This window comes from Pseudophryne corroboree, chromosome 2 (genome assembly GCF_028390025.1).
Source record: "Pseudophryne corroboree isolate aPseCor3 chromosome 2, aPseCor3.hap2, whole genome shotgun sequence".
Taxonomy (NCBI): Eukaryota; Metazoa; Chordata; class Amphibia; order Anura; family Myobatrachidae; genus Pseudophryne; species Pseudophryne corroboree.
The window spans coordinates 1,039,077,688-1,039,321,690 of NC_086445.1; the positions used below are offsets into that span (position 1 = coordinate 1,039,077,688).

General features: G+C 46.9%; 2 protein-coding genes and 1 non-coding gene across 4 annotated transcripts; 2 read left to right on the forward strand and 1 right to left on the reverse strand.

Moving 5' to 3' along the window:
* Nucleotides 1–41,221: 41,221 nt before the first annotated feature.
* Nucleotides 41,222–51,036, reverse strand: LOC135050357 (cytochrome c oxidase copper chaperone-like). Its single transcript, XM_063956814.1, has 4 exons — nt 50,948–51,036; nt 49,344–49,505; nt 41,577–41,686; nt 41,222–41,384 (listed from the first exon to the last, which is right to left on the reverse strand). Exons 2-3 carry the CDS (start codon nt 49,460–49,462, stop codon nt 41,602–41,604), a joined length of 204 nt encoding a protein of 67 aa, XP_063812884.1. The 5' UTR covers nt 49,463–49,505; nt 50,948–51,036; the 3' UTR covers nt 41,222–41,384; nt 41,577–41,601.
* Nucleotides 51,037–51,066: 30 nt separating this feature from the next.
* On the forward strand, nt 51,067–201,938 carry CFAP44 (cilia and flagella associated protein 44). 2 transcript variants are annotated; one of them, XM_063956812.1, is made up of 34 exons: nt 51,067–51,678; nt 94,901–95,023; nt 95,135–96,011; nt 98,047–98,209; nt 98,493–98,595; nt 98,689–98,905; nt 99,112–99,226; nt 99,326–99,490; nt 99,577–99,732; nt 99,892–99,939; nt 100,746–100,845; nt 101,201–101,295; nt 101,544–101,753; nt 102,679–102,789; nt 103,323–103,475; nt 103,751–103,978; nt 104,537–104,685; nt 112,203–112,482; nt 112,618–112,673; nt 113,009–113,171; nt 130,536–130,666; nt 131,139–131,332; nt 131,647–131,818; nt 132,862–133,039; nt 133,159–133,650; nt 144,497–144,700; nt 145,106–145,301; nt 146,213–146,323; nt 146,608–146,738; nt 148,527–148,643; nt 191,292–191,493; nt 191,656–191,816; nt 192,341–192,475; nt 201,446–201,938. In XM_063956812.1, the coding sequence occupies exons 1-34, from the start codon at nt 51,648–51,650 to the stop codon at nt 201,632–201,634; spliced, it is 6,156 nt and encodes a 2,051-aa protein (XP_063812882.1). In that variant the 5' UTR covers nt 51,067–51,647; the 3' UTR covers nt 201,635–201,938. The 2 variants fall into 2 exon arrangements, with proteins under 2 accessions (XP_063812882.1, XP_063812883.1); XM_063956813.1 differs by having other exon boundaries at nt 131,650–131,818.
* Nucleotides 194,914–195,104, forward strand: LOC135052846 (U2 spliceosomal RNA). The gene has a single exon (XR_010242304.1). It is a non-coding gene; the product is annotated as a U2 spliceosomal RNA (small nuclear RNA).
* Nucleotides 201,939–244,003: the final 42,065 nt, after the last annotated feature.

Genomic DNA, 244,003 nt, shown 5'->3' on the forward strand with positions numbered 1-244,003 from the left:
AGCATCCACTACGGACTCCGAGAAATAGAATTATCGGTAAGTAAATTCTTATTTTCTACTAAGTTATCCCATACTGAGAAAGAGACGCAATACTTAAGACAGTCTATGGATAACCTGATGAATAGCGTTTCAGGTCCCTGCCATTTGCCCACAAAAGTGTACTCTGACCCAGATCTTGCAGGATGACACTGATGACGATACATCCAACCCAGAGGAGGGTGACGTGGATGCGAGCGGTTGGGGGGGGGGGGGGGGGGGGGCGGTGTTGTCCTGTCACAAGGAATACAGGCCCTGATAGAAGCTATTAGAGATGTCCTGCACATTCCTGACAAGGTGGCGGAGGTAGAGGAGGAATCTTATTTTCTCTTACGTCCTAGAGGATGCTGGGATCCACATTAGTAGTATGGGGTACAGACAGGTCCACCAGGAGCCATTGGCACTTTAAGAGTGTGGGCTGGCTCCTCCCTCTATGCCCCTCCTACCAGACTCGGTTTAGAAAATGTACCCGGAGGAGCCGGTCACAGCCAGGGGAGCTCTACAGAGCTTTTCTAGTAAAATGTTATTTTAGAGTTTATTATGTTACAGGGAGACTGCTGGCAACAGCCTCCCTGCAGCGTGGGACTAAGGGGGAGAGTAGTGTCCGCCCTGCGGGGTCTGAGGCACTTACTCTGCTGACAAGACACTGAGCTCCTGAGGGGGTGGATCGTTCCCCGCTGCAGGGGATCGCTCACCCCAGCAGCATGCCGCCACCCCCTTATAGAGCTGAAGATTGTGGCGAGTAAGACACCGACCTTCCCTAGCAAGCGGGGGGCCGGTGTGAAGATGGCGGCATCAGGATAGAAGCGCAGTATTAACTCTGGAGGCTCAGCGGTACATAGTGCAGCGCGGTGAGGGGCGCCCTGGGCCAGCGCTTACACCCTACACTGGTCACACAGTCTGTTGGGGTCCCAGGATCTCGGCCAGCATCAATCCTCAGGCCAGTATAATCAGATGAAGAGCGGGAAGACAGCACCATTTGGGGGGCGGAGCTTCTCTTCAGAGCGGACCCAGCAGCGCTCAGCGCCATTTTCCTGCCTGCACAGCGCTGATCAGGAGAAAGAAGGTCCCTCCACAGCAACTCCAGCTACCTCTCACGGTACCAGAGGGTTGTAGAGGTAGGGGGGGGGGGAAGGCTGCAATACGACTGTGTATCCTATTATGGTGCACAGTTAGCGCTGACAAGGGGTCTCCCTTTGGTTAAAAGCCCTGTGTGTGGGTTGGCTCCAATCTCTGTGTCTCTCTTGCCATTATTGGGAGTGAAACTCAGTCTGCCCTCACCTGTGTGTGTGTGTGTGTGTGGTGTTTTGTGGTCTCCTTTAGCCATGTCCAGGGACACTGTTTCATAGGCTGCGGAGGATATGTCCTGCCAGGATGATCCCATTCCATGTAATCAGGCTTAGCACTGGTTTAGCACAGATACCAGCAAGGGAACCTGAGATATTTTCCTCTATCAAATCTTGGATTTCTCAGATTTCAGATCGGGTTGCAAGTAATGAATCCACAACCCAGGTATTACAAAACTCTATGGCAGTATGGCTGATTCTGGTACCTCAGGACGCTCCGCTATATACCCCCACAAACGTGTGCTTGTTCATGTCATGCAAGATGACACGGATACCGATTCTGATACCACAGACGATAATGGGGATGTGTTGCGGGGGTCTGCATCTCTTGCAAAGGGGGTGCAATTGATGATAAAGGCTATCAGGGATGTGTTGAATATTAAGGATACCACACCTGAGCAGGTTGAGGAGGCTTTTTTCACTGAAAATAAGAAAGCCCCGCTAACCTTCCCTGCGTCAAAGGAATTGAATGCTATATTTGAGAAAGCATGGGAAAACCCTGAGAAATTCCAGATCCCTAAAAGGGTCCAGCTGGCGTTTCCTTTCCCTGAGGATAGGAAAAAATGGGAAAGCCCACCAATTGTTGACGCATCTGTGTCCAGACTCTCAAAAAAGGTGGTTTTGCCTGTTCCGAAATCTACCGCCTTAAAGGAGCCGGCTGATCGAAAGATTGATTATACACTTAAATCAATGTACACAACAGCTTCGGGGGCCATATTACGTCCCACTAATGCTAGTGCATGGATTGCAAAGGCATTAGTAAAGTGGTCGGCTGCCTTACTAGAGGATTTGGATGCAATGGATAAGGGTGATGTTGAATTGTTTTTGGGTAACATTCACGATTCAGCAGGTTTTATGGTAGAATCCATGAAAGACCTGGGTTCCATGGCTGCGGGGATCTCTTCCATGTCTGTTTCAGCTCGTCTGGGACTGTGGCTGCGCCAGTGGTCGGCCGACGTGGAATCCAGGAAAAGTGTGGAGATCCCTACCCTACACAGGTCAGGCTCTCTATGGGGAAGCTTTGGATGCGTGGATATCCACTGCTACGGCGGGTAAGTCTCCGTTCTTTCCCTCAGCTGCACCTGCTCCGAAGAAATCCTTCTCTTCATCAGCATCGCAGTCCTTTCGGCCTAACAAGCCTAGAAAAGCCAAGCCGTACAATACCTTCTTTAGGGGAGGTCGAGCTAAATCCAAGAAACCTGCTGCGGCAGGTTCCCAGGAAACTAAGCCTGCTTCCAGTAAGTCGAAGTCCACCGCATGACGGTGGACCACGCGGCCTGGAGGTGAGGCCAGTGGGAGCGAGGCTCAGACAGTTCAGTCACTTCTGGATATCGCCCGGCCTAGATCCCTGGGTGATAGTGTCCCAGGGGTACAGGTTGGAATTTCAAAATCTCCCTCACCGATTTTTCAAATCAGGCTTGCTAGCTCTGCTGGCGGACAGGACTGTCCTACAAGCAGCGGTTCAGAAGTTGGTGGAGGCACAGGTCATTGTGCCAGTGCCTCCTCATTGGCAAGCCACGGGTTACTATTCAAACCTTTTCGTGGTACCGAAACCAGATGGTTTGGTCAGGCCCATTCTGAACCTAAAATCACTGAACCCAAAATCACTGAACCCTTTTCTGAAGGAGTTCAAGTTCAAAACGGAGTCTCTCAGGGTGGTGATATCAGGTCTGGAAGAGGGGGAATTCCTAGTATCCCTGGATATCAAGGATGCGTACCTCCACATACCGATTTGTCTACCGCATCAGGCTTATCTCCGTTTTGCATTACTGGACTGTCATTTCCAGTTCCAGGCCCTGCCATTCGGCCTCTCTACAACACCAAGGGTGTTCACCAAGGTGATGGCAGAGATGATGGTTCTACTCGGAAAGCAGGGGGTGAACATCATTCCGTATGTAGACGATCTACTGCTAAAAGCATCGTCCAAGGAGGAGCTGTTGCAGTCCATTGTACTCACGACCCGCCTACTCAGAGTCCACGGTTGGGTTCTGAACCTTCCAAAATCTCATTTGGAACCAACCCGGAGGTTGTCTTTTCTGGGGATGATCCTCGACACAGAAGTGCAGAGGGTGTTTCTTGCTCAGGAAAAGGCGTTGGTGATACAAATAATGGCCCAGGATGTCCTGAAGCCAGCCCGGGTGTCAGTTCATCAATGCATTCGCCTTTTGGGGAAGATGGTGCCCTCTTACGAAGCTCTCCAGTACGGGAGGTTCCATGCTCGGGCCTTCCAACTGGATCTCCTGGACAAGTGGTCAGGATCTCATATACACATGCACCAGAGAATTAGTCTGTCGCCAAAGGCCAGGATTTCACTCCTCTGGTGGCTCCAATTGCCTTACCTTCTGGAGGGCCGCAGGTTTGGGATTCAGGACTGGGTCCTTCTAACCACGGATGCGAGCCTCCGGAGCTGGGGCACAGTCAGTCAAGAGGAACCCTTCCAAGGAAGGTGGTCAAGTCTGGAAGCCGCCCTGCTGATCAACATCCTGGAACTAAGAGCCGTCTACAACGGACTTCTTCAGGCGGCCCATCTTCTAATAAATCGGGCCATTCAAGTACAGTCGGACAATGTAACGACAGTGGCTTACATAAACTGACAGGGTGGAACGAAAAGCAGAGCTGCGATGTCAGAAGTGACAAGAATCATCCTCTGGGCCCAAAAACACGCGTTGGCGCTCTCTGCAATCTTCATTCCGGGATTGGACAACTGGGAAGCAGACTTCCTCAACAGACACTATCTCCATTAGGGGGAGTGGGGTCTGCATCCGGAGGTGTTCAAGGAAATAACAGACCTTTGGGGGTTACCACAAATAGACATGATGGCCTGTCGTCTCAACGGGTGGTATTCATGTGACCGGCGGTCGGGAGACCGACGGTCACATGACCTCCTCCGGCATCCCGACATCTCACTATCCCGATGGTCGGCATGCCGAACAACAGGGACTATTTCCACTCGTGGGTGTCCACGACACCCATAGAGTGGGAACAGAACCCGTGGCGACCGCAGGTCGCCACCGAGCCAGCAGCGTGGCGAGCGCAGCGAGCCCGCAAGGGGCTTGCTGCACTCGCCCCTCCCCGCCGGGATCCCGGCGTCGGTATGTTGCCGGGACCCCAGCGTCGGTATGCTGACCGCCGGTCAGCCATACTACACCCGTCTCAACAAGAAGCTTTGACGCTATTGTTCCAGGTCGAGGGACCTACAAGCAGTGGGACGCCCTGCTGTCTCCGTGGGTGTTCCAGTCGGTGTACATGTTTCCACCACTCCCACTCATTCCAAGAGTTCTAAAGCTCGTAAGGAGAACAAGAGTTCAAGCGATTCTCATTGCTCCAGACTGGCCAAGGCGGGCTTAGTATGCGGACCTTCTGTATCTCTTGCAGGAAGAGCCGAGGCCTCTTCCTCTTCGGGAGGACCTGCTGCAGCAAGGGCCGTTGGCCTATCAAGACTTACTGCGGCTACGTTTGACGGCGTGGAGGTTGAACGCCCGATACTAGCTCGGAAGGGCATTCCGAAGAAGGTCATTCCTACCCTGATAAAGGCTAGGAAAGGGGTAACGTCTAAACATTACCATCGTATTTGGAAGAAATTATGTCTCTTGGTGCGAGTCCAAGAAGTTTCCTGCGGTGGAGTTTCAACTGGGATGTTTTCTCCTCTTCCTGCAAGCAGGTGTGGATATGGGCCTGAGGTTGGCATCTGTGAAGGTCCAGATTTCGGCCCTGTCCAATTTCTTCCAGAAACAATTGGCTGCCCTCCCTGAGGTTCAGACCTTTTTGAAGGGAGTTCTGCACATCCAACCTCCCTTTGTACCGCCTACGGCGCCTTGGGACCTTAACGTGGTGTTGCAGTTTCTCCAGTTGGACTGGTTTGAGGCTCTACAGGAGGTTGAGGTCAAATTTCTTGCATGGAAGGCTGTCACGTTGTTGGCCTTAGCTTCTGCTAGATGTGTGTCAGAATTGGGGGCTTTGTCCTGTAAAAGCCCTTACTTGATCTTCCATGAAGATAGAGCTGAGCTCCGGACACTTCAGCAGTTTCTGCCAAAGGTTGTGTCGACATTTCATATCAACCAGCCTATTGTGGTGCCAGTGGCTACTGACTCCTCAATTTCATCAAAGTCCTTGGCTGTTGTGAGGGCTTTGAGATTCTATGTGAAGAGGACTGCTCGTCACAGGAAATTGGTCTCTTTGTTTGTCCTGTATGATCCCAAGAAAATTGGGTGTCCTGCTTCAAAGCAGACTATCTTGCTGGATTAGGTTCACTATCCAGCATGTGTATTCAGGATTGCTGTGTCCAAAATCTGTTAAGGCCCACTCTACTCGTAAGGTGGGTTCTTCCTGGGCGGCTGCCCGGGGTGTCTTGGCGTTACAAATTTGCCGAGTGGCAACTTGGTCTGGGTCGAACACGTTTGCTAAGTTCTACAAGTTCGATACTTTGGCCTCTGATGATCTGAAGTTCAGTCAATCAATTCTTCAGGAGCTTACGGGCTCTCCTTCCCGTTCTGGGAGCTTTGGTACATCCCCATGGTACTAATGTGGACCCCAGCATCCTCTAGGACATAGCAGAAAATAGCATATTCGTTACCTACCGGTAAATCCTTTTCTCGTAGTCCATAGAGGATGCCTGGGTGCCCGCCCAGCGCTTCGTTTTCCTGCAACCGTTATCTGGTTCAGAACAACTTTGTTTAGTTATGTACTGCATTGTTACTTGGTAAGTAATGTTTCAGCAGTTGCTGAGTTTTTCAAGCTAGTTAGCTTGATGTGGCTTGTATGTGTTGATAAAGTCAAATATTTGACCTATGAACATAAGCTATGTACTAATACCATGGAGCCGTAATGGCCGCTAAACCACGTGCACTTGCTGCGCACTTTGTACGCGGTTTGCGTACGGAGAACCGTACGTGGTACGCACGTTGCGCTGAGTGTACGGGATACACGCAGCGAGCGTACGCACAGTTGATAACCTTTAAACCTTTTAAATGAACACAGTAGGGGTATGATTATACTATAAACCGGCAATGTAATACCACAATGATGTAATGCTTAAACCTTTAACTATGTAAATATGTTATGAGCGGTTAATACGCTAAGAGAGACCCTTTATAATAACTGGTGAAACACACAAGACCTGGTAAGGTTCCAACACCTTCTTAGAAGATTTTTAGTATGAAAAAGGGGAAAAACAGTTACAGCTTATACACTACAGACCTAACATAAATATCTAAACAGAATAGCAAGAAATAAATGTAAACAATAGCAAACGATCGCAAACACAAGCACACAGAGTGAGAATGAATGGCATACACAAAAGGGTAACAAAATGGCTACAGAGAAACATACCATGCGTGAGAATACTCGCATGCGCAACCTGGATCCAGACCTCCGATATCAAGTAGATAATCGTTGATGAAAGAGAGTACTGGCCGGTCAGGGAACAGTGGCCTTTATATACACAACATACAGTACAATACAATGGTCCCTACAATCTCATTGTCCATTGGACACAGGAATGTGTCTCTGCATTATAACAAAAGGTCATAGGTGGATTCGAACAGGTGGGCTGTGTATTTCCAACTGCTCAGGTGGGAGGTATCCTCAGGATTCCCGCCGCATGGATAATGAACCACAAATACAGTAAATGACTGTAAACTACTTTTATACATAACTATACGAAGGAGCGAACAATCTCTTCCTAACCAACACCGGAATGTTACGAATAAAATACTCTACAGCTGGATGCTAAACACCACCGTTCAACCTTTGCCTGACCCTTCATATCATGCAAAGAGGAATCCCCATGTCCATGAACCATTTACACTAAACATACTTGCAGACATTATTAAGGGGAATATTATCTACAAAACACACTATATGAGTTAAATATTGTATAAACGAGTCGCCCGCTACAAGCTCACAAACTCTACCGTAAATACGCATATCACGCGCGTAATCGCCGTAGCGAGTTTACGCAATTTGCGGACATGTGCACGCACGGCAGACTGAATGCACGAGCAGCGGGCATGTGCATTGGGGTTAGTACAAGGCATTGTGAATCACGATATTTTTCCGATTTTGACAGTCCACTCTTTGGCAGTCACCAATAACTGCCACTTTCTAAATAATCAAACAGAAAAATATACATGTTATCATGAAAATACCTCATTATGATTGGGTAGAGGGAGGAGAGGAGAAGGTGGGAAAGGTATGACCTAGTGAGATAGTAAAAGTATGTGTGTATGAAATCCATGTCTGAGGGGTCATGTATCATTGTGCCGTACGTGTTCTAAATCAAGCTTCGAGGTATTGCGAAGTATATATTGAATCCTTCTCATCCCGTATTAAGGGTCTGTAAATGGGCTAACAAACTCTACCGAACTCTTTTCGGCTTTTAGTTCCAACAAATGGGGTGCACATTAGTTGATGATACATGAAAGGGGAGATTATGTGAGTGCTAATATATGTGTCTATATTTCCTGTTGACTATGTGTGTCACTACCTGAAGATAGTAGAGATGAAGATAAGAAACATGCGCTATAAGTGCATTCGTGTGGAGTCTTGTTGATGTCTTGTCCGGATTGTCGTATCTTTGCTGTATCTTTGCTGTAAGTGGCAAGCAAAGCTCTTCAAGTGTCCATAAAATTAAAGTCTCTAAAAGCTCATTAGGTGTCTGTGACACAGTTCATCAGTGGTCTGTATAAAGGGTCATCAAATTCTTCTTCCAAGTGGAGGTCTTTGTACCTTGGAGAAAACCAAAGGAGAAATGGGTGAAAGAAACGGACCGTGGAATCACATTTTGTCACAACATTGTCTCGATTGACGGGTCATAAATTAAACCAGTTGTTACAATGCCCTCGCTCCTCAGACTCATCACTTTGGTACTGCGCTTGCAATTCATTAAAATTCGAACACATCTGAATACCAGACCAATCATTATGATAACTCCCAGGATACACAAGAGGAATTTCCCTACATCCATGATAACGCCTTGAGCCCATTCTCCTAAACCTGAAAACCAATTTCGTGGGTTCAACCATGACACCCAGCCGGTCAATTCATTACCCACAGCAGCGAGTGTAAGATTGTGCCTCCTTCGAAACTCCCACTTTAATTGCAATATATCGTCCATCTTTCGATCTATGACCTCGGTTGGGTCCTCAGTGCTGTTAGTAATATATGTACAGCACTTCACACCATACTGAGTTGCTAGGGTGACACAATACCCGCCTGTTACCGCTGTGAGGTAATTGAGAACCATTCTATGCTGGACCAGCTCCGTTTTGTAGGCTTGCAGCTCTCTCCCAGTATACCTGAAGGTGTCATCATACATTTCGGTGATATTGTCTATCAGGTTCGCTAGCGCATTAATATACCTAAAATTTATAACTCCTCTGGCGGTACGGGTGATATCTATCGCGAGAAGGAATTGAATCCCGGTGGATTCGTGAATCAAATCAGAGGCCGCATGCTCTGTCCTATCTACAAGGTGTCTTTTAACGATGTGTTCGTAGTGAGTGTGAGTGTAAGGAGCTTGAGCATTGCGGTGAATGTCTTTCATTTTGTTATGGGTAATGGTCATTACTTCAGGCAATACTTTTCCAACGTAACACAATCCCTCTGAGTTTGGGGCAAGCCACTTATACGCCTTTCTCCCGCATATGAAATATGCGTAATCGGGAAGAACATATGGGACAGAATATGACATAACCATATTACAAACCTTCCATGAAAACAGTCCTATCCCTAACTCTCTCATTTGTCTAGTACACGTATCAGGCTGTATGATATGTGCACAGTATCCTGGTGACACTTCTCCAACTCGCATGGTCCTACTTCCTAGAGTGTACCTATACCGGAAGTATTTTCCACTGTCGGCTATTTGGCGTATAAGTTCTGAGTCTATGGGCATTCTGTTGGCTCTGTGTGAAAATGTCATGGTTTGATTATTCCATGACACTTCCCAATTTCCCGGCTTTCGGGGATTGGAAATGTTAAAACATATTAAGGACCTATCCACATGGTATTGGTGGAGCTTCAAACTAGGACGACTAGAAATATTAAATCTCTTGTCCACCGGTCTCCCACCCCTTAATTCAAGTACCTCACCTATCGTTAAAGGGAATGGTACTAGTCCTGACTTACTATGACCTTGTGGTACTTGTGAGCACACCCAGCAGTCTGTCTGATTTAACACTTTACCCACTAATGAGTGATAGTCACTCAATGGATGCCAGTCCATGTTGATATTAAAACTGGACTGACATTTCTTGATGCAACCGTCCTCAACTATATTTTTACAATTCCTACAGATGCAGTTCTCTTCGGCTAACAATCCTTCACAATGTCTATTAATGTCATGGCTACCAGATCGTTTCCTGATACTCGCCTTTGCTCGGTGATTGTGTTGTTCTTGGAATTCTACGAATCCATCCTTGTCATCAGAACCCATCCCAGATCCTTCCTTGGCCTCTCTGGTACTCTCACCGAAACAGACTGCTCTGGTCAACAGGGAAATCCGGAACACAGTCTCTTGGGGTAAGTCCATCTTACAGGAGGGAAAGGAGAAGAATGAGAAGGGGGAAGGAGAAAAGGAGGGAGATGGGAAGTGGAGAAAACAAGAAAAGGGAAAAAGAATTCTGGCTCGACAACCGCCTCCGATCTTATTGTTTTCCGTGCTCAGGTGCCGTCTCAACCTTCCTGGAACAGACACTCTAGTGATACAATTTCCTCTACCATCTGTTCTTTGTCACGGGACCTCTCTGGGTCAGCGACCTTCTTACAGTGAGACGAATGGACCCAAGTCTCTCTCTCGGCAACCTTTAACGCTGTCGTGCTGGTCAGTAAGACTTGATATGGTCTTTCCCATCTGTCAATAAGGCAACCTGAGCGTAGAAAGTTTTGAATCATTACATAATCCCCAGGTTCAATGTCATGACAATTACTGTCTGGCAGATCAGGAATCACTAGCTTTAGATTGCTGTTTTGATTCCTCAACTGCTTATTCATCTTAACCAGATATTTTACAGTTACTTCATTGTTACATTTCAAATCATCCTGGGGGTCAATCATTACATGGGGTTGTCGACCAAACAGAATCTCAAAGGGTGACAGGTTAAGAGGGGACCTGGGAGTGGTTCTGATGCTGTACAATACAAGGAACAAAGCTTCCGGCCACAACAATCCTGTTTCAGCCATCACTTTGCTCAACTTGTTCTTAATAGTGCTGTTTACTCTTTCCACTTTCGCACTCGCCTGGGGGCGGTACGGAGTATGCAGCTTACTATTAATTCCCATTAATTTACACATTACCTGAAAGACTTCACCTGTAAAATGGGTACCCCTATCGCTTTCAATTATCCTAGGGATACCGTACCTGCACACAAATTCCTGCACAATTTTCTTTGCAGTGAACACAGCGGTATTTGTGGCAGCGGGGAATGCTTCTACCCAATTTGAAGATACATCAATACAAACCAATACATACTTAACATTTCTACAGGGTGGCAATTGTATGAAATCAATCTGTATTTACCTGGAAAGGACCATCTGTAGGAGGGATATGGGATGGCTCTGTTGGTATTGCCTTTCCGATATTCTTCCTCAAGCAGGTGAGACATGTCATCGCTCTTTTACCCGCATGGGAAGAAAATCCTGGCGCGCACCAGCAGGCTCTTACCAACTTACACATTCCTTCTTTGCCTAGATGAGTCAACCCATGTGCCGCTTCCGCTAGACTTGGAAGGTATGCTCTGGGTGCCACTGGCTTACCCTGTCCATCTGTCCAGAGTCCTGAGGACTCCTGGCCATATCCTTTTGACCTCCAAACTGCCTTCTCCTGTGGTGAACACAAATTTTGCATTTCACGCAATTTTTGTGTGTTTACAGTATTAAATACCATCAGTTGTGTGGTGTCTGTCTGCATGGAGGTGCTGGCTGCTGATTTAGCAGCTTCGTCTGCCCGGCTGTTACCAAGTGACACTGGGTCTTGACTGTACGTGTGGGCTTTACACTTGATAACAGCCACTCTGTCAGGTTCCTGTATCGCTGCTAGAAGTCTTTTGATGTGGGTTGCATGTGCCACGGGTGTGCCAGCTGCCGTCATGAAATTTCTAAGGCGCCATAGGGCCCCGAAATCATGCACTACTCCAAAGGTGTACCTAGAATCCGTGTAGATATTGGCTGACTTACCTTTAGCCAATTCACACGCTCTGGTTAGGGCGACCAGCTCAGCAACTTGTGCTGAATGAGGTGGGCCCAGGGGTTCCGCTTCTATGGTACCTTTGTCATCTACGACTGCGTATCCAGTACACAAGTCTCCCGAGTCCGTCTGTCTGTGGCAACTACCGTCAGTGTAAAAAGTAAAATCTACACCTTCCAGTGAGTTGTCACTGATGTCAGGTCTTGCCGTGAAATTTTGGGTCAGATATTCCATACAATCATGTGTGTCATTGTCTGTACTAAATCCTCCTTCACCATCACTCTCATCCTCCACCCTTTGTGCCTGTCCAGGCACACCTGGGAGATATGTAGCAGGATTTAGTGCGCTGCATCTCCTTATGGTGATGTTTACAGGGGCCATTAGTGCTAATTCCCACCTTGTAAATCGTGCAGATGAGACGTGTCTGGTTTGGGCAGAATTTAGTAAGGCTGACACTGCATGAGGTGTATGGATTGTCAGGTTGTGTCCTAACACTACATCTTCGCTTCTACTCACTAGCAATGCTATAGCGGCAACACTTCGCAAGCATGTAGGGAGAGATCGCGCTACGGTGTCTAGCTGAGCGCTATAGTAGGCTACCGGCCTGCTGGCATCACCATGTCTTTGGGTTAAAACGCTTGCCGCACATCCAGCATTTTCCGTACCGTACAGTTCAAAGGGTTTCCCATAATCTGGCATACCTAATGCTGCTGCCTGCGTTAGGCACTGCTTGAGTCTCTCAAATGCCAGTTCGGACTCATCTGTGTGCGAAATCCGATCTGGTTTGTTTGATGAGACCATCTCCTGCAAAGGTAAGGCTAGTATGGAAAATCCTGGGATCCAGTTACGGCAATACCCACACATTCCTAGGAAAGTGCGGATTTGTTGTTGGGTTTGTGGCAGAGTCATGTTGCGAATCGCCTGAATTCTATCAGCGGTGAGGTGTCTCAGTCCTTGTGTCAAACAATGTCCCAAATATTTTACCTTGGTTTGGGATAATTGTAACTTATCCTTTGAAACCTTGTGTCCCGTATCAGAAAGATGAAACAGAAGTTGTTTTGTGTCTTTCAAGGACGATTCGAGTGAATCCGAACACAGCAGTAAGTCGTCTACATACTGTATTAATACTGATCCGCTCTCGGGTTGAAAGGATTGTAAACAATCATGCAAAGCCTGCGAGAAAATACTTGGGCTGTCAATGAAACCTTGTGGTAAACGAGTCCAGGTGTACTGTACTCCTCTGTATGTGAATGCGAACAAGTATTGGCTGTCAGGGTGCAGAGGGACTGAAAAGAAGGCGGAGCAGAGGTCAATTACAGTGAAAAATGTTGCAGTGGGAGGGATTTGCATCAGTATGATAGCTGGATTTAGCACTACGGGGAATTGGCTCTCAACTATTTTGTTGATCCCCCTTAGATCCTGCACTAACCTGTAACCCCTCCCCCCACTCTTTTTCACAGGGAAGATGGGACTATTGGCAGTGCTGGACGTCCTAACCAGAATGCCCTGTTGTAGCAAGCGCTCTATTACTGGGTAAACTCCTAACTCCACCTCTGGCTTCAGAGGATACTGTGGGATTTTTAGAGCTATCCTACCATCTTTTACTTGAACTACTACAGGAGCTACATTTGCCATCAATCCAGTGTCTTGTCCATCCTTGGTCCAAAGTGATTCCGGTATCTGGGAATTAATTTCCTCTACCTTGGACGGACATCTATCTGTAACAGCAGTATGCGTCATTAACCTTTGTGGGGAGTCTAGCATATCCTGCACTTTCTGAGCGTGATTCTCGGGTATATCTAAGAACACACCTCCAGGAGTACAATATATGACACATCCCATCTTGCACAGTAAATCTCTCCCAAGTAAATTAGTCGGAGCCGATGCAGCCAGCAGAAAGGAGTGCTTGGTCTGCAAAGGCCCTATCGTAATCTCTGCTGGTTTGCTTAACGGGTAGTATTGTACTACTCCTGTTACTCCCATGGCTGGAATTGTCTTACCAGTGGTCTTCATACCCACTGTTGAATTTAACACTGACTTGGCCGCCCCCGTATCTACAAGGAAAGGTAGAGATCTACCAGCTACATCAATTGTGACCTCGGGTTCACTTCCAAGGCTCGCAATTAATTTCACTGGCTGCAGACTACAGGTGTGGCCCCACCCCTATTGTAGATTGAGACCTTCCCGCAGCGCATTGGCTGCTACAATATGTGAGGGAGGTAACTGGGAATTTTCAGAGATCTTCCAGTCTCTTTTAGGTGGGTACCTCCTAGTTTCCCCTGCATGTGGCTCATCACTCCTCCTCTGCGGTCCCTGATCCCATCTACGTGTGTCATACTGTGTGTCATGCTCTGGTCTAGGGGGTCGATATACATTGTGTGAGTTTCTATAGGTGCAATTTCATGCAAAATGTCCTTCCCTGCTACACTTGTAACATTTTACCATATATGGCTTACCAACAGGGGTCTGAGGTTTAAACTGAGGCGGCCTTGTTGTAAGGGCTTGGATACTTATGGCCATCAGCTTATCACCCTGTGACTCCCTGCGTCTTGTGATGTTACGGTCATGCCCGACAGCAGTCTCTCTTAAGGCGGCCACCGACATACCTCTCCAGTTAGGTTGAGTGGTTTGTACCCTAGTCCTTAACACTTCCTTTAAACCGTCCATCAATACGGACACCGCTACCTCCCTATGATGTACATTTTCCTCAATGTCCAAGATCCCAGTATATCTAGCCATTTCCTCCAGTGCCCGGTGGAAATAATCAGAAGCAGCTTCCCCTTCCATTTGTCTAATGGAGAAAATTCTGTTCCATTTGACAATGGTTGGGAAATATACTCCTAATTGCAGATTGATCTATTTAACATTTTCCTGATTGTACTCGTCAGTGAGAGCTACCTCTGCATCTAACTTACAATCAGTAATGAATTTCACAGGGTCAATACTAGAGGGTAAACATGCCCGCAGTAGTGTCCGCCAATCTTTGTTGTTGGGTTCAGTGGAGTTACCTAGGTCTTTAATGAACCTTTGACATGCGGCTAGATCCTTTCTGGGATCGGGAAATTCAGACATAATGGTTCTTAATTCTGCTCGGGACCAGGGACAATGCATTGCAATGTTCCTGATGGGAGTGACTCCATTTGTGTCGGTCTTCCCATTGGGGACCGCTATCACCCTGACAGGATCAAGATCAATTACATCACTCTGGGTTGATTCTACAATGTGTGGTGTAACAGTTTCAGCATATTGTACAGTACCGTACTTACCTGTGGACACAACCTCACCTGTCCCTGCACTATGGGCCTTCGCTACCGCTGTCACTGGTTGGGTCGTGCCCACTGGAGTATCGTGTATGGTGGCCGCTAGAGAGAGAGCTGATATCGTAGTTGGCTCATCTTCCTGGTCGCATTCCTGAGGGAAGTTTAAGATGGGATACAACTTGCACGGGTTAGCATTAGCATCAATATTAACATCCATTTTACTCTTATCACTAATACATTTGTTAAGTGCACTCTTTTCGTATACCCGTATGCCATTCTCTGCAGCCACTTTCTCCCCCACTATATATGGTGGTGGTGCCGTTGCTATCAGATTTCTGCAAGGGTTTGAATTTGCTCTTTGAGCTAATTCCTGTTGTATCTCACTCTCCTGTTGCCATAACTGTAAATAATCATAATGTCTAATCCTCTGTTTTGCAGCTTTTATTAGACATATCCTTTTTCTTAGATGTTGCAATACCTCAGGATTCAAACTGCCCACCCTGGGGAACTGTTCACCATCATCCTCTGTCATTCGTTCCCATTCTTTGCATAATACCTGTGTGTGTGATCCGTATTTCTCACACATTATATACCGTGCTGACCCTTTGGGCCAACAAATACCAACGTGAAACCTTGTTGATCGTCCCTTACTTGAGCAACTGGCCCCCATTATTTGCAGATATTGCTGTATCAGCGAATTCTTACAAAAAAAAACAAGTTCCCAGAGGTAAGGCGACGGTGAAAGTCCAACGAGTGCCTTCACCCACTCACGCCCCTATTGGCCAATACGAATTCCAGCAGTGTGCCCACCACTGGTCGTACCCAATCTCGGGATCTTTTGTAACCTCTATTTACTGGGGCGTGTGGGAGTGTGCTACCCTTCCCAGTAAATATTAGTTGTTGGAGATTTCCTGAGTGAACAGCGAAACTCCCTTAAAATAACAAAAACCTACACAAATCACGTTAAAGTGTACAAATAGCGTTTATGATCCCGCAAAGCGTACGCAAATTGCGTACTGGGTATCAAGGTAACCAACTAATGCACACAGTTATGTGCGGTACAGTCGCACTGCGTATAAGTAACTATTACTTATCCGCCGCACGACCAGCGGAATCGGTTGTTTAGGCTGCGAAACCTTCAGCAGGAGCGTTATACTTAACGGGCCTATATGGGTACTACGCCAACCCCCGGGGCTGCGCTTTCTAACCTTCGCAGTCCTCTTGTCTGCTGATACTAATTGCTCCTTTACCTTATACAATGTTAACGTGAGCAAGCCAATCCCACGCCACCAAGTGTCCACTCACCTGGTGTGGTCTCCTACGGGATCCCGATTTCTGGGTTCACAAAAAGAATACCTTTATTTGCACACTCACTCCTGTTCACTCATATGCACTCTGATTTTTCTGTACAGAAATTACTTTCATTCAGGCAAACAGTTCAATCCCCGAGTTTTGCAATAGAAAAAGGTTCTCTTTAAACTAAAACTTTTTGGAAACTGAACAAACTTGTGCTATTATCACGTGGCTACTATACCGCCCACACTAAAACAATGCTATCGTGTGATTTGAATTTAGTGGGCGTATCCGTACGCACGCTGCGTAATATACACCACGTGTGTAGGCCTTTACGTTCGCGTACGTAATCTCGCACGTTGCCCGAGACACGTATACAAAAGGCCAGATACTCTCACAGTAACGCAAATAACACGCTTCTATAAATGTAAACGATGTTCAACTATAATCGCTTACCGAACACCACACAGTCTCCGCTGTTCAACCTTTTATGATTGGACCAGGCTGCGTGCGTGTTTTTACAATTACTCCCTTAAGTATTACTTTATAATATCAACTAAATAGCACCAAATTTCCTCAGCACGTCTCTACCAATCAATTCTGATGGCAACAAGAGAGTGGCTATGCGAGAATACACAAATGAAAATGCAGGTGTGTGTGCGTGTGTTGCGTGCGCAATTGGCGCCAAACAGAAAATTTAAACAGATTTAAAAGACAATAGCTTAACGTTCTTACCTTTTGGGTTCCGAATCCCACCAGCATCCCTACAAACCAAGCGGAGCAGACGCTTATCTGATCAGCACTACCGTATCCCCAACCACAAACACGGATACAAGGGATACTACCTTCCCGCCCTTTGCTGATGGATAAAGTCTGCCTGGTTTCGCTTGACTGCGGATATGAGGAGGACCGGACGAGCTCCCAATTGATAAAGTCAAATATTTTACCTATGAACATAAGCTATGTACTAATACCGTGGAGCCGTAATGGCCGCTAAACCACGTGCACTTGCTGCGCACTTTGTACGCTGTTTGCGTACGGAGAACTGTACGTGGTACGCACGTTGCGTACACACGCTGCGCTGAGTGTACGGGATACACGCAGCGAGCGTACGCACAGTTGATAACCTTTAAACCTTTTAAATGAACACAGTAGGGGTATGCTTATACTATAAACCGGCAATGTAATACCACAATGATGTAATGCTTAAACCTTTAACTATGTAAATACGTTATGAGCGGTTAATACGCTAAGAGAGACCCTTTATAATAACTGGTGAAACACACAAGACCTGTTAAGGTTCCAACACCTTCTTAGAAGATTTTTAGTATGAAAAAGGGGAAAAACAGTTACAGCTTATACACTACAGACCTAACATAAATATCTAAACAGAATAACAAGAAATAAATGTAAACAATAGCGAACGATCGCAAACACAAGCACACAGAGTGAGAATGAATGGCATACACAAAAGGGTAACAAAATGGCTACAGAGAAACATACCATACGTGAGAATACTCGCATGCGCAACCCGGATCCAGACCTCCGATATCAAGTAGATAATCGTTGATGAGAGAGAGTACTGGCCGGTCAGGGAACAGTGGCCTTTATATACACAACATACAGTACAATACAATGGTCCCTACAATCTCATTGTCCATTGGACACAGGAATGTGTCTCTGCATTATAACAAAAGGTCATAGGTGGATTCGAACAGGTGGGCTGTGTCTATTTCCAACTGCTCATGTGGGAGGTATCCTCAGGATTCCCGCCGCATGGATAATGAACCGCAAATACAGTAAATGACTGTAAACTACTTTTATACATAACTATACGCAGGAGCGAACAATCTCTTCCTAACCAACACCGGAATGTTACTAATAAAATACTCTACAGCTGGATACTAAACACCACCGTTCAACCTTTGCCTGACCCTTCATATCATGCAAAGAGGAATTCCCATGTCCATGAACCATTTACACTAAACATACTTGCAGACATTATTAAGGGGAATATTATCTACAAAACACACTATATGAGTTAAATATTGTATAAACTAGTCGCCCGCTACAAGCTCACAAACTCTACCGTAAATACGCATATCACGCGCGTAATCGCCGTAGCGAGTTTACGCAATTTGCGGACATGTGCACGCACGACAGACTGAATGCACGAGCAGCGGGCATGTGCATTGGGGTTAGTACAAGGCATTGTGAATCGCGATATTTTTCCGACTTTGACAGTGTGAGCTGGTATGAATCTCGTCACTACCTGTGTTAAATCCTTCTCTCGAAGATGTCCGTCTCCTCGGGCACAGTTTCTAGACTGAGTCTGGTAGGAGGGGCATAGAGGGAGGAGCCAGCCCACACTATTAAACTCTTAAAGTGCCAATGGCTCCCGGTGGACCCGTCTATACCCCATGGTACTAATGTGGACCGCAGCATCCTCTACGGACTACGAGAAAAGGATTTACCGGTAGGTAACCAAAATCCTATTTTAATGTAAAAAATAAATCCTCAGCTACTTTTCCAGCATCAAAGGAATTGAATGCTCTGTTTGAAGAAACTTGGAATAATCCTGACAAATAGTTTCAGATCCTAGAAAGGTTAATTACATCCTTTCTCTTTCCTCTGGAGGATAGGAAGAAATGGTAAAACCCGCCGCATCGGCATCCAGGTTGTCACTTAAGATAGTCTTACCTGTTCCTGGGGCAGCATCCTTAAAGGACACGGCTGACCGAAAGATTAAGACCACTCTCAAATCTTTATACACTGCTGCTGGGGTGGCCCAGAGGCAAACTATTGCTTGTGCTTGGATCACTAGGGTCATTGCTAAGTGGTCAGGTAACCTAATTGACGGATTAGATTCCTTACCCAGGGGGGAGATCATTTTACTCCTACAGCATATTCAGGACTCTGTTAACTTTATGGTGGAGGCAGCATATTCAGGACTCTGTTAACTTTATGGTGGAGGCCATAAAGGAAATTGGTTTGCTCAACACACGCACCACTGCCATGGCAGTGTCAGCAGGCAGGGGCTTGTGGCTACGCTAGTGGACTGCGGATGCGGATTCAAGGAAGGGCGTGGAAAGCCTACCATTCACAGGTGTGGCCCTTTTTGGAGATTACCTGGATATCCAAGGCTATAGCGGGTAAGTCCTACATACCTTCCTTCCGCAGCACCCCCAGCTAGGAAAACCTACTCTGCTCCAACTCTGCAGTCCTTTCGGACAGCGAAATTTAAAGGCAAATCCAAAGGTTCTTCTACAGCCTTCAAAGGCAATAGAAGTAAACCCAGAAAACCAGCAGCTGCAGGTTCTCAGGAACAGACCTCCGGGTCAGCTTCTTCAAAGTCTTCAGCATGACTGTGGACCGCACTGCCTGGAAGACAGGCAGGTGGGAGCCCGGTTGCGTTATTTCAGTCACATTTGGGCAACATTATGCCAGGATCCCTGGGTCAAAGATCTTATTGCCTAGGGCTACAGACTGGAGTTTCAAGAACTCCCACCTCACAGATTCTTCAGATCAGGCTTACCAGCTTCTCCAGAAGCAGGTATGACTTTGCAGGCAGCAATTCAGAAACTGGTACAAACTCAGGTCATTGTCCCAGTTCCACTTCAACTACAAAACAAAGGTTATTACTCCAACCTGTTTGTGGTATCGAAACCGGACGGTTCGGTAAGGCCCATTTTAAACCTCAAGCCTCTGGACCTGTACTTAAGGGTCTTCAAGTTCTACGAGAGGATCTTCTACAACAGGGGCCATTCGTCTATCAAGACTTAACACGGCTACGTTTGACGGTATGGATGTTGAACGCCAGATTCTAGCCCAGAAGGGGATTCTGGACAGGGTTATTCCAACCCTGATCCAGGCCATGAAGGGGGTAACGTCTAAACATTACCACCGTATTTGGAAAAAATCTGTCTTGTGGTGTGAAAACAGGAAATTTCCTGCACTGGAATTTCAACTGGGACGTTTTCTCCTTTTTCTACAGTCAGGTGTGGATGTGGGCCTACGTTTGGGCTCCTTAAAAGTCCAGATTTCTTCCAGAAACAATTGGCTTCCCTCCCTGAGGTTCAGACGTTCTTGAAGGGTGTTCTGCACATTCAACTGCCCTCTGGGCCCCCTACGGCACCTTGGGATCTCAACGTGGTGTAGCAGTTTCTACTATCAGAATGGTTTGAGCCTTTACAGGAGGCGGTCGGGTGTCGGAGCTGAGGGTGTTTTCTCACAAAAGTCCCTATTTGATTTCTCATACGTCCTTGAGGATGCTGGGGTCCATTTCATGACCATGGGGTATAGATGGTTCCGCAGGAGCCATGGGCACTTTAAGACTTTTCAAGGGTGTGAACTGACTCCTCCCTCTATGCCACCACTCCAGACCTTAGTTTTAGAAATGTGCCCAGGCAGACTGGATGCACTCCAGAGGAGCTCTACTGAGTTTCTCTGAAAAGACTTATGTTAGGTTTTTTATTTTCAGGGAGAACTGCTGGCAACAGTCTCCCTGCTTCGTGGGACTGAGGGGGCAGAAGTAGGAACCAACTTCCTAAAGAGTTTCATGGCTCTGCTTCTGGCTGACAGGACAACATTAGCTCCTGAAGGGAACTGAACGCTAGCCGTACCTAGATGCTCACTCCCACAGCATGCCATCACCCCCCTCACAGAGCCAGAAGTCAGAAGACAGGTGAGTGTTAGAAGACAGATCTTCAATCAAGAAAGTGACAGCTAAAGGTACTGCGCGGCTGGCGGGAGCGCAGCGCGCCATGTTGCCCACACATACACAGGCACTGCAGGGCGAGGGGGGGGGGCACCCTGGGCAGCATGAAACCTATGGAAACTGGCATAAATAAGGGGCATAAGTTGCTGAGGCACAGTCCTACCCCCGCCAGTATAAATAATTACCTCATAAAAGCTGAGGAGAAACACACCATTGAAGAGTGGAGCTTCCTCCTCAGTCAGCCAGCACACTGCTCAGCGCCATTTTCTGTCTCTCCTCAGGCTGCAGAGACAACGCTGGTCCTCTTCCACTACTGAACAAGTATCAGGGTGCAAAACTGGGGGGCCACAGTGAATTTGGTGCTATATAATTGTGTGATTAGCATTATAAAAGCGCTGCATGTCAGTGGGCATTTTGTGTTCACAGACATTGTTACTGGCGCTGGGTTGTGAACTGGCAAATCCCATCTGTGTCCCTCTGACAGATTTTACTGTGGGTCTGTCCCCTATAAGTCCCGGAGTGTCTGTGGTGTGGTTGAGCACGTGTGTGACATGTCTGTGGCAGGGAATCTCTTCCTCTGTGGTAGACATGTTAGAGACACAGAGGTGTAAGGTGACATCAAGAGCCTGACTGGGTGAAAGGTTACATGATAGTGTGAATCACTACTGAATCTCATACAGAAAACTGAATATAATCTGTTGAAGATGTGATTTTTAATAGTTCTGCCTTTCATCCACAGGGACCCCTCTGGGTCACATACAAATTTGCAAGAACAAACTGATACCGACACGGACTCTGTTTCCTGTGTCGACACTAGTGATTCTAGGGGAATAGGTCCTAAATTAGCAAAAAAGCATTCAAATCATGTTTTAGCTATAAAGGAGGTGTTAGAAGTTACGAAGCCACCTCTTTTACCACAAGGAGAGGGTTTACTTTAGTAAACAAGTAAATGTCATTTTCCCTCCACCTCAGGAACAGTCTCTTGGAGGGAGTCTGATTTAACCTGAAAAGAAATTTCAGATTCCCAAAAGGAATTCAGGCAGCTTACCTTTTTCCAAAAAAGGTGGGAGTCACCCCGCATTTTAGACAGGGCCCTGTCATAAAAGAGAAAAGGTGTTTCTCCCTGCGCCTGGAATGGCTTCACTTAAGGAACCGACAGGCGCAAGTGAGTGAGGTGATCTATTGATGTGGCCAATGGGACACTACTCAGGCCTACCATTGTCTGTGCGTGGGTGAGTAGTGCTATTGAAAAGTGGTCAAAAAACTTGTCATCAGAAATTGACACAATAGATGGAGACGAGATTCTCCTAACGTTAGGTCATATCAAAGACGCTACAGCGTACGTACTAGAAACCATGAAATATATTGGTCTCTTGGGATCAAGAACCGCTACCATGGCAGCATCGGCTCGGAGGGCGTTGTGGATTCGCCAGTGGAATGCTGATGCAGAGTCCTAAAGAAATATGTAGGCTCTCCCGTATAAAGGTGAGGCCTTGTTTGGTGATGGGCTGGATGCGTTAGTCTCGGCGGCTACCGCAGGTAAGTCGACATTCTTGCCTTATGCTCCTACAGATGGGTCCATGTTTATCTTGACCTTTAATAGGATTAACTGAGACTGGGCAGTCTGACTTAATCCCCTGCTGTATTGTTCTCTGTATTGCAGCTGAGAACAATAGATGAAGGGTTTATGTTAATAAACCATGTTGTGCCTAGGCGCAGCAAACTAGCCAAGATAACCGTGGACCCATCTGTACATCGGCGAAAAAGACACATCACTCTCACATGCAGTCCTTTCGGCCAACAAATACAAAAAGGCCAAAGGTTCCCCCTTTTTTGCAGGTAGGGGAATGGGAAAAGGAAAGAAATCCGCAGCGTCTACCGGATCGCAGGAGCAGAAGTCCACCTCTGCTTCTGCCAAATCTGCAGCATGACGTTGGGGCTCCCTTGCGGGAGTCTGCTCGGGTGGGAGCACGTCTGAAACTTTTCAGTCAAATCTGGATTCAATCTGGCCTGGACCCATGGGTCTTACAAATAGTGTCCCATGGGTACAAACTAGAGTTTCAAGACGTCCCCCCATGCCGATTTTTCAAATCGACCTTGCCAGCTTCTCTTCTAGAAAGAGAGGCAGTAAGAACGGCAATTCAAAAATTATGTCAGGATCAGGTCATTGTCCTGGTACCCTTGTAACAGCAAGGAGAAGGTTTTTATTGAAGCCTCTTCGTAGTTCTGAAGCCGGACGACTCGGTCAGACCGATTTTAAACCTGAAAAATCTGAATCTCTACCTGAAAAGGTTCAAGTTCAAGATGGAATTCCTGAGGGTAGTGATTTCCAGTCTGGAGGAGGGGGACTTCATGGTGTCAGTAGACATAAAGGATGCTTACTTGCATGTTTCCATTTATCCTCCTCACCAAGCTTATCTGAGATTCGCAGTACAGGATTGCCTTTACCAGTTCCAGACGTTGCCGTTCGGACTCTCCACGGCACCGAGGGTATTCTCCAAGGTGATGGAGGAGATGATGGTCCTCCTTCGTCAAAAAGGAGTCAATATAATCCTTATCTGGACGATCTCCTGATAAAAGCGAGATCCAGGGAACAGTTGGTGCAGAACATCGCACTCTCCCTGTCAATACTCCAACACGGTTGGATCATGAATTTTCCAAAGTCGCAGTTGGAACCGACGACAAGATTGTCCTTTTTAGGGATGATTTTGGACACAGAAGTACGGAGAGTATTTCTTCCAGTGGAAAAGGCTCTGGAAATACAGAAAATGGTCAAACAAATATTGAAACCAACAAGCGTGTCGATCCATCAATGCAGTCGGTTGTTGGGGAAAATGGTAGCGGCCTACGAGGCCATACAGTTTGGCCGATTTCATGCCAGAGTATTCCAGTGGGACCTGTTGGACAAGTGGTCCAGATCCCACCTACACATGCACCGAAATAATCCTGTCCCCCAAAGCCAGGATTTCGCTCCTGTGGTGGCTACACAGTTCTCACCTACTAAAGGGACTCAGGTTTGGGATTCACGACTGGGTCCTAATAACCACGGATGCAAGTCTCCGAGGCTGGGGAGCTGTCACACAGGGGGAAAGCTTCCAAGGAAAATGGTCAAGTTAGGAAGCCTGCATTCACATAAACGTTCTGGAATTGAGAGCCATTTACAACGCCCTTCTACAAGCGGTACATCTTCTTCATGATCATCCCGTGCAGATCCAGTCGGACAATGTAGCAGCAGTCGCGTACATAAACAGGCAAGGCGGAACGAAAAGCAGAGCGGCAATGGCAGAGGTGACAAGGATTCTCCTCTGGGCAGAAAGACATGTAAGAGCTCTGTCAGCAATTTTCATTCCGGGAGTGGACAACTGGGAAGCAGACTTCCTCAGCAGACACGATCTCCATACAGGAGAGTGGGGCCTCCACCAAGAAGTCTTCGCAGAGGTGACAAGTCTTTGGGGAGTTCCTCAAGTAGACATGATGGCATCTCTATTAAACAAGAAGCTTCAGAGATATTGTTCCAGGTCGAGAGACCCTCAAGCAATAGCAGTGGATGCACTGATGACCCAGTGGGTGTTTCGGTCGGTATATGTTTTCCCTCCACTTCCACTGATTCCAAAAGTTCTCAAAATAATAAGAACAACAGAGTTCGAGCAATCTTCATTGCCCCAGACTGGCCAAGGAGGGCTTGGTATCCAGATCTTCAGTAGTTGCTCATAGAAGATCCTCGGCCTCATCCTCCTCGAGAGGACCTACTACAGCAGGGGCCGTGTGTGTATCAAGACTTGCCGCGGCTACGTTTGACGGCATGGCTGTTGAGCGCCGGATCCTAGCCCGAAAGGGTATTCCCAAGGAAGTCATCCCCACTCTTATTCAGGCCAGGAAAGGAGTAACGTCTAAACATTACCACCGTATTTGGAGAAAATGTGTGTCTTGGTGTGAATCCAAGAAGGCTCCTACGGAAGAGTTTGAGTTGGGACGTTTTCTCCATTTTCTGCAGGCTCGTGTGGATGCGGGCCTTAGATTGGGGTCAATCAAGGTCCAGATTTTGGCCTTATCAGTTTTCTTTCAAAAACAATTGGCCTCCTTTCCAGAAGTTCAGATGTTCGTGAAAGGGGTTCTGCACATCCAGCCTCCATTTGTGCCTCCAGTGGCACCAAGGGACCTTAATGTGGTGTTGCAGATCCTTCAATCAGATTGGTTTGAACCTCTGCAGGAGATAGAATTGAAGTTTCTCACTTGGAAAGTGGTGATGCTTTTGGCCTTGGCATCCGCAAGGCGGGTGTCTGAGTTGGGAGCCTTGTCTCACAAGAGCCCTTACCTGATCTTCCATGAAGATGGGGCAGAGTTGAGAACTCGTCAACAATTTCTTCCAAAGGTGGTTTCGTCCTTCCACATAAACCAACCTATTGAGGTGCCAGTAGCTACTGACACTTTCACTGAGTCACAGTCTCTAGATGTGGTTAGAGCTTTGAAGATTTATGTCGCAAGAACAGCTTGGTTACGGAAACCAGAGGCTCTGTTTGTCCTGTATGCTCCCAGCAAGATTGGGTGTCCTGCTTCTAAGCAGACTATTGCACACTGGATTAGAGGAACGATTCAGCATGCTCATTCTACGGCTGGATTGCCGTTACCTATGTTGGTGAAGGCCCATTCTACTAGGAAGGTGGGCTCGTCCTGGGCGGCTGCCCGGGGGGTCTTGGCATTGCAACTTTGCCGAGCAACTACTTGGTCAGGGTCAAACACTTTTGCTAAATTTTATAAGTTTGACACTTTGGCCGATGAGGACCTCAAGTTTGGTCAATATGTGCTGCAGGGTCAGCCGCACTCTCCCGCGCGTACTGGAGCTTTGGTATAAACCCTATTGTCATGAAATGGACCCCAGCATCCTCTAGGACGTATGAGAAAACAGGATTTTAATACCTACCGGTAAATCCTTGTCTCCTAGTCCGTAGAGGATGCTGGGCGCCCGACCCAGTGCGTACTTTACCTGCAGTTTTGTTCAGTTAGTTACACAAGTGTGTTACATTTGTTTTCAGCATGTTGCTGTAAATGGTTCATGCCTGTTGGCGTGTGTGATGTTGAATGCCATGTTGTGCGGCATGGTTGAGGTGTGAGCTGGTATGAATCTCACCATTAGTATAAAAGTAAATCCTTTCCTTAAAATATCAGTCTCCCTGGACTAACGGAGGTCTGGAGGAGGGGCATAGAGGGAGGAGCCAGTTCACACCCTTGAAAAGTCTTAAAGTGCACATGGCTCCTGCGGAACCGTCTATACCCCATGGTCATGAAATGGACCCCAGCATCCTCTACAGACTAGGAGAAAAGGATTTATCGGTAGGTATTAAAATCCTGTTTTTTCTTGAAGACAGAGGTGAACTCAGAACTAGTCAGCAATCGCTTCCTAAGGTGGTGTCTGCGTTTCATATCAACCAACCTATTGTGGTTGCGGTGCTTACTGACACCTCTGCTACCTAAAAGTCATTGGATGTTGTGAGGGCTTTGAGGATTTATGTGAAGCAGACAGCTCGTCAAAGAAAATCCGACTCGCTGTTTGTTCTTTATGATCCCAAGAAAATTGGGTGTCCTGCTTCTAAGCAGTCTATTGCTCGCTGGATCAGGCTTACTATCCAGCATGCTTATTCTATGGCAGGATTGCCGGTTCCTAAAGTACAGGCCCACTCTACTAAGGCGGCGGCTGCCCGGGGTGTCTCGGCTTTACAGCTCTGCCGAGCAGCTACTTGGTCGGGGTTGAACACGTTTGCCAAGTTTTACAAGTTCGATACTTTGGCCTCTGAGGACCTTCAATTTGGTCAATCAGTTCTGCAGGAACCTTAGCACTCTCCCACCCGGTTTGGGAGCTTTGGTACATCCCCATGGTACTAATGTGGACCCCAGCATCCTCTAGGATGTAAGAGAAAATAGGATTTTAATACCTACCGGTAAATCCTTTTCTCTTAGTCCGTAGAGGATGCTGGAGACTCCAAAAGGACCATGGGGTATAGACTGGATCCGCAGGAGACATGGGCACACTATAAGACTTTGAATGGGTGTGAACTGGCTCCTCCCTCTATGCCCCTCCTCCAGACCTCAGTTATAGGAACTGTGCCCAGAGGAGACGGACATTTCGAGGAAAAGGATTTTGTTAAACTAAGGGTGAGATACATACCAGCTCACACCACACCACACCACACCGTACAACATGGCATTTAACTAAACCCAGTTAACAGTGTGAACCAAAACAGATCAGCAACAGTCTGACCCTTACCAACACAACCTTTGTGTAACACAAGCAATTACTATATACAATTACTGCAGATAGAGTCCGCACTGGGACGGGTGCCCAGCATCCTCTACGGACTAAGAAAAAGATTTACCGGTAGGTATTAAAATCCTATTTTCTCCTTCGTCCTAGAGGATGCTGGGGACTCCAAAAGGACCATGGGGTTTATACCAAAGCTCCAAACTGGGCGGGAGAGTGTGGATGACTCTGCAGCACCGATTGAGCAAACATGAGGTCCTCATCAGCCAGGGTATCATACTTGTAGAACTTGCAAAAGGGTTTGACCCCGACCAAGTAGCTGCTCGGCAAAGCTGTAAAGCCGAGACGCCTCAGGCAGCCGCCCAAGATGAGCCCACCTTCCTAGCGGAATGGACCTTCACCGATTTCGGTAACTGCAATCCAGCTGTAGAATGAGCCTGCTGAATCGTATTACAGATCCAGCGCGCAATAGTCTGCTTAGAAGCAGGAGCGCCAACCTTGTTGGCCGCATACAGGACAAACAGCGCCTCTGTTTTCCTAACCCGAGCCGTTCTGGCTACATAAATTTTCAAAGCTCTGACCACATCAAGAGACTTGGAATCAGCCAAGGCTTCAGTAGCCACAGGCACCACAATAGGTTGGTTCATGTGAAACGAAGAAGTAGAAATTGTTGACGAGTTCTCAACTCTGCTCTATCCTCATGGAAAATCAGATAGGGGCTTTTGTGAGACAAAGCCGCCAGTTCGGACACCCGCCTTGCGGACGCCAAGGCCAATAGCATGACCACTTTCCAAGTGAGAAATTTCAACTCAACCTTTTGTAAAGGTTCAAACCAGTGTGACGTAAGGAACTGTAACACCACGTTAAGGTCTCACGGTGCCACTGGGGGCACAAATGGAGGTTGGATGTGTAGTACGCCTTTCACGAAAGTCTGTACTTCTGGAAGTGAGGCTAATTCCCTTTGAAAGAAAATTGATAAGGCAGAAACCTGCACTTTAATGGAGCCTAACTTCAGGCCCGCATCCACACCTGCTTGCAAAAAGTGGAGAAAACGCCCCAGCTGAAATTCTTCCGTAGGAGCCTGCTTGGATTCACACCAAGACACATATTTTCTCCAAATACGGTGATAATGCTTCGCCTTACCTCTTTTCTAGCTTTATGTAGAGTGGGGATGACTTCCCCGGGAATACCCTTCCTAGCTAGGATTTGGCGTTCAACCGCCATGCCGTCAAACGCAACCGCGGTAAGTCCTGGAACACGCACGGCCCTTGCTGTAACATATCCACTCTTAGAGGAAGAGGCCAGGGATCTCCGGTGAGTAATTCCTGAAGATCCGGATACCAGGCCCTCTGTGGCCAATCTGGAACAACGAGTATCGCCTGAACCCTTTTTCTTCTTATGATCCTTATCACCTTTGGAATGAGTGGAAGTGGAGGGAACACATAGACCGACCGAAACACCCACGGCGTCACTAGTGCGTCCACTGCTATTGCTTGAGGGTCCCTTGACCTGGAACAATATGTCTGAAGCTTCTTGTTGCGGCGAGACGCCATCATGTCTATTTAAGGAAGTCCCCAACGACTTGTCACTTCTGCAAAGACCTTGATGAAGACCCCAGTCTCCTGGATGGAGATTGTGTCTGCTGAGGAAGTCTGCTTCCCAGTTGTCCACTCCTGGAATGAAGACCGCTGACGGAGCGTTTGCAAGTTTTTCCGCCCAGCGAAGAATCTTGGTGGCCTCCTCCATCGCCGCTCTGCTCTTTGTTCCGCCCTGGCAGTTTATTGGCGCCACGGCTGTGATGTTGTCCGACTGAATCAGGACGGGTAGGCCGCAAAGAAGCTGTTCCGCCTGCCGCAGGCCGTTGTAGATGGCCCTTAACTTTAGCATGTTTATGTGCAGACAAGCTTCCTGGCTTGACCATTTTCCCTGGAAATTTTGTCCCTGTGTGACTGCTCCCCAACCTCGGAGACTCGCGTCCGTGGACACCAGAATCCAATCTTGGATGCCGAACCTGCGACCCTCTAGAAGGTGATAACTTTGGAGCCACCACAGGAGAGAAACCCTGGCCCTGGGGGACAGACTTATCTTCCGGTGCATCTGCAGATGGGACCCTGACCACTTGTCCAGCAAGTCCCACTGAAACGTTCTTGCATGGAACCTGCCAAAGGGATTGACCTCGTAGGCCACCACCATTTTCCCCAGCACTCGAGTGCAGTGATGAATCGACACTCTTGGCGGTTTCAGAAGTTCCTTGACCATGTTCTGGATTTCCTGAGCTTTTTCCAACGGGAGAAAGATCCTCTGCAGTTCGGTGTCCAGAATCATACCCAAAAACGACAGGCGAGTAGTCGGAATCAACTGCGACTTTGGTAAATTTAGGAGCCAGCTATGCTGTTGCAGCACCTGCAGGGAGAGCGCAACGTTTTTTTTAGTAACCGCTCCTGTGATCTCGCCTTTATCAGGAGATCGTCCAAGTACGGGATAATTGTGACCCCTTGCTTGCGCAGGAGCACCATCATTTCCGCCATCACCTTGGTGAAAATCCTCAGGGCCGTGGAAAGACCAAACGGCAACGTCTGAAATTGGTAGTGACAATCCTGAACAGCGAACCTCAGATACGCCTGATGAGGAGGATATATGGGGACATGTAGGTAAGCATCCTTTATGTCGACTGACACCATAAAATCCCCCCCCCTCCAGACTGGAGATTACCGCTCGGAGAGATTCCATCTTGAATTTTAAACTTTTCAAATACACATTGAGGGATTTTAAGTTCAGAATCGGCCTGACCGAGCCATCCGGCTTCGGGACCACAAACAGGCTTGAATAAAACCCTTCTCCCCGTTGTGACGGGGGTATCTCGACAATGACTCGCTGCTGACACAGCTTTTGTATTGCCGTACACACTACCTCTCTTTCCGGAAGAGAAGCTGGCAAGGCCGATTTGAAAAATTGGTGTGGGGGCACGTTTTGAAACTCCAGCTTGTATCCTTGGGTCACAATATCCAGCCCCCAAGGATCCAGGCCCGAGAGAACCCAGACCTGACTGAAGAGCTGAAGACTCGCTCCCACCGGTGCGGACTCCCGCAGGGGAGCCCCAGCATCATGCGGTGGATTTGGCAGAAGCCGGGGAGGACTTCTGCTCCTGGGAGCCTGCCACAGCTGGCGATCTTTTTCCTCTTCCCTTACCTCTTGCCGCAAGGAAGGATGACCCACGTCCTTTCCGGAATTTCTGCGACCGAAAGGACTGCATCTGATATGGGGGCGTTTTCTTTTGCTGTGGAGGAACAAAAGGCAGAAAAGAGGACTTACCCGCGGTAGCTGTAGAAACCAGGTCCGCGAGGCCTTCACCAAACAAAACTCCACCCTTATAGGGCAGAGCCTCCATAGCCTTTTTAGAATCAGCATCACCATTCCATTGATGAGTCCACAACGCCCTTCTAGCCTAGACTGCCATGGCATTAGCCCTTGATCCCAAAAGGCCAATATCTCTCGCCGTCTCCTTCAGATAGACTGCAGCGTCCCTGATATGACCCAGAGTCAAAAGCACGCTATCCCTATCCAGGGTGTCTATTTCCGATGACAAGTTATCTGCCCACTTTTCAATCGCGTTACTCACCCACGCCGAAGCCACAGCCGGCCTGAGCAGCGTACCTGTCGTGACATAAATAGATTTCAAGGTAGCCTCCTGCCTACGATCAGCAGGATCCTTAAGGGTCGCCATTTCAGGAGACGGTAGCGCCACTTTCTTGGACAATCGCACCAGAGCTTTGTCTACCGTGGGTGTTGTCTCCCACCCAACCCTATCCTGAGAAGGAAACGGGTATGCCATAGCAATTCTCCTGGGAATGTGCCACCTCTTGTCTGGTGTTTCCCAGGCTTTTTCAAAAAGGGCATTCAGTTCATGAGAGGGAGGAAACGTTACCTCCGGTTTCTTCCCCTTATACATACAGACCCTTGTCTCAGGGACAGCGGGGTCTTCTGTGATATGTAACACGTCCTTTATCGCCACAATCATGTATTGAATACTCTTAGCCACCTTAGGATGCAACTTTGCATCATTATAGTCGACACTGGAATCAGAATCCGTGTCGGTATCGGTGTCGGCTATCTGGGTAAATGAACGTTTTTGGGGGCCTGAGTGAGTGGTACCATGTCATCCATGGATTGTCTCCATGCTTGGTTCTGAGACTCAGATTTGTCTAACCTCTTATGCAACAAAGCCACACTGTTATTCAACACAATCCACATCTCAACGCAATCAGCAGCCAACACCAATGTTATGTGCCCCCCCCCCCCCCCCTTGTTTTTAGCACCCTGTTACTTGTGCCAGCAGTGAAGGGCCAGGAGCAGCGTCTCTGCAGCAAGCTGGGGAGAGAAAATGGCGCTGGTCAGAGCTGAAGGACGAAGCCCCGCCCCCTACATGGCTCGCTTCGGTCCCGCTTTAATTTTCACTGGCGGGGGTCTCCTAACAGTGGCTATGTACTGATACACTGTGCCAGTACCTTAAAATGAGGTTTATATTGCTGCCCAGGGAGCCCCCCCCCCCTGCGCCCTGCACCCATGTAGTGCCTGTGTGTGCGGGAGCAATGGCGCGCAGCGCTACCGCTGCGCGGTACCTCATGAAGACTGAAGTCTTCTGCCGCCTTCAGACGTCGTCTTTGCTTCGGTTACTCACCTGTCTTCAATCTTCTGGCTCTGTGAGGGGGACGGCGGCGCGGCTCCGGGAACGAGCAGCTAGGCGACCCAAGTGATCAGACCCTCTGGAGCTAATGGTGTCCAGTAGCCTATGAAGCTGAGCCTATCAACTCACAGAAGTAGGTCTGCTTCTCTCCCCTCAGTCCCACGAAGCAGGGAGCCTGTTGCCAGCTGTGCTCTCAGAAAATAATAAACCTAACAAAAGTCTTTTTAGAGAAACTCAGTAGAGCTCCCCTAGAGTGTGACCAGTCTCCTCTGGGCACATAATCTAACTGAGGTCTGGAGGAGGGGCATAGAGGGAGGAGCCAGTTCACACCCATTCAAAGTCTTATAGTGTGCCCATGTCTCCTGCGGATCCCGTCTATACCCCATGGTCCTTTTGGAGTCCCCAGCATCCTCTAGGACGAAGGAGAAAATAGGATTTTAATTACCTACCGGTAAATACTTTTCTTGTAGTTCGTAGAAGATACTGTGCGCCCGCCCAGTACTTCGTGTTTCCTGCTCTGTTATTTTAAGTAATATTGGGGGTCATTCTGAGTTGTTCGCTCGCTAGCTGCTTTTAGCAGCTTTGCACACGCTAAGCCGCCGCCTACTGGGAGTGAATCTTAGCTTTGCAGAATAGCGAACGAAAGATTTGCAGAATTGCGAATAGAATAGCGATCAGAAATTTATTTGCAGTTTCGGAGTAGCTCGATACTTACTCTGCAACTGCGATCAGTTCAGTCCTTTTCGTTCCTGGTTTGACGTCACAAACACACCCAGCGTTCGCCCAGACACTCCCCCGTTTCTCCAGCCACTCCCGCGTTTTTTCCGAAAACGCCAGCGTTTTTTTCACACACTCCCATAAAATGGCCAGTTTCCGCCCAGAAACACCCACTTCCTGTCAATCACACTCCGATCAGCAGAACGAAGAAAAATCTTTGCTAAGTCGTGAATAAAATACCAAACTTCTTTGCAAATTTACTTGGCGCAGCAGCGGTGCGAACATTGCGCATGCGCAGTTTGCAGAAAATCGCTGCGATGCGAAGAAAATTAACGAGCGAACAACTCGGAATGAGGGCCCTTGTTAGTTCAGCTGTTGCTGTTCCTGTTCAAGTTTGGTTAGCATGGCTTTCCTCTTGTTTGTGTGTGCTGGTTCAGATCTCACCACTGTTCTGTTAAACCCTTTCTCAGGATATGTCCGTCTCCTCGGGCACATTTTCTAAACTGAGTCTGGTAGGAGGGGCATAGAGGGAGGAGCCAGTGCACACTATTGATTTCTTAAAGTGCCCAAGGCTCCTAGTGGACTCGTCTGTACCCCATGGTACCAATGTGGACCCCAGTATCCTCTACGGGCTACGAGAAAAGGATTTACCGGTAGGTAATTAAAATCCTATTTCTCTTACGTCCTAGAGGATGCTGGGGACTCCAAAAGGACCATGGGGTATAGACGGGATCCGCAGGAGACATGGGCACACTAAAAGACTTTGACTGGGTGTGAACTGGCTCCTCCCTCTATGCCCCTCCTCCAGACCTCGGTTACATTCTGTGCCCAGGAGTGACTGGACACACACTAGGGGAGCTCTACTGAGTTTCTCTGGAAAGACTTTTGTTAGTTTTTTTATTTTCAGGGAAACCTGCTGGCTACAGGCTCCCTGCATCGAGGGACTGAGGGGAGAGAAGTCAGACCTACTTCTTCTTAGTTAAGGGCTCTGCTTCTTAGGCTACTGGACACCATTAGCTCCAGATGGTTCGATCACTTGGTGCGCCTAGCTGTTTGTTCCCGGAGCCGCGCCGTCACCCCCCCTCACAGAAGCCAGAAGAAAGAAGCCGGGTGATTATTAGAAGAAAAGAAGACTTCAGTGACGGAGGTACAGCGCAGCGGTTGCGCTGCGCTCCATGCTCCCACAACACCAACGGCACTCACAGGGTGCAGGGCTCTGGGGGGGGGTGAGGGGGGGGGGGGGAGCGCCCTGGGCAGCAGTTACTGAGGGTCTTTCTTCACTGGCAAGAGGCATATTCCGTATACGATACCCCCGCCAGTATAAATAATTTCAAATTTGAGCGGGACTACAGCGCTCCGGGAAGGGGCGGGGCTTAGACGCACAGCTCACCAGCGCCATTCTATCTCTCCACAGACGCTGCAGAGACGCTGGCCCGGACCTCCAAGCTCCTTACAAGTAACAAGGGAGCAAAAACGGGGGCGGGGGGGGGGGGGGGCACAGGCAATTTGGTGCTTTATACACTGCTCAAAAAAATAAAGGGAACACTAAAATAACACATCCTAGATCTGAATGAATGAAATATTCTTATTAAATACTTTGTTCTTTACATAGTTGAATGTGCTGACAACAAAATCACACAAAAATTATCAATGGAAATCAAATTTATTAACCCATGGAGGTCTGGATTTGGAGTCACCCTCAAAATTAAAGTGGAAAAACACACTACAGGCTGATCCAACTTTGATGTAATGTCCTTAAAACAAGTCAAAATGAGGCTCAGTAGTGTGTGTGGCCTCCACGTGCCTGTATGACCTGTACTGGCCTGTCTCCTGATGTACTGGCCTGTCTCCTGATGTACTGGCCTGTCTCCTGATGTACTGGCCTGTCTCCTGGTAGCGCCTCCATGCTCTGGACACTACGCTGACTGGCACAGTAAACCTTCCTGCCACAGCTCGCATTGATGTGCCATCCTGGATGAGCTGCACTACCTGAGCCACTTGTGTGGGTTGTAGGGAGGTCATACAGGCACGAGGAGGCCACAGACACTACTGAGCCTCATTTTGACTTGTTTTAAGGACATTACATCAAAGTTGGATCAGCCTGTAGTGTGTTTTTCCACTTTAATTTTGAGTGTGACTCCAAATCCAGACCTCCATGGGTTAATAAATTTGATTTCCATTGATAATTTTTGTGTGATTGTGTTGTCAGCACATTCAACTATGTAAAGAACAAAGTATTTAATAAGAATATTTCATTCATTCAGATCTAGGATGTGTTATTTTAGTGTTCCCTTTATTTTTTTTGAGCAGTGTAAGTTTATATTTTACAGCGCAAACAACATATATTATTTCTTTGTAGTATATGGGTGCTGGGGTGTGAGCTGGCATACTCCCTCTGTGTTCTCTCTACAGGCTTCCCTGTGGGTCTGTCCCCTTCTTTGGCCGGTGTGAGTGTGGGTGTGTCGGTACTGCGTGTCGACATGTCTGAGGCTGAGTGTTCCTCCCCGGAGGAAGTTACTGGGGGCGTGGAGAAAGATTTGGGAATGGCTCTGTCGGCACAGCCGACTGATTGGGTGAATATGTTGAGTACATTGAATGCAAATGTGGCATTATTGTCTAAGAGGCTGGATAAATCTGATTCTCAGACACAAACATGGAGGAAATCCATAGAGGACGTTTTGTCTCAGGTACAGACCCCCTCAGGGTCACAGAAACGTTCATTTACCCAGATGGCAGATACAGAAACCGACACAGACTCTGATTCCAGTGTCGACTTCAGTGAGGCTACTTTACATCCAAAGGTAAAGAGTATTCAGTACATGATTGTGGCTATTAAAGATGTTTTGCATATTTCTGAAGAGCCTCCGGTTCCAGATAAGCGGATTTATTTGTATAAGGGAAAAAAGCCTGAGGTGACGTTTCCCCCCTCTCATGAATTGAACGCTCTTTGTGAAAAGGCTTGGGAGTCGCCTGACAAAAGGTGGCAGATTCCCAAGAGAATTTTTATGGCATATCCTTTCCCCTCTGACGACAGGGAGAAATGGGAGTCGTCTCCCAATGTGGACAAGGCTCTATCCCGATTGTCCAAAAAGGTGGCGCTTCCGTCTCCTGACACGGCTGCCCTCAAGGATCCGGCGGATCGCAAGCAGGAGACGACATTGAAGGCCATTTTCGTTACTACTGGTGCATTACTCAGACCTGCTGTGGCGTCGGCGTGGGTGAGTAGTGCTATTGCTAAGTGGGCTGATAATTTAGCTTCTGATATGGCTACCCTTAATAAGAATAACATTCTGACTCAAGGACGCTGTAGATTACCTAAAGGATGCAGCGAGGGATATTGGCCTCTTGGGATCAAGAGCCAATGCCATGGCGGTCTCTGCCAGGAGGGCGCTGTGGATTCATCAATGGAATGCTGATGCAGACTCCAAGACTCCTTTTAAAGGTAGTGTCTTGTTTGGTGATGGCCTTGCTGATCTGGTGTCTACCGCTACTGCGGGTAAGTCATCTTTTCTTCCTTATGTTCCCAAACAACAGAAAAAGGCGCCCCATTATCAGATGCAGTCCTTTCGGCCTAATAAATACAAAAAAGGAAAGGGTTCGTCTTTCCTTGCTTCAAAGGGTAGAGGAAGGGGAAAGAGGTCACCTGCTGTGTCTGGCGCCCAGGACCAAAAGTCCTCCCCTGCCTCTACCAAGTCCACCGCATGACGCTGGGGCTCCCCTGCGAGAGTCCGTGCCGGTGGGGGGCCGTCTCCGAATCTTCAGTCAGGACTGGTTTCAATCAGCCCTGGATCCTTCCCAAGGGTACAAACTGGAGTTTCACACAAGGAAGAAGTTTCCAGGGAAAATGGTCAAGCCAGGAATCTTGTCTCCACATAAATGTTCTCGAGTTAAGAGCCATTTACAACGGCGTCCTGCAAGCGAAGAGCCTTCTTCAGGGTCTCCCTGTCCTGATCCAGTCGGACAACATAACTGCGGTGGCGTACGTAAACCGCCAAGGTGGAACAAGGAGCAGGGCGGCAATGGCGGAGGCCACAAGAGTTCTCCGCTGGGCGGAACAGCACGTGAGCGCTCTGTCAGCAGTCTTCCTTCCGGGCATGGACAACTGGGAAGCAGACTTCCTCAGCAGACACTATCTCCATCCAGGAGAGTGGGCTCTTCATAAAGAGGTATTTGCAGAAGTGACAAGGAGTTAGGGAATTCCTCAAATAGACATGATGGCGTCTCGCCTCAACAAGAAGCTTCCGACGTATTGTTCCAGGTCGAGGGACCCCCAAGCCAGTGCAGTGGACGCCCTGGTAACTCCGTGGGTGCTTCAGTCGGTGTATGTGTTCCCTCCTCTTCCTCTCATTCCAAGAGTGTTGAAGATTATAAGACGAACAAGGGTTCAGGCAATACTCGTCGTTCTAGATTGGCCACGGAGGGCCTGGTATCCGGATCTTCAGGAATTACTAGTAGAAGATCCTTGGCCACTTCCTCTAAGAGAGGACCTGTTACTGCAGGGGCCCTGCGTGTTTCCGGACTTACCGCGACTGCGTTTGACGGCGTGGAGGTTTAACGCCAAATCCTAGCTCGGAAAGGTATTCCCGGGGAGGTCATCCCCACTCTCCTTAAGGCTAGGAAGGAGGTCACGGCAAAACATTATCACCGTATTTGGAGAAAATGTGTCGTGGTGTGAAACCAAAGCAGCTCCTGCGGAGGAGTTTTACTTGGGTCGTTTCCTCCACTTTTTGCAGGCAGGCGTGGATGCAGGCCTGAAATTGGGTTCCATCAAAGTGCAGATTTCGGCTTTATCTATTTTCTTTCAAAAAGAATTGGCCACCCTTCCTGAGGTTCAGACTTTCGTGAAGGGAGTGCTGCATATCCATCCTCCATTTGTGCCACCCGTGGGATCTTGAAGTGGTGTTACAGTTTCTTATGTCTCACTGGTTTGAACCTTTGCGAAAAGGTTGAGTTAAAGTTTCTCACTTGGAAAGTGGTCATGCTTTTGGCATTGGCGTCTGCCAGACGAGTGTCAGAATTGGCGGCTTTGTCTCACAAGAGCCCATATTTGATTTTTCATGTGGATAGAGCGGAATTGAGGCCTCGTCAACAATTTCTGCCGAAGGTGGTTTCTTCATTTCACATAAATCAACCTATAGTGGTACCTGTGGCTGCGGATGCTGTGGCAGTCCCAAAATCTCTTGATGTCGCAAGAGCTTTGAAAATTTATGTCGCCAGAACGGCTTTTGTTAGGAAAACGGTGTCCTGTATGCTTCCAACAAGATTGGAAATCCTGCTTCCAAGCAGACTATTGCACGCTGGATTTGTAATACGATTCAGCACGCTCATTCTACGGCTGGATTGCCGTTACCGAAGTCAGTAAAGGCCCATTCTACCAGAAAGGTGGGCTCTTCTTGGGCGGCTGCCCGAGGGGTCTCGGCACTTTAACTTTCCCGAGCAGCTACGTGGTCGGGTTCAAACACTTTTGCCAAGTTCTATAAGTTTAATACCCTGGCTGAGGAGGACCTCATGTTTGCTCAATCGGTGCTGCAGAGTCGTCCACACTCTCCCGCCCGGTCTGGAGCTTTGGTATAGACCCCATGGTCCTTTTGGAGGCCCCAGCATCCTCTAGGACGTAAGAGAAAATAGGATTTTAATACCTACCGGTAAATCCTTTTTGCCTAGTCCGTAGAGGATGCTGGGCGCCCATCCCAGTGCGGACTGTTACTTACAGTTGTATTGATACTTGTTTTTTTCGGTTACACAAAGGTTGTGTATCCGTTATATTCAGCTTGTTGCTGTTTTTCGTTCATACTGTTATCTGGTATTCCTGCTAATCCAGTTGTACGGTGTGTTTGTGGTGTGAGCTGGTATGTCTCTCGCCCTTAGTTTAACAAAAATCCTTTCCTCGAAATGTCCGTCTCCCCTGGGCACAGTTCCTATAACTGAGGTCTGGGGGAGGGGCATAGAGGGAGAAGCCAGTTCACACCCAGTCAAAGTCTTTTAGTGTGCCCATGTCTCCTGCGGATCCCGTCTATGCCCCATGGTCCTTTTGGAGTCCCCAGCATCCTCTATGGACTAGGAGAAAAGGATTTACCGGTAGGTATTAAAATCCTATTTTTTTTTCATCGATACAGTGCGCAGATTCCATATGAAAGGCTCCGAGGATCTGCCACACAGGAGAGGTTGTCTGCATTGACGCTGGGTGCCAGATGGATCACGACTACCATCCAGGAAGCATTTTTAGTTTTGGGTGGGGTTCCAGTTTCTGGTTGCTTGGTGGCTCATTCTGTTACATTAGAGCAGGCTTTTTCAACCAGTGTGCCGCGACCAGTTGCAAGGTGTGCCGCGGAGCCAGAGCAGCTTCCTGCACCTTCCGAGTGAACTGTTGGCCCGGGCTCTTCTTAGAGGATCAGTCGTGCTCCGGCCGTGACCTATGCCTTGAAAACGCGAAGGTGTGATATCATAAGTCACGGCCGCCGCGTCTCACCACCCAGCCAGCCCACCCACCTGCATACACATCTTCCAATTCCTGCCTGCATATACAGCTTTCCTTGCCCACCCACATCCACACCTGCCCACAGCCCCCTGCTCAGTATTCGCAGAACTCCACTATGAACAACCCCCGCTACTGAGGGACAGAGAGGAGGACAGCTGACCGGTAGGGGCTAATACTTGTTATTTTATTTCTCCTGTGGGGAACCATAGGATTTCAATAGAACTTATGTGGGGAGAATAAGGATTTGTGGATTTATGTGGGGAGCAATGTGATTGTTTTTTCTGTGTAGGCCAATGTATGTGTGGAATTTTTTTTTTACTGTGAGTGCCAATGTGTGTGTTTTTTTTCCTGTGGGGAACTGATGGTGTGCCTTGGGAATTTTAAAATATTGTTTGGTGTGCCGCGAGTAAAAAAAAGTTGAAAAGCACTGCATTAGGGACACCACCTTGGTGGAACCATTGTGGAAAGTGACCACCTTGTCCTGTGATCATGTTAATAAAGTTTTACAAATTCAAGGTTTTTGTAGCCAGAGATGTCAGTTTTGGACTTTTTTTTGCGCACAGCTTCCTGTGTATACCTTCCCCTGGGGCAGCATTGGAACAACGCCATCGTCTACCAGTGTCCCCCCAGATCTGATGACAGGAAAAAGATTTTTGATAGTCACAATAAACTCTTTATTTGAACCAATCAGGGTATCACGGAGTTCCTGCACTTCTGTCGCTCTGCATTTCTTTCGTTCCGCATTCCCCGCTCTGTTTAGATTTGTTCTGGTTTCAGTGGTTACATTGTAATAAACTCAGGCCACAGGAGGTAACATACTGATTGCCTGGTGGGATGTAGAGGGGCAGCAGATTAATGTAAAGATGTGCCTGCCCCTGTTACAGCGCCCCCTATGTATGAGTCTGGCCAGCAGCATGAAGGAGATGGATGACAGTAAAGAAAAGTGGCTTTTGTAAACATCTATTTATGAACCAGAAGAAAGAGACCTATAATGGCACAGAAGGGAACTCTGTCTCCACTAAAATATTTTTGCAGCTCCACCACCAAATATCTGAACTGGCTGCACATCAGAGTTTTGGGGTCACTGTGGGACCAGGGTGTACACCCCCTGGAGCAGCATTATTTGGGTTCACTCTGAAAGGGCGGCTGCATAAACCTGCAGACATCTGGCAGATAGGGAGGGTGATGGGGAAGGAACACTGAGGTTTCCTATTGTTTCCGGTATGAAAGTGGCCCTGGGTCTGATAAGGGGAATTAGTAGGTACGCCTCATTAGTGCCCCTAGTGGTAGAACTGGATTACAGGCTCTCCCATGGATCTGAGCGATTGTGATCAGCTAGGCAGAGATACACTGTAACATTACCCCTCTCTTGTGCCATGCTGTACAATGACTCCACTGAGGTTTGTGGTCGATGGTAGATGTCGCTTCTTTGTGGCTCCTCGTGAGGTCTTAATCGTGCAGCTCTGGCCCAGAACTAAGATGGACAATGGCAATTCTGGCTACTTTGTGTCGCACAGCTGAAACACAACCACCAACCTTGTGTTTTGTCTGGCGGACACGCTGTACGCCCCCTGCTGGCAGCGGACCCTTATGCATTATTTTTCTGTGTATTTCCAGAACCAGCTCCTACGCCCGGTGTTGATTATATGTTTTGGGTAGGGGGGGTCCCCATGCAATCTATTTTCCTGTTTTTTAACCATTTCATTACAGATTAACATAGAAGCACTGCACAGATCACACTGATCTGTGCCGGCTTCTGCAGAACTCACAGGCGGTCTATCGGATGTTTCTATTGGGGGTGTTGTAGTAATATGTACAATATACTACACTACATAGAGAGAGATTCTGCTAAAACCTTCTGGAACACGATAGAAGCGGAAACACATCACATATACAGGTATTCTACAATTACAGCTACTGTGGCATATATCGGGGTCTGTGCAGTAGGGTGGTACTCTCTGGGTAACGCCCTCATGCGGCATAGAATATCAGTTTCTATCCTGTGATCGTACTTCTGTTTTGGGGCTCAGGATAGTTTCCCTGCAGGTCGCTCAGATATTACGGGTGACCTTTGCGCAAAGCATGTGATGTGACGATTGCACAAGCAGTTGCAGGTTTTTCCCCACGCCATCCGGCGTTATGTGCAGAATATTACAGAACGCCCCCATAGATCACCAGTCATCGGTCAGACAAGGCGGCCTGCTTCATGTTACGCTATAAAACTACATATTGTAATGTTGGAAAGAAACGATTCTTATTTTCTTATTAATTTACTTTTCTTTAATGTAATTCAAAAATAAAACTTTGTAACAATGATCGTTAGAGGACAGAGAGCGTCTGTATTCCGCATCCGGATTCACCTTCTCCATTCTGCAAATAAGTTACAACTTCCAAACCGCACACAAGATTAATCCCTGAAAGAGATAAAGGCAAATTAATGTTGTCTGTGTACGCAGCCCGTACGTACGTTACCCATTGCCCCCTAGTGGCCGGCGTGTGGCACAGCACCAGGGATAGCAGACAGAATCAGCACTTGTGTTCAGTCCCCGGCACCGCAGCTTTGTCTGATTGCAGGGACTGTGTAATTATAATGACAGGACTCTCACCACACACTCCGGCTTCCGGCCGCCATCACACCTTGAACCCCAGAGATCTCATACATTCCTTGTGAGCCTCGATCAGGTCCTGGCAGTGCTCCTCGCCCTTCTCAATGATGCTGGACGGAGAACAGGAGACATAGATACAGATCTTATAATACACAGCTGTATAATCTCCTGTATATAACATCAGTATAAACAGCGCTGTCTGATGTAATCCCTACTAAGGAACAGCGCCGGCAGCGCGGCGAGGTACACCGGATATTACCGGTGACCTTGGATTACTGAGACTTTGCCTCCTCACAGTTGCCCTCGGTGACGGCTAATAGACAGTGCTGACAGCATTATCCCATATATATGGAGTATAGCACATACAGATCACTATGATCAGTACCGGAATCGGTCACATCCACACTGCCCATACGATTCACTTATCCGGTACCTATAGATCTCATACACCACAATCCCTGTATTATACTCCATAGAGCCACTTACAGTATATTACACAGACTGCTACCTACCTATCCAGTTCCTATAGATCTCATACATATTATACTCCATAGAGCCACTTACAGTATATTACACAGACTGCTACCTACCTATCCAGTTCCTATAGATCTTGTTAAGGAAATTTAAGCAATGTATAGAATCTATTCTGACTTTTTAATATCATGTAATACTAACAGACATTATTATGTAAGATGTTTTGCTGACAAAGAATGTAGGTACGTGACAAGAACTTGCTAAGTCACCCTAGTCTTGCTTATTTGTGTTATGTGCCCACCCAGGACCAGATGGTGTTCGATAAGGAGGAATGGGCCTCAAGGCCTGCTGTGATTGGTCCAAGCTTGGGTGGAGTAATTCTTTGTAAAATGCAATATTAGGGGCCATCTATGCAATGTTCGAGAGGCAGATGGAGCTCCCTTGTAATTACTTGTAAGTGCATGCTGACTGTCACTTTATTGTAATCTTGCTCTGCCATTATCAATATAAACTCTGATCTGACCACAACTGTCCACGTTGATTTTTCCACAACAATTTGGTGCCGAAACCCGGGATCTGAAAACGATTGGAACGGAATCAGGACAGGAACGGAGGACTGGAGACCAGATTGGCGCCATTCAAAAAAGGTGAGAACATTTGTGTCTCTGTCTGCTCTCCCCTCCTCCGCTCCTAAGACCCTCCGTCCCACTATCGTGAGTACAGATCCCAAGAACCTGAACAGTTGTTTTATGTTGTAATATCTGTTTGGATATGCATGTGTGAGTGTATGTAGATGCTGGCACATTGCCACATCAGCACGAGAGAGGCCCTTTATGGCTGAATGATTGTGCTGCCCCAAGTATGCTGGGGGCAGTGGAGTAAAAGGTAAGAGGACCCTATCGTCCTCAGACACGAATGTTTCCTATCTTCTCAGTCTGTCACGTAAACTGTCATTAACATTGTCTGCATAGTGGAAGGACAAATATAAGGATAAGTGTTGGTGAAGAGTAGTTTCTCTGCTGGTCTACCCTTGCTTGTCAATACCGGTCTGTGGGCAACCGATTGTGGCTCTCCCCACAGAACAGGAGCGATATAATCTCTGATTACCTCCTGGCCTGCTATCTGACAGCTCTGTGTACACTGGTTTGAGTCTGTTTCTCGCTACACTGAAGGGCGTGTCCTGAAGCTGCAGACTGGTGTCTCTGTGTGTCTCATGAAAAATCATACTTCTTACTTAGATAATCCCTTACTTGCATGGTTTAACCTAGAGGACATTAGAGAGCAAATATTGTTTGGCATCTTCGCCTTGCTGATTTTCATTTGGCTCTGTTGGAAAATTTAGAGGGACCAAAAAGCGGGGATTCGCTGTGTGGGACTTCCCCTAACAGCCAATAGCCATAGAATATAGTGCTGTGAAACACTGAGAGAGGGGTGCAAGAGTCCCCTCCACCATAGCAGGGCTATGGGAAACAGTCACAGCAAACGTGGATTTGGCTGATCACCAAATCAGAGTAATGGACGTCCTGAGACTCCTCGTACCCCACAGGAGGAGATGAGTAAGAAATATGGCAAATGGGTCAGCCGGCATTTACCTAAGTGGGTCAGGCTGACTAGGGGGATGGATTGTGGGATCCCAAAAGAGGGAACCTTTGAATTATCCCGCTGAGCAACCCTCTACAAAAAAATAAAACAAAATTCGCTGAGCCAAATGAATAGGCAGCTTGGAGTAGGTGGATGGTAGAATCTTATAAAAGACAGCAAAAATCCCAAAGTATTTTTACATCAGAAACAAGAACAGGAGGGGCAAATCAGCAAGGAGGGGAGGTACAGTCAGATGAGAAAGAGGGGGAGGAAGGGTTTTGTGTGGAGTGGAAGGTGAGCTTGTCGGTGAGAGAGATGAAAGGGCTGAGGAATATCGCTTGCCTCAAGCCTCAGCCTAACTTGTTAGAGAGCAGTTCATGCCTGGTACAAGTCAGTTTAGCCAGCTCAAGACAGAGAAATATACAGGAGGTACAGGAGAAAATGGTCCAGAGGGTGATGGTAGTTGACACACCAGCAACCCCCAGAGGGGTAAGTTTAGGGGGAGGAACAATTGGGAGTCCAGAAATGTGAAGTGCTACAATTGTGTGAAACAGGGCCACATTGTAAGAAATTGTCCAGCTCCAACAAGGGGGGCAGGATAGCGCCCGACAGGGAGGGCTTCCAGTGTTACCAGTCATCTTGGTGTTATGAGCCACAGCAGTGGTTCATTCCTGTTTGCATTCGGTTCATGTATTGTATGTTATATTTCTGTTTTCTTATGTACTTTAGAGTGCTATACTTTTGTTTACTAGTCTGGTAACTACAGTGACATATTTTGTGGGTCTTCCCACTAGCTGCATTCGGTTCATGTATTTTATGTTATATTTCTGTTTGCATGCCAGGATTTCTTATGTACTTGTTTAGAGTGTTATACTTTTGTTTACTAGCCTGGTAACTACAGTGTCATATTTTGTGGGTCTTCCCACTAGCCTTAGTTTTGTGTTTCTGTACTGGCGGCAGCGCCGCACATAACTTGTTTGTTTAGTTCCCATGTTATAGTCTCCTTAGCTGTAGCTAGTTTTCCCCTCACTCGCAGTCTCAGGTGGTGCCTTGTAACCTTGTAAGACTGGAGGGCATCGGAGTTTGGGCGAACCTAATTCGCCCATTCAAACGCGGCTGCCTTGGACAGAAGACTAGCACCTCAGGCACCATCCGACCAGTGGGAGGAGTAATGGAGTTTGGGTTAGAAAAGGTCTTGCTGTGGTCATTCATACTGACTGCAGCTCCACTCATGAGTACTGGAACTCCCCAGTTGTCACACATTCCACAGAGTTCCAGGGTCTCAATTTGTAACATTGTACTTGTTTCCTAACACTCGGAGAGTAGGGGGGTGATGCCGTTGTCCACTTGACCCTCTCTGAAATGCCTTTTTACTCAGTGGAGTATCTGGTGGACAGTGGAGCAGCCCGTGTTCTCAAGAGAGAAAGTATGTCAAATCAGGCAGGTCCCCAAACACTTGGTAAATGGGGGAAGGCAGGTTGCAAATAAATAAATAAATATTGTTTGGAAACATGAGGATGGTCGATTGTGTGCACATCTCCCTTCATATGTTTCCAAAGGGGGAATGATTGCTATGATTGCTATATTTTGGTTTGCACAGTGTTTGAAATACTTTATAACAGAATGGTTATGTTCTCCTTGTAGATAGAGGCGTGGCCTGTTGCCAAGGTAACGGCTGCAGTAACAGCAAAGAAATTGATATCTGAATTTGTGTGCAGGTATGGCCTACATGAAACGGTTGAGAGAGCAAATAGCGTATTAAAAATGTCTAAGATCTGTGAGCAAACAAAACTTACATGGGTACAAGCTTTACTAGTAGATCCTTTTGCAATGAGGTATACCCCAAAGGGATTACATGGACTTTCATCATTTGAGATACTGGCCCTCATTCCGAGTTGATCGGTCGCAAGGCGAATTTAGCAGAGTTACACACGCTAAGCCGCCGCCTACTGGGAGTGAATCTTAGCTTCTTAAAATTGCGACCGATGTATTCGCAATATTGCGATTACTAACTACTTAGCAGTTTCAGAGTAGCTCCAGACTTACTCTGCCTGTGCGATCATTTCAGTGCTTGTCGTTCCTGGTTGACGTCACAAACACACCCAGCGTTCGCCCAGGCACTCCCACCGTTTCCCCGGCCACTCCTGCGTTTTTTCCGGAAACGGTAGCGTTTTCAGCCACACGCCCCTGAAACGCCGTGTTTCCGCCCAGTAACACCCATTTCCTGTCAATCACATTACGATCGCCGGAGCGAAGAAAAAGCCGTGAGTAAAATTACTTTCATCATAGTAAAGTTACTTGGCGCAGTCGCAGTGCGAACATTGCGCATGCGTACTAAGCGGATTTTCACTGCGATGCGATGAAAAATACCGAGCGAACAACTCGGAATGAGGGCCACTGTTTGGCAGGCTGCCACTCAAATTGCATGGACAGTACGCTTCTCTTACTGACTACGTTGTTCAGCTTCATAAGCCACTGACTAATTTGCATGGCAAAGTGTTTTCTTCTTTACCAGATCCACAAGACACATCTGGAACCCCGATTTGATGGCCCGTACCAGGTGCTATTGACCACAGTGACCTCCGTCAAAGTGGAGAGGAAAGTACGCTTCTCACTGTAAGAAAATTAACTTTCAGGTCAATGATGCAAACTGGTCCTAAAAGCATGGGGCCCCCGGGGAGAAGAGAACTGAATGGACTGTTAAGATACGCTTGTTTTTCTGCCTGCTTGTTTGTGCTTTATATCAGTGTGTGCAGGTGAAAGGAGAACAGCAAAAGAACTCTATATGGCTTCTACATCAGCAGACCGCTAAGGAGCTGAACGCCACTGACTGTTGGATCTGTTCTTATGTTCCTGCTAACCATAAAGGAATCCCTTTGATTGGTATCCCTATCTCGATGAATGATCTTAACCTCACAGATTATAGCTATAATGTTGAAATAGACATAAATCACACTGCTCACAATGCTCTTTCAGACCTAGGAATATATTTAGAAATTGCTGGTATAATCTCTCCGCCCACTATGTGTATAGGGCCTATGTTTATTAACCACGTGGCTGAACTAAAAGGTCACCTAGTCAACTTACCTAAGGTATATGTTGGAGAAACAAATTGTAAAAATGCTGCCTTAGTGTTTAACATGGAATACAATGAAAAGTTATGTGACAAGGTGAACGGTAACTGTAACAATCAATGTTGGTGTGCAAAAATGAAAGCTCTTTGTGCCCCTAGGTGTGCCTCTCCTAACCAGACGGATGAGGATGATTGGGATTGTAAGACCCAAGTGCACAATAATATGGTATGGTTTCAGAGCTGGTTGGGAAACCATGGTAAGATAATCCCTAGGGTGCTGAAGCAAGGCCTATACTATATTTGTGGAAATAGGGCATACTCATGGCTTCCTATGGGAGCATGGGGGAGCTGCACTATAGGAAGAGTTGTGCCAGCCATAAGACAACGTGAGAACATCTCTTTTACCAATATGATAGAAACAAGCCCTAGAGAGACTAGATACAAGAGAGAATTGTTTACTGCAGCAGATAAAGCCTGGATGTGGTTCCCTGCCTGGACAGGCTGGGGAATTGAATTAGCAAATAAGTTAAATAAATATGCAAATATTATGGATGGGATAATTAATGAGACCACAAGTGCCATCCATGCTATCAATGAAGAAATGGCTCAAATTAGGAAGGTGACCCTACAAAATAGGATGGCCCTGGATTATTTGTTAGCTATGGAGGGAGGAACTTGTGCTGTTATAGGGGAGGAATGTTGTACCTGGATTGAGGACTCACATGACCCCATAGAAACGCACATGAATAAAGTAAAGGAATTACAGAAACAAGCTAGAGACATATCCAAGGAGGGATGGAATCCCTTCTCCTGGATGGGGTCAATTGGTGTATGGTTTAACAATCTATTATCGGATTTAATAAAACCCATAGTGGTAGTGATAGGATTGATTGTATTTCTTTTGATCGCTTGGAAATGCTTAATGTGCTGTATTTCTCATTTCAGGAAAAATGTGGATTCGCTCGCCTAATAGGAAGAATGATAACAGCCACAGAGATGACCGTCTGATGGCCCAGCCCAACTGCCCATCTCTTCCGAGAGACCCCTCAGTTGTTGTAAGAGTTGGGTGGAAGACATCATCTCTGAAAGAGGGTCCCGCAGGTGCACTTCGACAGTTTGGACACCACCCCAGAGGGAGTTTATCCCGAGAAGTGATTTCGACGAGTCAGTCATTCCGATTCCAGCGAATTCACCGAGTGGTCTCTGTGCCCTAGTGCACCTCTGGCTGCTGTTATTATTCTTACAGCTAGATAGATAGGTGTGTGAATGCTTCAATAAAGGTGTGTGAATGCTTAGCAGAATAGCAACCGCGAGGCAGTACTTAGTCAGTTCTTCCTCTTGCGTACATCCTGTCTCAATTGGTACTTTGTCACATAATAAAACCTGGGGGCATCAGAGTACTGGGTGGACCTAATTCGCCCGGGAAAAGCGGCTGCTAAAGGACAAGACTTTGACCTGCAGGTGCCAATTGACTGCGGGGTGTGGCAACAGAGTCAGGGTAGGCCCAGGTGCGTCTGTGGCTATATCATCCCCAGTCACAGTCACACCACCTTCTTAGCATTAGTAGTACTGCCATTGTTACCTTTTAGTTTATGTTTTTATATATGTGTGATAATAAAATTATCAAAAGGGTGAGAATTGTTAAGGAAATTTAAGCAATGTATAGAATCTATTCTGACTTTTTAATATCATGTAATACTAACAGACATTATTATGTAAGATGTTTTGCTGACAAAGAATGTAGGTACGTGACAAGAACTTGCTAAGTCACCCTAGTCTTGCTTATTTGTGTTATGTGCCCACCCAGGACCAGATGGTGTTCGATAAGGAGGAATGGGCCTCAAGGCCTGCTGTGATTGGTCCAAGCTTGGGTGGAGTAATTCTTTGTAAAATGCAATATTAGGGGCCATCTATGCAATGTTCGAGAGGCAGATGGAGCTCCCTTGTAATTACTTGTAAGTGCATGCTGACTGTCACTTTATTGTAATCTTGCTCTGCCATTATCAATATAAACTCTGATCTGACCACAACTGTCCACGTTGATTTTTCCACAACAATCTCATACGTATTATACTCCATAGAGCCACTTACAGTATATTAAACAGACTGCTACCAGAAGTCTCAATATATAACATTATAGATATAACACACATCCGCCCCCCCCCCCCCCCCTGGTCTCTGATTATACAGACGGCGTGTTCTCCGCCACGCTGCAGCAGACAGAGCGCAGCCTTCGAGCGTCATCGGATCCCAGGTAAACAATAATCAGCATTTATATGTAGCCTCACCGCACAGATAATGGATTTGGGCAGATTACACTTCTGTTATTGCAGCCATAGAAAATAATTATAGCTATATTGTGAGCATAGATGGGCAACATTAATGACCGCTGTAATGAGCTACTAGGGACCTGGGAATTAGGGTGTAAGTAGCGATCACCACAGGCCGCCGGCACGGAATAAGGGATTACAGGACGGGGCGAGACTCGCTCCGGAACATGAGGTCTCTTATGGTCAGGACAAGTTGCAGCAACCCCTGTGGCCAGCGTTACCCGTTTCTGGGCTGTCCGGGTAATGATGTCACTTCTAGGGGTACACAGGGCAGCGATCCAGAGTTTGGGGGGCACGGATGGTACTTACCAGGCGTCCCGCGCTTTCTTTGTCTCCGGGCAGGCGCAGCACGGCTTCAGCGGCTTCTTCTCCTGGCTTTCTGCGCTCGCAGGCGTGGACTCGCAACTCGCTGCCGCCAAGCTAGACATGGTGGGATGGTATCGCGTCCCCTGTGCCCGTGATAAGGATCAACTGCAAGAAGAGACACGCGGTCAGTCCGGAATTACACAACGCACGCCGGGGGCGCTGCAATTCTATATAATGCCCGGAATATAATACAGTGACTGGTAATAAATCACATTATAGTGACGCAGGACGCCGCACGTAACGCCTACAGCGGACGCTGGGCCAGCAGATAAACGCTGGTGTGTAATACTGTCCGTTTCCCTACACATACTGGTGTGGACACACCGGGCCGCAGATGAAGCAGGATCAGGTGTAACATGAGCACAGCCAACTCTGATCTAAACATAGATCCACTGACTCGGCCCGACGGCCTGTAACTGAGACCTACAACACGGCTGTGCCCACCGCCCGCTGGCAGCACGCCCTAATGCTCACATTCCCATACATGACACTGGCAGTATAATATACAGTGCTGCACACGTGGCATCACACACAGTGATATAACTACCACACGTGCCAGCAGCCGCCCCCACACACCTACTGCCTCCCTGTACCCAGCCGCACACTGGGCAGTCTACCCCCTGGGCATCTTACCTGGCCCTGGCACCACCCCACCCTGGGGCACCAAGGACCCCAGCACCAGCAACCCCAAAACCACCCTGACCTGGGGTAACAGCGACCCCAGAACCACCCCGCCCTGGGGCACCAGCGACCCCAGCACCACCCTGCCCTGGTGCACCAGGGACCCCAGCTCCACCCCGATCCAGGGCACCAGCAACCCCAAAACCACCCCGCCCTGGGGCACCAGCGACCCCAGAACCACCCCATCCTGGGGCACCAGCGACCCCAGAACCACCCCATCCTGGGGCACCAGCGACCCCAGCACCACCCCATCCTGGGGCACCAGTGACCCCAGCACCACCCCGCCCTGGGGCACCAGCGACCCCAGCACCACCCCGCCCTGGGCCACCAGGGACCCCAGCACCACCCCGATCCAGGGCACCAGCGACCCCAGAACAACCCCACCCTGGGGCACCAGCGACCCCATCACCACCACCCGCCCCAGGGAAGCAGCGACCCCAGCACCACCCGCCCCGGGTCACCAGGACATGACACCTGTGACCTCTCCATGTCATTGGGCACATGCACGTTTCCTGCCTCCCATGTGTCAGTGACAGAGAGGACACAGCTGCCCCCACACACATACATGACCCTCATCACATGTGCTACATATGTAGCATGTCACAGAACACGTATGTTATACCTCTGACCTCTGCCTCCCTCAGCCCTGCTGCCCCTGCACCGGTGTATGTCACCCCCCAGCACTGATACATGACACATGTATGACCCCGGTCCCGTGCTCTCCCAGGACACACAACATGCTACATATAACATGCTACATACAGGCGCTGCCGCAGCCCGGGCTCCCGGGAGGAGGAAGAGCAGCTGCGCCCGTGTTATAACGGGGTAAACAACTACATGTAACACACAACTGACATACTACATACATGTAACGTGCTCTCATGCGCTCTGCGATCCCGGAACTGCCGGTAACTAACAACACGTGACTGTCTCAAGGCGGCGGCTGGGAGATCGGCCCGGCAGCGCCACCTGGTGTCCTCCCGCTGCAACTGCAGCCCTACGGACACATCTAACAGCGCCACCTGGTGTCATCCCGCTGCAACTGCAGCCATACGGACACATCAAACACAGCGCCACCTGGTGTTCCTTCAGCTGTAACTGCAAACACATAGAGACATCTAACGTAGCGACACCTGGTGTCCCTTCCGCTGTAACTGCAAGTCACCTGTGCCGCAGCGACACCTGGTATCCGTTCACTCCAACTGCAGCCACTCAGATACATCTACCGCAGCGCCACCGGGTGTTTTGCCATTGTAACAGCAGCCTTAACGTCACATGTCCCGCAGCGCCACCTAGTGTCCTCCTGCTGTAGCTACAGCAACAACGTAACATGTCTAGCAGCGCAGTGTCCGCCCACGGTATCTGCAGCCCAATGCAACTGTACGTCAGAGCAGCGTCACCTAATACCCCGCCCACTAATCCGGCAATCCCGCCCCCGTAATATCCGCGAGTGTCGGCCATATGGTGACAGTGGTAAGCACCGCCCCCTGCTCACGTGACACCGTTGCCTGGTGATTCCCCGATGCCTGCCGGGTGCCCCGTATCGTAGCAACGGTGCCAACAAAGATGGCGTCCAAAGAGGAGGCAGCTGGGACAGGTAAGGGGGGACACTGGGGGTCTCCTGTATGTCACACACACCACACACTACTTCTATCTATCTATCTATCTATCTATCTATCTATCTATCTATCTATCTATCTATCTATCTATTATCTATCTCCTAAAGATTGTAAACTTGCGAGCAGGGTCTTCCTACCTCTGTGCCTGGCTGTTTTTGCCCAGTTTTGTTCTATTACTATTGTTCTAATTGTAAAGCACAACGGAAATATACTGCGCTATATAAGATATAATTATATAAATAATTAATAATAAATATATATATATATATATATATTTATATACTGTATGTGTGTGTGTGTGTGATGTATGTATGTGTGTGTCTGTGTGTGTGTGTATATATATATATATATATATATACACTGCTCAAAAAAATAAAGGGAACGCTTAAACAACACAATGTAACTCCAAGTCAATCACACTTCTGTGAAATAAAACTGTCCACTTAGGAAGCAACACTGATTGACAATCAATTTCACATGCTGTTGTGCAAATGGAATAGACAACAGGTGAGAATTATAGGCAATTAGCAATAGAGATGAGCGGATTCGGTTTTACTCGGTTCTCAAAACCGAATCTTATTGGCTATCCAAAACACGTGACATCCGTGAGCCAATAAGATGTCGTTTTGAGAACCGAGTAAAACCGAGTAAAACCGAATCCGCTCATCTCTAATTAGCAAGACATCCCCAATAAAGGAGTTGTTCTGCAGGTGGTGACCACAGACCACTTCTCAGCTCCTATGCTTTCTGGCCATACTTGCCTACCTGACCCTCTCCATGAGGGAGAAAATGCTCTGTTCCTGGACTTTCCTGGTAATGTATGATTGCCATCACCTGTGGTGAAACACCTTTCTTATCAATTAACTAGCTCACCACAGGTGATGGCAATCATACATTACCAGGAAAGTCCAGGAACAGAGCATTTTCTCCCTCATGGAGAGGGTCAGGTAGGCAAGTATGTTTCTGGCTGATGTTTTGGTCACTTTTGAAAGCTGGCGGTGCTTTCACTCTAGTGGTAGCATGAGACGGAGTCTACAACCCACACAAGTGGCTCAGGTAGTGCAGCTCATCCAGGATGGCACATCAATGCGAGCTGTGGCAAGAAGGTTTGCTGTGTCTGTCAGCGTAGTGTCCAGAGCATAGAGGCGCTACCAGGAGACAGGCCAGTACATCAGGAGACGTGGAGGAAGCCATAGGAGGGCAACAACCCAGCAGCAGGACCGCTACCTCCGCTTTTTTGCAAGGAGGAACAGGAGGAGCACTGCCAGAGCCCTGCAAAATGACCTCCAGCAAGCCACAAATGTGCATGTGTCTACTCAAACGATCAGAAACAGACTCCATGAGGGTGGTATGAGGGCCCGACGTCCACAGGTGGGGGTTGTGCTTACAGCCCAACACCGTGCAGGACGTTTGGCATTTGCCAGGGAACACCAAGATTGGCAAATTCGCCACTGGCGCCCTGTACTCTTCACAGATGAAAGCAGGTTCTCACTGAGCACATGTGACAGACGTGACAGAGTCTGGAGACACCAAGGAGAACGTTCTGCTGCCTGCAACATCCTCCAGCATGACCGGTTTGGCAGTGGGTCAGTAATGGTGTGGGGTGGCATTTCTTTGGGGGGCCGCACAGCCCTCCATGTGCTCGCCAGAGGTAGCCTGACTGCCATTAGCTACCGAGATGAGATCCTCAGACCCCTTGTGAGACCATATGCTGGTGCGGTTGGCCCTGGGTTCCTTCTAATGCAAGACAATGCTAGACCTCATGTGGCTGGAGTGTGTCAGCAGTTCCTGCAAGACGAAGGCATTGATGCTATGGACTGGCCCGCCCGTTCCCCAGACCTGAATCCAATTGGGCACATCTGGGACATCATGTCTCGCTCCATCCACCAACGCCACGTTGCACCACAGACTGTCCAGGAGTTGGCGGATGCTTTAGTCCAGGTCTGGGAGGAGATCCCTCAGGAGACCATCCGCCACCTCATCAGGAGCATGCCCAGGCATTGTAGGGAGGTCATACAGGCACGTGGAGGCCACACACACTACTGAGCCTCATTTTGACTTGTTTTAAGGACATTACATCAAAGTTGGATCAGCCTGTAGTGTGTTTTTCCACTTTAATTTTGAGTGTGACTCCAAATCCAGACCTCCATGGGTTAATATATTTGATTTCCATTGATAATTTTTGTGTGATTCTGTTGTCAGCACATTCAACTATGTAAAGAACAAAGTATTTAATAAGAATATTTCATTCATTCAGATCTAGGATGTGTTGTTTAAGTGTTCCCTTTATTTTTTTGAGCAGTATATATATATATATATATATATATATATATATATGTATACAGCAGCGGATTGGCACTCACCCTTCACGATACACGCGGCCCCGGTGCCCTCTGGAATCTGTAGTACATACAGCGACTCCTAGCATGCAGCGGCACTCAGGGAAAAACACTCATGGGTATTCCAAACAAGTGGTATTTATTCCATAGTGATAGAAAACAGATCCAACGTTTCGGGGTGCTGACACCCCTTTGTCAAGGTGAACAAAACAGAAGTGAGTGATAAAACAGTGTGCTTACCTTTATAGCTGAAGGGGGTGAGGAAATCCCGCGAACGGGAGGTGCAGCAGCGTTATCAAGGACAGTTCTGAACTTCCTGCCCTGTGCGTGAGTGCAGTGACGTGGTGTGTGAGCTCCGGTCACATGTTCCGGCATCGCGTCATTGGACGTCCTGGTTCCCATGGCAACCTTCCGTGTACATGCCGCTCGGCCCAGCGGTTGTCACGGGGGCACAGGAACTTACAGGCACGTCAAGCCGCGGTGGATATGGACTGGTTACGTGTAAATAAGTGCACATAACGAAGTATGCTACTGTGTCATCAGGACATAAGCACCTAAATATTTATATCTGGACATCGTTATATTGTACTGATACTGGCATTGTGAGTCCCACTAATCAATACTGCTGCACTGATATAGATGTGCAACTAAACACATATACATTAACTAAATTTTATATGACTGATACAGGACCAAAGTGTTCCCCAGAAGTGTCTGCATCAATCAGACTATGCATCATGGGGTTCCTTAGTCCTGGATCCCGGAGTGGGCAGTGTGTAACATAATGTTATTACAATAGAGTACTATATCATTGGTGCTTAAAAACTGACATATCAAAATACATTCCACGGCATTTTGTCATTGAGTCCATTGGGCTTGATGGTTGCCAGGTTGTAAATCCATCGCGCCTCCAGTTTCAACAGATCCCCGGCCCTGTCTCCGCCCCTCAGTCTCTTTGGACATTGATCGATGATTTGGAATTTTAAATCACTTAAAGAGTGTCCGAGGTCGGCATAGTGTCGAGCTACCGGTTGCTCCGAGGGTTTGCCTGACAGTGCAATCTTGACTGCAGATCTGTGTAGTGCAAGACGATCACGTGCATTACGGATAGTCTTGCCCCCATATTGTAGTCCACAGGGACAGGTGATTAGGTACACTATAAAAGTGCTGGTGCAGGTAAGTATGTGCCTAATATTATATGCTCTGCCTGTGCAACATGATTTAAACGTGGCCCCTGGGACCAGGGATCTGCATGTTTCGCATCCCAAGCATCTATAGCATCCTGGGGGCCTGGAGAGAAACGTGGTCGTGATGGATTGCCAAAGCCTGTAATATCCGAATGGACAACCCAGTCTTTGATACTTTTGCCCCTGGTGTGGCATACCATGGGTTTGTTTTTATGTAATGCCGGTAATGCTTTGTCGGTTGCAATGATAGGCCACAGTGCCCGTAAGGCCCTAGGCACTACTGGACTGGCAGTGTTGTACTTTGTGACAAATGGTAGGACTTGTGCATCTTTTTTGGCATAATAGATCCCTCCTGTGCATACGTCTTACTTCACATTGACTGTCGTGTAGTGCTTTATGGTCGTATCCCCTTTCTATAAACCGTTCTTTCACTGATGTCAGGGCTTCATCTAACTTTGTGGGATCACTGGTGATTCTTGCTGCCCTGATGAATTGTGATTTGGGCAAGCCTTTCTTCAATGCCCCAGGATGGTGACTATTATGTTTTAATAATGTGTTCTTATCCGTCGGTTTGTAAAATATCTCCGTTGATATTTTATTGTTATTAATAGACACCATTACATCTAAGTAGTGCAAGGAAACCAAGTCACAAGCCGCAGTCACCTTGATAGGGGAGTCCCTGCTGTTGATGTGGGTGATGAGTGCTTCAAATTTCTCCTGGCCGCCAGTCCATAAAATAAATATATCGTCTATATACCTTGAATAGTAAAAAATATGCTGTGATGTATTAAAATCATCAAAAAACATAATTTGCTCTTCCTGCAGCATGAAGGTATTGGCGAAGGACGGCGACACATTGCTACCCATCGCACAACCACTCGTTTGGCGGTAAAATTTACCGTCAAATAAAAAATAATTTCTTGTGAGGGTTAGCTCCAACAGTTTAAGAAACAGATTCACATCCACCGATTCCATGCCCACACGAATTAAAAATTCCCTCATGGATTTAAGGCCCGCCATCTGTGGGATGCTAGTATATAAACTGCAGATGTCAATGGTGCAGATCAAGGTGCCCGTGGGAATGTCCGGTAGTAACATGAGTTGATTAAGGAACATGGTGGTGTCCTTGATACATCTGGGTTGTTGGCAAATAAGCGGCTGTAGAATACTGTCTAAAAAGGTCGAAATTGGCTGATAAAGTGACTTGTGCGCGGAAATGATTGGCCTCCCCGGGGGCTTGTTCACGTCTTTATGTATTTTAGGCACTATAAACAAAACTGGTACCACTGGGAACTCTTGTTTAAGTACCGAGCATAATTTTTTGGAAATTTTTCCAGCAGTTTCCGCTAGATCTAGAATATTGTCAATCTCCTGCTTGTATTCCCTGGTGGGATCCTGGGGTAGCTCTTGGTAAACTTGATGGTCCGAGAGTTGTCTGTAGACCTCAGCTTTGTAATCTGATAAGTTCATAATAACAATTCCACCCCCTTTATCAGCGGGGCGGATTATTATGTCCCTATATGATGCCAGTTGTTTAAGTGCTCTATGTTCCGACTTTGATAAGTTGTAGTGCGTCCTCGTTGAAGCTGACGTATATCTGGAAACTGAATCGTCTACAAGTCGAATAAAAGACTTGATTGAGGCATTTGTGGAGACGGGGTCGAATTGAGACTTATGGGTAGAGTAGAGATGAGCGGGTTCGGTTTCTCTGAATCCGAACCCGCACGAACTTCATGTTTTTTTTCACGGGTCCGAGCGACTCGGATCTTCCCGCCTTGCTCGGTTAACCCGAGCGCGCCCGAACGTCATCATGACGCTGTCGGATTCTCGCGAGGCTCGGATTCTATCGCGAGACTCGGATTCTATATAAGGAGCCGCGCGTCGCCGCCATTTTCACACGTGCATTGAGATTGATAGGGAGAGGACGTGGCTGGCGTCCTCTCCATTTAGATTATAAGAGAGAGAGATTTACTGGAGCTTAGGACTAGGAGGAGTACTGTAGAAGTGTAGAGAGTGCAGAGAGTTTACTAGTGAGTGACCACCAGACAGTGCAGTTTATTTAATATATCCGTTCTCTGCCTGAAAAAAGCGATACACACAGTGACTCAGTCACATACCATATCTGTGTGCACTGCTCAGGCTCAGCCCAGTGTGCTGCATCATCTATATATATTATATATCTGTCTGACTGCTCAGCTCACACAGCTTATAATTGTGGGGGAGACTGGGGAGCACTGCAGTGCCAGTTATAGGTTATAGCAGGAGCCAGGAGTACATAATATTATATAGTGAGTGACCACCAGACAGTGCAGTTTATTTAATATATCCGTTCTCTGCCTGAAAAAAGCGATACACACAGTGACTCAGTCACATACCATATCTGTGTGCACTGCTCAGGCTCAGCCCAGTGTGCTGCATCATCTATATATATTATATATCTGTCTGACTGCTCAGCTCACACAGCTTATAATTGTGGGGGAGACTGGGGAGCACTGCAGTGCCAGTTATAGGTTATAGCAGGAGCCAGGAGTACATAATATTATATAGTGAGTGACCACCAGACAGTGCAGTTTATTTAATATATCCGTTCTCTGCCTGAAAAAAGCGATACACACAGTGACTCAGTCACATACCATATCTGTGTGCACTGCTCAGGCTCAGCCCAGTGTGCTGCATCATCTATATATATTATATATCTGTCTGACTGCTCAGCTCACACAGCTTATAATTGTGGGGGAGACTGGGGAGCACTGCAGTGCCAGTTATAGGTTATAGCAGGAGCCAGGAGTACATAATATTATATTAAAATTAAACAGTGCACACTTTTGCTGCAGGAGTGCCACTGCCAGTGTGACTGACCAGTGACCTGACCACACTGACCACCAGTATAGTTAGTAGTATACTTATATTGTGATTGCCTGAAAAAGTTAAACACTCGTCGTGTGACTTCACTTGTGTGTTGTTGTTTTTTTTATTCTATAAAAATAAAACTCATTCTGCTGACAGACAGTGTCCAGCAGGTCCGTCATTATATAATATATAATATATACCTGTCCGGCTGCAGTAGTGATATATATATATTTTTTATATCATTTATCATCCAGTCGCAGCAGACACAGTACGGTAGTTCACGGCTGTGGCTACCTCTGTGTCTGCACTCGGCAGGCAGTCCGTCCATAATTGTATACCACCTAACCGTGGTTTTTTTTTCTTCTTTATACATACATACTACTACGACATCTCTTTATCAACCAGTCTATATTAGCAGCAGACACAGTACAGTACGGTAGTTCACGGCTGTGGCTACCTCTGTGTCTGCACTCGGCAGGCAGTCCGTCCATAATTGTATACCACCTAACCGTGGTTTTTTTTTCTTTCTTCTTTATACATACATAGTTACATAGACATCTCTTTATCAACCAGTCTATATTAGCAGCAGACACAGTACAGTACGGTAGTTCACGGCTGTGGCTACCTCTGTGTCTGCACTCGGCAGGCAGTCCGTCCATAATTGTATACCACCTAACCGTGGTTTTTTTTTCTTTCTTCTTTATACATACATAGTTACATAGACATCTCTTTATCAACCAGTCTATATTAGCAGCAGACACAGTACAGTACGGTAGTTCACGGCTGTGGCTACCTCTGTGTCTGCACTCGGCAGGCAGTCCGTCCATAATTGTATACCACCTAACCGTGGTTTTTTTTTCTTTCTTCTTTATACATACATAGTTACATAGACATCTCTTTATCAACCAGTCTATATTAGCAGCAGACACAGTACAGTACGGTAGTTCACGGCTGTGGCTACCTCTGTGTCTGCACTCGGCAGGCAGTCCGTCCATAATTGTATACCACCTAACCGTGGTTTTTTTTTTCTTTCTTCTTTATACATACATAGTTACATAGACATCTCTTTATCAACCAGTCTATATTAGCAGCAGACACAGTACAGTACGGTAGTTCACGGCTGTGGCTACCTCTGTGTCTGCACTCGGCAGGCAGTCCGTCCATAATTGTATACCACCTAACCGTGGTTTTTTTTTCTTTCTTCTTTATACATACATAGTTACATAGACATCTCTTTATCAACCAGTCTATATTAGCAGCAGACACAGTACAGTACGGTAGTTCACGGCTGTGGCTACCTCTGTGTCTGCACTCGGCAGGCAGTCCGTCCATAATTGTATACCACCTAACCGTGGTTTTTTTTTCTTTCTTCTTTATACATACATAGTTACATAGACATCTCTTTATCAACCAGTCTATATTAGCAGCAGACACAGTACAGTACGGTAGTTCACGGCTGTGGCTACCTCTGTGTCTGCACTCGGCAGGCAGTCCGTCCATAATTGTATACCACCTAACCGTGGTTTTTTTTTCTTTCTTCTTTATACATACATAGTTACATAGACATCTCTTTATCAACCAGTCTATATTAGCAGCAGACACAGTACAGTATGGTAGTTCACGGCTGTGGCTACCTCTGTGTCTGCACTCGGTAGGCAGTCCATAATTGTATACTAGTATCCATCTCCATTGTTTACCTGAGGTGCCTTTTAGTTGTGCCTATTAAAATATGGAGAACAAAAATGTTGAGGTTCCAAAATTAGGGAAAGATCAAGATCCACTTCCACCTCGTGCTGAAGCTGCTGCCACTAGTCATGGCCGAGACGATGAAATGCCAGCAACGTCGTCTGCCAAGGCCGATGCCCAATGTCATAGTACAGAGCATGTCAAATCCAAAACACCAAATATCAGAAAAAAAAGGACTCCAAAACCTAAAATAAAATTGTCGGAGGAGAAGCGTAAACTTGCCAATATGCCATTTACGACACGGAGTGGCAAGGAACGGCTGAGGCCCTGGCCTATGTTCATGGCTAGTGGTTCAGCTTCACATGAGGATGGAAGCACTCAGCCTCTCGCTAGAAAAATGAAAAGAATCAAGCTGGCAAAAGCAGCACAGCAAAGAACTGTGCATTCTTCGAAATCCCAAATCCACAAGGAGAGTCCAATTGTGTCGGTTGCGATGCCTGACCTTCCCAACACTGGACGTGAAGAGCATGCGCCTTCCACCATTTGCACGCCCCCTGCAAGTGCTGGAAGGAGCACCCGCAGTCCAGTTCCTGATAGTCAGATTGAAGATGTCAGTGTTGAAGTACACCAGGATGAGGAGGATATGGGTGTTGCTGGCGCTGGGGAGGAAATTGACCAGGAGGATTCTGATGGTGAGGTGGTTTGTTTAAGTCAGGCACCCGGGGAGACACCTGTTGTCCGTGGGAGGAATATGGCCGTTGACATGCCAGGTGAAAATACCAAAAAAATCAGCTCTTCGGTGTGGAGGTATTTCACCAGAAATGCGGACAACAGGTGTCAAGCCGTGTGTTCCCTTTGTCAAGCTGTAATAAGTAGGGGTAAGGACGTTAACCACCTCGGAACATCCTCCCTTATACGTCACCTGCAGCGCATTCATAATAAGTCAGTGACAAGTTCAAAAACTTTGGGTGACAGCGGAAGCAGTCCACTGACCAGTAAATCCCTTCCTCTTGTAACCAAGCTCACGCAAACCACCCCACCAACTCCCTCAGTGTCAATTTCCTCCTTCCCCAGGAATGCCAATAGTCCTGCAGGCCATGTCACTGGCAATTCTGACGAGTCCTCTCCTGCCTGGGATTCCTCCGATGCATCCTTGCGTGTAACGCCTACTGCTGCTGGCGCTGCTGTTGTTGCCGCTGGGAGTCGATGGTCATCCCAGAGGGGAAGTCGTAAGCCCACTTGTACTACTTCCAGTAAGCAATTGACTGTTCAACAGTCCTTTGCGAGGAAGATGAAATATCACAGCAGTCATCCTACTGCAAAGCGGATAACTGAGGCCTTGGCATCCTGGGTGGTGAGAAACGTGGTTCCGGTATCCATCATTACTGCAGAGCCAACTAGAGACTTGTTGGAGGTACTGTGTCCCCGGTACCAAATACCATCTAGGTTCCATTTCTCTAGGCAGGCGATACCGAAAATGTACACAGACCTCAGAAAAAGAGTCACCAGTGTCCTAAAAAATGCAGCTGTACCCAATGTCCACTTAACCACGGACATGTGGACAAGTGGAGCAGGGCAGGGTCAGGACTATATGACTGTGACAGCCCACTGGGTAGATGTATGGACTCCCGCCGCAAGAACAGCAGCGGCGGCACCAGTAGCAGCATCTCGCAAACGCCAACTCTTTCCTAGGCAGGCTACGCTTTGTATCACCGGTTTCCAGAATACGCACACAGCTGAAAACCTCTTACGGCAACTGAGGAAGATCATCGCGGAATGGCTTACCCCAATTGGACTCTCCTGTGGATTTGTGGCATCGGACAACGCCAGCAATATTGTGTGTGCATTAAATATGGGCAAATTCCAGCACGTCCCATGTTTTGCACATACCTTGAATTTGGTGGTGCAGAATTTTTAAAAAAACGACAGGGGCGTGCAAGAGATGCTGTCGGTGGCCAGAAGAATTGCGGGACACTTTCGGCGTACAGGCACCACGTACAGAAGACTGGGGCACCACCAAAAACTACTGAACCTGCCCTGCCATCATCTGAAGCAAGAAGTGGTAACGAGGTGGAATTCAACCCTCTATATGCTTCAGAGGTTGGAGGAGCAGCAAAAGGCCATTCAAGCCTATACAATTGAGCACGATATAGTAGGTGGAATGCACCTGTCTCAAGCGCAGTGGAGAATGATTTCAACGTTGTGCAAGGTTCTGATGCCCTTTGAACTTGCCACACGTGAAGTCAGTTCAGACACTGCCAGCCTGAGTCAGGTCATTCCCCTCATCAGGCTTTTGCAGAAGAAGCTGGAGACATTGAAGGAGGAGCTAACACGGAGCGATTCCGCTAGGCATGTGGGACTTGTGGATGGAGCCCTTAATTCGCTTAACAAGGATTCACGGGTGGTCAATCTGTTGAAATCAGAGCACTACATTTTGGCCACCGTGCTCGATCCTAGATTTAAAGCCTACCTTGGATCTCTCTTTCCGGCAGACACAAGTCTGCTGGGGTTGAAAGACCTGCTGGTGACAAAATTGTCAAGTCAAGCGGAACGCGACCTGTCAACATCTCCTCCTTCACATTCTCCCGCAACTGGGGGTGCGAGGAAAAGGCTCAGAATTCCGAGCCCACCCGCTGGCGGTGATGCAGGGCAGTCTGGAGCGACTGCTGATGCTGACATCTGGTCCGGACTGAAGGACCTGACAACGATTACGGACATGTCGTCTACTGTCACTGCATATGATTCTCTCAACATTGATAGAATGGTGGAGGATTATATGAGTGACCGCATCCAAGTAGGCACGTCACACAGTCCGTACTTATACTGGCAGGAAAAAGAGGCAATTTGGAGGCCCTTGCACAAACTGGCTTTATTCTACCTAAGTTGCCCTCCCACAAGTGTGTACTCCGAAAGAGTGTTTAGTGCCGCCGCTCACCTTGTCAGCAATCGGCGTACGAGGTTACATCCAGAAAATGTGGAGAAGATGATGTTCATTAAAATGAATTATAATCAATTCCTCCGCGGAGACATTGACCAGCAGCAATTGCCTCCACAAAGTACACAGGGAGCTGAGATGGTGGATTCCAGTGGGGACGAATTGATAATCTGTGAGGAGGGGGATGTACACGGTGATATATCGGAGGGTGAAGATGAGGTGGACATCTTGCCTCTGTAGAGCCAGTTTGTGCAAGGAGAGATTAATTGCTTCTTTTTTGGGGGGGGTCCAAACCAACCCGTCATATCAGTCACAGTCGTGTGGCAGACCCTGTCACTGAAATGATGGGTTGGTTAAAGTGTGCATGTCCTGTTTTGTTTATACAACATAAGGGTGGGTGGGAGGGCCCAAGGACAATTCCATCTTGCACCTCTTTTTTCTTTTCTTTTTCTTTGCATCATGTGCTGATTGGGGAGGGTTTTTTGGAAGGGACATCCTGCGTGACACTGCAGTGCCACTCCTAAATGGGCCCGGTGTTTGTGTCGGCCACTAGGGTCGCTAATCTTACTCACACAGTCAGCTACCTCATTGCGCCTCTTTTTTTCTTTGCGTCATGTGCTGTTTGGGGAGGGTTTTTTGGAAGGGACATCCTGCGTGACACTGCAGTGCCACTCCTAGATGGGCCCGGTGTTTGTGTCGGCCACTAGGGTCGCTAATCTTACTCACACAGCTACCTCATTGCGCCTCTTTTTTTCTTTGCGTCATGTGCTGTTTGGGGAGGGTTTTTTGGAAGGGACATCCTGCGTGACACTGCAGTGCCACTCCTAGATGGGCCCGGTGTTTGTGTCGGCCACTAGGGTCGCTAATCTTACTCACACAGCTACCTCATTGCGCCTCTTTTTTTCTTTGCGTCATGTGCTGTTTGGGGAGGGTTTTTTGGAAGGGCCATCCTGCGTGACACTGCAGTGCCACTCCTAGATGGGCCCGGTGTTTGTGTCGGCCACTAGGGTCGCTAATCTTACTCACACAGCTACCTCATTGCGCCTCTTTTTTTCTTTGCGTCATGTGCTGTTTGGGGAGGGTTTTTTGGAAGGGACATCCTGCGTGACACTGCAGTGCCACTCCTAGATGGGCCCGGTGTTTGTGTCGGCCACTAGGGTCGCTTATCTTACTCACACAGCGACCTCGGTGCAAATTTTAGGACTAAAAATAATATTGTGAGGTGTGAGGTATTCAGAATAGACTGAAAATGAGTGTAAATTATGGTTTTTGAGGTTAATAATACTTTGGGATCAAAATGACCCCCAAATTCTATGATTTAAGCTGTTTTTTAGTGTTTTTTGAAAAAAACACCCGAATCCAAAACACACCCGAATCCGACAAAAAAAATTCGGTGAGGTTTTGCCAAAACGCGTTCGAACCCAAAACACGGCCGCGGAACCGAACCCAAAACCAAAACACAAAACCCGAAAAATTTCAGGCGCTCATCTCTAGGGTAGAGCTGATATAACTTTGGTGGGGGTCCGGGCTGACAGGCAGAGGGTGATGCTGAAAAAATTCTTGCAAACGAAGTTTGCGTGCAAACTTGTGAAGTTCAACTTGCCAACCTAGGCCATCAAATTTGTTAGTTGGCACAAACGACAAACCATTGCTTAGTACCCTCATTTCCAATTCACTAAGTTGGCGGGCAGATAAATTATATATTAGGCTTTCTTTTTTGATGATGCATTTTTGGAGCCTTGTGTTTTGTTTGCCCCTGCGGGTGGGCGTCCTCTTGCTCTTGTGCCTGCCGGAGTGGCTGGAGAGGTCCCTAAAGGGATACTAGGTGATGCTGATGGTCCCTCTGAGTCGCCCATGGCGAACTCACTGTCACTGTTGGAAGTCGCCGGGTCAGTGTTGCGATCTTCACGGCGCTTACGCCAGCTGTGCCTGGACCTATAGTTGTAAGGTTTATGATTGCCGGGTCCCCCTCCAGCAAGCCATCGATAGACTTTGTTGGTCTCATAGTCATCTTTAACGGTCAGTTGTTTCCCCCGTTTGAATTTTATAAGGTCGCATTTGTATTTGTTTATTTGTGTTTGTAGTCGCTGAATCAAGCTCTGACTGGAGTCCAGGCTTAGCGTGTCTTTATGCGCAGTCTCTAATAGATGTATCTTCTCACGTGTGACTTTAAGCTCACGGCCCGCCTCCTCCACAACCAGTAACATCAGATCCATACTGCATTTGTTTAAAATGCCTATCCAGCGGCTGCAAAACTCAGTGTTGAACCGGCCTATAGTAGGCACATTGCGAATACGAAAGCCTCGCGGGATCATTTTGTCCCTGTGATAGTTGGACAAAGAAATGCCATGCATTAAAAAGTCTAGTTCCCGTCTCTTTAGTTTTATTAATTGGTGAAAGATGTCCTCCATACCTAGCTGGTCATCCGCCTCAGTTAAGTCCTCAGTGAATCTCAGCCTGTCTGCATCTGCATCAGTGAAGCTGTACGTGTCCGTGAGGTTGGTCGGCAAACCTCCATAACCCGGGATTTGTTCATGTGCCATATCTTAGGTCACTTATCTTCCAAATAGGTACAGGGAGCTTTAAAGTTGCTGTGCAAAGTATTTAGTGCAATATCTAGCAATTCAGTGCATAAGAGACTCCAAAAAAGTGCTTAATGCTTTAGTGCAGACAATGTTCTGATGAAAAAGTGCAAGAAAAAAGTGCAAAGTGCTTGTGCTGTGAATGACTCCTCAGTCTTCTCCTTTCCACAAAGGGTCACACTGTAATATTGCTATATTTCAATAAAGTCAATGTTATTAGCAATATAGGTGGGGGTGCCTCATCCCAGACGGTCAATGTGGTAAAAACCTCAAAGTCCAATAAATATACAGCAGTGGATTGGCACTCACCCTTCACGATACACGTGGCCCCGGTGCCCTCTGGAATCTGTAGTACATACAGCGACTCCTAGCATGCAGCGGCGACTTCCAACAGTGACAGTGAGTTCGCCATGGGCGACTCAGAGGGACCATCAGCATCACCTAGTATCCCTTTAGGGACTTCTCCAGCCACTCCGGCAGGCACAAGAGCAAGAGGACGCCCACCCGCAGGGGCAAACAAAACACAAGGCTCCAAAAATGCATCATCAAAAAAGAAAGCCTAATATATAATTTATCTGCCCGCCAACTTAGTGAATTGGAAATGAGGGTACTAAGCAATGGTTTGTCGTTTGTGCCAACTAACAAATTTGATGGCCTAGGTTGGCAAGTTGAACTTCACAAGTTTGCACGCAAACTTCGTTTGCAAGAATTTTTTCAGCATCACCCTCTGCCTGTCAGCCCGGACCCCCACCAAAGTTATATCAGCTCTACCCATAAGTCTCAATTCGACCCCGTCTCCACAAATGCCTCAATCAAGTCTTTTATTCGACTTGTAGACGATTCAGTTTCCAGATATACGTCAGCTTCAACGAGGACGCACTACAACTTATCAAAGTCGGAACATAGAGCACTTAAACAACTGGCATCATATAGGGACATAATAATCCGCCCCGCTGATAAAGGGGGTGGAATTGTTATTATGAACTTATCAGATTACAAAGCTGAGGTCTACAGACAACTCTTGGACCATCAAGTTTACCAAGAGCTACCCCAGGATCCCACCAGGGAATACAAGCAGGAGATTGACAATATTCTAGATCTAGCGGAAACTGCTGGAAAAATTTCCAAAAAATTATGCTCGGTACTTAAACAAGAGTTCCCAGTGGTACCAGTTTTGTTTATAGTGCCTAAAATACATAAAGACGTGAACAAGCCCCCGGGGAGGCCAATCATTTCCGCGCACAAGTCACTTTATCAGCCAATTTCGACCTTTTTAGACAGTATTCTACAGCCGCTTATTTGCCAACAACCCAGATGTATCAAGGACACCACCATGTTCCTTAATCAACTCATGTTACTACCGGACATACCCACGGGCACCTTGATCTGCACCATTGACATCTGCAGTTTATATACTAGCATCCCACAGATGGCGGGCCTTAAATCCATGAGGGAATTTTTAATTCGTGTGGGCATGGAATCGGTGGATGTGAATCTGTTTCTTAAACTGTTGGAGCTAACCCTCACAAGAAATTATTTTTTATTTGACGGTAAATTTTACCGCCAAACGAGTGGTTGTGCGATGGGTAGCAATGTGTCGCCGTCCTTCGCCAATACCTTCATGCTGCAGGAAGAGCAAATTATGTTTTTTGATGATTTTAATACATCACAGCATATTTTTTACTATTCAAGGTATATAGACGATATATTTATTTTATGGACTGGCGGCCAGGAGAAATTTGAAGCACTCATCACCCACATCAACAGCAGGGACTCCCCTATCAAGGTGACTGCGGCTTGTGACTTGGTTTCCTTGCACTACTTAGATGTAATGGTGTCTATTAATAACAATAAAATATCAACGGAGATATTTTACAAACCGACGGATAAGAACACATTATTAAAACATAATAGTCACCATCCTGGGGCATTGAAGAAAGGCTTGCCCAAATCACAATTCATCAGGGCAGCAAGAATCACCAGTGATCCCACAAAGTTAGATGAAGCCCTGACATCAGTGAAAGAACGGTTTATAGAAAGGGGATACGACCATAAAGCACTACACGACAGTCAATGTGAAGTAAGACGTATGCACAGGAGGGATCTATTATGCCAAAAAAGATGCACAAGTCCTACCATTTGTCACAAAGTACAACACTGCCAGTCCAGTAGTGCCTAGGGCCTTACGGGCACTGTGGCCTATCATTGCAACCGACAAAGCATTACCGGCATTACATAAAAACAAACCCATGGTATGCCACACCAGGGGCAAAAGTATCAAAGACTGGGTTGTCCATTCGGATATTACAGGCTTTGGCAATCCATCACGACCACGTTTCTCTCCAGGCCCCCAGGATGCTATAGATGCTTGGGATGCGAAACATGCAGATCCCTGGTCCCAGGGGCCACGTTTAAATCATGTTGCACAGGCAGAGCATATAATATTAGGCACATACTTACCTGCACCAGCACTTTTATAGTGTACCTAATCACCTGTCCCTGTGGACTACAATATGGGGGCAAGACTATCCGTAATGCACGTGATCGTCTTGCACTACACAGATCTGCAGTCAAGATTGCACTGTCAGGCAAACCCTCGGAGCAACCGGTAGCTCGACACTATGCCGACCTCGGACACTCTTTAAGTGATTTAAAATTCCAAATCATCGATCAATGTCCAAAGAGACTGAGGGGCGGAGACAGGGCCGGGGATCTGTTGAAACTGGAGGCGCGATGGATTTACAACCTGGCAACCATCAAGCCCAATGGACTCAATGACAAAATGCCGTGGAATGTATTTTGATATGTCAGTTTTTAAGCACCAATGATATAGTACTCTATTGTAATAACATTATGTTACACACTGCCCACTCCGGGATCCAGGACTAAGGAACCCCATGATGCATAGTCTGATTGATGCAGACACTTCTGGGGAACACTTTGGTCCTGTATCAGTCATATAAAATTTAGTTAATGTATATGTGTTTAGTTGCACATCTATATCAGTGCAGCAGTATTGATTAGTGGGACTCACAATGCCAGTATCAGTACAATATAACGATGTCCAGATATAAATATTTAGGTGCTTATGTCCTGATGACACAGTAGCATACTTCGTTATGTGCACTTATTTACACGTAACCAGTCCATATCCACCGCGGCTTGACGTGCCTGTAAGTTCCTGTGCCCCCGTGACAACCGCTGGGCCGAGCGGCATGTACACGGAAGGTTGCCATGGGAACCAGGACGTCCAATGACGCGATGCCGGAACATGTGACCGGAGCTCACACACCACGTCACTGCACTCACGCACAGGGCAGGAAGTTCAGAACTGTCCTTGATAACGCTGCTGCACCTCCCGTTCGCGGGATTTCCTCACCCCCTTCAGCTATAAAGGTAAGCACACTGTTTTATCACTCACTTCTGTTTTGTTCACCTTGACAAAGGGGTGTCAGCACCCCGAAACGTTGGATCTGTTTTCTATCACTATGGAATAAATACCACTTGTTTGGAATACCCATGAGTGTTTTTCCCTGAGTGCCGCTGCATGCTAGGAGTCGCTGTATGTATATATATATATATATATATATATATAAGAAACAAAAACCTCCGACACTCCAGGTGTCCCAGCAGGGACCGGCTTGTTCAGGTGCCTTCCTCCAGGGGGTGACCCCAATGCATGAATTAGAACAAACAAGGCGGCACTCAGAGACTGCAAACTAATAACAAACGTGTATTGGTGCTATCTACGTTTCGAGGACCACCTCCCCTTCTTCAGGATAACTGCACAAGTGAAATAACAAGGTTTCTCTAACGTCCTAGTGGATGCTGGGGACTCCGTCAGGACCATGGGGATTAGCGGCTCCGCAGGAGACAGGGCACAAAAATAAAGCTTTAGGATCAGGTGGTGTGCACTGGCTCCTCACCCTATGACCCTCCTCCAAGCCTCAGTTAGGTTTTTGTGCCCGTCCGAGCAGGGTGCAATCTAGGTGGCTCTCCTAAAGAGCTGCTTAGAAAAAGTTTTTAGGTTTTTTATTTTCAGTGAGTCCTGCTGGCAACAGGCTCACTGCATCGAGGGACTTAGGGGAGAGAAGTGAACTCACCTGCGTGCAGGATGGATTGGCTTCTTAGGCTACTGGACACCATTAGCTCCAGAGGGAGTCGGAACACAGGTCTCACCCTGGGGTTCGTCCCGGAGCCGCGCCGCCGACCCCCCTTGCAGATGCCGAAGATGGAAGAGGTCCAGAAGCAGGCGGCAGAAGACTTTTCAGTCTTCCTGAGGTAGCGCACAGCACTGCAGCTGTGGGCCATTGTTGTCAGCACACTTCACACAGCGGTCACGGAGGGTGCAGGGCGCTGGGGGGGCGCCCTGGGCAGCAATGTATAATACCTTTTTTATGGCTAAAAATACATCACATATAGCCCCTGGAGGCTATATGGATGTATTTAACCCCTGCCAGGTCTCAGAAAAACGGGAGAAGAAGCCCGCCGAAAAGGGGGCGGGGCCTATTCTCCTCAGCACACAGCGCCATTTTCCCTCACAGAAATGCTGGTGGGAAGGCTCCCAGGCTCTCCCCTGCACTGCACTACAGAAACAGGGTTAAAACAGAGAGGGGGGGCACTGATTTGGCGATATGACTACATATATTAAAATGCTATAAGGGAAAAGCACTTATATAAAGGTTGTCCCTGTATAATTATAGCGTTTTTGGTGTGTGCTGGCAAACTCTCCCTCTGTCTCCCCAAAGGGCTAGTGGGTCCTGTCCTCTATCAGAGCATTCCCTGTGTGTGTGCTGTGTGTCGGTACGTGTGTGTCGACATGTATGAGGACGATGTTGGGAGGCGGAGCAAATTGCCTGTAATGGTGATGTCACTCTCTAGGGAGTCGACACCGGAATAGATGGCTTATTTAAGGAATTACGTGATAATGTCAACACGCTGCAAGTCGGTTGACGACATGAGACGGCCGGCAAACATATTAGTATCTGTCCAGGCGTCTAAAACACCGTCAGGGACGTTATAATGCCCATTTTACCTCAGTCGGTCGACACAGACACAGACACGGACACTGACTCCAGTGTCGACGGTGAAGAAACAAACGTATTTTCCTTTAGGGCCACACGTTACTTGTTAAGGGCAATGAAGGAGGTGTTACATATTTCTGATACTACAAGTACCACAAAAAAGGGTATTATGTGGGGTGTGAAAAAACTACCTATAGCTTTTCCTGAATCAGATAAATTAAATGAAGTGTGTGATGAGGCGCGGGGTTCCCCCGATAGAAAATTATTGGCGGTATACCCTTTCCCGCCAGAAGTTAGGGCGCGTTGGGAAGCACCCCTTAGGGTGGATAAGGCGCTCACACGCTTATCAAAACAAGTGGCGGTACCGTCTTCAGATACGGCCGCCCTCAAGGAGCCAGCTGATAGGAGGCTGGAAAATATCCTAAAAAGTATATACACACATACTGGTGTTATACTGCGACCAGCGATCGCCTCAGCCTGGATGTGCAGCGCGGGGGTGGCTTGGTCGGATTCCCTGACTGAAAATATTGATACCCTTGACAGGGACAGTATTTTATTTACTATAGAGCATTTAAAAAATGCATTTCTATATATGCGAGATGCACAGAGGGATATTTGCACTCTGGCATCAAGAGTAAGTGCGATGTCCATATCTGCCAAAAGATGTTTATGGACACGACAGTGGTCAGGTGATGCAGATTCCAAACGGCACAAAGATGTATTGCCGTATAAAGGGGAGGAGTTATTTGGGGTCGGTCCATCGGACCTGGTGGCCACGGCAACTGCTGGGAAATCCACCGTTTTTACCCTAAGTCACATCTATGTAGAAAAAGACACCGTCTTTTCAGCCTCAGTCCTTTCGTCCCCATAAGCATATCTGCCCAGGGATAGAGGAAAGGGAAGAAGACTGCAGCAGGCAGCCCATTCCCAGGAACAGAAGCCTTCCACCGCTTCTGCCAAGTTCTTAGCATGACGCTGGAGCCGTACAGGACCCCTGGATCCTACAAGTAGTATCCCAGGGGTACAGATTGGAAAGTCGAGACGTTTCCCCTCGCAGGTTCCTGAAGTCTGCTTTACCAACGTCTCCCTCCGACAGGGAGCCAGTATTGCAAACAATTCACAAGCTGTATTCCCAGCAGGTGATAATCAAAGTACCCCTCCTACAACAAGGAAAGGGGTATTATTCCACACTATATTGTGGTACTGAAACCAGAAGGCTCGGTGAGACCTATTCTAAATCTGAAATATTTGAACACTTACAAAGGTTCAAATCAAGATGGAGTCACTCAGAGCAGTGATAGCGAACCAGGAAGAAGGGGACTATATGGTGTCCCGGGACATCAGGGATGCTTACCTCCATGTCCCAATTTGCCCTTCTCACCAAGGGTATCTCAGGTTCGTGGTACAGAACTGTCACTATCAGTTTCAGACGCTGCCGTTTGGATTGTCCACGGCACTCCGGGTCTTTACCAAGGTAATGCCCGAAATGATGATTCTTCTTCGAAGAAAATGGACGACCTCCTGATAAGAGCAAGGTCCAGAGAACAGTTGGAGGTCGGAGTAGCACTATCTCAAGTAGTTCTACGACAGCACGGGTGGATTCTAAATATTCCAAAACCGCAGTTGTTTCCGACGACACGTCTGCTGTTCCTAGGGATGATTCTGGACACAGGCCAGAAAAAGGTGTTTCTCCCGGAGGAGAAAGCCAGGGAGTTATCCGAGCTAGTCAGGAACCTCCTAAAACCAGGAAAAGTGTCAGTGCATCATTGCACAAGAGTCCTGGGAAAAATGGTGGCTTATTACGAAGCGATTCCATGCGGCAGATTCCACGCAAGAACTTTTCAGTGGGATCTGCTGGACAAATGGTCCGGATCGCATCTTCAGATGCATCAGCGGATAACCCTATCTCCAAGGACAAGGGTGTCTCTCCTGTGGTGGTTACAGAGTGCTCATCTTCTAGAGGGCCGCAGATTCGGCATTCAGGATTGGATGCTGGTGACCACGGAGGCCAGCCTGAGAGGCTGGGGAGCAGTCACACAGGGAAAAAATTTCCAGGGAGTGTGATCAAGTCTGGAGACTTTTCTCCACATAAATATACTGGAGCTAAGGGCAATTTATAATGCTCTAAGCTTAGCAAGACCTCTGCTTCAAGGTCAGCCGGTATTGATCCAGTGGGACAACATCACGGCAGTCGCCCACGTAAACAGACAGGGCGGCACAAGAAGCAGGAGGGCAATGGAAAAAACTGCAAGGATTTTTCGCTGGGCGGAAAATCATGTGATAGCACTGTCAGCAGTGTTCATTCCGGGAGTGGACAACTGGGAAGCAGACTTCCTCAGCAGGCACGACCTCCACCCGGGAGAGTGGGGACTTCATCGGGAAGTTTTCCACATGATTGTGAACCGTTGGGAAAGACCAAAGGTGTACATGATGGCGTCCCGCCTGAACAAAAAACTGGACAGGTATTGCGCCAGGTCAAGAGACTTTCAGGCAATAGCTGTGGACGTTCTGGTAACACCGTGGGCGTACCAGTCGGTGTATGTGTTTCCTCCTCTGCTTCTCATACCCAAGGTATTGAGAATTATAAGACGTAGAGGAGTAAGAACTATACCCGTGGCTCCGGATTGGCCAAGAAGGACTTGGTACCCGAAACTTCAAGAGATACTCACAGAGGACTCATGACCTCTGCCGCTAAGAAGGGACTTGCTTCAGCACGTACCATGTCTGTTCCAAGACTTACCGCGGCTGCGTTTGACGGCATGGCGGTTGAACGCCGGATCCTAAGGGAAAAAGGCATTCCGGAAGAGGTCTTTCCTACCATGGTCAAAGCCAGGAAGGACGTGACCGCACAACATTATCACCACATGTGGCGAAAATATGTTGCGTGGTGTGAGGCCAGGAAGGCTCCACGAAGAAATTTCAACTCGGTCGATTCCTGCATTTCCTGCAAACAGGAGTGTCTATGGGCCTCAGATTGGGGTCCATTAAGGTTCAAATTTCGGCCCTGTCGATTTTCTTCCAGAAAGAATTGGCTTCAGTTCCTGAAGTCCAGAAGTTTGTCAAGGGAGTACTGCATATACAACCCCCTTTTGTGCCTCCAGTGGCACTGTGGGATCTCAACGTAGTGCTGGGATTCCTCAAATCACATTGGTTTAAACCGCTCAAATCTGTGGATTTTAAATATCTCACATGGAAAGTGACCATGATGTTGGCCCTGGCCTCGGCCAGGCGAGTGTCAGAATTAGTGGCTTTGTCTCACAAAAGCCCATATCTGATTGTCCATTCGGACAGGGCAGAGCTGCGGACTCGTCCCCAGTTTCTCCCTAAGGTGGTGTCAGCGTTTCACCTGAACCAGCTTATTGTGGTACCTGCGGCTACTAGGGACTTGGAGGACTCCAAGTTGCTAGATGTTGTCAGGGCCCTGAAAATATCGGTTTCCAGGACGGCTGGAGTCAGGAAAACTGACTTGCTGTTATCCTGTATGCACCCAACAAACTGGGTGCTCTTGCTTCTAAGCAGACGATTGCTAGTTGGATGTGTAGTACAATTCAGCTTGCACATTATGTGGCAGGCCTGCCACAGCCAAAATATGTAAATGCCCATTCCACAAGGAAGGTGGGCTCATCCTGGGCGGCTGCCCGAGGGGTCTCGGCATTACAACTCTGCCGAGCAGCTACGTGGTCGGGGGGAGAACACGTTTGTAAAATTCTACAAATTTGATACCCTGGCTAAAAAGGACCTGGAGTTCTCTCATTCGGTGCTGCAGAGTCATCCGCACTCTCCCGCCCGTTTGGGAGCTTTGGTATAATCCCCATGGTCCTGACGGAGTCCCCAGCATCCACTAGGACGTTAGAGAAAATAAGATTTTACTTACCGATAAATCTATTTCTCGTAGTCCGTAGTGGATGCTGGGCGCCCATCCCAAGTGCGGATTGTCTGCAATACTTGTACATAGTTATTGGTACAAAAATCGGGTTATTATTGTTGTGAGCCGTCTGTTCAGAGGCTCCTACGTTGTCATACTGTTAACTGGGTTCAGATCACAAGTTGTACGGTGTGATTGGTGTGGCTGGTATGAGTCTTACCCGGGATTCAAAATCCTTCCTTATTGTGTACGCTCGTCCGGGCACAGTATCCTAACTGAGGCTTGGAGGAGGGTCATAGGGGGAGGAGCCAGTGCACACCACCTGATCCTAAAGCTTTATTTTTGTGCCCTGTCTCCTGCGGAGCCGCTAATCCCCATGGTCCTGACGGAGTCCCCAGCATCCACTACGGACTACGAGAAATAGATTTATCGGTAAGTAAAATCTTATTTTAAATTACCCCCCTTGCAAGATTCCCCCACGCGCGTTCCCCTTTGGCCACGCCATCCAGGTGTCCTGTTCGGCGTCACCGCTCGCATCAGCGGATCCAGAAGTGAAGGGAAGGTGGTCCCCGAAACGTAGAATGCACCAATACACGTTTGATATTAGTCTGCCGTCTCTGAGTGCCGCCTTGTTTGTTCTAATTTATATATATATATATATATATATATATATATACACACATATATACATACAGGGCTTAAAGTGGTCCAGGTGAGGTGGTGGAACTCATGGAGAAGGACCATGGAGGCACCAGGACCTGAGGAAGGAGTAGGTGGTTGCAGCTCATCAGTAACACTTGTGCCGCCTGTATCATCGATTGACGCAGATGATGGGTGGGCTTTTCTGTTGGAATTACTGTGCAGGGCAATGGAGATGGTGGAACTAGTTCCCCCTACCATTACAGGTGATGGTATTCAGTTCCACCTCGTCCCCCCCCCCCCCTCCTCCCCACTTTACATACATACATACATAGATAGATACACACATACATACATACATACATATATACATATATACAGGGTCTGTCCGGAATGTAATGAGAGGCAGGTGAAACAAAATTCCAGATAAGCCGCGTCACTCGCCGGCTTATCGGGGCTAATTAGATAGCCCCCCCCCCGCCCCCCCGCCGATACATTACACCTGACAGCAAGTCGAGGTAATTGAATATACCTGTAAATCCGGGATTTTTTTTTATATTGAACTATCATAAACATAGGGTTAATAATCTTCAAAGTATGACCCTTGAGCATCGATACACCATTGCCAGCGTGTCTGCCAAGCTAGGTACGCCTCCTGGAAGGCATTAACCGGAACGTCCCTGAGTGCCCTTGTCGCAACCGCTTCCACTGTGTCTACGGTCTGAAAACGGTTTCCTTTCAGGCCCTGTTTGATCTGCGGGAACAAAAAGAAGTCAGCCAGAACCAGATCTGCACTGTAGCGTGGTTGAGGCAGCGTTGTCACGTTGTGCTTGGCCAAAAACTCCCTCACTTGCAGCGATGTGTGACTTGGTGCATTGTCGTGATGGAGGACCCAGGAAGTGGGTAACCTGTTTCTCAACCGATTGAGCACTCCCATGGAAAATGCTCCATTGACAATTTGGCCGGTGGGTAGAAATCCCTTTGTGTCGAAAAAGACAATGAGCATGGATTTGGTCTTTGATTTGCTCATTCGGCCCTTTTTGGAGCGAGGTGTGACGATGGTGTGTGCCACTCTGCGCTTTGCCTTTTGGTCTCCGGATTGTACTCAAAGATCCAAGTTTCGTCACCTGTTATCACTCTGTCAAAAAAATTAGGCTCACTTTGCACACGCCCCAAAAGTTAGCGAGAAATTGCCACACGCTTGTCTTTATGATCATGAGTCAAAACCTTGAGAACCATTCGGGCACACACCTTTAGCATCACTTATTCATTTGTCAAGATCTCTTGCACAGTAATTTTTGGAAGTCCCAACCTCTCTACTCAAACAATGGTCAATGTTTAAAACATTTCTCACTTTGTCCACTTTTGCTCATTTCGGCTTGTTGAAGGTCTTCTAGAGCGTGGTTCGTCTTTGATGTCTTCTTTGCCCTACTCGAAGAATTTAAACCAGCGGTAAACTTGCGCCTTGGACAAGGATTCCTCCTCGAAAAGCCTTTTGAAGCATGGCAAGCGTCTTGGTACCCGATTTCCTAAGTTTAACACAATACTTGATCGCATATCGTTGCTCGAGGTTGCACTCCATCTCGAACCTCGACCTAGGTAAAAAAGGAAGCTTCGTTTACAGCTCGATCCGTACACTGTAAAGGCTCACAGGCAACTGCCACCGCCGGGAATGTGTAGCTGAGACACAGGCCCGGCGCTACCCGCTCAGCGAAGGAATGTAGTGCAGGGAGGCGCTGGGACGGATAGGCGCTTCCCCTGCTCTGCATCCCTTCCCTGCTGCGCCGTCCTGTCCCCCCTCCTGCTGCTGCTGCTGCTGCCATTGCTGTGTCTGTCACTGTATGACAGGCACTAGCAGCGGGCACCTGCAGCATAAAAAGCCTCCTCCCTCCCCTCCCCTCACCTGTGTGACAGCGCCGAGTACGGGACAGAAGGGGGCGGGGCTACACGGGATGGAAGGGGCGTGGCTAAACGGGCCATAAGGGGGCGGAGCTACACGGACCAGGCTGCTGTACAGAGGGAGACTGGCTTAGGTAAGTGGAGGGTGAGAGAGAATTGTGTGTGTGTATATGGTGGGTGTGTATGTGTGTGTGTATATATGTGTGAATTGTGTGTGTGTGTGTGTGTGTGTGTGTGTGGTATGTCTGTGCGCGCGCTTTATGGAAGCTACTACTGAGGGGGCATTACGTATAACGACGCTACTACTGGGGGGGCATTACATGTAAGGATGCTACTACTACTGTGGGGGGCATTACGTATAAGGACGCTACTATTACTGGGGGGGCATTACGTGTAACAACGCTACAGTACTGGGGGGACCATTACGTGTAAGGATGCTACTACTACTGGGGGGGCATTACGTATAAGGACAATACTACTACTGGGGTGCACTACGTATAAGGACGCTACTACTACTGGGGGGGGGGCATTACGTATAAGAACAATACTACTACTGGGGTGCACTACGTATAAGGACGCTACTACTACTGGGGGGGCATTACGTATAAAGACGATACTACTACTACTGGGGGGGGGGCATTATGTATAAGGACGCTACTACTACTACTGGGGGGGCATTATGTATAAGGACGCTACTACTACTACTGGGGGTGCACTACGTATAAGGACGCTACTACTACTATGGGTGCATTATGTATAAGGACGCTACTACTACTGGGGGTGCACTACGTATAAGGACGCTACTACTACTACTGGGGGGGCATTATGTATAAGAACGCTACTACTACTGGGGTGGCATTATGTGTAAGAACGCTACTACTACTGGGGGGCATTATGTATAAGAACGCTACAACTACTGGGAGGGCATTACGTATGAAGACGCTACTACTACTGGGGGTGCACTACGTATAAGGACGCTACTACTACTGGGGGGGCATTACGTATAAGAACGCTACTACTACTGGGAGGGCATTACGTATGAAGACGCTACTACTACTGGGGGTGCACTACGTATAAGGACGCTACTACTACTACTGGGGGGGCATTATGTATAAGGACGCTACTACAACTGGGGGGGCATTATGTATAAGGACGCTACTACTACTACTGGGGGTGCACTATGTATAAGGACGCTACTACTACTACTGGGGGTGCACTACATATAAGGACGCTACTACTACTGGGGGGGCATTATGTATAAGGATGCTACTACTACTGGGGGTGCACTATGTATAAGGACGCTACTACTGGGGGTGCACTACATATAAGGACGCTACTACTACTATGGGTGCATTATGTATAAGGACGCTACTACTACTGGGGAGGCATTATGTATAAGGATGCTACTACTACTGGGGGGGCATTACGTATAAGGACGCTACTACTACTGGGGGTGCACTATGTATAAGGACGCTACTACTACTGGGGGTGCACTACGTATAAGGACGCTACTACTACTATGGGTGCATTATGTATAAGGACGCTACTACTACTGGGGGGGCATTATGTATAAGGACGCTACTACTACTATGGGTGCATTATGTATAAGGACGCTACTACTACTGGGGGTGCATTATGTATAAGGACGCTACTACTACTGGGGGTGCACTATGTATAAGGATGCTACTACTACTGGGGGGTATTACGTATAAGGACGCGTCTACTACTGGGGGTGCACTATGTATAAGGACGCTACTACTACTATGGGTGCACTATGTATAAGGACGCTACTACTACTATGGGTGCATTATGTATAAGGACGCTACTACTACTGGGGGTGCACTACGTATAAGGACGCTACTACTACTACTATGGGTGCATTATGTATAAGGACGCTACTACTACTGGGGGTGCACTACGTATAAGGACGCTGCTACTACTACTGGGGGGCATTATGTATAAGGACGCTACTACTACTGGGGGGTATTACGTATAAGGACGCGTCTACTACTGGGGGTGCACTACGTATAAGGACGCTACTACTACTATGGGTGCATTATGTATAAGGACGCTACTACTACTGGGGGGGCATTATGTATAAGGACGCTACTACTACTGGGGGGCATTATGTATAAGGATGCTACTACTACTGGGGGGGATTATGTATAAGGACACTACTACTACTGGGGGGGCATTATGTATAAGGACACTACTACTACTGGGGGGGATTTTGTATAAGGATGCTACTACTACGGGTGGGGCATTACGTATAAGGACGCTACTACTACGGGTGGGGCATTACGTATAAGATGAATAAGATTGTGCTACATTGTGGTGTAATTTTAAATGGGGGTACTACTGTGTGGCCATGCCCCTTACTTGTGAGACCACACCCCTTTTCCCGGCGCGCGCCAAAGGAATATGGGAGGGCGCAAATTTATAGTTGGCAGGGGGGCGCCGAACACCCTAGCACCGGCCCTGCTGAGACACCCCTCCACCCATCTCTCCCTACAGCACCGCCAAGCTCCTGTTCTACGTGGCGTGAAAAAAATCAGTCTCTTTACTTTCCTGACAGACCCTGTATGTGTGTGTGTGTGTGTGTGTGTGTGTGTGTATATATATATATATTTCTGCTGCGGGGTTCACTGGGCTCCACAAGTCTGGACAATGGGGTGTAGAGTAGGATCTTGATCCGAGGCACCAACAGGCTCAAAGCTTTGACTGTTCCCAGAATGCACAGCGCCGCCTCCTATATCACCCCGCCTCCCAGCACAGGAGCTCAGTTTGTGAGTTGGTGCTGCAGTAAGCAGGCGCTGAACAGAGGGGCTGCTCCAAGTAGCCCTGAGAAAAGCTTTTTATGAGGTAAAAAGTGAAGACTTCAAGGGCAGAAGCGGTGGTAAATGTCTTGTGACATTCACTGCTGCAGCTCCAGCTCTCCCCAGCGGCGCTGTACACTCCCGAGCCCTGGTTGCCGGGTACCTACAGCGGAGGCTCCGGTTTACCTCACGTTAGGCACACACGGCTGGGGCTCTCCAGGATCGCGTGGCCGCGCTTCGGGAGGTGGTAAGTGGGTCCCGCTCGCGGGACCCGGTCTTTATCGCGATCCGGCGCGGTCAGTGGGAGGCGGGCCGCGTGCGCTGGCGGTGGACATTGTGGATACAGGCGATCCCACTAGATCACCAGGGCATGGGCGCAGGTCAGGTTTTCTCTTAAAACTGATTTTAATATCGCCCACAGTACCCAGTGGTTTTGCCAGCAGAGGGGATAAGGCTTAGACCTGAAGCCCCTCCCCCAGCCCCAGGGCGCCATTTCCAGCAAGTGTTCGCCCTGGAGCTGCATCTCTGTCTTTCCTCACTCCCTGTTAGTGTCTGCGGCGCCATTTCTCTCAGCTCACTGTTCCTGGGAATGCTTGGGCAAATCCTCCTGTGTAAAGCCGCTTGGTTGTCAGCGCTGTGACTTTACATGACACTTAAGTATTCTACCTGCCTTTTTAGTCAGTGTTATTAAGAAAGAGTGCATTTAGTCAGGGGTTTATAGTACAATTACCCTGTGATATAGCTCCAGTTCTTACTGTGTACTGTTATATCTATTGTTATATACCTGTGTAAGCTAGTCCAGTGCAGTATTATTGTCAGTAATAACCTCTGCATTGTACAGACTGTGACTATTTGTGTGTGCATTAATAGCTGAGTGGTGTCCATCTTGTGTCTTTCACTCACCTTGCTATCCCTATATTCTATAACCTGAGGGGTTTGGTGCATCAGGTGTTATTTAATATAGGATTTTCACAAATATATACTGTATTACGTATTTTTCTCTGTGATTTAGTCACCATATCTCTCCTTTATCTCTGCTGGTGCTGACTACACTGCGCAGGGGTTTGGGTTTAGGGATATAGTGCTGCTAATAATTGTACTGTGTTACGTCATACATCATGTCTGCTTCTGAGGGTAACGGTTCTGGGGCGGAACACACTGCTGGTGTTGCTGAAGCCACAGGCACATATGGGGAGAATATAGCAGCTGTGGGCTCTGGTTCTGGGGGCTCCTTGCCCCCCAGTGGGACTGTGGCAACGGAGGCACATACTGACCCTCCGTATGTGGTCCCTGCAGCTAACCCGCCGAGGGCGGACGATTTATCTGCTCAATTAAAGAAGTTAAACCAGTCCCTGACTACTAAAAAGTCTGACCAACGCTCGCCTAAGTCCAAGAGGTCCTCTAAGCGAGCGCTCGTCTCCTCACAATCCACTGCTCTCACTGACACCTCGTCTGATGAAGACAGCACATACACTGACCCCACAGGTTCTGACTCAGACACGGCTGATGGGGAGGGTAGTTCACATGTGGATGTTCCTGATCTTTTGGAGGCTATTAAGTTAATATTGCAGATTACGGATGATCCCGAGCCATCCGTTCCTCCTAAGAAACCAGATAGGTTCAAGCGCCAGAAGGTGATTAAACAAGTTTTACCTCACTCTCACCACCTAGTGGATATACGTCAGGAACCCTGGCAAAGCCCGGGTACGAAGTTTGTGCCTCAAAAGAAGATGCTGGCTCGCTATCCCCTCGCGCCAGAGCTGTCTAAGAATTGGGAAACGCCTCCTCCAGTAGACTCACATGTGGCTAGGATGGTGGTTTCCTCAGCTCTGCCTGTCACTACCGTCACGTCTCTAAAAGAGCCTACGGATAAACGTGTCGAGGGTTGTCTAAAAGCGATTTACACCCTCACGGGTGCTGCACAAAGGCCCACTATTGCAGCTACATGGGCGGCAGAGGCTATTGAAGCATGGGCCTTGGAGTTAGAGGCTGAAATGTCCTCTGACCATGCTAGACAATGCTTGTCATATATTGTCACAGCTTCTCGCTATATTAAAGAGGCAGCTTCTGATGCCGGTATCCTAGCAGCCAAGGCCTCTACTACGTCAGTCCTGGCTCGCAGGATATTGTGGCTGAGATCCTGGTCTGTGGATCTGGACTCTAGAAAAACCCTGGAGGTACTCCCTTTCAAGGGGGATATTCTGTTTGGGGAGGATTTAAATAAGATTGTGGCTGACTTAGCTACTGCCAAAACTGCCTGTCTGCCTAATACAGCTCCTTCTGTGTCGAATGCCAAAGGCACGTCCTTTCGCCCCTTTCTTCCTTCAGGTAAAGCAAAAGGTCAGGCGTACCATAAGCAGGCCCGCACTTCCAAACCTGGTAAGCCGAAGCCCAAAAGAGCCTGGGCTGCCCGTCAGCCAGCAGCCAAGACCGATAAGCATGCCGCATGACGGGGCGGGCCTCCCCCTGGGGGATCCCAGGGTGGGGGGCCGGCTTCTAGCATATACCCAGGAATGGTTGAAGATCACTTCAGATGCCTGGGTACGGGAAGTTGTCACTCGAGGTTACGCCATAGCCTTCAAAAACCGACCCCCTCATCGATTTTGCCAGACAGACGTCCCGTCGGACCAGACAAAGGCAAACACTCTGCATTCGGTGGTACAGACCCTCCTGGATACAGGAGTCGTAGTACAGGTGCCTCTTGCTCAGAGGGGCCGGGGGTACTATTCTCCGCTGTTTCTAGTCCCGAAACCGAATGGGTCCTGCCGGCCCATTCTCAACCTCAAGGCACTGAACATATTTGTGAAGGTTTCCAAGTTCCGTATGGAAACCCTTCGCTCTATAGTTCTGGCCTTGGAACCTGGGGACTACATGGTCTCCCTGGACATACAGGATGCTTACCTGCATATTCCTATAGCAGTGTCACATCAACAATACCTGAGGTTCGCTATTGGCAACCTCCATTACCAGTTTCGGGCGTTACCTTTTGGTTTAACAACGGCTCTGCGAGTCTTCACCAAAGTTATGGCGGTGATGACGGTGGTACTCTGCCGTCAAGGGGTCAGGATACTGCCGTATCTGGACGACTTGTTAATCCTGGCAAATTCCCCAGATCTTCTCCTGCGTCATCTGGATATGACGGTCCGGTTTCTACAAGCCCACGGGTGGCTCATCAACTGGAAGAAATCTTCCCTGGTCCCTGCTCAGAGCATGGTGCATCTGGGAGCGCTGTTGGACACTCACAACCAGAGGTTGTTCTTGTCTCAGGAGAAAGTCCTGAAACTTCAGGACAGGATTCGTTGCTTCCTTTCTCGTCCGCAAGTGTCGATACATTCGGCAATGCAGGTGCTGGGCCTCATGGTGTCAGCATTCGACATGGTGGAGTATGCTCAATTCCATTCTCGCCCCTTCCAGAAGCTGATTCTAGCCAAGTGGGACGGCCTGCCTCACTGGATCAGGTCTCACATGATCTCTTTGACTCCGGAGGTCCGTCTGTCACTGCTCTGGTGGCTCCTGGACCGACAATTGTGCAGAGGCCGTCCCTTCTGGATATCCAACTGGGTCCTGTTGACGACAGATGCCAGTCTAAGAGATTGGGGCGCGGTGCTGGAGCAGCACTCCTTGCAGGGTCGGTGGACCAAGGAGGAATCTCTCCTCTCGATCAACATTCTGGAATTGCGGGCGGTCTTCAATGCGTTGAACCTAGCCCAGCATTTGATTCAGAACCGTCCTGTTCAAGTACAGTTGGACAACGCCACCACAGTGGCTTACATAAATCATCAAGGCGGCACTCGAAGCCGTTTGGCAATGAAGGAAGCCTCACGGATTCTACGTTGGGCAGAACGCCATCTACCGGCAATATCGGCGATATTTATTCCGGGAGTCCTGAATTGGGAAGCGGACTTTCTCAGTCGTCAGGACGTGCATGCCGGCGAGTGGGGCCTCCATCCAGAAGTGTTTCAACTCCTCGTGGAAAGGTGGGGTCTTCCAGATGTGGATCTGATGGCGTCTCGACACAATCACAAGGTTCCGGTCTTCGGAGCAAAGACAAGGGATCCTCAAGCAGCATTCGTGGATGCGCTGGCAGTGCCGTGGAGGTTTCGTCTGCCGTACGTGTTCCCTCCGGTGTCACTCCTGCCCAGGGTAATTCGGAAGTTCAAGCAAGAAATAGGAAATCTGCTTCTCATAGCTCCGGCGTGGCCCAGACGGCACTGGTTCTCAGACCTGCAAGGCCTATCGTCAGAGCGCCCAATTCTACTTCCACAACGCCCAGACCTCCTCGTTCAGGGCCCCTGTGTCTACCAGGACCATTATGACGCTTCCAAGTTTAGTACAGCCAAACTTTTGGCTTTTCTACAGCAGGGCCTGCGTTTGGCCTCCCTCAAGGTTCATATTTCTGCTTTGTCGGTGTGGTTTCAGAGAAAAATTGCAACTTTAGCTGATGTTCATACTTTCACTCAGGGTGTGTTGCGTATCCAACCTCCCTATGTCCCGCCTGTGGCTCCTTGGGACTTGTCGGTGGTTTTGGAGGCGTTGCAGAAGCCTCCATTTGAACCTCTTGGTTCAAGCTGACCTTAAGTGGCTTTCCCTTAAGGTGGTGTTCTTGCTGGCTATTGCCTCTGCTAGAAGAGTGTCGGATTTGGGTGCCTTGTCTTGTAGTTCCCCATATCTGATTTTTTACCGTGACCGGGCGGTTCTTAGGACTCGTCCCGGATATTTACCTAAGGTGGTTTCTTCGTTCCACCTTAATCAGGAGATTGTGGTTCCAGCTTTTGTCTCTCCTGATTTGTCTCCCAAAGAGCGGTCTTTGGATGTGGCACGGTCTCTCCGTATCTATGTGAAGAGAACTGATTCTATTCGAAAGTCTGATTCTCTCTTTGTTTTGTTTGGATTTCGCAAACGTGGCTGGCCTGCTCACAAGCAGACCCTGGCCAGGTGGATTAGAATGGTGATTGCGCATGCTTATGTGAAGGCTGGTCTGTCAGCTCCTGTTCACATTACGGCCCATTCTACTCGGTCTGTTGGACCTTCTTGGGCGGCCCAACGTGGTGCGACCCTTGACCAATTGTGCAAGGCGGCTATGTGGTCCTCCGGGAACAAGTTCATAAGGTTTTATGCCTTCGATACTGCCGCTTCCCAGGATGTTTCCTTTGGACGCCGGGTTCTTGTGCCCGCTACAGTGCGTCCCCTCCCATAAGGAACTGCTTTAGGACATCCCCATTGTCCAGACTTGTGGAGCCCAGTGTACCCCGCAGCAGAAAACGAGTTTTATGGTAAGAACTTACCCTTGTTAAAACTCTTTCTGCGAGGTACACTGGGCTCCACAAGGCGCCCACCCTGACGCACTTAGCTTCTTTGGGTTGATACGGCATTAGCCGCTGACACTTCTCTTGTCGTGAGAGTGTGGTGTATGTGGCTACTAACCGTTGTCGTCTCTTTTCCTGCTACTGCATTGGGCTGGTTAACTAAACTGAGCTCCTGTGCTGGGAGGCGGGGTTATAGAGGAGGCGGCGCTGTGCATTCTGGGAACAGTCAAAGCTTTGAGCCTGTTGGTGCCTCGGATCAAGATCCTACTCTACACCCCATTGTCCAGACTTGTGGAGCCCAGTGTACCTCGCAGAAAGAGTTTTAACAAGGGTAAGTTCTTACCATAAAACTTGTTTATATATATATATATATATATATATATATATATATATATATATATATATACTAGGTGATTCATCGCGCCCTACGGGCGCTCTTCACACAGTCGCAAGGGGCTACACCCCTTTAACCGTAACACGCCCTTGGGGCGTGCAATATTTTTATTATATGGAGTATTACCTCCAATCATAATTTTGTGTGTGGTTAAATATTGCAGGGACAAAGGGTGTGGGATGGTTAAGGGGCCGTAGCCCCTTGTGACGGCATGAACATTTCACGCAAGGCCTGATGAATCACCTAGTAGGTGCTGTGGTTGGGGAAGTGGCGGGTGCGTGGGAGATGCGGAGGGGCGATTGCGGGGTTGCCGCTGGTGGGGGAGGGTGTTGGTAGTCACCGAAGGTGAGGGAGGGGCGGGGGTGCTGTGGGTGGGGAAGGGGTGCTTGCAGAGGGGGCGGGTGGGTGGTGGAGGGGTGGGGACAGACGGGGTGCTGCGGATGGGGGAGATGGTCGAGACGTGTTGCGGATGGGGGAGGGGCGAAAAAGTGGGGGCCATAGATGGGGGATGGGTTCCGGAGGTGCTGCGGGTGATGGAGGGATGGGGGTGGCGCAGGTGGGGGAGAGGCAGATGCGGGGCTGTTGCAGATGGGGGAGGGGTTATGGAGGCAGTGCAGGGGGGTAGGGGTGGGTGTGGGGGTGCTGCGAGTTATGTAGGGGGTCGCGGGGAGAAGCAGGGGTGAAGCGGCCGGGGGAGTGGCAGGTGCGGGGTACGGCGGATGGGGTTAAGAGGTGCTGTGGGTAGTGGAGTGGTAGGTGCGATGGTGGTATGGTTTGTGTAGGGGGACGGGGGTGCCGTGGATGGGGGTCCGGTGGTGCTGGGGTGGGTGCTGGGGTGTGGTGGGTGGGGGAGGGGTGCTGTGGGTGGGGGAGGGGTGGGTGCAGGGGTGCCGTGTGTGTGGGAGGGTGCTGCGGGTGGGGAAGGTGCGGGTGCTGGGGGTGCTGCGAGTGTGGTAGCGGGTCAGGAGGGGTGGGGGTGCTGTGGGTGGGGGAGGGGCAGGTGCGTGGGTGCTGTGGGTGGGGAAGGGGCAGGTGCGGTGGAGGGGGGACCCAGGGTGCTGCGAGTGGGGTAGAGGGGCGGGGTTGGGGGCGGAGTGGAGTTGACGCAGGTGGGGAAGTGGCAGGTGCGGGGGTGTCGCAGTTGGGGGATGGGGTCCATTGGTGCTGTGGGTGGTGGAGTGCCAGGTGCCGCGGTTTGGGTAGGGGTCTGGAGGCGGCACGGGTGGGGGAGGGGCGGGTATGGGGATGCCGTGGATGGGGTCCGGTGGTGCTGGTGCTCCAGGGGTGGTGGAGGAGCGGGGCTGCCGGGTGCGGGGGCGGGGGTGCTGCGGGTGGGGAAGGGGCGGATGTGCTGTGAGTGAGGTAGGTGGTCGGGAGGCGGAGCGGGTGGGAGAGGAGCAGGGTTAACATGGGTGGGGGAGTGGCAGGTGCGTGGGTTCTGCGGATGGGGCGTGGTGTCCATAGGTGCAGCGGATGGTGCAGTGGCGGGTGCGAGGGTGCCACGGTTTGGGTAGGGGGTGTGGAGGTGCCACAGGTGGGGGAGGGAGATGTGCATGGGTGCCACGGATGGTGGTGGGGTCTGGTGGCGATGCAGGTGGTGGGGGGGCTGTGGGTGGAGGAGGGGCGGGTGTGGGAGAGGGGTGGGGGTGCTGTGGGTGGGGGAGGGGCAGGTGCGTGGGTGGGGAAGGGGCAGGTGCGGTGGAGGAGGGACCCAGGGTTCTGCGAGTGGGGTAGGGGGGCAGGAGGTGCAGGGGGTGGGGGCAGAGTGGAGTTGACGCAGGTGGGGGAGTGGCAGGTGCGGGGGTGTCGCGGTTGGGGGATGGGGTCCATAGGTGCTGCGGGTGGTGGAGCGGCGGGTGCGGGGTGCTGTGGTTTGGATAGGGTGTCTGGACGCGCCACAGGTGGGGGAGGGGCGGGTGCGGTGGTGCCATGGATGGGAGTCTGGTGGCGTTGCGGGTGGGGATAGTGCGGATGTGGGGGGAGGGGGGACTCAGGGGGTGGGATGTACTAATCTCTGCCACTGCGGTATCTGGCTTGTTGCGTGTCTTCTCCTCGCTAATAGGATCGCCGTCCGCTGGGTGGGAGGTATGGGCCTAGTTCGGTTGTGGGATGGGCTTGTGGGTGCGGTGGGTGTTGCACGTGGGGCGAGAGGTTTGTTTGGAGGAGTTGTGGGTGTGCGTGGGTTGTGTTTGTTGTAGTGGTGTGAGGGTTAGGGGTTCATGAGGTGTTGGGGTGGGGTGTAGGATGTGCAGGGATGGGGAAGGGTGTGTGTGTGTGGGGGGGGGGAGGGAGTGTTCGTGTGTGTGAAGGAGAAGAGGGTGGGTTGGTGTGTGGAAAGTGGAGGTGTGCCTCTGGGGTGTATGGCTGGAGCAGATGTGGGTAGTGGGGACTCCCTGCCTGTGCAGTGACCTAGTCGTTTGGCTGCTGCGTGAGGGAGCTCCCGCTCAGCAGCACAGTGGCTGGAGCAGTGTCCCGTCCTGGCTCCGGGCGGGTGCACCTGGTCTGGCCTCCACAGTGTATGCCTGGCGCCAGGGATGGGAATGGGGCTGGTGGCACGCGTGTTCCCGGAGTTGCGGGCTGGCTGTGAGGGGGGCGGCATAGTGGTTTGGCCGGGCGGTGCGAGGCGGCATGTGTAGTGCTATGTATGTGCGGCGCTGTGGATTGGTGAGTGTGGTGCTCCGTCCCGCTGTACCTGCTCGTCCCCTGCTGCCGTCCTGCGCGAACCCCCACTGGCTAGATGCGGTAGGGAAAGTGTTGGGGGGTGCATAAGGGAGGGATTCCTCAGTGTGGGGTGTGGGTGTAAGGGGGCCAGGAAGTTGCGTCCAGCGGTGCTTGGAAGTCCCCTCCGCATAGCCTGTGTTACCCTCCCTGCTGCTGGCTGGAGCTGTGTGTGGTGCTACGGATGGCCATGGCCACCCCTCTATACTGTGTCAGGGGGCATTTTTTACTTGCCTCTGGTGCTGGCACAGGCCATGGTGTCTCCCCCCGCAGATGCTGCTGACTCCGCCCAGCTCTGTAACTCCGCCCAGCGTTAGAGGCCCAGGCACAGAGTCTGGGCTATTATATAGGAGATGTGTGTGTGTGTGTGTGTGTGTGTGTGTGTGTGTATCTATATATACAGTGCATCCGGTAATTCACAGCGCTTCACTTTTTCCACATTTTGCTATGTTACAGCCTTATTCAAAAATGGAATAAATAATTTTTTTTCCTTAAAAAATTCTACACACAATACTCCATAATGACAACGTGAAAAAAGTTTTTTTGAGATTTTTGCAAATTTATTAAAAATAAAAAACAAAGAAATCACATGTACATAAGTAGTCACAGCCTTTTCTCAATACTTTGTTGATGCACCTTTGGCAGCAATTACAGCCTCAAGTCTTTTTGAATATGATGCCACAAACGTGCCACACCTATCCTTGGGCAGTTTGGCCCATTCCTTTTTACAGCACCTCTCAAGCTCCATCAGGTTGGATGGGAAGCGTCGTTGCACAGCCATTTTCAGATCTCTCCAGAGATGTTCAATCGGATTCAAGTCTGGGCTCTGGCTGGGCCACTCAAGGACATTCACAGAGGTGTCCTGAAGACACTCCTTTGATATCTTAGCTGTATGCTTAGGGTCGTTGTCCTGCAGAACGATGAGCCGTCGCCTCAGTCTGAGGTCAAGAGCGCTCTGGAGCAGGTTTTCATCCAGGATGTTTCTGTACATTGCTGCATTCATCTTTCCCTCTATCCTGACTAGTCTCCCAGTTCCTGCCGCTGAAAAACATCCCCACAGCATGATGCTGCCACCACCATGCTTCACTGTAGGGATGTTATTGGCCTGGTGATGAGCGGTGCCTGGTTTCGTCAAAGCATGACGCCTGGAATTCACGCCAAAGAGTTCAATCTTTGTCTCAACAGTCCAGAGAATTTTGAGTCCTTCAGGTACATTTTGGCAAACTCCAGGAGGGCTGCCATGTGCTTTTTTACTAAGAAGTGGCCTTCATCTGGCTACTCTACCATACAGCCTTATTGATGGATTGCTGCAGAGATGGTTGTCCTTCTGGAAGGTTCTCCTCTCCACAGAGGAATGCTGTAGTTCTGACAGAGTGACCATCGGGTTTTTGGTCACCTCCCTGACTAGAATCCTTCTCCCCCGATCGCCCAGTTTCGACAGCCGGCCATCTCTAGGAAGAGTCCTGGATTTACAGATGATGGAAACCACTGTGATCATTGGGACTTTCAAAGCAACAGATATTTTTCTGAACCCTTCCCCAGATTTGTGCCTCGAGACAATCATGTCTTGGAGGTCTACAGACCATTCCTTTGACTTCATGCTTGGTTTGTGCTCAGACATGCTCTGTCAAGTGTGGGACCTTATATAGACAGGTGTGTGTTTTTCCAAATCATGTCCAATCAACTGAATTTACCACAGGTGGACTCCAATTAAGCTGTAGGAACATCTCAAGGATGATCCGCTTCATGGCAAAGGTTGGGAATACTTATGTACATGTGATTTCTTAGTGTTTTAATTTTAATAAATTAGCAAAAATCTCAAAAAAACTTTTTTCATATTGTTAGTATGGGGTATTGTGTAGAATTTGGATTAAGGCTGTAACATAACAAAATGTGGAAAAAGTGAAGTGCTGTGAATACTTACAGGATGCACTGTATATATATAATATATATATATATATATATATATATATATGTAAATAAACAGCACAAACACCAAGTATTTTCTATTAGTCCGTGGGTGCTCGGTTAGCACAATTGAATACACAACAGTCCTCACCATGAGGCTCCAGTCGGGGCTATGGTTAGGAAGAACCAGCACTCCATACAGCAAATTGAGGTAGCTTTTAATGTCCTAATTCCTTAGACAAGTCACATATGAGCAAACATGAACTATGTACAGCTACTTATCAGCCTTGAAGTTCAGCATAACCTGGGGAATACCATCCTGACCAGGGGTGACTCCCAACAGCCGTTTCGGGCAACGCCTTCATCAGGGGAGAATCCAACATACTAATAACATGTGCATCCTTATCTACCTTTACTAATTACCCCCACACTTTGAACACCTGTTGTGTGATGCTCCGAAACTTCCCGCCACCAAACTTACCACTCGTACTGCACGGCCGTCCGCATCCCCGGAACGCATCACGATGACGTCACTGACGCGCGACGCTCATGATGGTATCCCCGCGTTGCATCTTGCGAACTGATCCGGCGCTGAGTGGAGTATGTGAGAGGACTCCATTGTTCAGTTACAAGAGGAGCAAGAACCTCAAGGAACGAATAGCATACTCCGATATTAGCCCGAGAGTGGTAACTAATGCGGGCTGGCTCAATTTACAAGTAGGATCATACAAGTGCAGCTCTTGTGCCAATTGCTGTTATATGATGACAGGGAAGAAATTTGTTCATCCGACCAGGGGTGATATATACACACTGCGGCACAGAATGACGTGCGAGACGAAATTTGTCACATATGCCATCGTATGTCCTTGCAAAAAATTGTATGTCGGCAAGACGATACGCATGCTCAAGGAGCGAACATCCATGCATCGATCCTCGATCAAGAAGGCTATAGTAAAAATTGAACCAAGCACTTCCCCGGTAGCTAAACATTTTGCTTTGAGTGGACATACTGTGAAAGACTTTAAATGTATACCTCTGGACCATGTCCCGCCCTTGAGGAGAGGTGGTGACAGAGGCAAGATCCTGCTAAGGCAAGAAAGTAGATGGATTTACCAACTAAAATCACTTGCTCCAGAAGGCCTAAATGAGGAGTTTCTGTTGACACCCTATCTATAGGTTAGCTGTATGGTGGGTACTTTGATTGATCCGGGTCCGGTATAATGAAGTGACCAGTGTATACAGTTGATTTTATATTATATAAGATTACTTTGTGTCTCTTATTTGGTTGTCATGCAGCTATGAATTTCATGATGCGCTGTGGTGTTTTTATAGATGTTATGTTCATTTAGTATAATGGATATGTCGTGAATTGGTACCAGAGTTGCACAGTGTCAATCAATATCGTTGTGTTATCTGTGATTATACTAGATATAAATATATTACAGTGCACCTATGGTCCAATTCAGACAGTGTACACACACTCCGATTTACTCTTGTCACTGATGGTTGAGGATGGGGCTAATAGATAGAATATTAAAATCAATGCCCTTGTTTTATGTGGTGTGTGGGAGTATTAGGTAGTTTGTGGATTTTACGTGGTGTTTTTTAATTGTTATATGATAGCACTGGTCCTTTCCGTAACACCGACAGGGGGGAGCGTGTCCTCGTTGCTAAGCAACAAGAGGAGGTAACCTCCAGCGTCACCTTTTACATATGTGACGCTCCACGTCGTATTGAGCGTGCCTGTTGCCTGGCATCGTGGGTGCCGGCGCCGCCGCATCACAGCGTGATGACGACGGGGCCGGACACAGCGGTGCATAGTGCAGATAGGAGGCTCACCACGGGTTGCCTAGCAACGCGGGGATACCATCATGAGCGTCGCGCGTCAGTGACGTCATCGTGATGCGCCCTGGGGATACGGACGGCCGTGCAGTACGAGTGGTAAGTTTGGTGGCGGGAAGTTTCGGAGCATCACACAACAGGTGTTCAAAGTGTGGGGGTAATTAGTAAAGGTAGATAAGGATGCACATGTTATTAGTATGTTGGATTCTCCCCTGATGAAGGCGTTGCCCGAAACGGCTGTTGGGAGTCACCCCTGGTCAGGATGGTATTCCCCAGGTTATGCTGAACTTCAAGGCTGATAAGTAGCTCTACATAGTTCATGTTTGCTCATATGTGACTTGTCTAAGGAACTAGGACATTAAAAGCTACCTCAATTTGCTGGATGGAGTGCTGGTTCTTCCTAACCGTAGCCCCGACTGGAGCCTCATGGTGAGGACTGTTGTGTATATATATATATATATATACCTTCTCATTCAATGGTTTTATTTATTTGAATTATTTTCTACATTGTAGATTAATACTGAAGACATCAAAGCTATGAAAGAACACATATGGAATTATGTTGTAAACATAAAAAGTGTTAAACAAATCAAAATATGTTTGATATTTTACATTCCTCAAAGTAGCCCCCTTTTGCTTTGATGACAGCTTTTCACACTCTTGGCTGCTCTGTGTATCCAACCTCCATAGGCTGCTCTGTGTATCCAACCTCCATGGGCTGCTCTGTGTATCCAACCTCTATGGGCTGTTCTGTGTATCCAACCTTCATAGGCTGCTCTGTGTATCCAACCTCCATAGGCTACTCTGTGTATCCAACCTCCATGGGCTGCTCTGTATATCCAACCTCCATGGGCTGCTCTGTGTATCCAACCTCCATGGGCTGCTCTGTGTATCCAACCTCCATGGGCTGCTCTGTGTATCCAACCTCCATAGGCTGCTCTGTGTATCCAACCTCCATGGGCTGCTCTGTGTATTCAACCTCCATGGGCTGCTCTGTGTATTCAACCTCTATGGGCTGCTCTGTGTATCCAACCTCTATGGGCTGTTCTGTGTATCCAACCTTCATAGGCTGCTCTGTGTATCCAACCTCCATAGGCTGCTCTGTGTATTCAACCTCTATGGGCTGTTCTGTGTATCCAACCTTCATAGGCTGCTCTGTGTATCCAACCTCCATAGGCTGCTCTGTGTATCCAACCTCCATGGGCTGCTCTGTGTATCCAACCTCCATGGGCTGCTCTGTGTATCCAACCTCCATGGGCTGATCTGTGTATTCAACCTCCACAGGTTGCTCTGCGTATCCAACCTCCATAGGTTGCTCTGTGTATCCAACCTCCATGGGATACTCTGTGTATCCAACCTCCATGGGCTGCTCTGTGTATTCAACCTCCACAGGTTGCTCTGTTTATCCAACCTCCATGGGCTGCTCTGTGTATCCAACCTCCATGGGCTGCTCTGTGTATCCAACCTCCATGGGCTGCTCTGTGTATCCAACTTCCATGGGCTGCTCTGTGTATCCAACCTCCATGGGCTGCTCTGTGTATCTAACCTCCACAGGTTGCTGTTTATCCAACCTCCATGGGCTGCTCTGTGTATCCAACCTCCATAGGCTGCTCTGTGTATCCAACCTCCATGGGCTGCTCTGTGTATCTAACCTCCACAGGTTGCTGTTTATCCAACCTCCATGGGCTGCTCTGTGTATCCAACTTCCATAGGCTGCTCTGTGTATCCAACCTCCATGGGCTGCTCTGTGTATCTAACCTCCACAGGTTGCTGTTTATCCAACCTCCATGGGCTGATCTGTGTATCCAACCTCCACAGGCTGCTCTGTGTATCCACTATCTGCTCCTCTGATGGCTGCAGACCACAGGCCCGGTCCTGTCACTCACACCTCCATCCACAGCCATTTAAGGATGGACGTGTGAGCCAAAAAATGAGCACCCAGCGTACTGTAGTCCCAGTCTGGGCTGGCTTGGGGCCTTATTGCAGTTGGAACCAGTGCTACTTCCCTTACTACACCAATGGGCTGTGGCTAGGACCACACAGAGTACTGGAAGAAGGGGGTGTGGGTCCTCCTGAATTTGTACCCACTCTCTGAACATATGCAGCTATGGGGGTGATGGTTTATGACTGTGTGTAGGCTCTTATTGAAGCTCCCATTTCCCCCTATGGGATCTAACAAGCTAATTTAGTCCTTGTACAGCAACAGACCTGGTACTAGATGGACTGGCTCTCTTCGTTGTGTTACGGAGAGTGTTACGGAGAGTGTGAGAGCATTTGGGAGTGTAGACGTTGAGTATTATAAAACACTGTACCGATGGGTGTGAGAGCTTATTATGAGGGACACCAGACGCGTATTACACGGATACTAGTCTACATGGCGACACAATGTTCAGGTAATGGTGCAGATGTTGAGCACAGTGATCCTGTACAATCTGTGTATAGAGTTACAAATTTGGGAGAAGGGTTAAAGGGGGGAGAGAATTGCCGATGACTACAGAGCTCTGCTGATTTCAGCGGATGATGATGTCATGACAGGTAGGTGTCACTGACAGGCTGGGTGTATTCTGCCCCCCTCTCCTGGCTCCGTGGTGTCCGTAGAGTCCCTGAGTATCTGTGGCACAGCGTTATGATGTCACGGCTGGTTGCTGGAGGTGTCACAGTTTACAGATTGACAGGATTTAAGAGAGACTCTGGAGGCAGCACCTACAGTATGTGACTCTGAAGAGGGTGAGTGCTGCTCCGTCTGAGAGGCGTCTGACTGTAAATCGGCCCCAAAGCAGTTACATAGTTCAGTGCAAATAAGATGTTTTACCATAGGTGTGACCATGCATGAAAAATATGCTGCACTCTACTATTTTCTAGCATCTTAAATGACCCCTCTATCCCTTCCACCAGGTTCATGCAGTTTGCCACACGTCCCCGGTAATGCAGCACACTTCATGTAGCCTTCAGAGTGCTGGTTAGAGGCAGCCATTTTCTTGTGGCACACGTCCTCCTTTCTCATCCCCCCAGTGTTTGCTCTATGTTGGGCAAAGTATGATGATTTAATTGCTGTGGTATGCATTGCATACCTGACCGGGGATCAGGGAATCAGCTAGATTCTTCAGGGAGTCGGGAGGATCACCACCATTTTAGGGAATCTCCTAACATTCAGGCAGAGGTGCCATGTAAGTTAGAGAAATAATGACTGATTCTGGTTTTTTTCTATAGCTATGGCCAGCCATAGAGATGCTGCAAGTGAAGATAAAAGTGCCGAAGACTCACTTCTCACTGACTCTGTGGATAAAGAACATAATGAAGTAGATACATCTGCCCAGGAGTCAACCATCGATGGTGAGAACTCAATAAGTAGCTTTTAAACAATTAGGTTATTCTAATATATTTTCTAATATATGATATATTTGTATCTTTATCATTCATATTATGTTGTTTTTATTAAATTAGACCAGGTTGCAGAATCATCCTCTGGGGAAGACCCTAACCTAGCAGAGGAACCTAACCCAGCAGAGGAACCTAACCCAGCAGAGGAACCTAACCTAGCAGAGGAACCTAACCTAGCAGGAGATCCTAACCTAGAAGAGAATGCTAACCTAGCAGAGGAAACTAACCTAGCAGTAGATGCTACCTTAGCAGAGAAACCAAATCTAGCAGAGGAACCTAATCTTGTAAAGGAGACTAACCCAACAAAGGAACCTAACCTAGCAGAGGAATCTAACTTAGCAGAAGATGCTAGCCTAGCAGAGGAACCTAACCTAGTAGAGGAATCTAACCTAGCAGGAGAACCTAACTTAGCAGAGGAACCTAATCTTGTAAAGGAGACTAACCCAGTAAAGGAATCTATCCTAGCAGAGGAGACTAATGTAGCAGAGGAACCTAACCTAGCAGAGGAGTCTAATCTAGCAGAGGAGACTAACCTTGCAGAGGAACCTAACTTAGCAGAAGATGCTAACCTAGCAGGAGATCGTAACCTAGAAGAGAAACCTAACCTAGCAGAGGAACCTAACCTAGGAGATCCTAACCTAGAAGATAAACCTAACCTGTCAGAAGATACTAACCTAGCAGAGGAACCTCACCTAACAGAGGAATCTAACCTAGCCGAAGATGCTAACCTAGCAGAGGAACCTAACCTGGTAGAAGAAACTAAACTGTCAGAAGACACTAACCTAGCAGAAGGTCCTAAACCTGTAGAAGATGAAGAGGAGACAGTAGAACAGACAGAGGATACAATACCAGAGGACTTTTTCTATGATTATGATAGCATCTGCTCCCAGCCTTACATCTCGCCAGACTCAGGAATCCCTGGCACAGTCCTTCAATTACTGTATCCTTCTTTGTGCAAGAAGGTGGCGATGTGTTGTACCATAGGACATAGTGTATTAGGATTATCTCCTGTATCCATCTTCCTGTATGGAAGTATTGGGAGCCTGCTGTACAGACGGCAATAGTATAGTTCTATCATCACCTTCTAGAGCCTCCTTGTCTGAGGATAGTGATTTCTTGTGCAGGAGAGCATTGTCTATTGTATCATCTCCTGCAGCTTTATTCCTGTAGGAGAGTAGTGAGACGTTGCTGGGCAGGAGACCAGTCTTGTTAGATCATCTTCTGTATTGTTCATCCCCAGGAGAGTAGTGAGACTTTGCTGGGCAGGAGAATAAGGACTAGTTGGACAGGATGATGGATGATGTCCGGTGTCCTTTCTCCCGTAAGATTATAATGAGGTTGTGCTATGTTCTCCAGCCTAGTGTAGCTCCTAGCCTGAGGACCTGGTCATACAGACTGTAGGTGGAACTCCTGCACCGTGTGATAAGATCCTGGAGGATAGTCAGCCTGCGCAGTAGTTTCTGAGCACTAGGGTCACTAGGAGAACCTATCGCTATGCCAGAAACTAGTGCACATGCGCAGGACTCCGGGAAAACTGGTTGTGCTTTTTTACCAGTGATTTTCCTTCTGTGCATGCACAAAACTCCGGGAAAATGTATGCTGCACCATTTTCCTGTAACTTGTGAAATGCTGCTGCTGCTGCCGACGCAGGATTCCGGAGAGGTAAGTATTCAAGAAGTGGGTGCAAGGTGTGCGGTGTGAGCCTCCCTGGGGGACTAGATGCACCAGGAAAATTACATGGATGTCTCACAAGAGAAATAGGTTCATCTTTCTAGCCAATCAGACCTATGTCATCATAAGCCTCAGAGCAAAAATATGGGGTCTAATTCCGACCTGGTCGCACGCAGGCAATTTTTTGCACTGCTGCAACCAGGTAATCGCCACCTACAGGGGAGGGGGTAATTGCTGTGCAGGGGAGCGATCGGCTGTGCAGAGAGCTGCACAAACAAAGGTTTGTGCAGTTTCTGCGCAGCCCAGGACTTACTCAGCTGCTGCGACGATCCAGACAGGTGGTGACGTCCGGAATCCTCCTCCAGAATGGCTGGTCGCGCCTTGCATTTTTCCGGACACTCCCAGAAAACGGTTGAGTTGCCGCCCACAAACGCCTTCTGCCTGTCAAGCTTCTTGCGATCGTCGGTGTGATCGCTTTCTTCGTTAGATTTGTCACTGCCCGGCGATGGCCATCTCCGGCGGCCAACGCGCCTGCGCATTGCAGCCCACATGCATGCGCTGCTCAGACCCAATCGCACGGCTGTGAAAAAATGCAGCGTGCTATCGGGTCTGAATGACCCCCATGATTGGATGATGGGGGTTAGTATTTGATCCTTGGCTGTGTCATTACGTCACTCACGTGGGCACATCTAGTGGCGTGATTCTGTATCATAGCTGCTGCCCTATATTCTTGTAGTATATAACATACAGCGCAGGATGCTGGGAGCAGTATAAATGAATGGGAAATTGGGAATAATCCCCGGTGAGGCAAGTTTACAATCTCTGTCCATCAGCAACAAGGTGTATCTCCAGCTGGTGCTGGGGGACTGGCTCCACCAGACGTGATGATGATGAGGATGATGATGCTCAGTGGCACTAGGTAGCCTCTTCTGATTGCCATTTGTTCTCCGCCCTGTAAAGATTTTAATTTGATTTTAAAAAGGGGAAAAAATTATATTTTAATTTAAATTGTAGTTGTGTTTGTATTTAATTACATTTTATCTGCTATCTGCAATTTGCATGTATTTATAATGGTCCAAATGCTATTTCCTCTTGTTTATGACGTCTCTTTAAATGATTATATATTGCGTACAAATAGGGTAATGTGACTGACCTGGCGCATGCGCTAGTGACATAATGCTGGACACTACCTCACTATGCACAATGAGCGGCCTTTCCTCCCATCTAGAACCAGAGTATTCACCCAACCACTAGGAGGCACCGATGAGCTAATATTGCACGGTGTTTCCTTAATGTACCTATAGACATTCTTTTGGTTATGACTGCACCAGACGGGCAAATCTCCACTTACTGGATGACCAGACCTTGCTGTATATTGCTGGCACAATGAGCGTCATCCTTACGCTGAACACTAAGGAGCAGAAATATCTGAGAAGCAGCAGTGGGAGGGGGATTGGCGGCGTGGCGGTGAGTATTGCTACAAGACCCTCTGATACCTGAGAACTGTAACATTAGCGTAATATTATGCTCATTTGTCTTAAGGAAGATTTTGTGTTGTGTTGTGAGATTTTGTGTTATGTTCAAGTAGTTGAGCGATTATTTGGAACTGTGCATTTGTGATAAATTCTGAAATCTCCTGCGTCTCAGAACATCACATTGGTATCTGATCTGTCGCAACAGTTCTTCCTTTCTATGGCAAAAACATCTCTTCAGCCATCATCCGTGTTCAAGCTCCCGTCTCTACTCACAGGTCCATCCCAGCAGGAAATACTTTGCAGTAGCAGAGAAAGGAGACAAACCAAACATTATCCTTTATGAATTCCCATCTCTGAGGCCTTTCCGGATACTCCGAGGTGAGAACACATGTCCTTTATCACCATAATAGGGTGTCACCACATCTTCAGTCCTGGCCTACGGCAATCACCGTTCTTCTCTTTCCTCCTTAGGAGGCACAGAGGAAGCCTACACCTTTGTAGATTTTAATATGTCTGGCAGCCTTCTGGCCAGTGTGGGCAGCAGCCCGGATTACATGCTAACCATCTGGGACTGGAAGAATGAAAGAATTATGTTACGGTCCAAGGCGTTTTCTCAAGATGTGTTCCAAGTCACCTTCTCACCAGAGAACGAGGAGCAGCTCACCACCTGTGGGACGGGACATATCAAGTGAGTGGTCATTGTTCACATGAATAGTCCTACCCTGATGGTCTTTCTCCATGTTGTGGTGTTATTATTTGTGTAGCTGTGGGCTCAGATTGCATGTAGCACATCTGTGTATCTCACAGTGGCAGAAGATTTCAGATGGACACCAGACTTGTCCACATATTCCACTCCTTCACATACTAACTGGTGTCTGCATTGTTACTGTCTAGATTTTGGAAAATGGCTCGCACATTTACTGGCCTAAAGCTACAGGGAGAACTGGGGAGATTCGGGAAGACCACGCTTACGGACATACAGGGATACATTGAGCTGCCCGATGGGAAGGTAGAAGAAGGTGTAAAAATATCCAGCAAGCTGATGAGTTAATGGGCACCGCCATGGGTACAACCTCAAGCCTCACTCTTGCCCGTTACTTTCCTTCAGGTGATATCTGGGTCTGAATGGGGCAACATGCTGCTCTGGGAAGGTGGTCTCATCAAGGTGGAGATTTGTAGAAGAGGATACAAGCCTTGCCATAATGGTCCTATTAACCAGTTTGTCCTGGATGAGGGCGAGCTTATCACCATTGGCGCTGACGGCCGTGTTAAGGTGGGTATAAATGTGCATTCTACTTTAAGGGGAATTAAGTGAACTGCGTATTTCTGATGCTCTGTACTCCTCTTCCCTCCCATCAGGTCTGGGATTTTGAGACAGTGGACACTGCTGATACTATCGATGACACCGGTCTTCTGGAGATGGAGCCGATGAACGAGCTTCTGGTTGGGAAGCATGTCAATCTTCATTATATGGTTAAGACATGGGAGAATGACTCTCCCATGTGGTATGCTCAGGTAAGGCAGGTTCTTCATGACTTGTGGGATAAGTCATGAAACAAATCACATTTGAGGGAATTAATCTGCATCTGTTTTATAAACTACCTCTCTTTTATCAGATAATTTGTTTTACAATTTGAATGTAGAACTCTATAACTGTTCCTTTGGAAATTGCAGGATGCCAATGGTGGAATATGGAAGCTGGACCTGTCCTTTTCCAATATAGTAAGTTTTACTCTCATTGTAATAATGACAGTTAAAGCATTTAGGACTAATTTAATAACGTTGCATTTAGGAGCAGACTTTGCACTAAGCCGTAGTAACCAGTCTGGTGCTTGCTTCCATTGTCTAACTTGCACTGGACAGGTTACTGGTGCTACTTTTTCCGCTGAATGCGATGTCTTGGCTGTCAGAAGAGCTCTCGGTTTACCAGGCCCTGAACTGTACAACAGACCAAAAAGTCCAAGATTTAGGAAGTTTTGTGGCTGAAACCACAAATTGCCCTACAAGTTCCAACTGTAAATTATTACATTATATTTGTCCGTATTCTAAGTAGATAAATGTTATGCACCTGGGCTGTGATGTGCTGCTCACACAAGACATGGATAGAGAGATGGAGAAGGACTTATAGCAATACTAGGTAACAGAGAGCTGCAGCTCCATGCCAGGCAGTGGCTGCAAAGGCAGAGAAATCCTGGGATAAGCGTACTAGATACAAACGTACGGGCGATTCTGAGTCGACCATCCGTGCATGTTTTGCAGCAGTTGCGCCTGTGACTTTCTGCCACAGCACTGTCATAGAAGAACTTAGAGGCATACACCCGAATTAATACAGAAATGAAAGAGTTCTTTACTGTAAGGGCGGTCGTACAGAAATGGAAGAGTTCTTTACTGTAAGGACGGTTATGTAACAATGGGTTGGAGCCTGTCATACAAGAAGTTGCGTTTGTAGCTAGAAGTACGGAGGATGTTAGGAATACAGTATATTATCCCTCAGGAGATCACAATAGCTGCTTTCCTTATTTTTGTAGACCCAGGACCCGGAATGTCTGTTCTCCTTTCACTCAGGCAGGATCAAAGCTCTGGATGCGTCTCCATCAACGTATCTTATGGCCACTACGTCTCTCGACCGTAAGTTCAGGGTTGTTCCTTATACGGGTTTAAATATACCAGGCGGCTGCTTACTGTTCTTACCTGAATGTCATAGAACTGGATTATATAGTACTTTGTGTTTAGAAAAATATTGTCTGTTTTGCTAATTATGGGCCTGATTCAGAAATGGATGCAATGTCGATGTTGGACATGAGTGGATCGATTTTTTGCCATTGCGCATGTGCCGCGGTGGTCATGCAGTGGCGGTCACAGAGAGGGCTTATTTGCAAAGTGATTGACAATAAGGGAGTGTTTGTGGGTGGTGACGGGAGTGGCCACTGAAACATCGGGCCATTTGAGTGCTACTTACAGTTCTGCCTTTTCCTCATCTCAGGATCGGTGAGAATCTACGACTTTGTCGGGAAGGTTCCTCTGGTGGACATGAAGTTCAAGAAAGGAGGCACGTCCCTGATATGGGCGCCGCGCATGGTGAGCTCCTGGGATCAGCTCTACACACAGTCTACTAACCGCACTCATGATGTCTACTGGGTGATTTCATGGGCGCGGTGGTTGTCTGGCCGCGGAAGCTTATGGCACCTTGCAGATAAACAATGATAATTGTACTTAACATTTACATGGGCTTCTGTCAGCGCTGCCAAGTTTGCCGTAGTTGGATGCCCATCCCCAAATGTCTTGCCGTGTGTGGAGTTCTGCCACCATTATCTTCTACTCCGCAGGTAAATCCTAAAGGCGGCCTGTTTGCAGTGGGGTTTGAGGACGGAGTTGTGCGTATCCTGGAGGTGTACAATGCGCTTGGTATGAGGCTCGTTGCCGGACGTGGCGGCACACAGGACGCCACAATAAGCCTGAAACAAGCATTCAAACCGCACAACGCACCTGTCACCGCTCTGGCGTACGAACGCAATGGAGAGATCCTCGCCACTGGGGTATAGACGCCTGTTTCACACTTTATGCTTCAGATGTTTGATTTTCACACACAATACACTGTAAATAATATGCATTGTTACAGTCAGAACATACAATTGTTTTTCCATTATCCCCATATAATGGATGAGACGACAAAGCTGTAATACACAGAGAAATACTGGAATAACCTCTTCTGTACCAGCTTTTCCATTACGCCTGGTTTATCCCTGTAGCAGCAATAGGGGTAAATACAGAGGAGCCACTGGCATCTGGTTGCTGCGGACTGTGCTGAGGACTTTGGGATTGTCTGGGGTCCTGAGGAAGGGGCTGTGTCCCCGAAAACGTTTGATCTGACCTGATCTAAATATATCTTGCATACTTTGTTAGTCTCTGAGTGCCGTTCTTATTGGAGTGATATATATATATATAAATATCCCAAATGGGACTGGCACTCTCCTGGCTGGCGTGAGGGTACCCCGGTGCCTTCTGAAGTGAAGATGTAGCAATCCAGAAGAAAACAGCGGCACTCGAGGATTTAATGAAACAAGTAAACTGTATTCAAAAAAAGGGTTACAAGAGGCCGACGTTTCGGGGCTTACATGCCCCTTTGACAAAGGGGCATGTAAGCCCCGAAACGTCGGCCTCTTGTAACCCTTTTTTTGAATACAGTTTACTTGTTTCATTAAATCCTCGAGTGCCGCTGTTTTCTTCTGGATTGCTATATATATATATATATATATATATCCCAGGAGAGGCTCAGAGATACCATAAGGCACCTGCCATCCTCCCATTGTAGATATATGTACATATGTTATATAGTACTGCAGGAAAAGGGAGCACATTCACAGGAAACACAAATGAGAGAAATGTTTTATGTCGCTCTATCTGCATTTCACATTAATCTCCGTGATCTTATTAGGATGTGACTTTTGTTTGTACGCACAGAGCTCAGACAGAACCGTCTTCTTCTTCGCTGTTGGGGACGTCTATAAGCCCATTGGATTTGTACGCTTGCCAGGACCAGTCAGGGAAATGCACTGGTCTCCACCGACACACGTGAGTCCTAACACGGTTCTGCTCTCAGTTATATTTGTCTTCATTTAGCGTTAGGCGCAAATCCAGCTATAATACACCATGTTGTGATGTATGTGGGACAAATATTACACTGATACCCCTTTTACAGGGCCGCATAGCCTGAGTTATTGCTGGGACAAAAAATAAGTGACCCGGGAATCCAACCCAGATAGCGAGCAGGTTTAGACCCGAGAAGGACCCAGGTAACGGGGCCAGGGTAAACATGGTGACCCTACAAGCCTATGGAAAACCAACTCACCAACGCTTGGAGATGATTTCAGCAGAGGGAACCCCGGCCTTACCCTGGGTCCAGTATATGGTGTAAACTGTAAGCGGGTTTCAAGCTGCTGTAACACGGCTTGAAACCCATGTTCCGTGACCCAGTTTTTTAGCGTAAAAGGGGTATGACTATATATTTATCCGACAGAACGGCTGCGTTCGCTGGGTGTATGACAGGTGCATGCTTATACGGCCTCCATAGTGTCCACTGATGACCTCCTATCCCATCTCTGCAGGAGGAGAACACACTGCTGGTTCTGTGTGAGAACGGATTCGCCGTTCAGATTCCATCTCCCGCTGCTGAGCAGCCGGATCCTATCTCCACCTATGAGATCTCTAACCTTCCTCTACGTTACTTCCGATTCAGCAGCATCAAGTCAAAGATTGAGGTAAACGCATCTTCCCGGTATATATGTAAGATTCCCACAGCTGAGGGGTAACCAGCGTGCAGACATGACGTGGTCCTCCTCCTAGAACTAAACATGAACTCATCGTGTATTCTATGCTATAAGTAGCTAATAATTGAGGGGAGGGAGAGTGGCCCAGCCTGCTCCCTGTTACATAAAGGGAATGCATCCTACTGATTAAGTGCTGTATATAGGAAATCTTTAGTTGAGGACCCCTGTAATCAGCGAGAAGCATTGCACACATGTCTCTATTGCAGAGGGAGGAGCAGCTGGCCCGCATACAGAAGAAGCGGGAGCAGAAACAGAAGGAGCGAGAAGCCTGGATACAGCAGCAGAAGGAGCGGGGAGTAGAGCTGACAGAGGAAGACCTGGAGCCGATGTCGGATGATGAGGAGGACAAGCTGCCAGAGCTATATGTTCCGAAAGAACCCAGTCCTGTTCTCTGTGGCTTCTACGCCACTGCCGGGAAGTTCTGGCTGTCCTTGGTACGCTGTCCATCCCTTGCAGTTCCCTCATGTGTGACACTGCACCTTCACAGCAGCCGGCAGCCCCAAAACATGTTAGTCTTGAGAGAGACCTAGAGGAGCCCAAGCAGGGTTAAATGCAAGTTGGCCGTTATTGCTTTTTGCACTGCATGTGTGGAGCTCAAGGCAGCATTCAGGCGTGTATGCAGATGGTACAATCCCCTATCTGTACGGGGGGGTTGTTAGTCGTCATTATCAGTGTACACTTGAGCCAGCCGTGTACCAGGTGGTAAACAGGTGTAATTCCGTGTACTCACAGCTTTGCACAACCCAGATTCAACTGATGCACCCTTACTAAACTTTGCCTACATGCAAACACCCCATCACCAACCAGTTATGCCCCTTCAAGGGCTCGTAGAGATGCAACCAAGTTACTCGCCCCATTGAGTAACCTGTACTTGCAAATGCTCAGCCCTGGAGCAGTCACAGTGCAAAAACATATATTATCAGCAAAGCCTGGCTTGTACTCAACTCTGTATCACCCCCAAATTGTCTGATGTCTTCTCTTTTTCAACATAGGATGGGTACGACGCAGGGTTCCTCTACCTCTGTGAGTTTACAGATGGAGAACATCAATCTGAAGATCCCTCTATGAGAAGGGACGAACCACTGAGGGCTCTGCCCATGGAAAGTACCGACACCAACCCAATCCACAGAATGCACTTCAGGTAGAGGAAAGTAGAGTTATGGTAGACTTACCACGGTTAAATCTCTTTCTGTGAGGTACATTGGATTCCACAGGGAAAACATCAGGGTGTAGAGTGGATCTTGATCCAGAGGCACCAACAGGCTAAAGCTTTAGGCTGTCCCAGAATGTATTGGGGCCTCCTCTATAACCCCGCCTCCAGGCACTGGAGCTCAGTTTCGTTAACCAATCAAATGCAGGAGTAGGTAAGAGAGAAGGCAGATGTTAGTCACATAGAACCACGTTCTCATGACAGGAGAAGGGACCAGCGGCTAATGCCATACAAACCCATAGAAGTTAGGTGCGTCAGGGTGGGCGCCCTGTGGAACCCAACGTACCTCGCAGAAAGAGAGTTAACCATGGTAAGTCTACCATAATTCTTCTTTTCTGTAGCAGAGTACATTGTGTTCCACAGGGAAACATCTGAGATGTCATAAAGCAGTTTCTCAAGGGAGGGACGCGCCTCCAAAGGAAGCATCCTGGGAGGTGGAAGTATCACAGACATAGAACCTAATGAACGTGTTCACTGAGGACTACATAGCCGCCTTGCACAATTGTTCTGCGGACACGCCACGGCAGTCCGCCCAAGAAGGTCCAAAAGACCGAGTAGAATGGGCCTTGATAGCAGCAGGAGCAGGGAGACCAGCCTGCGCATAAGCTTGTGCAATCACCATTCTAATCCATCTGGCTAAGGTTTGCTTGTTTGCAGGCCAGCCACGTTTGTGAAAACCAGACAGTATGAAGAGGGAATCTGCCCTCCTGGTAGAGGCAGTCCTCTCCATATATATACGGAGAGCCCATACCACATCCAAAGACCGCCCTTTGGAGGACAAATCAGAAGAGATAAAGGCCGGACCCACAATCTCTTGGTTAAGGTGAAAAGTTGACACCACTGGTCACGATGAAATATCAGAAAGGGTGGACGACAGGACAAAGCGCCTAAGTACGACACCCTTCTAGCAGAGGCAATAGCCAGTAAAAACAAGACCTTGGCCGTAAGCCATTTAAGGTCCACTGACTCAAGAGGTTCAAATGGAGACTCTTGCAGGGCATTCAGGACAACAGATATATTCCATGGATCCACAGGAGGGACATAGGGAGGCTGAATCCTTAAGACACCCTGAGTGAATGTATGAACGTCAGGTATAGACGCAGTTTTCCTCTGAAACCAAACCGACAAGGCAGATATATGAACTGAGGGAGGCCAGACAAAGGCCTAAATCCAGGCTGCATTGCAGAAAAGCCAGAATTCTGGAAGTTCTGAATCTGTATGCATCATAATTCTTATCAGCACACCAGGTAAAGTAAGAATTCCAGACTCTGTAATAGATCCGGGCAAATGCCGGTTTGCGGGCTTACAGCATAGTATGGATGATCGCCTCAGATAATCCTTTGGCCCTCAGGAGTGATGCTTCAAGAGCCACGCCGTCAAAGCCAGTCTGGCCAGGTCTGTATAAAGACAAGGGCCCTGTACGAGTAGGTCTGGACGCTGAGGCAGGAGAAGGGGATGCTCTGTCGATAGACCCTGCAGGTCTGAGAACCAATGCCATCTGGGCTACGCTGAAGCGACGAGAAGTAGTGTACCTCCTTCTTGTTTGAACGTCCGCAGGACCCTGGGCAGGAGTGACACTGGAGGGAACACGTAGGGCAGCCGAAAGTTCCATGGAATTGCTAGTGCATCCACGAACGCTGCTTGAGGATCCCTGGTCCTTGATCGGAAGACCGGAACCTTGAAGCTTCAGGACATTTTCTGGAGACAGAAACAGTCGCTGACGGTGTGTGCCAGGAGTGCCCCCAGGTGCGCCATGGTCTGAGCTGGGACCAGCGAGGATTTCTTCCAATTGATGAGCCAACTGAGGGCTTGTAGGAAGCTTACCGTTAGTTGCAGATGACTGAGGAGGGCATCCTGGGAGTTTGCCAGAATCAGCAAGTCGTCCAGATACAGCAGGATCCTGACTACCTGGTGACGGAGATGTGCCGTCATTACGACCATGACCTTGGTGAAGATCCGAGGAGCCGTAGCCAGTCCAAATGGCAAAGCCTGGAACTGATAGTGTAGGTCGCCAATAGCAAACCGCAGATACTGCATGGCAGTAGGTATATGCAGGTATGAATCCTGTATATCCAGGGATACCATATAGTCTCCGGGTTCCATAGCCAGTACAATTGAGCGCAGTGTTTCCATATGGAACTTGGACACTCTCACAAACTTGTTCAGTGATTCGAGGTTGAGTATAGGCTGGAAAGACCCATTGGGTTTCAGACATAGAAACAAGGTCGAGTAGTAACCTCTGCCTCTGTGGGACAGAGGTACGGGCACTACTACTACTGTATTCAGGGGGGAACTCACAACCTTTTGCATAGCTTGTGCCTTTAACGGATCTGAAGGGATAACCGTGGTGCAAAACTGGCAAGGGGGACGTCTCTTGAATGAGACTGCATACCTGTGAGAGAAAACTTCCCACACCCATGAGTCTGAAGTGGACTTTAAGTAGACCTGGGTGAACTGCAGAAGTTGGCCTCCCACCCTGGGGTCCTCCAGGGTGAGGCCCGCCCCATCATGCGGCAGGCTTGTCTTGTTTAGAAGCAGGCTGACTGGCTATCCAGAATTGTTTAGCCTTAGGCTTAGTGGTTTTGGGAGCACGAGACTGTCTCGGGTATGCCTGACCTTTTGCTTTCCTTTGAGGCTGAAAGGAACGAAAAGTGGTACCTTTTGCCTTCTATGCAGAAGGATTAGTATTTGGGAGAAAAGCAGTCTTAGCAGCTGCTAACTCAGACACAATTGTATTAAGGTCTTCACAAAGAAAATGTCCCCCTTAAAGGGGAGTACCTCCAAGGTCTTTTTGGAGTCCAGGTCCACCTTCCATGACCTCAACCACAGAATATGGCGAGCCAGGACAGACGTAGTCGATGCCTTGGCTGCCAACACACCCGCCTCAGAGGACGCCTCCGGCGGTAGTAATGTGAGACAGATATTGTCTGGCATTGTCACTTATATCCTCAGGCAGCTCTTCCTCTAATGCCTAAACCCATGAGTCAATATCTTTTGCAGCCCAAGAGGCTGCAATAGTGGGTCTATGTACAGCACCTGTAAGGGAGTACTGGATCAGGTGAGTATAATTTTATTCACAGGTACACGTGGATTCTACTTGGACAAGTGGACAGAGGTCGGCGTGTGAACATAGGTAAGTATGTGTGTGTCGGCATGTGTGAAATAAAGTTTTACTATCACGGTGTGCGTGTCCTGTTTTTATTTGGGTATTTTTTTTCCAGTAGAACTACAGGTACCAGCGGGCCCGTTTTTCTCCCGCATGCTGGTACTTGTGGTTCTCTAAGTATCAGCTTGCGGGGGAGGCTTGCTGGGACTTGTAGTACTACTGGAAAAAACAATATTCTTTCAATTTTCTCAAGGCTATCAGCCCCCCATCCGCAGCCCTTGGTTGGGGGGGGGGGGGGCAGCCTCGGGCTTCACCCCTGGCCCTTGGGTGGCTGGGGGGGGGGACCCCTTGATTGAAGGGGTCCCCACTCCCCCAGGGTACCCCGGCCAGGGGTGACTAGTTGGATATTTAATGCCACGGCCGCAGGGCGCTGTATAAAAGTGACCCCCTGACTGTGGCATTATCTGTCCAGCTAGTGGAGCCCGATGCTGGTGTAAAAAATACGGGGGACCCCTACTCTTTTTGTCCCCCGTATTTTTTGCACCAGCACCAGGCGCACAGCCCGGTGCTGGTTTTAAAAATACGGGGGATCCCCTGTCATTTTCCCCCCCGGATTTTTAGAACCAGGACCGGCTCGAAGAGCCCGAGGCTGGTTATGCTTAGGAGGGGGGACCCCACGCCATTTTTTTTCAGATTTTTACCATTCCATTAAAAAAATATATATGTATATATATATATATATATATTTTTAAAAAGATATAAATAATACTTGTGCCTCCAAAATAGACAAACCAAGTACCTAATCCCTTCTAATATAAATAGATATGCTATTACCAATAAAAAAAACACCAAAAAAAACATGTGTTTTTTTTTTAATTTTATTAGATTCCGCCACCAAAGTGTGGCGGATTGAAAATGACGAATTTACTGTCTAAAAGCACTGTTGTCGAATTTCCAAACTTCAATTGAATATACTTTTGGCGAATTGCCGCATTTGTACCATTGCCGAAATGTCGAATTTGACAAATGTCGAATTTCAAAAAGTCGAATTTGGAAAGTCCATTTTTTTTGACGGAAAGTACTGAATTGCATTGTCGATTTTTTTTTTTGGGCGAAAAAGTCCTGTTTTTCGACAATTTCGGAAATTCGACCGCAATTGCTTATACCCCATAGGCACACACAGTCACAGGCAATGCAGATAATTATTATGAAAATAAAACTGCACCGGAGACCAGCCACAGCTATGCTTAGAAGATGGCGCCCAGCGTCTCAGTCAGGAAGTGAGGGAGAGTGTGAGGCAGCTCCAGGGTGGGAAAATCTGCAGTAGATGGTGCCCTGGGCTGGGGGAGGGGCTACAGGTCAAGCACCGGCTCCCCTATGCTGGTCCTCACCGCCGGTACTATGGAGTCTTATTAAAAAATGGGCATTAATACACATGACCTGTACTCCTATGCCCTGGCGGTCTAGTGGAGTCCTTGCTCGGTGACAGTGTTCACACCAGCGTCGCGGTCCGTCTCCTTAGACCGCAACAGGAACGCGATTTAATGGTGGGTCCCGCCTGGGGGACCCTCTTACCTCCTCCCCGTAGCAGCCACGTGAACCAGGAGAGCGTCTGCGACCGTGTGCCTAGACCCGGAGCATCTCCGCAAGTACCCGGGAACTGAGTCGCGGAAGTATACAACGCCACTTGGGAGGTGATGGAGCCGCAGCACACAATGTCACACTGACATATCAGCGCTGCGGCCCATGAAGTCTTCTTAGAAAGCTTTTCAGGGCTGCCCATTGCAGCCCCCCTGTTAAGTGACCTGCTGCAACAGGCACCAACTCAAAACTGAGCTCCAGTGCCTGGAGACGGGGTTATAGAGGAGGCCCCAATGCATCCTGGGACAGCCTAAAGCTTTAGCCTGTTGGTGCCTCTGGATCAAGAACCACTCTACACCCCAATGTTTACCTGTGGAACACAATGTACCCTGCTGCAGAAAGGTGCAGGGTATCTGGGGACTCGCTCACTGCATGTCTTTTAGTAATGACAGTGGTCTTATGCTATTGATGTCTCCTAGTAATGACAGTGGTCTTATGTTACTGGTGTCTCCTAGTAATGACAGTGGTCTTATGCTGCTGATGTCTCCTAATAATGACAGTGGTCTTATGTTACTGATGTCTCCTAGTAATGACAGTGGTCTAATGCTGCTAATGTCTCCTAATAATGACAGTGGTCTTATGCGACTGGTGTCTCCTAGTAATGACAGTGGTCTTATGCTACTGATATCTCCTAGTAATGACAGTGGTCTTATGTTACTGATGTCTCCTAGTAATGACAGTGGTCTTATGCTGCTGATGTCTCCTAATAATGACAGTGGTCTTATGCTACTGATGTCTCCTATAATGACAGTGGTCTTATGTTACTGATGTCTCCTAGTAATGACAGTGGTCTTATGCTACTGATGTCTCCTAGTAATGACAGTGGTCTTATGTTACTGATGTCTCCTAGTAATGACAGTGGTCTTATGTTACTGATGTCTCCTAGTAATGACAGTGGCCTTATCCTACCAGTGTCTTCTAGTAATGACAGTGGTCTTATGTTACTGATGTCTCCTAGTAATGACGGCGGTCTTATGCTACTGATGTCTCCTAGTAATGACAGTGGTCTTATGCTACTGATATCTCCTAGTAATGACATTGGTCTTATGCGACTGGTGTCTCCTAGTAATGACAGTGGCCTTATCCTACTAGTGTCTTCTAGTAATGACAGTGGTCTTATGTTACTGATGTCTCCTAGTAATGACGGCGGTCTTATGCTACTGATGTCTCCTAGTAATGACGGCGGTCTTATGCTACTGATGTCTCCTAGTAATGACAGTGGTCTTATGTTACTGATGTCTCCTAGTAATGACAGTGGTCTTATTCTACTGATGTCTCCTAGTAATGACAGTGTCTTATACTACTGATGTCTCCTAGTACTGACAGTGGTCTTATGTTACTGATGTCTCCTAGTAATGACAGTGGTCTTATGTTACTGATGTCTCCTAGTAATGACAGTGGTCTTATGTTACTGATGTCTCCTAGTACTGACAGTGGTCTTATGTTACTGATGTCTCCTAGTAATGACAGTGGTCTTATGTTACTGATGTCTCCTAGTAATGACAGTGGTCTTATGTTACTGATGTCTCCTAGTAATGACAGTGGTCTTATGTTACTGATGTCTCCTAGTAATGACAGTGGTCTTATGCTACTGATATCTCCTAGTAATGACAGTGGTCTTATGTTACTGATGTCTCCTAGTAATGACAGTGGTCTTATGTTACTGATGTCTCCTAGTAATGACAGTGGTCTTATGTTACTGATGTCTCCTAGTAATGACAGTGGTCTTATGTTACTGATGTCTCCTAGTAATGACAGTGGTCTTATGTTACTGATGTCTCCTAGTAATGACAGTGGTCTTATGTTACTGATGTCTCCTAGTAATGACAGTGGTCTTATGTTACTGATGTCTCCTAGTAATGACAGTGGTCTTATGTTACTGATGTCTCCTAGTAATGACAGTGGTCTTATGTTACTGATGTCTCCTAGTAATGACAGTGGTCTTATGTTACTGATGTCTCCTAGTAATGACAGTGTCTTATACTACTGATGTCTCCTAGTAATGACAGTGGTCTTATGTTACTGATGTCTCCTAGTAATGACAGTGGTCTTTTGTTACTGATGTTTCCTAGTAATGACAGTGGTCTTATGTTACTGATGTCTCCTAGTAATGACAGTGGTCTTATGCTGCTGATGTCTCCTAGTAATGACAGTGGTCTTATGCTGCTGATGTCTCCTAGTAATAATGACAGTGGTCTTATGCTGCTGATGTCTCCTAGTAATGACAGTGGTCTTATGTTACTGATGTCTCCTAGTAATGACAGTGGTCTTATGTTACTGATGTCTCCTAGTAATGACAGTGGTCTTATGTTACTGATGTCTCCTAGTAATGACAGTGGTCTTATGTTACTGATGTCTCCTAGTACTGACAGTGGTCTTATGTTACTGATGTTTCCTAGTAATGACAGTGGTCTTATGTTACTGATGTCTCCTAGTAATGACAGTGGTCTTATGTTACTGATGTTTCCTAGTAATGACAGTGGTCTTATGTTACTGATGTCTCCTAGTAATGACAGTGGTCTTATGTTACTGATGTCTCCTAGTACTGACAGTGGTCTTATGTTACTGATGTTTCCTAGTAATGACAGTGGTCTTATGCTGCTGATGTCTCCTAGTAATGACAGTGGTCTTATGCTGCTGATGTCTCCTAGTAATGACAGTGGTCCTATGCTATTGATGGGCTTATCCTTTTCATCTGCAGCTCCAACAAGCAGCTGCTCTTCTGCGGGATGCAGGACGGGGCGGTGCGGGTCTATCCACTTCAGCCCAATGATTCTTTACTTACCTCCATGAGCAATTACTGGTCCCTCGGCATCCATGATAACCAATATGGTGCCATCCGAGCAGTCAGCTCCAGCTATGATGACCAGTATCTGGTAACCTGCGGAGCGGATGGCAATATATTCACCTTCAGGATCCTCTCCATGGAAGACATTGAGCGAAATCTGAGTCTGAAGAAAGCAAAAGTGCCATCACCTAGGGTATGTCTCCTGCTATTTGCCCCCTGCCAGTGTGTTACATTCCCTACCACTTGCCCAACTTCCCCCAAAAGCCTGTAACATTAGCCCAGCTCCTCTACTATATACATAATACGCATTATCGAAATTGTATTACAGAGTAACCTGGAGACAGAGAAACCCGCGGAGGATATTGAGGATCCCAATGCTTACAGGTAAGTCTACGACAGCCAATCAGCTCCTGACTTACAGTGCGCACATGCACATCCCTGGTTATATTCTGCTGCTGGCTGACCTCCAGAAAACTCTATAAACCATCAGCTGGCCAAGGCTTCATTATTAGTAATATAGCAATTATAGTGCAATGCAAACGGTCATCAATAAGCATCATTGCTCTGCACTATATAAGGTTGTGTTGTAATGTACCCAGAACTCTACCAGATTAGTAATAATACAGAAAAGGGGTTTCATGGGTGTAGTTTATGTGTGGGTGGTGGAAGTGTGCATGCATCTGATGTGTCGCTGTGATGTCCTGTCTGCTTCTCTTCAGCATAGAGATTGCCAAACAGAAGCGTCAATACGATCTGCTCCTGAAACAAGGCGAGGAGAAGAAGGCCAGCAAGAGACAGCAGCTTGCCATGTTGAGAAACGAGTTCCGGCTCATACTGCGGAAGAATACGGAGCTGCCTGCTCACATGCAGCTGGGCAGAGTGGTAGGTATTCTCTGGGCCAGATTAAGATTTGTGGAGGACCCATGGTAACAAATTTGTCAAAATAATATTCTGGCTTTGTTATTGAATAACATTATTTCTCTAACGTCCTAGTGGATGCTGGGGACTCCGTCAGGACCATGGGGAATAGCGGGCTCCGCAGGAGACAGGGCACATCTAAAAAGCTTTTTAGGTCACATGGTGTGTACTGGCTCCTCCCCCTATGACCCTCCTCCAAGCCTCAGTTAGGTTTTTGTGCCCGTCCGAGAAGGGTGCAAACTGGATGGCTCTCTTAAGGAGCTGTTTAGTAAAGTTTTTTTTTAGGTTTCTAATCAGTGATTCCTGCTGGCGACAGGATCACTGCAACGAGGGACTTAGGGGAGAGACTTGCAACTCACCTGCGTGCAGGAGGATTGAAGTTTTAGGCTACTGGACACTGAGCTCCAGAGGGAGTCGGAACACAGGTCAGCCTGGGGTTCGTCCCGGAGCCGCGCCGCCGATCCCCCTTACAGACGCTGAAGAAAGACGGCGGAACGGAGGTCCGGAAACAGGCGGCAGAAGACTTCACAGTCTTCAGAGAGGTAGCGCACAGCACTGCAGCTGTGCGCCATTGTTGCTACACGGCTCACTGACACGGTCACGGAGGGTGCAGGGCGCTGCTGGGGGCGCCCTGGGCAGCAATATAAATACCTATTTGGCAAATAAATACATCACATATAGCCATTAAGGCTATATGTATGTATTTAACCCAGGCCAGTTTTCCTAATAACCGGGAGAAAAGCCCGCCGTGAAAGGGGCGGAGCTTATTCTCCTCAGCACTCAGCGCCATTTTCCTGACCAGCTCCGCTGGTGAGGAAGGCTCCCACTCTCCCCTGCACTACAGAAACAGGGTTAAAGAGAAGGGGGGCATAAATTGGCGATATAATTATATATTAAGAGCCCATATATAGAAACAACACCTTCTAGGGTTGTTATATACATTATGGCGCTTTTGGTGTGTGCTGGCAAACTCTCCCTCTGTCTCCCCAAAGGGCTAGTGGGTCCTGTCCTCTATCAGAGCATTCCCTGTATGTGTGTGCTGTAGGTCGGTACGTGTGTGTCGACATGTATGAGGAAAATGTTGGTGAGGAGACGGAGAAAATTGCCTGTAATGGTGATGTCACTCTCTAGGGAGTCGACACCAGAATGGATGGCTTACTTATGGAATTACGTGATAATGTCAACACGCTGCAAGCCGGTTGACGACATGAGACAGCCGGCGGACAAATTAGTATCGGTCCAGGCGTCTCAGACACCGTCAGGGGCTTGTAAAAACGCCCATTTACCTCAGTCGGTCGACAGACACTGACACGGACACTGACCCCAGTGTCGACGGTGAAGAAACAAACGTATTTTTCCTTTAGGGCCACAAGTTACATGTTAAGGGCAATGAAGGAGGTGTTACGTATTTCTGATACCACAAGTACCACAAATAAGGGTATTTTGTAGGGTGGGAAAAAACTACTTGTAGTTTTGCCTAAATCAGATAAATTAAATGAAGTGTGTGATGATACGTGGGGTTCCTCCGACAGAAAGTTATGGGCGGTATACCCTTTTTCCCGCCAGTAGTAAGGGCGAGTTGGAAAACACACCTTAGGGTGGACAAGGCGCTCACACGCTTATAAAAAACATGGCGTTACCGTTTCCAGATACGGCCGCCCTCAAGGAGCCAGCTGATAGGAAGCTGGAAAATATCATAACAGTATATACACACATACTGGTGTTATACTACGACCAGCAATCGCCTCAGCCTGGATGTGCAGCGCTGAGGGGGCTTGGTCGGATTTCCTGACTGAAAATTTTGATACCCTTGACAGGGACAGGATTTTATTGTCTATAGAGCATTTTAAGGATGCATTTCTATATATGTGTGATGCGCAGAGGCATATTTGCATTCTGGCATCAAGAGTAAATGTGATGTACATATCTGCCAGACGAAGACACGACAGTGGTCAGGTGAGGCAGATTCCAGACGGCATATGGAAGTATTGCCGTATAAAGGGGCGGTCCATTGGACCTGGTGGCCATGGCAACAGCTGAAAAATCCACCTTTTGTTACCCCGAGTCACCTATTGGCAGAAAAGGACACAGTCTTTTCAGTCTCAGTCCTTTCGTCCCCATACGGGCAGGCGGGCGAAGGCCAGTCATATCTGCCCAGGGGGAGAGGAAAGGGAAGAAGACTGCAGCAAGCAGCTCATTCCCAGGAACAGAAGCTCCTCACGGCTTCTGCCAAGTCCGCAGCATAACGCTGGGGCCGTACAAGCGGACTCAGGTGCGGTAGGGGGTCATCTCAAGAGTTTCAGCAACACTCGCAAGGGAACTCCGGGATCCTACATGTAATATCCCAGGTGTACATTGGAAATTCGAGACGTCTCCCCCTCACACAATTCACAGGCTGTATTCCCAGCAGGTGATAATCAAAGTACCCTTCTTACAACAAGGAAGGGGGTAGTATTCCACACTATATTGTGGTACTGAAGCCAACCGGCTCGGTGAGATCTGAAATATTTGAACACTTACATACAAGCGTTCAAATCAAGATGGAGTCACTCGGAGCAGTGATAGCGAACCAGGAAGAAGGGGACGATATGATGTCACTGGATATCAGGGACGTTTACCTACACCAAATTTGCCCTTCTCACCAAGGGTACTTCAGGTTCCTGGTACAGAACTGTCACTATCAGTTCAGACGCTGCCGTTTGGATGGTCCACGGCGCCCCGGGTCTTTACCAAGGTAATGGCCGGAATGATGATTTTTCTTAAAAGAAACATGGACGCTTTCCTGATAAGGGCAAGGTCCAGAGAACAGTTGGAGGTCGGAGTAGCACTATCTTAAGTAGTTCTACGACAGCACGAGTGGATTCTAAATATTCCAAAATCGCAGCTTTTTCCGACGACACGTCTACTGTTCCTAGGGAAGATTCTGGACACAGTCCAGAAAAACGTGTTTCTCCCAGTGGAGAAAACCAGGGAGTTATCCGAGCTAATCGGGATCCTCCTAAAACCAGGAAAAGTGTCAGTGCATCATTGCACAAGAGTCCTGGTAAAAATGGTGGCTTATTACGAAGCAATTCCATTCGGCAGATTTCCCGCAAGAACTCTTCAGTGGGATCTGCTGGACAAATGGTCCGGATCGCATCCTCAGATGCATCAGCGGATAACCCTATATCCAAGGAAAAGGGTGTCTCTCCTGTGGTGATTACAGAGTGCTCATCTTCTAGAGGGCCGCAGATTCGGCATTCAGGATTGGATGCCGGTGACCACGGAGGCCAGCCTGAGAGGCTGGGGAACAGTCACACAGGGAAAAAATTTCCAGGGAAGTGTGATTAAGTCTGGAGAATTCTCTCCGCATAAATAAGCTTAGAGCAAATTTATAATGCTCTAAACTTAGCTAGACCTCTGCTTCAAGGTCAGCCGGTATTGATCCAGTGGGATAACATCACGGCAGTCGCCCACGTAAACAGAAGGGCGGCACAAGAAGCAGGAGGGCAGTGAAAACTGCAAGGATTTTTCGCTAGGCGGAAAATCATGTGATAGCACTGTCAGCAGTGTTCTTTCCGGGAGTGGACGACTGGGAAGCAGACTTCCTCAGCAGGCATGACCTCCACCCGGGAGAGTGGAAACTTCATAGGGAAGTTTTTCAACATGATTGTGGACCGTTGGCAAAGACCAAAGGTGGACATGATGGCGTCCCGCCCGAACAAAAACGGGACAGGTATTCCGCCAGGTCATGAGACCTTCAGGCGATAGCTGTGGATGTTCTGGTAACACCGTGGGTGTACCAGTCTGTGTATGTGTTCCCTCCTCTGTTTCTCATAACCAGGGTATTGAGAATTATAAGACATAGAGGAGTATGAACTATACTAGTGGCTCCGGATTGGCCAAGAGGGACTTGGTACCCGGAACTTCAAGAAATGCTCACAGAGGACTAAGGGCCTGGGGAGCTAAGAAGGGACTTGATTCAGCAAGTACCATGTCTATTCCAAGACTTACCGCGGCTGCGTTTGACGGCATGGCGGTTGAATGCCGGATCCTGAGGGGAAAAGGCATTCCATAAGAGGTCATACCTACCCTGGTCAAAGCCAGGAAGGAGGTGACCGCACAACGTCATCACCACATGTGGTGAAAATATGTTGCGTGGGTGAGGCCAGGAAGGCTCCACGACGGAAATTCAACTAGGTCGATTTCTACACTTCCTGAAAACAGGAGTGTTTTGGACCTCAAATTGGGGTTCATTAACATTTAAATTTCGGCCCTGTAGATTTTCTTCCAGAAAGAATTGACTTCTGTTCCTGAAGTCCAGATTGTAAAGGATGTATTGCATATACAGCTTTTTTGTGCCCCTAGGGGCACCGTGAGATCTCAACATAGTGTTGGGATTTCTTAAAATCATATTGGTTTGAACCGCTCAAATCTGTGGATTTGAAATATCTCACATGGAAAGTGACCATGCTGTTGACAAATATCTCACATGGGAAGTGACCATGTTGTTAGCCCTGGCCTTGGCCAGGCGATTGTCAGAATGGGCGGCTTTGTCTTACAAAAGCCCATATTAAAATTTTCCATTTGAACAGGACAGAACTGGGACTCGTCTCCAGTTTCTTCATGAAGGGGTGTCAGCGTTTTCACCTGAAACAACCTCTTGTGGTGCCTGCGGCTACTAGGGACTTGGAGGACTCCAAGTTACTAGACGTGGTCAGGGCCCTAAAAATATATATATATATATATATAGTTAGGACGGCTGGAGTCAGAAAGTCTGACTTGCTGTTTATACTGTATACACCCAACAAGCTGGGTGCTCATGCTTCTAAGCAGTCTATTGCACGCTGGATTTGTAGTACAATTCAGCTTGCACATTCTGTGGCAGGCCTGCCACAGACGAAATATGTAGATGCCCATTCCACAAGGAAGGTGGGCTCATCCTGGGCGGCTGCCCGAGGAGTCTCGGCATTACAACTTTGCCGAGCAGCTACGTGGTCAGGGGAGAACACGTTTGTAAAATTTTACAAATTTTGATACTCTGGCTAAGGAGGACCTGGAGTTCTCTCATTCGGTGCTGCAGAGTCATCCGCACTCTCCCGCCCGTTTGGGAGCTTTGGTATAATCCCCATGGTCCTGACGGAGTCCCCAGCATCCACTAGGACGTTAGAGAAAATAAGAATTTACTTACCGATAATTCTATTTCTCGTAGTCCGTAGTGGATGCTGGGCGCCCATCCCAAGTGCGGATTGTCTGCAATGCTTGTACATAGTTATTGTTACAAAAATCAGGTTATTACTATTGTTGTGAGCCATCTTTTCGGAGGCTACTTCGTTTTGTTATCATACTGTTAACTGGGTTCAGATCACAAGTTGTACGGTGTGATTGGTGTGGCTGGTATGAGTCTTACCCGGGATTCAAGATCCTTCCTTATTGTGTACGCTCGTCCGGGCACAGTACCTAACTGAGGCTTGGAGGAGGGTCATAGGGGGAGGAGCCAGTACACACCATGTGACCTAAAAAGCTTTTTAGATGTGCCCTGTCTCCTGCGGAGCCCGCTATTCCCCATGGTCCTGACGGAGTCCCCAGCATCCACTACGGACTACGAGAAATAGAATTATCGGTAAGTAAATTCTTATTTTGTGTATACTCCCAGCAGCACAAATATTTTGAACACTTTAGTGCATCCAGTTCACTATATGCCACACAGTGCCTCCAGTTCACATTATACCACAGTGCCTCCAGTTCACATTACACAGTGCCCCCAGTTCACATTATGCCACAGTGCCTCCTGTTCACATTACACAGAGCCCCCAGTTCACATAATGCCACACAGTGCCTCCAGTTCATATTACACAGTGCCCCCAGTTCACACTATGCCACACAATGCCTCCAGTTAACATTACACAGTGCCACCAGTTCACATAATGCCACACAGTGCCCCAGTACACATAATGCCACATATTACCCCCAGTACACCTAATGCCATACAGTGCCTCCAGTCACATAATGCCACATATTGCTTCCAGTACACATAATGCCACACAGTGCCTCCAGTACACATAATGCCACACAGTGCCTCCAGTTCACATAATGCGACACAGTGCCTCCAGTTTAAATTATGTCAGATACCTCAGATCACATGATTCCAGTTACTCCAGTTCACATTATGCCATACAGTGCCTCCTGTTCACATTATGCCACATAGTTCCTCCAGTTCATATAATGCAGCACACAGTGCCCCCAGTACACATAATGTGACATATTACCACCAGTACACACAATGCCACACAGTGCCTCAGTACACATAATGCCACACAGTGCTTTCAGTTCACATTATGCCACACAGTGCCCCCAGTGCACATAATGTGAAATATTACCTCCAGTACACATAATGCCACACAATGCCTCCAGTACACATAATGCCACAGTGCCTCCAGTTCAAATTACGTCAGTTACCTCAGATCACATGATGCCACAGTTACCCCAGTTCACATTATGCATGCCCACTACTACTTACATCCTTGTGGTCTCAAATCTTAGAACCTGCAGACTACAGCAGGGTCTTTGATGGAGCATTTGGTACGCCACGGCCATACCAGTGGTGCCGCACATGACCTTCTTGTTCCTCCTTCTTGCACATTCCACTTGTCTGCTCCCATTTGTGCTGACAGTGTCACCTCACACTGTGTCATTTGTTGCAGCCTGCACCACATGGTTCGTGGGTGCAGGTCATGTTGACGCTGGTTATGTACTGTAGCAATGAGTGGGGCCCCCCCTGTGTGTTAGGGGACCATTAGCGACTGCCCTGGTCCTAGAGCCAGTCTGAGTTCTGCCACAAGGGGCCATAGAGGGGACTGTGCGGGCGCCGCCGCCGGAGAGGAGATAGAGCAGTGCAGGAACTGGATCAGGAACTAGTAAAGGTGCCGGAGATGGGACAGAGCGGGAGCCGACGCAGGGGACGAGACGAGGGTCCCGGCAGCCAAAGGAGACACAGCAGAAGACAGAGATGCTGACTGAGCAGCACAGCAGACCCACAGATAGGAGGAGGTACAGGGGTGCCGCAGGAGAGGGCCCCCACAGATAAGTATCAGACTACCAACTTTATATTACTGTTTTGAATTTATTATGTATTGTATAGTACATAAGTGTTTTTCTTCTTTTCTCTCTCCCCCTACCCTTGATTCGAATTACCAATTACTGTTCTGTAATTGTTATTGTACTGTAGTGATTATTGTTTTTCTTCACAGCTAGGCTATAGTACTGTATTGTATTGTGTAGTATAGTTTGTATTGTTTTTCTTCACAGCTAGGCTATAGTACTGTATTGTGTAGTATAGTTTGTATTGTTTAGTTAAAGGTAATAGGGAGTTAGCGATGAATTAAAAAAATGGGAAGGGCCGTGATTGAGGATCTCACTCAGTGCATGTCGTGCAAGATGTATGCGCACCTGGAACAACCGTCCCAGTGTGATTACATCTGTATGAGGTGTGTGCGAACGGTTGGCCTGGAAGCCCAGCTAACTGACTTAGAGCAAACCGTTATACGTCTGAGGGAGAGTCACAGTCTCGAGCTAGGCTTAGATAGAATGGTGGAGGAGTTGCAGGAGGGGTCATCGGTAAATGAGGATGACCAGGTAGCCAGCTGGGTCACAATTAGGAGAAAGAAAACGAGGGGGAGGCACGACATCTCTGAACTACCAAACCCCAACAAGTTTGCCCGATTGGACGTAGATTCGGAAGATGGTAGTGAGGAAATGACGGTGCCGGAGGAGACTGTTCCCTTTAGCAACCAGAGGAGCGGACCCTCCGGCACAGTTGGAATAAACGATAGTGAGGTAACTTGTCAGATTGTGGTGGTAGGGGATTCCATTATCAGGAAGACAAATAGGGCAATCTGCTACCGGGGCCGTGATCGCTGTACAGTCTGTTGTCTACCGGGTGCTCGGGTGTGGCACATCGCGGACCGGGTAGATAGATTGTTGAGAGAGGTTGGGAACGACCCGGCGGTCTTGGTGCATGTTGGCAACAACGAAAAAGTTAGTGGTAGGTGGAATGTCCTTAAGATAGATTATAGGTTATTTAGGCAAGAAACTTAAGGCAAGGACATCTAAGGTAATATTCTCTGAAATATTACCAGTGCCACGCGCTAGCCCAGGGAGGCAGTGGGAGATCAGGGAGGTAAATGTGTGGCTTAGGGACTGGTGTAGGAAAGAGGGGTTTGTGTTCCTGGAACACTGGGTGGACTTCTCAGTCAGGTGCCATCTTTTTTGTCATGATTGCACCTGAACGAGGAGGGGGCAGCGGTGCTGGGGGGCAGGACGGTTAGAATGATGGAGATTTTAAACTAGGTGCCTGGGGGGAGGGTTTAGTTAGAAACTACGGGTCATGCAGTGAGAACAGTAAAGATGGTGATAGTGAACCAAATGGGGGTGGAGAAGGGGGGAGGGAAAGAGCAGACTTCACGGCCATTAATATGGGTACTAATAAGGGTATTACCAATGGTATTGCCAAATCACTGACTAGTGACGTTTATGTGTCACCGTTACTGCATACAGAAAATGATGTCTCTATCGCAAGGAGAAATACTTATCTTAATTGTATGTATGTAAACGCTAGAAGCCTAACAGGTAAAAAGGGGGAACATGACATCCTTGCCGCAAGCAATCAGTACGATATTATAGGCATTACTGAAACCTGGTGGGACGAATCTCATGACTGGTCGGTTAATATGGAGGGTTATACGCTGTTCAGGAGAGACAGATCAAACAAACGGGGTGGAGGGGTGTGTCTTTATGTAAAGCCGTTTTTAAAACCCGATGTACGGGAGGATATTCATGAGGAAACTGTAAACACTGTTGAGACGTTATGTGTTGAAATTACATACGGGGGGAAAGGTAAAGAAAAAGATAGTAGTGGGGCTATGCTATAGGCCCCCTGGCATTAATATATCTAACAAGGAAATGTTGCTGAAGCAAACTGATAAAGCGGCAGGAGCAGGCGACGTAATAGTGATGGGAGACTTTAACTATCCGGAGATAAATTGGACAAGCTATTCATGCGATACTGCTAGGGGTAATATGTTTTTAAACACACTAAATGATAACTACTTACTTCAACTAATCGAGGAACCAACTAGGTACAATGCAATCTTAGACCTGTTGTTGACGGAGAATGGGGATTTCATATCAAATATTATAGTAGGGAAGCCCATAGGAAACAGCGACTACAATATGGTCACATTCAGTATTAATTTTCATAATTTATTCCCATGGGCAGCAAACAAAGGACTAAAAACTCCAAACCAATGTGGCATAATAAAAATATTAAGGAATTAATGAGCAAAAAAAGGCGAGCATTCAGACAATACAAATCAGACAGGAAGGCAGAGACATTCGAGTACTATAAGGTTTGCATCAAGATATGCAAAAAAGAAATAAGAACGGCTAAAGTAGTAACTGAAAAGCTAGTAGCAAAGGAAAGTAAATCAAACCCCAAAAAATAAGAATTTACTTACCGATAATTCTATTTCTCGTAGTCCGTAGTGGATGCTGGGGACTCCGTCAGGACCATGGGGATTAGCGGCTCCGCAGGAGACAGGGCACAAAAGTAAAAGCTTTAGGATCAGGTGGTGTGCACTGGCTCCTCCCCCTATGACCCTCCTCCAAGCCTCAGTTAGGATACTGTGCCCGGACGAGCGTACACAATAAGGAAGGATTTTGAATCCCGGGTAAGACTCACACCAGCCACACCAATCACACTGTACAACCTGTGATCTGAACCCAGTTAACAGTATGATAACAGAGGAGCCTCTGAAAAGATGGCTCACAACAATAACAACCCGATTTTTTTGTAACAATAACTATGTACAAGTATTGCAGACAATCCGCACTTGGGATGGGCGCCCAGCATCCACTACGGACTACGAGAAATAGAATTATCGGTAAGTAAATTCTTATTTTCTCTGACGTCCTAAGTGGATGCTGGGGACTCCGTCAGGACCATGGGGATTATACCAAAGCTCCCAAACGGGCGGGAGAGTGTGGATGACTCTGCAGCACCGAATGAGAGAACTCCCGGTCCTCCTCAGTCAGGGTGTGCCCCTGACCAAGTAGCTGCTCGGCAAAGTTGTAAAGCCGAGACCCCTCGGGCAGCCGCCCAAGATGAGCCCACCTTCCTTGTGGAATGGGCATTTACATATTTTGGCTGTGGCAGGCCTGCCACAGCATGTGCAAGCTGAATTGTACTACACATCCAACTAGCAATCGTCTGCTTAGAATCAAGAGCACCCAGTTTATTGGGTGCATACAGGATAACAGCAAGTCAGTTTTCCTGACTCCAGCCGTCCTGGAAACCTATATTTACAGGGCCCTGACAACATCTAGCAACTTGGAGTCCTCCAAGTCCCTAGTAGCCGCAGGTACCACAATAAGCTGGTTCAGGTGAAACACTGACACCACCTTAGGGAGAAACTGGGGACGAGTCCGCAGCTCTGCCCTGTCCGAATGGACAATCAGATATGGGCTTTTGTGAGACAAAGCCGCCAATTCTGACACTCGCCTGGCCGAGGCCAGGGCCAACAGCATGGTCACTTTCCATGTGAAATATTTCAAATCCACAGATTTGAGCGGTTTAAACCAATGTGATTTGAGGAATCCCAGAACTACGTTGAGATCCCACAGTGCCACTGGAGGCACAAAAGGGGGTTGTATATGCAGTACTCCCTTGACAAACTTCTGGACTTCAGGAACTGAAGCCAATTCTTTCTGGAAGAAAATCGACAGGGCCGAAATTTGAACCTTAATGGACCCCAATTTGAGGCCCATAGACACTCCTGTTTGCAGGAAATGCAGGAATCGACCGAGTTGAAATTTCTTCGTGGGGCCTTCCTGGCCTCACACCACGCAACATATTTTCGCCACATGTGGTGATAATGTTGTGCGGTCACCTCCTTCCTGGCTTTGACCAGGGTAGGAATGACCTCTTCCGGAATGCCTTTTTCCCTTAGGATCCGGCGTTCAACCACCATGCCGTCAAACGCAGCCGCGGTAAGTCTTGGAACAGACATGGTACTTGCTGAAGCAAGTCCCTTCTTAGCGGCAGAGGCCATGAGTCCTCTGTGAGCATCTCTTGAAGTTCCAGGTACCAAGTCCTTCTTGGCCAATCCGGAGCCACGAGTATAGTTCTTACTCCTCTACGTCTTATAATTCTCAGTACCTTGGGTATGAGAAGCAGAGGAGGGAACACATACACTGACTGGTACACCCACGGTGTTACCAGAGCGTCCACAGCTATTGCCTGAGGGTCTCTTGACCTGGCGCAATACCTGTCCAGTTTTTTGTTCAGGCGGGACGCCATCATGTCCACCTTTGGTCTTTCCCAATGGTTCACAATCATGTGGAAGACTTCCCGATGAAATCCCCACTCTCCCGGGCGTCGGAATGAACACTGCTGACAGTGCTATCACCTGATTTTCCGCCCAGCGAAGAATCCTTGCAGTTTCTGCTATTGCCCTTCTGCTTCTTGTGCCGCCCTGTCTGTTTACGTGGGCGACTGCCGTGATGTTGTCCCACTGGATCAATACCGGCTGACCTTGAAGCAGAGGTCTTGCTAAGCTTAGAGCATTGTAACTTGCCCTTAGCTCCAGTATATTTATGTGGAGAGAATTCTCCAGACTTGATCACACTCCCTGGAAATTTTTTCCCTGTGTGACTGCTCCCCAGCCTCTCAGGCTGGCATCCCTGGTCACCAGGACCCTTCCTGAATGCCGAATCTGCGGCCCATTAGTAGATGAGTACTTTGCAGCCACCGCAGAAGAAACACCCTTGTCCTTGGAGACAGGGTTATCCGCTGATGCATCTGAAGATGCGATCCGGACCATTTTTCCAGCAGATCCCACTGAAAAGTTCTTGCGTGAAAACTGCCGAATGGAATCGCTTCGTAAGAAGCCACCATTTTTCCCAGGACCCTTGTGCAATGATGCACTGACACTTTTCCTGGTTTTAGGAGGTTCCTGACTAGCTCGGATAACTCCCTGGCTTTCTTCTCCGGGAGAAACACCCTTTTCTGGACTGTGTCCAGAATCATCCCTAGGAACAGCCGATGTGTCGTCGGAAACAACTGCGGTTTTGGAATATTTAGAATCCACCCGTGCTGTCGTAGAACTACTTGAGATAGTGCTACTCCGACCTCCAACTGTTCTCTGGACCTTGCTCTTATCAGGAGGTCGTCCATTTTCTTTGAAGAAGAATCATCATTTCGGCCATTACCTTGGTAAAGACCCGGGGTGCCGTGGACAATCCAAACGGCAGCGTCTGAAACTGATAGTGACAGTTCTGTACCACGAACCTGAGGTACCCTTGGTGAGAAGGGCAAATTGGGACATGGAGGTAAGTATCCCTGATGTCCCGGGACACCCTATAGTCCCCTTCTTCCTGGTTCGCTATCACTGCTCTGAGTGACTCCATCTTGATTTGAACCTTTGTAAGTGTTCAAATATTTCAGATTTAGAATAGGTCTCACCGAGCCTTCTGGCTTCAGTACCACAACATAGTGTGGAATAATACCCCTTTCCTTGTTGTAGGAGGGGTACTTTGATTATCACCTGCTGGGAATACAGCTTGTGAATTGTTTCCAATACTGCCTCCCTGTCGGAGGGAGACGTTGGTAAAGCAGACTTCAGGAACCTGCGAGGGGGAAACGTCTCGACTTTCCAATCTGTACCCCTGGGATCCTACTTGTAGGATCCAGGGGTCCTGTACGGCCCCAGCGTCATGCTGAGAAACTTGGCAGAAGCGGTGGAGGCTTCTGTTCCTGGGAATGGGCTGCCTGCTGCAGTCTTCTTCCCTTTCCTCTATCCCTGGGCAGATATGACTCTTATTGGGACGAAAGGACTGAGGCTGAAAAGACGGTGTCTTTTTCTGCAGAGATGTGACTTAGGGTAAAAACGGTGGATTTTCCAGCAGTTGCCGTGGCCACCAGGTCCGATGGACCGACCCCAAATAACTCCTCCCCTTTATACGGCAATACTTCTTTGTGCCGTTTGGAATCTGCATCACCTGACCACTGTCGTGTCCATAAACATCTTCTGGCAGATATGGACATCGCACTTACTCTTGATGCCAGAGTGCAAATATCCCTCTGTGCATCTCGTATATATAGAAATGCATCCTTTAAATGCTCTATAGTCAATAAAATACTGTCCCTGTCAAGGGTATCAATATTTTTAGTCAGGGAATCCGACCAAGCCACCCCAGCTCTGCACATCCAGGCTGAGGCGATCGCTGGTCGCAGTATAACACCAGTATGTGTGTATATACTTCTTAGGATATTTTCCAGCCTCCTATCAGTTGGCTCCTTGAGGACGGCCCTATCCGGAGACGGTACCGCCACTTGTTTTGATAAGCGTGTGAGCGCCTTATCCACCCTAAGGGGTGTTTCCCAACGCGCCCTAACTTCTGGCGGGAAAGGGTATACCGCCAATAATTTTCTATCGGGGGAAACCCACGCATCATCACACACTTCATTTAATTTATCTGATTCAGGAAAAACTACAGGTAGTTTTTTCACACCCCACATAATACCCTTTTTTGTGGTACTTGTAGTATCAGAAATATGTAACACCTCCTTCATTGCCCTTAACAAGTAACGTGTGGCCCTAAAGGAAAATACGTTTGTTTCTTCACCGTCGACACTGAAATCAGTGTCTGTGTCGACCGACTGAGGTAAATGGGCGTTTTAAAGCCCCTGACGGTGTTTGAGACGCCTGGACAGGTACTATTTTTTTTGCCGGCCGTCTCTGTTGACATTATCACGTAATTCCTTGAATAAGCCATCCATTCCGGTGTCGACTCCCTAGAGAGTGACATCACCATTACAGGCAATTGCTCCGCCTCCTCACCAACATCGTCCTCATACATGTCGACACACACGTACCGACACACAGCACACACACAGGGAATGCTCTGATAGAGGACAGGACCCCACTAGCCCTTTGGGGAGACAGAGGGAGAGTTTGCCAGCACACACCAAAAACGCTATAATTATACAGGGACAACCTTTATATAAGTGTTTTTCCCTTATAGCATTTTAATATATATAGTCATATCGCCAAATAAGTGCCCCCCCTCTCTGTTTTAACCCTGTTTCTGTAGTGCAGTGCAGGGGAGAGCCTGGGAGCCTTCCCACCAGCATTTCTGTGAGGGAAAATGGCGCTGTGTGCTGAGGAGAATAGGCCCCGCCTCCTTTTCGGCGGGCTTCTACTCCCGTTTTTCTGAGACCTGGCAGGGGTTAAATACATCCATATAGCCCCCAGGGGCTATATGTGATGTATTTTTAGCCAGAATAAGGTACTATCATTGCTGCCCAGGGCGCCCCCCCCAGCGCCCTGCACCCTCAGTGACCGCTGCTATGAAGTGTGCTGACAACAATGGCGCACAGCTGCAGTGCTGTGCGCTACCTTATGAAGACTGAAAAGTCTTCTGCCGCCGGTTTCTGGACCTCTTCACTTTTCGGCATCTGCAAGGGGGTCGGCGGCGCGGCTCCGGGACGAACCCCAGGGTGAGACCTGTGTTCCGACTCCCTCTGGAGCTAATGGTGTCCAGTAGCCTAAGAAGCCAATCCATCCTGCACGCAGGTGAGTTCACTTCTCTCCCCTAAGTCCCTCGATGCAGTGAGCCTGTTGCCAGCAGGACTCACTGAAAATAAAAAACCTAACAAAACTTTTACTCTAAGCAGCTCTTTAGGAGAGCCACCTAGATTGCACCCTTCTCGGCCGGGCACAAAAATCTAACTGAGGCTTGGAGGAGGGTCATAGGGGGAGGAGCCAGTGCACACCACCTGATCCTAAAGCTTTTACTTTTGTGCCCTGTCTCCTGCGGAGCCGCTAATCCCCATGGTCCTGACGGAGTCCCCAGCATCCACTTAGGACGTCAGAGAAAATTCTTTAAATATATCAACAGCAAAATATTAAAGAAGGAGAGTATAGGCCCTTTAAAGGACAAACTGGGAGATTTAATAAAAAATGATAACGACATAGCGGATACATTAAACGAGTTTTTCTCATCGGTATTTACAATAGAAGACCAGATGCATGAACTAACACCCAACCCCAATAAGGATAATGTCCCACTGCTTAGTGCATATTTAAGTGAGGAGGAAGTCTGTGACCGATTGAAAAAAATTATGATTAATAAGTCACCTGGTCCAGACGGTATTCATCCAAGGGTTCTCGTGGAGCTACACTCCGAATTAGCAAGACCTCTATTTTTAATCTTCAATGATTCACTTACATCAGGCATGGTTCCCAAAGACTGGCGTATAGCGGAAATAGTGCCAATCTTCAAAAAGGGAAGTAAAGCTGAACCAGGCAATTATAGAAAAGTTAGTCTTACATCTATAGTGGGGAAAGTCCTAGAAAGCATTCTGAGGGATAGTGTACAGAAGATCCTCAAAGCCAAAAAGATTATTATTAGGAACCAACACGGATTTGTGAAGGATAGATCATGTCAAACAAACTTACTAGGCTTTTATTTATTTATTTAGATAATAGGGAGCAGTGAGTGGTGGTAAATGGAACTTTTTCAAATTGGTCTGAAGTACTAAGTGGTGTGCCACAAGGGTCTGTTCTCGGACCGCTATTGTTAAACATTTTCATTAACGATCTAGCGGAAGGTCTAGAGACCATGGTGTCAATTTTTGCAGACGATACCAAACTATGTAAGGTTATAAATTTGGAGGGAGACGCTGAGTCTCTCCAGCACGATTTATTTAAACTGGAATCATGGGCAGGAACATGGAGAATGAGGTTTAATACAGACAAGTGTAAGGTAATGCACCTTGGTAGCAAGAACAAAAATAACACCTACACACTTAGTGGGGTGATTTTAGGGGACTCCGTACTGGAAAAAGATTTAGGTGTTCATATAGATAACAAACTTAGCAGCAGCACCCAATGTAGAATAGCAGCAAAAAAGGCAAACAAGGTATTAGCATGCATTAAGAGGGGTATTGATGCAAGGGATGACAGTGTTATACTCCCATTCTATAAAGCCTTATACCCCTTTCACACAGCCCAAAATTTCCCAGGTTATTGCACATGAACGCGCACCAACTCGGAAATTTCTCAGTGTGAAAGGGTACAGGGTCAAAATCCCGGGATTCCTGCCCCAGCATTTCAACCCTGCAATCGACCAGGGTTGGTCCCGGGATCCTCCCGGGAACCTGGTCTGTGTGAACGGGAGCCGGGTCAATGCCCCCCGGCTCCCGTTCACTCTCTATGTAGCAGGCGGCGCTTGGAGATCATGTGATCTCTTGCGCTGCCCCCGCCGCGTCACCGCTGATGTCAGCAACCCGGCAATATGCCGGGCTACTGACTGCGGTATGCAAGGGGTCTTACCCGGGAATGTCCCTGCATGATCCAGGGAACGTATTCCCGGGTAAGACCCCTGCATTTCTGGTGTGAAAGGGGTATTAGTGAGGCCACATCTTGAATACTGTGCTCAATTTTGGGCACCCTACTACAAAAAGGATATTCTGGAACTAGAAAAGGTTCAGTGGCGGGCGACAAAACTAATTAAGGGGATGGAGACGCTGGAATACCAGGAAAGACTTGCAAGGCTTGACATGTTCACACTAGAAAAGAGGAGATTAAGAGGAGACATGATCAATATTTATAAATATTTAAGGGGACAATTCACAGAGCTTTCGGGGGATCTGTTTTTGTTAAGACCAGCACAGAAAACACGTGGACACCCACTTAGGTTAGAGGAGATGCCGCACACAGAGGTGGAAAGGTTTTTTCACAGTAAGGACAATACGAGTTTGGAATTCCCTGCCTGAGACAGTAGTAATGGCAGACTCGGTCAATACTTTTAAGAATGGCCTAGATAAATTCCTAATGGATAAGGATATACAGGGTTATGGTGGATAGATCACGTACCATAGTTATAATAAAATGAGGAAATACAACACAACAGCCGACTTTATCAACAGATAAAATTACTCCTGAAAATAATACACACTAGGAGAACACAAATAGGTTGAACTCGATGGACAGATGTCTTTTTTCAACCTCACAAACTATGTAACTATGTGCTGGGAAATTAAAATGTTTACAGTCTTTACAAGAAGTGCTACAGTTACTGTACAATATACTTGCTTGCTGGATCAGTAAACATGCTTGCCATTCTGTCTGTCAGTCTTTGTGCACCCACTTATGTAAAGTGACTGATGGGACCGGATGAAACAAGTTCCACCTCAATCTTCTAATGACAGGCAGGCAGGGAGAGCCACAATTAATTGTATGCAGATGGTTATAGGGAAATACCCACAATCCTCTGTCCCTGCCTCAGGAGTTTGAGATGGATCACCGGATCCGGGAGGAGTTAGAACGGCAGACATCAGAAAGGATCCGTACCGCGCTGAAGGAACTGGCGTGGGAGCAGGAGAAACATAACATAGGCCTGAAGAAGCTGCAGGCTCGGTGAGTAGTTATATGACGGATCATGGTCAAACCTTTTGCCTATTCATGATTAAGCCCAATCTTCAGGCCTGATAAGTATTAGTGAGTGTTATTTGTGGTTCCATTTTGTAACGGTACATGCATGATAGCTGTAGTGTCCTGTGATTGGCTGATAGCAGATATATAGAACAGAGAGGTTTATGGGTCTTAGCTCCTCTGTTCTTCTCCTGCAAATAGGGAAGTCTTTCCATCATATTACCTGCTGGTGTTACTGGTTGCATATGACATTCAGCACACTTGTCTCTGGCCACTCTTACATGAACCCTTTATACAGGAGCCCAGGCCTGTTCCCGTGACATATTACCATTTCTCACTATGATGGCCCTGTGTACGGTCCGTGTAGGATAATGTAGCTGAAGCCCCTATGTACACAGTGACTGCATTGTACACCTCTGGGGATGATGACTGAATGTGTCTGCATGTTACATGCCAGGTTCCGGGATAAGGTGGAATATGATATGGTGACAGTCCGCGCCATCAGCACCGAGCACCAGGTGACCACATACAGACTTCTGTTTCTGTCGGAGAAGCACTACAGGGTAAAGGGGATGATTGGAAAGAGAAGGGCCACCCGCTATGACCTGCTTCTGAAAGGGGCAGAGCTGCCTAAAGAGACCCGCGACTCAGGTGAGGGTGATGGGAATTCCTCTCTAGGGCACTGTTCACGTCCGAGGGATTTAAAGGGTGAAGGGCTCTCACATAAGACGCAGTTGAGGGGACTGCTATGGGAATAGCGTCACTTACCACAGACATCATGGTGGTAGAGGTTACATGGGCAGATCAGAAGCTAGAGCACTAAGGGATGAGAGGAGGTGATCCTCAGTCCGCTAGGGCACTGGGGAGGATAGTTCCGTGGATGGTTCCATGCTTCCAGCCTGTTCCAGATTTTCTAACACTGTCTCTGGTTGCGGGTTTTACCTGTGTTACATCATGTCATGCAGCAGCTATAGGAGGAGAGAGCGAGCTTGGTGATGTGACGCAGGGACAGAAGCAAAAGCAGCAGTGGGTTGGAAGGCGCACCGAGGGGCGCGTGGAGAGAATCCGGAAGATCCTCGAGAAAACTGAGAAAATAAAATTCAAAATATTACAGAGAAAGAAGGAGTGGAATGAGCTGTGAGTTATACATGTGCTGGTTGTTGTGCTGCACAATCTACATCTTCTACTGCTAGAGTCACCACCTGCGCTGCTTCCTTTCTACTGCACAATAATAAGTCTTCTACTGCTGGAGTCACTGACAGCGCTGCTTCCTCTCCTGCACAATAATAAGTCTTCTACTGCTAGAGTCACTGCCAGCGCTGCTTCCTCTCTCACTGCACAATAATGAGTCTTCTACTGCTAGAGTCACCATCTGCGCTGCTTCCTCTCTACTGCACAGTAATGAGTCTTGTATTTCTAGAGTCACTGCCAGCGCTGGTTCCTCTCTACTGCACAATAATGAGTCCTATACTGCTAGAATCACCAACTGCGCTGCTTCCTCTCTACTGCACAATAATGATTCTTCTACTGCTAGAGTCACTGCCTGCACTGATTCCTCTCTCACTGCACAATAATGAGTCTTGTACTTCTAGAGTCACTACCAAGGCTGCTTCCTCTCTCACTGCACAGATAATGAGTCCTGTACTGCTAGAGTCACTGCCAGCACTGCTTCCTCTCTCACTGCACAATAACGAGTCCTATACTGCTAGAGTCACTGCCAGCACTGCTTCCTCTCTCACTGCACAATAATGAGTCCTATACTGCTAGAGACACTGCCAGCACTGCTTCCTCTCTCACTGCACAATAATGAGTCCTATACTGCTAGAGTCACTGCCAGCACTGCTTCCTCTTTCACTGCACAGATAATGAGTCCTGTACTGCTAGAGTCACTGCCAGCACTGCTTCCTCTCTCACTGCACAATAACGAGTCCTATACTGCTAGAGTCACTGCCAGCACTGCTTCCTCTCTCACTGCACAATAATGAGTCCTATACTGCTAGAGACACTGCCAGCACTGCTTCCTCTCTCACTGCACAATAATGAGTCCTATACTGCTAGAGTCACTGCCAGCACTGCTTCCTCTTTCACTGCACAGATAATGAGTCTTCCACTGCAAGAGTCACTGGAGTGGTGTTGAGAATGACTACATTTATGATGCATAATAATGTTTTTGTTCCCAGGTACAAAACTAAGCCCAGTGAGGATTATGAGGACCCACAGGATGTTTTGGCTATTAAAAATGCCAAAGAGAATATGGGAGACTTTAAATTGAAGACGGCGGAAGATTATACTGTACCTGAGCAATTGCGTATAAACGCTGAAAGGAAAAGGAACGAATTGGCAGTGCTGGAAAGCATGGTATGTACTGGCTATCTGTGAATAAAATAAGTATCATAGGCTGGTAACATCTTAGTAAAGAGATGGGCCAACTAGGAACTACAACTATATAAAACCTGAATCTTTGTTTCTTTGTACAGATACATGAGCAGAAATCGACCATCAACCGCTCCATCCTGGCACTTCGAGATCTCAAGGTGGAGACCATAGAAAAGATGAAGCATTTGGTAGGAGAAGTGAGAGATATCCAGCTGGAACTGGACCCTTCCAAACACCTCTCCATCCCGATGGTCCCTTCTATGTACCCGGATGAGACACCGGAGAAGAAGTTCCAGTACAACAGCGAGACGCTGAGGAGATTCCAGTTGGAGCAGGAACGCCGTGTTCAGGCTCCGCAGGTAGCAGAGGATGGAGGGTTTGGCGAGTTCGGTGGGTTTGGAGGAAAACAAGCTACAGTCAGCTTATCGGAGTCACCTTCCAGACCATCCACCACGACCACTACCAGGTCCTACAGTTCCGTGTCTCCCCGAAGAAGACAGAAACAAGACTCAGAGTTGTCAGACCTAGAAAGGGAGATGCTACAGATAGAAGAAATCAAGACTTTGTATAAGCAGGAAAACCTCATAAAGCAGGTAAAAGAAAGGGGAAGAGGCCATGACTTCAAAATGTGATAGTAACAGGGAAAGATACTGACATGCCATTCACTGTACTCCATACACAACAGCTGATATAAGTGAATGTATTCTCTTCACCTAAACTGAGGTCCGTCACTACTCTCGAATTGACACAGAGGAACAATAATATCAGACAATGAGGAATAATAATTAGGAGTAAGAGTTTTTCTCTGACGTCCTAGTGGATGCTGGGACTTCCGTAAGGACCATGGGGAATAGCGGCTCCGCAGGAGACTGGGCACAAAGTAAAAGCTTTAGGACTAGCTGGTGTGCACTGGCTCCTCCCCCTATGACCCTCCTCCAAGCCTCAGTTAAGATTTTGTGCCCGGCCGAGAAGGGTGCAATCTAGGTGGCTCTCCTGAGCTGCTTAGAAGTAAAAGTATACTTAGGTTTTTTATTTTCAGTGAGTCCTGCTGGCAACAGGCTCACTGCAGCGCGGGACTAAGGGGAGAAGAAGCGAACTCACCTGCGTGCAGAGTGGATTGGGCTTCTTGGCTACTGGACATTAGCTCCAGAGGGACGATCACAGGTTCAGCCTGGATGGGTCCCGGAGCCGCGCCGCCGGCCCCCTTACAGAGCCAGAAGAGCGAAGAGGTCCGGAGAAAGCGGCGGCAGAAGACGTTCCTGTCTTCAGATAAGGTAGCGCACAGCACTGCAGCTGTGCGCCATTGCTCTCAGCACACTTCACACTCCGGTCACTGAGGGTGCAGGGCGCTGGGGGGGGAGCGCCCAGAGACGCAATAAAACATGATAAAAACCTTATGTGGCTAAAGAAATGCATCACATATAGCTCCTGGGCTATATGGATGCATTTAACCCCTGCCAGTTTTCCAGAAAAAAGCGGGAGAAAAGGCAGCCGAGAAGGGGGCGGAGCCTATCTCCTCAGCACACAAGCGCCATTTTCCCTCACAGCTCCGCTGGAAGGACAGCTCCCTGACTCTCCCCTGCAGTCCTACACTATGGTAACAGGGTAAAACAAGAGAGGGGGGGCACTATTTGGCAAAATAATAATATAAGCAGCTATTTAAGGGAGTAACACTTATATAAGGTTATCCCTATACATATATAGCGCTCTGGTGTGTGCTGGCAAACTCTCCCTCTGTCTCCCCAAAGGGCTCGTGGGGTCCTGTCCTCTATCAGAGCATTCCCTGTGTGTGTGCTGGGTGTCGGTACGTTTGTGTCGACATGTATGAGGAGGAAAATGATGTGGAAGCGGAGCAATTGCCTGTGTTAGTGATGTCACCCCCTAGGGAGTCGACACCTGACTGGATGGTCGTGTTTAAAGAATTACGTGACAGTGTCAGCACTTTGCAAAAAACTGTTGACGACATGAGACAGCCGGCAAATCAATTAGTTCCAGTCCAGGCGTCTCAGACACCGTCAGGGGCGCTAAAACGCCCGCTACCTCAGGTGGTCGACACAGACCCAGAAACGGATACTGAATCCAGTGTCGACGGTGAGGAGACAAACGTAATGTCCAGTAGGGCCACACGTTACATGATCACGGCTATGAAGGAGGCGTTGAACATTTCTGACACTACAAGTACCACAAAAAAGGGTATTATGTGGGGTGTGAAAAAACTGCCTGTGGTTTTTCCTGAGTCAGATGAATTAAATGAGGTGTGTGATAAAGCGTGGGTTTCCCCCGATAAAAAACTGCTGATTTCTAATAAATTATTGGCACTATATCCTTTCCCGCCAGAAGTTAGGGCGCGTTGGGAAACACCCCCTAGGGTGGATAAGGCGCTCACACGCTTATCAAAACAAGTGGCGTTACCGTCTCTAGATACGGCCGCCCTCAAGGAACCAGCTGATAGAAGGCTGGAAAATATCCTAAAAGGTATATACACACATACTGGTGTTATACTGCGACCAGCGATTGCCTCAGCCTGGATGTGCAGTGCTGGGGTGGCTTGGTCAGATTCCCTGACTGAAAATATTGATACCCTGGATAGGGACAGTATATTATTAACTATAGAGCATTTAAAGGATGCATTACTATATATGCGAGATGCACAGAGGGATATTTGCACCCTGGCATCAAGAGTAAGTACGATGTCCATTTCTGCCAGAAGAGCCTTATGGACGCGACAGTGGTCAGGGGATGCGGATTCCAAACGACATATGGAAGTATTGCCGTATAAAGGGGAGGAGTTATTTGGGGTCGGTCCATCGGACCTGGTGGCCACGGCAACAGCTGGAAAATCCACCTTTTTACCCCAGGTCACCTCTCAGCAGAAGAAGACACCGTCTTTTCAGACTCAGTCCTTTCGTTCCCATAAGGGCAAGCGGGCAAAAGGCCACTCTTTTTTGCCCCGGGGCAGAGGAAGAGGGAAAAGACTGCACCAGGCAGCCCCTTCCCAGGAGCAGAAGCCCTCCCCCGCTTCTGCCAAAGCTTCAGCATGACGCTGGGGCTTTACAAGCGGACTCAGGCACGGTGGGGGCCCGTCTCAAAAATTTCAACGCGCAGTGGGCTCACTCGCAAGTGGACACCTGGATCCTGCAGGTAGTATCTCAGGGGTACAAATTGGAATTCGAGACATCTCCCCCTCGCCGGTTCCTGAAGTCTGCTCTACCAACGTCTCCCTCCGACAGGGAGGCTGTTTTGGAAGCTATTCACAAGCTGTATTCTCAGCAGGTGATAATCAAGGTACCCCTCCTACAACAGGGAAAGGGGTATTATTCCACACTGTTTGTGGTACCAAAGCCGGACGGCTTGGTGAGACCAATTTTAAATCTAAAATCCTTGAACACTTACATAAAAAGGTTCAAATTCAAGATGGAGTTACTCAGAGCAGTGATAGCGAACTTGGAAGAAGGGGACTATATGGTGTCTCTGGACATCAAAGATGCTTATCTCCATGTCCCAATCTTCCCTTCTCACCAAGGGTACCTCAGGTTTGTGGTACAGAACTGTCATTATCAGTTTCAGACGCTGCCGCTTGGATTGTCCACGGCACCCCGGGTCTTTACCAAGGTAATGGCCGAAATGATGATTCTCCTTCGAAGAGAAGGCGTCTTAATTATCCCTTACTTGGACGATCTCCTGATAAGGGCAAGGTCAAGGGAACAGTTAGAGGTCGGTGTAGCACTATCTCAGGTAGTGCTACGTCAGCACGGGTGGATTCTAAATATCCCAAAATCACAGCTGATTCCAACAACACGTCTACTGTTCCTAGGGATGATTCTGGACACAGTCCAGAAAAAGGTGTTTCTCCCGGAGGAGAAGGCCAGGGAGTTATCCGAGCTAGTCCGGAACCTCCTAAAACCAGGCCAAGTGTCAGTGCATCAATGTACGAGAGTCCTGGGAAAAATGGTGGCTTCGTACGAAGCGATTCCATTCGGAAGATTCCATGCAAGAACCTTTCAGTGGGATCTGCTGGACAAATGGTCCGGATCGCATCTTCAGATGCATCAGCGGATAACCCTATCTCCAAGGACAAGGGTGTCTCTCCTGTGGTGGTTACAGAGTGCTCATCTTCTAGAGGGCCGCAGATTCGGCATTCAGGATTGGATGCTGGTGACCACGGATGCTAGCCTGAGAGGCTGGGGAGCAGTCACACAAGGAAGAAATTTCCAGGGCTTGTGGTCAAGCATGGAAACGTCTCTTCACATAAATATCCTGGAACTAAGGGCCATTTACAATGCCCTGAGTCAAGCAAGGCCTCTGCTTCAGGGTCAACCGGTATTGATCCAGTCGGACAACATCACGGCTGTCGCCCACGTAAACAGACAGGGCGGCACAAGAAGCAGGAGGGCAATGGCAGAAGCTGCAAGGATTCTCCGCTGGGCGGAAAATCATGTGATAGCACTGTCAGCAGTGTTCATTCCGGGAGTGGACAACTGGGAAGCAGACTTCCTCAGCAGACACGACCTCCACCTGGGGGAGTGGGGACTTCACCCAGAAGTCTTCCAAGTGATTGTAAACCGTTGGGAAGAACCAAAGTTAGACATGATGGCGTCCCGTCTCAACAAAAAACTGGACAGATATTGCGCCAGGTCAAGGGACCCTCAGGCAATAGCGGTGGATGCTCTGGTAACACCGTGGGTGTACCAGTCGGTGTATGTGTTCCCTCCTCTGCCTCTCATACCCAAAGTACTGAGAATCATAAGAAGGAGAGGAGTAAGAACTATACTCGTGGCTCCGGATTGGCCAAGAAGAACTTGGTACCCGGAACTGCAAGAGATGCTCACGGAGGAACCGTGGCCTCTACCTCTAAGAAAGGACCTGCTTCAGCAGGGACCTTGTCTGTTCCAAGACTTACCGCGGCTGCGTTTGACGGCATGGCGGTTGAACGCCGGATCCTGAAGGAAAAAGGCATTCCAGATGAAGTCATCCCTACCCTGATCAAAGCCAGGAAGGATGTAACTGCAAAACATTATCACCGCATTTGGCGGAAGTATGTTGCGTGGTGTGAGGCCAAGAAGGCCCCTACGGAGGAATTTCAACTGGGTCGATTCCTACATTTCCTGCAAGCAGGACTGTCTATGGGCCTAAAATTGGGATCCATTAAGGTTCAGATTTCGGCCCTGTCGATCTTCTTCCAGAAAGAACTGGCTTCAGTGCCTGAAGTTCAGACGTTTGTCAAGGGGGTACTGCATATACAGCCTCCTTTTGTGCCTCCAGTGGCACCTTGGGATCTCAATGTAGTTTTGGGGTTCCTAAAATCACATTGGTTTGAGCCACTCACCACTGTGGACTTTAAATATCTCACATGGAAAGTGGTAATGCTGTTAGCCCTGGCTTCAGCCAGGCGTGTCTCAGAATTGGCGGCTTTATCCTATAAAAGCCCTTACCTAATTTTTCATTCAGACAGGGCAGAATTGAGGACTCGTCCTCAGTTTCTCCCTAAGGTGGTTTCAGCGTTTCACATGAACCAGCCTATTGTGGTACCTGCGGCTACTAGGGACTTGGAGGACTCCAAGTTACTGGACGTAGTCAGGGCCCTGAAAATATATGTTTCCAGGACGGCTGGAGTCAGAAAATCTGACTCGCTGTTTATCCTGTATGCATCCAACAAGTTGGGTGCTCCTGCTTCGAAGCAGACGATTGCTCGTTGGATTTGTAATACAATTCAGCTTGCACATTCTGTGGCAGGCCTGCCACAGCCAAAATCTGTTAAAGCCCATTCCACAAGGAAGGTGGGCTCATCTTGGGCGGCTGCCCGAGGGGTCTCGGCTTTACAACTTTGCCGAGCAGCTACTTGGTCAGGGGCAAACACGTTTGCAAAATTTTACAAATTCGATACCCTGGCTGAGGAGGACCTGGAGTTCTCTCATTCGGTGCTGCAGAGTCATCCGCACTCTCCCGCCCGTTTGGGAGCTTTGGTATAATCCCCATGGTCCTTACGGAAGTCCCAGCATCCACTAGGACGTCAGAGAAAATAAGAATTTACTTACCGATAATTCTATTTCTCGTAGTCCGTAGTGGATGCTGGGCGCCCATCCCAAGTGCGGATTGTCTGCAATACTTGTATATAGTTATTGTTACAAAAAATCGGGTTGTTTATTGTTGTGAGCCATCTTTTTAGAGGCTCCTAAGTTTATCATACTGTTAACTGGGTTCAGATCACAGGTTGTACGGTGTGATTGGTGTGGCTGGTATGAGTCTTACCCGGGATTCAAAATCCTTCCTTATTATGTACGCTCGTCCGGGCACAGTATCCTAACTGAGGCTTGGAGGAGGGTCATAGGGGGAGGAGCCAGTGCACACCAGCTAGTCCTAAAGCTTTTACTTTGTGCCCAGTCTCCTGCGGAGCCGCTATTCCCCATGGTCCTTACGGAAGTCCCAGCATCCACTACGGACTACGAGAAATAGAATTATCGGTAAGTAAATTCTTATTTTTACTTGGCTGCCTGGCTTGTCTGCAAGGTACAAGGGTCAAGGACCAGCGCGGGAAATCCCGGGGAAGAGGGAAAGTGACCAGTGCTGTCCGCTGGATAGATTACACAGTACTTCCCATGTTTCTTCTACCAAATATAAACATATAAGATTACGCTACTGAAGTCTACAATATGTGATCATTACGTACTCTGGCCCTCATTCCAAGTTGATCGCTCACTAACTACTTTTAGCAGCTGTGCAAACGCATAGTCGCCGCCCACGGGGGAGTGTGTTTTCGCTTCGCAAGTGTACGAACGCCTGTGTAGCCGAGCGGTACAAAAACATTTTGTGCAAAACAAGACTAGCCCTGTAGTTACTTATCCTGTGCGATGATTCTAGCGGAGGTCCCAGAATTGACGTCAGATACCCGCCCTGCAAACGCCTGGCCATGCCGGCGTTTTTCCAAACACTCCCCGAAACGGGCAGTTGCCACCCATAACCTCCCACTTCCTGTCAATCTCCTTGCAATCGCCGGTGTGCGAATGGATTCTTCTCTAGATCCATTGCACAGCAACGATGCTCTTTGTACCCATACGACGCGCGTGCGCATTGCGGAACATGCGCAGTTTCGCAGTTTTTTTACCTGATCGCTGCGCTGCGAAAATCCGTAGTGAGTGATCAACTCAGAATGACCCCCACTGTCTGTAATGCAAAGTCCCAACATGTTTTCATAAACTTGTCTCTGCAACTGTCCAACACTGACGGTGACAATGAGAACAGAGCACAATGGACCTTATTCAGTAAAGGATTGCAAAATTTACGATTCGCAATCCGGCTTATTATCGAACGATTGCGCAGTGCACATACGTGAGCAAAAATAGTGACAGAAATTGGGTACAGATTGTGATCGCAATTCAGCCACTGTTTGACTGATCGGAAGCTGGTATTTCTGGGCGGAAACCTGACATTTTCTGGGTGTGTCTGAGAAAACGCAGGCGTGCCCAGGCGTTTTTAAGGAGGGCCTCTGACATCGGCGATAACCACTTCCAATCTCTTGTGTCGCAATAATTGTGGATGACCTTGCCTGTCGCAGATAGGAAAAAATCTTCATTGTGCCGGTAATTGCGTATGGTTTTGCGATCAGCCCGCATAATGCAACGTATTCACAATTTCTGCAGCGGGGTACACTGGTATTCCACAGGGAATAACATCGGGGTGTAGAGTTGGATCTTGATCCGAGGCACCAACAGGCTAAGGATGCCTTGCACCACCTCCTCTATAACCCCGCCTCCGTGCACGGGAGCTCAGTTTGTAAGTTGGTGCAGGCAGCTAACAGGGAGGGCTGCGTTAGGCAGCCCTAAAAAGAGCTTTTCTGAAGAAAGAAGACTTCAAGGTCTGCAGCACAGGCAGTAGATGCTATGTCATACTGACATAGCGTGCTGCGGCTCCCTCACCTCCCCCAGCGGCGCTGTATACTCCCACGCCCTGGTTGCCGGGTACTTACAGTGGAGGCGCTCCGGCTTCATACAGGCACAAATCCGCCGCTGCTCTCCGGGGTCACGTGGCCGCACGTTCAGTGAGGAGGTAAGAGGGTCTCCCAGGCGGGATCCGCCGAAATTGTGATCCGGCGCGGTCTCCGGAGATGGATAGCGCCGCTGGCATGGACACTGTGACCGGGCAGGGACCCCACTATACCCACCAGGGCAAAGGGCACAGGTCGGATTTACTAAAATCCGTTTAGTATAAGCCCCGCAGTACTCGGTGGTGAAGTCCAGCAGAGGAGATAAGGCTCTGACCTGTAGCCCCTCCCCCAGCCCCAGGCGCCATTTACTGCAAATGTTCCCACCCTGGAGCTGCATCTCTCTCTCTCCCTCACTCCCTGTCAGCGTTTGGGCGTCATTACACACAGCTGCGCTGATCCTGGGACTGCTGGGTGATGTCTCCTCTGTAAATCCGCCTGCCTCATCAGCGCTGTGCATTTACAGGACACTTAAGTATTCTACATGTCGTTTAGACAGTGTTAGTTAAGAACAAGTGCATAACTACAGGAATATTTAGTACAAGTACCCTGTGATATACATCCAGTATTTACTGTGCATTGTTATATCTGTATACATACATAGCTTTACTTAGTATTGCTAGTCCAGTTCAGTTTTATTGTTGTTTGAAATAATTTCTGCATTGTACATGTGACTGCGTGTGCCAATAGCTGCTGTGTGGTTCTTATTCCGTGTATCTCACACATATTGCTATCCCTATATTCTGTACCCTGAGGGGGGCTAGGTGCGTCAGGGTCCTTTATATATAGTGTTTCACAGGATATACTACATTGGTATTTTTATCTGTGTATCCTAGTCACCATATACCACTTCTGTTTGTGTGCTGCATCCGCGGTCACACTCCACAGGAGTTTTTTCTCAGGTCTGGCTATATTGTACTGTTATGCCCTAGGGCTACGTTTCTATATAATGTCTGTTACACAGGACGGGAATCCGTGGCGGACCCTGCATCATGCAGTGCTGAACGCCGAGGATTTATCTGAGGAAAATTCTCCAGCTGAGGGTCCAAGTACGGGGGTTATATACCCCTCAGTCAGCCTGTAGCACCGGTGGCACACCCAAGAACCACCTTGGTCTGCTTTTTCTAATCTGCTGACTACGCTAGTAATGAGACTTATGCCCCCTGTGGGACCTCCTGTGCCATTGCAGCCACATATTGTCCCTGCAGTTAATCCGCCATGGGCAGATACTCTGTCAACTCAGTTACAGCAATTAAATCGGTCTTTGGATAAACAAAAACCTAACCCTCGCCCCCCTAAGACCCAATGGTCATCTAAGCGGGCTATTGCCTCCTCACAATCCATACATGTTATGGACACTTCATCAGATGAAGATGGCGTATACACTGACCCCACAAACACTAATGCAGATGCTTCTGATGGGGAATCTGTTTCACTGGAGGATGTTCCTGACCTTTTGGAGGCTATCAGGCTGATTCTTCAGATTCTTCAGATTGAGGATGAATCTGTACCTCCAGATAAGTCTAAGAAACCTGATAAATTCAAACGTCAGAAGGTCACTAAATTAGTTTTCCCCATTCTGACCATTTAGTTCACATACGTCAGGAATCCTATCTAAGAAGATGCTAGCTCGTTATCCCCTTGTTGCGAGTTAAGTAAAAGTTGTGAAACACCGCCACCGGAGGACATGTCCGCATCTGGAAGTCTACTTGAAGTCTATTTACACTCTTGCGTGTGCTGTGCATATACCCACCATAGCGGCTGTTTGGGCTGCCAAGGCTATTGAAGCCTGGATTCAAGAAGTTAAAGCGGAGCTACCTTCTAATTTTTCTAATAATGCCAGACAGTGTCTTTCATATATTATCACAGCCTCTCATTATAGTCAGGAGGCGGTCTCTGATGCCGGTGTCCTGGCAGCCAAGGCGACTACTACATCCATTCTGGCTCGCCGGATTCTGTGATTGCAGTCCTGATCTGTGGATCTGGACTCTTAAAAGACCTTGGAAGTTATCCCTTTTAACGGAGACAACCTTTTTGGGGAAGATTTGAACAAGATTATTGTTGACTTAGTGTCTGCTAAAACTGCATGCCTGCCGGGTAATAATTCTTCCACTCCGAAGGCTAAAAGTACCACTTTTCATTCCTTTCGACCTCCAATTAAAGCAAAGGGCCAGGCGTACTCAAAACAGGCTCGCACTTCCAAAACCTCTAAGCCCAAACCTAAACGTTCTTGGGAGGCCCGTGAGCCTGCTTCCAAACCAGAAAAGTGTGCTGCATGATGGGGCGGGCCTCCCCTTGGGGCATCCCAGGGTGGGAGGCCGACTTCTACAGTTCGCCCAGGTATGGTTAAAGACCACTTCAGACGCCTGGGTAAGGGAAGTCGTCACTCACGGATACGCCATCTCTTTCAAGAGCCATCCCCCTCGCCAGTTTTGCTTGACAAACATCCCTTCGGATCCGGTAAAAGCAAAAACTCTCCAATTGGTGGTACAATCCCTTCTGGACACAGGAGTGATAGTGCCGGTGCCTCTGGTTCCAAGAGACAGAGGGTACTATTCAACGTTGTTCCTAGTTCCGAAACCGAATGGATCCTCCCGGCCTATTCTCAACCTCAAGACTTTGAACAAATTTGTGAAGGTATCCAAGTTTCGTATGGAAACTCTTCGCTCTATTGTTCTGGCTTTGGAGCCCATGGACTATATGGTATCCCTAGACATAGAGGATGCTTACCTTCATATACCTATTGCCATGTCGCATCAGCAATACCTGCGTTTTGCTATTGGCAACCTACATTATCAATTACAGGCCTTGCCTTTTGGCCTGACCACGGTTCCGCGAATCAAGATCCAACTCTACACCCCGATGTTATTCCATGTGGAGTCCAGTGCACCTCGCAGAAAGAGATTTAACAAAGGTAAGTTCTTACCATAAATCTCCTTTTTTGCAATGGGCGTTTTTTCTAAATTTATGGGCGGCAACTTTTTGATTGCAGCAACTGATACTTAGCAGAAATTGCAATCCTTACTTAATAAGGTCCAATATGTAGTATGGGCAGAGTATAATCAGGCTGACACAGAGCTGTATGCAAGTACATTTTGCGGATGGATTTTGCGATGTTTAACACTGCGCATGCTCCGCAGCCAATCATCCACAACTATGAGCAACTACGGAAGATTCAGGCGGTACGGGACTCGACCTTATGTCCACTTGCAATTTTACAGGCTATGGGAAATGTGCGTACTAGGTATAGAGCTTGTGCAAATGTGCGCTGCTGCTAACGGTAACCGCGGGTATTTCCACAAGTGTATGGATAGGGGCAGTGCGGTCACTTAGATGTGTGAACTTGGCATACAGGCAAAAGTAAGATGCAGTGTTGATGTCGGATTCAGTGGAATGATGATTCAACTTGTCGTACTTGTTCAATGAATCGGATAAATTGTTCCCCATCCTCCCTACTTCAGATTAACAAGCTGGTGAGTGATTTTGACGCCGAACTCCGCCTCCTGCGACACAAGAAGATGCATTTGGATGTGAAGATGAAAATGGCCGACCTGAGGCACGTTACGGTCTTTGAGGAGCTGCTACTGTTGAAGGAATTTGAGAAACGTGAGGACAGCCTACAGGAGAAAGTCAGCGAGCGAGTCTCCGAGTTGGAAGAAATTAAGGTGCCTATATATAATTCCGTGGCAGGGAAAAGGAGACGGGAGACTATGGGAGTAATTCCAAGTTGATCGCAGCAGGAAATTTTTTAGCAGTTGGGCAAAACCATGTGCACTGCAGGGGGGGGGGGGCAGATATAACATTTGCAGAGAGAGTTAGATTTGGGTGGGTTATTTTGTTTCTGCGCAGGTTAAATACTGGCTGCTTTATTTTTACACTGCAATTTAGATTGCAGATTGAACTCACCACACCCAAATCTAACTCTCGCTGCACATGTTATATCTGCCCCCCCTGCACTGCACATGGTTTTGCCCAACTGCTAAAAGATTTCCTGCTGCGATCAACTTGGAATTACCCCCTATGTCTCAGCAGTTAGATGATGTTGCTTTTACTATGTCTTTTTCTTGCAGAGGAAGTCTGAGGATTACCTGCAGCAGCTGGAGACCAAGAAGAAGGACATAATGAAGTTGCAGGAGAAGGAGAAGACCTTAGAGTCAACCTTCCAGACCTCCCTGGGCGAGAACCACAAATTTACCACATTCCTTACCAAAGTCTTCAAGAAGAAGATGAAGCGTACTAAGAAGAAGGAGGTGCTCGGAGACGAACGTCTGTATCCAATTTGTGCCACCATCGAGTTATCTCTTTGTTGTTTATATGTATCGACTTACTATTACATTTCTTACTAATAACAGAATTTGGGCACCTTTAGAGAAACAGTGAAGATGTACTTTTATTTATCTTAATATAGTCTAACTTTTTCTTAGGTCATAAACAATATTGCCTACAAGTTTATAGGTGTGTAGCGAATTTGAGCAAGGTTAGTCTACGTGTTGATTCCAAACCAGAGTAGATTTTATTGAATGTAAGAGGATGATAGAAGACAAAAGGCAGTCAATATGATAAGTTATTAATCTCTTTTGGGCAAGTATTGTACAGCCGTACAGCACTTTAGTGCTTCAATAACACAGTGACAGACATGGGCATATGCAAATACTTTTATAGAGACATGTAAACAAGTCCTGCACCTGGTGTCTTGTCAGTCTGACGTCTAAGTTTGGTGAATAATATTTTTCTTAGTCGTTTTAGACAGATGATTCATGCATAATAATGTACAGTTAAAAGACGGCATGTAGCGATTAACCATTTCACTGTATTTCAACAAAAAAATAGATAAAGGTACTTTGTATTCCCAGAGACTCCCAGGTCCTCTTCAAGGCTCCTCAGAAAAATGTGGATCCCAATTTAACCTCAGATTTGATTCAAAATTCTCAAAGGGTTTTAAAACGATTCATAACAAACCAATATAGGGACAGGGGGTGTAAAACTTTTCATCTAGGGGGACTGTAAAGCTCTGCAGAGTGACTGGACGTGTCACCAACACTATACATCTCCTATGCCCACACACTATGGGCAAACGCTTACCTAGTGTAGATTGGGAATCTGTCAGGGTAGAAGACCATCTACACTGTCTGTGGTTCTCCCAACATGAGGGAAGTAATGGACAATTTCATTTCCAGAGGAAGATGAGGGCAGTGATGAAGAATCGGATGAGGAGTCCACCTATGAAAGCGATGAAGAGGAAACGGAGTCGGAAGAGGGCGTCTTTGATGACTCTGTTTGCCCAGACAGTGAGTGTTGTGCATAAGTATTATATTATACCACCATGTCAGACTATACATAGTGTAGATGTTTTAGAGGGCATGCAAAACTTAAATATAATTTTCCCTATATACAAGAATGACCGAGAACATTAACAGATTTAAAGGTGTTGGGATCTTAGCAGAATCGAGCATATAAATTGAATGTTGTTATAGAGGGGGAGATGTTTTCCCTGCGCATGCCAGGCTTAATTCATAACCGCTTTTGGAGGTTAGTCATCTTTATATTGTCAACATTCACATGCCCCCTCCAGACTGCGACCCTGAGCTGTTCAGCAACACCCTACAACTGCGGGAAAACCGCTTGGACATTGAGGAGGCTCTGACAGAAGAGAAGAAGGTTGTGGACAATCTGAAGAAGGAGTGCGACACTTTGGCCAAAAAGGTAGTTCCTCAAAAATGGACTCAACATATGATAACACTGATTGTGTAACTATGCAGAGGTCATTTCAGACGAGCGCGCGGTTCAAACCACAGACGGCTTAATTTCCTCTGTACTTACCGTATCTGGACTGCACCGTACCATGGACACGGCTCCACAAACTAGAGATGCGATAGGTGTGTGACGGGGCGGAAAATCTGTAGCGGGGAAGAAGTGTAAATGTCCAATCTCCTCTCTCTCTATAACCGGCCCTCTCATTACACAGATGTTTCAGTGTTTCTCCTAAAATACTGCTCAGTTTAGTCTCACCTGCAGCTTATATTATGCCTGAGAGCGGGGGAACATCCGGAGACACTGGCCCTCATTCCGAGTTGCTCGCAGCAGGAACTTTGTTAGCAGTTGGGCAAAACCATGGCCCTCGTTCCGAGTTGTTCGCTCGCAAGCTGCTTTTAGCAGCTTTGCACACGCTAAGCCGCCGCCTACTGGGAGTGAATCTTAGCTTATCAAAATTGCGAACGAAAGATTAGCAAAATTGCGAATAGACACTTCTTACACCCCTTTTACACTCGCAGAAAAATCCCGGGATATTGCACGTGAACGCGCATCATCCCGGGATTTTTCTCAGTGGGAATGGGTACAGGGTCCATTTCCCGGGAGGAGCATGCCGGGATTTCATCCCAGGTCTCGACCAGGGTTGAACCCGGGACCGTCCCGGGAAGCTGGCAGTGCAAATGGGTATACCGGGTCAAGGCGACCCGGCACCCGTTCTCTTCATAGGAGGAGGCGGTGCTTGGAGGAGATTATCTCCAAGAACCGCCTCTGGGAGACTCGGCAGTGACGTCACTGACCCGGCAATATGCCGGGTCAGCCCGCTAATGTGAAAAGGTCATTCCCGGGAATGTGTCCCGGCAAATATACCGGGACACATTCCCGGGAATGAACTTCACTGCGAGTGTAAAAGAGGTATAAGCAGTTTCTGAGTAGCTCCAGACTTACTCGGCAACTGCGATCAGTTCAGTCAGTTTCGTTCCTGGTTAGACGTCACAAACACACCCAGCGTTCGCACAGACACTCCTCCGTTTCTCCAGCCACTCCCACGTTTTTCCCAGAAACTGTAGCGTTTTTTCGCACACACTCCCATAAAACGGCCAGTTTCCGCCCAGAAACACCCACTTACTGTCAATCACATTACGATCACCAGAACGAAGGAAAAACCTTGTAATGCCGTGAGTAAAATACCTAACTGCATAGCAAATTTACTTGGCGCAGTCGCACTGCGGACATTGCGCATGCGCATTAGCGACTAATCGCTCCGTTGCGACAAAAAAATAACGAGCGAACAACTCGGAATGACCCCCCATGTGCACTGCAGGGGGTGCAGATATAACATGTGCAGAGAGAGTTAGATTTGGGTGGGTTATTTTGTTTCTGTGCAGGGTAAATACTGGATGCTTTATTTTTACACTGCATTTAGATTGCAGATTGAACACCCCCACCCCCAAATCTAACTCTCTCTGCACATGTTACATCTGTCCCCCCTGCAGTGCACATGGTTTTGCCCAACTGCTAACAAAGTTCCTGCTGCGATCAACTCAGAATTACCCCCACTGTCTGTATTACATATAGCACTTATGTATTTATGTGAAGCTTTGTTTTCGTCTGTACGCAGTGCCAAGTTTGAGCATATAATCGCACACATATACTGTTAGTTTATTGCGCCCCCTGATGGCTGGTTCCTCTTACTTATACCACGTGGCTGATCATTCCAGATTGTTGTTTTCTTGCTGATAGATTAAGATTGTGGAAGTGACCCTGAAGACAGCAGAGGAGGAGCTGGAGGCTTTCCAGAGGGAGAAACAGAAGAAGCTAAATGAGCTGCATGTGGTGGTTCCACTAAAGCTGCACCAGGTACAGTAACTGCATGACACTACCATATCTCCAACATATACTGTAACTGCATGACACTACTATATCTCCAACATATACTGTAACTGCATGACACTACCATATCTCCAACATATACTGTAACTGCATGACACTACCATATCTCCAACATATACTGTAACTGCATGACACTACCATATCTCCAACATATACTGTAACTGCATGACACTACCATATCTCCAACATATACAGTAACTGCATGACACTACTATATCTCCAACATATACTGTAACTGCATGACACTACCATATCTCCAACATATACTGTAACTGCATGACACTACTATATCTCCAACATATACAGTAACTGCATGACACTACTATATCTCCAACATATACTGTAACTGCATGACACTACCATATCTCCAACATATACTGTAACTGCATGACACTACCATATCTCCAACATATACTGTAACTGCATGACACTACCATATCTCCAACATATACTGTAACTGCATGACACTACCATATCTCCAACATATACAGTAACTGCATGACACTACTATATCTCCAACATATACTGTAACTGCATGACACTACTATATCTCCAACATATACTGTAACTGCATGACACTACCATATCTCCAACATATACTGTAACTGCATGACACTACTATATCTCCAACATATACTGTAACTGCATGACACTACTATATCTCCAACATATACTGTAACTGCATGACACTACCATATCTCCAACATATACTGTAACTGCATGACACTACTATATCTCCAACATATACTGTAACTGCATGACACTACCATATCTCCAACATATACTGTAACTGCATGACACTACTATATCTCCAACATATACTGTAACTGCATGACACTACTATATCTCCAACATATACTGTAACTGCATGACACTACTATATCTCCAACATATACTGTAACTGCATGACACTACTATATCTCCAACATATACAGTAACTGCATGACACTACTATATCTCCAACATATACTGTAACTGCATGACACTACTATATCTCCAACATATACTGTAACTGCATGACACTACCATATCTCCAACATATACTGTAACTGCATGACACTACTATATCTCCAACATATACTGTAACTGCATGACACTACCATATCTCCAACATATACAGTAACTGCATGACACTACCATATCTCCAACATATACTGTAACTGCATGACACTACTATATCTCCAACATATACAGTAACTGCATGACACTACTATATCTCCAACATATACTGTAACTGCATGACACTACTATATCTCCAACATATACAGTAACTGCATGACACTACCATATCTCCAACATATACTGTAACTGCATGACACTACTATATCTCCAACATATACAGTAACTGCATGACACTACTATATCTCCAACATATACTGTAACTGCATGACACTACTATATCTCCAACATATACAGTAACTGCATGACACTACTATATCTCCAACATATACTGTAACTGCATGACACTACCATATCTCCAACATATACTGTAACTGCATGACACTACCATATCTCCAACATATACTGTAACTGCATGACACTACCATATCTCCAACATATACTGTAACTGCATGACACTACTATATCTCCAACATATACAGTAACTGCATGACACTACTATATCTCCAACATATACTGTAACTGCATGACACTACTATATCTCCAACATATACAGTAACTGCATGACACTACTATATCTCCAACATATACAGTAACTGCATGACACTACCATATCTCCAACATATACAGTAACTGCATGACACTACTATATCTCCAACATATACAGTAACTGCATGACACTACCATATCTCCAACATATACTGTAACTGCATGACACTACTATATCTCCAACATATACTGTAACTGCATGACACTACCATATCTCCAACATATACTGTAACTGCATGACACTACTATATCTCCAACATATACTGTAACTGCATGACACTACTATATCTCCAACATATACTGTAACTGCATGACACTACCATATCTCCAACATATACTGTAACTGCATGACACTACCATATCTCCAACATATACTGTAACTGCATGACACTACTATATCTCCAACATATACAGTAACTGCATGACACTACTATATCTCCAACATATACTGTAACTGCATGACACTACTATATCTCCAACATATACAGTAACTGCATGACACTACTATATCTCCAACATATACTGTAACTGCATGACACTACCATATCTCCAACATATACTGTAACTGCATGACACTACTATATCTCCAACATATACTGTAACTGCATGACACTACTATATCTCCAACATATACTGTAACTGCATGACACTACTATATCTCCAACATATACTGTAACTGCATGACACTACCATATCTCCAACATATACTGTAACTGCATGACACTACCATATCTCCAACATATACAGTAACTGCATGACACTACCATATCTCCAACATATACTGTAACTGCATGACACTACCATATCTCCAACATATACAGTAACTGCATGACACTACTATATCTCCAACATATACAGTAACTGCATGACACTACTATATCTCCAACATATACTGTAACTGCATGACACTACCATATCTCCAACATATACAGTAACTGCATGACACTACCATATCTCCAACATATACTGTAACTGCATGACACTACCATATCTCCAACATATACAGTAACTGCATGACACTACCATATCTCCAACATATACTGTAACTGCATGACACTACTATATCTCCAACATATACTGTAACTGCATGACACTACTATATCTCCAACATATACTGTAACTGCATGACACTACCATATCTCCAACATATACTGTAACTGCATGACACTACCATATCTCCAACATATACAGTAACTGCATGACACTACTATATCTCCAACATATACAGTAACTGCATGACACTACTATATCTCCAACATATACTGTAACTGCATGACACTACCATATCTCCAACATATACAGTAACTGCATGACACTACCATATCTCCAACATATACTGTAACTGCATGACACTACCATATCTCCAACATATACAGTAACTGCATGACACTACCATATCTCCAACATATACTGTAACTGCATGACACTACTATATCTCCAACATATACTGTAACTGCATGACACTACTATATCTCCAACATATACTGTAACTGCATGACACTACCATATCTCCAACATATACTGTAACTGCATGACACTACCATATCTCCAACATATACAGTAACTGCATGACACTACCATATCTCCAACATATACTGTAACTGCATGACACTACTATATCTCCAACATATACTGTAACTGCATGACACTACTATATCTCCAACATATACTGTAACTGCATGACACTACCATATCTCCAACATATACTGTAACTGCATGACACTACTATATCTCCAACATATACTGTAACTGCATGACACTACTATATCTCCAACATATACTGTAACTGCATGACACTACCATATCTCCAACATATACTGTAACTGCATGACACTACCATATCTCCAACATATACTGTAACTGCATGACACTACCATATCTCCAACATATACTGTAACTGCATGACACTACTATATCTCCAACATATACTGTAACTGCATGACACTACTATATCTCCAACATATACTGTAACTGCATGACACTACTATATCTCCAACATATACTGTAACTGCATGACACTACCATATCTCCAACATATACTGTAACTGCATGACACTACTATATCTCCAACATATACTGTAACTGCATGACACTACCATATCTCCAACATATACTGTAACTGCATGACACTACCATATCTCCAACATATACTGTAACTGCATGACACTACCATATCTCCAACATATACTGTAACTGCATGACACTACCATATCTCCAACATATACAGTAACTGCATGACACTACCATATCTCCAACATATACTGTAACTGCATGACACTACTATATCTCCAACATATACTGTAACTGCATGACACTACTATATCTCCAACATATACTGTAACTGCATGACACTACTATATCTCCAACATATACTGTAACTGCATGACACTACTATATCTCCAACATATACAGTAACTGCATGACACTACCATATCTCCAACATATACTGTAACTGCATGACACTACCATATCTCCAACATATACAGTAACTGCATGACACTACCATATCTCCAACATATACTGTAACTGCATGACACTACTATATCTCCAACATATACTGTAACTGCATGACACTACTATATCTCCAACATATACTGTAACTGCATGACACTACCATATCTCCAACATATACTGTAACTGCATGACACTACCATATCTCCAACATATACTGTAACTGCATGACACTACTATATCTCCAACATATACTGTAACTGCATGACACTACCATATCTCCAACATATACTGTAACTGCATGACACTACTATATCTCCAACATATACTGTAACTGCATGACACTACTATATCTCCAACATATACTGTAACTGCATGACACTACCATATCTCCAACATATACTGTAACTGCATGACACTACTATATCTCCAACATATACTGTAACTGCATGACACTACCATATCTCCAACATATACTGTAACTGCATGACACTACTATATCTCCAACATATACTGTAACTGCATGACACTACTATATCTCCAACATATACTGTAACTGCATGACACTACCATATCTCCAACATATACTGTAACTGCATGACACTACCATATCTCCAACATATACTGTAACTGCATGACACTACCATATCTCCAACATATACTGTAACTGCATGACACTACCATATCTCCAACATATACTGTAACTGCATGACACTACTATATCTCCAACATATACTGTAACTGCATGACACTACTATATCTCCAACATATACTGTAACTGCATGACACTACTATATCTCCAACATATACTGTAACTGCATGACACTACTATATCTCCGACATATACTGTAACTGCATGACACTACTATATCTCCAACATATACAGTAACTGCATGACACTACTATATCTCCAACATATACAGTAACTGCATGACACTACTATATCTCCAACATATACTGTAACTGCATGACACTACCATATCTCCAACATATACTGTAACTGCATGACACTACTATATCTCCAACATATACTGTAACTGCATGACACTACTATATCTCCAACATATACTGTAACTGCATGACACTACTATATCTCCAACATATACTGTAACTGCATGACACTACCATATCTCCAACATATACTGTAACTGCATGACACTACCATATCTCCAACATATACTGTAACTGCATGACACTACTATATCTCCAACATATACTGTAACTGCATGACACTACCATATCTCCAACATATACTGTAACTGCATGACACTACCATATCTCCAACATATACTGTAACTGCATGACACTACTATATCTCCAACATATACTGTAACTGCATGACACTACTATATCTCCAACATATACTGTAACTGCATGACACTACTATATCTCCAACATATACAGTAACTGCATGACACTACCATATCTCCAACATATACTGTAACTGCATGACACTACCATATCTCCAACATATACTGTAACTGCATGACACTACCATATCTCCAACATATACAGTAACTGCATGACACTACCATATCTCCAACATATACTGTAACTGCATGACACTACCATATCTCCAACATATACTGTAACTGCATGACACTACTATATCTCCAACATATACTGTAACTGCATGACACTACTATATCTCCAACATATACTGTAACTGCATGACACTACTATATCTCCAACATATACTGTAACTGCATGACACTACCATATCTCCAACATATACTGTAACTGCATGACACTACTATATCTCCAACATATACAGTAACTGCATGACACTACTATATCTCCAACATATACTGTAACTGCATGACACTACTATATCTCCAACATATACTGTAACTGCATGACACTACTATATCTCCAACATATACTGTAACTGCATGACACTACCATATCTCCAACATATACTGTAACTGCATGACACTACTATATCTCCAACATATACTGTAACTGCATGACACTACCATATCTCCAACATATACAGTAACTGCATGACACTACTATATCTCCAACATATACAGTAACTGCATGACACTACTATATCTCCAACATATACAGTAACTGCATGACACTACCATATCTCCAACATATACTGTAACTGCATGACACTACTATATCTCCAACATATACTGTAACTGCATGACACTACTATATCTCCAACATATACTGTAACTGCATGACACTACTATATCTCCAACATATACTGTAACTGCATGACACTACCATATCTCCAACATATACAGTAACTGCATGACACTACCATATCTCCAACATATACTGTAACTGCATGACACTACTATATCTCCAACATATACTGTAACTGCATGACACTACTATATCTCCAACATATACTGTAACTGCATGACACTACTATATCTCCAACATATACAGTAACTGCATGACACTACTATATCTCCAACATATACAGTAACTGCATGACACTACCATATCTCCAACATATACAGTAACTGCATGACACTACTATATCTCCAACATATACTGTAACTGCATGACACTACTATATCTCCAACATATACTGTAACTGCATGACACTACTATATCTCCAACATATACTGTAACTGCATGACACTACCATATCTCCAACATATACTGTAACTGCATGACACTACCATATCTCCAACATATACTGTAACTGCATGACACTACTATATCTCCAACATATACTGTAACTGCATGACACTACCATATCTCCAACATATACTGTAACTGCATGACACTACTATATCTCCAACATATACAGTAACTGCATGACACTACCATATCTCCAACATATACTGTAACTGCATGACACTACCATATCTCCAACATATACAGTAACTGCATGACACTACTATATCTCCAACATATACAGTAACTGCATGACACTACCATATCTCCAACATATACAGTAACTGCATGACACTACTATATCTCCAACATATACAGTAACTGCATGACACTACTATATCTCCAACATATACTGTAACTGCATGACACTACTATATCTCCAACATATACTGTAACTGCATGACACTACCATATCTCCAACATATACTGTAACTGCATGACACTACTATATCTCCAACATATACTGTAACTGCATGACACTACTATATCTCCAACATATACAGTAACTGCATGACACTACTATATCTCCAACATATACAGTAACTGCATGACACTACCATATCTCCAACATATACTGTAACTGCATGACACTACTATATCTCCAACATATACAGTAACTGCATGACACTACTATATCTCCAACATATACTGTAACTGCATGACACTACCATATCTCCAACATATACTGTAACTGCATGACACTACCATATCTCCAACATATACTGTAACTGCATGACACTACCATATCTCCAACATATACAGTAACTGCATGACACTACTATATCTCCAACATATACTGTAACTGCATGACACTACTATATCTCCAACATATACAGTAACTGCATGACACTACTATATCTCCAACATATACTGTAACTGCATGACACTACTATATCTCCAACATATACTGTAACTGCATGACACTACTATATCTCCAACATATACAGTAACTGCATGACACTACCATATCTCCAACATATACAGTAACTGCATGACACTACTATATCTCCAACATATACTGTAACTGCATGACACTACTATATCTCCAACATATACTGTAACTGCATGACACTACTATATCTCCAACATATACTGTAACTGCATGACACTACCATATCTCCAACATATACAGTAACTGCATGACACTACTATATCTCCAACATATACTGTAACTGCATGACACTACTATATCTCCAACATATACTGTAACTGCATGACACTACTATATCTCCAACATATACTGTAACTGCATGACACTACTATATCTCCAACATATACAGTAACTGCATGACACTACTATATCTCCAACATATACTGTAACTGCATGACACTACTATATCTCCAACATATACAGTAACTGCATGACACTACCATATCTCCAACATATACAGTAACTGCATGACACTACTATATCTCCAACATATACTGTAACTGCATGACACTACTATATCTCCAACATATACTGTAACTGCATGACACTACTATATCTCCAACATATACTGTAACTGCATGACACTACTATATCTCCAACATATACTGTAACTGCATGACACTACTATATCTCCAACATATACTGTAACTGCATGACACTACCATATCTCCAACATATACAGTAACTGCATGACACTACCATATCTCCAACATATACAGTAACTGCATGACACTACTATATCTCCAACATATACAGTAACTGCATGACACTACCATATCTCCAACATATACAGTAACTGCATGACACTACTATATCTCCAACATATACAGTAACTGCATGACACTACTATATCTCCAACATATACTGTAACTGCATGACACTACCATATCTCCAACATATACAGTAACTGCATGACACTACCATATCTCCAACATATACTGTAACTGCATGACACTACCATATCTCCAACATATACTGTAACTGCATGACACTACCATATCTCCAACATATACTGTAACTGCATGACACTACCATATCTCCAACATATACTGTAACTGCATGACACTACCATATCTCCAACATATACTGTAACTGCATGACACTACCATATCTCCAACATATACTGTAACTGCATGACACTACCATATCTCCAACATATACTGTAACTGCATGACACTACCATATCTCCAACATATACTGTAACTGCATGACACTACTATATCTCCAACATATACAGTAACTGCATGACACTACTATATCTCCAACATATACTGTAACTGCATGACACTACCATATCTCCAACATATACTGTAACTGCATGACACTATCATATCTCCAACATATACTGTAACTGCATGACACTACTATATCTCCAACATATACTGTAACTGCATGACACTACTATATCTCCAACATATACAGTAACTGCATGACACTACTATATCTCCAACATATACAGTAACTGCATGACACTACCATATCTCCAACATATACAGTAACTGCATGACACTACCATATCTCCAACATATACAGTAACTGCATGACACTACCATATCTCCAACATATACTGTAACTGCATGACACTACCATATCTCCAACATATACTGTAACTGCATGACACTACTATATCTCCAACATATACAGTAACTGCATGACACTACTATATCTCCAACATATACAGTAACTGCATGACACTACTATATCTCCAACATATACTGTAACTGCATGACACTACCATATCTCCAACATATACAGTAACTGCATGACACTACCATATCTCCAACATATACAGTAACTGCATGACACTACCATATCTCCAACATATACTGTAACTGCATGACACTACTATATCTCCAACATATACTGTAACTGCATGACACTACTATATCTCCAACATATACTGTAACTGCATGACACTACTATATCTCCAACATATACTGTAACTGCATGACACTACTATATCTCCAACATATACTGTAACTGCATGACACTACTATATCTCCAACATATACTGTAACTGCATGACACTACCATATCTCCAACATATACTGTAACTGCATGACACTACTATATCTCCAACATATACTGTAACTGCATGACACTACCGTATACAGAGCCGATTCTAACCAATATGATGCCCTAGGCAAGATTTTGGCTGGTGCCCCCTAGCACCGCCGCTAGTTCTGCAGGAGATGCCTGGCATGAGTCAGCTGGCAGCTCTGCTACCGTCGGGCGCCTTTTGTTTATGAAAATGCATCTTATTTACATTACTATGTGGCTAGGATGCACAAGCAGCTTCTGCTGATTAAACTGATATGCAGCATGCCTATATACTGTGTGCGACTGTGGCTGTATCTGCATACGAAATGCTACATTACAGTGATTTCCAGGAATACACACAGAATATAGGCATGCCGCATATCATTTTAATCAGCAGAAGCTGCTGGTGCCCCTAAGCATACCAAATGCCCTAGGCATTTGCCTAGTTTGCCCATGCCTAAGGCCGTCTCTGACCGTATAATATGTATAACATATACTGTAACTGCAGGACACTACCATATAATATGTATAACATATACAGTAACTACAGAACACAACCATATAATATGTATAACATATACTGTAACTGCAGGACACTACCATATAATATGTATAACATATACTGTAACTGCATGACACTACCGTATAATATGTATAACATATACTGTAACTACAGGACACTACCATATAATATGTATAACATATACTGTAACTACAGAACACAACCATATAATATGTATAACATATACTGTAACTGCAGGACACTACCATATAATATGTATAACATATACTGTAACTGCAGGACACTACCGTATAATATGTATAACATATACTGTAACTGCATGACACTACCGTATAATATGTATAACATATACTGTAACTACAGGACACTACCATATAATATGTATAACATATACTGTAACTGCAGGACACTACCATATAATATGTATAACATATACTGTAACTACAGAACACAACCATATAATATGTATAACATACTGTAACTGCAGGACACTACCATATAATATGTATAACATATACTGTAACTACAGAACACTACCATATAATATGTATAACATATACTGTAACTGCAGGACACTACCATATAATATGTATAACATATACTGTAACTGCATGACACTACCGTATAATATGTATAACATATACTGTAACTACAGGACACTACCATATAATATGTATAACATATACTGTAACTACAGGACACTACCATATAATATGTATAACATATACTGTAACTGCAGGACACTACCATATAATATGTATAACATATACAGTAACTACAGAACACTACCATATAATATGTATAACATATACTGTAACTGTAGGACACTACCATATAATATGTATAACATATACTGTAACTACAGAACACTACCATATAATATGTATAACATATACTGTAACTGCAGGACACAACCATATAATATGTATAACATATACTGTAACTGCAGGACACTACCATATAATATGTATAACATATACAGTAACTGCAGGACACTACCATATAATATGTATAACATATACTGTAACTGCAGGACACAACCATATAATATGTATAACATATACAGTAACTGCAGGACACTACCATATAATATGTATAACATATACTGTAACTGCAGGACACTACCATATAATATGTATAACATATACAGTAACTGCAGGACACTACCATATAATATGTATAACATATACTGTAACTGCAGGACACTACCATATAATATGTATAACATATACAGTAACTGCAGGACACTACCATATAATATGTATAACATATACTGTAACTGCAGTACACTACCATATAATATGTGTAACATATACTGTAACTGCAGGACACTACCATATAATATGTATAACATATACTGTAACTGCAGGACACTACCATATAATATGTATAACATATACTGTAACTGCAGGACACTACCATATAATATGTATAACATATACTGTAACTGCAGGACACTACCATATAATATGTATAACATATACTGTAACTACAGAACACTACCATATAATATGTACAACATATACTGTAACTGCAGGACACTACCATATAATATGTATAACATATACTGTAACTGCAGGACACTACCATATAATATGTATAACATATACTGTAACTACAGAACACTACCATATAATATGTATAACATATACTGTAACTGCAGGACACTACCATATAATATGTATAACATATACTGTAACTGCAGGACACTACCATATAATATGTATAACATATACTGTAACTGCAGGACACAACCATATAATATGTATAACATATACAGTAACTGCAGGACACTACCATATAATATGTATAACATATACTGTAACTGCAGGACACTACCATATAATATGTATAACATATACAGTAACTGCAGGACACTACCATATAATATGTATAACATATACTGTAACTGCAGGACACTACCATATAATATGTATAACATATACAGTAACTGCAGGACACTACCATATAATATGTATAACATATACTGTAACTGCAGGACACTACCATATAATATGTGTAACATATACTGTAACTGCAGGACACTACCATATAATATGTGTAACATATACTGTAACTGCAGGACACTACCATATAATATGTATAACATATACTGTAACTGCAGGACACTACCATATAATATGTATAACATATACAGTAACTGCAGGACACTACCATATAATATGTATAACATATACTGTAACTACAGAACACTACCATATAATATGTACAACATATACTGTAACTGCAGGACACTACCATATAATATGTATAACATATACTGTAACTGCAGGACACTATCATATAATATGTATAACATATACTGTAACTGCAGGACACTACCATATAATATGTATAACATATACTGTAACTGCAGGACACAACCATATAATATGTATAACATATACTGTAACTACAGAACACTACCATATAATATGTATAACATATACTGTAACTACAGAACACAACCATATAATATGTATAACATATACTGTAACTGTAGGACACTACCATATAATATGTATAACATATACTGTAACTGTAGGACACTACCATATAATATGTATAACATATACTGTAACTACAGGACACTACCATATAATATGTATAACATATACTGTAACTACAGGACACTACCATATAATATGTATAACATATACTGTAACTACAGAACACAACCATATAATATGTATAACATATACTGTAACTACAGGACACTACCATATAATATGTATAACATATACTGTAACTGTAGGACACTACCATATAATATGTATAACATATACAGTAACTACAGAACACTGCCATATAATATGTATAATATATACTGTAACTGCATGACACTACCATATAATATGTATAACATATACTGTAACTACAGGACACTACCATATAATATGTATAACATATACTGTAACTACAGGACACTACCATATAATATGTATAACATATACTGTAACTACAGAACACAACCATATAATATGTATAACATATACTGTAACTGTAGGACACTACCATATAATATGTATAACATATACTGTAACTACAGGACACTACCATATAATATGTATAACATATACTGTAACTACAGAACACAACCATATAATATGTATAACATATACTGTAACTGTAGGACACTACCATATAATATGTATAACATATACTGTAACTACAGGACACTACCATATAATATGTATAACATATACTGTAACTACAGAACACAACCATATAATATGTATAACATATACTGTAACTGTAGGACACTACCATATAATATGTATAACATATACAGTAACTACAGAACACTACCATATAATATGTATAACATATACTGTAACTGCATGACACTACCATATAATATGTATAACATATACTGTAACTACAGGACACTACCATATAATATGTATAACATATACTGTAACTACAGAACACAACCATATAATATGTATAACATATACTGGTACTGTAGGACACTACCATATAATATGTACAACATATACTGTAACTGTAGGACACTACCATACAATATGTATAACATATACTGTAACTACAGGACACTACCATATAATATGTATAACATATACTGTAACTACAGAACACAACCATATAATATGTATAACATATACTGTAACTGTAGGACACTACCATATAATATGTATAACATATACTGTAACTGTAGGACACTACCATATAATATGTATAACATATACTGTAACTACAGGACACTACCATATAATATGTATAACATATACAGTAACTACAGAACACTGCCATATAATATGTATAACATATACTGTAACTGCATGACACTACCATATAATATGTATAACATATACTGTAACTACAGGACACTACCATATAATATGTATAACATATACTGTAACTACAGAACACAACCATATAATATGTATAACATATACTGTAACTGTAGGACACTACCATATAATATGTATAACATATACTGTAACTGTAGGACACTACCATATAATATGTATAACATATACTGTAACTACAGGACACTACCATATAATATGTATAACATATACTGTAACTACAGGACACTACCATATAATATGTATAACATATACTGTAACTACAGAACACTGCCATATAATATGTATAACATATACTGTAACTGCATGACACTACCATATAATATGTATAACATATACTGTAACTGCAGGACACTACCATATAATATGTATAACATATACTGTAACTGCAGGACACAACCATATAATATGTATAACATATACTGTAACTACAGAACACTACCATATAATATGTATAACATATACAGTAACTGCAGGACACTACCATATAATATGTATAACATATACTGTAACTACAGGACACTACCATATAATATGTATAACATATACTGTAACTGCATGACACTACCATATAATATGTACAACATATACTGTAACTGCAGGACACTACCATATAATATGTATAACATATACAGTAACTGCATGACACTACCATATAATATGTATAACATATACTGTAACTACAGAACACAACCATATAATATGTATAACATATACTGTAACTACAGGACACTACCATATAATATGTATAACATATTATACTGTAACTACAGAACACTACCATATAATATGTATAACATATACTGTAACTGCAGGACACTACCATATAATATGTATAACATATACTGTAACTGTAGGACACTACCATATAATATGTATAACATATACAGTAACTACAGAACACTACCATATAATATGTTTAACATATACAGTAACTACAGAACACTTACCATATAATATGTATAACATACACTGTAACTATAGAACATTGCCATATAATATGTACAACATATACTGTAACTACAGAACACTTCCATATAATATGTATAACATATACTGTAACTGCAGGACACTACCATATAATATGTATAACATATACAGTAACTACAGAACACTACCATATAATATGTACAACATATACTGTAACTACAGAACACTACCATATAATATGTATAACATGTACTGTAACTACCGGATACTACCATATAATATGTATAACATATACTGTAACTACAGAACACTACCATATAATATGTATAACATATACTGTAACTGTAGGACACTACCATATAATATGTATAACATATACTGTAACTACAGGACACTACCATATAATATGTATAACATATTATTCTGTAACTGCAGGACACTACCATATAATATGTATAACATATACTGTAACTGTAGGACACTACCATATAATATGTATAACATATACAGTAACTACAGAACACTACCATATAATATGTTTAACATATACAGTAACTACAGAACACTACCATATAATATGTATAACATACACTGTAACTATAGAACATTGCCATATAATATGTACAACATATACTGTAACTACAGAACACTTCCATATAATATGTATAACATATAATCTGTAACTGCAGGACACTACCATATAATATGTATAACATATACTGTAACTGTAGGACACTACCATATAATATGTATAACATATACAGTAACTACAGAACACTACCATATAATATGTTTAACATATACAGTAACTACAGAACACTACCATATAATATGTATAACATATACAGTAACTACAGGACACTACCATATAATATGTATAACATACACTGTAACTATAGAACATTGCCATATAATATGTACAACATATACTGTAACTACAGAACACTACCATATAATATGTATAACATATACTGTAACTGCAGAGCACTACCATATAATATGTATAACATATACTGTAACTGCAGGACACTACCATATAATATGTATAACATATACTGTAACTGCAGGACACTACCATATAATATGTATAACATATACTGTAACTACAGAACACTACCATATAATATGTACAACATATACTGTAACTACAGAACACTACCATATAATATGTATAACATATACAGTAACTACAGAACACTACCATATAATATGTACAACATATACTGTAACTACAGGACACTACCATATATTATGTACAACATATACTGTAACTACAGAACACTTCCATATAATATGTATAACATATACTGTAACTGCAGGACACTACCATATAATATGTATAACATATACTGTAACTGCATGACACTACCATATAATATGTATAACATATACTGTAACTGCAGGACACAACCATATAATATGTATAACATATACTGTAACTACAGAACACTACCATATAATATGTATAACATATACTGTAACTACAGAACACAACCATATAATATGTATAACATATACTGTAACTGCAGGACACTACCATATAATATGTATAACATATACAGTAACTACAGAACACTACCATATAATATGTATAACATATACTGTAACTACAGGACACTACCATATAATATGTATAACATATACTGTAACTGCAGGACACTACCATATAATATGTATAACATATACAGTAACTACAGAACACTACCATATAATATGTATAACATATACTGTAACTACAGGACACTACCATATAATATGTATAACATATACTGTAACTGCAGGACACTACCATATAATATGTATAACATATACTGTAACTGCAGGACACTACCATATAATATGTATAACATATACTGTAACTACAGAACACTACCACATAATATGTATAACATATACTGTAACTGCAGGACACTACCATATAATATGTATAACATATACTGTAACTACAGAACACTACCATATAATATGTATAACATATCCTGTAACTACAGAACAGAACAGAACACTACCATATAATATGTACAACATATACTGTAACTACAGAACACAACCATTTCTCTGACGTCCTAAGTGGATGCTGGGACTCCGTAAGGACCATGGGGGATTAGCGGCTCCGCAGGAGACAGGGCACAAAAAGTAAAAGCTTTAGGACTAGCTGGTGTGCACTGGCTCCTCCCCCTATGACCCTCCTCCAAGCCTCAGTTAGATTTTTGTGCCCGGCCGAGAAGGGTGCAATCTAGGTGGCTCTCCTGAGCTGCTTAGAGTAAAAGTTTAGACTTAGGTTTTTTTATTTTCAGTGAGTCCTGCTGGCAACAGGCTCACTGCATCGAGGGACTAAGGGGAGAAGAAGCGAACTCACCTGCGTGCAGAGTGGATTGGGCTTCTTAGGCTACTGGACATTAGCTCCAGAGGGATCGATCACAGGCCCAGCCATGGATGGGTCCCGGAGCCGCGCCGCCGGCCCCCTTACAGAGCCAGAAGACAGAAGAGGTCCAGAAATCGGCGGCAGAAGACGTCTTGTCTTCAGTAAAGGTAGCGTGCACCATTGCTCTCAGCACACTTCACACTCCGGTCACTGAGGGTGCAGGGCGCTGGGGGGGGGGGACGCCCTAAGACGCAATATAAACACTTTTTTTTGGCAAAATATACATCACATATAGCTCCTGGGCTATATGGATGTATTTAACTCCTGCCAGTTTTTCTGTAAAAAGCGGGAGAAAAGGCCGCCGAGAAGGGGGCGGAGCCTATCTCCTCAGCACACATGCGCCATTTTCCCTCACAGCTCCGCTGGAAGGACGTCTCCCTGACTCTCCCCTGCAGTCCTGCACTACAGAAACAGGGTAAAAAAGAGAGGGGGGGCACTAATTTGGCATATATATATATAAACTACATAGCAGCTATAAGGGAGAAACACTTATATAAGGTTGTCCCTATACATATTATAGCGCTCTGGTGTGTGCTGGCAAACTCTCCCTCTGTCTCCCCAAAGGGCTAGTGGGGTCCTGTCCTCTATCAGAGCATTCCCTATGTGTGTGCTGTGTGTCGGTACGTGTGTGTCGACATGTATGAGGAGGAAAATGGTGTGGAGTCGGAGCAATTGCCGGTAATAGTGATGTCACCCCTTAGGGAGTCGACACCTGACTGGATGGTCTTATTTAAGGAATTACGTGATAGCGTCAGCACTTTGCAAAAGACTGTTGACGACATGAGACAGCCGGCAAATCAATTAGTGCCTGTTCAGGCGTCTCAAACACCGTCAGGGGCTCTAAAGCGCCCTTTACCTCAGTCGGTCGACACAGACACAGACACTGACTCCAGTGTCGACGGTGAAGAAACAAACGTATTTTCCAGTAGGGCCACACGTTACATGATCACGGCAATGAAGGAGGTTTTGCATATTTCTGATACTACAAGTACTACAAAAAGGGGTATTATGTGGGGTGTGAAAAAACTACCTGTAGTTTTTCCTGAATCAGATGAATTAAATGAGGTGTGTGATGAAGCGTGGGTTTCCCCCGATAAAAAACTGCTAATTTCTAAAAAATTATTGGCATTATACCCTTTCCCGCCAGAGGTTAGGGCGCGCTGGGAAACACCCCCTAGGGTAGATAAAGCGCTCACACGCTTATCAAAACAAGTGGCGTTACCGTCTCCTGATACGGCCGCCCTCAAGGAACCAGCTGATAGGAAGCTGGAAAATATCCTTAAAAGTATATACACACATACTGGTGTTATACTGCGACCAGCAATCGCCTCAGCCTGGATGTGCAGTGCGGGGGTAGCTTGGTCGGAGTCCCTGACTGAAAATATTGATACCCTGGACAGGGACAATATATTATTGACTATAGAGCATTTAAAAGATGCATTTCTATATATGCGAGATGCACAGAGGGATATTTGCACTCTGGCATCAAGAGTAAGTGCGCTGTCCATTTCTGCCAGAAGAAGTTTATGGACACGACAGTGGTCAGGTGATGCGGATTCCAAACGGCACATGGAAGTATTGCCGTATAAAGGAGAGGAGTTATTTGGGGTCGGTCTATCGGACCTGGTGGCCACGGCAACAGCTGGGAAATCCACCTTTTTACCCCAGGTCACCTCTCTGCAGAAAAAGACACCGTCTTTTCAACCTCAGTCCTTTCGTCCCCATAAGGGCAAGCGGGCAAAAGGCCACTCATATCTGCCCCGGGGTAGAGGAAGGGGGAAAAGACTGCAGCAGGCAGCCTCTTCCCAGGAACAGAAGCCCTCCCCCGCTTCTGCCAAGTCCTCAGCATGACGCTGGGGCCTTACAAGCGGACTCAGGTACGGTGGGGGGTCGTCTCAAGAGTTTCAGCGCGCAGTGGGCTCACTCGCAAGTGGACCCCTGGATCCTGCAGGTAGTATCTCAGGGGTACAGATTGGAATTCGAGACATCTCCCCCTCGCCGGTTCCTGAAGTCTGCTTTACCAACGTCTCCCTCCGACAGGGAGGCGGTATTGGAAGCCATTCACAAGCTGTAATCCCAGCAGGTGATAATCAAAGTACCCCTCCTACAACAGGGAAAGGGGTATTATTCCACACTGTTTGTGGTACCGAAGCCGGACGGCTCGGTGAGACCTATTCTAAATCTAAAGTCCTTGAACACTTACATACAAAGGTTTAAATTCAAAATGGAGTCACTCAGAGCAGTGATAGCGAACCTGGAAGAAGGGGACTATATGGTGTCTCTGGACATCAAGGATGCTTACCTCCATGTCCCAATTTGCCCTTCTCACCAAGGGTACCTCAGGTTCGTGGTACAGAACTGTCACTATCAGTTTCAAACGCTGCCGTTTGGATTGTCCACGGCACCCCGGGTCTTTACCAAGGTAATGGCCGAAATGATGATTCTTCTTCGAAGAAAAGGCGTCTTAATTATCCCTTACTTGGACGATCTCCTGATAAGGGCAAGGTCCAGAGAACAGTTAGAGGTCGGAGTAGCACTATCTCAAGTAGTACTACGACAGCACGGGTGGATTCTAAATATTCCAAAATCGCAGCTGAGTCCGACGACACGTCTGCTGTTCCTAGGGATGATTCTGGACACAGTCCAGAAAAAAGTGTTTCTCCCGGAGGAGAAAGCCAGGGAGTTATCCAAGCTAGTCAGGAACCTCCTAAAACCAGGCCAAGTGTCAGTGCATCAATGCACAAGGGTCCTGGGAAAAATGGTGGCTTCTTACGAAGCGATTCCATTCGGCAGATTCCACGCAAGAACTTTTCAGTGGGATCTGCTGGACAAATGGTCCGGATCGCATCTTCAGATGCATCAGCGGATAACCCTGTCTCCGAGGACAAGGGTGTTTCTTCTGTGGTGGTTGCAGAGTGCTCATCTTCTAGAGGGCCGCAGATTCGGCATTCAGGACTGGGTCCTGGTGACCACGGATGCCAGCCTTCGAGGCTGGGGAGCAGTCACACAGGGAAGAAATTTCCAGGGAGTGTGGTCAAGCCTGGAGACTTCACTTCACATAAATATACTGGAGCTAAGGGCAATTTACAATGCTCTAAGCCTAGCAAGACCTCTGCTTCAAGGTCAGCCGGTGTTGATCCAGTCGGACAACATCACGGCAGTCGCCCACATAAACAGACAGGGCGGCACAAGAAGCAGGAGGGCAATGGCGGAAGCTGCAAGGATTCTTCGCTGGGCGGAAAATCATGTGATAGCACTGTCAGCAGTGTTCATTCCGGGAGTGGACAACTGGGAAGCAGACTTCCTCAGCAGGCACGACCTCCACCCGGGAGAGTGGGGACTTCATCCGGAAGTCTTCCACATGATTGTGAACCGTTGGGAAAAACCAAAGGTGGACATGATGGCGTCCCGCCTCAACAAAAAACTAGACAGGTATTGCGCCAGGTCAAGGGACCCTCAAGCAATAGCTGTGGACGCTCTGGTAACACCTTGGGTGTTCCAGTCAGTGTATGTGTTCCCTCCTCTGCCTCTCATACCCAAGGTACTGAGAATTATAAGACGGAGAGGAGTAAGAACTATACTCGTGGCTCCGGATTGGCCAAGAAGGACTTGGTACCCGGAACTTCAAGAGATGCTCACAGAGGACCCGTGGCCTCTGCCGCTAAGAAGGGACCTGCTTCAGCAAGGACCCTGTCTGTTCCAAGACTTACCGCGGCTGCGTTTGACGGCATGGCGGTTGAACGCCGGATCCTGAAGGAAAAAGGCATTCCGGAGGAAGTCATCCCTACCCTGATCAAAGCCAGGAAGGAGGTGACCGCACAACATTATCACCGTATTTGGCGAAAATATGTTGCGTGGTGTGAGGCCAGGAGGGCCCCGACGGAGGAATTTCAACTGGGTCGATTCCTGCATTTCCTGCAAACAGGAGTGTCTATGGGCCTCAAATTGGGGTCCATTAAGGTTCAAATTTCGGCCCTGTCGATTTTCTTTCAGAAAGAATTGGCTTCAGTTCCTGAAGTCCAGACGTTTGTCAAGGGAGTACTGCATATACAGCCCCCGTTTGTGCCTCCAGTGGCACCGTGGGATCTCAATGTAGTTCTGGGATTCCTCAAATCACATTGGTTTGAACCGCTCAAATCTGTGGATTTTAAATATCTCACATGGAAAGTGACCATGCTGCTGGCCCTGGCCTCGGCCAGGCGAGTGTCAGAATTGGCGGCTTTATCTTGCAAAAGCCCATATCTGATTTTCCATTCGGACAGGGCAGAACTGCGGACCCGTCCCCAGTTTCTCCCTAAGGTGGTGTCAGCGTTTCACCTGAACCAACCTATTGTGGTGCCTGCGGCTACTAGGGACTTGGAGGACTCCAAGTTGCTAGACGTTGTCAGAGCCCTAAAAATATATATTTCAAGGACGGCTGGAGTCAGAAAGTCTGACTCGCTGTTTATACTGTATGCACCCAACAAGCTGGGTGCTCCTGCTTCTAAGCAGACGATTGCTCGTTGGATTTGTAGTACAATTCAGCTTGCACATTCTGTGGCAGGCCTGCCACAGCCAAAATCTGTAAATGCCCACTCCACAAGGAAGGTGGGCTCATCTTGGGCGGCTGCCCGAGGGGTCTCGGCTTTACAACTTTGCAGAGCAGCTACTTGGTCAGGGGCAAACACGTTTGCAAAATTCTACAAATTTGATACCCTGGCTGAGGAGGACCTGGAGTTCTCTCATTCGGTGCTGCAGAGTCATCCGCACTCTCCCGCCCGTTTGGGAGCTTTGGTATAATCCCCATGGTCCTTACGGAGTCCCAGCATCCACTTAGGACGTCAGAGAAAATAAGAATTTACTTACCGATAATTCTATTTCTCGTAGTCCGTAGTGGATGCTGGGCGCCCATCCCAAGTGCGTATTGTCTGCAATACTTGTACATAGTTATTGTTACAAAAATCGGGTTTTTATTGTTGAGAGCCATCTTTGCAGAGGCTCCTCTGTTATCATGCTGTTAACTGGGTTCAGATCACAGGTTGTACAGTGTGATTGGTGTGGCTGGTATGAGTCTTACCCGGGATTCAAAATCCTTCCTTATTGTGTACGCTCGTCCGGGCACAGTATCCTAACTGAGGCTTGGAGGAGGGTCCTAGGGGGAGGAGCCAGTGCACACCAGCTAGTCCTAAAGCTTTTACTTTTTGTGCCCTGTCTCCTGCGGAGCCGCTAATCCCCCATGGTCCTTACGGAGTCCCAGCATCCACTACGGACTACGAGAAATAGAATTATCGGTAAGTAAATTCTTATTATAATATGTATAACATATACTGTAACTGCAAAACACTACCTTATATGTATAACATATACTGTAACTACCGGATACTACCATATAATATGTATAACGTATACTGTAACTACAGAACACTACCATATAATATGTATAACATATACTGTAACTATAGAACATTGCCTTATAATAGGATTTTAATACCTACCGGTAAATCCTTTTCTCCTAGTCTGTAGAGGATGCTGGGGTCCACTTCATGACCATGGGGTATAGACGGTTCTGCAGGAGCCATGGGCACTTTAAGACTTTTCAAGGGTGTGAACTGGCTCCTCCCTCTATGCCCCTCCTCCAGACCTCAGTTATAGGAACTGTGCCCAGGGAGACAGACATTTCGAGGAAAGGATTTACTTTTATACTAATGGTGAGATTCATACCAGCTCACACCTCAACCATGCCGCACAACATGGCATTCAACATCACACACGCCAACAGGCATGAACCATTTACTGCAACATGCTGAAAACAAATGTAACACAACTTGTGTAACTATAATGAACAAAACTGCAGGTAAAGTACGCACTGCGTCGCGTGCCCAGCATCCTCTACGGACTAGGAGAAAAGGATTTACCGGTAGGTATTAAAATCCTATTTTCTCATATGTCCTAGAGGATGCTGGGGTCTACTTCAGTACCATGGGGTTATACCAAAGCTCCAGTACGGGCGGGAGAGTGCGGATGACCCTGCAGCACTGATTGACCAAACTTGAGGTCCTCATCGTCCAAAGTGTCAAACTTATAAAATTTAGCAAATGTGTTTGACCCTGACCAAGTAGCTGCTCGGCAAAATTGTAAAGCCGAGACGCCCCAGGCAGCCACCCAGGATGAGCCCACTTCCCTAGTAGAATGGGCCTTCACCGACTTTGGTATTGGCAATACTGCCGTAGAATGAGCGTGCTGAATCGTACCTCTGTTCCAGCGCGCAATAGTTTGCTTAGAAGCAGGACACCCAATCTTGTTGGGAGCATAAAGGACAAACAGAGCCTCTGTTTTCCGTATCCGAGCTGTTCTTGCGACATAAATCTTTAAAGCTCTAACCACATATAGAGACTTTGACTCAGTGAAAGTGTCAGTAGCCACTGGCACCACAATAGGTTGGCTTACTTGGAAAAATGAAACCACCTTTGGAAGAAAATGTTGGCGAGTTTTCAACTCTGCCCTATCTTCATGGAAGATCAGGTAAGGGCTCTTGTGAGACAAGGCCCCCAACTCAGACACCCGCCTTGCGGATGCCAAGGCCAAAAGCATCACCACTTTCTAAGTGAGAAACTTCAATTCTATCTCCTGCAGAGCTTCAAACCAGTCCGATTGAAGGAACTGCAACACCACATTAAGGTCCCATGGTGCCACTGGATGGCTGGATGTGCAGAATTCCTTTCACGAAGGTCTGAACTTCTGGAAGAGAGGCCAATTGTTTTTCTCTGACGTCCTAGTGGATGCTGGGAACTCCGTAAGGACCATGGGGAATAGCGGCTCCGCAGGAGACTGGGCACAAAAGTAAAGCTTTAGGACTACCTGGTGTGCACTGGCTCCTCCCCCCATGACCCTCCTCCAAGCCTCAGTTAGATTTTTGTGCCAGGCCGAGAAGGGTGCATTCTAGGAGCTCTCCTGAGTTCTTAGGAAAAGTTTAGTTTTAGGTTTTTATTTTCAGTGAGACCTGCTGGCAACAGGCTCACTGCATCGAGGGACTAAGGGGAGAAGAAGCGAACTCACCTGCTTGCAGCCGGATTGGGCTTCTTAGGCTACATGGACACCATTAGCTCCAGAGGGACCGAACACAGGCCCAGCCTCGGAGTCCGGTCCCAGAGCCGCGCCGCCGGCCCCCTTACAGAGCCAGAAGCAAGAAGAGGTCCGGAAAATCGGCGGCAGAAGACATCCTGTCTTCACCAAGATAGCGCACAGCACTGCAGCTGTGCGCCATTGCTCCTCAGCACACTTCACACTTCGGTCACTGAGGGTGCAGGGCGCTTGGGGGGGGCGCCCTGAGCAGCAATAAAAACACCTTGGCTGGCGAAAATACATCACATATAGCCCCCAGGGCTATATGGATGAATTTTAACCCCTGCCAGATTCCACAGAAAAGCGGGAGAAAAGGCCGCCGAGAAGGGGGCGGAGCCTATCTCCTCAGCACACTGGCGCCATTTTCCCTCACAGCTCCGCTGGCAGGACGTCTCCCTGGCTCTCCCCTGCAGTCCTGCACTACAGAAAAGGGTAAAAAAAAAGAGAGGGGGGGGGCACTAATTAGGCGCAGTATTAACAATACAGCAGCTATAAGGGGAAAAACACTTATATAAGGTTATCCCTGTATATATATAGCGCTCTGGTGTGTGCTGGCATACTCTCCCTCTGTCTCCCCAAAGGGCTAGTGGGGTCCTGTCCTCTATCAGAGCATTCCCTGTGTGTGTGCTGTGTGTCGGTACGTTTGTGTCGACATGTATGAGGAGGAAAATGATGTGGAGGCGGAGCAATTGCCTGTAATAGAGATGTCACCCCCTAGGGAGTCGACACCTGAGTGGATGGGCTTATGGAAGGAATTACGTGACAGTGTCAGCTCTTTACAAAAGACAGTTGATGACATGAGACAGCCGGCTACTCAGCTTGTGCCTGTCCAGGTGTCTCATAGGCCGTCAGGGGCTCTAAAGCGCCCGTTACCTCAGATGGCAGATACAGACGCCGACACGGATACTGACTCCAGTGTCGACGGTGAAGAGACAAACGTGACTTCCAGTAGGGCCACACGTTACATGATTGCGGCAATGAAAGATGTTTTACACATTTCTGATAATACGAGTACCACCAAAAGGGGTATTATGTTCGGTGAGAAAAAACTACCTGTAGTTTTTCCTGAATCTGAGGAATTAAATGAGGTGTGTGATGAAGCGTGGGTTTCCCCCGATAAAAAACTGATAATTTCTAAAAAGTTATTGGCATTATATCCTTTCCCGCCAGAGGTTAGGGCGCGTTGGGAAACACCCCCTAGGGTGGATAAAGCGCTCACACGCTTATCAAAACAGGTGGCTCTACCCTCTCCTGAAACGGCCGCCCTTAAGGATCCTGCTGATAGAAAGCAGGAGAGTATCCTAAAATGTATTTACACACATACTGGTGTTATACTGCGACCAGCAATCGCCTCAGCCTGGATGTGCAGTGCTGGGGTGGCTTGGTCGGATTCCCTGACTGAAAATATTGATTCCCTAGATAGGGACAGTATATTACTGACTATAGAGCATTTAAAAGATGCATTTCTATATATGCGTGATGCACAGTGGGATATTTGCCGACTGGCATCAAGAGTAAGTGTGCTGTCCATTTCTGCCAGAAGAGGGTTATGGACGCGACAGTGGTCAGGTGATGCGGATTCCAAACGGCATATGGAAGTATTGCCTTATAAAGGGGAGGAGTTATTTGGGGTCGGTCTATCAGACCTGGTGGCCACGGCAACGGCTGGGAAATCCACATTTTTACCCCAGGTCGCCTCTCAACATAAGAAGACGCCATATAACCAGGCGCAGTCCTTTCGTCCCCATAAGGGCAAGCGGGCAAAAGGCTCCTCATTTCTGCCCCGTGGCAGAGGAACGGGAAAAAGGCTGCAGCAGACAGCCAGTTCCCAGGAACAGAAGCCCTCTCCCGCTTCTGCCAAGTCCTCAGCATGACGCTGGGGCTTTACAAGCGGACTCAGGCACGGTGGGGGCACGTCTCAAGAATTTCAGCGCACAGTGGGCTCACTCGCAAGTAGACCCCTGGATCCTTCAGGTGGTATCTCAGGGGTACAAATTGGAATTCGAGACATCTCCCCCTCGCCGGTTCCTAAAGTCTGCTTTACCAACGTCTCCCTCCGACAGGCAGGCGGTATTGGAGGCCATTCACAAGCTGTATTCTCAGCAGGTGATAATCAAGGTACCCCTCCTGCAACAGGGCAAGGGGTATTATTCAACGCTGTTTGTGGTACCGAAGCCGGACGGCTCGGTGAGACCTATTTTAAATCTAAAATCTTTGAACACTTACATACGGAGGTTCAAATTCAAAATGGAATCACTCAGGGCAGTGATCGCGAACCTGGAAGAAGGGGACTATATGGTGTCTTTGGACATCAAGGATGCTTACCTCCATGTCCCAATTTACCCTTCTCATCAAGGGTACCTCAGGTTTGTGGTACAGAACTGTCACTATCAGTTTCAGACGCTGCCGTTTGGATTGTCCACGGCACCCCGGGTCTTTACCAAGGTAATGGCCGAAATGATGATACTTCTTCGAAGAAAAGGCGTTTTAATTATCCCTTACTTGGACGATCTCCTGATAAGGGCAAGATCCAGGGAACAGTTAGTAGTCGGAGTAGCACTATCTCAAGTAGTGCTGTGACAGCACGGGTGGATTCTAAATATCCCAAAATCGCAGCTGATTCCGACGACACGTCTGCTGTTCCTAGGGATGATTCTGGACACACAAAAAAAAAAGGTGTTTCTCCCGGAGGAGAAAGCCAGGGAGTTATCCGAGCTAGTCAGAAACCTCCTGAAACCAGGCCGAGTATCAGTGCATCAATGCACAAGGGTCCTGGGAAAAATGGTGGCTTCCTACGAAGCGATTCCATTCGGCAGATTCCACGCAAGAACATTCCAGTGGGAACTGCTGGACAAATGGTCCGGATCGCATCTTCAGATGCATCAGCGGATAACCCTGTCCCCAAGGACAAGGGTGTCTCTCCTGTGGTGGTTGCAGAGTGCTCATCTTCTAGAGGGCCGCAGATTCGGCATTCCACGGATGCCAGCCTGAGAGGCTGGGGAGCAGTCACACAGGGAAGAAATTTCCAGGGCTTGTGGTAAAGCCTGGAGACATCACTTCACATAAATATCCTGGAGCTAAGGGCCATTTACAATGCTCTAAGCCAAGCAAGACCTCTACTTCAAGGTCAGCCGGTGTTGATCCAGTCGGACAACATCACGGCAGTCGCCCACGTAAACAGACAGGGCGGCACAAGAAGCAGGAGGGCAATGGCAGAAGCTGCAAGGATTCTTTGCTGGGCGGAAAATCATGTTATAGCACTGTCAGCAGTGTTCATTCCGGGAGTGGACAACTGGGAAGCAGACTTCCTCAGCAGGCACGACCTCCACCCGGGAGAGTGGGGACTTCATCCAGAAGTCTTCCACATGATTGTAAACCGTTGGGAAAAACCAAAGGTGGACATGATGGCGTCCCGCCTCAACAAAAAACTGGACAGGTATTGCGCCAGGTCAAGGGACCCTCAGGCAATAGCTGTGGTTGCTCTGGTAACACCGTGGGTGTACCAGTCAGTGTATGTGTTCCCTCCTCTGCCTCTCATACCCAAGGTACTGAGAATTATAAGACGGAGAGGAGTAAGAACTATACTCGCGGCTCCGGATTGGCCAAGAAGGACTTGGTACCCGAAACTTCAAGAGATGCTCACAGAGGACCCATGGCCTCTGCCTCTAAGAAGGGACCTGCTCCAGCAAGGACCCTGTCTGTTCCAAGACTTACCGCGGCTGCGTTTGACGGCATGGCGGTTGAACGCCGGATCCTGAAGGAAAAAGGCATTCCGGAGGAAGTCATCCCTACCCTGATAAAAGCCAGGAAGGATGTAACCGCAAAGCATTATCACCGCATTTGGCGAAAATATGTTGCGTGGTGCGAGGCCAGGAAGGCCCCAACGGAGGAATTTCAACTGGGTCGTTTCCTGCATTTCCTGCAAACAGGAGTGTCTATGGGCCTCAAATTGGGATCCATTAAGGTTCAGATCTCGGCCCTGTCGATTTTCTTCCAGAAAGAACTGGCTTCAGTTCCTGAAGTTCAGACGTTTGTCAAGGGGGTGCTGCATATACAGCCTCCTTTTGTGCCTCCAGTGGCACCTTGGGATCTCAATGTAGTTTTGGGGTTCCTCAAATCGCATTGGTTTGAACCACTTAAGTCTGTGGATTTAAAATATCTCACATGGAAAGTGGTCATGCTGTTGGCCCTGGCTTCGGCCAGGCGCATGTCAGAATTGGCGGCTTTATCCTGCAAAAGCCCCTATCTGATTTTCCATTCGGACAGGGCGGAATTGAGGACTCGTCCTCAGTTTCTCCCTAAGGTGGTGTCAGCGTTTCACCTGAACCAACCTATTGTGGTGCCTGCGGCTACTAAGGACTTGGAGGACTCCAAGTTGCTAGACGTTGTTAGGGCCCTGAAAATATATGTTTCCAGGACGGCTGGAGTCAGAAAATCTGACTCGCTGTTTATCCTGTATGCACCCAACAAGCTGGGTGCTCCTGCTTCAAAGCAGACTATTGCTCGTTGGATTTGTAGTACAATTCAGCTTGCGCATTCTGTGGCAGGCCTGCCACAGCCAAAATCTGTAAATGCCCATTCTACAAGGAAGGTGGGCTCATCTTGGGCGGCTGCCCGAGGGGTCTCGGCTTTACAACTTTGCCGAGCAGCTACTTGGTCAGGGGCAAACACGTTTGCTAAATTCTACAAATTTGATACCCTGGCTGAGGAGGACCTGGAGTTCTCTCATTCGGTGTTACAGAGTCATCCGCACTCTCCCGCCCGTTTGGGAGCTTTGGTATAATCCCCATGGTCCTTACGGAGTTCCCAGCATCCACTAGGACGTCAGAGAAAATAAGAATTTACTTACCGATAATTCTATTTCTCGTAGTCCGTAGTGGATGCTGGGCGCCCATCCCAAGTGCGGATTGTCTGCAATACTTGTACATAGTTATTGTTAACTAAATCGGGTTATTGTTGTTGTGAGCCATCTATCCAGAGGCTCCTCTGTTATCATGCTGTTAACTGGGTTCAGATCACAGGTTGTACGGTGTGATTGGTGTGGCTGGTATGAGTCTTACCCGGGATTCATAAATCCTTCCTTATTGTGTACGCTCATCCGGGCACAGTATCCTAACTGAGGCTTGGAGGAGGGTCATGGGGGGAGGAGCCAGTGCACACCAGGTAGTCCTAAAGCTTTACTTTTGTGCCCAGTCTCCTGCGGAGCCGCTATTCCCCATGGTCCTTACGGAGTTCCCAGCATCCACTACGGACTACGAGAAATAGAATTATCGGTAAGTAAATTCTTATTTTTTTAAAAGAAAACTGATAAGGCCGAAATCTGGACCTTGATTGAACCGAATCAAAGGCCCCCATCCACACCAGCCTGCAGAAAATGGAAAAAAACGTCCCAACTCAAACTCTTCCGTAGTAGCCTTCTTGGATTCACACCCAGACACATATTTTCTCCAAATATGATGGTAATGTTTAGATGTTACTCCTTTCCTGGCCTGAATAAGAGAGGGGATGACTTCCTTGGGAATACCCTTTCGGGCTAGGATCCGGCGGTGAACAGCCATGCCGTCAAACGTAGCTGCGGTAAGTCTTGATACACACACGGCGCCTGCTGTAGCAGGTCCTCTCGAGGAGGAAGACGCAGAGGATCTTCTATGAGCAACTCCTGAAGATCTGGATACCAAGCCCTCTTGGCCAGTCTGGGGCAATGAAGATTGCTCGAACTCTTGGTCTTCTTATTCTTTTGAGAACTTTTGGAATCAGTGGAAGTGGAGGGAAAACATATACCGACCGAAACACCCACTGGGTCACCAGTGCATCCACTGCTATTGCTTGAGGGTCTCTTGACCTGGAACAATATCTCTGAAGCTTCTTGTTTAGACGAGATGCCATCATGTCTACTTGAGGAACTGCCCAAAGACTTGTCACCTCTGCGAAGACTTCTTGGTGGAGGCCCCACTCCCCTGGATGGAGATCGTGTCTGCTGAGGAAGTCTGCTTCCCAGTTGTCCACTCCCGGAATGAAAATTGCTGACAGAGCTCTTGCATGTCTTTCTGCCCAGAGGAGGATCTTTGTCACCTCTGCCATTGCCGCTCTGCTTTTCATTCCGCCTTGCCGGTTTATGTACGCGACTGCTGTTACATTGTCTGACTGGATCTGGACGGGTTGATCTTGAAGAAGATGTACCGCTTGTAGAAGGCCGTTGTAAATGGCTCTCAATTCCAGAACGTTTATGTGAAGGCAGGTTTCCTGACCTGATCATTTTCCTTGGAAGCTTTCCCCCTGTGTGACTGCTCCCCAACCTCAGAGACTTGCATATGTGGTTACTAGGACCCAGTCCTGAATCCCAAACCTGCGTCCCTCTAGTAGGTGAGAACTGTGTAGCCACCACAGGAGCAAAATCCTGGCTTTGGAGGACAGGATTATCTTTCGGTGCATGTGTAGGTTGGATCCGGACTGTCACGATCCGGGTATCTGGACGCCATTTCTTACCCATCAGATGCCTCCTAAGGCTGGCTCAGCGCTCCAGGACCAGATCCCATCTGTTATCCTGATGTGTACATTCCTGTATCCTCTCCTGTCTCTCTGAGACGCTGTCACAGTAACGCCTTATTACATCTGGCATGGCGTCTCCCGCGGCCTCCGCCGCCGTCCCTGAGCTTCTGCATGCAGAGTGTCAGAGTGGCGATTACGTCAGCCGCGGCCTCCGCTGTGTCCGCGTGGTTGGATGTGCACTTGTCAGCCTGGCGTCTCCTGTCTCCAGTGGCCGGCGCCGCCATTACTGTTTTCATTACAACATGGATTACAAACCAAACTTCCCTCCAAGTGTCTGCATGGGCGCAGCCATCTTGGATTCTGTCAGCTGATCATTTCCTCCAATCTGTTGTCAGTATTGTTAATCTGCATAATTGCCTAGCCAATCCCTTCCTTGCTGCAGGTATAAATACACTGTGCCTGAGCAAGGAAGGCGTCAGTGCTTTGGTTGTCAAACCTAGTTCCTGTTTGTCTCTCTCCTGTGATTGTCTTCCAGGTTCCAGCTCCTGTCTCAAGACTTCCACCATAGAGACCCGCACCAGCATTCCACCTGCGGTGTAGCCTGACTCTCCAATCCATTGTGGATTCATCTGTTTCCAGCTACAACATTACCTGCTTCCAGCTCAGCTTCCAGCAGAGTACAGCTTCCCTTAAAGGGCCGGTGTCCTTTCTACACTTTACCACTCTCCACCGGGATTATTATTTCTCCGCTCTCAAGTTCTACATTTCAGTTCATATTTCATCGCTCCCAAGTTCATTTATTATTTAACTGGTTCCAGCCAGTATCCACTCCGTGCTAACAACAGTCTGGTTCCAGCCAGTATCCACAGCAGCTGTTTTATCTTCAGCAACCCAGCTTTTCCTGGAACACCAGCTGGCACAATCCTGGGTTATCTCCATTGCTACAGTCGGGCCTGGTAAGGACTTTCCATCTAGAAGATCATAAGAACTATCTCACACTACCAGTGCCCTGTGGCTCCTGCCATCCTGTAGTACCCAGGAACTGTATTTATTCTTTGCTGACTTTTACGTTTTCTTTTACTGCTGCTGTGTTGCGGAGTTGTCATAATAAACATCATTGACTTTTATCCAAGTTGTCGTGGTCACGCCTTCGGGCAGTTATTATTCATGTTACTTACATGTCCAGGGGTCTGATACAACCTCCCAGGTTCCGGTACATCTCAGCCCCTACAACTGAGGCTGCCTCCCGTCAGCTCAGGCCCTCAGTTGTGACAGTAAGCACTGACCTAATGAATCCAGCCGGAGACCAGGATCAAGCGGCCAGGCCGATGCAAGAACTGGCAGCCCGACTAGAACATCAGGAGGCTGCACAGGGCCACATCATCCGCTGTCTCCAGGATCTCTCTACTCGGCTGGATGGGATTCAGACAACTCTCCGTGGATCAGGCGCGTCTGGTGCGTCAACCACAGTGACTCCAGCTATAACCCCACCCACCTTACCCATTTCTGCTCCACGTCTTCATCTTCCAACGCCAGCAAAATTTGACGGATCTCCAAGATTCTGCAGGGGATTTCTCAACCAGTGTGAGATTCAGTTTGAGCTACAACCTGGCAATTTTCCCAGTGACCGTACAAAAATTGCCTACATTATTTCTCTTCTCAGTGGCTCAGCCCTTGATTGGGCATCACCGTTATGGGAGAGGTCCGACACCCTGCTATCTTCCTACACTGCCTTCGTGTCAACATTCAGGCGCATCTTCGACGAGCCAGGCCGGGTAACCTCAGCTTCATCCGAGATTCTCCGTTTACGCCAGGGGTCACGTACTGTAGGACAATATCTGATACAGTTCCAGATCCTGGCATCCGAACTGGCATGGAACGACGAGGCCCTGTATGCTGCATTCTGGCATGGCTTATCTGAGCGTATTAAAGATGAGTTAGCTACCAGAGACTTACCTTCTAAGTTAGATGAGCTAATCTCACTCTGCACGAAAGTTGATTTACGTTTCAGAGAGAGAGCAACTGAGCGTGGAAGATCATCTGCTCCAAAATCTTCTGCTCCTCCTCCTCGTCAACTGTCACCATCTAAAGATGAGGCCATGCAACTTGGCCGTTCCCGTTTAACTCCTGCTGAGCGCCGAAGACGTCTCTCCGAGTTTCTCTGTCTCTATTGTGCAGCTCCGTCTCACACCATTAATGCCTGTCCCAAACGTCCGGGAAACTCCAAATCCTAGCTCGCCAAGGAGAGGGCCGGCTAGGAGTAATGATCTCCTCTCCATCTCCTCAAGATTGTAATCTCCCAGTCTCGCTTCAAGTTGCTCAACGTTATCGGAACGTCATTGCCCTCCTTGATTCCGGAGCAGCTGGGAACTTTATTACCGAAGCCTATGTTAAACGGTGGTCCCTACCCACCGAGAGACTTCCTTCGTCCATTTCTTTAACTGCCGTGGATGGCAGCAAAATTTTTGATGCAGTTATTTCTTTAAGGACTCTACCAGTTCGTCTGAGAGTGGGAGTTCTTCATTCCGAATTTATTTCTTTTTTAGTGATTCCAAGAGCCACACATCCTGTGGTCCTGGGCCTTCCATGGCTCCGTCTTCACAATCCTACAATTGATTGGACGACAACGCAAATCCTGGCATGGGGTTCCTCCTGTGCTGAGACATGTTTGTTTAAAGTATTGCCTGTCTGTTCTTCCTCCCCCAGGTTGTCTGATGTTCCACCTCCTCCATATCAAGATTTCACGGATGTGTTCAGTAAAGCTTCTGCAGATATCCTTCCTCCTCATAGAGAATGGGACTGTCCGATTGATCTCGTTCCAGGGAAGGTTCCACCTCGAGGCCGAACTTATCCGTTGTCTCTGCCTGAGACGCATTCTATGGAGGAATATATTAAAGAGAACCTAGCAAAGGGGTTCATTCGACCTTCTTCTTCTCCAGCCGGCGCAGGCTTCTTTTTTGTAAAAAAGAAAGATGGTGGTCTGCGGCCGTGCATCGACTACAGAGGTTTGAACGACATTACCATCAAGAACCGTTATCCTTTACCCCTGATTACTGAGCTCTTTGACAGAGTTAGCGGAGCTACCATCTTTACAAAGCTGGACTTGCGAGGTGCATACAATCTCATCCGGATCCGTGAGGGTGACGAGTGGAAGACCGCCTTTAACACCCGTGACGGACATTATGAGTACCTCGTCATGCCCTTCGGATTGAGCAATGCTCCAGCTGTCTTCCAGCATTTTGTCAATGAGATCTTCAGAGACATTCTATACCGTCATGTCGTGGTCTATCTAGACGATATCCTCATTTTTGCCAACGATTTAGAGGAACATCGTTTTTGGGTTAAAGAGGTTCTGTCCCGTCTCCGTGTCAATCATCTCTATTGCAAATTAGAAAAATGCGTCTTTGAAGTCAAGTCCATTCCGTTTCTAGGGTACATTGTGTCCGGTTCCGGACTAGAGATGGATCCTGAGAAACTACAAGCAATCCAAAATTGGCCGGTACCCTTAACCCTCAAAGGGGTCCAGAGGTTCTTAGGGTTCGCCAACTATTACCGAAAGTTTATACAAGACTTTTCCACCATTGTGGCGCCTATTACTGCTTTCACTAAGAAGGGTGCTAACCCGTCCAAGTGGTCTGAAGAAGCCATGCAAGCATTTCATCTTTTAAAACAAAGGTTCATCTCTGCGCCTGTTCTGAAACAGCCTGACATCGACTCTCCTTTCATCTTAGAGGTGGATGCCTCCTCCGTTGGAGTAGGAGCGGTGTTATCTCAGAGGGCTAAAGATGGCCATTTACACCCTTGCAGTTTCTTCTCCCGGAAGTTCTCCCCAGCTGAGCGCAACTATGCCATTGGCGACCAGGAGTTGCTAGCCATCAAGCTCGCTCTAGAAGAGTGGAGGTATCTGTTGGAGGGAGCTTCTCATTCAATCACCATACTTACAGACCACAAGAACCTTTTATACCTGAAGGGCGCACAATGTCTCAACCCTCGTCAGGCCAGATGGGCACTTTTCTTTTCCAGGTTCGACTTTAAACTCCAGTTCTGTCCGGGCTCTCAGAATCGCAAGGCCGATGCCCTTTCCCGCTCATGGGAGCAAGAAAATGAGTCAGAGTCTTCAGACAAGCATCCTATTATAAATCCGTTGGCATTCTCCACGGTAGGGATGGACTCTACGCCCCCATCAGGGAAAAGTTTTGTGAAGCCGATGCTAAGGAAGAAGCTCATGCATTGGGCCCATGCTTCCCGTTTTGCCGGACATACAGGTATCCAAAAAACCCTGGAGTTTATCTCTAGGTCCTATTGGTGGCCAACTCTGAAAAAGGACGTCTTGGAGTTTATTGCATCTTGCCCAAAGTGTGCCCAACATAAAGTATCCCGCCAGTCGCCTGCGGGGCAACTGGTTCCACTATCCGTTCCCCGTCGACCATGGACCCACTTGTCGATGGATTTCATTACAGACTTACCCATGTGCAACAAGTTCAATACCATCTGGGTGGTAGTTGACCGGTTCACCAAGATGGCACACTTCATTCCTCTCACCGGTCTTCCGTCAGCTTCCAAGTTGGCTCAAGTATTCATACAAGAGATCTTCCGACTCCACGGTCTTCCTGAAGAAATTATCTCAGATCGAGGAGTTCAATTCACAGCCAAATTCTGGCGAAGTTTATGTCAAGTCCTCCAAGTCAAGCTAAAGTTTTCCACGGCTTACCATCCTCAGACCAATGGTCAAACCGAGAGGGTGAATCAGGACTTGGAGGCCTTCCTCCGCATCTATGTGTCCTCCTCTCAAGATGACTGGGTTCAATTACTTCCCTGGGCCGAGTTCTGTCATAACAACCAGTATCATTCTTCATCTGCTTCAACACCATTCTTCACTAACTTTGGATTCCACCCTAAAGTCCCTGAGTTCCAACCGCTTCCAGCAACTTCTGTTCCCGCAGTGGATATCACCTTGCATCAGTTTGCCAATATCTGGAAGAGCGTACGATCAGCTCTGCTCAAGGCATCGTTCAGGTACAAGAAGTTTGCGGATAAGAAGCGTCGAGCAGTTCCTGCTCTCAAGGTGGGTGATCGGGTATGGTTATCCACAAAGAATTTGAGGTTAAGAGTTCCCAGTATGAAGTTTGCACCTCGCTATATCGGTCCTTTCAAGATTGAACAAGTCATCAATCCTGTTGCTTACAGACTCCAGTTGCCTCCCTTCTTAAAAATACCCAGGACATTCCATGTTTCCCTGTTGAAACCGCTGATCTTGAATCGGTTTCATTCCTCACTTCCTCCAACTCCGAAAGTCCAAACTCAACGAGGCGTTGAGTATGAAGTGGCCAAGATCCTGGACTCACGTCACCGTTACGGTCAACTACAATATCTTATTGACTGGAAGGGTTATGGTCCTGAGGAACGTTCATGGACCAATGCTTCTGATGTCCATGCTCCTGCCTTGGTCCGGAGATTCCATTCCAAGTTTCCTCAAAAGCCAAAGAAGTGTCCTGGGGCCACTCCTAAAGGGGGGGGTGCTGTCACGATCCAGGTATCTGGACGCCATTTCTTACCCATCAGATGCCTCCTAAGGCTGGCTCAGCGCTCCAGGACCGGATCCCATCTGTTATCCTGATGTGTACATTCCTGTATCCTCTCCTGTCTCTCTGAGACGCTGTCACAGTAACGCCTTATTACATCTGGCATGGCGTCTCCCGCGGCCTCCGCCGCCGTCCCTGAGCTTCTGCATGCAGAGTGTCAGAGTGGCGATTACGTCAGCCGCGGCCTCCGCTGTGTCCGCGTGGTTGGATGTGCACTTGTCAGCCTGGCGTCTCCTGTCTCCAGTGGCCGGCGCCGCCATTACTGTTTTCATTACCACATGGATTACAAACCAAACTTCCCTCCAAGTGTCTGCATGGGCGCAGCCATCTTGGATTCTGTCAGCTGATCATTTCCTCCAATCTGTTGTCAGTATTGTTAATCTGCATAATTGCCTAGCCAATCCCTTCCTTGCTGCAGGTATAAATACACTGTGCCTGAGCAAGGAAGGCGTCAGTGCTTTGGTTGTCAAACCTAGTTCCTGTTTGTCTCTCTCCTGTGATTGTCTTCCAGGTTCCAGCTCCTGTCTCAAGACTTCCACCATAGAGACCCGCACCAGCATTCCACCTGCGGTGTAGCCTGACTCTCCAATCCATTGTGGATTCATCTGTTTCCAGCTACAACATTACCTGCTTCCAGCTCAGCTTCCAGCAGAGTACAGCTTCCCTTAAAGGGCCGGTGTCCTTTCTACACTTTACCACTCTCCACCGGGATTATTATTTCTCCGCTCTCAAGTTCTACATTTCAGTTCATATTTCATCGCTCCCAAGTTCATTTATTATTTAACTGGTTCCAGCCAGTATCCACTCCGTGCTAACAACAGTCTGGTTCCAGCCAGTATCCACAGCAGCTGTTTTATCTTCAGCAACCCAGCTTTTCCTGGAACACCAGCTGGCACAATCCTGGGTTATCTCCATTGCTACAGTCGGGCCTGGTAAGGACTTTCCATCTAGAAGATCATAAGAACTATCTCACACTACCAGTGCCCTGTGGCTCCTGCCATCCTGTAGTACCCAGGAACTGTATTTATTCTTTGCTGACTTTTATGTTTTCTTTTACTGCTGCTGTGTTGCGGAGTTGTCATAATAAACATCATTGACTTTTATCCAAGTTGTCGTGGTCACGCCTTCGGGCAGTTATTATTCATGTTACTTACATGTCCAGGGGTCTGATACAACCTCCCAGGTTCCGGTACATCTCAGCCCCTACAACTGAGGCTGCCTCCCGTCAGCTCAGGCCCTCAGTTGTGACACGGACCACTTGTCCAACAGGTCCCACTGGAATACTCTGGCATGGAATCGGCCAAACTGTATGGCCTCGTAGGCCGCTACCATCTTCCCCAACAACCGAATGCATTGATGGATCGACACTCTTGTTGGTTTTAAAATTTGATTGCCCATTCTTTGGATTTCCAGAGCCTTTTCTACTGGAAGAAATACTCTGTACCTCTGTGTCCAATATCATCCCTAAAAAGGACAATCTTGTCGTCGGTTCCAACTGCAACTTTGGAAAATTCATGATCCAACCGTGTTGTTGGAGTACTGATAGGGATAGTGCAATGTTCCGTACCAACCGTTCCCTGGATCTCGCTTTTATCAGGAGATCGTCCATGTAAGGAATTATATTGACTCCTTCTTGTCGAAGGAGGACCATCATCTCTGCCATCACCTTGGTGAATACCCTCGGTGCCGCGGAGTCCGAACGGCAACGTCTGGAACTGGTAATGGCAATCCTGCACTGCAAATCTCAGATAAGCTTGGTGAGGAGGATAAATGGGAACATGCAAGTAGGCATCCTTTATGTCTACTGACACAATGAAGTCCCCCTCCTCCAGACTGGAAATCATTGCCCTCAGAGATTCCATCTTGAACTCGAACCTTTTCAGGTATAGATTCAGATTTTTCAGGTTTAAAATTGGTTTGATCGAGCCGTCCGGCTTCGGAACTATGAAGAGGCTTGAATAAAACCCTTCTCCTTGCTGTGACAAGGGTACCAGGACAATGACTTGATCCTGACATAATTTTTTAATTGCCGTTGTTACTGCCTCTCTTTCTGGAAGAGAAGCTGGCAAGCTCGATTTGAAAAATCGGCATGGGGGGACGTCTTGAAACTCCAGTTTATACCCATGGGACACTATTTGTAAGACCCATGGGTCCATGCCAGATTAAATCCAGATTTGACTGAAAGGTTTCAGACGTGCTCCCACCCGAGCTGACTCCCACAAGGGAGCCCCAGCGTCATGCTGTAGATTTGGCAGAAGTAGGGGTTGACTTCTGCTCCCGAATCCTGGAGACGCTGCGGGTTTCTTTCCTTTTCCCTTTATCCTACCTGCAAAGAAAGGGGAACCTTTGACCTTTTTGGATTTGTTGGGCCGAAAAAAACTGCATATGAGAGTGATGTGTCTTTTTCACCGGTGCAGGTGCATAAGGCAAGAATGTCGACTTACCAGCAGTAGTCGCCAAGACTAACGCATCCAATCCCTCACCAAATAAGGCCTCACCTTTATACGGGAGAGCCTCCATATTTCTTTTGGAATCTGCATCAGCATTCCACTGGCGAATCCACAATGCCCTCCAGGCCGATACTGCCATGGTAGCGGCTGTTGAACCCAAGAGTCCAATATCCTTCATAGCTTCTAGCATGTATGCAGCAGCGTTTTTGATATGACCTAACTTAGGAGTATTTTTGATAGCACGACTCCCCCACGCGCAAGCAATGGTGGGTCTGAGCAGTGTACCATTGGCCACATAAATAGATTTTAACGTAGTCTCCATTTTGCGGTCTGCCGGCTCCTTTAGTAAAGCCGTCCCAGGTGCAGGGAGAATCACCTTTTTTTTTTAAATAATTAACCTTGACAGAGCACTGTCTAACACCGGGGGCGATTCCCATATTTTCCTGTCCTCTAATGGGAAAGGATAAGCAACCTGAATCCTTTAGGGAATTTGACATTTCTTTTCAGGATTCACCCAAACTCCCTCAAAAAGAGTATTTAGCTCGAGAGAAGGAGGGAAAGTTACCTTACATTTCTTTTCCTTATAGAAATAAGCCTTCTCCTGAGGTACAGTAGGGGCTTCTGTAACTATTAAGACCTCCTTTATAACAACAATCATATATTGTACGCTTTTTGCCAATTTGGGATCTATCCCCCTGGAATCACTATCGTCGACACAGGAATCAACGTGTCGGTATCAGTATGTACAATGTTTGCAATTTCTTATGTGACCCAGAGGGGTCGCCTGCGGATGAAAAGGCAGAACTATGAAAAATCACATCTTCCACTGATTTTCTTCAGCATTCTGCATAAGACTCAGACTTATCTAATCTCCTACTGATATGATTCACACTATCACGTATTTCTTTCACCCATTCAGGCTCGTGGTGTGCCGGCAGCGCCACCACATTACAACTCTGTGTCCCTAAAATGGCTCCCTCAGGGGAAGAACTCCCTGCCTCAGACATGTCACACACGTGCACAAACACACCACAGACACTCCGGGACTTCTAGGGGACAGATCCACAGTAAAATCTGTCAGAAGGACACAGATAGGAGCAGCCAGTTCACAAACCCAGCGCCAGTAACACAATGCCTGTGAAACATAAAATGCCCACTGACATGCAGCGCTTTTTTATAATGTAAATACACAATATAAAGCACCAATTTCACTGTGCCCCCCCCCTCCCCCTCCCCCCCTATTTTGCACCCTGATACTTGGTTTCAGTAATGGAGGAGGACCAGCGTTGTCTCTGCAGCCTGAGGAGAGAAAGTGGCGCTGAGCAGTGTGCTGGCTGACTGAGGAGGAAGCTCTGCCCCCGCAATGGCGCGTTTCTCCTCAGCATTTCTGAGATAAATTTTTATACTGGCGGGGATAGGACTGTGCCTTGGCATCTTATGCCCCTTTTCAGCCAGTTTTATAAGGTATCATGCTGCCCAGGGCACCCCCCCCCCCCCTGCAGTGCCTGTGTATGTGTGGGCAACATGGCGCGCTGCGCTCCCGCCAGCCGCGCGGTACCTTTAGCCTTCACCTTGATTGAAGATCTGTCTTCTAACACTGACCTGTCTTCTGACTTCTGGCTCTGTGAGGGGGGTGACAGCGTGCTGTGGGAGTGAGCATCTAGGCACGGCTAGCGTTCATTTCCCTTCAGGAGCTAATGGTGTCCTGTCAGTCAGAAGCAGAGCCATGAAACTCTTCAGGAAGTTGGCTCCTACTTCTGCCCCCTCAGTCCCACAAGCAGGGAGACTGTTGCCAGCAGTCCTCCCTGAAAATAAAAAAACTAACATAAGTCTTTTCAGAGAAACTCAGTGGAGCTCCAATGGAGTGCATCCAGTCTGTCTGGGCACATTTCTAAAACTGAGGTCTGGAGGAGGGGCATAGAGGGAGGAGCCAGTTCACACCCTTGAAAAGTCTTAAAGTGCCCATTGCTTCTGCGGAACCGTCTATACCCCATGGTACTGAAGTGGACCCCATCATCCTCTAGGACATATGAGAAAATATGTATAACATATACTGCAACTACAGGACACTACCATGTAATATGTATAACATATACTGTAACTACAGAACACTACTGTACAGTATCTCAGACATGGAACGGCAGTACACTACCACAGTATCAACCGTTATTGTTATAGTTTCTAAAATGATGACAAAATCTTGACAGGTGAAATGGCTTTGAGGGGGGGAGGGGGGTTGTTAGGGTTAGGTTGGGTGGGGGGAGGATTGTTAGGGCTAGGGTGTGGGGGGAGGTTAAGATTGGGCTGCAGGAGGGGAGGTTACGGTCAGGCTGTGGGAGGAGTGTTAGATTTAGACTGTGCTGGGTGGGGCAGTAGGCGGCAGGAAAGGAGGTTAGGCTGTACAGGAGGGGGTTAGGTTGGTTCTATATCGGAGGGGCTGAAGGGACCTTGTGACGTATTGAGGGGAGGAGCTACGTCACCAGGGGGAGGAGCTACGGGCGAACAGGGTACCCGAAAAGTACCCTCGCGGGCTCGCTTCGCTCGCCACGCTTCGGGCACGGTGGCTCGCATCGCTCACCACCTAATTACTAAAGGTAATAGTTGGTGGCGTGGATAGTAGAGGAACTATCCCGCTGGCCTAGCTCCTCCCCCTTGCGTCGTAACTCCTCCCCCTTACGGAAAAGGTCCCTTAGCCCACTTGATTCTAGCATCTACCGAGGGGGTTAGGCTGTGGTGGGGAGGTTAGGGTGCGTGGCGGAGGTTGGGGTTAGGCTGCATGGTGGAGGTTAGGATTAGACTGTGGAGGTAGGTTAGTGTTGGGCTACAGGAGGGGAAGTTAGGGTTAGGCTGTGGAAGGAGGGTTAGGCTGCATGTATGTGCACCGCTCCAGTGACCCATGGTGAATGGATGGGCCCAGTAACCCTTACTTCCCTCTGCAGCCTAACCCTCCTCCTAGTGCCTAGCCCTTAACTCCGCCCCACATCTTAACCCTTACCTCTCACTGCAGCCTAACCCTCCCCCTACAGTCTAACCCTCCACCTACAGCCTCCCCCTAGTGCCTAGCCTTAAACTCCACCCCGCATCTTAACGCTTACTTCTCACTGCAGCCTAACCCTCCCCCTAGTGTCTAGCCCGAAACCTCCCGCCCCCACATCTTAATCCTTACCTCTCACTGCAGCCTAACCCTGCCCCTAGTGTCTAGCCTGAAACCTCCCGCCCCCACATCTTAATCCTTACCTCTCACTGGAGCCTACCCCTCTCCCTAGTGCCCAGCCCTAATCTCTGCCCTTACATCTTAACCCTTACCTCTCACTGCAGCCTACCCCTCCCCCTAGTGCCTAGCCCTAACCTTCGCCCCCACATCTTAGCCTAACCCTCCCCTTGGCGCCTAACCCTAAACGTCATCATTCTGAGAAATGTCAATATTTAAGATGTCTGCATTATTACATATTGACATTGTGGGGAACCTACCTGGAGCTGTAACTATCTGTATTAGCAGCCATTTCCCCACAACCTAGACCCGCACTATGATTTATACTGCGCTCTGTGTAGGTGGATTACGTGATCAACGGAGAGATCCCCAGCGACTTGTCCCAGGCTCTGGTCTTCACCGACCATTCCCTGGAGGGTCTGCAGCATCGGATCAGGGAGCTGCAGCTGGAGAAGGTGGAGAAGAGAGAGCTGTACAAGAAGGCAAAGGAGCAGCACAAACAGCTCATCCGAGAGAGGAAGGAGATGGTGGGCAAAATCCAGAGTGAGTACCCGGGAAACCGGACGTCTCCCATAGGTGAATGCATGTCTGTGGTGGATGAGGATATTAGGAGATGACTGTCTGGATGTCCGTGTACAATGGCAATGGCTCTTACTCCTGATAGTGACACTTGTTACTCTTCTTGCATTCACTATAAACGTCCAGGTCTAGAAGGAAAGTGTCAGCAGCAGATGATGATGAAGTTTGGCCGCTTGGTGGATCTGGAGGCCCTACAGACCTTGTCTGTGAACACCAACCTAGAGGAGCTGAAGACAAGGTCATCAGAGAGACAGGAGGAGATGGACTATGAGATTGAACAGTGGAAGGTTAGAATGAGACGCTGACTTGTGGCCTGAGTGTCTAGCAATGATCTCAGTATCCAAACCGCCAGGACACAAGGGTGGCTCAGTTAGCCCATTTGGACTGTTCACCAGTTGGTCATCCTATGTACTTTCACTACTGGCTGTATTTTTCTCCATGAACCATTTAAATACCCCAGGGCTTTCTATCATGTCATGTAGTGATGACCGCATGGGTATACTGTTGACATATGGTGACCTCGTACTGTGGTAGTTATGTACTAAGTGGGGGCATGTGTACCATGACTCAGACCTTGTACCATGGGACTTATGTACTAACTGGGGGCATGTGAACTGTGACTCCTAGCCACCAATCAGTAATGAGCTGTGGATACTGTAGCGATTTGACAGTGGAAGCAGATGATTGGATGCTATGAATTATGGAATGCTGCCACTGCTGTGTTATATGTGTTGTGAACTGTCCATTTAACTCCATTCAGTTTACATGAGATTCTACCTCTCTATACCGTATTATTTTCTACTCCCAAAAGGATAGGGTGGTGGAGATGAAGAGGGGCCTGATGGAGGTGACCCAGGAGCAGACGCGGAGGCTGGAGAGGATGAACCAGCTGCTGACTGAGAAGAAGGCCATCGAGGCAAAGCTTGATGCTCAGCAAACCGTTGTGGTACGTCAGGCTCTGGAATGCAACCTCAGGCTTTATAAAACGTGTAAATTCTGCAGCACCTGAAAGCAGGCGCAGAACTGGTGAAATCACCCTGGCAGCAAACTCAAAGTTTGGGATGAGTCATGTGACGTCTCCATGCACAATAGCAGATAAGCGCATTACTTTCTGTGCAGAGACAGTAATAGTATATTGCTTATAGTATATATCGGACCAGATATATCGTGGCAAATAAATAAACTGTATCTGATGGCCAGGGACATTTTAAATCGGCCTTTTATAAGTAATAATAATTATTATTTTATTTGTATAACGCTTTTGGCCAACAGGACTCAAACTCGCTTACAGATATAAAAAGCTAAGTACAGTGTACAAAGGACAAAAAAAATAAACATAATGCAGGGTTAGTGCTGTCATTTTGGGTAATAAATTCCATGCGTTATATATTCCACCGATGAAAGGTACGAGGCGAGGCAGCCATATGGGCGCACTACGTAGGATTACCCAGGGTGGAATAGGTCATGTCTAGAAGAGCTGACACAAAATGGGTGGTTGCAGCTCGGAGTAGAGTACCAACATAACTGTCAGCTCCATGTATTTCTCTTTCATCCATCTGGGGGACGCTGCGCACTTACTAATGGGTTAGAGTGTGTGGGATTGGGAGTTTGGCACAGAACCTATAAAAAACTAACTCCTCCCCCCTCTAACCCCTCCCATCTCCTTCCTGCTCAGCAGATTACCTCAGTTTTTAGTTTTGTGCCTGAGGAGTACAGGCACAGATTCCTTCACTGTAGATTTTAGTTAGGTTTCTGTTGTTTATTTTGATTTTACTTATGTGTGCTTAGTCCCTGTTTACAGGAGACACGTATACTAGGAGTGGGGTTAGTTAGTTATGTGTCTCCCACTCCCCAGAGCCTCTAAGAAGCCACCATACTCTTAGTCACTGGGGCTTACTTGATGCAGGATGGATTTCCTAGGAGGCACTGTACTGGTAAGACAGCCACAACCTGCCTGGGCAGCGTTGGGCTGTTATTGCATATATGGTATTTATAATAATTGTATTTATTATTGTGCAGCGCTGGTGTATGCGGACCCCCCTCCCTGCTCAGAGCGGACGGAGCGGTTCAGTCCCGCTTCCGCCGCTCATTTCATGGAAGCCGCGTCTTGTCAGACAGCAGCGGTAGTCATTTCAATGATTTTACGGAGCTCAGTTGCGGGGGTGGGGAGGCTGTACCGCGGCGGGACGCAGGAGGATGTTGTGTTCGCGCCCCGTTCTCCCGCCCAACAGCGTCTTACCGCCGCCGTCCTCACTCTGTGGGGGCAGGACTCAGCTATAGGCGCCATCTTCTATCTCTGCAAGAGACCATCCGTCAGGTCAGCGGGGGATACTGCGCTGCACATAACACAGCGTCTCACCCTGTTAGTACAGGCGGAGAGCAGCAAAAACAGCAAGTATAACACAGCCCTTTCATATGCTCTGGAGCTCGTTTATTCTAAGGGATTCTTTAGTGCTCTTTAGTGATCCTTTAGTACATATATTTCGGTAATCTCACTGTAATAGAGTTATTTTTACCTCACCCTGTTGATTACACAGGCGGGGATTTTTTCTTAACTAGTGTTGTGCTATTCTAAATTGACAACAGTTGTTTACATCATGTTATAAAAGGAGCGTTATAGCTCAGTCTGTAGAGCTGGACCACAGCACAGAGTTATGAGACATTATTGTGTGCTATGATTGATTGTGGCATTGTATATTCCATGGTTGTAAACAGCAAATCTCCTAAAGGAACGACAAGTTCAGTAGTTTACTGCACAGGAGCTCCAATAGCTTTGTGGGCTAATGCTGTGTATTAGTAAGATAGACTAAACACAGGTTTGATTCCCATATACATTAAATTGCACAATGTGGCTCCAGACTTCCTAAAGGTAGCACGGACACAGGTACCCCATGCTCCAGGACACCAGTTGCAGAGCAGCCGGGAGGTTCCAGGGATCAGTTTATGCCTCTGTGGGCCAGACACATCTCAATCCAGAATAATACAGATGGAGTAGTGGTTAGCATTGCTGCCTCACAGCACTGAAGCCATGAGCTTGTTTACATAGAAGTATATGAATATACCAAGCAGGTTTAAATTGCTCTACAGTCTTGGCCTCTGCCGCCTCTCATGGGAGGCTGTTCCACTTGTTCACTACCCCTTCTGTGAGGAAATATTTTCCTTAAATTTCCCCTGAACCTGCCTCCCTCCAGTTCAGTGTATGCCCCTAACTGTGTGAAGTTATATATGTATATATATATATATATTCCCTGCACTTGCAGGGATGGGGGTTCCAGGACCGGTCCACAAATACCGGTATTCTTTGAGTATATTTTTCCTTACACTATGTCAATGTAATGGGTCTGGTACTCTGTTTACTACTTAGCCGCTAGTCTTGGTAAAAAGATCACTACTTGACCTTTTGGCTAGGATCAAGTGTAGTATCTGTTCTTATCAGTTTAATATCTGATACGTTCCCTATGTGGGGGCCATGTATTAAATATATGTTTAGAACAGGAAAATGGAAGAAGAGATTGCTCCGTCCACTCCACGCATTGACTCGGTATTGCAGTACCTCCGGGACCGGTGCACCTTTCAAAACAAGGACACACTATTTCTATTTCTTGTACACTATGTACTTATGATTTGCCAAATGGCTGGACAAATATACAGACAATATAGCTCCTTTACTTCAGAGGCGTTTTTTGAGGCTTCATCTACAGAAAATGGTGAGATAAATCCTGTCAGTGAGGATCCTTCAGGCTAGAAATAAGAAATAATCTACTGAATTTCTTGGTTTCCACCTCTTCCTTCACGTGAGAGAATGTTGATGGAAGTCTGACTACACACCTGATGAAATAGTTTATATTTCCAGGGAAATGTGTCTGTCTCTAATACATACTGTTTTCGGTTCAATTTCGGTGTTCTCAGTATTAGAGACAGTATTTCTTTATCCTTTCGCTGATGAAGACACTGATCTAATGAAGGTTCCACTAATAATTAGTGGACGCATCCATCATGGGAGAGCCTAAGGCAACTGTCTTTACTAAAGTACAGTATGTGACCTTAACAGTCACCACAGATTGACAACGGTGAGGCCGTTATTATATTAGTATTCATTCTGACAGGAATATTCCTACGCCCTCTCCGGGCTTATGCATGAATCTTTAAACCGGTTGCATTATGCAAGTTATCCATTCTTGGGGCAGCTGATACTTTTCAAATTATCCATTGACTGTTTTGGTCTCTCAAGCTCTATTCCCTATCTATTTATTATTGCATCTTTTTCCTGGCTATGACACCCTTCGATTCATTTTGGTTGCGAATCGTAAAATTCTGCTTCCAAATTAAAGCGTACTTTGCAGGCGGGAGCAAATAACTCTATCAGTAAGGTGTATGCCTGCGGTATAACAGGTCGTGGGTTCTCATCCTGAGGATAATAGCTGAGAAATGGGTATTTTAACCTATGTCAAAAAAATGGGTATTCTTTTGGGATGCATTTGTATGCCTAGAACACGGACTTCCAATGTGCCCTCTGCAGGGGCCACGGAGTCGGACAGTCTGGTTCCCAGTGGGGAGGACACCAGCTTTCTCAGAGTCCACTGATCCATTGGATGTACTGAATTTGTATCACAAACATATATTCTGAATCTTGGGGAACACGTACCAAGCAAGAATCTTTAGTGCCCATCTTAGACGGGCTCTAATCATTGCAGTCTGTTCGCTATCTAACAGGAGTATTCAGTCCAATCCTTTTTCCGTCATCTGGGCATCGCTACCATTTTGGGTCAGTTGTTAAAAAAAAAAAAAAAAAAAAGCAGCTGTCTCATGCACTTTTTTTTTTTCTACAACGGACCTTAGTTCTGGATTTCTTCCTTCGCAGAAGATGTTATTCATGGGTATTCTTTTCGATACCTGGTATCTCGAATGTTGGCGGAGTGCAGGATTTACTGACCAGAATAGACTCAGGGGTCAGACATACACTTCCTCTGCAGGACAGTGGTGATTTTATAGGTGGCTCCATTCCCCCGGTCTCCTGCCTGCTTTCTTCAATCTCAGATTAAATGTTATTAATCTCAGGCAGGATTGAGTTTACGTAAACAGCAGTTTAGTTTCTCTATTAAAATACCAAGATATTTTCATTGGTCGATCTTTTCATTGGGCTACACAATCCAGATCTAACTTATAGGACTTCATTCTGTCTCGACATGGAGGGTCATAACCACAGTCAAAAGTTTCAGACATTACGGTTTTTTGGTTTCAACTCTGGCGTTTTCTATGAAACTGATGTCCGAAGTGGAAATATCACTTCCAATCTACGGGCGATCTACAACGCCTTGACTCCAGCTCAATGTCTTCTACAGGGTCTTTCCACTGTGACCTATATCAATTGTTCTGTGACACTTGTAGCTGGAGAGACATCGGAACAGTATCTAACATATGCAGAGGGCGGAATTTTGGATCCCGGCAGTGTCTGTCATCTCCAGTTCCAGAATGGGCAACTGGGAAGCAGATTTCCTGAATCTTCAGGCTGTTCTTCCTTAAAGTATGTGAAATCAACAGGGATTTCTGGCTTTGGTGTGTCTATAACTAGCCGACATAGACCTCAGGGCTTCATTGGTACTGTGATCGTTTCGGGAATCCTCTTGTGGCAATCGTAGACGCCGTGTCGGCTCCTTGTCACTTTCATCTAGCATATTTATTCTGCCTCTGGCAACATCTAGTGAGTACCTCAACGCATTTGACCAGTGGCTCTTTCGGTTTTCCTAATCCGCTTCGGATTTGCCTGTTGACTCTGTTCTGCAATGTTATAGCCCAGAGTGACCAAGGCTCCTTACAGGGTACCTTTTCGGCCATCTCACCACTCCCAACCTTTACGTCATCACCGGGATTTTGTCTATTCTGCCGCTGACGGCGTGATTGTGGAAAACAATGTCACCAAGCCCTACTACGTTTCTGGCTCTCTAACCAATCACAGTGCCAGAACACTTGTCATCGTTTGTGTGTATTTAACGGTCACTCAGCTGGAGTTCTTAGACCTTTCCGCCTCTTATCTTTTCTACAACACAGTTGTCAGAACTACTTTGTCTTCTTATCTTAGCAGACTGGGTTCTGCTCTAGAATTTACTTTCCAGAATGGCTCCTGTTTCTCCTTTCCGGCCTCTGGACTCTGGTTGAGTTGCGGTTTCTTTTCTCTTACAGTGTTTTTGTTTATACAGTTAGGGTGGTTTTACTTACAAACCACAAGTTGTATCGGTTTTTCCTCTCCTTCAGCACATTGGGCTTCTTGTGTCGTCCCAGGCTTGTCCGGGGCGGGTCGGTAATTGGCCTTATTGGTTGTTGTTCAAACCTTAACTCTTACCTTGTTGGGTTTGTTTGCTGCACCCAAGCGTGGCTGGCTGGCCAATAAGAACAGGGTGATGTGCTGGGTTAATTCTGCTATTCAGCAGGCTTAGATTTCTTAGGCGTTGCCTGTTCCTGATTCCTTAGGGGCTCATTCGACTCGACCTGTTGGAGCCTCTTGGGCTGTTCACAGTGGTGTATTCGTCGAGCAACTGCGTAGAGCGACGACCTAGTCGTCCGTACATACCTTCACGAAATTCTTCCGTTTTTCATACTTTTGGTTTGGAGACTGCCTCTGTTAGGCATCAAAGTTTGCAGACTGCTATGTCGTCTGTGTCTCCCTCCTCTAATTAGCTTGCTTTGGGAAATCCCATTAGTAAGTGCGCAGCGTCCCCCAGATGGATGAAAGAGAAATAGGGATTTTTGTTTACTTACCGTAAAATCTCTTTCTCTGATTCCATCTGGGGGACGCTGCGATCCCTCCCGTATATATATTCTGTTCTGCCTCTTCCGGCTTTGCTAAACGTTAACTGAGGTAATCTGCTGAGCAGGAAGGAGATGGGAGGGGTTAGAGGGGGGAGGAGTTAGTTTTTTATAGGTTCTGTGCCAAACTCCCAATCCCACACACTCTAACCCATTAGTAAGTGCGCAGCGTCCCCCAGATGGAATCAGAGAAAGAGATTTTACGGTAAGTAAACAAAAATCCCTATTTTTCATCCATCCACGAGCGTACCAGGCGAGGCAGCCATGTTGGGCGCGCTACAAAGTTTACATTGTGGGAGATGAGCCATACAAGGACCCAAGGCATATGTGGGAACACTGACACGTGTGTAATATGATATACCCTGTATAAATAGATCAATATGGAGGAAGCATCCGTGGCAGCCATTGCTTAGGATGCTTCTGGCGGGGTGTGCAGATAGTAGAGTGGGGGTTACAGGAAGAAAAATGAGAAAAGAAAAAGACGGTGGAATAAAAGGCAGTATTAGTGGTGAGGTCAACATTAAAGTAATAGCATGAGAGTTTCAGGGAGCAGAAGATGATATTCGCAGGAGTAAAGGAGTATGGTGGTCCATTCGTGTGGGTGGAGGATACCGTCAGGAGGGGGTCCAGAGGACTGTGGATAGGAGTGGAAGTCCAGAAGTGGGCACAATCCAGAGGCATCAGAAGGTAGGGGGAATGGGTGCCAGGCAGCAGATAGTGCAGCAGTTTGGCAGGAAAGTTGGAGATGAAGAGATCATGAATAGCGGGTAGTTTGTTACAGATCCGGAATACCAGAGTGCACAGTGGAAAGGTTAGGGTGAAGTGGGGAGATACGGATGAGATTGGCAGGGTTGATAATTTGTGGGGGTTGAGCTGTGTCTGAGAAGGAGATGAGGGCTGGGGGTGAGAATGGGTATTGGGCTGGAGCAAAAAAAACACAATGTGTGGCAGTAAATAGTAGAGCAGTGAAAAAGTTGATAAGATGAAAGGAGCAAATATAGCAAAAAGCGGCACAAGTCGAACACAGTCAGAGTTAGGACTCAGGCCAGTAAGCAGCTGAGTTATAGTGTCTGCAGTAGATAGAGACAGTGCAGTGAAACTGAAAGAAAAAGCAGGTCACAGAACAGTGAAAGATATAAATACAGTTACAATAGTACTTTGTAAGAGGAATAAACAGGATATGCAGAGCCGGCCTTAGGTATAGGCAAACTGCCTAGGGTATTTGGTATGCTTAGGGGCCCCAGCAGCTTCTGCTGATTAAAATGATATGCAGCATGCCTATATTCTGTGTGTGATTGCGGCTGTATCTGCATACGAAATGCTACGTTGCAGTGTATTCCTGGAAATCACTGTAATGTAACATTTCGTATGCAGATACAGCCACAGTCGCACACAGAATATAGGCATGCTGCATATCATATTAATCAGCAGAAGCTGCTTGTGCATCCTAGATACATAGTAATGCCAATAAGATGCATTTTCATAAACAAAAGGCGCCCAACGTTAGCAGAGCTGCCAGCTGAATCATGCAGGCATCTCCTTCAGAACTAGTGGCGGTGCTAGGGGGCACCAGCCAAAATCTTGCCTAGGGCATCATATTGGTTAGGGCCGGCTCTGAGGATATGTCATGGGTAAAGGAAGATGGGTAAAAGTGCATGGATGTGAGAGTGTGGTGAAAGCAACGGCAATGCAGATAGGAATATTTGAAAAACAAAAAGCAATCACTAAGAGCAGCAAGCAAAGTGGTAAGTCAGTGCAATGTTCAGGCCGGGAGTTCAGCAAGAAATGTCCGGGTTTTGGAGGTAGCGGGTGTTTGAGGTGGTGAGTCAGATGACTCACAGCAGTCTGATGAAAGCCGTCCTTAGGAGCAGAGATGGCCGATAGATTGTTCTTCTGTTTCCTCCTGGTTCACGCCTGAATAACTCAAGCTTCGATTTAAAAATTCAAATAATTCTAAAAATAATAATAATATAATTCTAATAACACCCCTTTCAATCTGCTGCAAAAACCTGGGTTGTGGCTCAGTGTGAAAGGATCAACCCCGGTCCAGGGCTGTGTGAACGGGTAACCTGGGTCATATGCATTGCAGCCAAGAGGGGAGGGGGGTGGATACTAATTACCCGGACCTGCCCCTCTTACCTGTCAGCAGCAGCTCCAGCCAGCACACTGATCGCGCCCCCCTTTGGATTTGCCCCTGCCTGAGGGTCACGATGGCACCCCCCCCCAGTCTGCACAAATTTGTATAAGGGGATGATGCCACGCCCCCTGCGATTAGACCCCCCCCCCCCCCCCCCCCTCACCCCACATTCTGGGTGCTTGGAGATGATGTCATCTTCAAGCGCCAGCAGAGGAAAGCAATATTCTGGGTCCAGCCTGCGGTGTGAGCGGGTTTCAAGGTGCTGTGACATGGCTTGAAACCCTTGATCAGTGACCAGGGACTTTGGTCTCTAAGAAGTATAACTAGTAAGTATGACTGCAACCAGATGTCCACACTAATTCCACCCCACCACCAAAAGCCTTCCTCCCACAACAAAAGGGCACCATCCAAGTAAAAAAAATGGTGATAGGACCATCTATCCAACACTGATCTACAGTGATTTCCTGCCTCAATTCAGATTTTAAAACTACTTCTAGAAATACAAGGCAGCAGAATCTGACCGTGACCTCCTGTGCCCGTAACATGCCGTAGGAGTTTTTAGGGATTATTGAGCACACACAGTTGCAAAAAAATTGCTCAACGAACATTGGCATTGCGTGCAGATTGCGTACAGATTGCATGCGACTGGGGCCCTCAAGGTGGTAGATGTATAACGGTTTCTTAAAGCTGTCAAATTCCATCTCAGTGTTCTTCAGATGTGACTTAATACACTGCCACTTATGTACAGCAGAAACAAGAGTAATGAGGGCAGTCCTGGATATATTGCACACCATAGAGTCCAGTGCCAGATATACTCTGTACATGTCGCACAGCTTGCACCAGAAATGTGTGATTTTAAAATAGTTTCTTTATGTATGTTGAGCGTGAGCAAAGCCCTCAGTCACCAGATGTAAAGTCTCCTGACACGTATCCGGCTCCATCTGACTCCCATGTATTTCCTGTGTCCATCTCCAGGGTGAAGAGTTTCAGGGGCCTCGGAAGGCCGACGGTCAGGAGAGACAGAAGCTGCTCCAGCTGGTAGAGATGCAACTGGAAGAGATTGAGAGCCTGAAAGAGGAGATCGGTCTCCTGAGCAAGAAAGGAGGAAGTATTCTGCCCCCCGCTCACCCGCCTGTGCCCCATGGAACCGGCACCCTGGCCTAAGCCCATTCCCGTCTGACCCCTCTGTGTCACTGCTGTTATAGCCTCAGCCCATGTTATAGGCGGTGTCATCCCTCAGAAGTACAATGCGAATTTCATCATTTAATAGTGCAAGCAAACAAGTGGTTGTGTGATAATTAGTGCGGTAAGAGGGTTATTACCGGGTCAGGAGACTGACCGGTGCACGGGATTGGTAACAGTACATTGGTTTGTGGGTGAACACGTGTTTATAAAACCTGCTGCTGATCCCTATTCCACATGATTTCAAACTCTTTATTAAAATTAAATATTCGTTCTTCTGACATGAGATACAGTTGTATGAATATTACTGATCTATTCAGTAGAAATTCCCAACATCTAAAAATCTATACTGAAGAAAGAAAATAGTTTTTCTCTTGAATTCATTTTGCGACACTGGAACAACAGGGTATAGGGACGGCTGTAGGGGCTTCAGCACTGATACTATGGGGTATAGGGACGGCTTCAGGAGCTTCGGCGCTGGTCCTATGGGGTGTAGGGACGGCTGTAGGAGCTTTGGCACTGATGCTAATGGGTGTAGGGACGGCTGTAGGAGCTTCGGCACTGATACTAATGGGTATAGGGACGGCTGTAGGAGCTTCGGCGCTGGTGCTATGGGATATAGGGACAGCTGTAGGGGCTTCGGCGCTGGTGCTATGGGATATAGGGACAGCTGTAGGGGCTTCGGCGCTGGTGCTATGGGATATAGGGACAGCTGTAGGAGCTTCGGCGCTGGTACTATGAGGTATGGGGACGGCTGTAGGGGCTTCGGAGCTGGTACTATGGTGTATAGGGATGGCTGTAGGACAGGGGTGGGGAACCTTTTTCCTGTGAAGGGCCATTTGTATTTTTTCTAAATAATTCGCGGGCCATTTTTTAAGCGTCCCCCCCACCACCGTGCGCTCTCTTAGGAAAATAGGCGTGGCCACAGTAATAGCTGCTCACACATAACTCCCCCTTCATGCCCAGTTACTGCCCAGCACATACCCCCCCCCCCCCTTCATGGCCACAGCCACTGCCCAGCACATACAACCCCCCCCCCCTTCATGCCCCCAGTCATTGTACCACAGTTCAGCCTTACAGGCGCAACCGCCAAGCACAGCAGCTACCAGTGGATGAGAGGAGAGCTCCGCACCGTCCATCCAGACCACAGTGAGGAGAGACAGGCAGCCGGCTGGGCTTGCATCGGGTGTTGTGTATTAGGCTGAGGACCTGCCCACTGGTAGCTTCAAGGGCGTCATCCAGTCTTCTCCAAAGGGGAAGTATGGGCCTCAGAGCCGCCTGCGGCACACTACATGATGGGAGATTTAGTTTTCTCACACTGTACTCTGAATAAAGGGCACAGTGTGAGAAAACGACATCACCCAGGAAGCCGTGCGCCGTGGACGGCTTTATACTCGGCAGCTGCCTCTGGGTCGGTCAAACTGCCTATCCGGGCCTGATAAGTCCTGCGGGCCGGAGGTTCCCCACCCCTGCTGTAGGAGCTTTGGCGCTGGTCCTATGGGGTATAGGAACGGCTGTAGGAGCTTTGGCACAGATACTATGGTGTATAGGGATGGCTGTAGGATCTTCGGCGCTGGTCCTATGGGGTGTAGGGACAGCTGTAGGAGCTTCGGCACTGGTCCTATGGGATAACCTGCTGCTGATCCCTATTCCAGATGATTTCATACTCTTTATTAACATCAATAGTTTTATTTTAAATTTCTCTGACGTCTTAGTGGATGCTGGGAACTCCGTAAGGACCATGGGGAATAGACGGACTCCGCAGGAGACTGGGCACTCTAAAAGAAAGATTAGGTACTATCTGGTGTGCACTGGCTCCTCCCTCTATGCCCCTCCTCCAGACCTCAGTTAGAATATGTGCCCGGCCAGAGCTGGGTGCTCCTAGTGGGCTCTCCTGAGCTTGCTAGAAAAGAAAGTCTTTTTCTCTGACGTCCTAGTGGATGCTGGGAACTCCGTAAGGACCATGGAGAATAGCGGGCTCCGAAGGAGACTGGGCACATCTAAGAAAGATTTAGGACTACCTGGTGTGCACTGGCTCCTCCCTCTATGCCCCTCCTCCAGACCTCAGTAGGAATTCTGTGCCCGGCCGAGCTGGTTGCACACTAGGGGCTCTCCTGAGCTCTTAGAAAAGAAAGTATATATTTAGTTTTTTTATTTTCAGTGAGATCTGCTGACAACAGACTCACTGCTACGAGGGACCTAGGGGAGAGAAGCGAACCTACCTGCTTGCAGCTAGCTTGGGCTTCTAGGCTACTGGACACCATTAGCTCCAGAGGGATCGAACACAGGCCCAGCCTCGGTCGTCCGGTCCCGGAGCCGCGCCGCCATCCCCCTTGCAGAGCCAGAAGCAAGAAGAACGTCCAGGAAATCGGCGGCTGAAGACTCCGGTCTTCATTAAGGTAGCGCACAGCACTGCAGCTGTGCGCCATTGCTCCCCATGCACACCACACACTCCGGTCACTGATGGGTGCAGGGCGCTGGGGGGGGCGCCCTGGGCTGCAATAAGAGTACCTTATATTGGCATAAAACACATAATATAGTCAGTAAGACTATATATGTGTAAAATCCCCTGCCAAAAATATCCTTAGAAAAGCGGGAGAAGTCCGCCGAGAAGGGGGCGGGGCTATCTCCCTCAGCACACTGGCGCCATTTCCTCTCACAGCTCTGCTGGAAGGACGCTCCCCAGGCTCTCCCCTGCCGTTTCCAGGCTCAATAGGGTAAAAAAGAGAGGGGGGGCACTACATTTAGGCGCAAACTGTGTATTTATAGCAGCTATAGGGGAAAAATCACTGTGTGTAGTGTGAATCCCTGCATTATATAGCGCTCTGGTGTGTGCTGGCATACTCTCTCTCTGTCTCCCCAAAGGACTTTGTGGGGTCCTGTCCTCAGTCAGAGCATTCCCTGTGTGTGTGTGGTGTGTCGGTACGGCTGTGTCAACATGTTTGATGAGGAGGCTTATGTGGAGGCGGAGCAGGTGCCAATAAATGTGATGTCACCCCCTGCGGGGCCGACACCTGAATAGATGGACATGTGGAAGGAATTACGCGACAGTGTCAACTTCTTACATAAAAGGTTTGACGACATAGCAGATGTGGAACAGCCGGCTTCTCAGCTCGTGCCTGCCCAGGCGTCTCAAAAGCCATCAGGGGCTCTAAAACGCCCGCTACCTCAAATGGCAGACACAGATGTCGACACGGATACTGACTCCAGTGTCGACGACGATGAGACTAGTGTACATTCCAATAGAGCCACCCGGTACATGATTACGGCAATGAAAAATGTGTTGCACATTTCTGATATTACCCCAAGTACCACTAAAAAGGGTATTATGTTTGGGGAGAAAAAGCAGCCAGTGTTTTTTCCCCCATCAGATGAGTTGAATGAAGTGTGTGAAGAAGCGTGGGCTTCCCCCGATAAGAAACTGGTAATTTCTAAAAAGTTACTGATGGCGTACCCTTTCCCGCCAGAGGATAGGTCACGTTGGGAGATATCCCCTAGGGTGGATAAGGCGCTCACACGTTTGTCAAAAAAGGTGGCACTGCCGTCTCAGGATACGGTCGCCTTGAAGGAGCCTGCTGATAGAAAGCAGGAGGCGATCCTGAAGTCTGTATATACACACTCAGGTACTATACTGAGATCTGCAATTGCCTCAGCATGGATGTGTAGTGCTGCTGCAGCATGGTCTTATACCCTGTCAGATAATATTGACACCCTCGACAGGGATACTATTTTGCTAACCATAGAGCATATTAAAGACGTCGTCTTATATATGAGGGATGCACAGAGGGATATTTGCCGGCTAGCATCCAGAATTAACGCAATGTCCATTTCTGCCAGGAGGGTATTATGGACCCGGCAGTGGACGGGTGATGCTGATTCTAAAAGGCACATAGAGGCTCTGCCTTATAAGGGTGAGGAATTGTTTGGGGATGGTCTCTCGGACCTCGTATCCACAGCAACAGCTGGGAAGTCGACATTTTTACCTCAGGTTCCCTCACAGCCTAAGAAAGCACCATATTATCAGGTACAGTCCTTTCGGCCTCAGAAAAGCAAGCGGGTCAAAGGCGCTTCCTTTCTGCCCAGAGGCAAGGGAAGAGGGAAAAAGCTGCACCAGACAGCCAGTTCCCAGGATCAAAAATCTTCCCCCGCTTCCTCTAAGTCCACCGCATGACGCTGGGGCTCCACAGGCGGAGCCAGGTGCGGTGGGGGCGCGTCTCCGGAACTTCAGCGACCAGTGGGCTCGCTCACAGGTGGATCCCTGGGTTCTGCAAGTAGTATCACAGGGATACAAGCTGGAGTTCGAGGCGACTCCCCCTCGCCGTTACCTCAAATCAGCCTTGCCTGCTGCCCTCGGAGAAAGGGAGGTAGTACTGGCGGCAATTCACAAGCTGTATCTTCAGCAGGTGATAATCAAGGTACCCCTCCTTCAACAGGGACGGGGTTACTATTCCACAATGTTTGTGGTACCGAAACCAGACGGTTCGGTGAGACCCATTCTGAATTTAAAATCCTTGAACATTTATATAAAAAAGTTCAAGTTCAAGATGCAATCGCTCAGGGCGGTTATTGCAAGCCTGGAAGAGGGGGATTTTATGGTGTCATTGGACATCAAGGATGCTTACCTGCATGTCCCCATTTATCCACCCCACCAGGAGTACCTCAGGTTTGTGGTACAGGACTGTCATTACCAATTCCAGACGTTGCCGTTCGGTCTATCCACGGCACCGCGGGTATTTACCAAGGTAATGGCCGAAATGATGATGCTCCTCCGAAAGAAGGGAGTCATGATTATTCCGTACTTGGACGATCTCCTTATAAAGGCGAGATCCAAAGAGCAGTTGCTAGTCAGCGTAGCACTATCTCAGGAAGTGCTGCATCAGCGCGGCTGGATTCTGAATATCCCAAAGTCGCAGCTGATTCCTGCGACGCGTCTGCTGTTTTTGGGCATGATTCTGGACACAGAACAGAAGAAGATCTTTCTCCTGGAGGAGAAGGCCCAGGAATTATCATCTCTGGTCAGGGACCTCCTGAAACCAAAGCAGGTGTCGGTGCATCACTGCACGCGTGTCCTGGGAAAGATGGTAGCTTCTTACGAAGCAATTCCCTTCGGCAGGTTCCATGCAAGGATCTACCAGTGGGATCTGTTGGATAAGTGGTCCAGATTGCATCTCCAGATGCATCGGTTAATCACCCTATCCCCGAGGGCCAGGGTGTCTCTGCTGTGGTGGCTGCAGAGTGCTCATCTGCTCGAAGGCCGCACTTTCGGCATACAGGACTGGGTCCTGGTGACCACGGATGCAAGCCTCCGAGGTTGGGGGGCAGTCACCCAGGGAAGAAACTTCCAAGGACAATGGTCGAGTCAGGAAACTTCCCTACACATAAATATTCTGGAACTAAGGGCAATTTACAACGCCCTGAGTCAAGCAGAACCCCTGCTTCAAAACCAACCGGTTCTGATTCAGTCAGACAACATCACAACGGTCGCCCATGTAAACCGCCAGGGCGGCACAAGAAGCAGGGTGGCAATGGCAGAAGCCACAAGGATTCTTCAATGGGCGGAGAATCACGTGATAGCACTGTCAGCAGTGTTCATTCCGGGAGTGGACAACTGGGAAGCAGACTTCCTCAGTAGGCACGACCTCCACCCGGGAGAGTGGGGACTTCATCCAGAAGTCTTCCAGCTGATTGTAAACCGTTGGGAACGGCCACAGGTGGACATGATGGCGTCCCGCCTCAACAAAAAGCTAAAAAGATATTGCGCCAGGTCAAGGGACCCTCAGGCGATAGCTGTGGACGCTCTAGTGACACCGTGGGTGTACCAGTCGGTTTATGTGTTCCCTTCTCTTCCTCTCATACCCAAGGTACTGAGGATAATAAGAAGGAGAGGAGTAAGAACTATACAGGGGTGACTATGGGCCTCAGATTGGGTTCCATTAACGTCCAGATTTCGGCTCTGTCGAATTTCTTCTAAAAAGAACTGGCTTCACTGCCTGAAGTTCAGACATTTGTTAAAGGAGTGCTGCATATTCAGCCCCCTTTTGTGCCTCCAGTGGCACCTTGGGATCTCAACGTGGTGTTGGATTTCCTAAAGTCGCATTGGTTTGAGCCACTTAAAACCGTGGAGCTAAAATATCTCATGTGGAAAGTGGTCATGCTGTTGGCCTTGGCTTCGGCCAGGCGTGTGTCAGAATTGGCGGCTTTGTCATGTAAAAGCCCTTATCTGATTTTCCATATGGATAGGGCGGAATTGAGGACTCGTCCCCAATTTGTTTCTAAGGTGGTATCAGCGTTTCATTTGAACCAACCTATTGTGGTGCCTGCGGCTACTCGGGACTTGGAGGATTCCAAGTTGCTGGACGTAGTCAGGGCCCTGAAAATCTATGTTTCCAGGACGGCTGGAGTCAGGAAAACTGACTCGCTATTTATCCTGCATGCACCCAACAAGCTGGGTGCTCCTGCTTCAAAGCAGACTATTGCTCGCTGGATCTGTAGCACGATTCAACTTGCACATTCTGCGGCTGGACTGCCGCATCCTAAATCTGTAAAAGCCCATTCCACGAGGAAGGTGGGCTCTTCTTGGGCGGCTGCCCGAGGGGTCTCGGCTTTACAACTTTGCCGAGCTGCTACTTGGTCGGGTTCAAACACATTTGCAAAATTCTACAAGTTTGATACCCTGGCTGAGGAGGACCTTGAGTTTGCTCATTCGGTGCTGCAGAGTCATCCGCAGTCTCCCGCCCGTTTGGGAGCTTTGGTATAATCCCAATGGTCCTTACGGAGTACCCAGCATCCACTAAGACGTCAGAGAAAGTAAGAATTTACTCACGGGTAATTCTATTTCTCGTAGTCCGTAGTGGATGCTGGGAGCCCTGCAATACATGTATATAGTTATTGCGTAACTAAAGGGTTTTGTTATGAGCCATCTGTTAATGAGGCTCATTATTGTTTTCATACTGTTAACTGGGTATAGTTATCACAAGTTGTACGGTGTGATTGGTGTGGCTGGTATGAATCTTACCCTGGATTCCAAATCCTTTCCTAGTAATGTCAGCTCTTCCGGGCACAGTTTCCCTAACTGAGGTCTGGAGGAGGGGCATAGAGGGAGGAGCCAGTGCACACCAGATAGTACCTAATCTTTCTTTTAGAGTGCCCAGTCTCCTGCGGAGCCTGCTATTCCCCATGGTCCTTACGGAGTACCCAGCATCCACTACGGACTACGAGAAATAGAATTACCGGTGAGTAAATTCTTATTTTCTGATGTTAACCCGGTTACTACCAAGAGGGTTTATATGTTTGGGGAGAAAAAGCAGCCAGTGACTTTTCCCCCATCTGATGAATTAAATGAATTGTGTGAAGAAGCGTGGAGTTCCCCTGATAAGAAACTAGTGATTTCTAAGAGGTTACTGATGGCGTTCCCTTTCCCACCAACGGACAGGTTACGTTGGGAAACATCCCCTAGGGTGGAAAAGGCGCTCACACGCTTATCTAAAAGGGTGGCCCTGCCGTCTCAGGATACGGCCGCCCTAAAGGAGCCTGCGGATAGAAAGCAGGAAGCTATCCTGAAGTCTGTGTATACACACTCTGGTACTCTACTGAGACCTGCTATTGCTTCAGCCTGGATGTGTAGTGCTGCCGCAGCATGGACTGATACCCTGTCACACAACATTGATTCCCTCGACAGGGATAATATCTTGCTAACCCTAGAACATATAAAAGACGTCGTCTTATATATGCGGGATGCCCAGAGGGACATTTGCCTGCTGGCATCTAGAATTAATGCAATGTCCATTTCTGCCAGGAGAGTATTATGGACTCGGCAGTGGACAGGTGATGCTGATTCTAAAAAACACATGGAGGTTTTGCCTTATAAAGATGAGGAACTGTTTGGGGACGGTCTCTCGGACCTCGTGTCCACAGCGACAGCTGGAAAGTCGACTTTCTTGCCTCAGGTTTCCTCACAGCCTAAGAAAGCACCGTATTATCAAATGCAGTCCTTTCGGCCTCAGAAAGGCAAGCGGGTCAGATGCGCTTCCTTTCTGGCCAGAGGCAGGGGTAGAGGAAAGAAGCTGCACCAGGCAGCCAGTTCCCAGGAACAAAAATCCTCCCCTGCTTCCACTAAGTCCACCGCATGACGTTGGGGCTCCACAGGCGGAGCCAGGTGCGGTAGGGGCGCGTCTCCGAAACTTCAGCAACCAGTGGGTTTGCTCACAGGTGGATCTCTGGGCTGTACAAATTGTATCTCAGGGTTACAAGCTGGAGTTCGAGGCGACTCCCCCTCACCGTTACCTCAAATCGGCCTTGCCAGCTTCCCCCAGGGAAAGGGAGGTAGTACTGGTGGCAATTCACAAGCTGTACCTCCAGCAGGTGATAATCAAGGTACCCCTCCTTCAACAGGGAAGGGGTTACTATTCCACAACGTTTGTGGTACCGAAACCGGACGGTTCGGTGAGACCCATTCTGAATTATAAATCCTTGAACACTTATATAAAGAAGTTCAAGTTCAAAATGGAATCGCTCAGGGCGGTTATTGCAAGCCTGGAAGAGGGGGATTTTATGGTGTCGCTGGACATCAAGGATGCTTACTTGCATGTCCCCATTTACCCACCTCACCAGGAATACCTCAGGTTTGTGGTACAGGACTGTCAGTACCAATTCCAGATGTTGCCGTTTGGTCTCTCCACGGCACCGAGAATATTTACCAAGGTAATGGCCGAAATGATGATACTCCTTCGGAAGAAGGGAGTTATAATTATCCCGTACTTGGACGATCTCCTCATAAAGCGAGGTCCAGAAAACAGTTGTTGGTCAGCGTAGCACTCACTCAGGAAGTGTTGCAACAGCACGGCTGGATTCTGAATATCCCAAAGTCGCAGCTGATTCCTGCGACGCGTCTGCTTTTCCTGGGCATGATTCTGGACACAGAACAGAAGGTGTTTCTCCCGGTGGAGAAGGCCCAGGAATTGTCATCTCTGGTCAGGGACCTCCTGAAACCAAAACAGGTGTCGGTGCATCACTGCACGCGAGTCCTGGGAAAGATGGTGGCTTCTAACGAAGCAATTCCCTTCGGCAGGTTCCATGCAAGGATCTTTCAGTGGGATCTGTTGGACAAATGGTCCGGATCGCATCTTCAGATGCATCGGTTGATCACCCTGTCCCCAAGGGCCAGGGTGTCTCTGCTGTGGTGGCTGCAAAGTGCTCATCTTCTCGAGGGCCACAGGTTCGGCATACAGGACTGGGTCCTGGTGACCACGGATGCAAGCCTCCGAGGATGGGGGGCAGTCACTCAGGGAGGAAACTTCCAAGGACAGTGGTCAAGTCTGGAGACTTCACTACACATAAATATACTGGAACTAAGGGCCATTTACAACGCCCTGAGTCCAGCAGAGCCCCTGCTTCAAAACCAACCAGTACTGATTCAGTCAGACAACATCACGGCGGTTGCCCATGTAAACCGCCAGGGCGGCACACGAAGCAGCATGGCAATGGCAGAAGCCACAAGGATTCTTCGATGGGCGGAGAATCACGTGCTAGCACTGTCAGCAGTGTTCATTCCGGGAGTGGACAACAGGGAAGCAGACTTCCTCAGCAGGCACGACCTCCACCCGGGAGAGTGGGGACTTCATCAAGAAGTCTTCACACAGATTGTAAATCGTTGGGAACTGCCACAGGTGGACATGATGGCGTCCCGCCTCAACAAAAAGCTAAAAAAAAATATATATATTGCGCCAGGTCAAGGGACCCTCAGGCGATAGCTGTGGACGCACTAGTGGGTGTACCAGACGGTTTATGTGTTCCCTCCTCTTCCTCTCATACCCAAGGTACTGAGGATAGTAAGAAAGAGAGGAGTAAGAACAATACTCATCGTTCAGGATTGGCCAAGAAGAACTTGGTACCCAGAACTACAAGAAATGATCTCAGAGGACCCATGGCCTCTGCCGCTCAGACAGGACCTGTTACAGCAGGGGCCCTGTCTGTTCCAAGACTTACCGCGGCTACGTTTGACGGCATGACGGTTGAACGCCGGATCCTAAAGGAAAAGGGCATTCCGGAGGAAGTCATTCCGGAGGAAGTCATTCCTACGCTGATTAAAGCTAGGAAGGATGTGACCGCAAAACATTATCACCGCATATGGCGCAAATATGTTGCTTGGTGTGAGGCCAGGAAGGCCCCTACAGAGGAATTCCAGCTGGGGCGATTCCTACACTTCCTACAGTCAGGTGTGACTATGGGCCTAAAATTAGGGTCCATAAAGGTCCAGATTTCGTCCCTATCCATTTTCTTTCAAAAAGAACTGGCTTCACTACCGGAGGTCCAGACGTTTGTTAAAAGAGTGCTGCATATTCAGCCCCCTTTTGTGCCACCGGTGGCACCTTGGGATCTCAACGTCGTTTTGGATTCCTTGAAATCCCACTGGGTTGAGCCACTTAAAACAGTGGAGCTAAAGTATCTCACTTGGAAAGTGGTCATGCTGTTGGCCTTAGCTTCGGCTAGGCGTGTGTCAGAATTGGCGGCTTTGTCGTGTAAAAGCCCCTATCTGGTTTTCCATATGGATAGGGCAGAATTGCGGACTCGTCCGCAATTTCTGCCAAAGGTGGTGTCATCTTTTCATTTGAACCAGCCTATTGTGGTGCCTGCGGCTACTCGTGACTTGGAGGACTCCGAGTTGCTAGATGTAGTCCGGGCTTTGAAGATTTATGTTTCTAGAACAGCTGGAGTCAGGAAGACTGACTCGCTGTTTATCCTGTATGCACCCAACAAGCTGGGTGCACCTGCTTCAAAGCAGACTATTGCTCGCTGGATCTGTAACACGATTCAGCAGGCTCATTCTGCGGCAGGATTGCCGCATCCGAGTTCAGTAAAAGCCCATTCCACAAGGAAAGTGGGCTCTTCTTGGGCAGCTGCCCGAGGGGTCTCGACATTACAGCTTTGCCGAGCTGCTACTTGGTCGGGTTCAAACACTTTTGCTAAATTCTACAAGTTTGATACCCTGGCTGAGGAGGACCTTGTGTTTGCCCATTCGGTGATGCAGAGTCATCCGCACTCTCCCGCCCGTTTGGGAGCTTTGGTATAATCCCCATGGTCCTTACGGAGTTCCAAGCATCCACTAGGACGTTAGAGAAAATAAGAATTTACTCACCGGTAATTCTATTTCTCGTAGTCCGTAGTGGATGCTGGGCGCCCGTCCCAAGTGCGGACTTTCTGCAATACGTGTATATAGTTATTGCTTAATAAAGGGTTATCGTTATGGGGCATCCGTTGAGTGATGCTCAGTTTTGTTCATACTGTGAACTGGGTAAGGTTATCACAAGTTGTACGGTGTGATTGGTGTGGCTGGTATGAGTCTTACCCTGGATTCCAAAAATCCTTTCCTTGTAATGTCAGCTCTTCCGGGCACAGTTTCCTTAACTGAGGTCTGGAGGAGGGGCATAGAGGGAGGAGCCAGTGCACACCAGATAGTACCTAATCTTTCTTTAGAGTGCCCAGTCTCCTGTGGAGCCCGTCTATTCCCCATGGTCCTTACGGAGTCCCCAGCATCCACTACGGACTACGAGAAATAGAATTACTGGTGAGTAAATTCTTATTTATTCCCAATTGATTTATAAAATAAGTATTAACTCTTAATATTAATAATATTATATGAAGAAATCATTGTATCTGTTTAAAGTGTTTTTCTTTTTCTTTTTTTTAATTCATACTTTCACTGTGGGTCTGGGATCCTCTAACACGCTGAAAGTCCAGAGGGGGGTTGTAGATAAGCTACTGCATGCTTCATTTCAAACACACACACATCAGAGCCTGTGTTGATAGATAAGAATTGAAATATATATATGATGTTTGCTGACATATCTTTTTTTTTCCCTAAGTCACAAGTTGGTAACATTTTTAGATTTTTCACACTTATTATCAATCGCCAAGCAGAAATAGCACATTAAACATTGTGACTTATAGAATATTAGTTCATCACATCATATATGTGAAAGTACAAAAACAAAAAAACAATAAACAACATGTTGTGATAATCTCCAGGGCAATTCCACTGGATATTTATCCTATAATTTGGGTATAATTTTTAAACAAATAATACTATGTGATCATGTGCAATCCTCCTATCTACACCAGTATTATGTGTTCCAGAGTCATAATATATATGATAAATATATATTGTTTAAATAAGATACAGTAATCTCACACTGACATACATATGAAAACCGTGTTAAATGAAAGACACAAGCGTTATTGTGGCTTATAGAATACTAGTTCAGCACATCATATGTACTTTCAAAAAGGGGCATGTTTTCTATATGTCTATATATATATTACATATATCAGTTTATCACCTGTGCATATTATATTGTTACACTGATGATATGTATCATAAAGGTCTGAGTATGTGATAAAATTGTTACTTTTCCCTTTGATATTTTAGAATATAAGCATACATGCCGACCAGGGCCGGTTCTTGGCCTTGTGGCGCCCTGGGCAAAGTCTAGGGGCGTGGCTTCAAATGGGGGGTGGTCAGTTACGCCGCCATTTATGCCCCCTGTAGCGACCCTGAAAGAAAAAATTAAATAAAAAAAAGTATACTTACCATCCCCGTTCCTGATCCAGACCGCTGCAGACCTCCTCCGCCGTCGGCGCCGCTCTTCTCCTCTCCTCGATCTATGGGAGAGACGTTATTACGTCTCTCCCATAGAACAGCATAGACACTAGAGGTCAATTATGACCCCTAGTGTCTGTGCCACTATGCTGTGCGCGATGATGTCATCGCGCACCGCACAACTAAGGTCCTCTCAATGAAGGGAAACTAGACGCTACGCGTCTGGTTCCCTTCAAAGTGGCTGGGCACAACGGGGGGCACAGTGGCGGATCTTGCCCTGGTGCAGCGCCCTCCGGAAGGCGGTGCCCCGGGCAAAAGTACCGCTTGCCCGTGGCAAGATCCGCCACTGATGCCGACATTCTGGCTGCTCTCTGCGGGAGAGAGCAGCCAGGTCGGCTCAGCAGGGGGGCAGGGGAGGGCTGTGACGTGGGGAGGAGGTGGACCGGAGGCGGGGCGGGGTGGAGCAGGGGCGGGACGGGGGCGAAGTTACCGTCCCACGTCCTTTAAGCCAGGTCCCGGCTCTGTAATGCCGCGATCCCCGCCATTACACTGCAGGGGGCGTGGCTACGATGACGCAATTCAGCAAGAATCGCGTCATCAACTGCCCGGACCGCCCACTTTACACACTAAGTGGGCGGACGGGCAGGGGGACCCCTGAATCCGGGAGACTTGCCTGCTCTTCCGGGGTGCCAGGAGGGTCACCCGATTTTCGTGAGCCTCCCGGCCATTCCGGGAGAGTAGGCAAGTATGAATATAAGGCATGTCCAGACATGTATATTAACGAAAAAAAAGATTTACACCATTTATATCATTGCATACATACCACATATTATGGTGTATTACACCGTGTATAAAAATGCTTAAACCAGCAATGTTGTCAGCCTGTGATTAGTCAATCGGTAATACGATGGTAGGCGTTTACTCTAACTCTACATCCCTAGCACGCTGTTACCTGCCTACCTCCTGTTCCCTGCACTGTTTGCGCTTTCTCAAACTGGTTAATGTTGTTACATCCTGTTACACCTTTACACGCCGGAATAACTGTGACATTTTGTATGTTACAAAAGTTTCATTTGTGGTTTTTTACAGACATTTAAATTTAAAACATGTTTCAAACGTAGCCGATTATGCCTAGTCACGGATCGGTTTCAGTTACTTCTGCAAAATGATGTATGTTGGCTTTAATAAAAGCAGTTGTCTTAACTGACCGATCTATGTATTTTGGCAGGCCATTCATATACGTCTCAACAACTTCTTTAATAATGTCATGTTTACATTTAGCACTGTGGCTCACACCTTTAATAGGTTTTTAACAAATATCTGGCATTTACACTAGAGATGAACGGGTTCGGTTTCTCTGAATCCGAACCCGCCAGAACTTCATGTTTTTTTTCACGGGTCCGAGCGACTCGGATCTTCCCGCCTTGCTCGGTTAACCCGAGCGCGCCCGAACGTCATCATGACGCTGTCGGATTCTCGCGAGGCTCGGATTCTATCGCGAGACTCGGATTCTATATAAGGAGCCGCGCGTCGCCGCCATTTTCACACGTGCATTGAGATTGATAGGGAGAGGACGTGGCTGGCGTCCTCTCCGTTTAGAATAGATTAGAGAGACACTTGATTTACTAATTTTGGGGAGCATTAGGAGTACTCAGTACAGTGCAGAGTTTTGCTGATAGTGACCAGTGACCACCAGTTTTATTTATAATCCGTTCTCTGCCTGAAAAAAGCGATACACAGCACACAGTGACTCAGTCACATACATACCATATCTGTGTGCACTGCTCAGGCTCAGGCCAGTGTGCTGCATCATCTATATATATTATATATCTGTCTGACTGCTCAGCTCACACAGCTTATAATTGTGGGGGAGACTGGGGAGCACTACTGCAGTGCCAGTTATAGGTTATAGCAGGAGCCAGGAGTACATAATATATTATATAGTGAGTGACCACCAGACACACAGTGCAGTTTATTTAATATATCCGTTCTCTGCCTGAAAAAAGCGATACACACAGTGACTCAGTCAGTCACATACCATATCTGTGTGCACTGCTCAGGCTCAGGCCAGTGTGCTGCATCATCTATATATATTATATATCTGTCTGACTGCTCAGCTCACACAGCTTATAATTGTGGGGGAGACTGGGGAGCACTACTGCAGTGCCAGTTATAGGTTATAGCAGGAGCCAGGAGTACATAATATTATATTAAAATTAAACAGTGCACACTTTTGCTGCAGGAGTGCCACTGCCAGTGTGACTAGTGACCAGTGACCTGACCACCAGTATATATAATATTAGTAGTATACTATCTCTTTATCAACCAGTCTATATTAGCAGCAGACACAGTACAGTGCGGTAGTTCACGGCTGTGGCTACCTCTGTGTCGGCACTCGGCAGCCCGTCCATAATTGTATATACCACCTAACCGTGGTTTTTTTTTCTTTCTTTATACATACATACTAGTTACGAGTATACTATCTCTTTATCAACCAGTCTATATATTAGCAGCAGACACAGTACAGTGCGGTAGTTCACGGCTGTGGCTACCTCTGTGTCGGCACTCGGCAGCCCGTCCATAATTGTATATACCACCTAACCGTGGTTTTTTTTTTCTTTCTTTATACATACATACTAGTTACGAGTATACTATCTCTTTATCAACCAGTCTATATATTAGCAGCAGACACAGTACAGTGCGGTAGTTCACGGCTGTGGCTACCTCTGTGTCGGCACTCGGCAGCCCGTCCATAATTGTATATACCACCTAACCGTGGTTTTTTTTTCTTTCTTTATACATACATACTAGTTACGAGTATACTATCTCTTTATCAACCAGTCTATATATTAGCAGCAGACACAGTACAGTGCGGTAGTTCACGGCTGTGGCTACCTCTGTGTCGGCACTCGGCAGCCCGTCCATAATTGTATATACCACCTAACCGTGGTTTTTTTTTCTTTCTTTATACATACATACTAGTTACGAGTATACTATCTCTTTATCAACCAGTCTATATATTAGCAGCAGACACAGTACAGTGCGGTAGTTCACGGCTGTGGCTACCTCTGTGTCGGCACTCGGCAGCCCGTCCATAATTGTATATACCACCTAACCGTGGTTTTTTTTTCTTTCTTTATACATACATACTAGTTACGAGTATACTATCTCTTTATCAACCAGTCTATATATTAGCAGCAGACACAGTACAGTGCGGTAGTTCACGGCTGTGGCTACCTCTGTGTCGGCACTCGGCAGCCCGTCCATAATTGTATATACCACCTAACCGTGGTTTTTTTTTCTTTCTTTATACATACATACTAGTTACGAGTATACTATCTCTTTATCAACCAGTCTATATTAGCAGCAGACACAGTACAGTGCGGTAGTTCACGGCTGTGGCTACCTCTGTGTCGGCACTCGGCAGCCCGTCCATAATTGTATATACCACCTAACCGTGGTTTTTTTTTCTTTCTTTATACATACATACTAGTTACGAGTATACTATCTCTTTATCAACCAGTCTATATATTAGCAGCAGACACAGTACAGTGCGGTAGTTCACGGCTGTGGCTACCTCTGTGTCGGCACTCGGCAGCCCGTCCATAATTGTATATACCACCTAACCGTGGTTTTTTTTTCTTTCTTTATACATACATACTAGTTACGAGTATACTATCTCTTTATCAACCAGTCTATATATTAGCAGCAGACACAGTACAGTGCGGTAGTTCACGGCTGTGGCTACCTCTGTGTCGGCACTCGGCAGCCCGTCCATAATTGTATACTAGTATCCAATCCATCCATCTCCATTGTTTACCTGAGGTGCCTTTTAGTTGTGCCTATTAAAATATGGAGAACAAAAATGTTGAGGTTCCAAAATTAGGGAAAGATCAAGATCCACTTCCACCTCGTGCTGAAGCTGCTGCCACTAGTCATGGCCGAGACGATGAAATGCCAGCAACGTCGTCTGCCAAGGCCGATGCCCAATGTCATAGTACAGAGCATGTCAAATCCAAAACACCAAATATCAGTAAAAAAAGGACTTCAAAACCTAAAATAAAATTGTCGGAGGAGAAGCGTAAACTTGCCAATATGCCATTTACCACACGGAGTGGCAAGGAACGGCTGAGGCCCTGGCCTATGTTCATGGCTAGTGGTTCAGCTTCACATGAGGATGGAAGCACTCAGCCTCTCGCTAGAAAAATGAAAAGACTCAAGCTGGCAAAAGCAGCACAGCAAAGAACTGTGCATTCTTCGAAATCCCAAATCCACAAGGAGAGTCCAATTGTGTCGGTTGCGATGCCTGACCTTCCCAACACTGGACGTGAAGAGCATGCGCCTTCCACCATTTGCACGCCCCCTGCAAGTGCTGGAAGGAGCACCCGCAGTCCAGTTCCTGATAGTCAGATTGAAGATGTCAGTGTTGAAGTACACCAGGATGAGGAGGATATGGGTGTTGCTGGCGCTGGGGAGGAAATTGACCAGGAGGATTCTGATGGTGAGGTGGTTTGTTTAAGTCAGGCACCCGGGGAGACACCTGTTGTCCGTGGGAGGAATATGGCCGTTGACATGCCAGGTGAAAATACCAAAAAAATCAGCTCTTCGGTGTGGAGGTATTTCACCAGAAATGCGGACAACAGGTGTCAAGCCGTGTGTTCCCTTTGTCAAGCTGTAATAAGTAGGGGTAAGGACGTTAACCACCTCGGAACATCCTCCCTTATACGTCACCTGCAGCGCATTCATAATAAGTCAGTGACAAGTTCAAAAACTTTGGGTGACAGCGGAAGCAGTCCACTGACCAGTAAATCCCTTCCTCTTGTAACCAAGCTCACGCAAACCACCCCACCAACTCCCTCAGTGTCAATTTCCTCCTTCCCCAGGAATGCCAATAGTCCTGCAGGCCATGTCACTGGCAATTCTGACGAGTCCTCTCCTGCCTGGGATTCCTCCGATGCATCCTTGCGTGTAACGCCTACTGCTGCTGGCGCTGCTGTTGTTGCCGCTGGGAGTCGATGGTCATCCCAGAGGGGAAGTCGTAAGCCCACTTGTACTACTTCCAGTAAGCAATTGACTGTTCAACAGTCCTTTGCGAGGAAGATGAAATATCACAGCAGTCATCCTACTGCAAAGCGGATAACTGAGTCCTTGACAACTATGTTGGTGTTAGACGTGCGTCCGGTATCCGCCGTTAGTTCACAGGGAACTAGACAATTTATTGAGGCAGTGTGCCCCCGTTACCAAATACCATCTAGGTTCCACTTCTCTAGGCAGGCGATACCGAGAATGTACACGGACGTCAGAAAAAGACTCACCAGTGTCCTAAAAAATGCAGTTGTACCCAATGTCCACTTAACCACGGACATGTGGACAAGTGGAGCAGGGCAGGGTCAGGACTATATGACTGTGACAGCCCACTGGGTAGATGTATGGACTCCCGCCGCAAGAACAGCAGCGGCGGCACCAGTAGCAGCATCTCGCAAACGCCAACTCTTTCCTAGGCAGGCTACGCTTTGTATCACCGCTTTCCAGAATACGCACACAGCTGAAAACCTCTTACGGCAACTGAGGAAGATCATCGCGGAATGGCTTACCCCAATTGGACTCTCCTGTGGATTTGTGGCATCGGACAACGCCAGCAATATTGTGTGTGCATTAAATATGGGCAAATTCCAGCACGTCCCATGTTTTGCACATACCTTGAATTTGGTGGTGCAGAATTTTTTAAAAAACGACAGGGGCGTGCAAGAGATGCTGTCGGTGGCCAGAAAAATTGCGGGACACTTTCGGCGTACAGGCACCACGTACAGAAGACTGGAGCACCACCAAAAACTACTGAACCTGCCCTGCCATCATCTGAAGCAAGAAGTGGTAACGAGGTGGAATTCAACCCTCTATATGCTTCAGAGGTTGGAGGAGCAGCAAAAGGCCATTCAAGCCTATACAATTGAGCACGATATAGTAGGTGGAATGCACCTGTCTCAAGTGCAGTGGAGAATGATTTCAACGTTGTGCAAGGTTCTGATGCCCTTTGAACTTGCCACACGTGAAGTCAGTTCAGACACTGCCAGCCTGAGTCAGGTCATTCCCCTCATCAGGCTTTTGCAGAAGAAGCTGGAGGCATTGAAGAAGGAGCTAAAAGGGAGCGATTCCGCTAGGCATGTGGGACTTGTGGATGCAGCCCTTAATTCGCTTAACAAGGATTCACGGGTGGTCAATCTGTTGAAATCAGAGCACTACATTTTGGCCACCGTGCTCGATCCTAGATTTAAAGCCTACCTTGGATCTCTCTTTCCGGCAGACACAGGTCTGCTGGGGTTGAAAGACCTGCTGGTGACAAAATTGTCAAGTCAAGCGGAACGCGACCTGTCAACATCTCCTCCTTCACATTCTCCCGCAACTGGGGGTGCGAGGAAAAGGCTCAGAATTCCGAGCCCACCCGCTGGCGGTGATGCAGGGCAGTCTGGAGCGACTGCTGATGCTGACATCTGGTCCGGACTGAAGGACCTGACAACGATTACGGACATGTCGTCTACTGTCACTGCATATGATTCTCTCAACATTGATAGAATGGTGGAGGATTATATGAGTGACCGCATCCAAGTAGGCACGTCACACAGTCCGTACTTATACTGGCAGGAAAAAGAGGCAATTTGGAGGCCCTTGCACAAACTGGCTTTATTCTACCTAAGTTGCCCTCCCACAAGTGTGTACTCCGAAAGAGTGTTTAGTGCCGCCGCTCACCTTGTCAGCAATCGGCGTACGAGGTTACATCCAGAAAATGTGGAGAAGATGATGTTCATTAAAATGAATTATAATCAATTCCTCCGCGGAGACATTGACCAGCAGCAATTGCCTCCACAAAGTACACAGGGAGCTGAGATGGTGGATTCCAGTGGGGACGAATTGATAATCTGTGAGGAGGGGGATGTACACGGTGATATATCGGAGGGTGAAGATGAGGTGGACATCTTGCCTCTGTAGAGCCAGTTTGTGCAAGGAGAGATTAATTGCTTCTTTTTTTGGGGGGGTCCAAACCAACCCGTCATATCAGTCACAGTCGTGTGGCAGACCCTGTCACTGAAATGATGGGTTGGTTAAAGTGTGCATGTCCTGTTTTGTTTATACAACATAAGGGTGGGTGGGAGGGCCCAAGGACAATTCCATCTTGCACCTCTTTTTTCTTTTCTTTGCATCATGTGCTGATTGGGGAGGGTTTTTTGGAAAGGACACCCTGCGTGACACTGCAGTGCCACTCCTAGATGGGCCCGGTGTTTGTGTCGGCCACTAGGGTCGCTAATCTTACTCACACAGTCAGCTACCTCATTGCGCCTCTTTTTTTCTTTGCGTCATGTGCTGTTTGGGGAGGGTTTTTTGGAAGGGACATCCTGCGTGACACTGCAGTGCCACTCCTAGATGGGCCCGGTGTTTGTGTCGGCCACTAGGGTCGCTAATCTTACTCACACAGCTACCTCATTGCGCCTCTTTTTTTCTTTGCGTCATGTGCTGTTTGGGGAGGGTTTTTTGGAAGGGACATCCTGCGTGACACTGCAGTGCCACTCCTAGATGGGCCCGGTGTTTGTGTCGGCCACTAGGGTCGCTAATCTTACTCACACAGCTACCTCATTGCGCCTCTTTTTTTCTTTGCGTCATGTGCTGTTTGGGGAGGGTTTTTTGGAAGGGCCATCCTGCGTGACACTGCAGTGCCACTCCTAGATGGGCCCGGTGTTTGTGTCGGCCACTAGGGTCGCTAATCTTACTCACACAGCTACCTCATTGCGCCTCTTTTTTTCTTTGCGTCATGTGCTGTTTGGGGAGGGTTTTTTGGAAGGGACATCCTGCGTGACACTGCAGTGCCACTCCTAGATGGGCCCGGTGTTTGTGTCGGCCACTAGGGTCGCTTATCTTACTCACACAGCGACCTCGGTGCAAATTTTAGGACTAAAAATAATATTGTGAGGTGTGAGGTATTCAGAATAGACTGAAAATGAGTGTAAATTATGGTTTTTGAGGTTAATAATACTTTGGGATCAAAATGACCCCCAAATTCTATGATTTAAGCAGTTTTTTAGTGTTTTTTGAAAAAAACACCCGAATCCAAAACACACCCGAATCCGACAAAAAAAATTCGGTGAGGTTTTGCCAAAACGCGTTCGAACCCAAAACACGGCCGCGGAACCGAACCCAAAACCAAAACACAAAACCCGAAAAATTTCAGGCGCTCATCTCTAATTTACACCCATGTTCTCAACACCTTCCTGTATCTTACCCATCAACGCATAAAATTGTATTTCAGCGTATTGGTCTGCTTGTTCTGTATTTTGAATTCCACCAGCTATGGCCCTCATTCCGAGTTGTTCGCTCGCAAGCTGCTTTTAGCAGCATTGCACACGCTAAGCCGCCGCCTACTGGGAGTGAATCTTAGCTTATCAAAATTGCGAACGAAAGATTAGCAGAATTGCGAATAGACACTTCTTAGCAGTTTCTGAGTAGCTCCAGACTTACTCGGTATCTGCGATCAGTTCAGTGCCAATCGTTCCTGGTTTGACGTCACAAACACAACCTGCGTTCGCCCAGACACTCCTCCGTTTTTCCCGGAAATGGTAGCGTTTTTTTTCGCACACTCCCATAAAACGGCCAGTTTCCGCCCAGAAACACCCACTTCCTGTCAATCACATTACAATCACCAGAACGAAGAAAAAAACCTCGTAATGCCGTGAGTAAAATTCCTAACTGCATAGCAAATTTACATGACGCAGTCGCACTGCGGACATTGCGCATGCGCATTAGCGACTAATCGCTCCGTTGCGAGAAAAAAATAACGAGCGAACAACTTGGAATGAGGGCCAATGTCGGGTGATAACCCGTGCACCTGGACTACTACATCGGGCAAAGTATGGCCTTGTGATAAACCGTGAGCCAAGGCACACACGTCGGTCGATGTGCGTGCCCCGGCGTCCGTGGCAAAAATATTGGGTGTTGCTGCTACACAATCAACCACTGTAGTATTACCAGGAATTCCTGCAACAACTATTAACATTTCACCAGAACTATTCTGCTGTTCTTGTGTCATTGGTGGTCATTCCGAGTTGTTCGCTCGGTAAATTTCTTCGCATCACAGCGATTTTCCGCTTAATGCGCATGCGCAATGTTCGCACTGTGACTGCGCCAAGTAAATTTGCTAAGAAGTTAGGTATTTTACTCACGGCATTACGAGGTATTTTCTTCGTTCTGGTGATCGTAATGTGATTGACAGGAAGTGGGTGTTTCTGGGCGGAAACTGGCCGTTTTATGGGTGTGTGCGGAAAAAACGCTACCATTTCTGGGAAAAACGCGGGAGTGGCTGGAGAAACGGGGGAGTGTCTGGGCGAACGCTGGGTGTGTTTGTGACGTCAGACCAGGAACGAAACTGACTGAACTGATCGCAGATGCCGAGTAAGTCTGGAGCTACTCAGAAACTGCTAAGAGGTGTATATTCGCAATTTTGAGAATCTTTCGTTCGCAATTTTACTATGCTAAGATTCACTCCCAGTAGGCGGCGGCTTAGCTTGTGCAAAGCTGCTAAAAGCAGCTTGCGAGCGAACAACTCGGAATGACCACCATTGTCTCTATTTTGCTGTTACAGTGGCCACGTTACTGACGCTTGATACAGTTTGTAACGCAATCCTACTCCGTTGAGGCGCATCATCTTCGGAATACGACAATTTCTTTTAAGATTGGTAAAATGCTGAATTATAACCTTTGTCGTTCATTCTTGGTCGAGACAGTCTGCATTTGTTCGGGTTGATACAGCCGTTATGTATCCCCATAACCAACGGCCTAGCATTCTTCTTTAGGCTGTTATGTCCGATTGAGGGCGTTGCAAATTGTTTGTTCGCCGTTTCAGCGACTGTTGTGCGAATTGATGTTTTCCCAATTATGCTAGGCCTGTGCATTAGCGCATAATTGCAACTTGGTATCGTTGAATCATATCGTTGCGCTACAGCACCATCTGTAATACATATATTATAGGTTTATTTTTCTCCAAGTCATAGGGTGATCACAAAAGTCTCTTACACTACATGTGTTGTTTTAGATAAGAGCTTAGCTACACCACCACAGCGTTGTGCAAAATTAACCCTTAGATGGTGCAACTTAGAGGAAGAATGATAAAGTCCCAATTTACATTATCCCAATATGGTATATTACTACTCTATACCAATATTCTTTACAAGCCAGTATATGGAATGGATCATGTTGTGCACTAACTAACATTTGCAACTTAGAGGAAGAATGATGTATATTATACCCAGAGAGGCACTGGTCACAGATACTCAATGCAGAGGAATGGCACATTAGGTGTAAAATGAAATATTTGTTTTCTAGTGATGTGCACCGGAAATTTTCGGGTTTTGTGTTTTGGTTTTGGATTCAGTTCCGCTGCCGTGTTTTGGATTCGGACGCGTTTTGGCAAAACCTCCCTGAAATTTTTTTGTCGGATTCGGGTGTCTTTTGGATTAGAGTGTTTTTTTTACAAAAAACCTTCAAAAACAGCTTAAATCATAGGATTTGGGAGTCATTTTGATCCTATAGTATTATTAACCTCAATAACCATAATTTACACTCATTTCCAGTCTATTCTGAACGCCTCACACCTCACAATATTATTTTTAGTCCTAAAATTTGCACCGAGTTCGCTGGATGACTAACCTAAGCGACCCAAATGGCCGACACAAACACCTGGCCCATCTAGGAGTGGCACTGCAGTGTCAGACAGGATGGCAGATTAAAAAAATTGTCCCCAAACAGCACATGATGCAAAGAAAAAAAGAGGCGCAATACGGTAGCTGTGTGACTAAGCTAAGCGACCCAAGTGGCCGACACAAACACCTGGCTCATCTAGGAGTGGCACTGCAGTGTCAGACAGGATGGCACTTCAAAAAAATAGTCCCCAAACAGCACATGATGCAAAGAAAAAAAGAGGCGCAATGCGGTAGCTGTGTGACTAAGCTAAGCGACCCAAATGGCCGACACAAACACCTGGCCCATCTAGGAGTGGCACTGCTGTATCAGACAGGATGGCACTTCAAAAAAATAGTCCCCAAACAGCACATGATGCAAAGAAAAAAAGAGGCGCAATGAGGTAGCTGTGTTACTAAGCTAAGCGACCCGAGTGGCCAACACAAACACCTGGCCCATCTAGGAGAGGCACTGCAGTGTCAGACAGGATGGTACTTCAAAAAAAATAGTCCCCAAACAGCACATGATGCAAAGAAAAAAAGAGGCGCAATAAGGTAGCTGTGTGACTAAGCTAAGCGACCCAAGCGGCCGATACAAACACCTGGCCCATCTAGGAGTGGCACTGCAGTGTCAGACAGGATGGCACTTCAAAAAAAATTGTCCCCAAACAGCACATGATGCAAAGTAAAATGAAAGAAAAAAAGAGGTGCAAGATGGAATTGTCCTTGGGCCCTCCCACCCACCCTTATGTTGTATACCAAAAAAGAAGCAATCAATCTTTCCTTGCACAAACTGGCTCTACAGAGGCAAGATGTCCACCTCCTCCTCATCGTCCGATTCCTCATCCCTTTCACTGTGTACATCCCCCTCCTCACAGATTATTAATTCGTCCCCACTGGAATCCACCATCTCAGGTCCCTGTGTACTTTCTGGAGGCAATTGCTGGTGAATGTCTCCACGGAGGAATTGATTATAATTCATTTTGATGAACATCATCTTCTCCACATTTTCTGGAAGTAACCTCGTACGCCGATTGCTGACAAGGTGAGCGGCTGCACTAAACACTCTTTCGGAGTACACACTGGAGGGGGGGGCAATTTAGGTAACATAAAGCCAGTTTGTGCAAGGGCCTCCAAATTGCCTCTTTTTCCTGCCAGTATACATACGACTGTCTGACGTGCCTACTTGGATGCGGTCACTCATATAATCCTCCACCATTCTTTTAATGGTGACAGAATCATATGCAATGACAGTAGACGGCATGTCAGTAATCGTTGGCAGGTCCTTCAGTCCGGACCAGATGTCAGCACTCGCTCCAAACTGCCCTGCATCACCGCCAGCGGGTGGGCTGTGAATTCTTAGCCTTTTCCTCGCAGCCCCAGTTGGGGGAGAATGTGAAGGAGGAGCTGTTGACGGGTCACGTTCCACTTGACGACAATTTTCTCACCAGCAGGTCTTTGAACCTCTGCAGACTTGTGTCTGCCGGAAAGAGAGATACAACGTTGGTTTTAAATCTAGGATCGAGCACAGTGGCCAAAATGTAGTGCTCTGATTTCAACAGATTGACCACCCGTGAATCCTGGTTAAGCGAATTAAGGGTCCATCCACAAGTCCCACATGCCTAGCGGAATCGCTCCATTTTAGCTCCTCCTTCAATCTTTCCAGCTTCTTCTGCAAAAGCCTGATGAGGGGAATGACGTGACTCAGGCTGGCAGTGTCTGAAGGTTCAAAGGGTTGCAGAACCTTGCACAACGTTGAAATCATTCTCCACTGCGCTTGAGTCAGGTGCATTCCCCCTCCTTTGCCTATATCGTAGGTAGCTGTATAGGCTTGAATGGCCTTTTGCTGATCCTCCATCCTCTGAAGCATATAGAGAGTTGAATTCCACCTCGTTACCACCTCTTGCTTCAGATGATGGCAGGGCAGGTTCAGGAGTGTTTGCTGGTGCTCCAGTCTTCGGCACGCGGTGGTTGAATGCCAAAAGTGGCCCGCAATTCTTCGGGCCACCGACAGCATCTCTTGCACGCCCCTGTCGTTTTTTAAATAATTCTGCACCACCAAATTCAATGTATGTGCAAAACATGGGACGTGCTGGAATTTGCCCAGCTGTAATGCACGCACAATATTGGTGGCGTTGTCCGATGTCACAAATCCCCAGGAGAGTCCAATTGGGGTAAGCCATTCTGTGATGATGTTCCACAGTTTCCGTAAGAGGTTGTCAGCTGTATGCCTCTTATGGAAAGCGGTGATACAAAGCATAGCCTGCCTAGGAACGAGTTGGCATTTGCGAGATGCTGCTACTGGTGCCGCCGCTGCTGTTCTTGCTGCGAGAGGCAATACATCTACCCAGTGGGCTGTCACAGTCATACAGTCCTGAGTCTGCCCTGGTCCACTTGTCCACATGTCCGTGGTTAAGTGGACATTGGGTACAACTGCATTTTTTAGGACACTGGTGACTCTTTTTCTGATGTCTTTGTACATTTTCAGTATCGCCTGCCTAGAGAAATGGAACTTAGATGGTATTTGGTACCGGGGACACAGTACCTCAATCAATTCTCTAGTTCCCTGTGGATTAACGGTGGATACCGGACACACGTTTCTCATCACCAAGGCTGCCAAGGCCTGAGTTATCCGCTTTGCAGCAGGATGACTGCTGTGATATTTAATCTTCCTCGCAAAGGACTGTTGGACAGTCAATTGCTTACTGGAAGTAGTACAAGTGGTCTTCCGACTTCCCCTCTGGGATGACAATCGACTCCCAGCAGCAACAACAGCAGCGCCAGCAGCAGTAGGCGTTACACTCAAGGATGCATCGGAGGAATCCCAGGCAGGAGAGGACTCGTCAGACTTGACAGTGACATGGCCGGCAGGACTATTGGCTTTCCTGTCTAAGGAGGAAATTGACACTGAGGGAGTTGGTGGTGTGGTTTGCGGGAGCTTGGTTACAAGAGGAAGGGATTTAGTTGGCAGTGGACTGCTTTTGAACTTGTCAATGACTTCTGATGAATGCGCTCCAGGTGACGTATAAGGGAGGATGTTCCGAGGTGGTTAACGTCCTTACCCCTACTTATTACAGCTTGACAAAGGCAACACACGGCTTGACACCTGTTGTCCGCATTTGTGTTGAAATAATTCCATACCGAAGAGCTGATTTTTTTTGTATTTTGACCAGGCATGTCAATGGCCATATTCGTCCCACGGACAACAGGTGTTTTCCCGGGTGCCTGACTTAAACAAACCACCTCACCATCAGAATCCTTCTTGTCAATTTCCTGGTGTACTTCAACACTGACATCTTCAATTTGACTATCAGGAACTGGACTGCGGGTGCTCCTTCCAGCACTTGCAGGGGGCGTGCAAATGGTGGAAGGCGCAAGCTCTTCCCGTCCAGTGTTGGGAAGGTCAGGCATCGCAACCGACACAATTGGACTCTCCTTGGGGATTTGTGATTTCGAAGAACGTACAGTTCTTTGCTATGCTTTTGCCAGCTTAAGTCTTTTTTCTAGCGAGAGGATGAGTGCTTCCATCCTCATGTGAAGCTGAACCACTAGCCATGAACATAGGCCAGGGCCTCAGCCGTTCCTTGCCACTCTGTGTCATAAATGGCATATTGGCAAGTTTACACTTCTCCTCATACGCTTTTAATTTTGATTTTTGGGTCATTTTACTGAACTTTTGTGTTTTGGATTTTACATGCTCTGTACTATGACATTGGGCATCGGCATTGGCAGACGACGTTGATGGCATTTCATCGTCTCGGCAATGACTAGTGGCAGCAGCTTCAGCACGAGGTGGAAGTGGATCTTGATCTTTCCCTATTTTTTTAACCTCCACATTTTTGTTCTTCATATTTTTAATGCGCACAACTAAAAGGCACCACAGGTATACAATGTAGATGGATGACGAGTAACCTTTATGGATGACGAGTGACGACCCAGAGGTAGGTACAGCAGTGGCCTACCGTACTGCTATATACAGTATAATGGACCTGGTGGACACTGTCAGCAGACTGCTAAACTAGTACTACTAGTATAAAGAAAAAAAGCCACCACAGGTATACAATGTAGATGGATGGATAGTATACTTATTAATGGATGACGAGTGACGACACAGAGGTAGGTACAGCAGTGGCCTACCGTACTGCTATATACAGTATAATGGACCTGGTGGACACTGTCAGCAAACTGCTAAACTAGTATAAAGAAAAAAAGCCACCACAGGTATACAATGTAGATGGATGGATAGTATACTTATTAATGGATGACGAGTGACGACACAGAGGTAGGTACAGCAGTGGCCTACCGTACTGCTATATACAGTATAATGGACCTGGTGGGCACTGTCAGCAGACTGCTAAACTAGTACTACTAGTATAAAGAAAAAAAGCCACCACAGGTATACAATGTAGATGGATGGATAGTATACTTATTAATGGATGACGAGTGACGACACAGAGGTAGGTACAGCAGTGGCCTACCGTACTGCTATATACAGTATAATGGACCTGGTGGACACTGTCAGCAGACTGCTAAACTAGTACTACTAGTATAAAGAAAAAAAGCCACCACAGGTATACAATGTAGATGGATGGATAGTATACTTATTAATGGATGACGAATGATGACACAGAGGTAGGTACAGCAGTGGCCTACCGTACTGCTATATACAGTATAATGGACCTGGTGGACACTGTCAGCAGACTGCTAAACTAGTACTACTAGTATAAAGAAAAAAAGCCACCACAGGTATACAATGTAGATGGATGGATAGTATACTTATTAATGGATGACGAATGATGACACAGAGGTAGGTACAGCAGTGGCCTACCGTACTGCTATATACAGTATAATGGACCTGGTGGACACTGTCAGCAGACTGCTAAACTAGTACTACTAGTATAAAGAAAAAAAGCCACCACAGGTATACAATGTAGATGGATGGATAGTATACTTATTAATGGATGACGAGTGACGACACAGAGGTAGGTACAGCAGTGGCCTACCGTACTGCTATATACAGTATAATAAATGGACCTGGTGGACACTGTCAGCAAACTGCTAAACTAGTATAAAGAAAAAAAGCCACCACAGGTATACAATGTAGATGGATGGATAGTATACTTATTAATGGATGACGAGTGACGACACAGAGGTAGGTACAGCAGTGGCCTACCGTACTGCTTTATACAGTATAATGGACCTGGTGGACACTGTCATCAGACTGCTAAACTAGTACTACTAGTATAAAGAAAAAAAGCCACCACAGGTATACAATGTAGATGGATGGATAGTATACTTATTAATGGATGACGAGTGACGACACAGAGGTAGGTACAGCAGTGGCCTACCGTACTGCTATATACAGTATAATAAATGGACCTGGTGGACACTGTCGGCAAACTGCTAAACTAGTATAAAGAAAAAAAGCCACCACAGGTATACAATGTAGATGGATGGATAGTATACTTATTAATGGATGACGAGTGATGACACAGAGGTAGGTACAGCAGTGGCCTACCGTACTGCTATATACCGTATAATGGACCTGGTGGACACTGTCAGCAAACTGCTAAACTAGTATAAAAAAAAACCACCACAGGAGTGTTTTTCAGACAGACAAACGTATACTGGTGGTCACTGTCAGCAAAACTGTGCACTGTACTCCTGCTATAGCTGCTCCCCAGTCCCCACAATTAAGCAGTGTGAGCACTCAGCACAGATATATCATGCAGCACACTGAGCAGTAGTACATATATGGTATGGAGCGTTTTTTTCAGGCAGAGAACGGATAAAAAAAAACTGGTGGTCACTTTACTTATCAGCAAAACTCTGCACTGTACTCCTCCTAACAGCTGCTCCCCAATCCTCCCCACAATTATAGTAAAATAAATTTAAACAAGCAATCAGTCTCTCAGTCTCAGATCAACTGTCTCGTATTAGTAGTGTACGGAGAGGACGCCAGCCACGTCCTCTCCCTATCAATCTCAATGCACGTGTGAAAATGGCGGCGACGCGAGGCTGCTTATATAGAATCCGAATCTCGCGAGAATCCGACAGCGGGATGATGACGTTCGGGCGCGCTCGGGTTAACTGAGCCATACGGGAGAATCCGAGTATGGCTCGGACCCGTGTAAAAAGGCTGAAGTTCGGGGGGGTTCGGTTTCTCGGAAACCGAACCCGCTCATCACTAATTATAATACACATGTCAAGTTAACCTATAAACTCCTGTGAAATATACATGCATGTTATCCATTGTAATTGTTGAGGTCTGGTAGATATAATGGCCACCAACATACATAGTTATGGATGTTAGAAGTCACTTTGGATCTCCATCCTGCGTTATCATTGACTTTTATACAGTGCTTAGAGAAAAGGGCACAGTACTCTGATAAACTATGGCAACAAGTTGGTGAAAGATTTACAGTAATTTCCATTCTTTAAGAATTAAAATGACTCCAAGAAAATAGGGGTTGATACTGCGTCCCACTGAGTGCCATCAGGAACAGCATTGCTGTAACAATTCCTGTAATTTGCAATAGTGGTTAAATAGACTTTAATCTGTGTTCCCCGATGGATATTCACATATGGATGGTTCATTTTATTTATAGCACATTAATTGCCAGTTATTGATTTATAATTATTTGAATATCTACATCTACTGTAATTTATATGTGATAAATCCATGTTCTCCACCTGGAAATAGTAAACTTTTCTTACAATTGTTATCAAAGGATATATAGTGTAAAAGGCCTATCTAATTTTCCCTTAATATTTGCATTTAGTAATAATACTGGACTTTGCTGCAGCAGTTTGCTAATATATCACCCCTAGACTATGAAAGCGATGTTGAAACGTTTATAAAATTAGATTACTTACATTTAAAAAGAAATAATTTGTGAATTAATCCTCTCATTCATGGATATTGTGGTTAATTTTTGCATAATGTTATTTTCCAGATTTTTCCAGTAAAACTTAATGTTAGCATTGTAAACGTGTGATGTCCAATAGGCACACAGACATAACACTCTAAGGGTTTTGATGAGGCTGCGCAGACCAAGATTGGTATATAAAAACATTATTTACAGAATATAGGGGGTAATTCCAAGTTGATCGCAGCAGGATTTTTGATAGCAATTGGGCAAAACCATGTGCACTGCAGGGGAGGCAGATATAACATGTGCAGAAAGAGTTAGATTTGGGTGGGTTATTTTATTTCTGTGCAGGGTAAATACTGGCTGTTTTATTTTTACACTGCAAATTAGATTGCAGATTGAACACACCCCACCCAAATCTAACTCTCTCTGCACATGTTATATCTGCCTCCCCTGCAGTGCACGTGGTTTTGCCCAATTGCTCACAAAAATCCTGCTGCGATCAACTTGGAATTACCCCCATAGTACTACTAATCACATTAAAGGTAAACATCTTACTACACACGCTGTTATTTGCTTCATTAAAGCAATCATATCAAATGTCATTTTATTGCATAATGCAAAAGTCTCCAGCAAGGTAGAAAACTGTAATGGTTATTTCACATAGTTCAACATAGTGCTTAGTGCACCGCTGTAACCAAACCATTGTAGCACAATAGGTGAGAAAGCAGCTGCAAGCATGACACACTTAGGCCCTCATTCCGAGTTGTTCGCTCGCAAGGCGATTTTAGCAGAGTTGCTCACGCTAAGCCGCCGCCTACTGGGAGTGAATCTTAGCTTCTTAAAATTGCGAACGAAAGATTCGCAATATTGCGATTACAAACTTCTTAGCAGTTTCAGGGTAGCTTCAGACTTACTCGGCATCTGCGATCAGTTCAGTGCTTGTCGTTCCTGGTTTGACGTCACAAACACACCCAGCGTTCGCCCAGACACTCCCCCGTTTCTCCAGCCACTCCTGCGTTTTTTCCGGAAACGGTAGTGTTTTTTCCCACACGCCCATAAAACGGCCTGTTTCCGCCCAGAAACACCCATTTCCTGTCAATCACACTACGATCGCCGGAGCGATGAAAATGCCGTGAGTAAAAATACTACCTTCATAGCAAATTTACTTGGCGCAGTCGCAGTGCGGACATCGCGCATGCGCACTAATCGGAAAATCGCTGCGATGCGATGAAATTTACCGAGCGAACAACTCGGAATGAGGGCCTTAGTTTGCAAGTATACAAACCTGGCAACAGAAAATGTTCACACAGAAACTCCTATCAGACATTTATACTATTACCTGTGAATCACGTGACTTCCAGCAGGGGCGTAGCCAGAACTTTGTGGGCCCCATTGCAACATTTTTAAAGGGGCCCCTGTCCCAATGGTTCTAGAGAGACACCTCACCACAGAAGTTGTTCATTTTATGCTCCATAATAGTGCCCTACAGTAGTTGATTTTCTAATCCATAGTAGTGCCTTATTTAATGTATTCCCTATAGAAGTGTAGTAGTTTATTTTATGAACATTAGTAGTGCTCTGGTGGTTATGTCACTTTTTAGGGCTGCCAATTCATATCATACAACACAGTACCCCCAGTTCACATTATGACATACAGAGTCCCCAGTTCATATTATGCCACCTTACAGTGCACAGACCTCCTATTATGCTACATTATAGTGCCACCACTTCATATTGTGCCACATTGCAGTTCCCTAGTTCATGTTATGTAACATTCTAATGCCCTCCAGTTTATTTTATACCACATTACGATGAGCAGGTACTGGGGCATAAGTAGATATATTGTAGGCCCCAAGGCAAAAGTTTATAAGGCCCCTTTGTATCACCCAATGGTGAAAAATGTTTGTAACACATGTAACTGTGACAGGGAAGTTGAGCCCCATCTCGGCTCTGGGCCCCATAGCAGCTGCACTACCTGCACCTATGGTAGCTACACCCTGTATATAACACATGTAACTGTGACAGGGAAGGTGGCCCCTCTCGGGCTCTGGCCCCATAGCAGCTGCACTCCATGCACCTATGGTAGCTACACCCTGTATCTAACACATGTAACTGTGACAGGGAAGGTGGCCCCTCTCAGCTCTGGCCCCATAGCAGCTGCACTCCCTGCACCTATGGTAGCTACACCCTGTATATAACACATGTAACTGTGACAGGGAAGGTGGCCCCTCTCAGCTCTGGCCCCATAGCAGCTGCACTCCCTGCACCTATGGTAGCTACACCCTGTATATAACACATGTAACTGTGACAGGGAAGTTGAGCCGCATCTCGGCTCTGGGCCCCATAGCAGCTGCACTACCTGCACCTGTGGTAGCTACACCCCTGTATATAACACATGTAACTGTGACAGGGAAGTTGAGCCCCTCTCGGCTCTGGGCCCCATAGTAGCTGCACTGCCTGCACCTATGGTAGCTACGCCCTTGGCTTCCGGCTTCCATTAGAATGAGCATGAAACTGTCATATGTGACTCTGTATTAAAAACTGTCAGAGCCCTGGAAATGATGATTGCATGCACTATTTATTTGAATTGTACTCACTAGTAAAGTGGTTCCCAAACGCGGGCCTCAAGGCACCCTACAGTCCAGGTTTTAGGGATTTCCATATGTGGATTTAATTTATTTAGACATATATTGTGCCTGAGGAGGAGGGTAGCTACATGTTTCTGCAGGCAACGGCATAGTTTAACTTGTGGAATAGGCAGGCCTCCCAGCTCTTATAGAACTACAAGGCACACAGTGGCGTAACTAGAAATTTTTCTCCCCCAAGCCAAAAAATCCTTCGGCACCCCCCCCACCCCATATAATTGGCACTAGTAAAGGGACAAATCTGCGCGCGCCATAGCCGAAAAGGGTGTGTGGCTTCGTTGACATGGGCGTGGCTTCGCGTAAAGGGGCGTGGCATTGCAGGAAAAGACTACCTTATACCCCAGTTTTGCAACCTGCACGCCCAGACGTTGGCCACCACAGGAAAGAAAAATAATCCTGATTCATGCCCCTTACATTATTTGTCATTTTTCCTCCTTATAGTAATGCCCAGTATACATTATGCCACATACTGCAATGGCCTTAGCCATTATGCCACACACAATAATGCACATGACACAATATGCACACACTGTAATGCCCCCGACACATTATGCCACACACCGTAATGTCTGTGACACATTATGACAGGAATCGCAATGCCCGTTATACACTATGCTACACACTGCAATGCCCCTGATACATTATAGCACATACAATGTCTGTGACACAGTATGACACACACCGCAATGATTCTGAGACATTATACCACATACCACAATGCCTGTGATATAGTATACAACACACCGTAATGCCTGACACATTATGACACACACCGCAATGTCCGTGATACATTATGCCACACACCGTAATGCCCATTACACATTAAGTTCTACAGTAAGGCTTCTAATTACTTTTAAATTACCTGCTCGTTGCCAGGGGTTTCATTCTCTTGGTTCCATGCACGGTGCCAGGGGTTTTCATGCTCAGGGTGTCATGCTCGTTGCCAGGGGTTTCATGCACTGGGTGTCATGCTCGTTGCCAGCGGTTTCATGCTCTTGGTTCCATGCATGGTGCCAGGGGTTTTCATGCTCAGGGTGTCATGCTCGTTGCCAGGGGTTTCATGCACTGGGTGTCATGCTCGTCACCAGGGGTTTCATGCACTGGGTGTCATGCTTGTTGCCAGGGGTTTCATGCACTGGGTGTCATGCTTGTTGCCAGGGGTTTCATGCACTGGGTGTCATGCTCGTTGCTAGGGGGTAGTGCTTGTTGCTAGGGCCATGCTCCCAGTGCAACATATGCCCCCAGTGCCAGATATTCCCCCACAGTGCCAGGTATATGCCCCCAGTGCCAGATATTCCCCCACAGTGCCAGGTACATGCCCCCAGTGCCACATATACCCCCCCAGTGCCACATATGCCCTCTCAGTGCCTGCTCCCCACAGTGCCACATATGCCCCCTCAGTGCCTGCTCCCCCAGTGCCAGATATTCCCCCACAGTGCCAGGTATATGCCCCCAGTGCCAGATATTCCCCCACAGTGCCAGGTATATGCCCCCAGTGCCAGATATTCCCCAACAGTGCCACATATTCCCCCTCAGTGCCTGCTCCCCCCAGTGCCAAATATTCCCCCACAGTGCCAGGTATATGCCCCTAGTGCCAGATATTCCCCCACAGTGCCAGGTATATGCCCCCAGTGCCAGATCTTCCCCCACAGTGTCAGGTATATTCCCCCAGTGCCAGATATTCCCCCACAGTGCCAGGTATATGCCCCCAGTGCCAGATATTCCCCCACAGTGCCAGGTATATGCCCCCAGTGCCAGATATTCCCCCACAGTGCCAGGTATATGCTCACAGTGTCAGGTATATGCCCCCAGTGCCAGATATTCCCCCACAGTGCCTGCTCCCCCCCACACCCTCCGCGCTCCTTTGTGTTGGAGGGACACGGAGAGCATAGCGCGCCTCTCCTGTGTCCCTCCTGGCTCTCCTGCCGGTCTAATAAAGGAAGTGCCGGTTCGTGAGCCAATCAGAGCTCACGAATGGCACTTCCTTTATTAGACCGTCCGGGGGAGAGCCAGGGAGGGACACAGGAGAGGCGCGCGATGTGCGCTCCGTGTCCCTCCAACACAGCAGCGCCGCGGAGGGAAGGAGACCGCAGATTGACATGCGGACGCTCGTCCGCATGTCAATCTGTGCAAAGTCAGTGGCGCCCCCGCAGCCCCTCGCCCCCAAGCCACCGCGAGGACTGCGGGGGCAGTAGTTACACCACTGAAGGCACAATAAGCCCTTCTAGTCATAGGTCTTGCAGTTCCATAAAAATTGTAGAGCCACAAGTCTACACTGTATTGATGGGGCCTTAGTATTATTAATGTTATCATTTATATGGTGCCACATGGGTTCTGCAACGCCTAACAAAATACATTAACAAGTGAGCACAAGAAAACAAGACTAACAGTACAAGAGACTGTAGGGCAAATACATGGTATATAATAACTGCGGCATCAGGGGACAGGACGCTGAAATAACTTGTTTGTATCTCATATGTTATAAATAGCTTTTGTGACATGTTATTACATTGCCAGATTTACACACAGCTAGTATTTTACATAGTTGTCAACAATGTGTGTGGGTTACCCTCTGTATGTCAGCCATTTGTAGAATTGGTCAAGGACTGTAAACCTGTGTGGTGGTGTTTTGTTTATTTCGTTTTTTGTAACGGCCAAACCAGGTTTTTTTTTTTTAAATATATTTTATTATCTGTTAGATTTTTATTTTATTTATTAAATGCAAAAAATACATTGCAACTTCTGCAATCATATGATGGGGGACCGCAGTCTGTCACATGTAACATCTTGTCTTGCATATACTGTACAGAAGTCAATTTAAAATGTTGTTCAATAGTTAACAGTTGTGTACTATTAGTATATCGTGGCAGCTGTTTACCAGAGAAAAAAGCTAGAAGTTTCTCATCGCATGTTGCCATATCAGTGTGAAAGCTGGTCCCGCAGTCCTAGTTTATGGTCTTCTGTTCTTTGGGGTTTGTAAATTATTATTTCAACAAAAAATGTCAAATGAAAATTTTTGTATCACTTTCTCTATAGCTTCGGCTTCCTAAATACTAATTTAATAACACTATAGTTTTTTCACTGGTATGATACGCTGGGCTCTCTGGCTTATGCTGGTGTTTTGAGGTGCCACACCCTGCACCTAGATATAGCGCTAGGGACCCCAAATATACAGAGATGCCTTTTTTTGCGGCTTTGGGGCTTATTCACACATTTGCGCAAATATATGTGTAACGAAGATCTCTGTATTCTATTATTATGTGGAATATATATCTGGTTACAGTTATCATTCAGGGTGCTGGGGGAAACAAATGCCTTTTTTTCTTGTAACAACATTAACCAGTTTGAGAAAGCACAAACAGTGCAGGGAACAGGAGGTAGGCGGGTAACAGCGTGCTAGGGATGTAGAGTTAGAGTAAACGCCTACCACATACCCTCCAACTGTACCTTTTTAATAGGTACAGTACCTTTTTTTCATGGTCTGTACCGATTTTTGGCTCTCCAAACTTCCATTGAAAGTATAAGAAAAGGGTCGTGACCACGCCCCCTTTACCCGCGGCCACGCCCCTTTTCCGGATTTGTACCGATTTTTCAGTGTAAAATGTTGGAGGGTATGCTACCATCGTATTACCGATTGACTAATCACAGGCTGACAACATTGCTAGTGTAAGCATTTTTATACACGGTGTAATACAACATAATATGTGGTATGTATGCAATGATATAAATGGTGTAAATCTTTTTTTCGTTAATATACATGTCTGGACATGCCTTATATTCTAAAATATCAAGGGAACAGTAACAATTTTATCACATACTCAGACCTTTATGATACATATCATCAGTGTAACAAAATAATATGCACAGGTGATAAACTGATATATGTAATATATATATATATATATATATATATATATATATAGACATATAGAAAACATGCCCTTTTTGAAAGTACATATGATGTGCTGAACTAGTATTCTATAAGCCACAATAACGCTTGTGTCTTTCATTTAACACGGTTTTCATATGTATGTCAGTGTGAGATTACTGTATCTTATTTAAACAATATATATTTATCATATATATTATGACTCTGGAACACATAATACTGGTGTAGATAGAAGGATTGCACATGATCACATAGTATTATTTGTTTAAAAATTATACCCAAATTATAGGATAAATATCCAGTGGAATTGCCCTGGAGATTATCACAACATGTTGTTTATTGTTTTTTTGTTTTTGTGCTTTCACATATATGATGTGATGAACTAATATTCTATAAGCCACAATGTTTAATGTGCTATTTCTGCTTGGCAATTGATGATAAGTGTGAAAAATCTAAAAATGTTACCAACTTGTGACTTAGTGAAAAAAAAAATATATATATGTCAGCAAACATCATATATATATCTCAATTCTTATCTATCAACACAGGCTCTGATGTGTGTGTGTTTGAAATGCTTGAAGCGTACAGTAGCTTATCTACAACCCCCCTCTGGACTTTCAGCGTGTTAGAGGATCCCAGACCCACAGTGAAAGTATGAATTTAAAAAAAGAAAAACCCTTTAAACAGATACAATGGGGTATATTTACTAAGGTCCCGATTTTGACCGAGATGGTGTTTTTTCTTCAAAGTGTCATCTCGGGAATTTACTAAACTCAAATCTCGGCAGTGATGAGGGCATTCGTATTTTTTTGGAAGTCCAAGAAAAAAATACGAATGAATACACCATCGGTCAAATACGACTGTTTTTTGATACAACTCGGTAATTTACTAAAAAGTGTATTTCACGAACACTGCCGGCAATAGCCAAACACTGCCGTGAAAAAATATAAAATGTAAAACAAAAGCAGATTTAAAACAGACCTGCTTTTTTTTTTACCGTGTTGTGATAGGCATGCACGGATCCATGAGATCCGTGCATGTTTATCAGTGGAAAGGGGTGGGAAAGTGTTCAATTTTCAGGGAAAAAAAAATGCGTGGGATCCCCCCTCCTAAGCAAAACCAGCCGGTCCTGGTTGAAAAAATATGGGGAAAAAAATGTCAGGGGTTCCCCCATATTTCAACAACCAGCACCGGGCTCTGCGCCTGGTTCCAAAAATACGGGGGACAAAAAGCGTAGGGGTCCCCCGTATTTTTTAAACCAGCACCGGGCTCCACTAGCCAGGTACATAATGCCACCGCCGGGGGACACTTTTATACTGGTGGGAACTTTGCGGTCAGCGGTGAGGTTACTTTAGGTCAACCGCTGACCGCAAAGTTCCCACTATTGGTTACAATGGAGCGCATAGGCGCTACATTGTATCTCTGCCGTGTGCAGCCTGACAGACACTACAAGAGCACACAGCCAATCAGGAGGGTGCCACGACGTGGCGCTCCCTGATTGGCAGAAGGTACCCTCTGTAACAGTAGTCAGGGGGGGGGGGTCCTGGCAGTCCGGGAAAGGGGTCCCATGTGAAAACATGGGACCCCTTTCAGTGCGTGGTCGGGTTTCCGTTTTTTTTATTTTGCCAAGTACGTGGATTATACAAAGGAAAGAAGATACCCTGGATTATGTGAGTATAATTTTTTTTCACAGGTACCCCTAGGATTCTACATGGAGAAGAGGACCGAGCCACGTGTGAACATAGGTAAGTATCTGTTTGGAGGTGTGCATGTATGTAATAAACTTATACTGTCACGGTGTGTGTGTCCTGTTTTTTTGGGGGTATTTTTGTAGTAGTAGTACTACAGGTACCTGCGGGCCCGGTTTTCCACTGCATGCTGGTACTTGTGGTTCTCCAAGTACCAGCTTGCGGGGGAGGCTTGCTGGGACTTGTAGTACTGCTACTAAAAACAATATTCAATTTTTTTTCAAAAGGCTATCAGCCCCCCATCCGCCGCCCTTGGATGGGGGGGACAGCTTCTGGCTTCAGCTCTGGCCTTGGGTGGCTGGAGGGGGGGACCCCTTGATTTAAGGGGTTCCCACTCCTCCAGGGTACCCAGGCCAGGGGTGACTAGTTGGGTATGTAATGCCAGGGCTGCAGGGACCAGTATAAAAGTGTCCCCCGGCTGTGGCATTATGTACCTGGCTAGTGGAGCCCGGTGCTGGTTTCAAAAATACGGGGGACCCTACGCTTTTTGGAACCAGGACCAGGCGCAGAGCCCGGTGCTGGTTGTTGAAATATGGGGGAACCCCTGACATTTTTTTCCCCCATATTTTTTCAACCAGGACCAGCTCAAAGAGCTCGAGGCTGGTTTAGCTTAGGGGGGAAGGGATCCCACACATTTTTTTAAAATATTTGTAACAATGTTATTTTTTTTTAATGAAAGGTGCACAATGAAGCCCTGAACGGATCTCACAGATTCGTCTGAAATTAATTGTGTTAATGTCGGCAGTGTTTTACTATTCACTCCCGTAAAACACTGCCAAAAAATACGAATGACATCGACATGGGAAAACACGATAATGCAGAATACGACAGCTTAGTAAATTAGTCTTAATAAATTCAAAAAGTTGCAAATTTACACCTGCGATGTCATTTGTGTTTGAACTTTAACCTCCTTCTGAAAAATACGAATTTTAGTAAATATACCCCAATGATTTCTTCATATAATATTATTAATATTAAGAGTTAATACCTATTTTATAAATCAATTGGGAATAATATACATCATTGCATCATCAGTGATAATACACTGTGTATAAAAAGCGCTTATAACTGGTTTTGTAGGCTTATTTTTACGATACACCATCAAAAGTGAATGAAAAGTGGGCGTATCAGGAGGCTTGGTTAGGGGAGGATCTGGGCGGGGTTAGGGGAGGATCTGGGCGGGGTTAGGGGCAGATCTGGGCATGGCCATCTGTCAAAAATGAGTCTGACAGAAAATGGTTCACTATACTACTCACCCAAATCCGACACACTTCTAGCAGAGGCAATAGCCAGCAAGAACACCACCTTAAGGGAAAGCCACTTAAGGTCAGCTGAACCAAGAGGTTCAAATGGAGGCTTCTGCAACGCCTCCAAAACCACCGACAAGTCCAAAGGAGCCACAGGCGGGACATAGGGAGGTTGGATACGCAACACACCCTGAGTGAAAGTATGAACATCAGGTAAAGTCACAATTTTTCTCTGAAACCACACCAACAAGGCAGAAATATGAACCTTGAGGGAGGCCAGACGCAGGCCTAAATCTAGGCCCTGCTGTAGAAAAGCCAAAAGTTTGGATGTACTAAACTTGGAAGCGTCATAATGGTTAGATGCGCACCAAACAAAGAATGCCAGACCCAATGGTAAATCCGAGCAGAGGCCGGTTTCCGGGCCCGCAACATAGTTTTAATGACCTCTTCAGAAAAACCCTTAGCTCTTAAGATGGAAGCTTCAAGAGACACGCCGTCAAAGACAGCCGGGCTAGGTCCTGGTAGACACAGGGGCCCTGAACAAGGAGGTCTGGGCGTTGTGGAAATAGAAGTGAACCCTCTGACAATAGGCCTTGCAAGTCTGAGAACCAGTGCCGTCTGGGCCACACCGGAGCTATGAGAAGCAGATTTCCTTTTTCTTGCTTGAACTTCCGAATTACCCTGGGCAGGAGTGACACCGGAGGGAACACGTACGGCAGCCGAAACCTCCACGGCACTGCCAGAGCATCCACGAATGCTGCTTGAGGATCCCTTGTCCTTGCTCCGAAGACCGGAACCTTGTGATTGTGTCGAGACGCCATCAGATCCACATCTGGAAGACCCCACCTTTCCACAAGGAGTTGAAACACTTCTGGATGGAGGCCCCACTCACCGGCATGCACGTCCTGATGACTGAGAAAGTCTGCTTCCCAATTCAGGACTCCCGGAATAAATATTGCCGATATTGCTGGTAGATGGCGTTCTGCCCATTGTAGAATCCGTGAGGCTTCCTTCATTGCCAAACGGCTTTGAGTGCCGCCTTGATGATTTATGTAAGCCACTGTGGTGGTGTTGTCCGACTGTACTGACGGTTCTGAATCAATTGCTGGGCTAGGTTCAACGCATTGAAGACCGCCCGCAATTCCAGAATGTTTATCGAGAGGAGAGATTCCTCCTTGGTCCACCGACCCTGCAAGGAGTGCTGCTCCTGCACCACACCCCAACCTCTTAGACTGGCATCTGTCGTCAACAGGACCCAGTTGGATATCCAGAAGGGACGGCCTGTGCACAATTGTCGGTCCTGGAGCCACCAGAGCAAGAGATCGTTTGAGACCTGATCCGGTGAGGCAGGCCATCCCACTTGGCTAGAATCAGCTTCTGGAGGGGGCGAGAATGGAATTGAGCATACTCCACCATGTCGAATGCTGATACCATGAGGCCCAGCACCTGCATTGCCGAATGTATAGACACTTGCGGATGAGAAAGGAAGCAACGAATCCTGTCCTGAAGCTTCAGGACTTTCTCCTGAGACAAGAACAACCTCTGGTTGTGAGTGTCCAACAGCGCTCCCAGATGCACCATGCTCTGAGCAGGGACCAGGGAGGATTTCTTCCAGTTGATGAGCCACCCGTGGGCTTGTAGAAACTGGACCGTCATATCCAGATAACACAGGAGAAGATCTGGGGAATTTGCCAGGATTAACAAGTCGTCCAGATACGGCAGTATCCTGACCCCTTGATGGCGGAGTAGCACCGTCAACACCGCCATAACTTTGGTAAAGACTCGCAGAGCCGTTGTTAAACCAAAAGGTAACGCCCGAAACTGGTAATGTAGGTTGCCAATAGCGAACCTCAGGTATTGTTGATGTGACACTGCTATAGGAATATGCAGGTAAGCATCCTGTATGTCCAGGGAGACCATGTAGTCCCCAGGTTCCAGGGCCAGAACTATAGAGCGAAGGGTGTCCATACGGAACTTGGAAACTTTCACAAACTTGTTCAGTGCCTTGAGGTTGAGAATGGGCCGGGAGGACCCGTTCTGTTTCGGACCTAGAAACAACGGAGTATAGTACCCCCAGCCCCTCTGAGCAAGTGGCACCTGTACTACGACTCCTGTATCCAGGAGGGTCTGTACCACCGAATGCAGAGTGTTTGCCTTTGTCTGGTCCGACGGGACGTCTGTCTGGCAAAATCGATGAGGGGGTCGGTTTTTGAAGGCTATGGCGTAACGACTTCCCGTACCCAGGCATCTGAAGTGGTCTTCAACCATTCCTAGGTATACCCTAGATGCCGGCCCCCCACCCTGGGATCCCCCAGGGGGAGGTCCGCCCCGTAATGCGGCAGGCTTATCGGTCTTGGCTACTGGCTGACGAGCAGCCCAGGCTCTTTTGGGCTTTGGCTTACCAGGCCTGCTTATGGTACGCCTGAACTTTTGCTTTACCTGAAGGATGAAAGGGGCGAAAGGACGTGCCTTTGGCCTATGACACAGAAGGAGCTGTATTAGGCAGACAGGCAGTTTTGGTAGTAGCCAAGTCAGCCACTATCTTATTTAAGTCCTCCCCAAACAGAAAATCCCCCTTGAAAGGGAGTACCTCCAGGGTTTTTCTAGAGTCCAGATCCACAGACCAGGATCTCAG

Bases quoted from the DNA above. Each gene is read 5' to 3' on its own strand.
- LOC135050357 (XM_063956814.1), bottom strand. From the start codon at position 49,462: ATGTCTAGCTTGGCGGCAGCGAGTTGCGAGTCCACGCCTGCGAGCGCA. The intron at 41,687-49,343 runs GTAAGTACCATC...TTCTCCGTCCAG, and splicing joins AAGAAAGCGCGGGACGCCTG to CATCATTGAGAAGGGCGAGG.
- CFAP44 (XM_063956812.1), top strand. From the start codon at position 51,648: ATGGCGTCCAAAGAGGAGGCAGCTGGGACAG. The intron at 101,296-101,543 runs GTGAGCTCCTGG...TCTACTCCGCAG, and splicing joins TGATATGGGCGCCGCGCATG to GTAAATCCTAAAGGCGGCCT. The intron at 101,754-102,678 runs GTATAGACGCCT...TTGTACGCACAG, and splicing joins GAGAGATCCTCGCCACTGGG to AGCTCAGACAGAACCGTCTT.